The sequence below is a fragment of the Podarcis gaigeae genome (genome assembly GCF_964106915.1).
Source record: "Podarcis gaigeae genome assembly, chromosome: 18".
NCBI lineage: Eukaryota > Metazoa > Chordata > Lepidosauria > Squamata > Lacertidae > Podarcis > Podarcis gaigeae.
The window spans coordinates 4,106,742-4,385,829 of NC_139696.1; the positions used below are offsets into that span (position 1 = coordinate 4,106,742).

Genomic DNA, 279,088 nt, shown 5'->3' on the forward strand with positions numbered 1-279,088 from the left:
AGGTCCAGTGGCAGACGACTCTGGGGTTGCGGCGCTCATCTCGCTTTACTGGCCAAGGGAGCCGGCATACAGCTTCCGGGTCATGTGGCCAGCAGGACTAAGCGGCTTCTGGCGAACCAGAGCAGCGCATGGAAACGCCGTTTACCTTCCCGCTGGAAGGTACTTGCAATTTGTGCTTTCGAACTGCTAGGTTGGCAGGAGCAGGGAGTCAGCAACGGGAGCTCACCCCATTGCAGAGATTCTAACTGCCAACCTTCTGATCAGCAAGTCCTAGGCTCTGTGGTTTAGACCACAGCGCCACCCGCGTCCCTATTATGGAATAGGGCGTCCCTATTTTCATTGGAAAAATGTTGGAGCATATGTAAGGAGAAGCGTGCCGGTAGGATCCTGGCCCACACTCTACTTGGCCCCCAACTCTCAAATGAGGGCAACAGCCTCAGAGAACCACAGACAAAAGTCCCATGCCATTATAGAATCACAGAATTGGAGAGTTGGAAGGGATCACGAGGGGCATCTTGTCAAGCTCCCTGCAATGCAGGAATATTTTAGCCAACGTTTACAAAAGAGGGGATTCTAAATACAATGGTACCTCGGGTTACATACGCTTCAGGTTACAGACTCTGCTAACCCAGAAATAGTGCTTCAGGTTAAGAACTTTGCTTCAGGATGAGAACAGAAATCGTGCTCCGGCGGCACAGTGGCAGCAGGAGGCCCCATTAGCTAAAGTGGTGCTTCAGGTTAAGAACAGTTTCAGGTTAAGTACGGACCTCCGGAACGAATTAAGTACTTAACCCGAGGTACCACTGTATTCAAATAAAATAAAATAATGTCAACAATAATAAAAGACTACTGTCTCCTTTTGTAGCATCTGCCACTTCCTACTGCAGCTTCAGGGCTGACAAAGGAGAAAGTGAAACTAGATACTCCGGTGAAGAATTCTGACTTCGTGTGGAGAGTAAACAAAAGGCTACTTCTGGATCCTCACCTCGGAAGGAGCAGGTCAGAGAACCCAGACCTCCCAGGTAAGGGCAGAGATCAGATCGGGGATGGTTTAACACCCCCTAGTAATGGGAAGGGACGTGGGTGGTCTAAACCACAGAGCCTAGGACTTGCCGATCAGAAGGTCAGCGGTTCGAATCCCCGTGACGGGGTGAGCTCCTGTTGCTCACTCCCTGCTCCTGCCAACCTAGCAGTTCGAAAGCACGTCAAAGTGCAAGTAGATAAATAGGTACCGCAGTGGCAGGAAGGTAAACGGCGTTTCCGTGCGCTGCTCTGGTTCGCCAGAAGCGGCTTAGTCCTGCTGGCCACATGACCCGGAAGCTGTTCGCCGGCTCCCTCAGCCAGTAAAGCGAGATGAGCGCTGCAACCCTAGAGTCAGCCACCACTGGACCTAATGGTCAGGGGTCCCTTTACCTCTTTACCTTTTAGTGATGGGAAGTAGGACGGGATCTACTGAGTCTCTGGAGGATCATAGTTCAGTGGGAGGACACCAGCCTGGAATGCAGAAGGATTCAGGCAGAAGGACCCAGCCATGCTTAATTTATGCAGACTCATTGTTATTGTTTTTTAACCTCTCTGTCAGTATGCACAACACTTTAACGACCCATTGTATAATGAAATAGATAAATAGCAAACTATAAATAATAATAAAACAGCAAATAAATAATCCACCAACAGGTTAACTTTATTTATTTCTATTCATTTATGTACAGTATTTATGGCCCACGCTTCAGTGGATGTTTTCAATCCCCGACAGGAGAAGTAATAAAAATAAATAGAGCCAAACAATAGTTACAAAACTTCACAAAACCACACAGACGGGCCCATTAAACGACAAATTAACAATTCTGTCCTAAGGAAAACTGTAAGGATAAAAATTTAAATGTCCTATTTAACCTGGGTGAAAGACAAACACAAGACATTGCAATAAATTTAGTAGTAAAAACAATTCAAAATGATTAAACAGCCAATCGTAACAATTCAGTTTTTAATTTATGGCAACAACATGGCTACTGCTGTTGCTATATGCATAATAATAATAATAATAATGTCAATCAGTTGGAATGAATTAATCAGAATGAAATGATTAATGAACTAAGGTTTGTTTAACTATGTGGCAAGCCTGGGAAAAAGCCTGGATGTTGTTGTTTTTGTATGATGTTGTTGTTGTTATTGGATGTTGTTGTTCCTGCTTTCTATACATTTTAAAGAACGGGCAGGCTACGAAAACCAAAACACAACTTTAATATGAAAACACAATTAAATTAGAAACAGGTTAAGGCCATTTAAAATTGCAAAGTGTATTATTATTACTGACTACTGCTGCTGCCTAGATCCAAACAATTAAGAAAAATTCCCTGCGTGCGTTCCCTAAGCTTCATTCCGCCCACTCCCGACTCCTGCCCATTCAGTTTAGCCACCCGCTTCTATAAAGATAGCTAGATAGTAACAATAATAATAATAATTTATTACTTATACCCCACCCATCTGACTGAGTCTCCCCAGCCACTCGGATGGCTCCCAATAGATAGATAAGGGTAAAAAGTGATGACACACGTCTGGATTCCATTCGACAGCCGCCACATCCCGGGTCAGGAGCACATCCTTGTTCTCTACATCACTTCCCATGACCCTCGGTTATTCGACGGCTGGGATAGCTCAGCCGGTAAGAGCGTGAGACTCTGAATCTCAGGGTCATGGGTTTGAGCCTCATGTTGGATTAAAAAAAAGATTCCTGCTATTGGATTACTGTATTAGATTCCTGTTATCAGATGTTCTTTGGGATCACTTCTGCACCTCCCATCTGACGCCCCGCCCCCAGTCTATTGCCAAAGGGGTCTCTCCAACTATAGAGATGGTATGTGGCGGAGAGATCGCCCCCGGCCGGAAGGTGCACGTAGTCCACAGGGGCGGGGAAAATGGCCATCCTGAACTTCAGTTCCCATAATGCCTCGCAAGGGGTCTTCTGGCCAGGGCTGATGTGAGTTGGAGTTCGACCTGCGGGCTATTCCATGTATTATACTTGGGGTTTACCATATATAATCAGGCTTCCTCAAGCTTGGCCCTCCAGATGTTTTAGGCCTACAACTCCCATTATCCCTAGCTAGCAGGACCAGTCGTGTCAGGGATGATGGGAATTGTAGTCTCAAAACATCTGGAGTTTGAGGAAGCCTGTATAGAATAATAATGTAGATTATTACTCTATAACATATTATAGATATGTCACCAAATGTCAAAGAAATAAACAACTACCTGACTTTTAGAAGACATCTGAAGGCAGCCATGTTTAGGGAAGCTTTTAATATTTGGTGAATTATTGTATTTTAATATTTTGTTGGAAGCCCCACACAGTCCCTGGGATAGGCGGGGTATGAATAAAATATTATTATTACTATTATTACTATTATTATTATTATCATTGCACACAAATCTAAAAAAGATATAACACAGAGATATACATAACACACAAACAATCTCTCAAAGGACCTGTTGACGGCATTTTACCATTGCACTGTGGAGAGTGTATTAACTTATGGTCTGTGCGTGTGGTTTGGGAGCTGCAAGGCCAGGGAAAAAAGAACGCTATCCAGGGTTGTAAAGACTGCAGAGAGAATAATTGGGTGCACTCTTTCCACCTTGGATCAAATCTACGCTTCCAGGTGCCATAAGAAAGCGGCAGAGATAGCGCAGGATAGTGCACACCGAAGAAATGATCTCTTTCCGCTTCTGCCTTCTGGAAGAAGGTCCAGGGTTATAAAGGCCAGGACTAGCCGCCTGAGAGTTTCTACGCAAATGCAATTCTGGTTCTAAACGCAGCATAAGGGGTCTCTATAGTACAGTGTATTTTAAAATGGGGTTTCAGAGTTTTTAGGGGGTTTTGAATGTTTTATGTAGTTTTTCAATTTCATTGTTCTGCATGGGACAATGACAATAAAGATATTGTATATCGTATATCAGGGGTTAAACCACAGAGCCTAGGACTTTGTTTTTTAAGTGATGTAGGACGCGGGTGGCGCTGTGGGTTAAACCACAGAGCCTAGGACTTGCCGATCAGAAGGTCAGCGGTTCGAATCCCCGCAATGACGGGGTGAGCTCCCGTTGCTCAGTCCCTGCTCCTGCCAACCTAGCAGTTCGAAAGCACATCAAAGTGCAAGTAGATAAATAGGTACCGCTCCAGCGGGAAGGTAAACAGCGTTTCCGTGCGCTGCTCTGGTTCGCCAGAAGCGGCTTAGTCATGCCGGCCACATGACCCGGAAGCTGAACGCTGGCTCCCTCGGCCAATAAAGCGAGATGAGCGCCGCAACCCCAGAGTTGGCCACGACTGGACCTAATGGTCAGGGGTCCCTTTACCTTTTAAATATTTTGCTGGAAGCCGTCCAGAGTGGCTGTGGAAAGCCAGCCAGATGGGCGGGGTATAAATAAAATATTATTATTATTACTATTATTACGTATTATTATTATAGCACACAAATCTACAAAATATAGAGATATACATAACATACAAATATAGAGGAATTTTGAATATATTATAAAAAGTAGTAATGTCACAACAACGTAGATAAATAAAAAAATACGATATATATTGAAAAGAAAAATACAATATATATTGAAAGCACTGTATATTATAAAAAGTCTTAAAGTCACAATAACGTAGATAAATAATAAAATACAATATATATTGAAAGTACTGTAGGTGTTGTAAAAATACCCCAGCGCGACTTTAACATTGCATATTTATTTATTTAAAAAAAAAACAAGCCCCTCCCGCCTCCCCCGGCTTCCTCCTAAGTAGGAGAAGCCACAGAAAGACCTGAGAAGCGAGGGAGGGAACCCGGAAGTGTCGTCACGGCTCCCTTCGCCCCTCCCTCCCGCTCCCTTTTTCCGGGCCGGAAGTCCGCGCCCGCCTCCTCCAAGATGGCGAACCCGGAAGTCGGCGAGAGCCCGAGCCAGCCAGCCGAGGGGAGCCGGGAGCCCTGAGCTCGGGCTGAAGCGGCGGCAGCAGCGGCCGCCTGGCCTGGCGCCTCGCCTCCGTCCCTCCCTCCCCGCCCGCCGGCCTTCACGCGCGTTAGTGAGGAGGAGGAGGAGGAGGGCGAAGTCAAGGTGAGAGCGGCCCCCTCCCCTCCCCTCCCCCATGACCCCTCCCACTCCAGTGACGTCAGCAACGCCCCTCAAGCCAGCCCCCCCACCTGCCGCTCCCTGCGCCCCTTCCAGCTGAGCTGCTCCCCTTTCCCTCCCTCCCTAAGCCCCTCCCCTTCACTGACGTCACTACACCCCCCCAGCTCAGCCTCCTCAACCCCCAACTTGTATTGGGGAGGGGGTGTCTGTCCTCCCCTGCTTGCCCCCCTTTCCCCAAATCCTAGTCCTCTCTCGGGTCCCATGGGGAGGGGATGGATTGGCAGCTGGAAGGCAGCCCCCCCTCGTTTCCCCGTCTCTCCCTCCCACAATTCCTCTTTTGGGGGGGTTATTTCAAGGGGAGAGCAATTTGGGGGTTGTATTTTTTTTTTGGGGGGGTGTAGGGGAGCCCAAGGAGAGTCCCTCTCCTCCCGCTCTGAAAGGTGGATTGGTTTTGAGTTGGTGGGGGCCTTTCTCCTAAGGCTTTCTGCTTTCCCAATGGGAAGGGTGGGATGAGTTCATTCCCCAAAGGTGTGTGTGAGAGAGAGACACCCCCATTTGCACTGTAACGGGGGGGGGGGGGGGCTTTACCTGTTACCTGACTCTAAAGCAATCCGTCCCACTTTAAACAGCCGCTACTTCCCTGCTCCCTCCCCCTAAAGAGTCAGGAGCTGTACTTTGATAAGGGTGCCGAGAGTTGTTAGGGGACCAGGTCTCTCCCCATGTGGTGTTATGGTTTCCAAAGCTCCCTGAGAAGAGGGATGGATTGTTAAACCTTTGTAGTTTTGTTGGGGGGGGGGGTAGCCTGTCGGGAACTACACCTTCCAGGAGCTCCCCGTGGAGGAAGCTGGGGCAGTTTACAGCGGTATGATACCGCTTCCATGGTTGTTCCGGCCAGCAGATGGTGTTGTGGTGGCGGGAGGGTCAAGCCGGACAAGTTTTATTCTACCTCTCCTCAAATTTTCACTGGTTTCTGTTCACTAATCCAGCACCCCCTGTGTTTCATTTGTGTCTGTGTTCCTTCCCCTTGTGGTTCTCTGTTTCCTCTTGCTTCTCCCCAAATTGGGGGTGACTGGTGGTCGAGGGACCTCCGTGGAGGACTTGGGGGATAAAGCTTCTTGGGGGATAAAGCTTCTTCGGAAATCGAATACACACCTGTCGGTGCGCGTTGTTACATCATATATATGTGTTTTTTAAAAGCAAAGAACTCTGCTTCGTCAGAGAGGTTGGGAAGCTAAAGCGGGGTCTTAACTAGTTCAACAACCCCTCCAGTACAGTGGTACCTCGGGTTAAGTACTCCATTCGTTCCGGAGGTCCGTACTTAACCTGAAACTGTTCTTAACCTGAAGCACCACTTTAGCTAATGGGGCCTCCTGCTGCCACTGTGCCGCCGGAGCACAATTTCTGTTCTCATACTGAAGCAAAGTTCTTAACCTGAGGCAATATTTCTGGGTTAGTGGAGTCTGTAACCTGAAGCGTATGTAACCCGAGGTACCACTGTAATTGGAATGGGAGGGGGCAACAGGCTTCCTTCATAGAATTCTAGAATTGTAGAGTTGGGTCATCTAATTCAACCCCCCAGCAATACAGGAATTTGAACTTACTTACTCCCCTCCATCCCATTTCTTTCTCCCTACTCATCCTCCAACCCCTCTTTGACTTATTGGTCATCGGCCAGACAGAGAGAGACCTTCCGCAAATCTTATCTCTGAGCCCTTCCGGCCTGCGCTTTGTTTTTCTCCCCTCTCCAGACTCCTGAATGCGGGGGGGGGGGTTCTCCTTCAGAATGACCCTCTTCTCTAATGGTTCTGTCACCCTCTGCATCCTGACCTCCCTCGTCCATGCTGTGGACGAGGAGGCGGAAGATTCCCTTGGCTGTATCGCTTCCTCTTGTTCCCCGATCGCAAGAAGATGTACAGGAGAAGATGGACTTTTCTCCTCTCTCTCTCTCTTCTGTGATTCATCCTCTTACTTATAGTGTTCCTGGAAGCAGACCTCTGACCCTGTCCTGGTTATCGCTGTCCTGAAGGAAGCGCAGTTCCTCCCACCTGTTGAGTGGTTTCTCAGCAGGGGTGTGTTCTTTATGAGGGCGGACCAATTGCCCAAATGTCCCTTTTCCGCACGCTGGGACAGAGACCTCTCAAAATACAAGCCGTTCCTTTTTTTTAAAATAAAAAATCCTTGTTAAGCTTCCAGTCCTCAGGCCAAAGGGTCGGAGGGGTCAGCACTTTTGCCCCTCGGGTCTTGAGGCCTGGACTGGTTGGCGATCTGAACAAGTCCCCCTCCCTCCTCTGCTGATCAGAGTTCTCACTGGGGCAGCTTCTCCTCAATGACGGCCAGCTTCCTTGTTCCCATGGAAATGGGTCCCCCTGTTTGCCCATACAGTGGTACCTCAGGTTAAGAACTTAATTCGTTCTGGAGGTCTGTTCTTAACCTGAAACTGTTCTTAACCTGAAGCACCGCTTTAGCTAATGGGGCCTCCCGCTGCTGCCGTGCCGCTGCTGCACGATTTCTGTTCTCATCCTGAAGCAAAGTTCTTAACCCGAGGTACTATTTCTGGGTTAGTGGAGTCCGTAACCTGAAGCGTATGTAACCTGAAGCGTATGTAACCCGAGGTACCACTGTACTTGGTCTGGCCCCGAGTTTCTGGAAGCTAGCTGGACAGGGGAAGGAGTTTGCGTTGCCTTCAAAGACTTGTGCATGGGGCTGGCCTGCCTCCGAGGAGTCCCCCTTCCGCCTGTCAGAATAGCGAAGATACCACTTCTTCTTCCTTAAAGAAACACTAGACTCTTCTTTCTTGCGGCTGTTCCTTCCCCTCCTCTACTTCCTCCTCCAAGAGAAGGCTGTAGTTCTGCAGCAGAGCACCTGTGCTGCATAATAATAATAATAATAATTTATAATTTATACCCCGCCCATCTGGCTGGCCTCCCCAGCCACTCTGGGCGGCTTCCATAAAAAACAAAAATACAGTAAAATATCACACGTTAAAAACTTCCCTGAACAGGGCTGCCTTAAGATGTCTTCTGAATGTCAGGTAGTTGTTTATCGCTTTGACATCTGCTGGGAGGGCGTTCCACAGGGCGGGCGCCACTACCGAGAAGGCCCTCTGCCTGGTTCCCTGTAGCTTTGCTTCTCGCAATGAGGGAACCGCCAGAAGGCCCCCGGTGCTGGACCTCAGCGTCCAGGCAGAATGATGGGGGTGGAGTCGCTCCTTCAGGTATACTGGACCGAGGCCATTTAGGGCTTTAAAGGTCAGCACCTACACTTTGAATTGTGCTCGGAAACGTACTGGGAGCCAATGTAGGTCTTTCAAGACCGGTGTTATGTGGTCTTGGCGGCCGCTCCCAGTCACCAGTCTAGCTTCCGCATTCTGGATTAATTGCAGTTTCCGGGTCACCTTCAAAGGTGGCCCCATGTAGAGCGCATTGCAGTAGTCCAAGCGGGAGATAACCAGAGCATGCACCACTCTGGCGAGACAGTCCGCAGGCAGATAGGGTCTCATCCTGCGTACCAGATGGAGCTGCCCTGGACACAGATTTGACCTGTGCCTCCATGGACAGCTGTGAGTCCAAAATGACTCCCAGGCTGCGCACCTGGTCCTTCAGGGGCACAGTTACCCCATTCAGGACCAGGGCATGTAGAAGACAGGGCTGCTTGAAGCTGACTTAGTGTTCTTTGCACTGATCAGCTGTGGTGATGCTGGGGATTAAAACCTGGGACCACCTTCAAGCAAAGCTCAGGCCCTCCCACTCAACTGCACCCCTTGCCTCCACCTCGATAAGAGTTAGATTTGCCAGGAGGGTTTGCTGACCGCTGTACAGTACATACTTTCCTGTCGTTTCTCCCCTGCCCCATGGCTCCTCCTTTGAGATCCTTTTTCGCTTCTTCCCCCTTTTTTGAAAGGTGCGGTGATTAATTGGTTGGAAATCTCCAATGAATGAGCGCCCCTGTAGTAAGCACAGCTGTTCTGATTCATTTCCTGGAGCGCCTTCCTTAAAAGGAGCCCACAACACCCCCTCTGGCCAAGGGTGTGGCTGAGCCCTGCTAGCAGCCTGATGCCCTGAAGGCAGCTGGCTCTGGGGTGTGGCAGGCGAGCTCTTTCGAAAGCTGATTTGTCGTGTGCGGGGACACCAGGCGTGCCGCAAACTCCTGACCTCTTCCTGGGCTGTTGCGACACGCTTTGGCATCTGCGTGGCCCAGAATTTGAAACGGGGCCCGCTGACGTTCCTGAGTTGCGGGGGGTTGGGCTAGATGACCCGTGGGGTCCCTTCCAATGCTATGATTCTGGGACGCTGCCCCAGTTTTGCCTTCCAGCCTGAAAGGCTTAAGCTTGCTCAGCTCCGTTACAACTGAGCCGTGCGGACAGCATCAGGAGGCACAGGAATATAGAAAGCTACAGATAAATTGCAAACAGATTGAAACCTCGGCAGGATTATTGTAATAACCTGCAGTTTCACAAGAGCATATGTTTAAAGAAGATGAATAAATGGAACAAACTAAGTTAATTTGGAAATGCAGAAGGTATTAAAAAGTAAATTTAAGGAGCCTCAGAGAGTGGGGGAAAGAAGTCAGGTTTTGAAATGTCGAAATGATTGTAAAATCAGTCAAATGCATAAATCTGAAAAGTATGTAGGAATATAGAAATCTGCCTAAGTGACGTGTGGCTGCCTCTTGTGGCAGTGAGTCCCTTAAGCTAATTAAGTTTACTCTGAAGATGTACTTTTGCCTCTTTCTTATAGTTTACCGAGCTTCCTTCCTGGAACGTTTTCTTTCCTTCTGAGTTTCCTTGTATAGCTTGCTCTTCCTATATTTTAGGGGGTAGGACTAGATGACTCTTGATACCCCTTTCCAGCCCTGCAGTTCTATTATTCTGTGAGGTCAGGGCGGCATGCATGGTTCTCCCTGTACAATCCATGCACGGGGGAGATACCAAAGGGGGCCCTCTCTTTGGAGGCGGAATGAGGGCGTCTGCCAGCCCACTTGTGCTGACATTATCGTCTTAATGGGGATGGTGTTATAACTGGGGGGGAGGGTATTGTTTATTTGGGGTGGGGCTGTTTTAAATTGTTCTTAAGGGTTAGTACAGTCATACTTTGGTTTTTGAACAACTTAGTTCTCGAACGTTTTGGCTCCCGAATGCCGCAAACCCCCCGGAAGTGAGTGTTCCAGTTTGTGAACATTCTTTGGAACCTGAACGTCTAGCAGGGCTTCCGATTGGCTGCAAGAGCTTCCTGCAGCCAATCAGAAGCTGTGCTTTGGTTTCTGAACGTTTTGGAAGTCAAACGGACTTCTGGAACGGGTTCCGTTTGACTTCTGAGGTACATCTGTATTTTGCATTTTTTTTGGTTCTCTAAGGCTATACTACTACATCCTACTACTATATATACTACATCCTTTCAAATGCGTTTGTGGGATGGGGTTTGCTGTTATTTTCATTTTGACCGTTCGCTTGTGTTTTGAACCACCCAGAGCTCTTGTGATGAAGGGCAGTAAAGAAATCTTAATAATGTCCTCCAAACAACCCTTTGAGGTAGGTTAGCCCGAGCGTAGGAAGCTGACCAAGGATTGCCCAGTGAGCAGAGTGGGATTGGAACTCGGGACCTCTGGGATATCATAAACGCTGACGGGTGTTTCTGAGCCTTCGCCCTGGCTTCGACACGAAGGAACTTGCAGCCAGCCTCCTCCACATAGCCAGGATTAGGCGCTGGGGTCCCTGTGGCTTCTCGTCAGGCTTGAACCCATCGTGCGTCTTCTTTAGAAAATCAAGTCATCACCTCTTATCTGACTCTTCTCCCTGCGAGGGTTTGACGCTGCTGTCAGCAAAACCAGCAAATCTGGCTCTGTTCTGCCCTAGGGCAGGGCACGGAGAAACCCTGGATTTTTCAGCAAACTATAGGCATGCCTCTTTTATCTTGCTGGAGGGAGGCCTTCTCTGCACGACACTGGGAACTGAGTTTACCCGAGGTTTCTTTTCTTCACGGCACAGGGAGCCAAGTGCCTAGCTGCTGACAACTCCCCGGGAAGGTTTCGTTGCAAAAGAATAATTGAGGTGTGCGGAGGGGGACTCCTTTGAAGGCGGGTCAGGTGTGTTGAATGTTGACTTTGGCAAGGAGGCCCCGATACGCTCGGGAGAAGCTCTGAGCTGCCTGCCCCAACAGAAAATCAGGTTCCAGGAGGAGCGTCACGCGGGGAGGGATCCCTTGCGCCGTCGGGGCTCGCGGATCTCAGCGGCTGCGGGGATGTTTGGGCTCGGCGCGGCTTTCGTGAAACGGCCAGGGCAACCGAGGAAACAGACGGTATGCAGCTTTCTTTCAGGTCTTGGCGGGGGTTAGGACTCCTCGGTGGCGGGTTCTGGGGATTCGTCGCCAGCTTTAAAATCCAGGCACCTGGGAGCTTTTTCCGATGGGGACATAGGATGCCGCTTGCTGTTGAGCCAGAGCCGTTGGGTCCATTTGATTCAGTATTGTCTGCCCTGACTGGCAGCGGCTCGCCAGGTCTTCATGCAGCAGGTTCTTTCCCCAGCCCTCCCGGGAAATTGAACCCGGGACCGTCTGCATTCAGAGCAGGCGGCCTGCCACGGAGCTGTAGAACGAAGCCAGACTCCAGTCCTCGTGGCTTTGAACGAAATAAATAGGAATGTCCTGCTGTATTGTTTTTAACACTCGATTGGGAGCCGCCCAGAGTGGCTGGGGAAACTCAGCCAGATGGGTGGGGTGTAAATAATAAATTATTCTTATTATTATCCTATCCCCCAAAGGAGAGTCATAGAATTGTAGCGTTGGAAGGGAACTCCAAGGCTCATCCAGACCAACCTCCTGAAATGCAGGAATCCTGTACTCGTTGTATACCTATGACTTTATTTCATCTGATCTATCCACTGCAATTATTAAATTTGCAGATGATACCACCACAATGGGTCTAATTACAGGTGGAGATGAATCAGTGTATCGGGAGGAGGTTCAAAAGTCTCCACATGATGCCTAGAGAACAACTTGCACCTAAATATCAGCAAGACAAAGGAGATGGTATTGGACTTTCGGCAAAAGAGAGGAGAACTATCCCCATCGTATATCAGAGGGCGCTGTGTGGAAAGAGTCTCTTCCTTTAAATTCCAGGGAGTTTACCTTAGTGAAGACCTCACTTGGAAATTCAATACAACCCAGGTGATTAGGAAGGCCCGACAGAGACTCCCATTTCCTCAGGGTCTTGCGAAACAATGTCAAACAAAAATTGATCATCTTTTAGCGGGCCACAATAGAAAGTGTCCTTTCATACTGTATTACAGTGTGGCACGCTAGTTTGACAGCCGCGGACAGGAAGTCCCTACAGAGGGTGGCGAATGCAGCACATGACATCATGGGCTGTCCCCGGAGTTCGCTAGATGACATTGTGGGAGACCACTGCCTCAGGAGAGCGAGGCAAATTCTTAGGGACGACTCACACTCTGGCCAGCACTTCTTTAATCTCCTACCTTCGGGAGTATAGTATAGTCAGCCGCACCAACAGGTGAAAGAACAGTTTTTATCCATGGGCTGTTGGGCTGCTGAATAGAAAAAAACAGTGGTGTAATTGACTTCTGACGAGCACACAGAGCGCAATCAAGACTGAGTATATGGGGGGGGGGGGCTTGTTTAATTTCACTGCACACAGGTGGTGTAGTGACAATAATTTATTATTATTTTGCTCAACACGGAGCTCGAACCCAGGGCACTGAGATTAAGAGTCTCATTTCCTTAATATCATGGCACATCCAGCTCAGAAACATCTGTACTGACGGGATGCAACTCTCCAGGGCTTTAGGCAAGGGACCTGCATTTATATATGTGTTACGTCCTGCTGGCTTCTGTCAGTCTTGAGAGACAGTGGCGCACATCCCCGGGGGTGAAGTCAAACAGCTGCACTAGCAGCAATGACGTGATCTCCCTGTATTAATTGTACGCTGCCCACCTGACTCTGTCATGGATACTTTATTTGAGATTCCTGCATTGCTGGATGTTAGACCAAATTATCCTCAGGGGTCCCTTCCAACTCCACAATTCTGTGGTCCTATGATTCTCATTCCCTGGCTTCATCCTGCTCTGGCTGCTGCGGTGACAGTATTTGCAACCTGAGCTCGAACGATGGGAAAGTCGAGGAAGAGGCAGCGTGACAAAAGTTTGCAGAATCATGTAGGGCAGAACTTGCGACCTTCCAGCATTGGATGATTCAAGATGGGATATAAAAAGAAGTCTTCTTCATGCAGCACAGAATTAAATTCTGGAATGCTCTCCTGCGGGAGGCAGCTGATGACCACCAACCGGGACAGCTTTAAAAGACGATTAGACAAAAAGAACGTCAAATCTGAGGAAGTCTGGTGCTGATAAACCTTTTCTGGATTTCACATCTTGCATGATTTCTCCCCACCCCATAATCACAATGTTCTGTAAATGAAGGTACCAGCGGTTCAGTGTTAGAAACTAAGATATATAATGCAATTGCCAAATGACACCTTAAAGCTAGGTTAAGGTCGCACAACGCAAGAGAATGTCCAGGCACCGGGTTTTTGTGTGTGTGTGTGTGCAATGAAGTTTGTTGTTGTTTATTTCCTTTCTATATATTTTAAAGAACAAATCGCAATGTGCTTTACAGGGTCCACCTTATCAGTAAAGGTAAAGGGACCCCTGACCACTAGGTCCAGTCGTGACTGACTCTGGGGTTGCGGCGCTCATCTTGCTCTATTGGCCGAGGGAGCCGGCGTACAGCTTCCAGGTCATGTGGCCAGCAGGACTAAGCCACCTCTGGCGAACCAGAACAGCGCACGGAAACGCCGTTTACCTTCCCGCCAGAGCGGGACCTATTAATCTACTTGCACTTTGATGTGCTTTCGAACTGCTAGGTTGGCAGGAGCAGGGACCGAGCAACGGGAGCTCACCCCATCGCGGGGATTTGAACCGCCGACCTTCTGATCGGCAAGTCCTAGGCTCTGTGGTTTAACCCACAGCGCCACCCGCGTCCCTGCCTGGGAAAGATGGAGAAGGGGAAAGATGGATGGCGCAAGGAGAAGGGGACGACAGAGGACGAGATGGTGGGACAGTGTTCTCGAAGCTACCAGCGTGAGTTTGACTAAACTGCGGGAGGCAGTGGAAGACAGGAGTGCCTGGCGTGCTCTGGTCCAGGGAGTCACGAAGAGTCGGAAACAACTAAACAATAACAACCCCAGACATGCAGAACGTCAATGGCATTTTATAATCTCAGTTTATCGTTGATTTCATCTTTTTGATGTCTTTTTTGCAAACCACTTTGAGGTTTTCTTTAAAAAAACAACAACAACAACCATCGAGCAGCGTGTGAATTGTGTGAAATAAATTTGCTTGCGCAGAAAGAGTCTACGTCCTGGGCGCTGACCCCCACAAACCCACCGCCTTCTGTAGCGATTCCATTGTGGGATGAAGAAACCCAAAGTGTCTGTCTGCTGCATCTTCGGTAATCGTCTTCCAAAACAACTCCTCTATTCCAAACTTAAAATGGAAAGCATAATGCTGGTGGTCAACAAAAGAGGTTTAAAGATTGTCTCAAGGCAAATCTATAAAAATGTAGTATAAACACTGACAACTGGGAAACACTGGCCTGCGAGCGCTCCAGTTGGAGAACAGCCTTGACCAAAGGTGTCCTGGGCTTTGAAGACACTCGAACTCAGGACGCAAGGGAGAAACGTGCTAAGAGGAAGGCACGCTTGGCAAACACTCACTGGGATCAACTCCCGCCCGGAAACTTATGTCCCCACTGTGGAAGGACGTGGGGATCCAGAATTGGCCTTCACAGTCACTTACGGACTCACTGTTAAAACTGTTTTTATGGAAGACAATCTTACTCGGCTACGAGGGATCGCCAAAGAAGCAGCAGCATGGGAAACAAGCTTTGCGTGAAAAACGAGCTTGGCATGAGAACCCTCTGGCCCGGGGATAAAACTTAAGTGCCCCGTCTTTGGATAAAGCTCACCCCCCCCCCCGTGACTTTTAGCACCCGGCGTATTGACGTATGCGTTAACAAAGAAAAGTGCAGGGAGGCATCTTGGATTTACGCTGCTGCTAAAAGGCATGGAATCCTGAGCCTGGGTGCCTGCGGATGGGAACCCTGACAAGAAAGCGATGCCTGTGGACTTGGTCTTGCAAGGGATCTGCTTGTTACGTAGGAGTCAGGGTGGATAAAAATCAATGACTTAAAATAAAATAAAATTGGATTTTTAAAAAAATTAAATCGGATTTTTTTTACTTAAATCGGATTTTTAAAATAAAATGACTTTGGAGGAAAAATCTTTCTAAAGATTGTTATTTAAGTTACATTATCATCAAAAGGCTATTCATCAGGAAATAAGGATTTTAAAAAAGTTTTTCATGTGTGCTAAAACGCAGTCTTAAGGTTTGTTTTTTAATTGTTTAACCACATCAGTTAATAAACATGGATACATACGCTATAATGTTATTGTTTTAGTTAAATAAATTGTTTAAATTGTTGTTAAGGAAATGATTATTTTTTCTCCTTCCAATAAAGCACAGCAGAAACGTTGTCCAAATATAAACAGTTAACTTACTAAACCTCACAGTAGTTTCTTAATAGTATATAACCAAATCAGTAATTTTCGATATAACTGTAAAAACTACTCTGAAAATTTATTATTCCAAAAATGAAACATTCACCTGGTTGTAAATATTAAGATGATGCCAGTAAGAATGAGTCTTTCTGTAAAAAGAAAAACGGATTTAAATCAAGTCTTACTGACTAGCCATTTAAATCTTGATTTAAATCAAATCCACCCTGGTAGGAATCATAGAATCATAGAGTTGGAAGAGACCACAAGGGCCATCGAGTCCAACCCCCTGCCAAGCAGGAAACACCATCAGAGCACTCCTGACATATGGTTGTCAAGCCTCTGCTTAAAGACCTCCAAAGAAGGAGACTCTATCACACTCCTTGGCAGAAAATTCCACTGTCAAACAGCTCTTACTGTCAGGAAGTTCTTCCTAATGTTTAGGTGGAATCTTCTTTCTTGTAGTATGGAACCATTGCTCCGTGTCCGCTTCTCTGGAGCAGCAGAAAACAACCTTTCTCCCTCCTCTATGTGACATCCTTTTATATATTTGAACATGGCTATCATATCACCCCTTAACCTCCTCTTCTCCAGGCTAAACATGCCCAGCTCCCTTAGCTGTTCCTCATAAGGCATCGTTTCCAAGCCTTTGACTATTTTGGTTGCCCTCCTCTGGACCCATTCCAGTTTGTCAGTGTCCTTCTTGAACTGTGGTGCCCAGAACTGGACACAGTACTCCAGGTGAGGTCTGACCAGAGCAGAATACAGTGGCACTATTACTTCCCTTGATCTAGATGCTATACTCCTATTGATGCAGCCCAGAATTGCATTGGCTTTTTTAGCTGCCGCGTCACACTGTAGAATCCTCTAGGTGTGAACCTTGCACCGACTGCTAACTGATATAGGGCAATTGTAGGGCGCAGGGAAGCAGCTTTTGCTCTGGGCATTCTGCTTTTGTGTTTGCGTGAGCGAAACGGAAAAAAAGGACTGGATAAGCAAAGGTGATCGGGTACTCGATGGGAAACACCAGATGGGGTGTGGTCCGGCAGGAGCTGACTCACTGGAACTGAATTCTCCTCCCACCATGGCCTAATCCTGGAAAGTTGCGGGCACCTCTTGATGTGGCTGATTGGCAGCGAGATCAGGGCAGGCAGGAGGAAGTGTGCTTTTAAAATAACCAGCAATTAACCGACGGGGGTTGGCTGCCAGGGCGTGTTTGCGATTGTCGCTACCTTAGATGACTTTTCTCAAATAGCGAGAGAGAAGGGAACGGGCCGATTTGTGGTGGTCTCCTCTGGTGCCGTTGGCGGTGTTAGAAACTCAGGTATACAAGCTAGGCGCCAAATGGCTCCTTAAACCCAGGGTTGCAGTCACCAAAATGTTGCATCAAGTAAAACAAGGGTCTTGTTTTTCAAAGGATGGACTGACTGTGATGGATTCTCAGTTAAACATCCGGCTTAACTGCATCCCAGCTCCTGCCAACCTAGCAGTTTGAAAGCACGCCAGGGCAAGTAGATAAATAGGTACCACTGCGGCGGGAAGGTAAACGGCGTTTCCATGCGCTCTGGTTTCCCACAGCCTTACAATGCAGGAGCATCCCTGGCAGATGACCACCCGCCCCCCCCCGCCTCTGGTCTGATCCAGCACATTCTCTCTCCTTTCGAAACACTTTCTTCCCCCTTTATTTTTGCTTATCAGCTGGCGGGAAGGGAGTAGCAAGCAGTGGGTTTTCACGGTTGAGGAAGTGGTTTTTCGTTCGGAGCAGCTGGGCGGGAGGGCAGATCTTTTGGCTTAGCGCGGCTCGCATGTTAAAAAGGAGCGTTTCCCCCTCTGCTTCTGGCGCACTTGCGTCTGTGGGAAGCGCCGTGGGTTCCCCTGGCTCTGCAAGATGGGCGAAGCTGGCATTGGGGCAGTTTGACGCCATAGCGGTGCTTGGCCACAGCTCTTTGGAAAGTCGTGGCCGGAAACCTTGGGGCCAAGGAGGTTATCCGGGGATGGGCCTTAGGCCCACTGGCAGAGTGCCTGCTTTGAAAGCCAAGGGCCCTCTGATTACATCTCAAGCTAAGCACAGAAAGGGGACAGACTTCTCTCTGCCTGAGGCCCTAAAGGTAAAGGGACCCCTGACCATTAGGTCCAGTCATGGCCGACTCTGGGGTTGCGGCGCTCATCTCGCTTTACTGGCCGAGGGAGCCGGCGTACAGCTTCTGGGTATGTGGCCAGCAGGACTAAGCTGCTTCTGGCGAACCAGAGTAGCGCACGGAAACACCCTTTACCTTCCCACCAGAGCGGTACCTATTTATCTACTTGCACTTTGACGTGCTTTCGAACTGCTAGGTTGGCAGGAGCAGGGACCGAGGAACGGGAGCTCACCCCGTCGCAGGGATTCAAACCGCTGACCTTCTGATCGGCAAGTCCTAGGCTCTGTGGTTTAACCCACAGCGCCACCCGCGTCCCTGCCTGAGGCCCTAGAGAGAGCTAAACTGCGGAACTCTCTCCCACTGGACGCAATGGTGACCGCCAATTTGGATGGCTTTAAAAGAAGATCAAGCAAATTAATGGAGGAGAAGAGGGCTATTGAGGGCTGCTTGCCACTCTGGCTGTGCTCTGTCTCTGCCCTCAACAGTGGTTTGGGTTCTCAGTTGCCGGAAACTGCAGGAAAGGAGAGTGTTGCTCTCGTGCTCGTTGGTTCCCCCCAAAATGGCATCAAAGCTCGCCAAGTCCAACTGTGCTGCCCAGTGTAGGAAATACACTGGCGCAGTATTCCTGATCAGGAGCCATTCAGCTAGGGACTATTTTTAAAGAGAGCTGGGATTTCCAGGAAGTCGGATCTCATCGCCCAGGAACGCATCCTGCGGGTTTTCTGTCCTGACATAGAATCGGTAGTTACAGCCAGTCAGAGATGTGTGGCTACGACATCCCAGATAAGATCTGACTGCGGGCCGTACTTATCAGCCAGCGGAAATCTTCCCGGAGGCTCTGTGTCATCCAAGGCTGGGTCCCGGAGTTTGCAAATGCCATTTTGCATCTTCGCGGGACCTCTGGTAGAAACTCACGAAAGAGCAAAAAGCTCATCCTTGAGCCGCTAATCCGGAATCAAGCAGCGGTGAGGCAGCGAACCTTTACACTGATTAAAAAAAAAAATTGTTCCTCTGCAAATGGAGAAGTTGCCTTGAAGGAAGTCAGAGTTAAAAGGCTTGTCATGTTTGAAAGTTGCTTGCCTGTTTGTCATTTTTTTCCTAGCGTTTTTGGAGTTTGGAGAGGCAGCCTCTGTGGTTTTTCCTCTGCCGTCAAATTTTGAGTGGAAATCTGGTTGCTGATCTCCTGGCTGGTTGGCTTAAAACAGGCATAGGCAAACTTGGCCCTCCAGATGTTTTGGGGCTACAACTCCCATCATCCCTAGCTAACAGGACCAGTGGTCAGGGATGATGGGAACTGTAGTCTCAAAACATCTGGAGGGCCGAGTTTGTATATTGAAGAGTATTGTGTTGGTGAGCGAGTCTCCTAGGTTCCTCTACCGACAGGGCCAGGGAGAAGGAGGCACGGAGACCTTTTTCTCAAGCTGCTTTCTCAGCAAAAGGAGCGACCGGTGTGAGCTTGTAGCAGATGAGGACATTGTTGGCAACGCTTGTAGGCTTGGGCACCAGTGGGCGACGGGTAAAAGCCATGTAGCCAATTGAGGTTGCTCCTTTGTATGGGATTTAGAAAAGGGGGCACCCTCCTCATAGAATCACGGGATCTTGGCATTGGAAGGAGACCCCTGAGGGTCATGCAGTCCAACCTCCTGCAATGCAGGGATCCCAGCAAAAGGACAGACGGCCATCAAACATCTGATTGCAACCTTTCGAGGGCATCCGTTCTGCCGCCGAGCAGCTGTTGCCGCCTCAAAGTTCTTCTTAACGTTTATCCTTATATCCTGACCTATGAATTCTTAGTCGCCCTCCCTGCAGATGCAATTCTTAGCTGCAACGTATTCTGCTTTTATTGTGTCTGTTTCATGGTTTATTGATTGTCCCCCCCCCCCCTTTCTTAAAAGTGTATTTTTAGTTGATGCAGCCCACCCTGAAACTTCAGGTTGCACCAGAAGTAAAACGATTTAGGTCTGCCAGACTTACTTCAGTGGAGACAAGAAGCTGCCTTCTCCCGGGTCAGATCAATGGTCCATATAGCTTGATATTGTCTGCACCGACTGGCAGCAGCAGCTTCCAGGCTTGTGGGTGTGGGGTGCGTTTCGCAGCCTTACCTGGAATTGACCTATCGCGGATTGAACCCTGTGGCCTTCTGCATGCAAAGCAGATGTTCCGGCGCTGAGCAACGCTCCTTTCCCTAAAAACAAAGCAAGACGCTAGTCCTCATTATAAAATAAAGCAATGCTTTAAATAGGTACATAGAAAGATGCCTTATATTGAGCCAGAAATGGAGTTACCAGGGGTTTTGAACCTGGGGCTTTCTGTGTACGAAGCAGTGCTCTGTAACCGAGCCACGGCCCCTTCTACATAGAAGTGCATGTGTGAACGTTCCCCCCTTCTTCCCATGTCCCCTGGGTGGGCCTAACCAGCCTCTCCCAGACGGAAGCTAGAATATGTTCAGTTGGGATTCCTACATGGTGGGGGGTGGGTTTTAGACTACAGTGGTACGTCGGGTTAAGTACTTAATTCGTTCCGGAGGTCTGTACTTAACCTGAAACCGTTCTTAACCTGAAGCACCACTTTAGCTAATGGGGCCCCCTGCTGCCCCCGCGCCGCCGGAGCACAATTTCTGTCCTCATCCTGAATCAAAGTTCTTAACCTGAAGCAGCACTATTTCTGGGTTAGCGGAGTCTGTAACCTGAAGCGTATGTAACCCGAGGTACCACTGTAAATGACCCTCTTTGTTGACTTGGATGGAGAATAGAGAAGGTTGTGTGTTTAGAAACAAGCCTACTGTACAAGAGTGAGATCTGCCTTCATTGCACCTACCCACTTTCCCCTCTGGCCCTGCCAGCCACTGGTATGTGCCCCCCCCCCCCGGTTGGGAATTCAGCCCTCAGCCTGAGAAAAAGTCCCCCAACCCTGCTGTATTCCCTGGCCTACCTCACAGGGTAGGCGACACACCTTGGAGGAAGGTTGGGGTATAAAAGAAGAACAGATAAAGAGATGAGCCCACCTGTCTTGGGTGCTTTAGTTGAGGTTCCTGCATTGGAAGGGGGTTGGGCTGGATGACCTCTGGGGGTCCCTTCCAACTCTGCAACTCTGTGATCTTCCCACAGGTGAGGCAAGTATTCCCTGCGCTGCGTACTGCTGGCAAAGCACTAAAACTCCAGTTTCCCGCCAACCGCGTTCTCTGAAACGGCACGGCCCTTGGGGGAAGAGCTGTACCACGTGCATTTTCAGAACGTATAAATCACTACTCCCCACCCTGACCCTTCGGGTTCGCAGCATGTTTTCTTTTTACCGTCGCTCTGCCCGTGGTCCCATCTATCAGAGCCGGCTGAGAGCTTATCAGCTGGGATAATTAAACGCTGCCTCTTTGGAAGCTGCTGGGCACCCCTCTAAACGCACACCGGGCAATCGAATATTGCCCCAGAGGGATCATATTTCGGTGTGCCGGTTAGGGAACGCTGGCTGAGCAAGAGTCTTGCTGCTCGGGAGGCTGACCGCTCCGTTCGCACGGCCGGAGAAACATTTCGGGCGTCCAGGAAGCATCCCTGCAATCGTTCGGGGCGTCTGAAGCAAAAAGAGATTGCAGAGAGCTCCAGATTGCAGAGAACTGAGCAAAATGGCCAGAGTTTTCAAGCTTTTTGAGTCCACGGCTCCCTTGACCAAATGCGTTCTTTTCCTGCGACACCCCTCTGGGGCTCAGGAGCCCAGTTATGTCCCCCCTTCCCTGCAGAGCTGCCAGCCCCTCACCCTTTTCCGAACACCCTCCCTTGTGGAGTGTTCCCTCGGCCTCCTCTCCTCTCCCCTCTCCTTGGGAGTCCTCAGGGCAGCTGCTGCTGCTGCCCCGATCTCTGAGCTTCGCCCAAAGAGAGGTGCCTTCTCGCACTGCCCCGCAGGGGCCTGGGAAGAGGATTTCCCCCAGCCGTAGTGGCCCAATGGAATCATAGAATCATAGAGTTTGAAGAGACCACAAGGGCCATCAAGTCCAACCCCCTGCCAAGCAGGAAACACCATCAGAGCACTCCTGACATATGGTTGTCAAGCCTCTGCTTAAAGACCTCCAAAGAAGGAGACTCCACCACACTCCTTGGCAGCAAATTCCACTGTCAAACAGCTCTTACTGTCAGGAAGTTCTTCCTAATGTTGAGGTGGAATCTTCTTTCTTGTAGTTTGGATCCATTGCTCCGTGTCCGCTTCTCTGGAGCAGCAGAAAACAACCTTTCTCCCTCCTCTATGTGACATCCTTTTATATATTTGAACATGGCTATCATATCACCCCTTAACCTCCTCTTCTCCAGGCTAAACATGCCCAGCTCCCTTAGCTGTTCCTCATAAGGCATCGTTTCCAGGCCTTTGACCAATGGACCAATGGAGACTGGCCAGAGGTGAATGTGAGGCCAGCACCTTACCTTGGGGGGCAGCAGCGGGTGCTGCCGGGCCTGCATGGCAGAAAGGCTCCAACTCGGCACTGGGCACTCAGCTCCCAGGCAGGCCTTGCACACAGCAAACACAAGAAACGCCAGCATGGTGCCTGCCTGGCTGCCCGGCCTCCCACTTGTCTGCCCATTCCCAACAGCAAGGGCTGGCGGACTGGGCTCCCTCGCCCACTTGCTTGCTTACTCCGAGGCTGCCTCAGCCCCTGGCACCCAGCACCCCCTGGCCGGCCCCAGAGGCACCATTCGCCTGGGGAGCTTGCAGCCAGGGCTGCTGCAACAACCAGCCATGCAAACCTTTGGGAGGCAGAGATGCGAGAGGACTACTGCAATGCACTCTACGTGGGGCTACCTTTGAAGTTGACCCGGAAACTACAACTAATCCAGAACGCAGCAGCCAGACTGGTGACAGGGAGCGGCCGCCGAGACCATATAACACCGGTCTTGAAAGACCTACATTGGCTCCCAGTACGTTTCCGAGCACAATTCAAAGTGTTGGTGCTGACCTTTAAAGCCCTAAACGGCCTCGGTCCAGTATACCTGAAGGAGCGTCTCCACCCCCATCGTTCTACCCGGACACTGAGGTCCAGCACCGAGGGCCTTCTGGCGGTTCCCTCACTGCGAGAAGCCAAGTTACAGGGAACCAGGCAGAGGGCCTTCTCGGTAGTGGCGCCCTCCCTGTTGAATGCCCTCCCACCAGATGTCAAAGAGAGCAACAACTACCAGACTTTTAGAAGACATCTGAAGGCAGCCCTGTTTAGGGATGCATTTAATGTTTGATGTATCATAGTATTTTAATATTCTTTTGGAAGCCGCCCAGAGTGGCTGGGGAGGCCCAGCCAGATGGGCGGGGTATAAATAATAAATTATTATTATTATTATTATTATCAGAGGAGGAGTGAAGGAAAGAGGGACAGAGGCCAGTGTTGCCCACGGCACCCCTGACCATCATTCTAGGCACCCCAAGGTGCCACGGCACAACGGTTGAAAGCCACTGGCCTACACGGTTCAGAGTGATGTTGGGGCAAGTATGTATGTGTGTGTCTGTGTGTCTGTACTATTTGTCGCTGACCCAGGAGCCTTGGATTGATGAAGATTTCCACCCAGTGTGTGGCAGCTGCGAGGGGAAAAGGCAAATTCCACGCTAGGGATCATTAGGAAAGGAACTGAAAGTAAAAGCGCTGATGTCATTAATGCCTTTATACAGTGGTGCCTCGCAAGACGAAAAGAATCCGTTCCGCGAGTCTCTTCGTCTAGCGGTTTTTTCGTCTTGCGAAGCAAGCCCATTGACGGCTTAGCGGCTTAGCGCTATTAGCGGCTTTTAGCGGCTTATCGGATAAGCGGCTTAGAAAAAGGGGGGGGGGAAGGAAAAAACCCCCGCAAGAACTCGCAATACATTTTCGTCTTGTGAAGCAAGCCCATAGGAAATTCGTTTTGCGAAGCACCTCCAAAACGGAAAACTCTTTCGTCTAGCGAGTTTTCCGTCTTGCGAGGCATTCGTCTTGCGGGGCACCACTGTACAAGCTTGTGGCGCAACCGTGTTTGGAATGTTACGGGCCGTTCTGGTTGCCTCTCCTCAAAAGGGATATTGCAGAGTCGGAAAAGGTTCTGAAAAGGGCAACCGAGGTTGCAGCGTTTGGGGCTTTGTAGGGCAAGGAAGACGTTTATAAAATTATAAAGGGCATCCGATTTATTGGGACAGGTAAATGTCCTTTTTCACGCAGTGCAGAGTTAAACTGTGGAACTCCCTCCGCAGGAGGCAAGGACAGCTGCCAACCTGAATGGCTTTAAAAGAGAATTGGGCAAATTTGTGGGGGAGAGAATTATTCAAACTGCATTTGGAACGTAGAACGAAGTGATGGTTCTGTGCTGTGGACTCCTGGAAGCTCCCATGGCGAGCAAGACCTTTTTTCCAAGCGATCAGGCCTAGGGGATAAAGACAATGGGTTCTTTTCTTTTTATTCTCTTTCCCCTCTGCCCCTAATGCTGACACGCTGCACACAGGAGCAAGCTCGCTAATGTCTCCTGTTGTCTTTGGCAAAGGTAGAATAAATGGCGTGAATTTGCTCGGCTTGCTTAAGCTGTGCAGGTCAAAGCAAAATCCCACTCGCCTCAGCTTCAGAAACTTGGTCTACCACGAGATTCTGACATTTCCCCCGGCTGTTGCTGATAATATACTTTCTCAGTTCCCTTTCCAGCTTGAGGGCTAGAAACTTGAAACGGAATTTTTATTTGCCGCCCGCACACCCCTGGCTGCTGTTCTGGAATTTCTCTCCTCCGCTCGGCTCCGGTATAACCAGGCAAACTTTCTCTTTCTCAACCGGAGCGAGTGTTCTCTGTTGAAGGAAGCTTCACCCTAAATTGGAAATCTTAAGTGTTCCAGGAGCGGGTGGCAAAGCAGATAATAACAGGGAGGTCTCTTTTTCTTTTCTCTCTCTCTCCCTCTGCGCTATTGATTTTATACTCATAATAAGTTACCCTTCGTAAAACGTAAGTAAAGGAAGCCCGGCTTAAGCTGCTCTTACGGGAATCGCCGGCTGCACATTTCCTATCAAAAGCTCTTGCAAAGTTGGGGAAAGGAGGGGGGAGGGGGAAGGAGGAGCAAACCCGTATTAAAAAGTAGAAGTAGTGGCTAAAAAAAGACAAAAAGACTCCATTGCAGATGTAGAAATAAAGAATGGCAAGCACCAAGAATCTGCCTCGTTCCACTTTTCTGACCATCTCTAGCTGCTGAGAAATTCACAAATACAAAAAGTCACAGGCCTACCCCATTCGCCTTTTGCACCTGTCCCTTCAGGTACGCTGCCATGGAACATGGAAGCTCAATTGGATCGGCACGGTTCTGTGGCAGAACATCTGCTATGCGTGCAGAAGGCCCCAACTTCAATCCTTGGCCTCTCCTGGCAGGGCTGGGAGAAACTCCCGGTCTGCAAGAGAGGAGAGCCCCTGCCAGCCGTGTTGACAGTATTGGCCTCAATGGATATGGGTGGCACTGTGGTCTAAACCCCTGAGCCTCTTGGGCTTGCCGATTGGAAGGTTGGCAGTTTGAATCCCCGCGACGGGGCGAGCTCCCGTTACTCTGTCCCAGCTCCTGCCAACCTAGCAGTTTGAAAGCACACCAGTGCAAATAGATAAATAGGTACCGCTGTGGCGGGAAGGCAAACGGCGTTTCCGTGCGCTCTGGTTTCCGTCACAGTGTCCCGTTGCACCAGAAGCGGTTTAGTCCTGCTGGTCACATGACCCGGGAAGCTGTCTGCGGACAAACGCCGGCTCCCTTGGCCTGAAAGCGAGATGAGTGCCGCAACCCCATAATCGCCTTTGACTGGACTTAACCATCCAGGGGTTCTATACCCTTTACCTTTTTACAATGGAGCAGTAAGTCTGGTTCCTGCATTTATAGAGCAGAAGGACTCTAGGAAGCCAGTGGATTCTCCTTTGGTGGTTTGGCCTGGCTGGAACGTGTTTTCGAACTCTTTGTTGGCTTGGATCAGGGGTCAGCAAACTTTTTCAGCAGGGGACCGGCCCACTGTCCCTCAGACCTTGTGGGGGGCCGGACTATATTTTGGAAGGAAAAAAAAGAACCAATTCCTATGCCCCACAAATAACCCAGAGATGCATTTTAAATAAAAGGACACATTCTACTCATGTAAAAACACGCTGATTCCCGGACCGTCCACGGGCTGGATTGAGAAGGTGATTTGGCCTCATCCGGCCCACGAGCCTTAGGTTGCCTACCCCTGGCTTGGATGGAGGATAGAGAAGTTTGTGTGTTTAGAAACAAGCCTACTGTACAAGAGTGAGATCTGCCTTCATTGCACCTACCCACTTTCCCCTCTGGCCCTGCCAGCCACTGTTATGTGGCCCGCCTGGTGCAGAATGTGGCCCTCAGCCTGAGAATGTCATCCCACCCCTCCTCTCTGTCCTACCTCTCAGGGTTGTTGTGAGGAGGCAAGCAGGGGTAGGACTGTGTGCGACACCCCTTGTGGAGGAAGGTTGGGGCATAAAAGAAGAAGAGATAAAGAGATGGGCCACCTGTCTTGGATTCTTTAGTTGAAGTTCCTAGGACCTTGTACCTACGGGACCGCCTCTCCCGGTATGCCCCACGGAGAGCCTCAAGGTCCATAAATAGTAATACCCTAGTGGTCCCGGGCCCTAAGGAAGTTAGATTAGCCTCAACCAGAGGCAGGGCCTTTTCAACACTGGCCCCGGCCTGGTGGAACGCTCTGTCTCATGAGACCAGGGCCCTGCAGGATCTGATTTCTTTCCGCAGGGCCTGTAAGACAGAGTTGTTCCGCCTGGCCTTTGGCTTGGAGCCAATTTGATTCCCTCCCCCTCTTCCTTTTTCCTTTCTCATCCTGTGATGAGGCTGCATTTTAATATTTTAATGTTGTATTTTAATCTTGTTTTTAAGTTGTATTCATTCAACTTGTTTTTATTACTGCTTGTTAGCTGCCCTGAGCCCAGCCTTGGCTGGGGAGGGCGGGGTATAAATAAAAATTATTATTATTGCAAGGGGGTTGGGCTGGATGACCTCTGGGGGTCCCTCCCAGCTTGACAGTTCTGTGATCCTATCAAAGGCACCACCGTCTGGCTGCCTTTGAGAGGGGGGGAATCTACCGTAAGTCCGAGTTCACCTTTCTCGAACCCCTGTCTGTTCAGAGAGATATTTCTTTTTCCGCTTCTTCGTCCTGCATGAATTATGCAGAACGGTTGCCTCCATACGGTGGTTTTGCATAATCTATTCGTAATCTGCTCTGCTCCCGGGAACCTGGAACGCCGTTTTCAAAATAGAAAAAGAGAAAAAAGAACTGGCCTCCTCTTTTGTGACATTCCACGCCACGGGTATATCGTCCCAGCAGCTTGAGGGCTAGAAACTTGAACATTTTTAAAAAATGCTTGGATTTCTCCCCCCGCCCGTCCAATGATGCTGAATTCTACCTCCATTCTACCTTCTACACCATGGCATCTCCAGATTTTTTTTTTAAGGGGACTGCAGAGCGGTTGACGGGAAAGACCCCACGATTCTGGGAGAGCAGTTGCCAGTTAGAGGAGGCGACAATCGATGATGATGATGTTTATTTATACCCCGCCCTCCCCAGCCAGGGCGGCTAACAACCAATAATAAAAACAAGTTGAATGAATGCAACTTAAAAACACGATTAAAAAAATTAATTAATAATAATACAAATTTAATAAATAATAATAATAACAGTATTTACGCAGAGAGAGAGAGAGAATAAACGACATGCTTACACTAAATAAAACCTGAATTAGATCATGCACCCCTCTTGTTTTTATTTTTAAAGGGGGGACGAACTTTCTGCCGCCCTCCTCCAGGGCCTCTTTCCTTGCTGCCGCCGAAGGGAACATGGAGAATAGCATATGGACCCTTTCGGTTCTTCTTTTTTTCCAATTTTTTAAAATCAATTTTCCAGATTTTTTTTAAAACAAACATAAATCTCAACCGTATTTAAACCAAACTTAATAACATTCTTACATGACTTCCTTGTATCCCCCTGTTTGAATTTCAGTGTATATCATTTTAACGGTTTTCCAAAACCTGTATTCTTTAAAAATTAACTTAATCACTTGACATCTTCCTTTCTTTGCAATTCAGCATTAAACATATTAATTCATCACATTACGTATTTAAATCCTAAGCCTGCCTGTTATTTGCAAGCTTTTCCAATTAGTTTGGACCCTTCCAGTTCTTATAAAGTGTCCATATTGCTCAGTCTGCAGAGCACAAGGCTCTTGGTCTCCGGGTTGTGGGTTCGAGTCCCACGCCGGGCGAAAGATTCCTGCATCGCAGGGGGTCAGAATAGAGGACCCTCGGGGCCCTTTCCAGCGCTACAGGTTCTGTGGTTCCAAAGTACAGTGGTACCTCGGGTTAAGTACTTAATTCATTCCAGAGGTCCGTCCTGAAACTGTTCTTAACCTGAAGCACCACTTTAGGTAATGGGGCCTCCTACTTCTGCCGCGCCGCCGGAGTACGATTTTTCTTCTCACCCTGAAGCAAAGTTCTTAACCTGGAGCACTATTTCTGGGTTAGCGGAGTCTGTAACCTAAAGCGTATGTAACCTGAAGCGTATGTAACCCGAGGTACCACTGTAATGAGAAAGGACATCGGCGGCCCCTGCAGCTGGGAACGGCTGGACGTCTTTCAAGAGCACAGACTGACACCTTTTAAACAGCTACTATCTTTTAGCTGCGTTCTTTTAACGGCGTCGTAAAAAAGGAGATGGCTTTGCTCGTAAAGGACAAGCCATGTGTCGCTCACTTAGGAAGAAAGCCAAGCGAGAGATTTAAAGCTTCCCAAACCTTAAATTATTCGGTGTCTTCCTCCTCTCTCTCTCCTGCTTTCCCAGCTCCAATTCCAGTCCAGTAGAGCGTGAGACACTCACTCTCGGGGTCGAGGGTTTGAGCCCCGTGTTAGGCAGAAGGTTCCTTCATTGCAGAGGGTTGGACTGGATGACCCTCGGTGCCCCTTCCGCCATGATGTTCTGCGATACTATGGCTGCGGCTTCTGCAAACTTCCTAGGTTTTGCTAGCAGGGTACCTCGAAGCGGGAAAGGCTGAGCGTTGGCAAAGTCTGGGCACCTCGAAGCGGGAAATGCTGAATGTTGGCAAAGGGCACAGTGCTAAACTGGAGGTGCATGTTGTTCACAGCAGTGAGCGGGGGGACGGGGGACAGGACGGTGGCTTCCAGACGGCCTTCTTCAGTGCATGAACCAAGGCACAACGGAAATACCGTATTTTTCGCTCTATAAGACGCACCAGACCACAAGATGCACCTAGTTTTTGGAGGAGGAAAACAAGAACAAAAATATTCTGAATCTCAGAAGCCAGAACAGCAAGAGGGATCTCTGCGCAGTGAAAGCAGCAATCCCTCTTGCTGTTCTGGCTTCTGGGATAGCTGCGCAGCCTGCATTCGCCCCATAACACACACACACATTTCCCCTTGCTTTTTAGGAGGGAAAAAGGGAGTCTTATAGAGCGAAAAATACGGTAATTACTTTCCTACACAGGTGAGAGGAGTGGACCTGTAGAAAATCAGGGCCAGAATCCGTTAGCAGTGATCTGTCGGGGGCCGCATGCCATGGGGATGAAACCACTTAGTGGGGAAGGGGCAAAAGTTTGTGACGTTAACTCCCTCTCTCTGTCTTTGACACCTCATTTTTTCAGTATTAGAAACTCAGATATATAAACTAATCATCAAATGGCACCTTAAAACCTAGGTTGCATTCGCCACAATGGAAAGTCCAGGCGCCGTTTCTTTTTTACAATGATATTTCTTATTACTATTCATTTCTATACCGCTTTATAGTTTAAAGAAAGCAGTTGACAACACATTAAGACGCCAAATAAAACAATCCAGAATGAACAAATTCAGGCTTCAATTAAGTATTTCAGATCCTTCTCTAAGCGACATTTTTCTTTCTTCCCTATTTACCGTATTTTTTGCACCATAACACTCACTTTTTTCCTCCTAGAAAGTAAGGGGAAATGTCTGTGCGTGTTATGGAGGAAATGCCTACGGGTGGCATGCCTACGGATTTTCCTCCTCTAAAAACTACGTGCGTGTTATGGTCGGGTGCGTGTTATAGAGCGAAAAATACAGTATTTACCTACTTAGTTCATAGATCTGCCGCATGGCAGAAGGACTCTAGGAAGGCAGTGGGGTGTAGTGGTTAGAGGGTCAAACTAGGACCTAGGAGATGATGGTTGAAATCCCCACTCCGTCAGGAAGCTCACAAGGGTGACCTTGGAAACAGTCGCAGCCTCCTGACCTACCTCAGAGGGTTGTTTTAGGGATTAACCTGGGGGGGGGGTGAACCATGGAGAAAAAGGTGGGAGATTAATGCAAGGAACAAACTCTTCTGCTGCCCTACTTCAGAAAGCTGGAGGGGCCAGCCAGATGGAGATGTCAGTAGCCAGCCTGGCGTCCAGAGATCTCCACGGGGTCGCAATTGGATCTGCGCCACTTGCAAAACGCGCCTAGGGGATTTCGAACACTGTAGTCCAGCAACAGCTGGGGACCCAAGTCTGAGAAACACTGCCAGCGGTATTTTGTTGTCCACTGTGACGACAGGGTGCTGGGCTCGGTCTCAATTCTTTTTGTTGTTTAGTCGTGTCCGTCTCTTCGTGACCCCCTGGACCAGAGCACGCCAGGCCCTCCTGTCTTCCACTGCCTCCTGCAGTTTCGTCAAACTCATGCTGGTAGCTTCAAGAACACTGTCCCACCATCTCGTCCTCTGTCGTCCCCTTCTCCTTGTGCCCTCCATCTTTCCCGACATCAGGGTCTTTTCCAGGGAGTCTTCTCTTCTCATGAGGAGGCCAAAGTCTTGGAGCCTCAGCTTCAGGATCTGTCCTTCAGTGAGCACTCAGGGCTGATTTCCTTCAGAATGGAGAGGTTTGATCTTCTTGCAGTCCATAGGACTCTCAAGAGTCTCCTCCAGCACCATAATTCAAAAGTCTTCTCTTCTCATGAGGTGGCCAAAGTCTTGGAGCCTCAACTTCAGGATCTGTCCTTCCAGGGAGCACTCAGGGCTGATTTCCTTCCGAATGGAGAGGTTTGATCTTCTTGCAGTCCATGGGACTCTCCAGAGTCTCCTCCAGCATCATAATTCAAAAGCATCCATTCTTCGGCGATCAGCTTTCTTTATGGTCCAGCTTTCACTTCTATACATCACTAGCTTGGCCTTTTTAAAGGTGAGCCGTTCGTCTGGAATGGAAGTTGTGAGTTCCTGCAAAATTTGGGTACCTTTGGCTGCCCTCGTGCAGCTGGTTTCTCTTTCCGTTTGTCGCAGACAGAAGGGGAAAGCCGGCTTGCGAAATCAGTCCCGACGACGTAGTTTTGTCGCTTTCCAAAGAATTCCAGGCATCTTAGACCTCAAGGCAGAGGTGGTGGCAGCAGCTGATCTGCGAAACCGGCTGTTCCCCAGGCCACAGACTCTTGCCTCAGAGCTCTGGCGCATCACGCGGAGTTGTTCCCAGGCCCTGTGGTGCAAGACCCTTCTCTGAACATCAGGAGAGTGTCAGCATCGCCCTTGAGCCAGTGCCACCAACTGGACTCACACACTTCATCCCCGACTGGGCTAGGCGAGCTGGGTAGCACTTCCAGAGACCACCTTCTGCACAGGAACAGGTCTAAGTGCTGTGGACTCACAGCATAGAGTTGTGAGCACCGGATTCACTTCCACAAGAAGACAGTCGTCACACAGCAGAGTATAGCAGAGTACGGCAGAGCATAAACGACTCGGAGAGCAGCTCTGTAGAATATCTTCTTTTATTCTATCTACAACTATAATACACAACTATGTCCAGAGCTAAATGAGGTCTAAACGAAAATGCTGAACTGCACTGAGTGTCTGCAGCTGCTCTTAGCAGCAACTTTATCTGTACACACGATCTCTCTCTAATACTCAGTCTCTCTCTCTCTCTTTGATGTGAGGCTGGAGCGGAATAAGTAGAGAGCAGAAACCGCCCCCTCCTCTCTCGAGAATCAGCAGAGAACATCAGCAGATTCTTGGATATGGGAGGGGTGAAATCTCCTCAGAGAGACCCTAGCTCCGACCAGAGGCCTGTGACGTGTTCGCGCAGCAGCCAAACTTTGGGGGGAAACGGGCAGGAGGGGGACCTCACCGCCGTCGCAGCAGTGCTCTCCTGACTTGGGATCCCCAGCATTCAGCCTCCGGCGATGGAGGTTGAGGGCAGCCACTGTGGTTGTGGGTTCTCCGCAAAATTGGAGTCATTGTGAACTGCGGGAAGGTCTCTCTGCTGGAGTGCCACTACGGTCTCCCTCGGGAGGTGGGGGACTCTCCTTCCTTGGGTGTTTTTAAGCAGAGGTTGGATGCCCATTTGCCACGGAAGCTGTGGCTGAGATTCCTGCAATGCAGGGGGTCAGACTGGATGACCCTTGGAGGTCCCTTCCCACCCCACGATTCTAACACGCAGCCCAGGGTTGGGAGAACCTGCAAGGTGTCTCAACCCCAATACACATCAAATCAGCTTTCTCCACCCATACTGGCTGAATGAAATTATAGAACGAGACAAACTAACAGGAAGGATCCGAAACCGGCGGGACCAGAAGTTTACCAAAGACTGGAGTAAATTTACTGACTACTTGAAAAGTATTTGTGATGCTCAGACGACGTTTGTAGGTTTGCAAGAAGTTCTGTGAGAAGTATTAATGGAAATATTGTTAAAATGGAAATAGAGAGAAGATAGGTTAAGAGACATAAAGACAGTATTAAGTTAGGAAATGCATAAGAAGTGATGTAAGACGGAAGATTATCAGAGGTGCTGATGGAAGTCCAGTAAGATTGTATTTGTGATAATTTTGTGTGGTATGTTTTATAATTTTGTATGTTGTTGTTGTTTAGTCGTTTAGTCGTGTCCGACTGTTTGTGACCCCCTGGACCAGAGAACGCCAGGCCCTCCTGTCTTCCACTGCCTCCCGCAGTTTGGTCAAATTCATGCTGGTAGCTTTGAGAACACTGTCCCACCATCTCGTCCTCTGTCGTCCCCTTCTCCTTGTGCCCTCCATCTTTCCCAACATCAGGGTCTTTCCCAGGGAGTCTTCTCTTCTCATGAGGTGGCCAAAGTCTTGGAGCCTCAGCTTCAGGATCTGTCTTTCCCATGAGCACTCAGGGCTGATTTCCTTCCGAATGGAGAGGTTTGATCTTCTTGCAGTCCATGGGACTCTCAAGAGTCTCCTCCAGCACCAGAATTCAAAAGCATCCATTCTTTGGCCATCAGCCTTCTTTGTGGTCCAGCTCTCACTTGCATACATCACTAATTTTGTATGTTAAAAACCAATAATTTTTTTAATATATATATATAGAGAGAGAGAGAATGAAATTGTAGAACGTAAGATCAGACAGTTTGCAAGACGGAGCTCCCATCCCACATGAGAGGACTCATGTTACAGGACAATAAAGCGTCTTTAACGCCTGCCTTTCTTCCTCCTTCCTTCGCTCCTTTAGGGCATGTTGCAGCGAGGAGGGTGCCGGTGAAGCCTCTCACTCTCCTTTCCGCATCCACTGCGCAGCAATCGGGACCGCTCGTTTCATCAACAGCTTCCTCCATGAGGCGGCAAGAAGCCTGATGCCCTCTTCGGCCCTCACCATGGATGGCGGGAAAAGCTTCCACCCGCCTTGCACACACCAGCAGCCGGTCAACATGTTTTGCGGGGTGCCTACCCTTCCAGCCCAACTAAGCATGCCCACCCTAGAGGTGAGTAATACTGATAATACTAATAATTTATTATTTATACCCTGCCCATCTGGTTGGGTTTCACTATCCACTCTGGGTGGCTCCCAACAGAATATTAAAAACACAATAAAACCTCAAACATTAAAAACTTCCCTAAACAGGACTGCCTGCAGATGTTTTCTAAAAGTCAGGTAGTTGTTTATTTCCTTGACATCTGATGGGAGGGCGTTCCACAGGGCTGGCGCCACCACTAAGAAGGCCCTCTGTCTGGTTCAATGTAACCTCACTTCTCGCAATGAGGGAACAGCCAGAAGGCCCTCGGCGCTGGACCTCAGTGTCTGGGCTGGACGATGGGGGTGGAGATGCTCCTTCAGGTATACTGGGCTGAGGCCGTTTAGGAAAGGGTCTCCTCGTGAGCCACGAGGACTCTCTCCCGCCACATCCGGATTTCAATCCACATTCGTACCTTGGATCCCGAACGCCTTGGAACTTGGACGTTTTGGCTCCTGAACCCCGCAAACCCGGAAGTGACTGATCCGGTTTGTGAACCTTCCTTTGGGACCCGAATGCCCGGCGGGGCTTCCGATTGGCTGCAGGACCTCCCTGCAGCTAATCGGAAGCTGCGATTTGGTTTCCTAACGTTTTGGAAGTCGAGCAGACTTCTGGAACGGATTCCGTCCGAGGTACAACTGTATTTATTTATTGGTAGTGGGATGAGTTCTCAGGGTTGGAGACCTCAGGCCTGGGTCCAAACACAACCCTCCATGCCTCTTATCAGGTTCCCTGAACTCGCTCAGGGCAGCTAACAACCAATAATAAAAACAAGTTGATTAAAATACAATTTAAAAGATTAAGATACAACATTAAAACAATTAGGGAGTAATCTCTTCATAGAAGGAGAGGAAAAAGGAAAAAGAAAGAGGGGGAGAGAATGAAACTGATTCTGAGCCAAACGCCAGGCGGAACAACTCTGTCTTACAGGCTCTGCGGAAAGAGATGAGATCCCACAGGGCCCTGGTCTCATGAGGCAGAGCATTCCACCAAGTCGGGGCCAGTGCTAAAAAGGCCCTGGCTCTGGTTGAAGCTAATCTAACTTCCTTAGGGCCTGGGACCTCTAGGGTGTTGCTATATATGGACCTTAAGGTCCTCCGTGGGGCATACCGAGAGAGGCGGTCCCGTAGATACAAGGGTCCTAGGCCGTGAAGGGCTTTAAAAGTCAAAACCAGCACCTTAAATCTGACCCTGTACTCCACCGGGAGCCAGTGCAGCTGGAAAAGCACTGGGTGAATATGCTCCCATGGCAGAGACCCCGTGAGGAGCCTTGCTGCAGCATTCTGCACCCGCTGGAGTTTCTGGGACAGCTTCAAGGGTAGCCCCGCGTAGAGCGAATTACAGTAGTCAAGCCTGGAGGTGACTATCGCATGGTTAGTCATGCCCATCCATTTCAACATCTCTGACGTGGGTACAGCCCTCAGTAACTGCTGCTAAGTTACGTGTTGTGTGTTTGAGTCGTCCTCGTTATGAGCAACCCGTTACTGAATCTGCCTCTTTTGTAGTTTCAGAATTCTGCTTCCAGTTGGTGGACTCAAGCGCCCTATTCATCGGCTTCATACTCGGCGCCATCTTTCCTGAGCGACAACCAGTAAGTGCTATGCTGCGGGAGAGGTACTGGGTATCACGATTTTATTGGCGAAGCTTCGGTGCACGAAATAAAAGAGTTCGGCCATGTGATGTGCGTAGACATCAGCTCTTTTAAACTGAATTTGTTTCCTGCTATAGAAAGTAGAAAAGGGACAGCAGTTCCTTCATTTGTCCTTGACAAACTGTTTTAAAAGGAAAAGGAACACAAATGGTTTAGCAAAACAGAATCAGAGCCGTAGCATTGGAAGGGACCCCGATTACTGCATTTTTCGCTCTATAAGACGCACCAGACCACAAGACGCACCTAGTTTTTGGAGGAGGAAAACAAGAAAAAAAATATTCTGAATCCCAGAAGCCAGAACAGCAAGAGGGATCACTGCGCAGCGAAAGCAGTGATCCCTCTTGCTCTCCTGGCTTCTGGGATAGCTGCGCAGCCTGCATTCAATCCCTAAGACACGCACACACATTTCCCCTTAATTTTTAGGAGGGAAAAAGGGAGTCTTATAGAGCAAAAAATACGGTAATTGACTCAGGACAAAATTCTTGGTGGCGAGAGCCGTTTGATGATGGAACAGACCTCCTGGGAAGGTGGCATGTTTGTAGAAAGAGCTTGGGGGCGCCAGCTGCCTGAGGTTTTTTTGCTGTGGTTCCTGCTTCGCATGGGGGTTCGGCTGGATGACCTTTAGGGGACCCCTTCCAGCCTTACTGTTCCGTGATCTTGTGTGTGTGTGTGTGTGTGTGCATTTCCCCCTCACCGATACGTTTCTGCCATCATATGCAGATTATATTGCCTTGCCAGGCAGAGAGTACGTTTTTATGGAGCAGGGGTGAGCGACCCTGTCTGACCTCCACCTGCCTGCCTTGGTATTTGCGAGCTGCTGGCTGCTTCCCTTTTAAATTCTCGACCTTGCTTAATGGAGTTCATGAAGCGCTGGCTCGGGGCGGGCTGAGCCAGTGTATATCATTTGGGTGTATATCATTTCCCTGCTATCCCCCTATTCTGCGGCACCAGCATTGCTGCCTGGTTCACCACATTCCGTGGAAGCCTCCTTATTCGCATCAGGCTACACTTTCCCATTTTAACTCACTATAGTCTACTTGGGCAGCGGATCTCAGGGGCCTCAGACATTCCCCTCCCTGATGTAGTCAAAGCAGACATTAGGAGGACCCTGCGGGGACCTAGAACCCATTTACCTGCCCGCGGACTGTCTCGCCAGAGTGCATGCTCTGGTTATCTCCAACTTGGACTACTGCAATGCGCTCTCTGTGGGGCTACCTTTGAAGGTGACCCGGAAACTGCAACTAATCCAGAATGTGACAGCTAGACTGGGGACTGGGAGTGGCCACTGAGACCGTATAACACCAGTCCTCAAAGACCTACATTGGCTCCCAGGACGTTTCTGAGCACAATTCAAAGTGTTGGTGCTCGGCCCAGTATACCTGAAGGAGCACCTCCACCCGCATCGTCCAGCCCGGACACTGAGTTCCAGCTCCACGGGCCTTCTGGCGGCTCCCTCCCTGCGGGAAGTGAGGTTACAGGGAACCAGGCAGAGGGCCTTCTCGGTGGTGGGGCCTCCCTGTGGAACGCCCTCCCATCAGAGGTCAAGGAAATGAACAACTACCTGACTTTCCGGAGACATTAGAAGGCAGCCCTGTCTAGGGAAGTTTTTAATGTTTGATGTTTTATCGTGTTCTTAATATTCTGTTGGGAACTGCCCAGAGTGGCTGGGGAAACCCAGTCGGATGGGCAGGGGCATGTATGTATGTATGTACAGTGGTACCTCGGGTTACATACGCTTCAGGTTACAGATGCTTCAGGTTACATGCTCCGCTAACCCAAATATAGTGCTTCAGGTTAAGAACTTTGCTTTAGGATGAGAACAGAAATTGTGCTCCGGCGGCGCGGCGGCCGCAGGAGGCCCCATTAGCTAAAGTGGTACCTCACGTTAAGAACAGTTTCAGGTTAAGTACGGACCTCCGGAACAAATTAAGTAATTCAGTACATGCTGTGCCGGTGTCTGGAATCCCCACACCAGGTTTTGCAAACTCCCAACTCTTAAAAACATAGAAGCATGGAACTGTTGAGTCGGAAGGGACCGCCAAAAACCATCTAGTCCAGCCCCCTGCAATGCAGGAACCACGGCTAAACGATCTGTGGCAGAATGATGGTCTTCTTTAAAACGCCCAACGAGCTCACCACTTTCCCAAAGAGCTGTTTCCACTGCCCTACAGCTCTCTCCCTCAGACTGGACCTAATGGTCAGGGGTCCCTTTATTACCTTTACTTTGCCTCAGAAGTTGAACAGAATGTGTTCTGGAAGTCCGTTCAACTTCCAAAACGTTCAGAAACCAAGGTGCAGCTTCCAACTGGCTGCAGGAAGGTCCTGCAGCCAACCGGAAGCTCCGGAAGTCGACTCCGACATTCGGGTTCCAAAGAACTCTTGCAAACCGGAACACTCACTTCCGGGTTTGCGGCGTTCGGGAACCAAAACATCTGAATGCCAAGGCGTTCGGGATCCGAGGTACGACTGTAGTCTTATTTTTAGGGGAAACAACAGCAACAACCACCTGTATCTCTCCTTTTCTCTTTAATATAAAAACTATTGTCACTGGCACAAAATAGAACAAGTTTTTTGGGGGGATTATTTAAAAACACACACACAAAAGTGAGCAGCGAGGAAGTCGAAAGAGGAACGGTTAGCCGCACAAGGCCAGCCATTGCAAGAACCGCCCCCCCCCAATGTATAGTTAAAAGTATTGGGGATCCATCCAGAATCTTTTCCCAATTTCCTGCGAATTGCCCAAGCACCTAGGTTTGCAGCTCATACCTTTGACAACCTATGCACCAGGGCATAACTCATCCCCAAAACCCTGGCGGTGGGACAATGGCTCGGGCTTCAATTTACTCCAGTGTTTTGGAAAGAGCTCCCCTTGTCTGGGGCAGCGATGCCAGGGCACCGGGGTGAGGAGGGGCGAAGAAGAAGAAGAGGTGCCCAAGCTGGCACCCCTTTTTTGACAGCAAGCCTCCCGGTGCGCGGTTGCGCGGCCAATTCCACTGCGGATTACGCCCCTGCTTGGAAATCGTTGTGCTTTTTCTTTCTTTCTCCTTTCGAGAGTATTCCTGTAAATTCTACTTTCTGAAACCTCCTGGGAGGTGTTAACAGAAGTTCTTCTCCCCCCCCCCACTGCATATTGAATCGCAGACGTGATCGATTGCAGCCCTCCCCTTCTTCTCTTCCTGCGGCCGTTCTCACCCAGCTTTGCTCGAATCTGCATGTGGGTGGACGACTCCCCAACCCCCTGTTTCTTAAAAACTAGAAAAAGGGTGTTCGTTGAGTTTTCAGAAACAACCATATCTGGACGAAATAAACAGGGCAGATTAAAGAAAGTCCTTTTTCATGTAGCGCCTAGTACCAGTTGCTGAAAACTTCAGGAGGGGAGAGGACTCGATTCCTGAATTCTGGGTGGTCACCGTGAGATGATGATGATGATGATGATGATTTATTTTTACCCCGCCACTCTGGGCGGCTCCCAATCAAGTGTTAAAAACAGTAACCGTTAAATATTAAAAACGTCCCTGAACAGGGCTGCCTTCAGATGTCTTTTAAAGATAGGATAGTTGCTTATTTCCTTCACATCTGAAGGGAGGGTATTCCACAGGGTGGGCGCCACTACTTCTGTCTTGTCAGGATTTAACCTTAATCTGTTAGCCGCCATCCATCCTCCAGCCGCCTCCAGGCACTCACACAGGACCTTCACCGCCTTCACTGGTTCTGATTTAAAGGAGAGGTAGAGCTGGGTGTCATCTCCATACTGATGAACACCCAGGATCCTGGACTAGATGGGCCATTGGCCTGATACGGCACGGCTCCCCTTACATTCTCGAAGCTGAAATAGCTCAGCCGGCGGAGCGCGAGACTCTTTAAGTCTCCAGGTTGTGGGTTCGACTCCCACCTCTGGGCAAAAGACTGTTTTGTTGCAAGGGGTTGGAGTAGTTCAAATCTCACAGTCCCTTTCCCAGCTGTACAGTTCTATACGATCCTTCCGAGCGCCGCAAGCCTGCCAGATTAGCCTCCCGCCTTGGCTAGCGCCGCCCGCTCTGGCTGGCAGCGTGTCTTCGGAAGGGACGGGGCTTTCCTGTATCGGCCTCCCTTTTCTCCTAATCTGGAGGTGTCATCAGCGGGTGGAAGCTGGGGGCTGCCAGACAGTGTGCCGGCCAAGCAGCTGTCAATCGGCCGGGGATCCCCATAGGGGTATTCTCTGCCGTTTCTTGAGAACTTAAAATAATAATTTCTCTATCTCTCCGGCTTCAGCTGAGCCAATTGCTTTTCAAATCTGCAGCTGCTTCTTACTGGAAAGATGGTGAAGCAATGGGGCAGAGGGAGAAAGAGGTTGGGGAGGAGGGTTCTTCCCTCGGGGTGGCAATGAGGACTTTGCACTAGTAAAACCGAAACCAATGATGTACGCAGAGTAGCAAGGGCAGCAGAGAAGGGAGGCTGCTGTGACTTATCATGATTTTTTTTGACCTGCCATTTCCAGCAGTCAGAGAGCTGGTTTTTGCAGCCACCTGCACGGGGCTGGATTTAGGTTTGATGAAGCCCTAAGCTACTGAAGGTAATGGGGCCCTTTGTATGTCCAGCCGTCCTTTGCCAACAACAAATTGTCGCTGGTTTTTTGTGTGTTGAATATATGCTATATGGTCATTTATGGACCTAACAGGTATCTCAAGCCATTTGCACATCACAAAATACAGTGGTACCTCGGGTTACATATGCTTCAGGTTACAGACTCCGCTAAGCCAGAAATAGTACCTCAGGTTAAGAACTTTGCTTCAGGATGAGAACAGAAATCGTGCTCCGGCAGCACAGCAGCAGCAGGAGGCCCCATTAGCTAAAGTGGTGCTTCAGGTTAAGAACAGTTTCAGGTTAAGAACGGACCTCCAGAACGAATTAAGTACTTAACCCGAGGTACCACTGTATGTATTTTATCAAAGTAATTGTTGAACTGAAATACAATTAAGAAAAAGTTTATTAATAGTTTAGTACAATTAAGAAGAAGTATATTGATAGTGAAATAATTATTCAGCTCTAACTTAAAATGATTTTTTATTCGTAACAAACTTAATAATGCAAACACATTGGCATTTGGCAATAAGAAAAGTTCATTTGGAAACACAATTTACAAAGACTCATAATCTAGTCTCTAGAAACTTGCTATAACATGAAATAATAAGAGGTGTAAATATATGATGCAAACTGCTAATAATTACAAATAGCAGAATGTAGGCACACTATATATAGAAATGAGCAAACCAGTGATATTTTAGGGAGCAGGCTTCCATCCTAGGAGCCTACACAACACAAAACACTGTTGCTGTATCTAGGTTTAATTTTATTTCTTTTTTATCTTATATATTTATAAACACATCCTCGCTCCCCCCCCCCCCCAGTTTACAAAGAAGCAGTATTCAGAATAGCAGTTTCCATGATGACCCACTATGGAAGCCAAGAGTGCAATAAAATCCCAAGGTGTAACAATTAACCGCACGTTTATTCAACGTGCAATCAAAGCTCATTTAACTGATCAACAGAATCGATCGGTTTGCTCCAGTGGTACCAGCTTGTCAAAATCGGGTAGCCATTTACGCCACAAGCACACACACCCCCCGCGCCCGCTGCCCCATCGCCTTCTTTAGGAGCCGATGGGTTTGGGCATCCAGCTAGCACTCGGCAGTAAAGGGTAAAGGGACCCCTGACCATTAGGTCCAGTCGTGGCCGACTCTGGGGTTGTGGCGCTCATCTTGCTTTATTGGCCGAGGGAGCCGGCGTACAGCTTCCGGGCCATGTGGCCAGCATGACTAAGCTGCTTCTGGCGAACCAGAGCAGCCCACGGAAACGCCATTTACCTTCCCGCCAGAGTGGTACCTATTTATCTACTTGCACTTTGATGTGCTTTTGAACTGCTAGGTTGGCAGGAGCAGGGACTGAGCAATGGGAGCTCACCCCGTCCGGGGATTTGAACTGCCGACCTTCTGATCAGCAAGTCTTAGGCTCTGTGGTTTAACCCACAGTGCCACCCGCGTCCCTAGCACTCGGCAGACTTGGGTTCAGATCCCTGCTCAGCCATGAAATTCAGTGGGTGGCCTGCAGGGACGGGGAGCTGCTCTTCTCTCAGCTCAACCCTACCTCACAGGGCTGTTGTGAAAATTGAAAGAGTCGAGGAGCGGGGAGAAGCCCCGTGCCTGATGCCCCTTGTAGGCAAAATATGCCGCTAATGAACCAATTAAAGAGCCATCTAGCTGGTCGGTTTCAGGGGAAACGGTACCGGGTTAGCATAGCTGTCAACTTACAGATTTGAAAATAAGGGACCAGCAGCCAAAATAAGGGACCTGCAGCCTCACCTGTTCCAGGCACTCCAGTCTTCCTGTCCTCCTGCAGTCTGGTCAAACTCATGCTGGTAGCTTCGAGAACACTGTCCAACCAACTTTGTAAACAGAGGTTCAACCGAATAGAATCTGAATCACATGCACCACAAGGCCTATGCAGCCTCAACTTAAGATGGCTCCCCGGCCTGGCTTTGCACTGCAAAGTTTGCAGCAGCACGTGCAACAAAATGGCGTCCAGCATTCAAAAACCCCCTCAGCTTGCATTAACTAGCCACACACAAGGCATGCAAGCTCCACCCCCCAGTCGTTCTTAGACTCCTTATTGGGTGAGCAACGCAGCCAAGCAACACAGTTGGAGCCTCCCTCCTCCCTGGCTGACAGGGAGGGAGGGAGGGAGAGGAGCTGCTTCCTTTGAAATTTAAGGAACATCATTTAAGGGACATTTAAGGGACATCCATCAATAAGGGACAGCAGCGGGACATGGCGCTGGAATAAGGGACTGTCCCTTCAAATAAGGGACACGACAGCTATGGGTTAGATGAGCCTCACCCAGTGAGGCAGTTCTTATCACGCCCTTCTGCAAATTCACCGTTCCCTCCTCTTTCCCTTCCAGGCAATATTTTGATTTCTACTCCGGCGGGCAGCCCTTCTCTGACGCCAACTATGCAACTCCAGGCCTCGCCGATTTCTTGAAGAACGGCGACTTTCCTCAGGTAAGCCCCGGCACCCACCTGCTCCTTTGAGCGTCAGGTCTGTTTTCTCCGTTGGGATTAGGTCAGCGTTCGCGGTGCGTGGGTTTCTTCTCCCGCGCACCTCCCAGGGAAAAGAACAACCTCTGCTTCCTTGCTTTTGTTCTGGACAAGTTCAGGGAAAGGGTTTATGGCGAAGGCAGATGTGCAACGACCACCTGCTGTGTGATTTGACTGCGGCAAGTTTGGAGGTGATTGAGTGTGTGTTGGGCCTTGGGCCTGATTTAGCAGGGCCTTATGATGCACTTAGGTGTTTTGTGTGTGTTTTGAAACTGGTAAAAATCCCTTTCAGAGATGGGCTATACCCAAAATCTTTCTTTTTCTCATTTCTTTATATTATTATTATTATTATTATTATTATTATTATTATTATATTCATATACTGCCCTTCGTTCAAAGATCTCAGAGCGATTTGCAGGACCAAAATAGAGGATAAATGCAAAATAAATAATTAGCGTGAAAGCAAAAGAAAACAATGACGTATTTTCATTCGAAGAAGTCAGTCCTGCTGCCAAATGCTGCTATATCGGCAGTTAGACTGGTGACTGGGAGCGGCCGCCGAGACCACATAACACTGGTCTTGAAAGACCTACACTCGCTCCCAGTACATTTCTGGGCACAATTCAAAGTGTTGTTGCTGACCTTTAAACCCCTAAATGGCCTTGGTTCAGTATACCTGAAGGAGCGTCTCCACCCACATTGTTCTGCCCAGATACTGAGGTCCAGAGCCAAGGGCGTTCTGGCAGATCCCTCACTGCGAGAAGCCAAGTTACAGGGAACCAGGCAGAGGGCCTTCTAGGTAGTGGCACCCGCTCTGTGGAACTCCCTCCCACCAGATGGGAAGCTATTAATGTTTGATGGATTACTGTATTTTAATATTTTGTTGGGAGCCTCCAGAGTGGCTGGGGAAGCCCAGCCAGATGGGTGGGTATAAATAAATTATTATTATTATCATCATCATCATCATCATCATCATCATTATATCAACACGAGCAAAGTATTGCAAGGCATTGAGTTTATTGATGTCGAAAAATCCGGTCCACCTCTTTCCTGGAGGCCTAAAAGTTGAAGCGTTAGGAGAAGCTGAAATTTGTCAGGGGAATTTGGAGAAAAGCAGCGTTCCTTTATCGGATTCCCTTCTAACGAAGGAAAGCAACGTTATTCCACCAGAAACTCGTGGTGATTTAGGGATGACTGATATTGGCTGATGGTATTACTTTTGTTCCTTCCTTAAGGTCAGTGGTTTCCTCTATTCAGTTTCCCTCTTTCTTGTCTGGCTAATAGCGCTGTATTGTGATACTGATTTCATTGTAACTTAACTGTAATCTGGATTTGCTCTGTTGTTGTTGATGTTGCTGATATTTATTAAATTTGTATACCGTCCTATACCCACAGGCCTCAGGATGGTAATATATTATAATGATGTTTATTACTGATTGTATTTAGAGCCTTTGTACCACCCTCTGCAGGCAAACAGGCTCCCAGGGAGGTTGGCATACCATCCATTAGGTAAAGGTAAAGGGACCCCGACCATTAGGTCCAGTCGTAACTGACTCTGGGGTTGCAGCGCTCATCTCACTTTACTGGCCGAGGGAGCCGGCGTACAGCTTCTGGGTCATGTGGCCAGCAGGACTAAGCTGCTTCTGGCGAACCAGAGCAGCGCATGGAAACGCCATTTACCTTCCCGCCAGAGTGGTACCTATTTATCTACTTGCACTTTGATGTGCTTTCGAACTGCTAGGTGGGCAGGAGCAGGGACCGAGCAACGGGAGCTCACCCCGTCATTGCGGGGATTCGAACCGCTGACCTTCTGATCGGCAAGTCCTAGGCTCTGTGGTTTAACTCACAGCGCCACCCGCATCCCTACGTTTGTTATAAAACCTTGCAAATGTAATTAAGAAGAATTGAAGCCTGTTGTTGTTGTTGATGATGTTGTCAGCATCAGTCTGACTCGAGAGACAATGGAGTGCACCTCCGAGGGTGAAATAAAACCGCTGCGTCAGCAGCACCGACGTGACCTCCCTTGGGGCGCCAGCCTGGGCCGTGTGGCTGGAGGTCCTGGGCTGCCCAGACAACAAGACTGTCAGAAAGCTCTTCCTGATGTTGAGTCAGAATCTCCCTTTCTTGTCGCTTGAAGCTTCCTGGTCAAAGTCCTGCCGTCCTGAGTAGGAGAAAACAAGCTTGCACCCTCTTCCCCGTGACAGCTCTTGAGATATTTGAAGATGGCTATCCTATCTCCTGTTGTCTTTGTCCATGGAGTTTTCTTGGCAGGGATACTGGAGTGGCTTGTCGGTTCCTGCTCCAGGTGGATCACGTTTGGTCAAAACTCTCCACTATGACCTGTCCATCTTGGGTGACCCTGCACGGCATAGCTCATAGCTTCTCTGAGTTATTCAAGCAAGGCAGTGATCCATGAAGAAGAAGAAGAAGAGGAGGAGGAGTTTGGATTTGATATCCCGCCTTTCACTCCCCTTCAGGAGTCTCAAAGCGGCTAACATTCTCCTTTCCCTTCCTGCCCCACAACAAACACTCTGTGAGGTGAGTGGGGCTGAGAGACTTCATAGAAGTGTGACTAGCCCAAGGTCACCCAGCAGCTGCATGTGGAGGAGCGGAGACGCGAACCCGGTTCCCCAGATTACGAGACTACCGCTCTTAACCACTACACCACACTGGCTCTCAAGGGGATCAAACGTATCCATTCTTAAGGAAATCAGCCCTGAGTGCTCCCTGGAAGGACAGATCCTGAAGCTGAGGCTCCAAGACTTTGGCCACCTCATGAGAAGAGAAGACTCCCTGGAAAAGTCCCTGATGCTGGGAAAGATGGAGGGCACAAGGAGAAGGGGACGACGGAGGACAGTGGTTGGATAGTGTTCTTGAAGCTACAAACATGAGTCTGACCAAACTGCGGGAGGCAGTGGAAGACAGGAGTGCCTGGCGTGCTCTGGTCCAGGGGGTCACGAAGAGTCGGACACGACTAAATGACTAAACAACAACAACAATCCTATCTCCTCTAAGTCTCATCTTTTCCAGGCTAAACATAGCAAGCACAAACCGTTCTTGGTTTCCTTGATCGTCTTGGTTGCCCTCCTCTGCAAACAACCCTTCCAGCTTGTCAACAGCCTTCTTAAATTGTGGTGCCCAGAACTGTGGTGTCCAGAAGGGACTATTCCTTCCCTTGATCTGGACACTAGACTTCTGTTGATGCAGCCTAGAATAACGTTCGCTTTTTTTTGCTGCTGTATCACACTGTGGGCTCATGTTCAGCTTGTGGTCCACTAAGACCCCTAGACCCTGTATAAGGCAAGTCCCTACATCAGGTACAGGGGGTGCTGAGACCCCATGTCATCCGCGGTTTAATAGCCTAGGAGGTGAGAATGTGTTTTTATTTTATCGCCCCCACCCACCCGTGTTTGCATGCAGTGCCTGAATTAAGAGCAGTAGCCTTCTATCTATATTGGTACCCTGTAGTCCAGGGGTGTCTAACTCAAATTCATCGGGGGCCGCATCAGCAGTTTGGTCACCCTCAAAGGGCCGGTTGTATCTGTAGGACTTACAGTACAGGAGAGAAGGGTTCAGGCAGCCATTGGATCTGTCACATCACAGGATGGCATGCGCTCAATATAAAAACAAGTGGAGGTTTCCTGTGTAGAACGGCCGGCGCTGCTAGAGGGCAGACGTTCTCTGGCTTGTAGGCTGCCGCGCATGCGCTGAAGAGGCGGCTTTCTTGTGTAAAAAAAAAAAAAAAAGCGAGAATAAAAGGTGAAGGCCCGCATGACGAGGTCTGGCGGGCCGGATTCGGCCCGCGGGCCTTGTGTTTGACACCCGTGCTGTAGTCTACCCAGAGTCTGGTTCTGGAGACTGTATCAAATGCTGCTTTTAGGTCGACGAAGGCAGCGTATAGTGAGGTCTGCCCTCCTGATTTGTATTTGTTGATGAGATGTTATAACGTTAGGCAGTGATCTGTCGTGGACCTTCCAGGTCTGAAGCCTGCTTGTTCTATTGCCAGAATATCTTCATTCTCTAGCCATTCTGTAAACTCATTAAGGTGGTGCTTTGAGTAGAGTTTACGAATCACACTTAATAAGCTAATCGGCCTATAACTCGCTGGGTCGCCTCTGTTGCCCTTTTTATAGATTGGGACTATTATGGCTGTTCCCCATTCCCTTGGGATGCGGCCAGTGTCATCTATGTAGGTGAAGAGGGTGGGTGAGAAAGGTGACCCACCCACCCACCCTGCTTGCAGACGTAATCAGCTGACCGACTGCACCCTGAGGCGCCCGAAGACAAACCTTACCTGCAAGGCACTTGTTTTCCTTGGAAGGGAGCCAAGCGCAGTAACTTAAAAATAAACCAGGCTTTCAATCACTACCAAGTAATTGGATGCACCCCATCAAATCCGCCCACGTCTCGCCTGCCAGCTCCAGGACCAAAAGGAGGTGGAATAAAGCCAGATTCCGTACGACACGAATGTCGCGCCCTAAATCAAAATACCAGAACACGAGAGACGCTTTTCATCTATTGATAGCTGCTTCTTAGCTTGCCAGAGGGAGGCTTGTCAGCAGCTGTTCACCTGGGGCGAGTTTAGAATGGGGTCTAGGTGAGTCCCCCTCCCACCATTGCCTTTTATGGCACAGAGGCCCTAAAGTACGGTATTTAAGCGAGGCTATAAACAAACTGTTGTTGTTGTTGCTGCTGCTGCTGTTATAATTCGTTACCTGCCCTTCACCCTCCCAGGCTGGGTTGCAACAATTACAATGCAACGTTAATCATAAAGCGCAATATTACACAATTGGCCTGCAGCCAATCAGAAGCCGTGGAAGCCCCATTGAGGTTCCAAAAGCCGTTCAGGTTCCAAAAGAACGTTCGCAAACTGGATGGAACAATCACTTCCGGGTTTGCAGCATTCAGGATCCAAAACATTTGTCTTGCAAGGCATTCGGGATCCAAGGTTTGATGATACAGTGGTACCTCGGGTTACATACGCTTCAGGTTACATACGCTTCAGGTTACAGACTCTGCTAACCCAGAAATAGTACCTCGGGTTAAGAACTCTGCTTCAGGATGAGAACAGAAATCATGCTGCGGCGGTGCGGCAGCAGCAGGAGGCCCCATTAGCTAAAGTGGTGCTTCAGGTTAAGAACAGTTTCAGGTTAAGAACGGACCTCCGGGATGAATTAAGTACTTAACCCGAGGTACCACTGTATTGTGTTTTAATCTGGAACCTTAGGGTGAAGGGTTGGGAAGGAAGGAAGGAAGGAAGGAAGGAAGGAAGGAAGGAAGGAAGGAATCTTACTCCTTAATTCTGTGAGACCCCTCACAAACAAAGCAACAGGATGGTAGTGGCCAGTGATAAGAGGCAGGGAATCTTCCAATGCTTTTCGATTTTCCCCCACTGAAAATTTTCCCATTCCGTAAAGCTCCCTGATAACAGCAAACGGGTGCCAGTTGCAAAGAACAGTCTGGGACTAGCATGGCAGTTCCAACGTTTTTGTCTTTGACAAAAGCCATGCTTATTTTTCCCTGGCCTTTGGCACGCACGCAAACATATATATGCATGTATATTATATAAATATATAGGCCCACTCTACTCTTGTGAACATAATTTGTTTTAAGCTGGTTTTAATGTGGGGTTTTTTTTAGTTTCTCCAAGCTGCCCTGGGGGTCTTAAAATGGTGAACCGTTGTAGCAGGGACACGGGTGACGCTGTGGGTTAAACCACAGAGCCTAGGACTTGCCGATCAGAAGGTTGGCAGTTCGAATCCCCGCAATGCCGGGGTGAGCTCCCGTTGCTCGGTCCCTGCTCCTGCCAACCCAGCAGTTCAAAAGCACATCAAAGTGCAAGTAGATAAATAGGTACCACTCTGGCGGGAAGGTAAACGGCATTTCCATGCGCTGCTCTGGTTCGCCAGAAGCGGCTTAGTCCTGCTGGCCACATGACCCGGAAGCTGTACGCCGGCTCCCTTGGCCAATAAAGAAAGATGAGCGCCGCAACTCCAGAGTCGGCCACGACTGGACCTAATGGTCAGGGGTCCCTTTACCTTTACCTTTAACCTTGGTTTAAGGAGCTGTTGGGTGCCTGGCATTTATATATCTGCTTCCATAAAGGTTCAGCCAGCTAAAGTTTTAGTTGCCGGCTCAACTCCTGTTTGCAAGGAGAAAAGCCTAAGGAAACGAGTGTAACCTAATATAACGGTTATTCACAAACCCATAAGGAAAGCGACCTTATACTGAGTCAGACCGAACTGGCATTAGCTCTCCAGCCTTGCCTGGAAAGGTTTATTTCCCCCCGTTTTCTTAATTTTTTATTTAAATATCGCTAGTCTTTTAAAACAAAACCCCTGCACTGACCCTTAGCTGCCGTGTTCCCCTTTAGAAACGACAGCGCAACACTTGTAACGAAAGTTCTCTTTTTTACAATAAACGTTTATTGAAAGTTTTTCCGTGTAAGATACTATAAAAACCACACTGTATTAAGAAAGACAAATAGGAAGGAAAGGAAGTGGAGGAAAGGAAGAGAATAAAGAAGAAAAGAAAGGTAAAAGAGGAGGAAAAGGAAGAGAATAAAGAAGGAAAGAAAGAAAGAAAAAAGAGGAAAAGGAAATGACAAAGTCCTCTATCAAAACTGAAGTTCTGATTTAAACAGGAGGTGGCCCTTGCTGTTGTTTTTTAGTCGTTTAGTCGTGTCCGACTGTTTGTGACCCCCTGGACCAGAGCACGCCAGGCACTCCTGTCTTCCACTGCCTCCCACGGTTTGGTCAAACTCATGCTGGTAGCTTCGAGAACACTGTCCCACCATCTCGTCCTCTGTCATCCCCTTCTCCTTGTGCCCTCCATCTTTCTCAACATCAGGGTCTTTTCCAGGGAGTCTTCTCCTGAGGTGGCCAAAGTCTTGGAGCCTCAACTTCAGGATATGTCCTTCCAGTGAGCACTCAGGGCTGATTTCCTTCTGAATGGAGAGGTTTGATCTTCTTGCAGTCCGTGGGACTCTCAAGAGTCTCTTCCAGCACCAGAATTCAAAAGCATCCATTCTTCGGCGATCAGCCTTCTTGATGGTCCAGCTCTCACTTCCATACATCACTACTGGGAAAACCAGAGGTGGCCCTTATACAGAGTCAAATCGTTTCTCCATCTAGCCTATGGCGGTTTGCAGTGGCTCTCCACGATTTAAGGCAGGGAATTGTTCGGTCGACAACCTGGCATCGGGAGATCTCCACATGGTCACAATTCAAAAAAGCACACTTGGGGGATTTCTAGACCTGCAGATGCCACCAGGGACGGACCCTGGCTCCTTCTGCATGCCAAGCAGGCCCTCTGCCCCACAGGTGTAGCACCAGGAAGGTGGCACGCGACAAGGAACAACCAGAACATTCGGCGCTTAACAGTTGCTGTTTTGTTTTCTTCTTAAACCCGTGCCTCTTCTAATTGCAAGCCCGAGGCCAGCTTCTGACCTGTGCAAACAGTTTGCCCCGATCCTCCTTCTCGTGACATCCCCTTCTCTTGCAAGAGTACAAAAGCGTAGGTGTTCGTCATGTGTAATTTTTTATTTTGTTTTAAACAATCAACCCACTACCCTTCCAGAAATTCCTTCTTGCATGTTCATGATTCATTCGCGTCCGTTCAAAATTACCACTTCCACAAACCGCGTGAACCAGTAGCGTCACACTTCTTTTTTTTTATTATTAAAAAAACCTTTCTAAAGAATTATTTGCTGGCGCGGACTGGGCAAGGGGCTCTTTGCAGGCTCCGTTACGGCTTTTTTGGGGGGCAGGGGGAGGAACGGCAACAAGGAACAGTTCCTGTTAGGATCCCAGAGGTTGTGGCAAAAGTTGTTGTTTACTATTATTATTATTAATAACAACAACAACAACAGAAAGATGCCACCCTGAGAGCAGCTGTTTGGGGCTGGAACGGAAGCTTCGAAAGTTCCCTTTTCAAGCCAGCCTTTGCGGGCAACACCCCAGCGGCCCGCCTTCTAAATTTAGCCTTTATTTGGTTTGCTCTTTTCCCAGGGGGAGGGGGGGTTGTTGGCGGGGAGGGGAAACACAACTTTTAAAACATTAAAACTTAACACGGGCCTGAGCGGGGTTGGGTTTGGAGCGCTGGGAAGAGAAGCCAGCTTCGCTTTTGGGCCCCCGAACCCAAACCCCCTTTCTGTATCCTTTTGTTTACAGTGGCTCTGTGGTTTAAATTACACGACATACAGTAATTCTGCTGTCATTGCCAGTAATTTCACTGACTTACCAGGCAGGCTTCATTTCCTGAAAGTCAGCCGGGCTGGACTTAGAGGAAGACTGCACCCTCCTCTCCGTGACTAAACCAATCCGATCGCAGTGGGGGGGTGGGTGGGGGGCTGGGGTGGAGGGAAGAGACCGGCTTTTTCTGCCAGGCTGCCTTCATCAGACAAGCCTCTTCTTCCTCCTCCTCTTCTTCTTTTTGGCGCCCTCCCTTTCTGTAATCCCGTGCCAATTCTTTAGACAATTTAAAAACAAAAAAACCCCCAACCTTCCAATGCTCCTCTCCTGACAAGCCCGCTGTCATGAGGCAAGACTCGTCGCCCTTGGGTGCCGAAAAAGTCCGTTTCTCTACTTTGCCAGGGACCATCTCGCCTTGCCTCGCCTTCCATGCCGGCTTAATATGTCCCAGATGCAGTTCTGGCTCAAGTTTGCGTCGCTCTTCAAGGTAACTTTCTGAAAAACTTTCTTTTTTTACAAAAAACCTGTGTTGACGTTTTTACAAACATACACACCTTTTTCTGTTCGCATTGGGAACCCCGCTTTGCATTCTTGGCATTTCAGAGTCTCGGAGGCTTTGAACTTTGTGTTGTCTTAAATTTCAGGTGTTTCCCTGCCCCCTTCCAGTGTGCTTTGCTTGTGGGGGGGGGGAGGAGGGAATCTGCCAAACAGCGGCAATTGATCGGATGGTTGCAAAGTCCACGAAACTTTTTATGGAAAGATTGGTGGTGGGCTCTCTCTCTCTGTGTGTGTGTGAATATGTGTTTGTTCTTTGCCACGGCAGCGTTCGAGGAAGCAAGAACGGGATATTTTATGGAGAAAAACCCCGTTGTCAGGCTGAGGTTTGGAGAGACGGTCAGGAAGGGGGGGTTTCTATAGTGTGCAGAGGGGTGGGTCTGTGCAGCTTTGACAACCGGATCTCCAAAGACCCTGTGCTTTGAGAAAAAGTTTTTCAGCCCGGAGAGGGGAGCAGCTGCCAGCCTCAGATGTTTTTCGCTCCGCAGGTATTTCCCTGCCTTCCGACATCCAGCCGCCAAGAGCCCGACTTGCACAATTACAATGCAACCCCCCCCCCAACCGCTTGATTTCTCTCGACTTGCAAGACTTTATAGCCTTAACTTTCAGGGATCTTGGCAACGGATACAGCTGGGAAACAGGGGTAGGGTTAATACAAAGTTAGGGGGACCTGGAAAAGAAAAACCTCTTGATTTGGCCGTTCAGTCATCTTCCAAGAATCTGCAACCTGTCTTTTATCTGGAGGGTGTGTGTGTGTGTGTGTGTGTGTGTGTGTGTGTTTGTATGTTTTAAACCGGTCTCCAAACATTGCCTTCTGCCTCCTTGCTGTAATTTTATTTCTCAATTAAGTTTGCTTCCTGCTATTCCTCCCATTTCTGGGAAGCGCCGTTTGTGAGGATTTCCCCGCAGCCTATTATTATTATAATATTATCAGCCTTGTGAGATTTGGTAGCCTTGTTGGTTGTACGTGTTTTGATCCTGGGTTCCCGGGTCCTGCAAGCAAGATATGAAATGTAGAGAGCCCTGTTAAAACCTAACACAGCCTTTCTCAAACCCAGGTCCCGGCTGGACTACAACTCCCATCCCTCACAGCTACAAGGTCTAGTCAGGGGTGATGGGAGTTGTAGTCCGACAGCATCTGGCAACCCAGGTTGGAGAGAGGCTGCTAATAGCGTGGATCCAGACCCTGGTATGCTTAGAGTAGACTTTTTGTAACTAATGGGGCTTAGGTTACTCGGGAACTAACAGAAGTCCTATTGATTTTATTGCGCCTGCTCCACACAGGGCAAAGACCGGATCCAGCCTAATAATGCCTTTCGCACTTTGAAAGTGCTGGACTAGGATAGCGGCCAGTGGTCAGGAATCCAGGTTGGATCCAGCAGCCTCTTCTGGTGGGTTCGAATCCTGCGGTCATTGCTTCCTCTTTGCCTGACTCAGAGGGCAGTTGCAAGGGTGAAGTGGTTTGCGTCCCTTAGGAGGACGCAGGAAAATTTGCGTTGAGGCTGAGAGTATTCCCGCCAGTGAGATGCAACTCTCGACGAAATCAAGCAAAGAAGTCTGTTTCTCTTAGTTATTACCAAACTTTTTTCCTTATCCTGTTAGGTGCCCAGCACAGCTTGACTGGAACAAAAAACTAATTGGGACAAACTATGGCTTAAAATGCAAATTAGACTCATTTCTTAGTGGGGGTGCCAGTGATTCAGGTTTTGAAAATACACCCGTCTCCTCAGGCAGCAAATGAGGTGTTCTGTGTGACCCAGAGGCTGCCGTAGCCCCACACATCTCAGAACGGCAGTTTCTGCTTTTAGCGTTCCCCTATTTCAGCTTTCTCTAGGCTGGTTGTGTGTGAAGTTCCTGGTCTTTTCCCCCACAACGTAGCGCAGTTACGGAATGCTGTATTTTGAATGTGGACACGGGCAGGACCAGGAGGAAATGTACTTACAGTGTACTAAATGTACTAAAGTAGTGCTTGAGGTTAGAAACAGTTCCAGGTTAAGAACGGACCTCCGGAACAAATTAAGTTCTTAACCCGAGGTACCGCTGTATACTTTATAAGCCTGCCTCTCATCTCCACGATGTGGCATAGCCTCAGTCGATCAACGCTCTGCAGAAAGTAATTCCACATTTCCTGCAATAAAGTCCTCATTCATGCAGGGGATATCTAAACCGTGGATCTCGCTTGCAAAGGATGCTGCCAACTTGAAAGGCTTTAAAAGGGAGGGAGGGGGAGGCTGTCAATAGCTGCTAACCCTCACATTTGTGCTCTCTGCCTAGCGGCAGTAAATTCTTCTAAATCCCCAGTTGCTAGAAACCGCAGGAGGCGAGAGTTGAGAGTTGCTCTTGTTCTCGAATCATAGAACTGTAGAATTCGAAGGGACATCCAGGGCTCATCCAGTCCAACCCCCTGCAATGCAGGAATCTCAACTAAAGCATCCCTGACCGATGGCCACCCAACCTCTGCTTAGAAACCTTCAAGGAAGGAGAGTCCATCGCCTCTTGTGGGAGTCTGTTCCACTGCCAAACAGCTCTTACTCTCAGAAAGTTTTTTTTCTGAAGGTATAGCTGAAATCTCCTTGTAACTTGAAGCAGTTGCTTAGAGCCCAACCCTCCAGAGCAGGAGAAACCAAGCTGGCTCCCTCTTCCATGCGACAGCCCTTCAGATATTTGAAGATGGCTCTCATATCTCCTCTCAGTCTCCTCTTTCCCAGGCTAAACGTACCCAGCTCCTTCAAATATTCCTCATCAGGCTTAGTTTCCAGACCCTTGATCATCTTGGTCTCCCTCCTCTGCCCATTTTCCAGCTGGTCAACATCCTTCATAAATTGCAATGCCCAGAATTGGACGCAGTATTCCAGGTGTGGTCTGACCAAGGCAGAATAGAGCGGGACTATTCCTTCCCTTGATCTGGACACCAGACTTCTGTTGATGCAGCCTAGAATAGTGTTACAGTGGTGCCCCGCAAGACGAACGCCTCGCAAGACGGAAAACCCACTAGACGAAAGGGTTTTCCGTTTTGGAGGCGCTTCGCAAAATGAATTTCCCTATGGGCTTGCTTCGCAAGACGAAAATGTCTTGCGAGTTCCTGCGGGTTTTTTTCCCTCCCCCCCCTTTCCCTAAGCCCTAAGCCGCTTATCAGCTGATCCGCTAAAAGCCGCTAAACCGCTAATAGCGCTAATCCGCTAAGCTGTCAGTGGGCTTGCTTCGCAAGACAAAAGAACCGCTAGACGAAGAGCCTCACGGAACGGATTAATTTTGTCTTGCGAGGCACCACTGTACCTCCTTTTTTTGCTGCTGCTGCTCATGTTAAGCTTGTGGTCCACCAAGACCCCTAGATCCTTTTCACATGTACTGCTTGCGGGGGGGGGGGGGCACTGCCCCGATCCAGCATGCCCTTCTTCGGTTGCGTTCTTCGGTTTGCTTTTGGTGGAGATGTGGCAGGAGAATGCGTTGGGCTGAAAACTCTGCTCAATCCCTGCCCGTGCGTCTTTCCCCCATCTCACACTGGAGAGCCAGTGTGGTGTAGTGGTTAAGAGCAGTGGACTCGTAATCTGGTGAACCGGGTTCGCTTCCCTGCTCCTCCACACGCAGCTGGTGGGTGACCCTGGGCCAGTCTCACTTCTCTGAAGTCCCTCAGCCTCACTCACCTCACAGAGTGTTTGTTGTGGGGGAGGAAGGGAAAGGAGAATGTGAGCCGCTTTGAGACTCCTTCGGGTAGTGATAAAGCGGGATATCAAATCCAAACTCTTCTTCAACAGTCATCTCGAACTTTGGTCCACTGCAGCAAAGCCTCTCCTCTTTCACAGCCTCCGCTTTTTCCCGCAGTCTCTCTGTTGCTCAAGGTACAGAATATCAGGGCGTTGTTGCCTTCCGTGGAAAGTACAACAGGGAAGGTTTTTAACAACTGCTGCTGCCTGACCCCACCACCTGAATCCTCTTCTGAAGGGTTAGGTTGCAGGTGTTGTTTGGATGTCCAGCGGCCAGCAGGCTCAGTGGTCAAGGACGTTGGTAGCTGGACTCCCAGTCTTCAGAAACTCAGATATATATATGTTAATCACCCAATGGTATCTTAAACCTAAGTTACAGTCACCACCATGGAATGTCTAGACGCCTCTCTCTCTCTCTCCTTTTTATTAAATTTTCTGTTTTACAATTTAGAATACTTATTTAAACACCCTTAAAATATCAGTGTCTTCCCCTTTGCTCTTTCCATGGTTCATTTTGCATATCATAAATCCCTGCATATTTTACATAAACTAAACCATTCAGTATTCCATTATTGCACCCATCAAAACTTAATTTACACTGCTGAATTTATCTTAATGCTGGCAACGTTTTCAAGTGTCCATAATCCCCCCCCCATACATTCAATAAACATTTTCCAGTCTTCTCTAAATGTATGTTCTTCTTGTTCTCTTATTGCATGTGCTAAGTCTGCAAGCTGCGCGTATTCCATCAGCTTAAGTTGCCATCCTTCTTTGGTTGAGTACATTTTGCTTTCCCCCTATTTTTTTACCTACTTAATTCATAGAGCTGCCCCATAGCTGAAGTGCTCTAGGAAGCCGGTGGGGTTTAGTGGTTAGAGTGTTAGACAATGACCTGGGGGATCAGGGTTTGAACCTCCACTCCGTCAGGAATCTCACGGGGTAACCTTGCCTGCCTTGATCTATGCCAGGCTTCCTCGACCCTCCAGATGTTTTGAGACTACAATTCCCATCATCCCTGACCAGTGGTCCTGCTAGCTAGGGATCGTGGGAGTTGTAGGCCAAAAACATTGGGAGGGCCTAGGTTGAGGAAGCCTGATCCACGTCTAAAAATGCTGGCTCTTTGGGGGGTTTTTTCATTGGGTTTCTGGTTTTGTTTTGATTTTATGTGTTTTGTATTTTATGTGAACCGCCCTGAGACCTTTGGGTATAGGGTGGTATAGAAATAAGAATAAGAATTGCTTCTCCCACCCCGGCTCAACTCCCTGCAGATCATTCCTCCCTGCAGATCATTCCAGTTTGGTCCACCTAAGCACAGAGTGCCTGTAGCAGAATGGAATAGCCCCTGTTTCCCCGAGTCTGAATGTCCGTCATCTCCAGACGGAGCAGAGGAAGAAAGACCACAGAGAGCTCTCTGCCAGTCTGTGTAGACCAGCAGTCTTTAACCTTGGGGGGGGGGTAGTCCCCAGGTGTGGGCAAGACTACAACACCCATCATCCACAGCCAGCTTCGCCTAGGATGATGGGCTTCGTAGTCCGCCCGCTTCTGGAGACCCTTCAGGTTGAAGAACGCTGTTGAGCAGGACAGATCCAGCGGTCTGACTCGGTGTAAAGCGACTTGCGGTTCAGATCGGCTCTTTGATGGCCCACGGGGGCTAGAACATTGCTTTGTTTCTGCGCGAAGGCTGGATGCCCACGATAGCTTGCCAGCTTCCTGTGTTTCATCTCCTACCTCCCACCTGTTAGGCTGCTCCTGAAACGTTCCTACAAGCACCCAGTGAGGCTACTCGAGGGTAAGCAGGGTAGATCCGACATCCCAGAGCCAGGCCAGTTGGACAGGAATACCCGGTAAAATGGGTGTGTTCAGGAATGAGTGTTTTTTTATTATTATTATTGTTCCTCTTCTGATTCTCCACATTCCTAGGGTGGTTTTTTATCTTACAAAACAATGCCTTCTGATTCCTTTGTACCTGGGCAAAGTCCCCTTGTTTTTTAACCTCCTGTTCCTGGGGACTTGCCCAGACAACAACGGCCCGTGTGTGTGTGTGTGTGTCTGTGTGTTGTGTGTCTGTGTGTGTGTGTGTGTGTGTGAGAGAGAGAGAGAGAGAGAGAGAGAGAGATCTAGCACAACACAACTAGGAGGGTGGTGATCCGGAAGCTTGCGATAACACGCCAAGCAATTTATATTTATACCCTGCCTTTCAGGACTCTAGGCAGCTTGCACAGATTAAAACGATGCAGGCAAAATACCCGAAGCTAAAAATGGGACGGAAGGCAATGGTTAAAAAAAGCAAATTAAGCTCTTAACTAGAATTAAAACAATTTAAGTAAACCCAACTACATTAAAATGCAGATAATAAAAACACCACTATTAAAAGCCCTGTCCTGAAGAAGGAAAAAAGTAGTAGTCTTGTTGGAATAGAACAGGAAGAGACAGCAAGGAAGGAGCCAGTTTCGCTTCTCTACGAGGGCAATTCCAGATTTCAGATAGGCAAACTCTTGTGGGGAAACGCATTATCAAGCATCTCAACGTGCCAAAACCTCGTTTCCACTAAAGGCAGCTGTGGTCTGAACCACTGAACCTCTTGGGCTTGCTGATCGGAAGGTCGGCGGTTCGAATCCCCATGGTGGAGTGAGCTCCCGTTGCTCTGTCCCAGCTCCTGCCAACCTAGCAGTTCGAAAGCACACCAGTGTGAGTAGATAAATAGGTACTGCTTCAGTGGGAAGGTAAACAGTGTTTCTGTTCGCTCAGGTTTCCGTCACGGTGTCCCGCTGTGCCAGAAGCGGTTTTCTCCTGCTGGCCACATGGCCCTTTAAGCCATGGGTAGGCAAACTAAGGCCCGGGCGCCGGATCTGGCCCAATCGCCTTCTCAATCCGACCCGCGGAGGGTCTGGGAATCAGCATGTTTTTACATGAGTAGAATGTGTCCTTTTATTTAAAAGGCATCTCTGGGTTATTTGTGGGGCCTGCCTGGTGTTTTTACATGAGTAGAATGTGTCCTTTTATTTAAAAGGCATCTCTGGGTTATTTGTGGGGCATAGGAATTCATTTTGTTTTGTTTCTTAGTAGTAGTAGTAGTGATCATCATCATCATCAACAACAACATGATCATCATCATAAATTTTTACCCCGCCCATCTGGCTGGGTCTCCCCAGCCACTCTGGGCAGCTGCCAACAGAATATTAAAAACACGATAAAGCATCAAACATTAAAAACTTCCATAAACCGGGCTGCCTTCAGATGTCTTCTAAAAGTCAGGTAGTTTTTTATTTCCTTGACATCTCACGGGAGAGCGTTCCACAGGGTGGGCGCCACCACCGAGAAGGCCCTTGTCTGGGAATCGGGCAGGAAATGGCACCTGGGCGGATTTTTGCTGAATCGGCAAAATGTATGGGAAAACTCTGATGTATGTCAAGTAGGGCGATTGAAAAAAAAAATAAAGAAAAGCGCCCCCCCCATTTTGGGGGGTGGGTGGAAGAGATATCCCCCCCCCAAAAAAAAGCTTAACAACTTTGATCTATTTATCACTTTTGGGAATACGGCAACTCAAGGAATTCCTAGAATCATAGAATCATAGAGTTGGAAGAGACCCCAAGGGCCATCGAGTCCAACCCCCTGCCAAGCAGGAAACCCCATCAGAGCACTCCTGACATATGGTTGTCAAGCCTCTGCTTAAAGACCTCCAAAGAAGGAGACTCCACCGCACACCTTGGCAGCAAATTCCACTGTCCAACAGCTCTTACTGTCAGGAAGTTCTTCCTAATGTTTAGGTGGAATCTTTATTCCTGCAGCAATAAAACCAACGGCACATTTTAGAAAGCTCAGCAGGGTCCGGGATGGTTCCTGATTGGATGGGGGAACCTCATGTTGAGATTTCCTGCATTGCAGGGGGTTGGAGTAGATGGCCCTCGGGGGGTCCTCCCAAGTTCCAGAAAGAAGCAGAGTGTGGCTGTGCTTCAGTGGTGGACCCTGGGCTTTGCAGGCTGAAGTCTGGCAGGTTCATTCGCAAGCACCTTCCGTCAAAGAAGTTCTCTGTTGCGATGTGTGAAGTTCTCTGGATTAGTATTTTGAAAGAGAGGGGTGTGCATGTGTAATTCAGAAAGCTGCTCCTTCTCTCTCTCTTTCTTTCTCTCTCTCTCTCTCCCTCTCTCTGTGTGTGTCTTGGGAGGCTTGTTGCTGCTGGCTTTTTGCATCTTCATTTCAGGTCTTGTGATTGATGTGGAAATCGTTCAGTTTGGTTGCGTGCTTTTCAGTGCTTCCTTCGTTGTTTACAGCTGATTTGGCCACCTTGCCGCTGTGCGCTTTTTCATGTTGTAAGCTGCCTTGAGCATGGTTTGAAACTCTGGAAAGGTGGCATGCAAATGAAATCACCGTATTTATCGCACCAGACCACAAGACGCACCTAGTTTTTGGAAGGGGGGGGGAATTCTGAATCTCAGAAGCCAGAACAGCAAGAGGGATCGCTGTGCAGTGAAAGCAGCGATACCTCTTGCTGTTCTGGCTTCTGGGATAGCTACGCAGCCTGCATTCACTCCATAAGACGCACACACATTTCCCCTTACTTTTTAGGAGGGAAAAAGTGAGTCTTATAGAGCAAAAAATACGGTACACCTCTCCCTGTGTGTACAAACACACACCAGACTTCAGGCTTGTGAATTCCCTCCCTCTCCCCTTAAATTAAAAAAGGTAAAGGGACCCCTGAACATTAGGTCCAGTCAGGACCGACTCTGGGGTTGTGTCGCTCATCTCGCTTTATTGTACAGCTTCCGGGTCATGTGGCCAGCATGCCTAAGCCACTTCTGGCGAAGCAGAGCAGCACACGGAAACGCCGTTTACCTTCCCGCCGGAGCGGTACCTATTGATCTACTTGCACTTTGACGTGCTTTTGAACTGCTAGGTTGGCAGGAGCAGGGACCGAGCAACAGGAGCTCACCCCGTCATTGCGGGGATTCTGATCGGCAAGCCCTAGGCTCTGTGGTTTAACCCACAGCGCCACCCGCATCCCTGGGCAACTATTTAGGGAGACCCTAAAATGGCAGGTTGGGGGAGGGCGGAGAAGAGCTGCCTTGAGCTTTCTGCAGCCAATCAAAATCTGTGCTTTGGTTTCCGAGTGTTTTGGAAGTCAAACGGACTTCTGGAACCAATGCTGTTTAACTTCCGATGTACCACTGTATAAAGCAGGCATAGGCAAACTCGGCCCTCCAGATATTTTGGGACTACAACTCCCATCATCCCTAGCTAACAGGACCAGTGGTCAGGGATGATGGGAGCTGTAGTCCCAAAACATCTGGAGGGCCAAGTTTGCCTATGCCTGGTATAAAGGTTATTCACAAACCCGTAAGTGAACACAGGAAAGCTACCTTATACTGAGTCAGACCGAACTGACAGTAGCTCTCCAGCCTTGCTTGGAAAGGCCTCCCCCCCCTCTTTTCTTAATTTGTTATTTAAAAGATTGATAGTCTTTTAAAACAAAACCTCTGGATTGAGCCTGAGCTGCCGTGTTCCCCTTTAGAAACGACAGCACAAGATTCATAACGAAAGTTGTTGGTTGTTTTTTTTACAATCAACTTTTATTGAAAGTTTTCCACGTAAGATACAGTAAAAACCACACTGATCTAAGAAAGGGAAACAGAAATAAAGAGGAGGAAAGGAAGAGAATAAAGAAAAGAAAGAAAAAGAAGAAGAAAAGGAAATGACAAAGTCCTCTATCAAAACTGAAGTTCTGATTTAAACAGGAGGTGGCTCTTATACAGAGTCAAATCGTTGGGTCCATCTAGCCTATGGCTGTTTATAGTGGCTCTCCACGATTTAAGGCAGGGAATTGTTCGGTTCCCAACCTGTTCGGTCACAATTCAAAAAAGCGCACTTGGGGGATTTCTAGACCTGCAGATGCCACCGGGGACGGACCCTGGCTCCTTCTGCATGCCCAGCAGGTCCTCTGCCCCACAGGTGTAGAACCAGGAAGCTGGCATGCGGCGAGGAACAACCAGAACATCCGGCATTTAACTGGCGACACTTTTTTCTCTCTTAGTTGCTGTTTTGTTTTCTTTTTAAACCCGTGCCTCTTTTAATTGCAAGCCGAGGGCAGCTTCTGACCTGTGCAAACAGCTTGCCCCGATCCTTCTCGTGACATCCCCTTCTTTTGCAAATACAGAGCCTTCTATGCTCCCATCTAATTCTATCGGCCGGATATTGCTGTTGCTGTTATTTATTAAATTTATATACCGCTCTCCATCTGTAGGTCTCAGGTTGGTTCACAACATTTAGGGTGGGCGTATCTGGGTGGCGCTGTGGGTTAAACCACAGATCCTTGCCGATCAGAAGGTCGGTGGTTCGAATCCCTGCGACGGGGTGAGCTCCCGTTGCTCGGTCCCTGCTCCTGCCAAACTAGCAGTTCAAAAGCACGTCAAAGTGCAAGTAGATAAATAGGTACTGCTCCGACGGGAAGGTAAACGGCGTTTCCATGCGCTGCTCTGGTTAGCCAGAAGCGGCTTAGTCCTGCTGGCCACATGACCCGGAAGCTGTACGCCGGCTCCCTCGGCCAATAAAGCAAGATGAGTGCCGCAACCCCAGAGTTGGTCACGACTGGACCTAATGGTCAGGGGTCCCTTTACCTTTATCCTGGAATAACTAGCAGATGATAAATAAAGAACAATCTCCGAAAACACTATTAACAAAGCAGCGGCCCTACTTGCGAGGTTTTTAAACAGAGGTTGGGTGGCTCTCAAGGAGTCTTGAGTTGCGGTTCATGCATTGCTGGGGGTTGGTCTAGATGAGCTCTGGCAATCCCTCCCAACACTACGAGTAGTCTGTTATTCAGTGTTCTGGTGTGTGCCAGAGTGGCACAGCTGTATTTCACGATCCTCTCTCTCTCTCTCTCTCTCTCTCTCTCTCTCTCTCTCTCTCTGTCTCTCTCTGTCTCCAGGAATCTACGTTCCCCACCGACCTCTCCAGCAACTCCCTCTTCTCCTCCCCGGCCGACTCCCTCTCGGACATCGCCGATGCTCAGGAATTCCTCCCCGCCGACAGCCTCAGCCGCGTGCCGACGATATGGGACATCACCCCGCAGCAGAACCAAATAGAGGTCCGCCCCTGGCATTCCCACCCTTTGCTCTGTCGCAACGCCTTCCCGTCAACTTCACACAACCTCCTGCGATAATTGGCAGCGGTGCTCCTAACTTCCTTTCCCCCGTTGCCCTGTCTGGTGAAACCAGGCGCTTTCAGACTTGCCCGTACGAGTAGCACCGATGGGTGGGCCAATTAACCAGCCCCCGCTGATAGGAACAAAACCCGCAGCTACCTGCGGGCTTGACGCCGCTGGGCTTTGAAACGCACAAAACTTCCCCCACTTTTCTCTCCAACTTCCTGTTGGTAATTGTGACTCAGGCTTCCAGTAATGGAAGAGGCTTTTAAAAGAGAGAGAGAGAGAGAGAAAGGAAGAAAGAAAGAAAGCCACCCTTTTTAAAAAAGGGAAATAATTGCAGTGTGTTTGTGCCTGCCTGATCTTCCCATATTTCACTTCTGCTTCAAGAATGCTTGACAAACCTCTCTTGTCTCAAAGCCGTTTTATGGCCATTTGGCTTCTGCGAAGTCCAAGGAAAAGGCACTTCGGTCTGGAATCTTTGTAGTTGTTATGGGTGTGTTTGTGCGTCTAGGGAGGGCTTGGGAGATGAAAATTCCCTGGTTGACTTCGATTACCCAAATCCCAAGGGTGAAGGAACACAGTTAGGTCGCTCACAGCCTCACAGACCAGAAACCAGATAGATGCACAATCTCTCTCCTTAAGATGCAATTACTACTTGGCCCAGAAATGTTGGGAGTCGTAATTATTATTATTATTATTATTATTATTATTATTATTATTACCCCACCCATACTCTGTATCTGAAGAAGTGTGCATGCACACGAAAGCTCATACCAAGAACTAACTTAGTTGGTCTTTAAGGTGCTACTGGAAGGAATTTTTTTTGTTTTGTACTACATCAAACGTTAAAAGCCTCCCTAAACAGGGCCGCCTTCAGATGTCTTCTAAAAGTCTGGTAGTTGTTGTTCTCTTTGACATCTGGTGGGAGGGCATTCCCACAGGGAGGGCGCCACTACCGAGAAGGCCCTCTGCCTGGTTCCCTGTAACTTGGCTTCTCGCAGGGAGGGAACTGCCAGAAGGCCCTTGGTGCTGGACCTCAGTGTCCGGGTAGAACGATGGGGGTGGAGACACTCCTTCAGATATACAGGACCGAGGCCGTTTAGGGCTTTAAAGGTCAGCACCAACACTTTGAATTGCGCTCGGAAACGTACTGGGAGCCAATGTAGGTCTTTCAAGAGCGGTGTTATATGGTCTCGGCGGCCGCTCCCGGTCACCAGTCTAGCTGCCGCATTCTGGATTAGTTACAGTTTCCAGGTCACCTTCAAAGGTAAGGCGACAAGTAAGGAAGAATTGGAGTTTAAGAATAACCAGTCATCATGACAGTGGTACCTTGGTAGTCGAACGGCTTGGCTCCCGTACAAATCGGCTCCCAAACGCCACAAACCTGGAAGTGAGTGTTCCGGTTGGCGGATGTTTTTCAGAAGCCAAATCTCCGACACAGCTTCCGATTGAGCGCAGGAAGCTCCTGCAGCCATTCAGAAGCCGCGCCTTGGTTTTCGAACCGTTTCGGGAGTCAAGCAGACTCCCAGAACGGATTAAGTTCGAGAACCAAGGTACCACTATATTAGTAATAATAAATAATAGTCAAAAGAAATGCAATGGGAAAGGAAGAGAACTAGGGAAGTGTGGGGTTCATTATTTATAGCCTGATTTATTTTACATGATAGCCTTATTTTATTGCTCGCCCTTCATCCTAAGTCAGGTCGAGGCAATCACGAAACTTTTATAATAATAATAATAGTAACGGGTGGTGCTGTGGGTTAAACCACAGAGCCTCGGACTTGCCAATCAGAAGGTCGGCAGTTCGAATCCCCACCATGGGGTGAGCTCCCGTTGCTCGGTCCCAGCTCCTGCCAACCTAGCAGTTCGAAAGCACGTCAAAGTGCAAGTAGATCAATAGGTACCGCTCCGGCGGGAAGGTAAACGGTGTTTCCGTGCACAGCTCTGGTTCGCCAGAAGCGGCTTAGTCCTGCTGGCCACATGACCCAGAAGCTGTACGCCGGCTCCCTCAGCCAGTAAAGCAAGATGAGCGCCACAACCCCAGAGACGGCCACAACTGGACCTAATGGTCAGGGGTCCCTTTACCTTTACATAACAACAACAATTATTATTATTTATACTCTGCCCATCTGGCTGGGTTTCCCCAGTCACTCTGGGCGGCTTCCAAAAAAATATTAAACATTAAAAGCTTCCCTAAACAGGGCTGCCTTCAGATGTCTTCTAAAAGTCGGATAGTTGTTGTTCTCTTTGACATCTGGTGGGAGGGCGTTCCACAGGGCAGGTGCCACTACCGAGAAGGCCCTCTGCCTGGTTCCCTGTAATTTAGCATCTCGCAGCGAGGGAACCGCCAGAAGGCCCTCGGCACTGGACCTCGGCACACTCCTCTGTTGTCCCCTGTGACGAACGAATGCTGTCCGGCATCTCCATTTGGCCGGCCCCTCCAGCTTCCTTAAGCAGGTCAGCGGAAGAGATCATTTATTGCATTTATCTCCCACAACAACAGCAAAAATCTTTCAATACAGGACAACGAAAAAGAGAAGCACTATTGCTACTGCATCTCCAACAGTTAGGTACCTTAGATAGCCCTTTTTAAAACAAACGTAATGGGGTCCAGTGTATTCTAAATATTATTTTTTGTTGCATGAACCTCAATTTAAGGTCCGGGGACACCCTTGTAATAGCAGCGAATACAGTTTTCCAAGCCTCGTATTTTTATTCTTCTCCTGTCTTTCCCCTTTCCTCCCCAGCGATTGCCTCCAGATTTGGAAGGCTTAGAAGGGCTACAGGGCATTGACAGTCACCTCGCAGCCGCTCCTCAAGATACCTCTCTTCTTTCCACCGTTCAGGTGAGGGGTGGTTTTCTGCAGGGTCTTGGAGACTCATTTCAAGCCACTGTTTTTTCCAGAACCGATGAATGCCATAATAGACGTTGTTCTGATGCCACATTTTAGAACAGTACCTACACACAACTGAGCACATCAGGCTTGCCTCACTGGCTCACAGCCATATATTTGTACCATTCCCATTACTCTGCTTTTATTAATCCCAGTCCTGTGAACCTTGTTAATACTTCCTTGAGCAGGAATCCGTTCAACTTTGCGTTAATCCAGCGGTTCTCAACCTGTGGGTCCACAGATGTTGTTGGACTACAACTCCCATCATCCCTGAGCTCTGGCCTTGCTAGCTAGGGATGATGGGAGTTGTAGTCCAACAACATCTGGGGACTCACAGCTTGAGAACCACCGCGTTAATCTAAAGAAATACAAGACCAACATACCAAAATGAAGATTGTTTCCAGAGGTGAATAACAGGCAGTCATATCTCATTCATGACCATTGTTTTATGCATACAAAGGATGCATAAAGCAGTAAAAAAAAACCTCCAAAAGCCTCTGTCCAATAAGGACTCCTTACAGGCATTTATGAAATACTATCCAAAATAGAGGTGGCGCTGTGGGTTAAACCACAGAGCCCAGGACTTGCCGATCAGAAGGTTGGCGGTTCGAATCCCCACGACAGGGTGAGCTCCCGTTGCTCAGCCCCTGCTCCTGCCCACCTAGCAGTTCTAAAGCACATCAGAGTGCAAGTAGATAAATAGGTACCGCTCTGGCGGGAAGGTAAACAGTGTTTCCGTGCGCTGCTCTGGTTCGCCAGAAGCGGCTTAGTCCTGCTGGCCACATGACCCGGAAGCTGTACGCCGGCTCCCTCGGCCAGTAAAGCGAGATGAGCGCCGCAACCCCAGAGTCGGCCACGACTGGACCTAATGGTCAGGGGTCCCTTTACCTTTACCTTTTATCCAAAATAGAGGCAGTGAAGCTTGAAGGTGCTGGCTGGCTGGTGGCCGTTTTGAAAGCTTCCTTTCAATGCGGGGACCACAAAGCATTATGCAAAACACTAAACATTCATATTGTTCCCCACTAAGGCGGCAATCCTGCACACCTACCTGGGAGTAAGCCCAGTTTAACTTTGGGGCTTACTTCCCAGTAGACAGGCATACGATTGCGGTGTAAGTGACCCACATGCTGATTCCAGCGTATCAAACAAAATAATTTAGAGCAGAGCATGTATACTAAAGGGATGCGGGTGGCGCTGTGGGTTAAACCACAGAGCCTAGGACTTGCCGATCAGAAGGTTGGCGGTTCGAATCCCCGCAATGATGGGTTGAGCTTCCGTTGCTCTGTTCCAGCTCCTGCCAACCTAGCAGTTCGAAAGCACGTCAAAGTGCAAGTAGATAAATAGGTACCACTCTGGCGGGAAGGTAAATGGCGTTTCCGTGCGCTGCTCTGGTTCGCCAGAAGCGGCTTAGTCCTGCTGGCCACATGACCCGGAAGCTGTACGCCGGCTCCCTCGGCCAATAAAGCGAGATGAGCGCCGCAACCCCAGAGTCGGTCACGACTGGACCTAATGGCCAGGGGTCCCTTTACCTTTTACTAGCCACAACGGAGGCACAGTCACAGGTAGCGATGCTTCCAAATCCCATATACTGGAAAGTGCAGGAGGGGGGAGTCACTCTTGGGTTCGAGTCCTGCTCGCAGTGGTTTCCCATCGGGGCATCTGGTCGGTCACCGTGACAGCAAGATGCCGGGGTTAGATGGGTTCTTCTTAATGCTCCTCCTGCCTTGCATTCCTTGGAAGATGCCCGCCTAACATGTTTGTGACTCTACCGTTCCCCCCCCCTTCTGTTCCAGTCCCAAACTCAGGTAGAGGAGGAGGAAGAAGGGGACGACGATGAAGCGGAGGAGTTGGGCCACGCGGAGACGTATGCTGACTATGTCCCTTCCAAATGTAAGAGGGGCGCAGAGCCCTTGCCTTGATATATTGTATTTTAATAATAATAATAATAATTTAGTATTTATACCCCGCCCATCTGGCTGAGTTTCCCCAGCCACTCTGGGCAGCTCCCAATCAAGTGTTAAAACAGTACAGCGTTAAAAGGGTTTTTTAAAGGGTTTGGTTTCTTTATCCCAGCCAAACAGGCTCACAGAAGCAGCTCATGTAATATGAGAGTTGTGGCACAGCTAGCATGTTTATTATTATTATTATTTACTACAGTGGTACCTTGGTTCTCGGGGACGTGGGTGGCACTGTGGTCTAAAGCACTGAGCCTTGGGCTTGCCGATCGGAAGGTCGGCGGTTCGAATCCCCACGACGACAGGGTGAGCTTCCGTTGCTCGGTCCCTGCTCCTGCCAACCTAGCAGTTCGAAAGCACGTCAAAGTGCAAGTAGATAAATAGGTACCGCTCCGGCAGGAAGGTAAACGGTGTTTCTGTGCGCTGCTCTGGTTTTGCCAGAAGCGGCTTAGTCCTGCTGGCCACATGACCCGGAAGCTGTACGCTGGCTCCCTCGGCCAGTAAAGTGAGATGAGTGCCTCAACCCCAGAGTTGTTCGCGACTGGACTTAACTGCCGCGGTCCTTTACCTTTTTTTACCTTGGTATTATTATTATTATTATCATTATCATTATTATTAATCACCCTCCCTTATGCAAGTTGGGGAAGGCCGCAACTTTGCAAAAACATAGCGCTGCCACTGCAGGAAGCAGGCAGCAGGGGTGACAAATGTCAAAACAGCTGACAATTCCCCCCCCCCTCACCTTTCCAGCCAAGCTGGGGAAGCAGCACCCCGACCGAGTGGTGGAGACGAGTACCCTCTCCAGCGTCCCCCCTCCAGACGTCACCTACACCGTCTCCCTCCCCGCCTCAACCGCTGACAATGGATTACTCTCTGCACTACAGCTGGAAGCGATTACCTACGCCTGCCAGGTATGCAGGAAGCGATTATTTAGGCCTTCCAGGTATGTGGGAGGCGGTTACTTAACGTGTGCCAGGTTTGCAGGAAGCCATACCAGAGCTTTTTGAAGTTCCAGTTAGGTTTGTAATAGCGACATAGGAAGCTATGTTCAAGATTGTCTGTGCTGACCAACACTGCTTTAGCCTGTTTAGATTTTATAATAATAATAATAAGAAGAAGAAGAAGAAGAAGAAGAATTTATTATTTATACCCCGCCCATCTGGTTGAGTTTCCCCAGCCACTCTGGGTGGCTCCCAATCAAGTGTTAAAAACAATACAGCATCAAACATTAAAAACTTCCCTAAGCAGGGCTGCCTTCAGATGTCTTTTAAAGAGAAGATAGCTGCTTATTTCCTTCACGTCTGATGGGAGGGCGTTCCACAGGGCGGGCGCCACTACCGAGAAGGCCCTCTGCCTGGTTCCCTGTAACCTCACTTCTCGCAATGAGGGAACCGCCAGAAGGCCCTCAGAGCTGGACCTCAGTGTCTGGGCTGAACGATGGGGGTGGAGACGCTCCTTCAGGTATACTGGACCGAGGCCGTTTAGGGCTTTCAAGGTCAGCACCAACACTTTGAATTGTGCTCGGAAACATACTGGGAGCCAATGCAGATCTCTCAGGTCCCGGCGGCCACTCCCAGTCACCAGTCTAGCTGCCGCATTTTTTTTAAAAAAACAACAGGCGCCCTTAACTGGTTTTCAATGACGGGCGCTATGGGCCACTCTGCGAGAGGAAGCAACCGACAAATATAAATAAATGAACAGTAGCAGTATTCTGTGCTTCATGCAGGAATAATTCCTCTGTTTAGAAGAGGCATTCTCTCTTGATCAGGAGGATCAGGAACTTGCAGCCCCCCCCCCCCAGATATAATTAGAGGCATTTAGAAGAGGCATTCTCTCATGGGAGCAAGGAATGCCTCTTCTCCGCTCAGAGACGGGGAAACTGGAATCCCCCCAGATATAATTAGAAGAATTTAGAAGAGGCATTCTTTCCTGAGAGCGAGAAATGGCGCTCCCTCAATCAGGGGCAGGGAAACCAGGGACTGCCTCTGGCTCCACAACTTCTGGAAGGTTGTGCCGCCACCCCTACCCTCCTAACCTGCCCCCCCACCTGCTTTCCCTTTCCCGGACGTGCAGCAACACGAAGTCCTGCTCCCCAACGGGCAGAGAGCCGGCTTCCTCATCGGGGACGGCGCCGGTGTCGGGAAAGGCCGGACGGTCGCAGGGATCATCTTCGAAAACTACCTGAAGGGGAGGAAAAAGTCCCTGTGGTGAGTGCGCAAGGCGTGTTTCGAAGGTTCGGACATTCAGCCAGGATCTTTCTTGGAGCTCTGGAGGCTCAATGAGGCCATCGTGGTGTTTATCTTCTGAGCAGCCATTTTGGTGGGGTTTTTGGGGGGGCGGGGAGAACAGATGGCGGTATTTTAATATGTCACGAGGCAGTACAGACCCTTTTCTCATCACCATATTATCCCTCCCAGCTAGGCTCTCCAAGGCTTGCATTGTATTTAGTAGAGGGTGGGGAGACTGGGAACCTTTTTATTTCATTTATTGCATTTCTATGTACCACCTATTTTTGTTCCAAGTAGCTCAAGGTGGTGTACGTGGTCCTGCTCCTCCACATTTCATCCTCACAAGAACCCTGCGAGGGAGGGATTCGAACCCTGGTCTCCCCAGGTCATAATAATAATAATAATAATAATAATAATAATAATAATAATAATAATAATTTATTATTTATACGCCGCCCATCTGGCTGGGTTTCCCCAGCCACTCTGGGTGGCTTCCAACTGAATATTAAAAACACAATAAAACATTAAAAACTTCCCCAAAGAGGGCTGCCTTCAGTTCTCTTTTAAAAGTAAAACAGTTGTTTATTGCCTTGACATCTGCTGGGAGGGCGTTCCACAGGGTGGGCTCCACCACCGAGAAGGCCCTCTGCCTGGATCCCTGTAACCTCACTTCTCACAGGGAGGGAATGGCCAGAAGGCCCTCAGAGCTGGACCTCCGTGTCCGGGCAGAACGATGGGGGTGGAGACACTCCTTCAGGTATACTGGGGCTTTAAAGGTCAACACCAACACTTTGAATTGTGCTTGGAAACATACTTAACACTATTACACCACAGAGGCGCTCTCTCTCTCTCTCTCTCTCTCAGTGAAAACAAGGCACACAAATGTATATTACAGAGGGGAAATTGTCAGTGTATTGTAGTGTTCAGAGTGCCAGACTACCCCCCCTAGGAGAGACCAGGGTTCAAATCGCCCACTCGGCCACGAAACTCGCTGGGTGACCTGGAGGAGGCAGGACCGCCCCCGTCTCTCAGCCTACCCTGCTTCGCAGGGTTGTTGTGCGGATAAAAAGGGGGGAAGGGCTGTGATTTCTTCTGGGTCAGAGACGAAAGCAAGCGGGGTTTTTACCTTAGTACCACTTCTACGCTGATCCGCAGATCCTCCCAGGTCTTTACGCTCCCTGCTCTCGTTTGTCAGGTTCAGCGCCTCGAACGATCTCAAGTATGATGCCGAGAGGGACCTGAAGGATATCGATGCCCCTGACATTCCTGTGCATGCTTTAAACAAGGTACGGGAGCCATGTCTCTCTCTCTTTCTCTCTTTAAATGGTTCTTATTAGATTTTACAAATTCCTTGACACTCAGCATCACAAGTAATAAAAGTTGCACAAGGTTCGTTCCTCCTCCCCTCTGTGGGTTTTTTAGGTAACTTTTCCAACTGTATATTATAAGTCCATCTAATTTCCAACTGCATATTATATGTCCATCTAATTTGCAATACGGGACGCGGGTGGCGCTGTGGGTTAAACCACAGAGCCTAGGACTTGCCAATCAGAAGGTCGGCAGTTCGAATCCCCGCAATGACGGGGTGAGCTCCCGTTGCTCGGTCCCTGCTCCTGCCAACCTACCAGTTCGAAAGCACGTCAAAGTGCAAGTAGATAAATAGGTACCACTCTGGCCACTCTAAGCAGCTTCCAACATATAGGTAAAGGTAAAGGGACCCCTGACCATTAGGTCCAGTCGTGGCTGACTCTGGGGTTGCGGCGCTCTTCTTGCATTATTGGCCAAGGGAGCCGCCGTACAGCTTCCGGGTCATGCAGGACTAAGCCGCTTCTGGCGAACCAGAGCAGCGCATGGAAACGCCATTTACCTATTTATCTACTTGCACTTTGATGTGCTTTCGAACTGCTAGGCGGGCAGGAGCAGGGACCGAGCAACAGGCGCTCACCCTGTCGCGGACAAGATCCTCAAACTATTTAGCTGATTATTATCAATAAAAAGTTTGCCAAGGAGTCCAGTTCGCTTTATTGCGTCTTCAGATACTTGGTAAAGGGTTCTCATTCATCCTTAAAGCCACAGTTATCATTGTCCTGTAGCTTATATGCTCTTTCCCCCTTCCTGACTGTAGATTAAATACGGCGACACAGCTACCTCGGAAGGAGTCTTATTTGCCACTTACTCGGCCCTCATCGGCGAAAGCCAAGCCGGTGGCCAGCACAGGACCCGCTTGAAGCAGATTCTGGATTGGTGCAAGGAAGATTTCGATGGTGTTGTATCCTAAGAGAAATAAACCGAGCTCTGCGCGTGTTCTTTGTGCACGCATGTCTTTCCGATGTTGCAACGCTCCATGCCTCTCTTTTTTTGCTCCGAAGAGCCTTCCTTTGCATATTTCCCTGCAGCTGGGGGGGGGGGGGGGGCTTAAAATATCTGCCACCGCGTACTGTGTTTTTCGCTCTATAAGACGCACCTAGTTTTAGAGGAGGAGAACAGGGGGAAGGGGCTCTGTTTCTCCTCCCGCTTCGCTGAAGGGACGCTGCGCAGAGACAAAAGTACAGCACAAACAACACTCTAAAATCATTCATTAAAAATCACTCCAGGCTGGACTACTGTAATTCGCTCTACTGCCCTTGAAGCTGTCCCAGAAACTTCAGCGGGTGCAGAATGCAGCAGTGAGGCTCCTCACAGGGTCTCTGCCATGGGAGCACATTCACCCAGTGCTTTTCCAGCTGCATTGGCTCCCGGTGGAGTACAGGGTCAGGTTTAAGGTGCTGGTTTTGACCTTTAAAGCCCTTCGCGGCCTAGGACCCTCGTACCTACGGGACCGCCTCTCCCGGCATGCCCCACGGAGGACCTTAAGGTCCACATATAGCAACACCCTAGAGGTCCTGGGCCCTAAGGAAGTCAGATTAGCCTCAACCAGAGCCAGGGCCTTTTCAACACTGGCTCCAGCCTGGTGGAACGCTCTGTCTCATGAGACCAGGGCCCTGCAAGATCTGATTTCCTTCTGCAGGGCCTGTAAGACAGAGTTGTTCCTCTTGGTTGCTTAGAATCAGTTTGATTTCCTCCACCTCTTCCTTTTTCCTTTCTCCTCCTATGAAGTGGCTGCATCCTAATGTTCTAATGTTGTATCTTAATCTTTTAAATCGTATTTTAATCAACTTGTTTTTATTATTGCTTGTTAGCTGCCCTGAGCCCGGTCTTGGCTGGGGAGGGCGGGGTATAAATAAAAAAATATTATTAATACGGTACAATCTATATTTATCCCATTCTCTGCTGAAGTTTGGGTCCTCCTGATTTCCCCAGTCAATCTGGCCACCTCTGCACCATCAAGTAGTTGAATCTGCCGGTCCAGCTACTTACCGGTAATTTGACTCGCTACTCGCATTCTCCCTACTATCCTTAACGGGTGCCTACTTCCAGATTGTGTTTGATGAATGCCACAAAGCCAAAAATGCCAGCTCTACTAAGATGGGCAAAGCAGTATTGGACCTGCAGAACAAGCTGCCTCTCGCAAGGGTGGTTTATGCCAGTGCCACAGGTGAGTTCTGGTCGGCGGTGGGGGGTGGCTGCTTTGAGAACCTATAAGTGAGGGGGGCAAAGTATGCCCATCATGGGTTGGTATCATAAGAGCGTGCTGGTCAGTAATCAGGCAACTCAAAGTCGGAGTTGACTCCCTCTCTCATAGCAAAAACACAACCTGCACAGACTTGGCTGAATGCCATGCCTAATGAGCAGAGCGGTTCCTTCCTTTCGGCGGCGGCTGGATCTTCCCAGGGCAAACATGTCTGTCCTCCAAATAAGGGGGCAGCAAATAATAATATAATAATAACAATTTATTACTTATACCCTGCCCAACTGGCTGGGTTTCCCCAGCCACTCTGGGCATCTCCCAGCAGAATATTAAAAACACGACAAAACATCAAACATTAAAAACTTCCCTAAACAGGGCTGCCTTCAGATGTCTTCTAAAAGTCATGTAGTTGTTTATTTCCTTGACATCTGGTGGGAGGGCATTCCACAGGGCAGGTGCCACTACTGAGAAGGCCCTCTGCCTGGTTCCCGGTAAATTCCCTTCTGCAAGTGAGGGAACTGCCAGAAGGCCCTCGGGAGCTGGATCTCAATGTCTGGGCTGAACAATGGGGGTGGAGACGCTCCTTCAGGGATACTGGGCTGTTTAAGGCTTTCAAGGTCAGCACCAACACTTTGAATTGTGCTCGGAAACGTACTGGGAGCCAATGTAGGTCTTTCAGGACCGGTGTTATGTGGTCCTGGCAGCCACTCCCAGTCCCCAGTCTAGCTGCTGCATTCTGGATTAGTTGTAGTTTCCAGGTCACCTTCAAAGGTAGCCCCACAGAGAGCGCATGTCAGTAGTCCAAGTGGGAGATAACTAGAGCATGCACCACTCTGGTGAGACGGTCTGTGGGCAGGGAGGGTCTCATCCTGCGTACCAGATGGAGCTGGTAGACAGCCACCCTGGATACAGAATTGACCTGCACCTCTATGGACTGCTGTGAGTCCAAAATGACTCCTAGGCTGCGCACCTGGTCCTTCAGGGGCACAGTTACCCCATTCAGGACCAGGGAGTCCTCCACAGCTGACCACCCCCCGTCCCCCCAAAACAGTACTTTTGTCAGGATTCAACCTCAAAATAAACAAGAGTCACAAGGTTGCATGGGAAGAGTCAGCAGCAATGCCAAACATGCAAGCAGGAGAAAACGGCTGATTTGCAGAGGAAGGAAGGGAATTCGGTGGAGGGGTATTAGTGGTAGTGATTGGTCAGGCTGCACCAAACTTTTCCTGACCTTTAAGCATCTTTTGCTCTTGACAGGTGCCTCCGAGCCAAAGAACATGATATACATGAGCCGGCTGGGTATTTGGGGAGAAGGGACCCCTTTCCGATCATTTGACGACTTCCTATCGGCCATCGAGAAGCGGTATGTTTGGGGAAGCGGTGGTGATTTTCCATCTCCTTCGTTTCTTCCCGTCACTGTGAGAATTTCGAATTATACAAGTGAACAGACTCACAATTTTTAAACCCAACCTGAACTGCAGACCTGACATATTCCCCACCTTCCTTACCAACAAAGTTATTTTGGTTTGTGGTTAGTTTGGTTCAAGTGAAAATTTACGGAAGGAAGTTTAGATCAACCTGTGTGTTTTCTCAACCTAGGTAGTTGTCTCTATAAACCGTGGTTTATGTAACCACGGTTTCTTGCTTGCATGTAGCAACAAGTTGCGGTTAGTGGAAACCAGGAAGCACGTACGAAACTGCCTTCAAATCTTATTTTGCTTCAGGCTGTTTGGGGCTGCGGAGCGTTGTTCTCAAGGAGTCGTATTTCCTAGCCTCTTCCTTTTCCGCTGCACATTTTTTTCAGTGAATTTTGCGAGCGTTTGCACACCATCACTTGGAAAAAGTGGGTTACAAGCTTACAGTGGTGCCTCGCAAGACGAAATTAATCCGTTCCGTGAGGCTCTTCGTCTAGCGGTTTTTTCGTCTTGCGAAGCAAGCCCATTGACACCTTAGCGGATTAGCCCTATTAGTGGTTTAGAGGCTTTTAGCGGATCAGCTGTTAAGCGGCTTAGCGGCTTAGGAAAAGGGGGGAACAAGGGGGGGAAACCCGCAGGAACTCGTAAGACATTTCGTCTTGCGAAGCAAGCCCATAGGGAAATTCGTTTTGCGAAGCGCCTCCAAAACGGAAAACCCTTTCATCTAGCGGGTTTTCTGTCTTGCGAGGTGTTCGTCTTGCGGGGCACCACTGTACACTTATTCTTTAAATGTCCCCTTTACAAAGAGGCACGCAGTAAGTTCATGGATCCCCTACTGGTGAGGCTCGCCCACTTCCCACAAAAGCAAAAATTTGACCTTTTGCTGTTAGGCAAAGAGCAGAAGAAGACCTGGATGGTCGCCAGATTCTGTGTGCAAATCTGTAGACGCAGACCATCGCCCAACTCAAAATAGTCCGGCATGAAAATCCCCAAACCTTGTTCCATGGGTGACTCTGAGTCAACTCCCCGGGATAGTTTATTGTTGCACAGTGTATCTAAATTCACTGTTGTACATTGTTTTAATTGTCTGTTCTACTGAATGTTTTTATTTGTTTTTTGTTTTTATCTGTTTTAATTATCAGTTTTGTTTTTTATCCACTTAATATTCTATTCTCTGACTGCTGGTCTATGACTGTAATAAACTGATTGAATTGTGAAATTGAATTGTGGGTTACAAGCGATCGGAAGCAAACAAACATCACCTTTTGAGCCATGATGGTTTGATGGGCATGGACAGAGGCGGGCGGGGAGTCCTGTTCCGACGTTCAGCCGTCGTGGTTAAGAGCGGTAGTCTCGTAATCTGGGGAACCGGGTTCGCGTCTCCGCTCCTCCACATGCAGCTGCTGGGTGACCTTGGGCCAGTCACACTTCTCTGAAGTCTCTCAGCCCCACTCACCTCACAGAGTGTTTGTTGTGGGGGAGGAAGGGAAAGGAGAATGTTAGCCGCTTTGAGACTCCTGAAGGGGAGTGAAAGGCGGGATATCAAACCCAAACTCTTCTTCTTCTTCCTCAACGACTGCTTTGGTCTCCCCTCCAGGGGCGTCGGTGCAATGGAGATTGTCGCCATGGACATGAAAGTGAGCGGGATGTACATCGCTCGGCAGCTCAGCTTTTCGGGGGTCACCTTCAGGATAGAGGAAATCCCACTGGACCCAGAGTATAAGCTTGTCTACAACAAGGCGGCTCAGCTGGTAAGCAGGGAGTTTACGCAAGGGTTAAAATTTCTGGAGCGTTAAGTGCTTCCTGCAGCCAATCAGAAGCCACGCCTTGGTACCACTGTACTTTTATTTTCCCCAACATTTTTTTATTAGTTTTCATAATATTATAAACAAACAAATAAGCACACAAGACAAACAAACATAAATCATAGCCTTATTAAAAATTACAGTTATTAATTTTGTTGAGTGACTTCCTCGCTTCCCCTTGGTTGAATTTCATTGCATATCTTTTTAACGGTTCTCCAAATCCCAATTTTTATGAAATTTAACTTAAACATTAACATCCTTAGATCTTCACCTTATGGAATTAAACATATTAATTCATCACTTAACATAAATAAAATCCTAAGCCCATTAAGTATCTGCAAGCTATTTTCAGTTAGTTTAACTTAACAAATTTAACTAAATAATCATTAAATTTATTCCACTCTTCCTGATACTCCTCCTCCTTCTGGTCTTTTTAGCTAACAAAATACGGACAGCAGTTGTGGCATACAAAAACAATTTAACATCTTTCTTGGGCAGTTCCAAACCTGTTATTCCAAGAATAAAGGCCTCTGGTTTCTTTATAAATCTATATTTCAACATTTTTTTCAATTCATTATACATCTTTTCCCAGATGTCTTTCACGCTGGGACAGGTCCACCACATATGATAAAAGGTTCCTTCCTTTTCTTTACATTTCCAACATATATTGTCACTATTATGATATATCTTTGCTAATTTTTCAGGAGTCAAATACCACCTATACATCATTTTCATTATATTTTCCTTTAACAAAGTACATGCGGGGAACTTGACCCCTTTCTTCCCCAATCTTTCCCAATCCTCAAACATTATATTATGTACCACTGTACTTTAAATGGTAAAACAGAAAAATTAATTTCTCTCTCTCTCTCTCTCTCTCTCTCTCTCTCTCTCTAGTGGGCAGAAGCCCTGGGGGTTTTCCAGAAAGCTGCCGACCTGATAGGCTTAGAGTCCCGGAAATCTTTGTGGGGTCAGTTCTGGTCCGCCCACCAGCGCTTCTTCAAGTACCTCTGCATTGCTGCAAAGGTCCGGCGTCTCGTCGAGTTGGCGAAAGAGGAACTGAACAAGGGCAAGGTGAGACAGAGAGAGAATTTCCCGAAAGTCTTCGATGAGCTGGATGTTTGCTGGAGGTGCTGAGAGACCACACCTCCTAAGGAAACTATCGCTTGTCACCCAACATTAACGCTGCCAGGGATTTTTGGCGATAACCGGTTTTGTCAAAAGAGTAGGTTGGGTATACGATCCCGGAAGCTCAAATAGTAATTGCAACTCGGCCGAAAATTTGACCCTTGGTACCACTCATTCTGGGGGGTATCTGTAATGGAAGAAAATATTGTATTTTTCGCTCTATAACACGCACCCGACCATAACACGCACATAGTTTTTAGAGAAGGAAAACAAGAAAAAAAATATTCTAAATGAAACAGTGGATGTATGATTTTTGTGGTTCATGCTGTGGCCACAGACATGTGATCTGACAGTGAGTTTGGAGTAGCCCAATGCAAAAATACTGAGGATCCATGTGGATCCATGCTTTGTTAACCACGTTTTTGCACCACTGCGGCCCCAAGCAACAGTGGGTGCGTGATTTTTTTTGGTGCAAGATGTAGCCATGGACATGCTATGTGATCTGATGGTGAATTTGGGGTGACCCAGTGCAAAAATCCTGAGGATCCATGTGGATCCGTGCTTTGTAACCACGTTTTAAGTGGGGGAGGGAAGGAAAAGCACTCAAGGGACAAGGAGCATGCGTGGGGTGGGTGGAGAAGGATGCTGCTAATAATGAAGAAGAGGGGTATAAGGGGAGGAGGCTCCTCTCCTCTCCCGCTTTGCTCCTTTAAAGCAAGCAGGCTCTGCTTTTCTCCCTCCTCCCCGCTCATCCCCAGCTTAACAAGCTGAAAAACTTTGCTGCTATTTAGCGAACTGAGTGGGGAGGAGAGAGGGACAGAGAGCCTGCTTGCTTTAAAGGAACCAACTGGACAGGAGCCGCTTACACTCGTGTAAGCAGCTCCTCTCCTCCCCTGCTTTGCTCCTTTAAAGCAAGCAGGCTCTCTGTCCCTCTCTCCTCCCCACTCAGCGGCTCTTCTCCCGCTTTGCTGTTTCAAAGTGAGCCACGGAGGAGGGAAGGAAGGGGAACCATGGATCCTCTGCTCACGACTGCAGCAGATCCCCCCCGCCACTCATAGGCATTCCCTCCATAACACGCACAGACATTTCCCCTTACTTTCTAGGAGGAAAAAAGTGTTATGGTGCAAAAAATACAGTACTCATCATTTGAGATTTTGACCAGGGCTAGAACCTCCAGACCCTTTTAATATGGTTTGGCATTTCTTTGTTGCATATAAAGCAGAGGCATCGTTTTCAAGACAACCCAAGCTAGGTCAAGTTAGAACTAGACTTGACAATCAGATAATTTCGATATTCGATAATTGGGCTTTGCTATTTTGATCCACACACAACAGTATTATTATTACTTAATTGAATTGTTATACCTCCCGTCATCCAAGGATCACAGTATAAAACCACAAAAATACCTAGCATAGTAACAAACAAAAGCAATGCAGTTGTACCTCGGCTCTTGAACGCCTTGGTACTCGTACGTTTTGGCTCCCAAACACCAAAAATCCAGAAGTGAGTGTTCCAGTTTGCAAACGTTTTTTCGGAAACCAAACGTCTGACGCGGCTTCCGCTTGAGGGCAGGAAGCTCCTGCAGCCAATCGGAAGCCGCGTCTTGGTTTTGGAACAGTTTTGGGAGTCGAACGTACTCCCGGAACGGATTAAGTTTGAGAACGAAGGAACCACTGTACCCCCAGTTTCGCTTGTCACCTTTTAGTTTTCATCTGTTGCTCTGTTTTCTCTGTAATATGTGAAATGAGATTCAGGCACCCCCCCCCCCATTTATGTGGGGGTTACATTCGGAGGCACCATGCATTTACAGGAAATATGCACATATCGGGGGGCGCCATTGACAAAGCCTGAAAACGCCTGCTAAACCTCTGGAAACCATTGAAAACCCCTTTTAAAAAAAAATCAAACTCCACCACAATAGCACCCTCCAAACCTTCCTGCTAAAACTCTCAACTCTCAAAATTCGGTGCAAAGGCTCGTGAAATCGCGCTCGGAAAGGATTCTGGAATTGCTCTAGCCACTCTTTGGGGGGGGGGCTGGGTTTGTGTGTGCGCGTCTTTTAAAGTGCCGCTTCTGGGTTTGTGAATGTCTGTAAACGGGGACCTGAGCCATACAGAATCTTTACCAGACAAACCCTCTCTCGGTTCCTCCCCCCTTTCGCAGTGCGTCGTGATCGGCCTACAGTCGACAGGCGAGGCCCGAACCCGGGAGGTCCTGGACGAGAGCGAGGGGCAGCTGACCTGCTTCGTATCTGCTGCCGAGTGAGTTTGTGCGCATCCGGGGTAGGAGGGCCTGTTTCTCGCTGCGGCCTCTCAGAACCCAGCATTTTGGAGGCGGGGGGCTGCCCTGCCCCTGAACTCTCAACTGGGCTGGGCTTTGCCCCTGTGCAATGAAGCAGTGTGGGTTAAAGCCTCAGCGCCTAGGACTTGCCGATCGAAAGGTCGGCGGTTCGAATCCCTGCGGCGGGGTGCGCTCCCGCTGCTCGGTCCCAGCGCCTGCCAACCTAGCAGTTCGAAAGCACCTCCGGGTGCAAGTAGATAAATAGGGACCGCTTACTGGCGGGAAGGTAAACGGCGTTTCCGTGTGCGGCTCTGGCTCGCCAGAGCAGCGATGTCACGCTGGCCACGTGACCCGGAAGTGTCTCCGGACAGCGCTGGCCCCTGGCCTCTTGAGTGAGATGGGCGCACAACCCCAGAGTCTGTCAAGACTGGCCCGTACGGGCAGGGGTACCTTTACCTTTACCTTAATGAAGCAGGGCCTTCTCGGTGCTGGTGCCCTCCCATCCGATGTCAAGGAAATGAGTAACTATACAACCTTTAGAAGACATCTGAAGACAGCCCTGCATAGGGGAAGCTTTTTAGGGTCAAATATTCTTTTATATATATGTTGTAAGCATCGGGTGGCGCTGTGGGTTAAACCACAGAGCCTAGGACTTGCTGATCAGAAGGTCGGTGGTTCGAATCCCCGCGATGGGGTGAGCTCCCGTTGCTCGGTCCCTGCTCTTGCCAACCTAGCAGTTTGAAAGCACGTCAAAGTGCAAGTAGATAAATAGGTACCGCTCCGGCGGGAAAGTAAACGGCATTTCTGTGCGCTGTTCTGGTTTGCCAGAAGCAGCTTAGTCCTGCTGGCCACATGACCCGGAAGCTGTACACCGGCTCCCTCGGCCAATAAAGAACAGTGAACAATATAGAACAGTGGCAGTGCTTAATAAGAATATCTGCTGGGGCCGCATGCGATATGCCTGCCCCGAGGTTTTCACTGTCGGTTCTAACCCTTTCCTCTTTCCTAACCCCCATCTCCCCTTTATAAATGAATGCTGGCTGGGTTCTGCTTCTACATTATCATTTGGGGGGGGGGGGAGTGTTTGTTCCCATCCAAGCTCATACGCTCACTACCAGTCTCGCTGACCAGCGTTCATGTCCCGGGAGCTGGACGGGGGAGCGTTGGGTGAGATTGGGGCAAGGTGCGTACCCATAGAAGCCGCTCTTTTGCCCCTATTTGCATCAAGTGACACCCCCCCCCTCATTTGTCCATGCATCCTTCCTTACTTTTCCCATCTCCCCCTCCCTGATTTTATTTTTTTACCCTATCCACGTGTCAAGTCTCTTGCCCTTTTGGGTATACTTGGTCACACAAACGCAGACTTGTTTTTCTCAGAACGTAAGTGTGGCGCTTTGGGTTAAACCACACAGCCTAGGATTTGCCGATCAGAAGGTTGGCAGTTCGAATCCCCGCGATGGGGTGAGCTCCCGTTGCTCGGTTCCTGCCCACCTAGGTCCCGCTCCGGCGGGAAGATAAACGGCGTTTCCGTGCACTGCTCTGGTTCACCAGAAGCGGCTTAGTCCTGCCGGCCACATGACCCGGAAGCTGTACGCCACATGACCCGGAAGCTGTACAATAAAGCGAGATGAGCGCCGCAACCCCGGAGTCGGCCACGACTGGACCTAATGGTCAGGGGTCCCTTTACCCTTACCTTTTTATTTACAATGGAGAGCCCCAAGGCTCATGTCTGGCTCAGTCACTAGCAGAATCCGGGAGTGGTCTTTTTTTGTACCACCCCCAACATAAAAATCTTGTCACCCCTGACCGTTTCCGCCCCTCCCTGCGCTTCAGATTGCTGCGCAGGATCGGCGATGGCAAGGGCGTGCTTGCCCCCTCTCTGGAGCGGCGTTAAGTCTCTCAGTAGCATCCTCTGGTCCTTGCACCTCTTCTACAGTAGAGGTGGAACGTTCCCCCTCTCCGGAGGAGGAACTGCTTCGCAAGATTTTTGGAGGCTCCCTGTAACACAACTGCCCTTCTATTTCTCGCCTCTAATCCGATGGCATTTCCCTGACTGTAAGCAAAGGGCGGGTTCAGAAAAAATATACAAATCAATTTTTTATTTGCAATCTGGTGTGCGGAAATTTCATGGCCCAGGCTGCTTTCCGTCAGCCACACTCACTGCCTGCCCCCCAACCCCAATATCTTTCCTCCCTCTCTTCTCCCCAAACCCAGTATGACTCCTAAGCTCCTTCCAACCACAGTGGTACCTCGCAAGACGAAATTAATTCGTTCTGCGAGTTTTTTCGTCTTGCGATTTTTTCGTCTTGCGAAGCATGGACTTTGGAAAAGCTTCAAAAATCACCAAAGTCTTCAAAAACCTCAAAAAAGGCTACCACACCGCGTGCTATGAGTTGCTCCTCGAAGTCAAGTCGCAACTGCACCCCCTGAATGCACGGTTTTAAGAAAAAGGAAACAAACTTGCAAGACCATAGGGAAATTTGTCTTGCGAAGCAACTCAAAAAACGAAAAACTCTTTCGTCTTGCGAGTTTTTCGTCCTACGAGGCATTTGTCTTGCGAGGTACCACTGTACTGGCACTACCTCCCCTTCCAAAGGCAGCATTCTGATTTACTAGCAAACTTGCTTAAATCCCTCCACTGCCCGGCCTTCGTATTAGAACTCCCGAACATTCTGTGATGTCACACCAGCTCAACCAATGGGCTGTCAGAAAGAAGCCAAGCGGCCGGATGCTTGTAGCCGCACTTCCAATCCCGAACAGGTTGTTTTTTTGGGGTTGTTTGGGTGTTTCTGTTTTGCTTTCGCGTTTCGTTCAGTCTCTGTGTCCTTCCCCTTTGGTTTACCCTCTTTTCATTTTTGAAATAAATAAATACAGTCAGCGGCGGTTCGGCTCCACCTGGCCGTTAAGAGTAAAATCTCTGCATCTCCCGACTTTTTTCAGAGGCGTCTTCCTCTCACTAATTAAGAAGCACTTTCCTTCAACCAAACGAAAAAGAGAGAGAGGAACTGGCATTAAGAGAAAACGTAAGACCCCCGGCGCTCTCCCCTCCCCTCCCGAAACCTCATCCCCTCTCCCCCCACGCCCTCCTTGCGGTGCAGTCGCAATCGGCGGCACCCCCCCATTTCTTCCCTTGCTTCCCTTCCCCCTCACCCCATTGCCAGCCTCCACTCGTGGTCTTTCGCCACCCCATCTCCCTTTTCTTTCTATTGCTATCTGTTTCTTTATTTATTTCTACAGTGGTACCTCGGTTCTCAAACTTAATCCGTTCCGGAAGTCCGTTCCAAAACCAAAGCATTTCAAAACCAAGGCGCGCTTTCCCATAGATTGATCCGCAAAATGGATTGATCCGTTCCAGACTTTTGAAAACAACCCCTAAAACAGCAATTTAACGTGAATTTTGCTTTCTAACGAGATCATTGATCCATTAAATGAAAGCAGTAATCAATGTCCTGCGCTATAAAATAAATAAGACAGTATTATAGATGATGAAGTTAAAAAAAAAAATCCTTTTACCTGCACTGATGATAGTCATTGTTTGGATTATCCATTTCTACAGTCACACAATCAATCAGTCAGTAGCTGAACTGGGTTCCATGCAGTCACAGAAACAAATGAACTGAAAAAGCCTCAGAAACAAAAACGTAAAATAAACAGCAAATACAAAAGCACCAAACTTAATCCGTTCCAGAAGTCCGTTTGACTTTCAAAATGTTCAAAAACAGCTTCTGATTGGTGCAGGCGTCCCAGAAACAATAGCCAACAGCCGAATCGGACGCTCTGCTTCCCAAAAAAAGTTTGAAAACCAGAACACTTATTTCCGGGTTTTCAGCGTTTGGGAGCCAAGGCGTTTGAGAACCAAGGCACCACTGTATTTATCTTTCCTACTCCTTTGCAACAGGGACTCGCAGGCATGTGGTTAATTGCCCTGGTGGTTGTGGACTTAGAATATAGCCTCCTCCCTCCCTCCTCCTCTTCCTCCACCACCACCTCCTAAATGGATTTATTTTATTCATTTTTTGGAATCAAGTTGGCTTCCATCCAGCACACACACACACACACACACACACACACACACAGGTCTTTGCCCTAGGTGTCTCTAAACGTGTGCAGAGGAGGGCAAACCAAAATGATCAAGGGTCTGGAAGCCAAGCCTGATGAGGAGCGGTCGAAGGAGCTGGGCACGATTAGCCTGGGAAAGAGGAGACTGAGAGGAGATAGGAGAGCCACCTTCAAATATCCAAAGTGGAAGTGGGAAGCAAGCTTGCTTTCTGCAGCTCCAGGGGGCTGATGGACCCAAATGACGAGAGATTCCGACTCAGCATCAGGAAGAACTTTCTGGCAGTAAAAGCCCGTTCAGGGGTAGATGGGACTCCCTCAGAAGGTGTCGGTCTCTGCTTCGCTGGAGGTTTTGGAAGAGAGTTTGGATGGTCTCCTGCCATAGATTCTTTCAACTTTGATTCCTGCATTGCAGGGAGTTGGGGTACCTGCACTGAAACGTAGAATTTTAGAGCTGGAAGATACCACAAGGGTCATCTTCCAGGAGCCTGCAATGCCGGAATCTCAACTACATAGCTGTCAACCGTCCCTTATTTGGCAGGAAAGTCCCTTATCCCAGCGCCGTGTTCCGCTGCTGTCCCTTATTGATGATGTCCCTTAAATTTCCCAGGTTTCAAAGGAAGCAGCTCCTCTCCCTCCCTCCCTGCCGGCCAGGGAGGAGGGAGCCTCCAACTGGGTTGCTTGGCTGCGTTGCTCATCCAATAAGGATCTAAGAACGACTGGGGGGTGGAGCTTGCAAGCCTTTTGCCGATCAAATCGGCCGCGTTGCCTGGGGACACGCCTTTGCTCAGTGCTTCCCAGCGGAGAGGTGACGGTGGTTTCCCTTGCTGCATCCCCTTTGCCGGGTTGCTGCGCTGTGGGAACCACCACTTGAGGCTTTGTTTGGCTGCTGGCTGGGCTTTCTGCCTTTGGCTCGGTGGGGCTCAGAAGTCAAACATACCTGTGCCTGGAAAATCCCTTATTTTGGCTGCCGATCCCTTATTTTTGAGGCTGTTGTTCCCTTATTTTCAAATCTGTAAGTTGACAGCTATGCTCAACTAAAGCATCCCTGACCGATGGCCATCCAACCTGTGCTTAAAAACCTCCAAGGATGGAGAGTCCACAACCTCCCGAGGGAGACCATTCCACTGCATTGCATGGGGTTCGACTTTTTGGCGATCCCTTCCAACTCTTACAATTTTAAACCTGTCCTCAGCTTCTCATTTTCAAAACGCCCCTTTTAGCTTTTAAAATTCTAGATTAACAAAGCACCACCCAGGCTGAGTTATTATTGGGGCGCTTGTAAGCATTTTCAAGGCGCGTGACAGTCCGACAGCATTCACTTCCCCAAAAGAAAAGGGGGGGAAAATGATTCAAGGCCCAGGCGTGCTGGAGGTGCAGAACGAAAGCAGTTGACGTCCAAATTTTTCTCCTTGTGATTTCTGGGACGCTGGCTCTCTTCCTTTCCTCTCCTCTCCTGTTCTCTGCCTGTCCTTAAGGCCTCATTTTCACCCAGGCGGTCGGCCTGTCGCTTGTGTTTTTGAATGGTCTTTCATACTGGGAATTCCCTGCATGTAGAAAAGCAGGGTGAAAAGGCAACAGTCCTGACATGCTAGATGTTTTCATGCGGGGATTCTTTTGCATGGAGCTGTAGTGGGAACTGGGCCTTCCTTCCTCCTTTCCGATAGCCCCTTCCCTCCCTTCCGTCCGCCCCGAGGCTCCCCTCCCTCTCTAAGCGGCCTCCCCCACTCAGTTTCCCGCTCTGCCCCACCTTTTATTCCAGGGAAGCAGAAGGGCCGCGGGGCCAAGTTCCCCAAAAGTTGCGACCTCACCAGCAGCAGCGTCATCAAAATCAGCTCCGACAGCAGCTCCGATTCCGAAGGAGGAATGGAGAGCGATTTCAACTCGTCCCCGGAGTCCCTGTTCGAAAACGATGACGTGATTTTCAACGGCTACGCTTGCGACGATCGGGGTGAGGGTTTGTTTGGGCTTTCTTATTGCCATTGTTAATTGCTGTCATCTTTCATCTCGCCCAGTGCCAGCCCTGCTCAGAGCAGACTCACGGACCAGAGTCGCCCACGGGGTGCGATCCACAACGGTTGCGTTGCACAGTTTGGAAAAGATTAAAGCGAATTTTCACAGAGGAGAATAAGAATAAGAATAATTTTTATTTATACCCTGCCCTCCCTAGCCAAGGCCGAGCTCAGGGCGGCTAACAAGCAATAATAAAAACAAGTTGAATGAATACAACTTAAAAACAAGATTAAAATACAATATTAAAATATTGAAACAGTAAAATATTAAAATGCAGCCTCATCGCAGGAGGAGAAAGGAAAAAGGAAAAAGAAAGAGAGGGAGGGAATCAAATTGGCTCCAAGCCAAAGACCAGGCAGAACAACTCTGTCTTACAGGCCCTGCGGAAAGAAATCAGATCCCGCAGGGCCCTGGTCTCATGAGAGCGTTCCACCAGGCTGGAGCCAGTGTTGAAAAGGCCCTGGCTCTGGTTGAAGCTAATCTTAACTTCCTTAGGGCCCGGGACCACTAGGGTGTTGCTATTTATGGGCCTTGAGGTTCTCCGTGGGGCATACCAGGAGAGGCGGTCCCGTAGGTACGAGGGTCCTAGGCCGTGAAGGGCTTTAAAGGTCAAAAGCAGCACCTTCAATCTGACCCTGTACTCCACCGGGAGCCAGTGCAGCTGGAAAAGCACTGGGTGAATGTGCTCCCATGGCAGAGACCCCGTGAGGAGCCTCGCTGCAGCATTCTGCACCCGCTGGAGTTTCTGGGACAGCATCAAGGGCAGCCCCGCATAGAGCGAATTACAGTAGTCCAGCCTGGAGGTGACCGTTGCATGGATCATTGTGGGGTTAAGGCTCTGAATCCCAGCTGCTGGGACTCTCAAGTGGGGAAGGAAGTATAAACTGTCAGAGGTGCAAGGAACCACAAACGTCATCTGGTCCAACCCCCCCTAGCGATGCAGGAAACTTTTGCCCAACATGGGACTTGAACCCACAACCCCCACGTGAGCCATGGGGTCAAGCTCCTCATCTTTTTTCATCTCCGCCAAGCTAAGCAGTTGGCTCCTTATCTCTCTCGCCCTGACCTAGCCACTGTGATCCACGCGACGGTCACCTCCAGACTGGATTATTGTGACTCGCTCTACGTGGGGCTGCCCTTGAGACTGACCCAGAAACTCCAGTGGGTGCAGAATGCCGCGCGAGACTCCTTATGGGGTCTTCGCTGCGAGATCACATTCACCCGGTGCTATACCAGCTGCACTGGCTCCCGGTGGAGTACAGGATCAGGTTTAAGGTGCTGGTTTTAACCTTTAAAGCCCTATATGGACTAGGACCCTCATACCTACAGGACCGCCTCTCCTGGTATGCCCCACAGAGAAACCTATGGTCTGCAAATAATAACATCCTCAAGGTCCCAGGCCTCAGAGAGGTTAGGCTGGCCTCAACTAGAGCCAGGGCCTTCTCGGCTGCGGCTCCAATCTGGTGGAACGCTCTGTCACAAGAGACTAGGGCCCTGCGGGACCTGACATCTTTCCGCAGGGCCTGCAAGACAGAGCTGTTCCACCAGGCCTTTGGTCAGGGCGCAGCCTGACTCCCTCCTCTGGCAACCTGCACAGAATTTTGCTTAATCGGTTGCCATCAATTTGATTTTAATTAATTTTTATAATGAAATATTTTTAGAATGTGTGATTATTTGACTGTTTGATTATTTGATTGTTGTTAGCCGCCCTGAGCCCGGCTTCGGCTGGGGAGGGTGGGATATAAATAAAAATTATTATTATTATTATTATTATTATTATTATTATTATTATTATTATTATTATGCAAAAGATCCTTGCATTGCAGGGGTTTGGATTGGATGACCCTTGCAACCCCATCCAACTCTATGATTCATCAGGAAGTGGGGAAAAGATAAAAAGAATTCCAGTTCTCTGTCTGCCAGCTAAATGTAATATTCACTCATTAAACATCCAGCTTTCTGGACATCAATCATACAAGAAAGATGCAAAATAACCAAGCACGTAATAATAATAATAATGATGATGGTGGTGGTGGTGGTGGTCCAAAAACCCGTAACATACATCCAGAATAAAATGCAGATTCATACAGTCAACCCCCAGGAAAGGGAGACCGGGACGATACTTGTTTAGTCTTAAGTACGATGACCTTTGATATGTATGACTACTGAAAGAAACTTTGCCACGGCCACTGTGATATCATTAGACTTGTCATCCAGAAGATATTTAGTATAGTAGGCTTCAGATTTACCCGGCCAACTCATCAAGTATTAGAAGTCAACCCAGAACTGGCCCTACTAAACAAGACAATAATGCCCACTTACATCACAAAGCTACTTTTCTCCTTCATGCAGGAAGTTTCCATAAGAAGTTTCTGATCCTTAGCAAACGTCAGCAGTGGTTTTTTCCTCCAATCCCTGCCCCCTTGCATAGCTGTCAACCGTCCCTTATTTGGTGGGAAAGTCCCTTATCCCAGCACCGTGTCCCGCTGCTGTCCCTTATTGATGATGTCCCTTAAATTTCCTGGGTTTCAAAGGAAGCAGCTCCTCTCCCTCCCTCCCTTCTGGCCGGGGAGTAGGGAGGCTCCAACTGTGTTGCTTGGCTGCATTGCTCACCCAATAAGGAGTCTGAGAACGACTGGGGGGTGGAGTTTGCATGCCTTGTGCCAATCAAATCGGCCGCATTGCCTGGGGACTCGCCTTTGCTCCGCGCTTCCCAGCGGAGAGGTGACGGTGGTTTTCCTTGCTGCATCCCCTTTGCCGGGTTGCTGCGCTGTGGGAACCACCGCTTGAGGCTTCGTTTGGCTGCTGGCTGGGCTTTCTGCCTTTGGCTCGGAGGGGCTCAGAAGTCGAACATACATGTGCCTGGAAAATCCCTTATTTTGGCTGCTGATCCCTTATTTTCGAGGCCGCTGGTCCCTTATTTTCAAATCTGTAAGTTGACAGCTATGCCCCCTTGTAAAAGGAAGCCCACGGTTTAACTCTGAGCTGCGTGGAGAAATCCTTCCTTCCCCCTGCCCAGCCTAAATATTCCCAACGGTTTTGCATCCTTGGGCATCCCCACGAGTTCTAGCATTAGGAGAGAGGCAGAAACAAGCTTCTTCTCTCTCTGCGCAGGCAACGCCTCTTTGCAGAACTCCCAGAAGGAGCTGTACGGCACAGTCATGCTGGAGAACGTCGAGAAGATGAAACAGGACCTCCTGGCCAAGGCGGAGGCGCTGGGCAAAGAACTACCTCTCAACACCTTGGACGAACTGATCGATCACTTTGGGGGCCCGGAGCACGTGGCAGAGGTGCGTGGCAGCACGCCCAGGATGGCGCTAATGATGATACAGTGGTGCCCCGCAAGACAAACGCCTCGCAAGACGGAAAACCCGTTAGACGAAAGGGTTTTCCGTTTTGGAGGCGCTTCGCAAAACGAATTTCCCTATGGGCTTGCTTTGCAAGGCGAAAATGTCTTGCGAGTTCCTGCGGGTTTTCCCCCCTCCCCCCCTTTTCCTAAGCCGCTAAGCCGCTTATCATCTGATCCGCTAAAAGCCGCTAAACCGCTTATAGCGCTAATCCGCTAAGCTGTCAATGGGCTTGCTTCGCAAGACGAAAAAACCGCTATACGAAGAGAATCGCGGAACGGATTCTTTTCGTCTTGCGAGGCACCACTGTAATGATGTCTTGCCCCGGTAATGGGCTGGATGAGAGCCAACAGACTGAAGCTCAATCTGGATTAGACTGAGGCTCTGTTAGTGGGGGGTTCCTTAGACCAGATGGCTGGCTCTTGGTGGGGTCACACTTCCCCTGAAGGAGCAGGTTCGTAGCTGGATCCTTTGCTGTCCCTCGAGGCTCAGGTGGCCTCAGTGGCCTAGAGCGCCTTCCATCGGCTTCGGCTGGTGGCCCAGTTACGCCCCTATCTGGGCAGGGATGTCCTATTGTCCATGCTCTGGTAACCTCAAGGTTAGATTACTGCAGTGTGTTCTACATGGGGCTGCCTCTGGAGACGGTTCGGAAACTTCAGCCGGTGCAGAATTCAGCGCTCAGAATTCAGGCAAGACGGTTTAAGCATATTGTGCTGATCCCGGTCCAACTGCACTGGCTGCCAATGAGTTTCCGGCCCAATTCAAAGTGCTGATTTTGGCCTGTAAAGCCTTAAATGGCTCAGGAGTGCAATACCTCAAGGATCGCCTCTTCCCATATGAACCCACCCGGAACCTGAGATCATCTTCCGAGGCCCTCCTTCACGTGCCTCCTCCTCGAGAGGTCCAGAGGGTGGCAACACAAGAACGGGGCCTTCTCTGCAGTGGCTCCCCATCTGTGAAACACTCTCCCTAGGGAGGTTCGCCTGGCGCCTTCATTATACACTTTTAGGCACCAGGCAAAAACGTTCCTTTTTAACCAGGCCTGATCCAATTTACATCCTGTGCCCTTTTAAAATGTTTTTTTTTTTGGGGGGGGGCTATTGGGTTGTTGTTTTTGTCTTGATTGTGTATTTTGTGGTTTTATATCTTGATTTTGTGCACTGCCCTGAGACCCCCGGGTATAGGGCGATATATAAATTCAATAATAATAATAATTAATAATAATAATGGCCTCCCAGGTATAACAGCCTTTTCTTTTCTGTCCCCTCGCTCACACAGATGACCGGCCGCAAAGGGCGCCTGGTGCGGCGGCCGGACGGCTCCGTCGTCTTTGAGTCGCGAGCCGAGCAATGCCTTTCCATCGACCACGTGAACCTCAAGGAGAAGGAGCGCTTCATGAATGGAGACAAAGTGAGCGCCAGGCAGGGCTTGGAGAGGAAAGCAGGGTGCCGGGATGGGGGGGGGGGGTCGAGGGCAGTGGAGAGATGAGCCCAGAGGGCTGAGGCTGCAGTGGTCCCCCTCTGGGAGGGAACCCAATGAAGACAACTTGCCCTTGCTGTGAGCAACCACCCCAAAAAATACACCAGAGGCATCACACATTTTGGGGGGCTTGGACTCTTGCCTGGAAGCCAGCCCTCGCCTCTCCAACTCCACTCGGGCTCGCTCAGAAAGCGAGGACTTGGGGAGGGAAGCACAGAGCCTCAGCTGGCGAGATGGCAGTCAGCTCGGTTGGAGCGTGTGGTTCTGATAATACCAAGGTCGCAGGTTCGATCCCCTTGTGGGGCAGCTGCATATTCATGCATTGCTGGCGGTTTTACTAGATCAGGGCCAACAAGCTCTACAGTTCTATGGGAGGACGCGGGTGGCGCTGTGGTCTAAACCCCTGAGTCTCTTGGGCTTGCCGATCGGAAGGTCGGCGGTTCGAATCCCCACGATGGGGTGAGCTCCCGTTGCTCTGTCCCAGCTCCTGCCAACCTAGCAGTTTGAAAGCACACCAGTGCAAGTAGATAAATAGGTACTGCTCCGGCGGGAAGGTAAACGTCTTTTCCGTGCGCTCCGGTTTCCGTCACAGTGTCCCGTTGCGCCAGAAGCGGTTTAGTCCTGCTGGCCACATGACCTGGAAAGCTGTCTGTGGACAAACACCGGCTCCCTCGGCCTGAAAGCAAGATGAGCACCGCAACCCCACAGTCGCTTTTGACTGGACTTAACCATCCCCAGGGGGTCCTTTACCTTTTTAACTTTTGACCTGTTGAAATCAAAGGTTGTGACTTATTCCGGGATCATATTCAGAAACCAGGATGGGTCTGTTAATATGGGAGCGTGCCTGTACATACATTTAAAGTGTATGTTTTCACGTTTTAACTTCAGAGTGAAGTGCAGGTCAGTTAGCTGAGAACTAGAAGAATCATGGGAACTGTAGTTTAAACCTCACAGAGCTATTATTATCACCCATAAGAGACTACTGTTGCCAGGATTCTTAGGAGAAGTTATGTGCTTTAAAAGTACGGTGCACAGAGAGTACACACAGGGGGCTCAGTGGTTTAGACCACAGCTTGTCAATCTTGGGCTTGTCGATCACAAGCTTGGCGGTTCGAATCCCCACGATGGGGTGAGCTCCCATTGCTCTGTCCCAGCTCCTGCCAACCTAGCAGTTCAAAAGCGCGCTGGCGCAAGCAGATAGTCGCCTTTGACTGGACTTAACCATTCAGGGTTCCTTTGCCTTTGCCTTGACTTCAGTTCTGTGATTTAGGGTGGGCGGAAGAAGCCAAGAACAAACTCAGCTAGGTAGAAAATTATTCCTGAGCTTGCTGGAATTGCTGTTTTGCGTGGCCGTTTCCTAGCCTGTCGAGGGACGCGGGTGGTGCTATGGGTTAAACCACAGAGCCTAGGACTTGCCGATCACATGGGGTGAGCTCCCGTTGGTCAGTCCCTGCTCCTGCCCCCCCCCAGCAGTTCGAAAGCACGTCAAAATGCAAGTAGATAAATGGGTACCGCTCCGGCGGGAAGGTAGATAGCATTTCCGTGCGCCAGAAGCGGCTTAGTCCTGCTGGCCACATGACCCGGAAGCTGGACACCGGCTCCCTCGGCCAGTAAAGTGAGATGAGCGCCGCAACCCCAGAGTCGGCCACGACTGGACCTAATGGTCAGGGGTCCCTTTATCTTTTTCCCTCCTAGCTTGTACAGTGGTACCTCGGGTTACATACGCTTCAGGTTACAGATTCCGCTAACCCAGAAATAGTACCTCGGGTTAAGAACTTTGCTTCAGGACAAGAACAGAAATTGTGCTCCGGCGGCGTGACAGCAGCAGGCGGCCCCATTAGCTAAAGTGGTTGCTTCAGGTTAAGAACGGACCTCCGGAACGAATTAAGTACTTAACCCGAGGTACCACTGTACTTATACTCACATCTCACCCACCCCTGGTCTCTCCCTCTCTCTGTCCCCCAGCTCGTAGCAATAATATCCGAGGCCTCCAGCTCAGGGATTTCTCTCCAAGCGGACAGACGGGTAAAGAATCAGAAGAGGCGCGTCCACATGACGTTAGAGCTGCCTTGGAGCGCCGATCGAGCCATCCAGCAGTTTGGTGAGCACGAAGCACGGCACAGATGCCCGAGAAAGCTCATCTCTCGTTTCAATGCTTCTCCAATCTGAAACAACCGCTGGCGGTGGTTTTGCGCAGTGCCAAAGTGAGCTCCCTAGGGTGCAAGCCTGGGCAGCGTGTCTGGAGGTCCTGGGCTGCCTGGACGACAAGACGTCTTCTGATGGGGTCCAAAGGAAAGCAGAGCAAGATGTTTGGCACCAGCTTGGCAGCAGGTGGCACTGTGGGTCAAACCACAAAGCCTAGGACTTGCCGATCAGAAGGTCGGTGGTTCGAACCCCCGCAACGGGGTGAGCTCCCGTTGCTCAGTCCCTGCTCCTGCCCACCTAGCAGTTCGAAAGCACATCAAAGTCCAAGTAGATAAATAGGTACAGCTCCAGCGGGAAGGTAAACGGCGTTTCCGTGCGCTGCTCTGGTTCGCCAGAAGCGGCTTAGTCCTGCTGGCCACATGACCCGGAAGCTGTACGCCGGCTCCCTCGGCCAGTAAAGCGAGATGAGCGCCACAACCCCAGAGTCGGCCACGACTGGACCTAATGGTCAGGGGTCCCTTTACCTTTAGCTTAATGGCTGGCAGTCCCTGCTCAGCATCTCCGGATCAGGGTCTGTTGAGCAGTAATAATAAGCAGGACAGTAAGTAACTCGCCATTGCCGTGTCCCTCCAGCCCTCATTTGCCATTGCTTAACTAGGACTTGCCGATCAGGAGGTCGCCGGTTCGAATCCCCACGACGGGGTGAGCTCCCGTTGCTCCGTCCCTGCTCCTGCCCACCTAGCAGTTTGAAAGCACATCAAAGTGCAAGTAGATAAATAGGTACCACTCCAGCGGGAAGGCAAACGGCGTTTCCGTGCGCTGCTCTGGTTCGCCGGAAGCGGCTTAGTCCTGCTGGCCACATGACCCGGAAGCTGTACGCCGGCTCCCTCGGCCAGTAAAGCGAGATGAGCGCCGCAACCCCAGAGTCGGCCACGACTGGACCTAATGGTCAGGGGTCCCTTTACCTTTATCTGGCAGCTGGAGTTTCCGGAAGGAGTTGGACAAGGTGCCATCCACCTGCCTTAGGAACTCTGCTCCAGATTTGTGAAGGGTTTACTCCTGAGCCTTCTCATGTAGATATCCCACAGTGCAGCAGAGGTTTAGGATCAGAGCTTTCCTTCTCCTAGTTGGGCTCCCTTCCTAGGTGGGCGAACCCCACCTGCCCCTCACTCCTGCTGCTAAAACATGGGCAGATAGGATCTTGGTGAATAGCTCATCTCTTAATCCTCTAACAATGGAACAAAGGTGCCCTGTGTTCAGCAGAAAAAGAAATTCTTCCTTCAAAAATCACTTGATTACATGGGAAATAAAGTGGTACCTTGGTTCTCGAACCGCTTGGCTCCCTAACAAATCGGCTCCCGAACACCTCAAAGCGTTCCGGTTTGCGGACGTTTTTTGGAAGCCAAACGTCTCCTGCGGCTTCTGCTTGAGGGCAGCCAATCGGAAGCCACGCCTTGGTTTCTGAATGGTTTCGGGGGTCGAACGGGCTCTCGGAACGGATTTTGAGAACCAAGGTACCACTCTAGTGGATAGAGCTCAGATTCCCCGCTTGGCCAGAAAGCTCACTGTATGTTTTGCACCACAGGCTCTGCCCTCTCCGGCTGCGTCCAATTGGGTCGGTCCGGGTGTTGCATGGCTGGCTGCCCCACCCCTCACTGTAGGGGGCTTTGAGAGCTAACCTTCCCTGTTTGGGGTTCCCTTCCAGGTCGGACGCACCGCTCCAACCAGGTTTCTGCTCCGGAATACATCTTCCTCATCTCCGAACTGGCCGGTGAGAGACGGTTCGCTTCCATTGTGGCCAAACGCCTGGAGAGCCTTGTAAGTCTTTTTTTGCCCCTTCCGCAGAAGGGTTCCTGGGTCTGTCCACCCCCTCTGGCCCCATGTCTTTGAACCAGGAAAGACCTACCATATTTTTTGCTCTATAAGACTCACTTTTTCCCTCCTGCAAAGTAAGGAGAAATGTGTGTGCATCTTATGGAGCGAATGCAGGCTGCGCAGCTATCCCAGAAGCCAGAACAGCAAGAGGGATTGCTGCTTTCACTGCGCAGCGATCCCTCTTGCTGTTCTGGCTTCTGGGATTCAGAATATTTTTTTTCTTGTTTTCCTCCTCCCAAAACTAGGTGCGTCTTGTGGTCTGGTGCGTCTTATAGAGCGAAAAATACGGTACATAGTGGGGGGGGGGGCAGGCCCCTCTCCTGCCCTGGGAAATCTCTCCAGGGCACAGCTCTTTCCAGCTGTAAGCGTTTCTGCTGATCTGGATTGTGAGCCTGCCCCGCCCTCTTTTGTCTCTGGCTGTAATGCGGCCCTCAGAAGGGAACACAGCCCTTGTGGCTAAGAGAATAACCCACTTTGGGAGGTACCCCAGTTCAGGTCCTGTCTCAGTGACAAATTCACTGAAGCAACCTCACAGCCATGTTGCCCTGCTCTCTTCCCTTTTCTGCACTGCTGTGTGTGTGTGTTGGGGGATAAGACATTCGTGAAAGTTAACAGAGAAAATGTAAAGGGCCGGATCCAGGGTGTGAGGGGACCCTGGTGGGCATACCTGGCAGCGGTTGGCAGCAGCAGCAGCACTCCAGGTACATGCGAGAAGGTGGGACCCCCAGGCTAGGCTACTGCAACATATTCAACATGTTTCCTTTCCTTTTCTCTCTCTCTCTTCCCTTCTCAATAGGGTGCCTTAACTCACGGAGACAGGAGAGCGACCGAATCGAGAGACCTGAGCAAGTACAACTTTGAGAATAAGGTGAGGGGCAAGTTGAGAAAGAAGTAAAAAATTGGAAGCAGCCTTCACCAACCCGGAAGCTCTCCCAGATGTTTTGCCGTCAGCTGCACTGCAGAGGGTTGGGCTAGATGACCACAGGAAGTCCCGTCCAACTTTACGATTCTGTGCTGTTTTGGAAGTCACCATGTTGGCAGAGGCTCCCTTTAAAGACTAAGGGAGGAATTTTACATGACACCATTACAGGGGGAACGTGCGTTTAACCTAACCCAGATGCCCTGAAAGTTGACCCGACTTTAATCTGTTTTAGCATTTTAGCTCGTGTGTTTTAAAGCACGGCTGTGCAGTTTTTCTACATTTCATTGTTTTATCTTTTCCTAAACCGCTTTGCGGTTTGTTTGCTTTTCAAATTTAAAAAAAGAAATGAAATAAAGTGGTGCTCCGCAAGACGAATGCCTCGCAAGACGAAAAACCCGTTAGACGAAAGGGTTTTCCGTTTTCGAGGCGCTTCGCAAGACGAATTTCCCTATGGGCTTGCTTCGCAAGACGAAAACGTCTTGCGAGTCTTGCGATTTTTTTCCGCTTTCCCCCCCTTTTTCTAAGCTGCTAAGCTGCTAACAGCGCTAATAGCGCTAAGCCGCTAATAGGGTTGCTTCGCAAGACGAAAAAACTGCAAGTCGAAGAGACTCACGGAACGAATTAATTTCGTCTTGCTAGGCACCACTGTAGTAAATAACCCACCTCCTAAAAGTTATCAGCAGGCGACAGCAGCCACGCCCCAGGAAGCAGCTTTTACCGGCTGACTAAAATGAATACAGTGGTACCTTGGTTCTCAAACTTAATCCGTTCCAGAAGTCCGTTCCAAAACCAAAGCGTTCCAAAGCCAAGGCACGCTTTCCCATAGAAAGTGATGCAAAACAGATTAATCCGTTTCAGACTTTTAAAAACAACCCCTAAAACAGCAATTTGACATGAATTTTACTATCAAACGAGACCGTTGATCCATAACATGAAAGCAATAATCAACATACTGCAGTCACACAATCAATCAATCAGTAGCTGAACTGGGTTCCACGCAGTCACAAAAACAAAACAAAAAGGAGCTGCAAAAGCAAAATAAATAGCAAAAACAGACAGACCTCAGCGTAACACTCAAATCGGAAGCATAACACTCAAAACGGAGCATGTTCGGCTTCCAAAAAAAGTTTGCAAACCGGAACACTTCCGGGTTTGCCATGTTTGGGTTCCAAGTGGTTTGAGTTCCAAGGTGTTCGAGAACCAAGGCTGTACTAAATAGAGCAGTACTACATATGAACGATCAAATAGCGCACAATGGAATTACAGTTTTCCTTGCGGCAGAATCTTGATTTGCTGGGCTGCAAAGCATTTCATTTATTTATTTTGATGGGGCAAAGGGGGGGTGGGTTTGTACCCCAACGCCTGCACAGGACCTGATGCCCTTTTCGCCCTCCTTCCCTTCCCCAGTACGGGTCCCGAGCCCTCGTCAAGGTCCTTCACACCATCAACAACCAGACGGAGAACAAAGTCCCCGTGCCCAAGGGGTACCCGAGGGAAGACGCAGCTTTCTTCCACGGTAAGGAAGCTGGAGGCAAGAATGCAGGTTGGGCATAAAGGGAAACAGTTCAGCTGGTGCGGTTAAGGCAGCGAGCCGCAAGTAGGGATCTTCTGCCACTGCCTCTTCGAAACCCCTTCCTCCTGGGACAAAGGAGCTGTTGTGGACTGGCTAGACACAAAGGAATGCTGGGAGGAATCAGCTGGGGGACCCCACTAGGGAAGAAGGCTCAGAGCCCCGGGATTGGCGGTGGGACGATCATGAGTGATCAGAGGGAGAAGATCAGGAGGAGGAATGTGGGAATGTTCAGGGTGGCAGGAGAGGATTGTTGTTGTTGTTTAGTCGTTTAGTCGTGTCTGCCTCTTCGTGACCCCCTGGACCAGAGCACGCCAGGCACTCCTGTCTTCCACTGCCTCCCGCAGTTTGGTCAAACTCATGCTGGTCGCTTTGAGAACACTGTCCAACCACCTCGTCCTCCGTCGTCCCCCTCTCCTTATGCCCTCCATCTTTCCCAGCATCAGGGTCTTTTCCAGGGAGTCTTCTCTTCTCATGAGGTGGCCAAAGTCTTGGAGCCTCAGCTTCAGGATCTGTCCTTCCAGTGAGCACTCAGGGCTGATTTCCTTCAGAATGGAGAGGTTGGATCTTCTTGCAGTCCATGGGACTCTCACGAGTCTCCTCCAGCACCAGAATTCAAAAGCATCCATTCTCCGGCAATCAGCCTTCTTTATGGTCCAGCTCTCACTTCCTACATCACTACTGGGAAAAGCTTTAACTATACGGAACTTTGTTGGCAAGGTGACGTCTCTGCTTTTTAAGTTGCTGTCTAGGTTTGTCATCACTTTTCTCCCAAGAAACAGGGGTCTTTTAATTTTGTGGCTGCTGTCACTATCTGCAGTGATCATTGAGCCCAAGAAAGTAAAATCTCTCACTGCCTCCATTTCCCCCCCCCCCCTTCTATTTGCCAGAAGGTAATATATTGTTTATTAATATCCTTCCTAACTTGCGCTAGCAGAGTTTACATTCCCCTTTTTACACGCACAGCAGACAGCTGGCTGCAGGCTTGTGTGAGCCTCTCACTATAATACACAATTCAGTCTGTCTCAGATTGAATTGTAAGTTCCTGGTAAGTTCCTTGAATTCCTCTTGAAAGAATAACGACGCCACAATCTTAGGTAAAGGGACCCCTGACCATTAGGTCCAGTCGTGACCAACTCTGAGGTTGCGGCGCTCATCCCGCTTTATTGGCCGAGGGAGCCAGTGTCCAGTTTCCGGGTCATGTGGCCAGCATGACTAAGCCGAACCAGATTTCTGGCAATCCAGAGCAGCGCACGGAAATGCTGTTTACTTTCCCACCGGAGCGGTACCTATTTATCTACTTGCACTTGGACGTGCTTTCGAACTGCCAGTGCCGAAGCGAGCACGCCACAATCTTACTCAAAGTCAATAAAAGAAGTTGACTCATGATCAGACAGAGCACAGTGTGATCCCTGAAGGCAGGCAGTTTCAAACATATACCAACAGGTTTACCCCATAAGGGAGATTTACCTTGTGACTGCAGGCTAGCAGTCACTGCAGTTCACGGGACAAAAGGAAAATGGGAAAGAGGAACGAGAGAGGTGTGCTGTGTGACTCGTCCTTTTGTTATCTGGACAGATGAGGCCACGCCCACCTTCTATCACATGCAAAAGGAAGGATGCTCCAGCCAGGAGGAACAAGGATGTTGCAACTGCCTGGACCAAACATTCCCTCGCATGTTTTCTCTAGCATTGCAAGGAATGCTGTACTTGACTGCTCCCTGTGGATTACGTCCCACAAGGAGGTGTCAGAAGCGGAAGAGGTGACAGTGCTTAGTGAGCGGGGAGAGTTGGTGGCAGAGAGCAGTCCAGAATCAGAGGCAGAAGCAGAGGCAGGAGAGGGGGGAGACCCAAGAGGCAGAGAGGAGTCAGGCTGGCGAAGAGTCCTGGGTGTCTCAAGCTCCCCTCTGGTCTCCCAGAACACGCAGAGGAGTGAAGAGGACAGAGCAGAGAGAGACAAGACTGAGCCTCAGGGACGACGGACCCAGCAGGAGGAGTTTTTGAGAACGGTGGGAAGGCGGGGACTTGCCTCACTGGGGCAAGACCTACTGGGAAGGGTCGCCGCAACCGCCAGCACTGGGCTTTTCCTTTTTTTTCTTTTATTGCTTTTCTTGTTAAAATAATTTAGCATTAATACACATATATACAAGCATACAAACATACATTTCATACAATCCTTAAGAGTGTTCAAACATACTACACTCAATCCCACAGATAATTCCTTTTCCCATCACCATCCACCACCCCTCGCCCCACCTTTGTGTTAGACTTCCAATCTACTCAATTGCAATTTCTTTCCACTTCTATTACTTTCTTTCACACACCTTTAACCTAATTTCATACTTCTTTTTCTATTACACATTGCTATCCATCTTATTTAGTATTTCAGTATTTGAAATGGATCTTGTTTATTCTAATAGGAGTTCTGATTTTTCCATATGGTTTTGCAAGGTGCTTAAAAGATAATGGGCTTTTTCATTTTTGTGACTTGGAACCAGTGGGTTTTTTGAAGGTGCAGTCGAGCAAGTGGTCTGCATTTGGGTATTTGGGACTTCAGATTTATTTCCTTCTGCTTGCAAGCCAATAAGAGGGTTAACGCTGCTCTCTACTCCCCGACAGAAATGAAGCTGAGTCTCCTCTCGGTCGGGATCGGCTGCAAAGAAATGCGGTACGGCTACGTGGCGGTGGAAAAAGGTACGCTTCTGGCTGCAGGGGATTTCTCAGCTGTGATTCCTGCGTTTGCGGGGGGTTAGACTACATGACCCTTGGGGTCCCTCCCGACTCTAGGGACTCAGCTACGATAGGAAAAAAAATAACAGCATTTTAGATGCATTATGAAATTGCAACACCAGGTGGTGCTGTGGTCAAGCAGAGGTTACTCTGAAAGACAGAGCAAATGCACGAAGCCCCCTACATTCACAAACTAGGTTTCTTTTTGAGGTGTCGCAGCGCACTGTCTCAGATCCGCTTCTTCTCCAGAAAAACAACCTTCCCCTGCGGTTTATTGTCGCCACACACGAAGCCTTTTGTCCCGTCGTCTTCCCTTTGTGCTTGCATCTGAAAGTATATTGAACCCCAGTACGGAAGTGTGTTTTCCGTGGCCTCAGCCCCCAGACCTCCCTGCTTCATGCCTGCTTTTTGCAAAGCGGGAGGCAGGTCCACCAAGCCAGTTCTCCGAAGGGCTGTGTGCATGTGTGTGAGAGAGAAAGACGGCTGTTCGTTTCCCTTACCTTTCCCGCCCCGACCTGGCCACAGTGATCCATGCGATGGTCACCTCCAGGCTGGACTACTGTAATTCGCTCTAGGCGGGGCTGCCCTTGAAGCTGTCCCAGAAACTCCAGCGGGTGCAGAATGCTGCAGCGAGGCTCCTCACGGGGTCTCTGCCATGGGAGCATATTCACCCAGTGCTTTTCCAGCTGCACTGGCTCCCGGTGGAGTACAGGGTCAGATTTAAGGTGCTGGTTTTGACCTTTAAAGCCCTTCATGGCCTAGGACCCTCGTACCTACGGGACCGCCTCTCCCGGTATGCCCCACGGAGGACCTCAAGGTCTATATATAGCAACACCCTAGAGGTCCCGGGCCCTAAGGAAGTTAGATTAGCCTCAGCCAGAGCCAGGGCCTTTTTAGCACTGGCCCCAGCCTGGTGGAACACTCTGTCTCATGAGACCAGGGCCCTGTGGGATCTGATCTCTTTCCGCAGGGCCTGTAAGACAGAGTTGTTCCACCTGGCCTTTGGCTTAGAATCAGTTTGATTCCTTCCCCCTCTTTCTTTTTCCTTTCTCCTCCTATGAAGAGATTGCTCCCTAATTGTTTTAATGTTGTATCTTAATCTTTTAAATCATATTTTAATCAACTTGTTTTTATTATTGGTTGTTAGCCGTCCTGAGCCCTGTCTTGGCTGGGGAGGGCGGGGTATAAATAAAAAATTATTATTATTATTATTATTATTATTATTATTATTATTATTATTTCCACAGATTGCTCCATTAGCAAGTTCCTGAACCGCATCCTGGGTTTGGAAGTCCACAAGCAGAACCTCCTTTTCCAGTACTTCAGCGACACTTTCGACTACCTGATCGAGAGGGACAAGAAGGACGGCAAATATGACATGGGAATTCTGGGTAAGCACCCTCCAATTGAGGTCACACCCCCCCCCCCAATAAAACCCTATGCTCCATAACAGGATTTCTGAGTTCCCAGATCTCTGCTCCCAGTTTAGCCTTTACCTCCGTCAATTAAGCTCTACTGGACTGGGTGAATGTCCTGTACAGTGGTACCTCGGGTTACAGACACTTCAGCTTACAGACGCTTCAGGTTACAGACTCCTCTAACCCAGAAATAGTACCTCAGGTTCTGTTAATAATGTGTGGTTTGCTATGCCTAATAAAGGATATTTTTTTTTATTAGTACCTCAGGTTAAGAACTTTGCTTCAGGATGAGAACAGAAATCGCACAGCGGCAGCAGAAGGCCCCATTAGCTAAAGTGGTACCTCAGGTTAAGAACAGTTTCAGGTTAAGAACGGACCTCCGGAACGAATTAAGTTCTAAACCCAAGGTATCACTGTATCTAGGTAAAAGGGACGCAGTTGGCGCTGTGGTCTAAACCACTGAGCCTCTTGGGCTTGCTGATCAGAAGGTCGGCGGTTCAAATCCCCGCAACATAGTGAGCTCCCGTTGCTCTGTCCCAGCTCCTGCCAACTTAGCAGTTCGAAAGCACGCTGTCGCAAGTAGATCAATAGGTACCACTGCGGCGGGAAGGTAAACAGCGTTTCCGTGTGCTCTGGTTTCCGTCACAGTGTCCCGTTGCGCCAGAAGCGGTTTAGTCCTGCCGGCCACAGGACCCGGAAAGCTGTCTGTGGACAAAGGCCGGCTCCCTCGGCCTGAAAGCGAGATGAGCGCCACAACCCCAGAGTTGCCTTTGGCTGGACTTAACTGTCCAGGGGTCCTTTACCTTTGCCTTGCCTGGAGTGCTATGATTGGGCAGAGGAAGCCAAGACAGCCAGGAGAGGAGACTTTGAAAGATTTCTTGCACACAAACAACACTGGAGGCCCAATTGCGGCCCTGTCTCTTTCCCAAAAACTTATAAGAATTAGCAGTACACAGGAACCTCTTGCTTGCTGCTGTGGATTAAGTTTCCACAGCCTTCTCCCACCCAGCCTGAGCCCTGAGGTCAGGTACAGCCCTCTACCTGTGTCTTTTTTTGACATAATAATAATAATAATAATAATAATAATAATAATAATAATGTGTTTCCCCAGCTACTCTGGGCGGCTTGCAACATATATAACGACACATAATAGCACGGAGAAATGTTGAGTGTTATAAGGAAACCGGTCGAGTGAGGAGGAGGAATTGTGGATATACAGCTGCAAATAGAACATTTTAAGTGCATTATACCAACCTGACACTAGGTGGCGCTTGCGAGCTAATGGCAAACCCAATATATTTTTCAAAACCATTTTTAAGAAAAAGCATTTTTACAGCGTTTCTTTAAAAATATGTGTAGATTGTGCCTGTAATGAGGAGAGGGGCAGTGTGCTTTGTGCAAAGGGTGAGGGAGGGGAGTCTTTCTCAGTATCTACACAGCCGTTTCCATCTGCTGGCAGGGGCGGCGGGCAGCGTTAGACGGTAAACTCTCCCCCTGGCGTGACACGGCAGGGGAGCAGATTCTGTCCAGCGCAGGGCTTTCTACATCTCCCCCTCTTTCTCTCCCCGCCAGACCTGGCCCCCGGCATCGACGAGATCTACGAAGAGAGTAAGGAGGTTTTCCTGACCCCAGGGCACCCCCAGGACGGGCAGGTGGTCTTCTACAAGGTAAGAATGCGGGAGAGAAAATTCCCATCTTCGTAAATCCTCCGGAAAAACAATCTCTCAAAGGACCTGTTGACGGCATTTTACCATTGCACTGTGGAGAGCGTAGTAACTTATGGTCTGTGTGTGTGGTTTGGGAGCTGCACGGCCAGGGAAAAGACAATGCTATCCAGGGTTGTAAAGACTGCAGAGAGAATAATTGGGTGCACTCTTCCCACCTTGGATCAAACCTACGCTTCCAGGTGCCATAAGAAAGCGGCAGAGATAGCACATGATAGTATGCACCCCGGAAATGATCTCTTTCAGCTTCTGCCTTCTGGAAGAAGGTCCAGGGTTATAAAGGCCAGGACTAGCCGCCTGAGAAACAGTTTCTACGCAAATGCAATTCTGGTTCTAAACGCAGCATAAGGGGTCTCTATAGTACAGTGTATTTTAAAATGGGGTTTCAGAGTTTTTAGGGGGTTTTGAATGTTTTATGTAGTTTTGTGGCAGTTTTATGTAGTTTTATGTAGTTTTTCAATTTCATTGTTCTGCATGGGACAATGACAATAAAGATATCGTATATCGTATATCTTCCAAACTGCCTCTTCTCCCCGCCACCCGCCTCTCCCATTTTATCGTCACAACCACCCAGCAAGGAAGGGTCAAGCCTGGTCCTCTCTGGACACGGAAGGGGTTCTGCAAAAAGTCTCGCCTGCCTCAGTGGCAGCAGGAAAGCACACCGAGGGAGTCGAGGTTAACTCTGCATTAGCCAGAGCAGGACCTGCAGAAGAGAGTAAGGCCCAGTGAACACAGCGACTCATCCCTGGCCGTGGGAACCCCTTTTTTATTTATTTAGAATAATAATAATAATAATAATAATTTATTATTTATACCCCGCCCATCTGGCTGAGTTTTCCCCAGCCACTCTGGGCGGCTCCCAATCAGTGTTAAAAACCGTACAGCATTACATATTAAAAACTTCCCTGAACAGGGCTGCCTTCAGATGTCTTCTGAACGTCAGGTAATTCTTTATCTCTTTGACATCTGATGGGAGGGCGTTCCACAGGGCGGGCGCCGCTACCGAGAAGGCCCTCTGCCTGGTTCCCTGTAGCCTCACTTCTCGCAATGAGGGAACCGCCAGAAGGCCCTCGGCACTGGATCTCAGAGTCCGGGCTGAACGATGGGGGTGGAGACGCTCCTTCAGGTATACAGGACCGAGGCCGTTTAGGGCTTTCAAGGTCAGCACCAACACTTTGAATCGTGCTCGGAAACGTACTGGGAGCCAATGCAGATCTCTCAGAACCGGTGTTATGTGGTCCCGGCGGCCACTCCCAGTCACCAGTCTCGCTGCCGCATTCTGGATTAATTGCAGTTTCCGGGTCACCTTCAAAGGTAGCCCCACGTAGAGCGCATTGCAGTAGTCCAAGCGTGAGATAACTAGAGCATGCACCACTCTGGCGAGACAGTCCGCGGGGAGGTAGGGTCTTAGCCTGCGTACCAGGTGGAGCTGGTAGACAGCTGCCCTGGACACAGAGTTAATCTGCGCCTCCATGGACAGCTGTGAGTCCAAAATGACTCCCAGGCTGCGCACCTGGTCCTTCAGGGGCACAGTTACCCCATTCAGGACCAGGGAATCCTCCACACCTGCCCGCCTCCTGTCCCCCAAAAACAGTACTTCTGTCTTGTCAGGATTCAACCTCAATCTGTTAGCCGCCATCCAACCTCCAACCGCCTCCAGGCACTCACACAGGACCTTCACCGCCTTCACTGGTTCTGATTTAAAGGAGAGGCTCCTTTAAGAGAGGCTTCACCTCCTGCCTTCTCACAGAACAGATACGGCTGCGTCGGCAGAGCAGGAAGCTCTTTGATCCTCAAGGTTGCGGGTTCGAGCCCCACGTCGGGCAAAAGAATCCTGCGTTGCAGGGGGTGGAGCTAGATGACCCCCACAGTCCCTTTCCAGCTCTGCAATTCTAATAAATCAGGACCGGAGCTACCTTTGAGCCACTTAACTGAGCCTGGAGCTCGAGCGAAGGACTCTTGCCTCCTGGACCAGCTGCAAGACCCCTCCCTCCTTGTGCCCTTGTAATTCTTAATTTCCTCCCCTCGTTAGATCAGCGTCGACAGAGGCCTGAAGTGGGAAGAGGCCTACGAGAAATCTCTGCAACTCACGGGTCCTCAGGATGGCTTCTACCTGTCTTATAAGGTGAGGTTGCTTAGGGGCGAGGAGGGTTCCTTTATCTTTTTACAGTGGTGCCTCGCAAGACGAAATTAATCCATTCCGTGAGGCTCTTCGTATAGCGGTTTTTTCGTCTTGCGAATCAAGCCCATTGACAGCTTAGTGGATTAGCGCTATTAGTGGTTTAGCGGCTTTTAGCGGATCAGCTGTTAAGCGGCTTAGCGGCTTCGGAAAAGGGGGGGGAGGGAGAAAAACCCCCGCAGGAACTCGCAAGATATTTTCGTCTTGCGAAGCAAGCCCATAGGGAAATTCGTTTTGCGAAGCGCCTCCAAAACGGAAAACCCTTTCGTCTAGCGGGTTTTCCATCTTGCGAGGCATTCGTCTTGCGGGGCACCACTGTATTTCCTTTATCACTCGAATGCTAGCACGGAGTCAAAACTATTACTGTATTTTTGAACATATCTTCTATAACCATCCCATTTTAGGGACTAAAAGGAGGTGGGTAACAATTAAGGATTTATTATCTTTTCAGAATGTATTAGAAAAATTATTATAGAAAGGTTTATTGTTTTGTGTACATTCAAATGTAAGATAAAATATATGCAAAGGGACCTGGCAGGAAGTCAAAGCTGAAGAAAAGTTTTTGGAAGATAAAAAGGGGAAAAAATATTTACTTTCATTATTATCATTTGGTGTGTGGGTGTCTGCACATATGTGTGTTGTTGTATGCAATGTTTGGGAGGAAATAAGATGGTAAATAACAAATAACAAACTAAATATTGATGTATGTAATTTTTATTTCTTAATTATATTTAGTGGTAGTATGGCTGTATTGTTTTTTGTAACATAAAACCGTTCCATAAAAATTATTATTTTTAAAAAAGGGCGAGGAGGGTGGAGATGTAACAGGAGTGTTTCCAGTCTCCCCTCTGCGCAGCAGGCTAGCTTCTCGGCACCCTCGCTTGCTCACGCCTCCGTTCAGGCAAGAGAGAGAGACTTTTCCAGAGTCCGGGGAAACGTTTCCATGCAGGAGATGCCAAGCAAGGCATGCGGTGTGGGGAGAGGAGGGCCAGGAGCTAGGCCAGGGGTCTGCAACCCGCGGCTCCGGAGCCGCATGTGGCTCTTTTACACCTTTGCCGCGGCTCCGGGGCGGATACTAGCGAGGGGAGGAGGCGCATTGTGCGCCCTGACACTCCCCACTGTGACGGGCGCTGTACTGGCTGTGATGTCGCATGGGGGCGGTGCGTGCGTTAGTCACGCACTGTCCCGACGTCACCTTCCCACCCGCTGTCAGATCGCGGCTCTGGAGATATATTTGTTTTAAATGTCGCAATGGTTTTGCGGCTCCCAGTTTTTTTTCTTCTTCGGAAATGGGTCCAAGTGGCTCTTTTTGTCTTAAAGGTTGCAGACCCCTGAGCTAGGCAGAGAGGCTAGAGGAGGGTCGCATTAGGTCCTCCACTCCCTAGTCCTGAATGGGGTCACTGTGCCCCTGAAGGACCAGGTGTACAGCCTGGTGGTCATTTTCGACTCACAGCTGTCCATGGAGGCGCAGGTCAGTTCTGTGTCCAGGGCAGCTCCATCTGGGACGCAGGATGAGAACCTCCCTGCCCGCGGACTGTCTGGCCAGAGTGGTGCATGCTCTGGTTATCTCCCGCTTGGACTACTGCAATGCGCTCTACGTGGGGCTGCCTTTGAAGGTGACCCGGAAACTACAACTAATCCAGAATGCGGCAGCTAGACTGGGGACTGGGAGCAGCTGCCGAGACCACATAACACCAGTCCTGAAAGACCTCCATTGGCTCCCAGTACATTTCCGAGCACAATTCAAAGTGTCAGTGCTGACCTTGAAAGCCCTACAGGGAACCAGGCAGAGGGCCTTTTCAGTAGTGGCACCTGCCCTGTGGAACTCCCTCCCACCAGATGTCAAAGAGAATAACAACTACCAGACTTTTAGAAGACATCTGAAGGCAGCTCTGGTTAGGGAAGCTTTTAATGTATGCCACTACTGCAGCCCTTGTTTTGTTAGTCCCGAAAGGGAAAATGAGTGAGGTCCCAACCAAAGAAGAATGGCAGCTTAAAACTGATGGAATATGCACAGCTTGTGGACCTAACATATAGAATAAGAGAACAAGAAGAACATACGTTTAGATAAGATTGGAAAACGTTTATTGAATTTATGGGGGGTGAATTGTGTACACTTGAAAACGCTGGCAGCATTAAGATAAATTCAACAGGGTAAATAAGTTTTGATGGATGTAATCATAGAATTCTGAATGATTTATTTTATGTAAAATATGCAGGGATTTATGGCATTCAAAATGAACCGTGGAAAGAGAAGGGAAGTCGTTGATGTTTTAAGGTTGTTTCAATGAGTATTCTAAAATGTCAAACAGAAAATTTAATTAAACACACACACACACACACACACACACACACACACACACAGTGTAAGCCCACAGACTTCCGACCTGATAGCCACGATACGAAAGGACATAGGGACTGAGGAGGGAGGAGGAAAGCGGAGCGAGTCGGGCTCCCAGCAGTGATTTCTTCATTATGGGCGTATGTGTGTCCTAGATAGGGACTCCAGATCGGGCCGAAATATGGGGCGTGTCTGTGCTTCCTGTCCAAACGTTGACCCCCCCAAACTTTCCCGGCTGCCTTTTGCAGATCAGAGGCCAGCAGTACACCTGCGTCCTGGCTGAGCAGAGCAAAGGAAGATACTTCAGCCTCTACAAGCCGAACATCCGCAAGAACAGCCAGCTGGAGACCTTGGAGAGTCTCCTCAAGAAGTACCGACGGGTGAGTCTGGCCGGAAGTCACTGCCGGGTGCTCCTCTGGGTGGGGAAAACATCTGGCTCGATAGCAGGATGTGGGGGAAAAGGACCCAGGGGTCTTAGCACACCGCAAGGCTGTTCTTTGTTGTCGTTTAGTGGTGTCCGCCTTTTCGTGACCCCCTGGACCAGAGCACGCCAGCCCCTCCTGTCTTCACTGCCTCCCACAGTTTGGTCAAACTCATGCTGGTAGCTTCGAGAACACTGTCCCCCCCATCTCGTCCTCCGTCGTCCCCTTCTCCTTGTGCCCTCCATCTTTCCCAACATCAGGGTCTTTTCCAGGGAGTCTTCTCTTCTCCTGAGGTGGCCAAAGTCTTGGAGCCTCAGCTTCAGGATCTGTCCTTCCAGTGAGCACTCAGGGCTGATTTCCTTCAGAATGGAGAGCTTTGATCTTCTTGCAGTCCATGGGACTCTCAAGAGTCTCCTCCAGCACCAGAATTCAAAAGCATCAATTCTTCAGCCATCAGCCTTCTTTGTGGTCCAGCTCTCACTTCCGTACATCACTACTGGGTGTTCTAGGCTGTTCTAGGCTGCATCAACAGAAGGTTAGGCTGTTCTAGGCTGCATCAATAGCCTCAGGCTGTTCTAGGCTGCATCAACAGAAGTTTAGTATCCCAGGGATGGGATTGTCCCACTCTATTCTGCCTTGGTCAGACCACACCTGGAATACTGTGTCTAGTTCTGGGCACCACAATTTTAGAAGGATATTGAGAAGCTGGAGGGTGTGATCTGGAAGCCAAGCCTGATGAGGAACGGTTGAAGGAGCCGGCTGTGTTTATCCTGGAAAAGAGGAGACCGAGAGGAGATAGAATAGCCATTTTCAAATACAGCGGTATCTTGGTTCTCAAACGCCTTGGTACTCAAACAACCTGGAACCCAAACACTGCAAACCTGGAAGTAAGTGTTCTGGTTTGCGAACTTTTTTCGGAAGCCGAACGCGCTCCGTTTTGAGTGTTACGCTTCTGATTTGAGTGCCACACTTCCGTTTTGAGTGTTAGGCTGAGGTCTGTCTGTTTTGTGTTTTGGTGTCTTTTTTGTTTGGTTCTTGCGACTGTGCGGAACCCAGTTCAGCTACTGATTGATTAATGGTGTGACTGCAGTACACTGGTTATTGTTTCATTTTATGGATTGATGGTCTCGTTAGATCGAGCTTCCTCAACCTCAGCGCTCCAGATGTTTTGAGCTTACATTTCCCATCATCCTTGACCACTGATCCTGCTAGCTAGGGATCATGGGAGTTGTAGGCCAAAAACATCTGGAGAGCTGAGTTTGAGGAAGCCTGGGTTAGAGAGTAAAATCCATGTTCAACTGCTGTTTTAGGGGTTGTTTTCAAAAGTCTGGAACGGATGAATCCATTTTGCATTACTTTCTATGAGAAAGAGCGCCTTGGTTTTGGAATGGACTTCCAGAACGGATTAAGTTTGAGAACCAAGGTACCGCTGTATTTGAAAGGCTGGAGCAAGCTTTTTTCCCTGTTGTCCCAGGGGGCAGGGCCTGAACCAGTGGATTCAAATGACAAGAAAGGAGTTCCCGCCATTATATTATTATTATTATTATTATTATTATTATTATTATTATTATTATTAAAATTTGTTAGTTGCTTTATATTACCTGACACAGGTGGTGCTGTGAGTTAAACCACAGAGCCTATGACTTGCTGATCATAAGGTTGGCGGTTCGAATCCCCGCAACGGGGTGAGCTCCCGTTGCTCGGTCCCTGCTCCTGCCAACCTATCAGTTCAAAAGCACGTCAAAGTGCAAGTAGATAAATAGGTACCACTCCGGCGGGAAGGTAAACGGCGTTTCTGTGCGCTGCTCTGGTTCGCCAGAAGCGGCTTAGTCCTGCTGGCCACATGACCCGGAATAACTGTCTGTGGACAAATGCCGGCTCCCTTGGCCTATAGAGCGAGATGAGCGCTGCAACCCCAGAGTCAGCCGCGACTGGACCTAATGGTCAGGAGTCCCTTTACCTTTACCTTATCGTACCCAGGGCAGCCCAAAGCAACTTAGAACCAGCTGAAACATTAGGAAGAACTTTCTGAGGGCGAGAGCTGTTCAACAGTGGAACAGCTCACCTTGGGAAGGTGGCGGCCTCTTTTTCATAGCAGCTTTTTTGAACAGAATTTGGACTTCCACTTGCCAGGGCTTCTCTAGCTGCGGTCGGGGCTGGAGTAGATGAACTTTGAGGTGCCTCCCATGCCCATGGCTCTGTGATTCACAGTCTCCCTTGCTTTGCTTTTCCCTCAGGTGTTGCCGGAAGAAGCCAAAGAGCACTGGGAGAGCAGCTACGCTTTTTCGTTGGAGCACTGCAACCACGCCGTGTGGTAAGTCCCTTGTGGGGGGGAGGCCTGCCCTTTGGATCAAATGAGGCACAGCCCCACAAACCTTGGCCAAGCCCCCACCTGCCTGCCCCACTTGCTTAGCTGTGAATCTTGCATCGTAGGGGGTTAGAGCCGGCGTCCCTCCCAAGTCTATGATTCTAGCGAGTCCGGAGCGTGGTTTTGCTGCCAGCTCCTTCTTGGCCTGGTTTGCACCTAATCATGCTAAACAAACCATGGTTATAGCTGAGGCACCTTGCAAACAATCTAATAATAATAATAATAATAATAATATCTAGACATCAGGTGCAGAGTCCTATTGATCACGAGACAAGATCTTTGTCTCTTTCATCTTTACTCATCCCATAAATCGTTGTTTCATAAATAAAGTCTCTGATCTCCAGAAACCAAGTGGTGAATTAATAATAGTAATTTTATTATTGATATCCTGCCCATCAGGCTGAGTTTCCACAGCCAATATATGCTTTCAGCATACAGTGGTACCTCAGGTTACATACGCTTCGGGTTACATACGCTTCAGGTTACAGACTCTGCTAACCCAGAAATAGTGCTTCAGGTTAAGAACTTTGCTTCAGGATGAGAACAGAAATTGTGCTCCAGCAGCGCAGCGTCAGCAGGAGGCCCTATTAGCTAAAGTGGTGCTTCAGGTTAGGAACAGTTTCAGGTTAAGAACGGACCTCTGGAATGAATTAAGTACTTAACCCGAGGTACCACTCTATATAAAATCAAACATCAAACATTGAAAACTTCCCTGTACAGGGCTGCCTTCAGATGTCTTCTAAAAGTTGTGCAGTTCTTTATCTCCTTGACATCTGTTGGGAGGGCGCCACCACCGAGAAGGCCCTCCGCCTGGTTCCCTGTAACCTCACTTCTCACAGGGAGGGAACCACCATAAGACCCTCAGAGCTGGACCTCAGTGTCTGGGCTAGACGATGGGGGTGGAGACGCTCCTTCAGGGATACTGGGCCGAGGCTATTTTGGGCTTTCAAGGTCAGCACCAACACTTTGAATTGTGCTCGGAAACGCTGCTTTATTACGATTGCAGGCAAATTCCGCTGCGTGTTCTCTCCCAGGCCATAATCCGACACTCTTTGCCGCTCACCAATTTCCCGTGTGGATGACTGACCCTCTTCTCTTCCTCCTCCCCGTCCTAAAAAAACCCAACCCTCCAGGAACCGGAACTGCAAGGTGGTTCAGGAAGGGAAAGAATGCCATCAGGGGACGCGTCTACGTCATTACCACATGCTGTGCGGGGCGCTCCTGAGAGTCTGGAGCAGGATCGCCAGCGTCATGGCCGACATCACGAACACCAGCTACCTGCAGATCGTCCGCCTCAAGACGAAGGAAAAGAAGAAGCAAGTCGGTGAGGAGACGGTGGGGGTTTTGGCATTTAGATCAGCGGTGTCCCCAACCTTTGCCGGGGTGGGGGGAATGCAGCCCCCTCGGTCCCATCAACTCGAACCCTGTTGCCCAGCAAGCCTGCCATATATATATATATAAACACTTATTCAAAGTTGCATTTTGCACTACCCGGCAAGGAAAGCGATAACGCAGCGAGGCGCAATTGAACGTTCATTCGGAGCCCAGGGAGAACAATTTGTTTAATTGGGCGAAACCAATGGACTTGATCCAGGGATATCGGCTCTGCAAAGACCGATAGTCATTTATACAGTGGTACCTCGGAAGTCTGTTCCGACTTCCAAAATATTTGGAAACCCAAACGCAGCCTCCCGCAGCTTGGTCAAACTCATGCTGGTCTCTTCGAGAACACTGTCCCACCATCTCGTCCTCCGTCGTCCCCTTTTCCTTGTGCCCTCCACCTTTCCCAACATCAGGGTCTTTTCCAGGGAGTCTTCTCTTCTCCTGAGGTGGCCAAAGTCTTGGAGCCTCAGCTTCAGGATCTGTCCTTCCAGTGAGCACTCAGGGCTGATTTCCTTCAGAATGGAGAGGTTGGATCTCCTTGCAGTCCGTGGGACTCTCCAGAGTCTCCTCCAGCACCAGAATTCAAAAGCATCCATTCTTCGGTGATCAGCTTTTTTATGGTCCAGCTCTCACTTCCATACATCACTACTGGGAAAACCATAGTGTGTTTTTGTGTGTGTAGTTCTTTATCTCCTTGGCAGCTGACAGGAGGGCGTTTGATAAAAACACGAAGCTATTTTTATTGACGCTTATCCAAGGCTCACGCCCAATGCAAAGCATCTTTTGTGCAATGCACTGGGACAAAAGAAAAACAATCTAGAGAAGGAACAAAAAGGGGCGGGGAAGAGAGAGATCTTAAGTCTTGAGCGAAAGGGACTAAACCAGGTGAGTGGGGAAGGGGGGTCCCGGATGCCCAGCACCCTGACCACTAACCCCCCTCTTCCCCCCCCCCCCCGCAGGTATCAAGATCCCAGAAAACTGCGTCCAGCAGGTGTTGAAGGAGCTCAAGCAAATGGACACCAGCGTTAAGCAGAAGCAGAGCCAAGCTTTGCTGGCAGCGGCCTCCGCAGCGCCCGGCCTTCCCTACGCTCTGCTCCCCCTCGACCGCCCGCCCACGCCGGGCACCAGCTTCCTACCCCAGGACGAAGTCTTGGACCTGACCTACAGTCCCGCCAGTGATGGGATACCGGACTTCTGGACTGAGGTTGCTGCGGTGCCGCCACCACCGCCGCAGCCCCCCGGCCCTCCTTATCATTTCAACTTCCCCCTGCCCTTTGACGGGGCATCCCTGGCGGTGGGAGGCCTGCCCCTGGGCGGCTCCCCTGCCCAGCACGAACCCTCACCGGCCCCCCAGGCCCACGCCGCCCCGCCACCGCCACCAGACAGCTTCTCCCTGCCCGATCCGGACATCAACTACAAAGAGCTCCTGGAAGAGATGTTGAGCTCACTCAATGTGGGGCCCGAGGACAGCACCCAAGGGAGGCAGAGCGTCATTCAGTACCACCCGGGGCAACCCTTCCCCACGTTCTACGAGGACGACGGCAGCTGAGCGGCCGGCAAGGAGCGTCGGGCGTGGCGTGGCAGGGACACCCCTATTCCCCCCACCCAGCCCAAGGGGGTGCGGAAAGGGGTGGCAAGGGTTTAAGGTTTGGAACGGACCACTCCTCTGTCTTATTTTCAAAACAGGGATGACAGGGCAGAGAGTTCGGAGCGGGAGCGAAAACAGGAAAAGTTTTATTTATATATAATTATACAGTCACCTCTGTACTGATTTTTTTTATATATATCTCTATAGATCCGTAAAAGTGGAGGTTTTTTGGGGGGGTGTCAGTGGGAGGTGTAGCGGCGCCTAAACCGGGAGTGAGAGGGGCAAGGTTTAGGTCTCTTCGAACTGCCCCCTTCCAGGCTGCACTCCCCCCCCCCCTTTTGCCCCTCTGCAAACTACTGAGTTTGGAAAAGTCTGGATCTTTATATTCTTCGCTCCCCTCCCCACGTTCTACCCAGTTTCTCGAGAGCGGAGAGGCGCGCCATTCGAACCCACCACGACGAAAGCTTTCCGGGTGGTCCCAACTTGGTTTTTTCACCCCTCCGGCGGGTTGTTTTGCACAGGTTCAGGGTTCGAGTGACGCTGCACATCCTTGCACGCTTCTGGTTCTGAGCAAAAAGGGGGCGGGGATTGCCTTGCAAGTTTCTAGACCACGTGGAGGTAGGGAAACGCTTGAACGTGGGTGGCAGAATTTCTGTGGTCCTCCTTGTTTTTCCGTGCCTGAAGCTCAGCACCTACTCCCAGCCTGCATCCATTGGACTACAGATCCCACCAGCGCCTGGCATCTCACGGCCAGGCGCCGACGGGAATTGTAGTGCAAAAAACAGAGGGGTTAGCGGAGTAGCTAAGAAAGCCTCGTCCTAGCGAAAGCATCTAAATAGTAATAGCTGTGCAAAAGCATGCAGAATTTCTCTCCTGAGTTGCGATCATTTTTATTCCCTTGTACTGTGGGGAGAGAAGGAGAGGACGGGTTTGCCAGGACAGCATTAAACTCTCGGCTCACGGAGGAAGAGGGGACTCGATCCGCTCAGCCCAAACGAAGTTCCCGTCAGGCCCAAGCGAGGACGGAGGTCACCCGTCAGGATTTTATATTTCGGGAAGTGGGGTTCCAGGTCAGGAGCTGCCAAACGTGAGGGTAATATAGGTTAGCTCGGAATTTATTTGCAAACTGCGATTTTTCTGATACCCCCCGAGAACATTTCTCTCCTTTTTCGTAAACTACCACCGTTTCCGTATGGAGGTAGGGAAAAACGTGGGAAGTTGGTTTCTCCAAACTCCCCCCCCGCCCCCCCAAAAAGTCTGCAGGGAATCTTGAAGGTGTTATATCCCATAATAATCCAGCTCAATGCTCCAGATGATCTGTGCAGGGATGGAGCCTTGTCGCTGGAGAAGAGTTATTTCCCTTCCTGGTTTATTCGCATTTATGCAAGTGGTTTGGAACAGCCCACTCCTTGTTTTTCCCCCCCGTTAGAAACACCCCTACCTCCACTTCTTAAATTAAAAACCCCTCACCTTCTCCCAAGGAGGCATATATAAGTCACTCCCTACCTCGTCCCGGTAACAATCCATGCTATCAGGGTGAAGTTGTTTTCTGCCACATGCGGCACCCGCTTAAAGTTTTTGAAAATGCCTAGGCAAGGCTCTAGCCCTCATGGAGGTTCCCTGAGCGCTGGCATGGGCCGTGGGCTTCCTCCTTTGTGGTTGGAGGCATCTAGTTTGTTAAGTTTTCTTTCTCCTCCGCAGCAATTTTCCTTTACTGCTGCTGCAATTACTCCCCTCTGCTCCCCTCTCTTGGCGAGACGGAATCGCCCATGGGGTGGGGGTCTCTCGACATCCCCCACCCAGATCCACAGCGCTCAGAGGATCGCCACGGTTTCGCAACGCCTGCTACTTCATGTATTCTGAGAATCGGTCCCCTCCCTCCCCGTCGTTTTAAAAAAAGGAAATTTCTAATCCTCATGACTCTCACAAGCTTTGCAGGAAAGATGGGGATCTAGAAGGAAGGAAAGGGTGGGTGAGGAAGTAAAAGAAAGATAGGAAGATTTGCAAGGCAGCTCCAGTGTCCCCCGATTTCCCCCCACCCCCGGAATGAAGCAATTATGCAAAAAGAGAAAGAAACTATGCAAATACCCTGTTTTGCAGGCAGCAGGAGGGATTTGGTTTTCACTGGAATTTCCATCCTGATTTGTATCGCTCTTGAGGGCGGAGACCACATTCTCGTTTCCCAATCACAATCGTGCGTTGCCGTTTAAAGATTTTAGTAGCCATAAGCGAATCCCGGCAGCCTGCTTTTAGGGTTCGTTTCCTGAAAGGAGTTGGGCGGGGTGGGGGGCTTAAAAACTCAGGAAAGAATTGGAGGTGTGCTCAAGTTGGGGCTACTTCCCCCCAAATAGGAATATCTCAGAATTGTTATGTGGTTATTTTATGGTGGTTTAATTATTATTTTCCAAAAAGTAAATAAATCTGTATTTCCCAGGGCAGTGAGACTCCCTTTAAGGAGATACAACCCTCTGTACCTTCACCCTCCATTTTGTCAGGAAAACTTAATATGTAACAACTACTTTTTAAAAAAACTAAATTATTATGCTGTTTTTTTTGTTCTATTGATTGTATTTTTGAAATGGAAAATCTCTTCCCCTTCCTGGTTGGCACTTTCTAACCAACTTCCTTTTTTGTCAACGTATTTTTTTTTCTATGGATATTTATAATTAATTCAGAATTGTGTAAATATATATATGTAAAAAAAAGGGGGGTGCCTGCGAAGAGGAAGGGGGAGAAGTCCTTTACCCGTTTTTGTTTTGTTTCGTTTTTGTTGATGAGGAAATGTGCCTTTTAACTCGTGATTCTGGAATTTTCTACCGAAGGATTAAAACGTTGGCATTTCAGCTCAGCGGAGAGGTAGAGTCTCGAATTTTTTACGCGCATGAGAAAATGAAAGGGGGTGTTTTGTATGCTTTTGATTTGCTAGTTTCAAAAACCCGTAAAACACCCTGAAATTGTGAAAGCATGAAACGCAACAGATGGGCTACCCAACCTCTCTTTAGAAACCTCCAGTGAAGAAGGGAGTCCATATTCTCAGATCATGAATCCCGCTGCCAAACAGGCTCCAATTAGTTACTTAGCACATTAGTCATTACTGAACTGTAAAAGGTAAAGGGACCCCTGACCATTAGGTCCAGTCGTGACCGACTCTGGGGTTGCGACGCTCATCTCACTTTATTGGCCGAGGGAGCCGGCGTACAGCTTCCGGGCCATGTGGCCAGCAGGACTAAGCCACTTCTGGCGAACCAGAGCAGAGCATGGAAACACCGTTTACCTTCCCGGCGGAGCGGCACCTATTTATCTACTTGCACTTTGATGTGCTTTCGAGCTGCTAGGTTGGCAGGAGCAGGGACCGAGCAAAGGGAGCTCACCCCGTCATTGCAGGGATTCGAACCGCCGATCTTCTGATTGGCAAGTCCTAGGCTCTGTGGTTTAACCCACAGCGGGCTGCACCAAAACGAAAGCCGCAAGGCAAGGACGCTCAGGTCCTGCTCTGTAGCTGATGGAACAAGCCCGTCTCTCTCCCACCTCTTCTCATCTTCAAAGTCTGAAGGCAGTGAGACAGAATTCCACAGACACAAGTCACGTCAGGAGGAGAGACAAAAACACTTTTATTGCTACGGCATTGGCAGGCAACTCCAGGCCCCAGAATCTACCGCCTCCCCGTCCCTGCAAGAGTTTGCAAATATATATATATATCTTTTTCTCAGGCCTGCCTCACCAAACGGACTTGGCTTCAAGGCAGGCCATCATCCAGGCAAACCTTGCAGGAAAGCAGAGGAGAGAGTTGGGGCTGAGGAAACGCAGGGTGATCCGGTGTCGTGTTCAGCTAAGTCCTACAGGTAAGCGGGCAGGTCTTTCTCGATCACCTGCAGGCGGAGGAGAAAAGGTGATCAGTGGCTGCAAAGTACCGTATTTTCCGCTCTATAAGACGCACCAGGTTTTTGGAGGAGGAAAACAAGAAAAAAAATATTCTGAATCTCAGAAGCCGGAACAGGAAGAGGGATCGCTGCGCAGCGAAAGCAGCAATCCCTCTTGCTGTTCTGGCTTCTGGGATAGCTGCGCAGCCTGCATTCGCTCCATAAGACGCGCACACATTTCCACTTACTTTTTAGGAGGGAAAAAAATGAGTCTTAGAGAGCAAAAAATACAGTAGCTTCCAGTAACACCTAATGTAGTATCTTCGCCTTCGACCCAGTCCCTCCTCCGATGTTTCAGGGACAGTCCTGGAATTACAGATGTCACCCCAGTTTCTGATTTGACCACCGATTGTCCTAATTTTCAATTTTTGGACCCACAGCTGTCCATGGGGGCACAAGGCAGTTCTGTGTCCAGGGCAGCTGTCTCCCAGCTCCATCTGGTACGCAGGATGAGACCCTCCCTGCCCGCAGTCTGTCTGGCCAGAGTGGTGCATGCTCTGGTTATCTCCAGCTTGGCCAATGCTCTTATGAAACTGGAGGTTATTACGATAATCCTGCCATTGTTCTTGAAGAAGGGACCCCTGACCATTAGGTCCAGTTGTGGTAGACTCTGGGGTTGTGGCACTCATCTCGCTTTATTGGCCGAGGGAGCCGGCGTACAGCTTCCGGGTCATGTGGCCAGCAGGACTAAGCCGCTTCTGGCGAACCAGAGCAGCGCACGGAAACGCTGTTTACCTTCCCGCTGGAGTGGTACCTATTTATCTACTTGTGCTTTTGAACTGCTAGGTTGGCAGGAGCAGGGACCGAGCAACGGGAGCTCACCCCGCCACTGCGGGGATTCGAACCGTCGACCTTCTGATCAGCAAGTCCTAGGCTCTGTGGTTTAACAATTGACCTGTAACTATTCACTAAACCAGGGATGTCCAACAGGTAGATTGCGATCCACTGGTAGATTGCGGGGTGTAACTGGTAGATATTAGGCCCCACAGTGATCTCCTCCCTCCTTCCCGATATGGCCATGAGAGGCCAGGGCTTGTGCCCGACTGCTGGGGCACAGCACCCTGCCCATTCCGCGGCATCTTCTGATGCCATTGGGGCCCCCAACTGCCTAAGAGTCCTAGCTGCCCTCCCCAGTGCCCAGGGGCACACTGTTCACTAGCAGAACGCAGAGTAGCTTAGGTAGAAAAAGACTCTCCGAAGAGAGCTTGCAGACCACGTTCCAACCGTGACGGAGAACAGCCCCACTTCCCAAAATTTACATATCACTCAGTTAAGAAACCCTCAAAGCAGTTCAGAAAAAAAGGAATATTTTGCTGTGCGTGCCACAGTTCCAATGCTACTGTAAGTTAAAAAGGCAGAGGACCCCTGGACGGTTAAGTCCAGCCAAAGGCTGGACAGGGTTGCGGCACTCATCTCACTTTCAGGCCAAGGGAGCCGGCGTTTGTCCACAGAGAGCTTTTTCCAGGTCATGTGGCCAGCAGGACTAAACCGCTTCTGGTGCAACGGGACACCGTGACGGAAACCAGAGCGCACAGAAACGCCGTTTACCTTCCCGCCGGAGTGGTACCTATTTATCAACTTGCACTAGCGTGCTTTTGAACTGCTAGCTTGGCAGGAGCAGGGACTGAGCAACGGGAGCTCACCCCGTCATTGCGGGGATTCGAACCGCCGATCTTCCAATCTTCCAATCGGCAAGCCCAAGAGGCTCAGGGGTTTAGACCCCAGTGCCACTGTATGCAGGGCAGACTAAGGGCACTCTTGATGCCATCTTCTGGTGCAAAGCCAAAACTGAAAATTGAGTGTGGTACTTACAAATGGGTCGTCCATTGGGCTGTACCTCTTCACCACCTGGCCCTCTTTGTTGATGAGAAACTGGAGGAAGAGAGAGAGAGAGAGAGAGAATGAGAGAGAATATGAATAGAGGACAGCTAGTGAACAGAGAGTGCCTTGAACCGGGGAAGGAAATCCAGGGTGCTTCAATATGGGATGAAACCAGGGCATCTTTCAGCACAGCAGAAACCCTGGCTCTCCCAATATTGCCGGACTCTCAACTCCCTCCCAGGGACCAAGATGGAGGCACTGCAGCGATGGGCACGGTGCTGAGGGCCAGGCAGACGGGCCTGGGGACCACCATTGCCTTACCCCGCTCATGACCTCTATACAGTGGTACCTTGGTTCTCAAACTTAATCCGTTCCGGAAGTCCGTTCCAAAACCAAGGCGCGCTTTCCCATAGAAAGTAACGCAAAACAGATTAGTCTATTCCAGGCTTTTAAAACCAACCCCTAAAACAGCAATTGGACATGAATTTTACTATCTAACAAGACCATCCATAAAACGAAAGCAAGAAACCAGGTACTGTAGTCACACAATCAGTAGCTGAACTGGGTTGCACACAGTCACAAAAAGAGAAGCAAAAACGGAGAATAAATAGCAAAAACATACAGACCTCAGCGCAACACTCGTCTAGACGGGTGTGTGGCACTCAAAACGGAAGCACGTTTGGCTTCCAGAAAAAGTTCGCAAACCAGAAAACTTCTGGGTTTGCAGTGTTTGGGTTCCAGGTTGTTTGAGTACCAAGGCGTTTGAGAACCAAGGGACCACTGTACCTGAAGGCCTGCCTCTCCCCATTCAAACTGACCCGGACCCTGTGCTTGTCGTCAGAGGCCCTTCTCAATGTCCCTCCTCCCTGAGAGGTTCAGAGGCCTTTAGCCATTAAATAACTTCCATAAAATGTGTTCTTAATGCACCCTGAGATTATATACATTGATTAAGTAATTGTAATTTAGTGCCCCCCTCCACAGGCCTGAGGTTCCTCCCACCCCTGGGCTTAATGGCTCCAAAGCAGATTAAACAACTCCACGGAGGACAGTTCCTATCAACAGCTGGCGATCGAGCCTCCATCTGCCAGGGCGCGCTTTGGGGCTTGGAAACAGGAGGCCGGACTTGATAGGCCCAGCGATGCCCCCAAAGGGAGTTGAGATACACTTCAGAATTGCCTCCCCTCCAAAGCTGGGATGGGGGAGATCTGTTGCTGGATTTGCCCCCTTCCCCGGTCAGGGATGCTGGGAGCTGGAGGGGCACAGACGTTGCCCAGGCCGATCCAATCGAGGGAGGGCACCCAAAAGGGGAAAGGGCTGCAGTCCAGCTGGGATTCAAGAGCCAGGAGTCGAATGCTGAAAGCTCACCTTGCTGAAGTTCCACTTGATGGCACTAGGTGACGGGGGAGAGAAAAAACAACAACAAGACTTTAGTTTCGGAACAGGAAATCCAGAAGAGGTCCGTCTATCAAACTGAAAGGCCCCTGGGGTTGCGCTGTTCAGATACCCCCCCCCCCAAAAAAAAACTCCCATCAGCTCTGGCAAACCAGAATGGCTGGTTGTCAGGGATGACGGAAGCTGCGGCAATATCTGGATAAAAGCACACCGGCTGCCTGTAATCTAGAACACAGGGCAAGGGTCAAGATATTGTTCGGGAATCACAACAGTTGCAACTTGGTTCTTTATCGAACTGGGAGATAGGGAACCAGGCAGAGGGCCTTCTCGGTGGTGGCACCCGCCCTCCCACCAGATGTCAAAGAGAAGAACAACTACCAGACTTTTAGAAGACATCTGAAGGCAGCCCTGTTCAGGGAAGCTTTTAATGTTTAACAGACCACTGTAATTTATTATTTTGTTGGGAGCCACCCAGAGTGGCTGGGAAAACCCAGCCAGATGGGCGGGGTATAAATAATAAATTATTATTATTATCATTATCAGCGGCATGCCTTGCCTTGGTACTAACTGGAGTTTTGCAGAGGTAGTCTAGATCGCAGCAGGGAGCTCTGGAATAAATACCCACCCACGCCCCAATCTTCACACAAACGTCACAGGGAGGAACTGTTAACCACCCCTCCACCCCAAAAAGGTTCACAGCCTCTTCTCCCCGCCCCCAAGGGTACCAGTTTTTTTGTTAAGGTTTTGAGAGAGCGCTCAATATATATTTGCAGAACCTTCAAAAGAAAACACAAAGACACCCTCCCGTGGGGCTTTGCCCTGCCATCATGAGGTCTAGGAACCTGGGTTTCCTAAAGCAGAGCTCAGATTCTCTGCAGGGGTTGTCGTTTTTGCAAAACTGACAGAACCTCGTCCTTAAAGGGGATTCAGAATTGAGGACCGGGGGTCAGGATCATGCCCCATTTGGTGGCAGATATGTGTGCTGGATTCTCCTCAGTTAACAGTTGTGATGTTTAAGGCGGCTTTCCTGTGTCAGGATGGATGCCACTGCATAAAGGGGAGTCCTCAGGCCTGCAAATGACACAAGCTTAGAGCCATTCCCCCACCTTAGAGTTTTGCGCACGTGTACAAATTTAGCCACGTTCTCCAGAGTAAAGTACGCCTGCATTATCAAACAGGGCCGGATTTAGGCTTAATGAAGTCCAAAGCTCCTGAAGGTAATGGGGCCCTTTATATGTCCAGCTGTCCTTTGTCAGTAACAAATTGTCGCTATTTTTTGTGCTGAATATATGCTATATGGCAATTTATGGACCTAATAGGTATCTCAAGCCATTTGCACATGCAGAATGTAGGCACCGCATACAGTGGTATACCTCTGGTTACATATGCTTCAGGTTACATACACTTCAGGTTACAGACTCCGCTAAGCCAGAAATAGTGCTTCAGGTTAAGAACTTTGCTTCAGGATGATAACAGAAATCGGGCTCCAGTGGCGCGGCAGCAGCAGGAGGCCCCATTAGCTAAAGTGGTGCTTCAGGTTAAGAACAGTTTCAGGTTAAGAACGGACCTCCGGAACGAATTAAGTACTTAACCTGAGGTACCACTGTATATAGAAAGGAGCAAACCAGGGATATTTTAGAGAGCAGGCTAGCATGCGGGGGCCGTGACTTACATCATAGGAGCTTACACAACACAAAACACTGTTATGTAGGTTTTATTTGTTTTTTCATCTTATATTTTGGAAATGTAGATCCAGTGGTTTTTTTCCTTTTAAGTTTTTTTGGGGGCCCCAAGAGAGTGGGGCCCTAAGCTATAGCTTGTTTGGCTTATACGTAAATCCGGCACTGTTGTCGGAGCTGGGTGCGAGAAGAAGGGGGCATCGTCTCTGCATATAGGCTGTTTACCAAAGCGTATACTATAATTCCAGCTCCCGCGGTTAAGCAACTCACTTGCCCAGCGTCCCCCGGCCTTTGGGCTGGCTCTTCATCCACTTCCAGAGCGGGTGGGCGCCGTCCCCATTCACCTCGATCTTGCTGAACATGTCGAACTTCACACCGTAACCTGCAGCGAAGGCTTTGATTTCCTCGTTGGTGCCCGGCTCCTGCAGTTTGGGAAAGGGAGATGAGAAATGGTTGTTGCCGGTGCCTGTCTGCCCACCCCTCCTCCAAAAAAAGGAACAAAAAAACTACATCACACCACGCGGTTGCCAGACCTCCCGGCACCCTACCTGCTTGCCGAACTGGTTACAGGGGAACCCCAAGATGCGTAAACCTCTCTCAGCGTATCTGCTGTACAGGTCGACAAACTGAGTGTAGTTCACGCCCGTCTTGCCTCATTTCGAAGCCACGTTGGTGATGATGCAGACGTGGCCCCTGCAGAGACGGAAGGGAAACGTTTGTGAAGGAAGGCCCTGATCCAACCGTCATGCGAGTACAGTGGTGCCCCGCAAGACGAATGCCTCGCAAGACGGAAAACCCGCTAGACGAAAGGGTTTTCCGTTTTGGAGGTGCTTCGCAAAACCAATTTCCCTATGGGCTTGCTTCACAAGACGAAATGTCTTGCGAGTTTTTCCGACTCCCCCCCCCCCCCGTTTTCTAAGCCGCTAAGCCGCTTATCTGCTCATCCGCTAAGCTGATAAGCCGCTAAAAGCCGCTAATAGCGCTAATCCGCTAAGCCGTCAATGGGCTTGCTTTGCAAGACGAAAAAACCGCTAGACGAAGAGAATCGCGGAATGGATTCTTTTCGTCTTGCGAGGCACCACTGTATATATATTTACAGTAGGTACCGTATTTTTCGCTCTATAGGACGCACCCGACCATAGGACGCACCTTGTTTTAGAGGGGTAGAGCAAGGGAAAAAAAATCTTCCTCTCTCTGCTCAGCACCCCTTCTGCAAAGCGGCAGGAGATACGGAGCCCCTTCCGTTTCTCCTCCCGCTTAGCGGAAGGGGCGCTGCGCAGCTCTCCCTCTCTGCTGAAGCCAGGAGAGTCTTGCTCTCCCGGCTTCAGCAAAAGGAACCCAAAGCCTCCAGAGAGCAGCAGCTATCCCTGAAGCCTTCGCAGCGCAGCGCAAGTTCCCGCTGCGCTCTGGAGGCTTCAGGTTCCTTTCGCTGAAGCCAGGAGAGTCTTGCTCTCCTGGTGGCTATCCCTGCAGCCTGGAGAGTGAGAGGGGTGGGTGTGCACCGACCCCTCTCGCTCTCCAGGCTCCAGCGAAAGCAACTCGAAGCCTCCGGAGCGTGGAGGGAGCCCTCCCTCTGCGCTTCGTAGGCTTTGCATTGCTATCGCTGAAGCCAAGGAGCCTGAATTCACTCCATAGGACGCACACACATTTCCCCTTAATTTTTGGAGGGGAAAAAGTGCGTCCTACGGAGCGAAAAATACGGTAAGTCAATGAGCAGGTCAGATGAGCTTGAATATGCAGAAGGTACTGAAAAATAAATTCAAGGAATCGCAGAAAGCGGGAGAAGTGGTGTCAAAATCTAGAAATGCGAAATTGACTGTACCAATGAAATGTATAAATTTGAAAAATATTAATAAGAAACTGACCTGACAATTCCGCCAAGTCAGTGGTGGCCAACCAGGCCCTCCAGATGTTTTGGGACTACAACTCCCATCATCCCTGACCCCTGGTCCTGTTAGCTAGGGATGATGGGAGTTGTAGTCCCAAAAAATATCTGGAGGGCCGAGTATGCCTATGCCTGCCTTGATTCAAGGCAGGAAGAGTGGGCCCAAACAAATATGCAGAGGGAAGAAAATACCCCGCGCAATTACCTGTACCGCTCGAGCGAGACGTCGGCGCCATCGATGTCCGTGGCGTGGAAATCGTAGATGGATTTGGCAGACTGCCAGTCGGTTTCTTGAGCACACTGGAAGTGGGGAGAAACAGGAAGCGGGGGTCAGGCAGAAACACACCTCAAATCAAAAGTACAGGGGGAACCTCGGTTTTCGAACAGCTTGGTTCACGAACAACTTAGAACCCGGACGCTGCAAAACCGGAAGTAGTTTTCGAACGTTTTTTCAGAAGCCGAACGTGCTCCGTTTTGCGTCCCCTGCGTTTCCTGTTGCGCTGCTGATTTGCCCCCCCCCCCCCGGTTGTAATTCAAGCCTTCCTTTTCAATTGCAGAGTTCTAAATACAGTGGTACCTCGGGTTAAGTCCTTAATTCGTTCCGGAGGTCCGTACTTAACCTGAAACTGTTCTTAACCTGAAGCACCACTTTAGCTAATGGGGCCTCCTGCTGCCGCCGCACCGCCAGAGCATGATTTCTGTTCTCATCCTGAAGCAAAGTTCTTAACCTGAAGCACTATTTCTGGGTTAGCGGATTCTGTAACCTGAGGTACCACTGTACTGGTTGTAAATATTAAGATGATACCAGCAAGAATGAGTCTTTCTGTAAATAAGTCATTTAAATCAAGTCTTACTGACTAGTGATTTAAATCGGCTTGATTTAAATCAAATCCACCCTGATTCAGAAAGAGCTCTCGTGGCATTCTTGTGTGTGTGTGTGTTTCGAGGGCTGCAAATCTCCCATTTCCCTCTCCTTCCAGCCCCAGGGCTCAGCGTTGGAAATTAGCCAGGCGCATTTTGCGACTGGTGCAAAATCTAACACCATCCCATGGGAGATCTCTGGATCTCAAATTGCCAATGTACATCTCTGTCCGCCTGGCCTCTCCAGCTTTCTGAAGAGGGTCAACTCAGAAGAGCTTATTCCTTGCCAACTAGAGTCGGCCAAGCGTGCTGTCCTCGCGGGACAACTGATGCCCAGAACCCCTAATAAGACTACAGTTCCCAGAATTCTCCTTGACCTGGTTCAAGAGGCGTAACTTGGACTTCAGGGGGAACGGTGTGGATGCGATTTTAACCGTTACAACACACCGGGACGGATCCAGGAGGCTAAACTGCAATTAAGGGGGCTTTCACCAGTCAGGGATTTCAATGGAATTAACGTGCGATTAAATTAATCTGGATCCAAAGCCCCTATCCTTTCCCTCCCCTCCCCAGGTTATCTCAAGGAGGGGGCGGGAATCTGTCACCCAGGCAGCATGGGGGGAAGGTTGTAGTCTGGCAACCTCTGCAGGCCACAGATCTCCCCGTTGCTGTTTAAAAAACAGTTGACAGACAAGAGGAACCTCTATGGATAATATGCCAGATCAGTGGTCTACCTACTGCGATTTTCACATAGCCTGGGATGACGACCACTAGCTTGGGTAAGGCCCCAAGAAGCTAGACTCTGTATTATTGTACATCCCTGGACGCACATAGGAAAATAATAACAGCAGCCAAGCATTTATTATTATTCTAATTATTAATTCAATGTATCATATTATTATTATTTATTCAACTTATACACTGCCCTTTACCCGGACGTTTCAGGTTTCCCCAGCCACTCTGGGCGGCTTCCAACAAAATATGAAAATACAATAGTCTGTCACACATTAAAAGCTTCCCTAAACAGGGCTACCTTCAGATGTCTTCTAAAAGTCTGGTAGTTGTTTTTTCTTTGACATCTGGTGGGAGGGCGGGCGCCACTACCAAGAAGGTCCCCTGCCTGGTTCCCTGTAACCTGGCTTCTCGCGGCGAGGGAACCACCAGAAGGCCCTCGGTGCTGGACCTCAGTACCTAGGAAGAACCATGGAGGTGGAGATGCTCCATGGTGTTTCCATGCGCTCTGGTTTCAGTCACGGTGTCCCTTTGCACCAGAAGCGGCTTAGTCATGCTGGCCACATGACCCGAAAAGCTGTCTGGGGACAAACGCCACCTCCCTCGGCCTGAAAGCAAGATGAGCGCCGCAACCCCACAGTCTCCTTTGACTGGACTTGACCGTCCAGGGGTCCTTTACCTTTTAAAAAACCTTATTATTAGTATTATTGGGACGCAGGTGGCGCTGGGGTCTAAACCACTGAGCCTGGGGCTTGCCGATCAGAAGGTCAGCGGTTTGAATCCCTGTGACGGGGTGAGCTCCCGTTGCTCGGTCCCTGCTCCTGCCAACCTAGCAGTTCAAAAGCACGCAAAAGTGCAAGTAGATCAATAGGTACCACTCCGGCGGGAAGGTAAATGGCGTTTCCATGCGCTGCTCTGGTTCACCAGAAGCGGCTTAGTCCTGCTGGCCACATGACTGTACGCCGGCTCCCTCGGCCAGTAAAGCGAGATGAGCGCCGCAACCCCAGAGTCGGCCACAACTGGACCTAACAGTCAGGGGTTCCTTTACCATTAGTATTTCTGCACAGACTCAATCCCTGGCATTCCCAGGATAACAGGTAACAGAGGGTGTGGGTAGAACCTTCTGAGACTACTCTGGAGAGCCACTGCCTATTCTCAGTGCAGTGCAGAAATTATTGGGTGGAAAAATAATCTGAGCGTGTTCTGATGTGCCCTGCATTTCAAACAGCTCCAGTTTACAACCAAGAGTCCCAAACAAACCAAGCCGTGACCAACGCTCTCCCTGTCCCTTTGTTGATGCTGACCTCTAAAAATTCTTGTCTTTCAACATCCTCCCCTGATGCTCATGTGATCGAGGACAATGCATGTGGGTTTGCCTTCTCTCTCTCTCCTCCCACCCCCAATCCCTGTTACACAAAGGCTCCATTAGGCAATAAGATTACACACAGAGGAAAGATCAGGAAGGAATTTAGAGCGGCCACTTTGGTTGCCTTTTATAACCAGGCTTAATCAAGATCCCAAAGGATCTTGCAAATGAACAGCAGTAAATAAATTAAAAAAGCACCCCTCTGACTCATAACGAAGACGGCAGAACCGGTCTCAAAGGTGGAAATTTCCACCGACTTCTCAGTTCTTACGACTGCATTGCAGATGAAAGCAGCTGCCGCCACGAACTTTGGCTTCCAAGAGCACTTCAAGGCCCCGGACTTTTGTTTCTCGAGAATAGTCAAGTCAGGCAGAAACCAGGGAAGTCGGCCGAGTGCCAACGCTGCCCTGCTCCCAGATTAAGGAATGTTTTGCAACGTAAACTGCGTTAATCACCAGCCAAAACAGCGCTGTGATTAAAACGTGCTTGCTAGAAACCAGCGTCTTAGAAAGTGAAGAGACAGGAATGGCATTTGCCCATAATTAGAAATGACATCCCTTCGCCAGGGAAAAAAAAAAAGGCATTTCTTCCAGGCAGGTAAAGTAAGTTGGCAGCGACTTTCGGACAGAAAGAAACACTTTGCCCTATGTGCGGTGAACTTGTAGTACTCGCGGCTACAAAATAGGATCGCTTTCTAATGGCGATGGCTTTTAAGACTGGAAAGAATACACGGACAATAGGTAATCTGAGCAGCTATCATGGTAAAACAAGGTTTTCAAGGGGACTTTCAGATGCCCGAGCCTCTAAATCCCAAGTGTGGAACAGGAGGTGAATACTGACTTGGGAGCTGATAAGCACACCTGAATTAGGGGGAAAAACTCACTTATAAATAAAATTATAAGCTTGGCCAGAGATGTTCCCACTGCATTAATAAAAAACATTCTTTATACGTTGCCCCAGGTGCAACAGAGAACTGCATTCAAGGTGGAGAAGCCTTAGGTGAAACTTGATTTGCTTTCGATTACTTTTGAGGCAGCAACTAATTACAGTTAATTGCCTACACTGGGACAGGTGTAGGCAATTGCTCAGGGAAAGACTGATGCAGAGAATTACCGTAGATGCAACACAGGTGCGAGAGGCAGGAGGGAGTTTTTAGCACAGCCAAAGTTTTGAAACGAGGTTATGTGCTTTTAGGCTCCAAAGCCCACCACAGCGACGGACCCCAGAGAGAAACAGGAAGAACCGGTTGCCTCACAGAATCAGGTAGGGGAGGAAAGAAGCCAAGTCCAAGCAGACCCACCCGATATTAACTGACACTGCTAATTTAGGTCTACTCGTTTTCATGGGTCCACTTTTGAGTAGAACATACGCGAATTCCACCCACCGTGCTCTGGAAGTAGCCAGAGAACGGCAAGACATCGGGTCACATCGCAAAAGGTAGCAGAGTGACCCAAAGCGAGCCAGCCAACCCCACAAAGCCAGTGGTTAGCATTGGGCCAGGACCTGGAAGGGCTTGAGTTCGAATCCTCCCACTCATGAAGCTCACCAGTCAATGCCCCTTTAGCTTAACTCGCCTTGCAAGGCTGTTGCAAGGATGAAACAGGGAGTGGAGGTGATATACGTACAGCAGCACCTTTAGCTCTTTGCAATAAATGCGTGGCGAAGATATTGCAAGCGTGTTGGGGAATATAACAACCCAAGTCCCAGAGAGTAACGGGAAGTGTTGGCAGTTTCACAATAGGGCGAAATGAGTTTCGTTACGGCGCCAGCAGGCCTCCCCACTTGCTTATCTTTAAATGCATTTGTAGGACACAGTTGCAATTCTGGGAACTGGCAGCCACTCTCCCCAGCTGCTGGGAAAAGGCAGAATTAAACGCTATGTATATTAACACACCAAGACCCCCTTTTCCAATGCACCTGGGAGACAAAAGGCTATATATGTGTATGTGTATATGTGTACACACACACACACACACACACACACACACACACTGTATGTACACATACACACACACTACACACACATACTATACACACACACATAGAAACACACACATGTATACACACACAATACACACACAATATACATATATATAGACACACACACATATATATAGACACACACATATATATATATATATATAGGCACACACATACACATATATATATATATCGACACACAGATATATAGACACACACACACACACACACACACACACACACACTACACACACACACACTACACACACTACACACACACACTACACACACATGAGAGAAACTGCCCCAGAGGTTTATGGGAATTATTGCAACACTAGAAAAAGAATTTAGGAAGGAAATCAGCTTAACAGTCTATTTCATGGGGGAGGCAGACCATGGATCCAAAGGGATTATGGGGGGAAGAAAAATAAGAGCCAAGAAAACAGCGGTCCAAGGATTTGTTAGGTCCTCCAAGAGGGCGACGCTCTAGCCCCCCACGTCTATGCTATGACCACAGAGAACCCAGGGGCGGCTAGAGCGGGCCCGGCTGAGAGGCCTAGCCGGGCCTAGGGCGACCAAGCCTTTCTTCGAAACTCACCATTGTCCTGGTCAGGCCCCGCGTTGCCAGCAGCCCGCACAGAAGCGTCCTCTTCACTAAGCGCTCCAAGCTCATCCCCTTCGGCCGCTTTCCGCGGACTCCGCCTTTATCCTTCCCCTCAGAAACGGCTCAAATGCACGGCAGCCAATCAGCGGGCGGCTTCTCCGGACGCCCCTGGTCGAAAGCCCCGCCCCACTCGCTCTCGACCAATGGGGCAGCGGGAAGGGCGGGGCAAGGCTTAGCAAGCGGCGGGTGGGACGCGAGGTCCCGCCCTTTCGTGAGAGCGCGGGGCGCTGATAGGGCCGTGGACGTTACGGGCAGGGGGCGCAGCCAATTGGAAAGATCTGTATCCCAGATGCGGTTGTCTTGGAGATTAACATCTGGAGCATCCTTCGAAAGGAGCCAGGAGCCAGGATGCTCTGGTAGAAGAAGAAGAAGAGGAGTTAGGATTTGATATCCCGCTTTATCACTACCCTAAGGACACGGGTGACGCTGTGGGTTAAACCACAGAGCCTAGGACTTGCCGATCAGAAGGTCGGCGGTTCAAATCCCCGCAATGACGGGGTGAGCTCCTGTTGCTCGGTCCCTGCTCCTGCCCACCTAGCAGTTCGAAAGCACATCAAAGTGCAAGTAGATAAATAGGTACCACTCCGGCGGGAAAGTAAAGGGCGTTTCCGTGCGCTGCTCTGGTTCGCCAGGAGCGGCTTTGTCCTGCTGGCCACATGACCCGGAAACTGTACGCCAGCTCCCTCAGCCAGTAAAGCGAGATGAGCGCCGCAACCCCGGAGTCGGCCACGACTGGACCTAAAGGTCAGGGGTCCCCTTACCTTTACCTTTAAATTCAATTAATAATAATAATAATAATAATAATAATAATAATAATACAGGACAAGACTGTATCAACACAGGATGCATTGCATTTTAGATGGGTGTGTGAACAAGTAGAGTTGTTGGAAGGTAAGCACAATATAACGCGGGTGGCGCTGTGGGTTAAACCACAGAGCCTAGGACTTGCCAATCTGAAGGTTGGCGGTTCGAATCCCCAGAATGAAGGGGTGAGCTCCTGTTACTCGGTCCCTGCTCCTGCCAACCTAGCAGTTCGAAAGCACATAATTCCACAGATGTATTCAAGTATACACCAATGCTGCAGCTAAATTGGCATCAAAGTCAATAAGGCAAAGTTCTCTTGCCTGTTATTGATTTTATGCTTGTCTCATTTGTTTGGACCTCTCAAGGGAGCCAAGTGTTCTGATTAGAGCCAGAGAAATTGCCGCCAGCTTTCTCAGTTTGCAGCCCTGTTTTTTTCCAGTGCCAGGCAAACAATCTTTCTACTCCCTTGGGCTTACAAACTTTTTAATTATGTGTGATGGTTGACGCCGGTTGCTTTTCTCCCAAGAAGCAGGCATCTTTTAATTTCGTGACTGCTGTCACCATCTGCAGTGATCATGGAGCCCAAGAAAGTAAAATCTCTCACTGCCTCCATTTCTTCCCCTTCTATTTGCCAGGAGGTGATGGGACCAGTGGCCATGATCTTCTTTTGATGTTGAGCTTCAGACCCTATTTTGCGCTCTCCTCTTTCACCCTCATTAAAAGGCTCTTCAATTCCTCCTCACTTTCTGCCACCAACATTGTGTCATCTGCATATCTGAGGTTCTGTTTATTGATCTTGTAATGTTTTATTGATGCTTTAATATTATTTAAACCGCTTTGAGGTTTTTCTTAAAAAAATATGAAACGGTATGGAACTGAAATAAATATTAATAACCCAAAGGACATGAAAAGGAGAGCCCAAAAAACAAAATACATCTCTATCTCTCAATATCTCTACGTATGTTCTAAAACGCGACCCCGGAAATCACCGACACACGCATAGCGCTAGACCTCTCTTCCTTTTTTGTCTAGCTCTAGCGACCACGCTGCTCCCTGCGGCCGCTTCCCTGCGCATGCGCCTTCCCCGCAATGCCTCCTGGGAGTCGTAGTTTTCTCCACACGCGCTGCAGCTTCCCCGGCTGCGCGAAGCGGGATGCCTATTGGCTGGCGTGGTGGAGGAGGAGGAGGAGGAGGAGGAGGAGGCGGAGCAACGTCGCGCCTGCGCAGTTGGGACCAGCCAATGTGGTCTGGGTGGGAGCTGAGATGAGGGGGTTTTGAGAGAGGGGCATGTCTATGCTGAAGCTGCAGGGGGCGCTGCTGTTGCTGCGGGGCACAGGTAGGCAGTTCAACAGGTGGGGAGGGGGGAGGCAGGCAGCCACCTCCCCTCACACAGTTCCACCCCCCAAAAAATTGGGGAGGGGGCTGGAGCCCTATGCCCTCCTATAATATGGGGAGAGTGTGGGGTGGGGAGTCCTTAGTGGGAGGCCTCGATCAAATCCCCCCCCGCCACTCTCCCCCAATTGAGAGTGAAGCCCCCTGCCCATAATTGCAAATTGGGGAGGGGACTGGAGTCCTATCCCCTCCTCTAATATGGGGAGAGTGTGGGGTGTCCTCAGTGGGAGGGCTGTATCTAATTCACCCCTGACACTCTTCCTTTCAGGGGCTCCCCCCAATGGAGAGAGAAGCCCCCCTACCCATAATTGCAAATTGGGGAGGGGGCTGAGGACCTCTCCCCTCCTATAATATGGGGAGAGTGTGGGGTGGAGTGGGGTGGGGGTCCTCAGTGGGAAGGCTGCATCTAATTCACCCCTGACACTCTTCCTTTCAGGGGCTCCCCCCAATGGGGAGAGAAGCCCCCCAACCATAATTGGAAATTGGGGAGGGGGGCTGGGGCCCTCTCCCCTGCTATAATATGGGGAGAGTGTGGAGTGGGGGGTCCTTAGTGGGAGGCCTCGATCAAATCCCCCCCGCCACTCTCCCCCACTTGAGAGTGAAGCCCCCTACCTATAATTGCAAATTGGAGAGGGGGGCTGGGACCCTATCCCCTCCTCTAATATGGGGAGAGTGTGGGATGAGGGGGCCTTATCCCATCCTATAATATGGGGAGAGTGGTGGGTCCTCAGTGGGAGGGCTGCATCTAATTAACACCTGACACCCTTCCTTTCAGGGGCTCCCTCCAATGGAGAGAGAAGCCCCCCTACCCATAATTGCAAATTGGAGGGGAGGGGTTTGGACCCTTCTTCCCATATGGGTGGCGAATTAGGCAGCCACCTCCCTCTACACACACACACACCTTAAAAAATTGGGGAGGGGGCTGGGACCCTATGCCCACCAGTAATACGGGGAGAGTGTGGGGTGGGGGGGTCCTCAGTGGGAAGGCTGCATCTAATTCACCCCTGACACTCTTCCTTTCAGGGGCTCCCCCCAATGGGGAGAGAAGCCCCCCTACCCATAATTGCAAATTGGGGAGGGGGCTGGGGCCCTCTCCCCTGCTATAATATGGGGAGATTGTGGGGTGGAGGGGGGTGGGGATGGGGAAGGGAGGGGGAGTCAGGCAGCCACCTCCCCCCCACAACTCCCCCCCCCAATTTGGGGACGGAGGCTGGAGCCTTATCCCCATCCTATAATATGGGGAAAGTGTGGGGTGGGCGGTCCTCAGTGGGAGGGCTGGATCAACCCCCCCCCCTGCCATTCTCCTCCAGTCAGAGCGAAGCTCCACTACCCATAATTGCAAATTGGAGGGGAGGGAGCTGGACCCTTCTTCCCATATGGGGGGAATCAGGCAGCCACCTCCCCCTACACACACACACACACACACACACACACACACACACCCTAAAAATTGGGGAGGGGGCTAGGGCCCTGTCCCCTCCTATAACATGGGGAGAGTGTGGGTCCTCAGTGGGAGGGCTGCATCTAATTCACCCCTGACACTCTTCCTATCAGGGGCTCCCCCCAATGGAGAGAGAAGCCCCCCTACCCATAATTGGATTGGACCCTTCTTCCTATATAGGGGGACATCTGGCAGCCACATTCCCCTACACACACACACCCCAATAAGTTTGGGGAGGGGGCTGGGGCCCTAAAGGTAAAGGAATCCCTGCTCCTGCCAACCTAGCAGTTCGAAAGCACATCAAAGTGCAAGTAGATAAATAGGTACCGCTCTGGCGGGAAGGCAAACGGCGTTTCCGTGCGCTGCACTGGTTCGCCAGAAGCGGCTTAGTCCTGCTGGCCACAGGACCCAGAAGCTGTACGCTGGCTCCCTCGGCCAGTAAAGCGAGATGAGCGCCGCAACCCCAGAGTCGGCCACGACTGGACCTAATGGTCAGGTGTCCCTTTACGTTTACCTTTAAATTCAATTAATAATAATAATAATAATACAGGACAAGACTGTATCAACACAGGACACATTGCGTTTTATATTGAAATACAGGACATTTCTGTATTGTAACGGACAGGTGGTAACTCTATATGTGTGCGTGAAGCTTTCCCTGTCCTGTAATTTGCAGAGAAGCATGAAACCCCCTTCCCATTCTCCCCTGTTAAATGCTCACCCTTTCCGTTGTGTTTCAGAGAGCCTTTGGATCAGAGTGAGGAATTATTCCTCAGCCAGGGCGAAGGAAGAAGCCAGAAAAAGATGGGTGTGTGAACAAGTAGAGTTGTTGGAAGGTAAGCACAATATAACGCGGGTGGCGCTGTGGGTTAAACCACAGAGCCTAGGACTTGCCAATCAGAAGGTCGGCGGTTCGAATCCCCGCAATGACGGGGTGAGCTCCCGTTACTCGGTCCCTGCTCCTGCAACCTAGCAGTTCGAAGGCACATCAAAGCGCAAGTAGATAAATACGTACCACTCCGGCGGGAAGGCAAACGGCGTTTCCGTGCGCTGTTCTGGTTTGCCAGGAGCGGCTTAGTCCTGCTGGCCACATGACCCGGAAGCTGTACGCCGGCTCCCTTGGCCAATAAAGCGAGATGAGCGCCGCAACCCCAGAGTCGGTCATGACTGGACCTAATGGTCAGGGGTCCCTTTACCTTATTTAACCAGTTTTATTAAGGAAAGTTAAATTATTATTATTATATATTTATTCATACCCAACCTTTTCCCCCAGACAATGTGTAAAGCAGCTTACAGAGAACAACTAAGGAAAACTGTTTGCATTTGTATGACTAAGCAAACACTCCTAGGAGATGCGCCTCTGATCTCTCTCTCTCTCTCTCTGTTTGTGTGTGTGTGTGTGTGTGTGTTGAAAGCATTGGGTTCTTTTGCTTAGAAAATGAGCAACACCCGAAGCACTGAATTCTCTAAAACGAAAACTGGCTCTCAAGAGTTTCCCGATCCTAACTGGAACGTTGGAAACGGCAATATCCCAATTGCTTATTTGAAAAAGGGCTGGCATTCTTTTATAATGGTGTTGTCTTCATCAAAAAATATTTAACAGCATCGCTGTTTCAGGGGCCATCACTACTGGGAAAACCCTCTAAAAACTAGGTGCATCTTATTTACAGATGCCTTCTTTAATTCAACGTGCCGCATTACCCGGCGATTCGACTCATCCTTTCCTTTCCTCCCCTACAGTGCTGGAGGCGAGAGTGCAACAGCTGAAGGCTGAAAATGTATCCGAGGTGGCCATCGGCGAGGTCCAATGCTCTCGCCTGCGCAAGTTCAGCTCCCTCCCGCCCGCCCCGCGGAAAACGGCCGCTGCCAGCCCGGCTCGGAACGAGAGCGCCCCAAAACGCGAGGAAAAGACCCAGCCTAGCCGCTGGATCGAGAAGCTGAAGAAGGAGAAGTCGATGAAGCACAAACGCCTTCTGAAATTGGAGGCCAAGCTCTCGGCCGCCGTCCCGGGCGACGCGGCCGAGCCCGTCCTGGAGTGGATCGGGCCTGGCGTGAAGGACGACGATTTCTCCCTGAGGTCTCCCGCTAAAGAGATCCGGCCGAAGCTCAAGGGGCGAGCGTCTAAGTCACAGACGTCCAGCAAAGCCGACGACGGCCAGCCAAACAAGACGGCCAAAGTCTCGATCGGGACGCAGTCTCGGGATCCTTCCGGGAGCTGCGAGGAACCGGGGGAGCCTTTTCGGGTCTGGGATGCCGCCGAGGGGACGCTCCCCCTGGACGAGGAAGACGGGAACCGCCACATGAATGTCAAGCTGAACATTTTGTCCTATCTGGACGCCTGCCTTTTTCTCGGTCAGCCCGAGAGGGCCCAGCAGTGCTTGATGTTTTATCACCGCTCTCACGCCCGCAGGAAGCGTCTTGACGTCCGAATGTACAATCTCGTTATGCAAGGGTATGCTAAGAAGGTAAGGAGATTTTCATCCCTGCTTGCAGCGGTAGAGCCAGGGTGGATAAAAATCAATTAAAAAATAATAATCTGATCTTTTTTATTTAAATCGGATTTTTTAAAAATTGAAATCAGATTTTTAAATTTAAATCAGATTTTTAAAATAAAATGCTTTTGGAGGAAAAATCTTTCTAAAGATTTTCTATTTAAGTTACATTATAGTCCAATCCCACTTCTGACACCAAGGGACGCGGGTGGTGCTGTGGGTTAAAGCACAGAGCCTAGGACTTGCCGATCATAAGGTCGGCGGTTCGAATCCACCATATAGCTTAGCGCTATGCAAATGGCCTCAGACGAGTCCCAGGCTCACGCTCCTCTCGCAAGGAGTTGGTTGGAAGAATTCACTTCAATGTGAAGGGCTTTGTAGCTCAGCGGCAAAGCATCTGCCTCGAATGCAGATAAGCAAGAAGTCCTGGTTTTAGTCTCCTGTCCTTTCTTTCTCCCCTCAGGGCCTCCTGACACAGGTTGGCAGACTCTTCCACCTCCTCGAGGAAGCTGGCTTGAGGCCCAACCCGGACTCTTATGCCGCTGCGCTCGCTTGCATGGGGCAGTGTGGGGCGTCTCGGAACATCATCTTCAGGTGTTACTCTTGACATTGGTCCCTTCTTCCTCAGCGACAGCGGTGGTGCAGTGGTTAGAGCATTGGGGCTGTGGCCTGGGTTGAAATCCCCACTCTGCCATGAAGCTCACTGGGGGACCTTGGGCCAGTCAACACTCTCAGCCTACCTACCGGATTAAATGAGGACTAGGACTCGGGAGACCAGGGTTTGACTCCCCCACTATGGCCATGAAGCTTTCAAGGATGGGGGGGGGCGTTGGGGCCAGTCACCGCCTCTCCACCTAACCTACCTGACAGGTGTGTGGTTGACTGAGAAGGGCCATGTACACCATCTTGAGCGCCTTGGGAGAAAACGTGATCTACAGATATCTTTCTATATAAATAGAAATGAAGCGTGTCGTCGCGCTGTGCATTCCAGTGGGAACAGCAAGCTTCTCTGTCCTCCCTTCTCCTGTAGAAGGGGGGGGGGAGGTTAGTGCTTGTGCCAGGAGATATGTGGGGAACTTGAATAATAACATTCACTTCTCCATTTCCCATAAACCAACTCCCCCTCCCTCCCAGTCTTCAAATCCCGATACCGCAAGTTCATTTTCTTTACTGTGCATAAAGTCCAGAAGGGTTTTCCAATCATTCATAAATCGCCAGCGGTGATTATAAGCATGTTGACTTTGCCGTCTCAGCCAAAGCCATTCATTTCGATAGCCGTTTTTTTTTAAAAAAAAAAGAATATTTATTAAAGTTTTCAATAATAATACAATAAAAATCAAAAAGAAAAAAATACAAAAATAAAAATAATTAAAAACACATAAAGTTTCCATTTCTTATTTTTCATTAACTTATTTCCCAGACCTCCTCGTACCTCCCTTTTTTGTATTCCAATTCAAATTGTTAGTTCAGCAAATCCTTATCAATAAATTTTAACCTATTTCTAACCCCTCCCCCCCCCCCATATTCTCTTAAAGCATTACAGCTGGAAACCACTTAATTTCTGTCCGACGTCATTCTAACATTCATTAATTTTGCAATATTTCTGTAAATAGTCTTTGAATTTCTTCCAATCTTCTTCCGCCGACTCTTTTCCCTGGTCTCGGATTCTGCCAGTCATTTCTGCCAATCCCATATAGTCCATCACCTTCATCTGCCATTCTTCCAGAGTGGGTAGATCCTGTGTCTTCCAATACTTTGCAATGAGTATTCTTGCTGCTGTTGTAGCATACATAAAAAAAGTTCTGTCCTTCTTTGACACCAATTGGCCGACCATGCCCAGAAGGAAGGCCTCTGGTTTCTTCAGAAAGGTATATTTAAATACCTTTTTCATTTCATTATAGATCATTTCCCAGAAAGCCTTGATCCTTAGCCGTTTTTTGATAGGCGGTAATGACAAGTCTCCGCGAGAGGAATGGGAGGGGGCCGCTTTCTACGGACACTACTGACCCAAGCCTCTTTCTCTGCCGTTCCTTCTTCTACCCCCCCAAACCCCCTCCACAGATGCCTTCAGCAGCTCAAAGAAGATGGCTTTCAAGTGAAGGACCTCTTTCGGGACTCTGGGTTCGAGGAAGACTGGAGGAAGATGGTGCTGAAAGCCGTCCGGAGGGTTGTGGAAGACTTCCAGGCCCCACCTCCTCGCCCTGCCGAAATCTGCACGGTTCCCCTACTCCGGGACTTCTACGCAAAGGTTATTATTATTATTATTATTATTCATTTATACCCCACCCATCTGGCTGGGTTTCCCCAGACACTCAGGGTGGCTTCCAACAGGATATTAAAAACACAACAAAACATAAAAAACTTCCCTAAGCAGGGTTGCCTTCAGATGTCTTCTAAAAGTCAGATAGTTGTTTATTTCCTTGACATCTGATGGGAGGGCGTTCCACAGGGCGGGTGCCACCACCTAGAAGGCCCTCTGCCTGGTTCCCTGTAACCTTGCTTCTCGCAGAAGGCCTTTGGAGTTGGACCTCAGTGTCCAGGCTGAATGATGGGGGTGGAGACGCCCCTTCAGGTATATTGGGCTGAGGCTGATTAGGACTTTCAAGGTCAGCACCAACACTTTGAATTGTGCTCGGAAACGTCCTGGGAGCCAATGTAGGTCTTTCAAGACCGGTGTTATGTGGTCTCGGCGGTTGCTCCCAGTCCTCAGTCTGGCTGCCACATTCTGGATTAGTTGCAGTTTCCAGGTCACCTTCAAAGGTAGCCCCACGGAGAGCGCATGACAGTAGTCCAAGCAAGAGATAACCAGAGCATGCACTACTCTGGCGAGGCAGTCTGCGGACAGGGAGGGTCTCATCCTGCGTCCCAGATGGAGCTGCCCTGGAGACAGAATTGACCTGTGCCTCCATGGACAGCTGTGAGTCCAAAATGACCCCCAGGCTGTGCACCTGGTCCTTCAGGGGCACAGTCATCCCATTCCAAACCAGGGAGTCCCCCACACCTGCCTGCCCCCGTCCGCCCAAAACAGTGGATCCTCCAGTCCCAAGAGCAGTCTAGCTGAGGTTAGTGAACACCAGGGATAAGGAACACAGGAGAGGTCTCTGCTGCCTTAATGCCCTTTGCCTGCTGAGCGTCACTAGGTAAAGGTAAAGGGACCCCTGACCATTAGGTCCAGTTGTGGCCGACTCTGGGGTTGCGGCGCTCATCTCGCTTTACTGGCCAAGGGAGCCGGCGTACAGCTTCCGGGTCATGTGGCCAGCAGGACTAAGCCGCTTCTGGCGAACCAGAGCAGCGCACGGAAATGCTGTTTACCTTCCCGCCGGAGCGCTACCTATTTATCTACTTGCACTTTGACGTGCTTTCGAACTGCTAGGTTGGCAGGAGCAGGGACCGAGCAACGGGAGCTCACCCCGTCATTGCGGGGATTCAAACTGCCGACCTTCTGATCGGCAAGTCCTAGGCTCTGTGGTTTAACCCCATGGTGCCCTGCCCACCCCCGCCCACTTTTCTTTCTCGCCCCAGGGGAAGCCCGTCTCCTACCCCAAGCTCGATTTCACGGCGCAAGAACTGCGGGACCAGTTCCGGAAGCAGCTGGCGATGGAGGCGTCGGACACGGTTACCATCGACTCCGTGGAGGCAGCCAAGCCCTTGACGGAAGAAGCCAGCAGAGCGGTAAAAGGATGAGAGAGGGGGAAAGAATTTGAAACGGAAAGGGGTCAAACAGTGTTGAAATTTGGGGAGGCTGGATAGTTGCCATGGAATCTGGGTGGATTTGATTTAAATCAAATCAATTTCAATCACGATTTAGATCACTAGTCAGTAAGACTTGATTTAAAATCACTAGTCAGTAAGACTTGATTTAAATCAATTTTTGTTTCAGAAAGATTCATTCTTGCTGGTATAATCTTAATACTTACAACCATATGAAGGTTTCCATTCTGGATTAATAACTTTCCAGAGTAGTTTTTACAGTTTATATCAAAAATTACCGATTTGGTTATACTATTAGAAACACATTGACAGATAATTATAAAATTATTGTGAGGTTTAATAATTTAACTCTTTATATTTGGGCAACTTTTCTGCTGTCCTTTATTGGAAGGAGAAAAGTAATCATTTCCTTAATAACCATTTAAACAATTTATTTAACTGAAACAATGACATTATAGCATATACATCCATGTTTGTTAACTGATGTGGTTAAACTTTTTTAAACAAAAACTTAGAGTGAGTTTTAGCACACATGAAAAACTTAAATCGTATTTAAATTGATTTGATTTACATCAAATCCACCCTGGCATGATGCCAGCTACCGGCGGAGATTAGCCGGGAGGGGAAAAACCATGAGATCTAGCACCTTGTTGTGCCAAAGCCCATTCCTTCCTGCTCTCCGTCTTTAAACATTTGTCTCGGGCAGGGGCTGATGTGAGTTGTAGATTGCGCATAGCTGTCAACTTACAGATTTGAAAATAAGGGACCAGCAACCTCGAAAATAAGGGATCAGCAGCCAAAATCAGGGATTTTAGTCAACCAGCTGAAATACGAGGTTAATTTGGGAGAGCAGCGCCGGTTTTCAGCCCTTCGTTTCCAGAGGTTGCTGCTCAAGACACCAGCCGATGAAACACTGCAATTAAATAACTACAAGCAGCAACCACTTTTCGTGCAAAACGAAGTCCAAGCTACGAAGATGCTGCTGCAGTTCTGTATATTTTTTGTCTTGTGCTCCATCTGCAGCTCTCAGTTCCATCAGGTGGGGCGGGAGGAAGGGGGGGGGGAAATAGCGCCCGAAGTAAACCCACAGATCAGACCATCTATGCTAGTCTACCACTACAAATCTACGGGAGAAGCGCTTGCGCTCCTTCCCTTGTAGCCCTTGGAACACCTGCCCGCACCTCCGCCTCCTCCTCTCTCTGAACTGCTTTCTCTATGGTTGCCCTCGCTCTCCTCTCAAGGCTCCTCAGTCCCAGTGGGGAGGGGCTCCCGGGAGCCGAGGCTGGTGAGAGGAGGCCAGAGGGGGGCGGGCTGGGCTGCCAAGCAACCCAGTTGGAGCTTCCCTCCTCCCTGGCCGGCAGAGAGAGGAACTGCTTCCTTTGAAACCCGGGAAATTTAAGGTACATTGTCAATAAGGGACAGCAGCGGCACACGGCGCTGGGATAAGGGACTGTCCCGCCAAATAAGGGACGCTTGACAGCGATGAGTTTGTGGCCGGCTTGCTGCTGCGGTGACCTGAAGCGGCAGTCCGCCTATCCTACTCTCTCTGCAGCCCTGGGAATACGCTGCGCCCACTTACTGTATTTTTCGCTCTATAAGACGCACTTTTTTCCTCCTAAAAAGCAAGGGGAAATGTCTGTGCGTCTTATGGAGCAAATGCGTGGTCCCTGGAGCCAAATTGCCTAGGGGTGAAAAGCAGATCGAGCTTTTTTTTTTTTTAACAAAGAGGAAAGGGGGTGTTGAAACGAAGCCCGCTAAGCAGCTGATCGGCAAGTGATCGGGAGGGAGATAAGGGACGCTAGCGATAAAGGAGGCTGCCTGGGAGGGGGGAGGTAAAAGCACATGGATCCTCAGGATTTTTGCATTGGGTCACCCCAAATTCACCATCAGCTCACATAGCATGTCCATGGCTATAGCCTGCACCAAAAAAATTCCCACATCCACTGTTTTGTGGTTACAAAGCACGGTTCCACATGGATTCTCAGGATTTTTGCATTGGGCTACCCCAAACTTACCGTCAAATCACATATCATGTCTGTGGCCACAGCATGAACCACAACAATCATACATTCACTGTTTCGTTCAGAATTCCCCCCCCCCCCCAGTTTTCCTCCTCTAAAAACTAGGTGCGTCTTATGGAGCGAAAAATTCGATAATACCCCATTGTTGTGATGATGATGATGTAACTTTCTTTACGGTTTTGCTCATGCGCAGCGGAGCCTCCTGTCCGTCCTCCGCAGCCGCTGGCGAGCATCTCTTCTGCAGAGCCTTCAAGAATCCAAGCTGCACATGGCGCAACGGAATTCGGGACAGCTAAACCTCTACCCCTTCCTCTGCGTTCTGAAAGACGAAGAATACGTTGACGTCCTCATGCGGGTAAGAGGGTTTCTCCCCCTTCCTATAATTTTTTAAATTTTTTCTGCCTTACGTGTTAGAATATTCATTTAAACAACCTTAAAATATCAATTCATCATGCGAAAGGCTAGGCTGGATGAATCCCTAGCTGGAATTAAGATTGCCGGAAGAAATATCAACAACCTCAGATCTGCAGATGACACAACCTTGATGGCAGAAAGTGAGGAGGAATTAAAGAACCTTTTGATGAGGGTGAAAGAGGAGAGTGCAAAATATGGTCTGAAGCTCAGCATCAAAAAAACGAAGATCATGGCCACTGGTCCCATCACCTCCTGGCAAATAGAAGGGGAAGAAATGGAGGCAGTGAGAGATTTTACTTTCTTGGGCTCCATGACCACTGCAGATGGTGACAGCAGCCACGAAATTAAAAGACTCCTGCTTCTTGGGAGGAAAGCAATGACAAACTTAGACAGCATCTTAAAAAGTAGAGACATCACCTTGCCAACAAAGGTCCGTATAGTTCAAGCTATGGTTTTCCCGGTAGTGATGTATGGAAGTGAGAGCTGGACCATAAAGAAGGCTGATCGCCGAAGAATTGATGCTTTTGAATTCTGGTGCTGGAGGAGACTCTTGAGAGTCCCATGGACTGCAAGGAAGGAAATCAGCCCTGAGTGCTCACTGGAAGGACATATCCTGAAGTTGAGGCTCCAAGACTTTGGCCACCTCATGAGAAGAGAAGACTCCCTGGAAAAGACCCTGATGTTGGGGAAGATGGAGGGCACAAGGAGAAGGGAACGACAGAGGACGAGATGGTGGGACAGTGTTCTTGAAGCTACCAGCATGAGTTTGACCAAAGTGCGGGAGGCAGTTGAAGACAGGAATGCCTGGCGTGCTCTGGTCCAGGGGGTCACGAAGAGCTGGACACAACTAAACAACAACAACAAAATGTCAACGACTTCCCTTCTTCTCTTTCCACGGTTCATTTTGCACAACAGAAATCCCTGCATATTTTCCATAAACTACTCAGCCATTCGGTATTCCGTTGTTTCGTCCATCAAAACTTAATTTACACTTAATTTACTCTTGCATCCTTTGCTGTCGCTCGAGGCTCAGGTGGCCTCAGTGGCTTGGAGCGCCTTCCATCATCTTCGGCTGGTGACCCAGCTACGCCCCTATCTGGACAGGGATAGCCTAACTACTGTTGTCTGTGCTCTGGTAACCTCAAGGTTAGATTACTGCAGTGTGTTCTACGTAGGGCTGCCTCTGGAGACGGTTCGGAAACTTTAGCTGGTGCAGAATTCAGCGGCCGGGTCACTCACAAGATGGTCTGAGCATATTACATCGATCCTGGTCCAACTGCACTGGCTTTTGATTAGTGCTGGTTTTGACCTATAAAGCCTTAAACAGCTCAGGACCGCAATACCTCAAGGACAGCCTCTTTCCATATGAACCTACCCGGACCCTGAAATCATCCTTTGAGGCCCTTCTTCGTGTGCCTCCTCCTCAAGAGGTTCAGAGGGTGGCAACACAAGAACGGGGCCTTCTCTGCGGTGGCTCCCCGTCTGTGGAACACTCTCCCCAGGGAAGTTTGCCTAGTGCCTTCACTATACACCTTTAGGGCCTTTTAAACCAGGCCTTTGGTTGATCTGATTTACATCCTACGCCCTTTTAAAATGTGTTTTTGTTGGAAGAAATTTCAAGATTATTTAGCTAAATATTGTAGTTACAGATAGGTAGCCGTGTTGGTCTGCCATAGTCAAAACAAAAAATTCCTTCCAGTAGCACCTTAAAGACCAACTATATAGAAGGGTCTGGTGACTTCTGTTTCAGTGTATCTGAAGAAGTGTGCATGCACACGAAAGCTCATACCTAGAACTAACTTAGTTGGTCTTTAAGGTGCTACTGGAAGGAATTTTTTGTTCTAAATATTGTAATATAAGATAATTAGAAAATACTTGAAAGTACCAAACAGGCCTAGGTTTAGCATAAGAATGTTGTTTTATTAATATGGATCTAAGTCAATAAGAAAAGAGATGAAGATAGTAGATTGAAGGAGTTAATGTAGTAGAAAGATGATCTTGGAGAATTGTTATAAGGTGATACAATGAAATTCAGTTAGAGGGGATTCAGTTAACAATGAAATTTAAAATGAACCTTAGAAAGAATATGTGTTTTTTTAGTTTTGTTCTTTCTTTCTTTATTTCTTGTAGTATTGCAGTGTGTTTTCTTTTGTATGTTTTATGTTTTATCTGTTAAAAACAATATTCTTTTTTGGAAAAAAACACCGTATTTTTCACTCTATAGGACGCACCTATGGAGCGAATGCAGACCTTCGCTGAAGCCTGTAGAGCAAGAGGGGTCAGTGCGCACTGACCCCTCTCGCTCTCCAGGCTTCAGACAGCTATCCACAAGCCTTTTAAGCCCGGTGGGAGTTCCCGCCGGGCTCAGAAAGCTTGCGGATAGCAGCCTGTTCTGGGGTGGGGGGAAGCTCGGGCTCCCCCAGCCCCGCGGCTAAAAACACGCTCAGCTTCTCCCGGCTGTAGAGGTTGCGCGTGGCTAAAGAGGAAGCCAAGACAGCTATCTTGGCTTCTTTGCTCTTTGGGGCTGGTGGGGGAGGCGGAAATAAATTTTTTTCTTTATTTACCCCCCTAAAAACTAGGTGCGCCCTATGGAGCGAAAAATACGGTAAATAAATGTGTTTTTGGATTGTCATTTTTATTTTATATTATGCATTTTGTGGTTTTATATCTTGGACTTTATTCTGTGAACTGCCCTGAGGACACCCACCCCCCCCCCCGGGTATAGGGCGGTATGTAAGTTCAATAAATAAAGTAATAACCTCCTTTCTCCCCCAGAGCCTCAACAGCCTGTCACCGCAAGGGGAATCCCTCCTGGTCCTGGCGAGGGAACTGGGCTCCAAAGTCTACAGCAAGTTCATGTTGCAGAAGAAATCCAGGAGTCGCTTGGTGGACAAGATCCAGAGGCTGTATGACAAATACGTACAGCTGCTTGCGAAGGACACTCAGGTAAGCGCCGTCGCCTTGACGCCATCGGCCTTGCTCAACCGAGTCTCCCGAATCCTTATTTCCATGACATTTGTATCTTGCCCTCCCTCCCGAGACACATGGTTCTCCCCTTCCCCTTTTTGCCCGCACGACAACCCTGGAAGGTAGGTTGGGCGGAGAGTGAGCGACTGGCCAAAGGTCGCCCGGCGAAAGCTTCATGGCTGAGTGGGGATTCGAACCCGAGTCTTTCCAGTCATAAGCGAGCCCTCTAACATTGGCTCTCAGTGTTCGTCTTACAGTTTTGTTTTGCAGTGTTACAGGTTACGTTTAATGGAATGTTTTCGACTGCTGGAATAATTTCCAATACAGTGGTACCTCGGGTTACATACGCTTCAGGCTACATACGCTTCAGGTTACAGACTCCACTAACCCAGAAATAGTACCTCGGGTTAAGAACTTTGCTTCAGGATGAGAACAGAAATCGTGCTGCTGCAGCAGCAGCAGGAGGGCCTCATTAGCTAAAGTGGTGCTTCAGGTTAAGAACAATTTCAGGTTAAGAACGGACCTCCGGAACGAATTAAGGACTTAACCCGAGGTACCACTATAATAATAATAATAATAATAATTTATTATTTATACCCCGCCCATTTGGCCAGGCCTCCCCAACCACTCTGGGTAGCTCCCAACAGAAAATTAAAAACACAATAAAACATCAAACATGCCTTCAGATGTCTTCTAAAAGTCAGATAGTTCTTTATTTCCTTGACATCCGATGGGAGGGCATTCAACAGGGCAGGTGCCACCACCGAGAAGGCCCTCTGTCTGGTTCCCTGTGACCTCACTTCTCACAGTGTGTGAACTGCCAGAAGGCCCTCGGAGCTGGACCTCAGTGTCCGGGCTGGACGATGGGGGTGGAGATGCTCCTTCAGGGATACTGGGCCAAGGCTGTTTAGGGCTTTCAAGGTCAGCGCCAACACTTTGAATTGTGCTTGGAAACGTCCTGGGAGCCAACGTAGGTCTTTCAGGACCGGTGTTATGTGGTCTCAGCGGCCGCTCCCAGTCACCAGTCTAGCTGCCGCGTTCTGGATTAATTGCAGTTTCCGGGTCACCTACAAAGGTAGCCCCACGTAGAGCACATTGCAGTAGTCCAAGCGGGAGATAACCAGAGCATGCACCACTCTGGCAAGGCAGTCCGCAGGCAGATAGGGTCTCAGCCTACGTACCAGATGGAGCTGGTAAACAGCTGCCCTGGACACAGATTTGACCTGTGCCTCCATAGACAGCTGTGAGTCCAAAATGACCCCCAGGCTGCGCACCTGGTCCTTCGGGGGCACAGTTACCCCAATCAGAACCAGGGAATCCTCCACACCTGCCCGCCTCCTGTCCCCCCAAAACAGGGCTTCTGTCTTGTCAGGATTCAACCTCAACTCATTAGCCGCCACCCATCCTCCAACCGCCTCCAGACACTCACACAGGACCTTCACCGCCTTCACTGGTTCTGATTTGAAAGAGAGGTAGAGCTGGGTATCATCCGCATACTGATGAACACCCAGCCCAAACCCCCTGATGATCTCTCCCAGCGGCTGCGTGTAGATGTTGAAAAGCATGGGGGAGAGGACCGAACCCTGAGGCACCCCACAAGAACCGGGGACAGCAGTCGCCTCTAACTTTGAACCCTTCCTTTCCCGCAGCCGGATGGCTACCTTCCTCGCGAGTACTGGGAGAAGCTGGCGGCCGAGGACGGCTGCAGCCCCTCGCTGGTGTGCAAGGAGCACCCCTGGCCCCATGCCCTTCTGGTGCAGCTGGGCTTGCACCTGGTGGAGCTGCTGGTGCAGGTGCTCAAGATGGAGAGCAACCTCTTGAACCCAGGACTGGAGCAGAAGCTCATCCCAGTCCTCTACCACGTCTACTCCTTCCGCAGCGGTCGCCAGGTAGGGGGACGGGGCAAGGACCCGCCGGTTGCAAATTAGCAAGGGCTAGGAGGAAAGCTTTGCTTCCAACGGACTGGAAACTGGGGTGCGGTGTGGGACCTCCTGGGGCCCCCGTGGTCGTGGTGGGCGGAGCCAGGGACCAAAGTGGGCGGGGCCACGGAGGTGGATTGTGGGCAGGAGGCTGCATTGCGACCTAGGACCCTCGTCCTCTCCTGGTATGTCCCACAGAGGAACTTACGATCTTCCAACAAAAACATCTTGGAGGTCCCGGGCCACAGGGAGGTTAGGCTGGCCTCGACCAGAGCCAGGGCCTTTTCGGCTGTGGCTCCGACCTGGTGGAACGCTCTGTCACAAGAGACTAGGGCCCTGCGGGACTTGACATCTTTCCGCAGGGCCTGCAAGACAGAGCTGTTCCACCAGGCCTTTGGCCAGGGCACAGCCTGACCCCCTCCTTTGGCAATCTTCACAGAACTCCAGCCCAATGGTTGCCATCAATTTGATTTGAATTAATTTTTATAATGAAATGATTTTAGAATGTATTATTTTATTGTTGTTAGCCGCCCTGAGCCTGGCTTCGGCTGGGGAGGGCGGGATATAAATAGAAATTTATTATTATTACTATTACAGAGCTTGGGTACCGCTCATTCACCTTTGGACCCCCTCCCTCTCTCGTCGCCCCCTCTTTCCCACTCCCCGTCTCTCTGTCAGTCCCCTTAACCCCTTCTCTCTCTGCCTACTACTTTTTATTATTGTTATTATCAAAATAATTTCTATTAGTTTTCAATTTAAAAAATCCAATATATGCCACATTATATCAATACCAGATTAACCCACACATTTCTCGTTAACATTAACAAATAATCAAAAAGAAGACATTTTTACCGCCCCACCCCCCAAATTGCCGAACTGCCAACCTTCTGATCGGTAAGCCCTAGGCTCTGTGGTTTGGGCCACAGCGCCACCTGCGTCCCATTTAGGAACAGTTAAAAGGTAAAGGGACCCCTGACCATTAGGTCCAGTCGTGGCCGACTCTGGGGTTGTGGCGCTCATCTCGCTTTATTGGCCGAGGGAGCCGGCGTACAGCTTCCGGGTCATGTGGCCAGCAGGACTAAGCCGCTTCCGGCGAACCAGAGCAGCGCACGGAAATGCCGTTTACCTTCCCGCTGGAGTGGTACCTATTTATCTACTTGCACAGGCCTGCTTTTGAACTGCTAGGTTGGCAGGAGCAGGGACCGAGCAACGGGAGCTCACCCCGTCACTGCGGGGATTTGAACCGCCAACCTTCTGATCGGCAAGCCCTAGGCTCTGTGGTTTAACTCTAGGGGTCACCTTATACACAGGGAAAATTATGCAAGTGGTACGTTCTCCCTCCTTGTCCCCCTGCAGGTGGGCTTCATCAGGCCGCACCCCCTGTTCGCCCGCCTTCTCATGGAGGCCACCGAGACCACCCTGACGTTCGACTCCTTCGTCATCCCCATGCTCTGTCCGCCCATCCCCTGGGTCTCCACGCAGTTCGGCGCCTACGTCTTTGCCCCCACCAAGCTCATGCGCTACGTGGAAGGGGCCGTGCAGCACCAGCTGTTGCTGGACCGTGCCCCGCGCAGCAGCCTCTACCCCGTCATGGATGCCCTAAACCAGCTGGGCAACTGTCCCTGGAAGGTCAACCAAGCCATCTTGGATGTTGTCATCTCCGTCTTCAACGACAAGGGCAACGAGAAGCTGGACGTCCCCCCGCCGCCCTCGGAAGCCCCCCAGCCCGCCGCCCACTTCCCCGATGGGGCCGCCCCCAGCAAGGTGGCGCTCCGGCGGGAGGCGGCGCGGTGCCGCAAGAAAGCCACGGAAATGTACAGCCTTCGAATGGACGCTCTCTACAAGTTGTCCATCGCCAAGCACATGAGCGGCCGGGTTTTCTGGTTCCCGCACAACGTGGACTTCCGGGGGAGGACATATCCTTGCCCTCCGCACTTCAACCACCTGGGCAGCGACCTCACGAGAGCCATCTTGCTCTTCGCGGAGGGGAGGCCCCTGGGCCCCCACGGCCTGGACTGGCTGAAGGTCCACCTGGTGAACCTCACGGGGCTGAAGAAGAAGGAGAGCCTGCGGAGCAGGCTGGCCTACGGCAACGAAATCATGGAGGACGTCTTGGATTCGGCGGACCGCCCCCTGACGGTGGGTCAGTGGAGAGGGGGGCAAGTGCCAGGTCCATCCCAGGCAGGAATTGGTCCGGTCCAGGGGACACAGAGACCTTGGGGGATGCCCATCTTACCTGGCAAAGAATAAAAATGATTACCGTATTTTTTACTCTATAAGACTGAACCTTTTCCCTCCTAAAAAGTAAGGGGAAATGTGTGTGCGTCTTATGGAGCGAATGCAGGCTGCGCAGCTATCCCAGAAGCCAGAACTGCTTTCGCTGCGCAGCGATCCCTCTTGCTGTTCTGGCTTCTGGGATTCAGAATATTATTTTTCTTGTTTTCCGCCTCCAAAAATGAGGTGTGTATTGTGGTCCGGTGCGTCTTATAGAGCGAAAAATACGGGTACGCAGTGGTACCTCGGGTTACAGGTGCTTCAGGTTATAGGCGCTTCAGGTTACAGACTCCGCTAACCCAACAATAGTACCTCAGGTTACTTTGCTTCAGGATAAGAACAGAAATTGTACGGCAGCAGCGGGAGGCCCCATTAGCTAAGTTCTTAGCTTCAGGCTAAGAACAGTTTCAGGTTAAGAACGGACCTCCGGAACGAATTAAGTACGTAACCAGAGGTACCTCTGTATGCTGTTTTGATATAGGTCACCTCGGATTATAGGCTGTAGCCCTAAAACGAGATCTTGAAAGGCAAGGGTAGGCAACCTAAGGCCCGGGGGCCGGATCCGGCCCAATCGCCTTCCAAATCCAGCCTGTGGACGGTCCGAGAATCAGCGTGTTTTTACATGAGTAGAATGTGTGCTTTTATTTAAAAGGCATCTCTGGGTTATTTGTGGGGCATAGGAATTCATTCATTCTCCCCCCCCTTTCAAAATATAGTCCGGCCCCCCACATGGTCTGAGGGATGGTGGACCGGCCCATGGCTGAAAAAGGTTGCAGACCCCTGTTGAAAGGGGTGTGTGTGTTTGCTGGGGGTGTGAAATAAAAAATTCTCCCCAGACGTTAGGAGGTCTGTAGTACAGTCATACCTGAATGCCTTCATACTTGGACGTTTTGGCTCCTTTCCTAGCCTTCAGTGAGACTTTGCTTGAAGGCTTTAAAAAGTTAGGTGTATAATTGTGTCTTCCTGGTTCGCGCCATTCAGGCTCCCAGAGTTGTTTCCCATATCTCCCTTATATCTTGATCTCCCTTAATGAAATGATCTGCGTTGCGCTGAGTTATCATCAGTCTGATCGCTTGATAGCTTGGGTGTAATCGCAAGTACTCTCGAACCTCCTTTACTGATTTTTTAAATATATATATACACATTCGCTTGTGCTGCTCTGGGTGGTTTTGTTGAGAAATGCAGATTTATTTACTTCCTTTTGCAATAACACCCCCCAAAAAACACACACACCCCAATATGTGCACAAATAGACTTGATATGAACGTTTTTAAGGGTCTTTAGGGTAAAGAGCGGTGGGACACAGTGGCACTGTGGGTTAAACCACAGAGCCTAGGACTTGCTGATCAGAAGGTCGGTGGTTCGAATCCCTGCAACGCGCTGAGCTCCCGTTGCTCGGTCCCTGCTCCTGCCCACCTAGCAGTTCAAAAGCACACCTGTGCAAGTAGATAAATAGGTACCGCTCCGGCGGGAAGGTAAACGGCGTTTCCATGCGCTGCTCTGGTTCGCCAGAAGTGGCTTAGTCCTGCTGGCCATATACCTGGAAGCTGTACGCCGGCTCCCTCGGCCAGTAAAGAGAGGTGAGCGCCGCAACCCCAGAGTCGGCCACGACTGGACCTAATGGTCAGGGGTCCATTTACCTTTAGGGTAAAGGCAGGTAATATATTAAGATGGTTGGGATGTTTGGTGATAGAAATGGTGGCAATAGCAATAAGAACTGCCTCTTTCCGCGTAGGGAAAATGGCCCAATAGCCATGGATAGATTTCTCCTCCGTTTGCCCAGTCCTCTTTAAAAGTCGGTGCACACCGCCGCCTCTTGTGGAAGGGAGTTCCAAAGTCCAACAGGCATCCACAGATTTGAGCTTTATGGGAGAGAGAAGGGAAACTTTTCTCCACGTGCAGAATTTTCTTAAGTTTCTATCCCCCCCCCCACAATAATGTTTCTTAATGTTCGTACAAAAAGCATAACATAACAAAAAAGAGAATAGACAATAATAAAGCGAAAAATAAGAAAATAACAAAAATAAAAAACATGAAATACTTCCCACATCCCATATACTACGACATACACTAAAACTTAATTAGTTAATTAAAATCCATCTTCATAAACATATTACTTGACTTCCTCTAATCTTTTCCATCTGAATTTCCTTGTAATTAAATGTTGCAGTTTCCAATATCATTATTTCATATAACAATATTCTGGTCATGATCAAATTTCCTAACTTTCCTTATTGTACATTTTCTTTATTATTTATTTAATCCTAATTTAATCCTAGGCCTAATTAGTTCTTTCAAGTGATTACATTATCTTTAATATTTCAATATTTATTCAAATAGTCTTTAAATTCTTCCAGTCTTCTTGATGTCCCTCTTCTTTCTGGTCGCGGATTCTCCCGGTGAGATCAGCCAGCTCCATAAACTCCATCACCTGCCATTCTTCCACCCTTGGTAGCTCTTGTGTTTTCCATTTTTTGGCTAGTAAAATCCGTGCAGCAGTTGCAGCATACAAAAATACTTTTACATCTTTTTTGGGCAATTCAGAACCTGTTATTCCAAGGAGAAAGGCCTCTGGTTTCTTCATAAATAGAATTTTCTCAAGTTTCTAGTCCTGGGTACTTCTCCCAGTCGGCTTAACCCTTTCTTCGCCTTACCCTTGCCAGGGCCGGAAGTGGTGGATGAACACGGATGAGCCGTGGCAGGCTTTGGCCTGTTGCATGGAGATCGCCAAGGCCTCCAGAACCCCGAACCCTGCTGAGTACGTCTCCCATTTCCCTGTCCATCAGGTATGTATTTGGGGGGGGGCACCTCTCCCCTCAAATGTGCTCTTTACCCCTTTCCGTTCATGAATTGGAAGTACAGTCGTACCTTGGGATCCCGAACGCCTTGCCAATCAAACGTTTCGGCTTCCAAACGCCGCAAACCTGGAAGTGAGCGTTCCGGTTTGTGAACGTTCTTTGGAACCCGAACGTCCGACGCGGCTTCTGATTGGCTGCAGGAATTTCCTGCAGCCAATCGGAAGCTGCGCCTTGGTTTCCGAACGTTTTGGAAGCCAAACGGACTTCCGGAACGGATTCCGTTCGACTTACGAGGTACGACCGTATCTCAGTGTGACACCCAAAATATGCAAGCCCAAAGGATATTCATGCCGTCTCAAATCAGTCTTGGAGAGAGAGATATCTAGCAGGGCTGCTCTTGTTGACGTATGTTATATGATAGAAAAGTGGAACCTCCAGAGCCAGGGCAGTCTACCTGCGATTCCTAAACGCTGAGGACCAGGAGCATTCAAAATGGGGGAGCTGTTGCCTGAAGCCTGAGCTTCCCACACATGAATCGGTTTGCTCCAGCAGGGTTCCTTTCCATCCATCCATCCATTTTATTTAAATCACCACCACCGCCGTCTAATTCCCTTTCTGCCTTTTCACTCCTCCCCAGGACGGCTCCTGCAACGGGCTGCAGCACTACGCGGCCCTCGGGCGGGACATAGTGGGCGCCACCTCAGTGAACCTTTCCCCTTGCGACATGCCGCAAGATGTCTACAGCGGGGTGGCTCAGCAGGTAAGAGCTTGGCTCCGGGGCGCTCCCACTGTGGAAAAGCCTTTTGAGTTGTCCCTTCCTCCCCGAATGCATGCCTTTCCAGTGAGCACTCAGGGCTGATTTCCTTCCGAATGGAGAGGTTTGATCTTCTTGCAGTCCATGGGACTCTCAAGAGTCTCCTCCAGCACCAGAATTCAAAAGCATCCATTCTACAGCGATCAGCCTTCTTGATGGTCCAGCTCTCACAATGCCTTTGTCTTTTATCCCTTCCCCTCCTCGCTTGCAGGTGGAAGTGTACCGGAAGCGGGACGCCGAGCAAGGCGTCAAAATCGCCCAGGTCCTGGATGGGTTCATCGGCCGCAAGGTGGTGAAACAGACGGTGATGACGGTCGTGTACGGGGTCACCCGCTACGGTGGACGCCTCCAAATCGAGAAGCGCCTCAAGGAGATTGACGAGTTCCCGCAGGTTCGCTCTTTCTTTCTTTCTTTTGACATGCTTTTGAACTGCTAGGTTGGCAGGAGCAGGGACCGAGCAACGGGAGCTCACTCCGTCATCGCGGGGATTCGAACCGCCGACCTTCTGATCGGCAAGTCCTAGGCTCTGTGGTTTAACCCACAGCGCCACCTGCGTCCCTACCCTTTACCTCCCTTCAGATCAGAACCAGTGAAGGTCCCGTGTGAGTGTCTGGAGGCGGTTGGAGGATGGATGGCAGCTGACAGATCGATTAACAGATCAGGGTTGAATCCTGACAAGACAGAAGGACTGTTTTGAGGGGACAGGGGGCGGGCAGGTGTGGAGGACTCCCTGGTCCTGAATGGGGTGACTGTGCCCCCGAAGTACCAGGTGCGCAGCCTGGGGGTCATTTTGGACCCACAGCCGTCCAAGGAGGTGCAGGTCAGTTCTGGCCGACTCTGGGGTTGCAGCACTCATCTCGCTTTATTTGCCGAGGGAGCCGGCATACAGCTTGTGGGTCATGTGGCCAGCAGGACTAAGCTGCTTCTGGCGAACCAGAGCAGCGCACGGAAACGCCGTTTACCTTCCTGCCGGAGCGGGACCTATTTATCTGCTTGCACTTTGACATGCTTTTGAACTGCTAGGTTGGCAGGAGCAGGGACCGAGCAACGGGAGCTCACCCCGTCATCGCGGGGATTCGAACCGCCGACCTTCTGATCGGCAAGTCCTAGGCTCTGTGGTTTAACCCACAGCGCCACCCGCGTCCCTTGTGCATGCCTTACAGTCCTTCAAAGTAGGCCCCCTCTGATACAAGGCACCGTTGACAACGTTTGTAGAACAGTTGGAAACTTCTGGAGAAGTCCTTTTTCCGTACTACTTTCAGTTCCCTCGTCACAGCGGCTTGGACGTGTGAAATGTTGGAAAAATCTGTTCCCTTTCAGTGAAGATTTCAGTTTTGGAAACAGAAAGAAATCCGGTGGGGCCAGATCAGGAGAATACAGAGGGTGGGACAACCCAGTAACCTCAGGAACGATTTTGCTCAGAATATGCAATTCTTCCGCCATCATTCGGACGGGCAAACGCCAATCCTGTATCAATAACTCACGGACTCTGTCGACATTTGCTGCCATTCTGCTTGCTGTTGGTCTGCTAGACAGAGGGTCATCTTCGACGGTTTGCCACCCTTCACGGAAACGCTTAAACCACTCATAAACTGTCTTTCGAGTTACAATTGTGCACAATTGTGAGCATTTCGTGGGTTTCCGATGCCGATTGTATGTTCTGATATTTCTCGCTGTCTGATTCCTGTGACCACTCACCGAACGTCCCGGTCACACCTTGTATTATATCAACATTTATATTTTGGGATTGATTAATGTTCTCACAAGGGACGCAGGTGGCGCTGTGGGTTAAACCACAGAGCCTAGGATTTGCCGATCAGAAGGTCAGTGGTTCGAATCCCCTCGAAGGGGTGAGCTCCCGTTGCTCGGTCCCTGCTCCTGCCAACCTAGCAGTTCGAAAGCACGCCAAAGTGCAAGTAGATAAATAGGTACTGCTCCGGCGGGAAGGTAAACAGCGTTTCCGTGCGCTGCTCTGGTTCGCCAGAAGCGGCTTAGTCCTGCTGGCCACATGACCCGGAAGCTGTACGCCGGCTCCCTCAGCCAGTAAAACAAGATGAGCGCCGCAACCCCAGAGTCGGCCACGACTGGACCTAATGGTCAGGGGTCCCTTTACCTTTACCTTTAATGTTATCAAACGCGTGCATCATTTCATGCTTAGTGCATGTTCCCACGGGCTGTCGGCAGCATTCTGTGTTACAAACCAAGCACTGCTGGGAGTTGATTCTTTCCGTTTTACAATCTTTCTATTTAAAAAAAAATCAGAGGCATTTTTTTTCTCTTTCTGAATGTGCGGCACAGAGAAGGAAGTTTGACAACCAGGGGCCCGCACTGTCCTAGCAAAAGGGGCGAGGGGCGAAAGTGTTGTGAGGTTCCCCCATTTCTGCCTTTTCACTATACCCATTTTGCGTTCCCTCCGTCCAGGAATACGTTTGGGAAGCATCTCATTACCTCGTGCAGCAGGTCTTCAACAGCCTCAAGGAGATGTTCTCAGGAACTCGAGAAATCCAGGTACCTCCTGTGCTTTATTTATTTGCAAACGCTTCAGGGAGTGTTTTTAATGTTCTGTTGGGAGCCGCCCAGAGTGGCTGGGGAAACCCAGCCAGATGGGCAGGGTAGAAATATTATTATTATTATTATTATTATTATTATTATTATTATTAGTCCAGGGCAGCTGTTTATCAGCTCCATCTGGTACGCAGGATGAGTCCCTCCCTGCCCGCAGACTGTCTGGCCAGAGTGGTACATGCTCTGGTTATCTCCCGCTTGGACTACTGCAATGCGCTCTCCGGGGGGCTACCTTGGAAGGTGACCCGGAAACTGCAACTAATCCAGAATGCTGCAGCTAGACTGGGGACTGGGAGCGGCCGCCAAGACCATATAACACCGGTCCTGAAAGACCTACATTGGCTCCCAGTACGTTTCCAAGCACAATTCAAAGTGTTGGTGCTGACCTTGAAAGCCCTAAACGGCCTCGGTCCAGTATACCTGAAGGAGCGTCTCCACCCGCATCGTTCAGCCCGGACACTGAGGTCCAGCTCCGAGGGCCTTCTGGCGGTTCCCTCACTGTGAGAAGCCAAGTTACAGGGAACCAGGCAGAGGGCCTTCTGGGTGGTGGCACCCGCCCTGTGGAACGCCCTCCCACCAGATGTCAAAGAGAAAAATAACTACCAAACTTTTAGAAGACATCTGAAGGCAGCCCTGTTTAGGGAAGCTTATAGGCTATTGTATTTTAGTGTTTTGTTGGAAACCGCCCAAAGTCGCTGGGGGAACCCAGCCAGATGGGCAGGGTATAAATAATAAATTATTATTATTATTATTCATATCTGTACACAATGTGCTGAGTCGATTGCGCATATGTGCGGGGAACCTATATGTCGTAGGGCAGGGGTCAGCAACCTAAGGCCCATGGGTCACAAGAAGCCCATGGGGGTCATTTTACCCGCCCACAAGCCACCCCCGAACCGAGCCACCCACTCAGTGAGTCCGGTGCCCTGCGCTAAACCAGCACAGCACAGTGCGGGAACTCCCTTCTGTGGTGCTGAAAATTGCGCCTGTGCATGCTCAGACTATAGCTGTCAACCGTCCCTTATTTGGCGGGAAACTCCCTTATCCCAGCACCGTGTCCCGCTGCTGTCCCTTATTGATGATGTCCCTTAAATTTCCCGGGTTTCATGCTCGCCCGGCTCGTGTCCTCCGCCACGCGCATGCGAGTTGCCGCGTCCCTGTCTCTCCCTTTCCCCCCTCAGGGGCGCGTTGTGAGCAGACAGGTGGCGGCGGGCAGGCAGGCAGCCCCTCTCTTGTGAGACTTTCGCCACGCTGCCAGGAGAAGCCGGAGGCGGCAGCGGCGACGGCGGTTCAAAATGCGGCCTGAGGGAGGAGGAAGAGGAGGGGATAGGGAGGGATGCAGAAAGGCGGCTGCAACCGCCTCATGCCGGGCTCGTGCGCAAGAGTCTCTTTCCCAGGGAAGGGCCGATGGAACTCCTCGCGCCAGGACGACGGCAACCCCGACGTGCTGCTTAGCATCCCCTCCAACCAGTGCAGGATCTTAACGTAGTGATTTCCCCCTCTGCATCCCTTTCATAACTCTATTTTTACAAATCATTTGTCCACCCATAATTTTACTAGTTTCCTGTCAATCGTACCAATGTAGCTTTTCAAATAAATGATAAACTTTCCCCATTCTTTATTAAAGAGGTCCTCTTCCTGGTTTCTAATTCTGTCTGTAAGCTTTGCCATCCCGGCGTCGTTCATGAGTTTTGTCTGCCACTCTTCTTTGGTCGGAGTTGCAGACCCTTAGGATCATCTAGTCCAACCGCCTGCAAAACACAGTCAGTGGCAGCCAAAGCAGCATGGCTCCATCAGTGGCGGATTTCTGTATAAGCTAAGCCAAAATCCCTTATTTTGACTGCTGGTCCCTTATTTTCGAGGCTGCTGGTCCCTTATTTTCAGATCTGTAAGTTGACAGCTATGGCTCAGACGCTGAAAATCATGTGCACAGACACCAACACCACTGCTGCACACTCTCATGTGCTTGCACGACCTGGCCCACTCTCCGCTGGAGTGAACCGGCCCAGGCGAGGTAGACCTTGCTGACCCCTGTCTTAGGGCTACACAGCAAAGGGTGCAAGGAGGTTTCAGGAGGAAGAGAAGGGTGGGAAAATGTGGGGATGGGCAGCGAGGTAAACAGAGCACAGAGATGCTCCCAGGGAGAGTTGTGGTGGGCGGGAACCAGTGGCCTTACAGCTTGCCTGTATCTGGAACTGGGGTGCCCACCCCACGGGAACCACATTGCTCATTGCCTTTCTCCCCCCCACAGGGCTGGCTGACCGAAAGCGCCCGGTGCATTGCCAAGTCGGGCCGGACGGTAGAGTGGATGACTCCACTAGGGCTGCCCATCGTCCAGCCGTACCATCGCTCGAAGACCACACTAGTAAGCCAAAACGGGAACATGCGGGCGCATGGGGACGCGGGTGTCGCTGTGGTCTAAATCCACGGTAAAGGGTAAAGGGACCCCTGACCATTAGGTCCAGTCGTGGCCGACTCTGGGGTTGTGGCGCTCATCTCGCTTTACTGGCCGAGGGAGCCGGCGTACAGCTTCCGGGTCATGTGGCCAGCAGGACTAAGCCGCTTCTGACAAACCAGAGCAGCGCACGGAAACGCCGTTTACCTTCCCGCCAGAGCGGGAACTATTGAACTACTTGCACTTTGATGGGCTTTCGAACAGCTAGGTGTGCAGGAGCTGGGACCAAGCAACAGGAGCTCACCCTGTCATGGGGATTCGAACTGCCTACCTTCCGATCGGCGAGTCCTAAGCTCTGTGGTTTAACCCACAGCGCCACCCCGTCCCTCTAAAACCACTAAGTCTCTTGTTATTGCAAACTGAGCCTCTGACCTATTCTAAAGATGTGGGTGGCGCTGTGGTCTAAACCACTGAGCCTCTTGGGCTTGCCGATCAGAAGGTCGGCGGTTCAAATCCCCACGACGGAGTGAGCTCCCGTTGCTCGGTCCCAACTCCTGCCAAGCTAGCAGTTCAAAAGCACACCAGCGCAAGTAGATAAATAGGTACCACTCCGGCGGGAAGCTAAACGGCATTTCCGTGTGCTCTGGTTTCCGTCACGGTGTCCCGTTGTGCCAGAAGCAGCTTAGTCCCACTGGCCACATGACCCGGGAAGCTGTCTGTGGACAAACACCAGCTCCCTCGGCCAGTAAAGCGAGATGAGCGCCGCAAACCCATAGTCACCTTTGACTGGACTTAACCGTCCAGGGGTCCTTTGCCTTTACCTTTTTACCCAGTGCTTTTTTTTCTGGGGGGACGCAGGAAATGCATACCTCTAAACATTTTGTGAATCTAGTGGTTTGTCTCGCTGTGTGTTAGAGAGAGTTTGTGTCTACAGTGGTACCTCGGGTTACATATGCTTCAGGTTACATACGCTTCAGGTTACAGACTCTGCTAACCCAGAAATAGTGCTTCAGATTAAGAACTTTGCTTCAGGATGAGAACAGAAATCGCGTTCCGGCGGCGTGGCGGCAGCAGCAGGAGGCCCCATTAGCTAAAGTGGTGCTTCAGGTAAAGAACAGTTTCAGGTTAAGTACGGACCTCCAGAACAAATTAAGTACTTAACCCGAGGTACCACTGAACTTGTGTGTGTTTGAGGGAGCTTTTCCTGCCAGACAGACGCACGAGTGCTCTTGCACACAGATAAGTGCGTGTGTGCCTTTGTGTGTGAGGCAGAGAGGGTGCATTCACACGCAAATGGACACACGCACAAAATACACAAATAGTGTGTGTGTGCCTGTTTGTCTGCATTTGAGCATGTGTACTTGCGTGTTTGAGCGAAAGAGGCAAGTTGGCTTCGACTTCCTATGCGCAAACACATGCTATCTCACACACACATGGGCAAGTGCTCTCTGCCTCGCACAAGCATGTCGCACTGTTTTTCTCTCACGAATGCAAATGTTGTTGTTGTTGTTGTTTAGTCGTTTAGTCGTGTCCGCCTCTTTGTGACCCCCTGGACCAGAGCACGCCAGGCCCTCCTGTCTTCCACTGCCTCCCGCAGTTTGGCCAAACTCATGCTGGTAGCTTCGAGAACACTGTCCCACCATCTCGTCCTCTGCCGTCCCCTTCTCCTTGCGCCCTCCATCTTTCCCAACATCAGGGTCTTTTCCAGGGAGTCTTCTCTTCTCATGAGGTGGCCAAAGTCTTGGAGCCTCAGCTTCAGGATCTGTCCTTCCAGTGAGCACTCAGGGCTGATTTCCTTCCGAATAGAGAGGTTTGATCTTCTTGCAGTCCACGGGACTCTCAAGAGTCTCCTCCAGCACCAGAATTCAAAAGCATCCATTCTTCGGCAATCAGCCTTCTTTATGGTCCCGCTCTCTCTTCCATACATCACTATTGGGAAAACCTTAGCTTTTATTATACGGATCTTTGTTGGCAAGGTGATGTCTCTAAAAAGGCAACAGGCATATAAAACTCCATTGACAAAATCAAAATATAAAACCACCAAAACACATAATTCGAATAAAAACAACAACCCAATAACACACACACACACACACACACACACACACACACACACACACACGAGGGGGGGGGGAAACCCCACATTTTAAAAGGGCAGCTCTGCAAATCAAAGTCACTGAGGACAGGCAGAGCAGTGACTCAGCTTTTTGCAGTGGCTAAGCATGACTCAGCAGGCAGAGGGGTGTGAGTCAGCCGAAAGGAAAGGGGGGGGGTGTGCGTGGAAGAGTCAAGGTGACATTTGCCAGGAATAACCAGGCGATCACCGCCCTCACCGATGGGTCTGCCTGGGGAAGGCAGAGCGCACCGAACTCCCCTTTTTCCTCTCCCTCCCCCCGAAAAAATATAAATAAATAAATGTGGTTTTTATCATCCCTCCTCCGAGGGATAAAATATCTACTGCTAATTTTAAGAGGCCCTCTAAGAAGCTTCCTTGTCGTGTCTAAGCAGCTTCAGTGGTTCTACTCTTGAGTAGGACTTCGCACCGGATACAGAAGCTTTTCATTTTTAATAATCATAATAAGCAAGAAAGCTTCATTCATTAGTTGCAGCCCTGATTTCCTGACCTCAGAGTTGTGGCAGGCATGGAACTCTATGACACATGTTACTGGGACGATGTCCCTGCAGGGTAGGCTAGTCTGAGGGAAATATAATATAATATAATATAATATAATATAATATAATATAATATAATAATATACAGTAGTACCTCGGGTTACATACGCTTCAGGTTACATACGCTTCAGGTTACAGGCTCCGCTAACCCAGAAATAGTGCTTCAGGTTAAGAACTTTGCTTCAGGATGAGAACAGAAATCGTGCTCCGGTGGCACGGCGGCAGCGGGAGGCCCCATTAGCTAAAATGGTGCTTCAGGTTAAGAACAGTTTCAAGTTAAGAACGGACCTCCGGAACGAATTAAGTACTTAACCCGAGGTACCACTCTTAATATTATAATATAATATAATATAATATAATATAATATAATATAATAATATAATATAATATAATATTTATACCTTACCCATCTGTATGATGATGATGATAATGATAATGATAATGATAATGATGATTTATTACTTATACCCTGTTCATTTGACCGGGACTCCCCAGCCACTCTGGGCAGCTCCCAACAGAATATTAAAAACAGAATAAAACATCAAACATTAAAAACTTCCCTGAACAGGGCTGCCTTCAGATGTCTTATAAAAGTAAAGATAGTTGTTTATTTCCTTGACATCTGCAGGGAGGGTGCCACCACCGAGAAGGCCCTCTGCCTGGTTCCCTGCAACCTCACTTCTCGCAGGGAGGGAACCGCCAGAAGGCCCTCAGAGCTGGACCTCAGTGTCCGGGCTGAACGATGGGGGTGGAGACGCTCCTTCAGGGATACTGGGCCATTTAGGGCTTTAAAGGTCAGCACTAACACTTTGAATTGTGTTCGGAAACATCCTGGGAGCCAACGTAGGTCTTTCAGGACCGGTGTTACATGGTCTCGGCGGCCGCTCCCAGTCATCAGTCTAGCTGACGCATTCTGGATTAGCAGAGAGAGTGGTGGCCGCAGATTTGCCCAGTTGACTTCACAGTAAGGTTACCAGATTTTTTTCAGTGAATCCAGCAACACTTTTCAACTTCTGTTGATGCGGATGCATTTTGTCAGGGGTTAAAAAAAAAGGTAAAGGGACCCCTGACCATTAGGTCCGGTCGTGGCCGACTCTGGGGTTGCGGCGCTCATCCCGCTTTATGGGCCGAGGGAGCCAGCGTACAGCTTCCGGGTCATGTGGCCAGCAGGACTAAGCCGCTTCTGGCGAACCAGAGCAGCACACGGAAACGCCGTTTATCTTCCCACTGGAGTGGTACCTATTTATCTACTTGTATTTTGATGTGCTTTTGAACTGCTAGGTTGGCAGGAGCAGGGACTGAGCGACGGGAGATCAGTCCGTCGCGGGGATTCGAACCGCTGACTGATTTGTAAATCTGGAGACCGTCTCTGGGAAACGGGGACGTCTGCTAACCTTCCTTCACAGGGTTTTGAACCACTCTGAACCCCTGCTGTCCCTCCAAATTTGCAATGAGACCGAAGGCTGCTCCAGTTTCCTTCCTCTCCTTGCGAAGACGATGCGCCAACCTGTACTTATTTCTCCTTTTTCCCCCTCTGCTTTCCCCAAGGTTAACAGCACCATTCAGTCGGTCCATCTCAGGTCGCGACATGACATCACCCAGTGAGTATCTCATCTTGGTGGTTTGGCAGAGGGGCTCCAGGTTTTACCTTCCTGGCTCAAAAAGGGCTTTGCTGATCTGATGAAACGAGTCCAAACTGATTTGAGAGCCGGGCTAAAATTTTGCCGGTGGCCAGAGCAGGAATGTTGAAGGGGAAAGCGCATCTTTTCTCCCTTCTTAGGGTGCTGCCCTCTTGTAAGAAGCGCCCCCTCTTGTGGGTGTGAGACATAGCTGTCAACCGTCCCTTATTTGACGGGAAAGTCCCTTATCCCAGCGCTGTGTCCCGCTGCTGTCCCTTATTGATGATGTCCCTTAAATTTCCTGGGTTTCAAGGGAAGCAGCTCCTCTCCCTCCCTCCCTGCCGGCCAGGCCAGGGAGGAGGGAGGCTCCAACTGTGTTGCTTGGCTGTGTTGCTCACCCAATAAGGAGTCTAGAACGACTGGGGGGTGGAGCTTGCATGCCTTGTGCCCATCAAATTGGCCGTGTTGCCTGGGGACTCGTCTTTGCTCAGCGCTTCCCAGCGGAGAGGTGACGGTGGTTTTCCTTGCTGCATCCCCTTTGCCGGGTTGCTGCGCTGTGGGAACCACCGCTTGAGGCTTCGTTTGGCTGCTGGCTGGGCTTTCTGCCTTTGGCTCGGAGGGGCTCAGAAGTCAAACATACCTGTGCTTGGAAAATCCCTTATTTTGGCTGCTGATCCCTTATTTTTGAGTCTGCTGGTCCCTTATTTTCAAATCTGTAAGTTGACAGCTGTGGTGTGAGAGCGGGCGGAGAATGCCCGTTCCGGGATGGCTCCTCCCGGTGTTGTGGGATGTGATATGCGTGTGTCCAAGCAAGCAACATCTTGGAAGGGGCTCCCTCAACTTGGGAGGGGAACCCAGAGGTCATCCAGCCCAACCCCCTGCAATGCAGGAATCTCGGGAGCCGGGAGCGGAATACTGCTAGAGAGGTTGCTTGCTAGGATGCACACGTAACTAATAATCATCACCATCAGTCCTTTTTTTTCTGGGGGGGACGCAGGGGTATGCATAATTTTTGGTGAATTAAGCTTGGCTTCATTGAGGGGCAGTATTTCAACATGAGTAGGAAAATGGGAGTACCTCAGCCACCCCTGAGAAGGCCCTCTGCCTGGTTCCCTGTAACCTCACATCTCACAGGGAGGCAACTGCAAGAAGGCCCTTGGAGCTGGACCTCCGTGTCTGGGATGAACGATGGGGGTGGAGACACTCCTTCAGGGATACTGGGCTGTTTAGGGCTTTCAAGATCAGCCCCAACACTTTGAATTGTGCTCGGAAACGTCCTGGGAGCCAATGCAGATCTCTCAGGACTGGTGTTATGTGGTCCTGGCAGCCACTCCCAGTCACCAGTCTAGCTGCCTCATTTGGGATTAGTTGTAATTTCTGGGTCACCTTCAAAGGTAGCCCCACGTAGAGTGCATGGCAGTAGTCCAAGCGGGAGATAACCAGAGCATGGAGCACTCTGGCAAGACAGTCTGCGGGCAGGTAGGGTCTCATCCTGCATACCAGATAGAGCTGGGAGACAGCTGAACATCGTGCAGTGCCGGAAATCACCCAGGGCATCCGCAGGAAGCCCGCAAGTGGGAACTGAGCACAATAGCGACTCTGCCCTCCTGCCGAAACGCCCTCTCTTGCCTCGATTTCCCTGCAGGAAGCCCGACACGGTGAAGCAGAAGAACGCTTTCCCCCCGAACTTCATCCATTCCCTGGATTCCACACACATGATGCTAACAGCTTTGCACTGTCACAGGTAAGGGGTTCCTTTTTGTGTTCTGAGACGCTTTTGGGGCGCTCCTTCCCCCAGGCGGCTAAAAACGGGGTGCAGCGCTCCCTTTCCCCAAACGGCGTTAACGGGGAAATCAGCCAACAGAGTGACAGCAACTTTCTGCAACGCCAAAGTTGTGTTAGTTATTCTGACGAATTCGTTGTCGTAGTTTGCTTTACATGCTACAGGCACTTCCCAATTTATTACTTATTTAGTCTACCGTATTTTTCGCTATATAAGACGCACCAGGCCACAAGACGCACCTAGTTTTTGGAGGAGGAAAACAAGAAAAAAATATTCTGAATCTCAGAAGCCAGAACAGCAAGAGGGATCGCTGCGCAGCGAAAGCAGCAATCCCTCTTGCTGTTCTGGCTTCTGGGATAGCTGCGCAGCCTGCATTTGCTCCATAAGACGCACACACATTTCCCCTTACTTTTTAGGAGGGAAAAAGTGAGTCTTACAGAGCAAAAAGTACGGTATTTGATTTTAGAAAACATAAAGTTATAACCAAGTCAATTAAAAATCCAGATGGAGAGATTGCTTTGAATCTCAAGACTTTCCCCTCTATGGGTCCTAATGTCAATATTATATCAGTCCATTATCCACATTTTTTATCCATCGAAGCTGTCCACAGTTTTTGTTGCAAGTGTGGTTAAAATCCTGCTCGTGTTTTCATCCGCTCACAATGGTCTCCTAAATAAATTTTTCCCATTTTTTTAAAAAAAGTTCATGTCCTCTTGGTTCCTTGAGCTTCTCAGTTGATTTTGCCATTTCAGCATTAAGGTTGGAAGGGACCCAAGCAATATCTATCCCAACCCTGTGCAATGCAGGAATCTTTCGCCCAACGTAGGATTCGAACTCGCAACCCGGATGTTGAGTGTCTCATTCTGTTCCCGACGGAGCTGTCCCTTGTTTCCTTCTGCTCCGGAGGGCAGGACCCGAGTCACCGGATTCGAAGCACGAGAAAGGCGGTGGCCCTGATCCATCCCAGGGGTTTGGGGCCGTATTGGGGCGTAAATAATCCAACTTGCGAAGCCCGTCAGCATACACTGGGCATGGCTTTTAGGGAAGTAGCTAGCTCAGAGCCGCTCCTTTTCTTGCTCTTTGCTCTAACGCCACTGGGTGGTGCTCCCAGCCCGGGGATTACCGTATTTTTTTGCTCTATATGACTCATTTTTCCCCTCCTAAAAAGTAAGGGGGAATGTGTGTGCGTCTTATGGAGTGAATGCAGGCTGCGCAGCTATCCCAGAAGCCAGAACAGCAAGAGGGGTTGCTGCTTTCGCTGCGCAGCGATCCCTCTTGCTGTTCTGGCTCCTGAGATTCAGAATTTTTTTTTTCTTGTTTTCCTCCTCCAAAAACTAGGTGCGTCTTGTGGTCTGGTGCGTCTCATAGAGCGAAAAATACGGTAGATGCAAACAGAGCCCTTGACCACAGGGAGCGGTCGTCCCTCCTTTACCCTCCTCCCAATCTGTTTTTATTTTGGAGAACGGTTTTTCCTTTTACCAGGCTGACGGCAGCCCCTGGTCACAGTCAAAGGACGTCAGAAACTGCCTTATGCAGTGTTCAGCCACTGCTCCCATCTAGACCAGCACTGCCAGCACTGGTTGGCAGCATCTCTGCAGGCACAGACTCTCTCCTAATCTGGAGATTCTAGGGGTCCAGGTTCTGGGAGACCGTGTCTCAGGAGACGGTCAGGGAGCAGACGGGTTTTCACTTGCCGGACTGCCTCTTCCTCTTTTCCTGTCTTTCTTAAAAAATCACCGTATTTTTCGCTCTATTGGACGCACCGGACCATAGGAGGGGGAGAACAGGATTTTTTTTTCTTGTTCTCCCACTCTAAAACAAGGTGCATTCTGTTCTGTTCTGTTCGTTCAAGGTGTGTTCACCCGAAAACTCCGGAGCCCAGCGGGATCCTTTTGACCTGCTCTGTGGGGCTGGCGGGGGGTGGGAGTGCTGCTTTCCCCACTGCCAGCCTACAAACCAGGCTCCCAAGGCGTGCGGATATCTGCCCGAAGTCCAGGGTGCGCTGTGCAGCGCTCCGCGGGCTTCAGGCTGCTATCCACAAGCCTTCAGAGTGCGGCAGGCACCCCCGCCGAGCTCTGAAGGCTTGCGGATAGCTACCTGAAGCCTGGAGAGCGAGAGGGGTCGGTACGCACCGACCCCTCTCGCTCTCCAGGCTTCAGCAAAAGCCTGCATTCGCTCCATAGGACGCACACACATTTCCCTTTCATTTTTGGAGGGGGGAAAGGGTGCGTCCTATAGAGCGAAAAAATATGGTATTTATATTTAAATGATTAAATAATCCTGGAGGTGGCCGGATTTTCTTGTCCCAAGCTACGACTTAACATTCATTGCTCCGCCTATTTTGGCCTCTGGCCCCGCCCCACCGCTATTATGCGGCCCCTTGGAACTTGCCCTGAAGTGAATGCGGCCCTCGGGCAGGGGAAGGCTCCCCGCCCGCCCCCCGAGCCTTTATTCGCCAGAGTGGTGCACGCTCTGGTTATCTCCCGCTCGGACTACTGCCATGCGCTCTCCGTGGGGCTACCTTTGAAGGTGACCCGGAAACAGTATACAAAAATATACCGTATTTTTCGCTCTGTAAGACGCACCAGACCACAAGACGCACCTAGTTTTTGGAGGAGGAAAACGAGAGAAAAAATATTCTGAATCACGGAAGCCAGAACAGCAAGAGGGATCGCTGCGCAGTGAAAGCAGCAATCCCTCTTGCTGTTCTGGCTTCTGGGATAGCTGCGCAGCCTGCATTCGCTCCATAAGACGCACACACATTTCCCCTTACTTTTTAGGAGGGAAAAAGGGAGTCTTATAGAGCAAAAAATACGGTATTTATTTCACATTGGTATATCTCAGCACCTGAGTGGGCTTATCTAAACAGGAAAGCCTTGACACCTCAGCCGTTGCGCATCTTGACTTTTTGGTGTTTCCTAGGGAGGGGCTGACCTTTGTCTCGGTGCACGATTGCTACTGGACTCATGCGCTCACAGTCGACATCATGAATCGGGTAAGCTGGTCTCCCTCACCTCCGCTGCCGCCCCAGATCTCAGCCCTGACCCACAGCAAAACCTGGCCGGGGTTTTGAACCGGCTTATCTGAAAAGCGTCAGGGACGCGGGTGGCGCTGTGGGTAAAACCTCAGCGCCTAGGACTTGCCGATCGCATGGTCGGCGGTTCGAATCCCCGCGGCGGGGTGCGCTCCCATCGTTCGGTCCCAGCGCCTGCAAACCTAGCAGTTCGAAAGCACCTCCGGGTGCAAGTAGATAAATAGGGACCACTTAGCAGCGGGAAGGTAAACGGCGTTCCGTGTGCTGTGCTGGCTCGGCAGATGCAGTTTGTCACGCTGGCCACGTGACCCGGAAGTGTCTGCGGACAGCGCTGGGTCCCGGCCTATAGAGTGAGATGAGCACACAACCCTAGAGTCTGGCAAGACTGGCCCAAACGGGCAGGGGTACCTTTACCTTTACCCATCTGAGAAGCCCCCTTCGCCAGGAAAAACGTGACGTTTACCCTGGCAAGTAGCAATGAGGATAGGAATGTAAGAAGAGCTCTAGCTGGATCCGGCCGACGGGAGCCCACCCAGTCACAGAAACGTAGAATGCTGGAGTCGGAATGGGCCTCCCCAGGTCATCTAGTCCAACCCCGCGTTGCAGGAATCTCAGTTGGAGCATCCATGACAGGTAGCCGACAAACTAGGCTGCTGGCTAATAGTAATAATAATTTATTATTAGTACCCCTTCCATCTGGCTGGGTTTCCCCAGCCACTCTGGGCGGCTTCCAACAAAGATTAAAAATACATTAAAATGTCACACATTAAAAACTTCCCTGAACAGGGCTGCCTTCAGATGTCTTTTAAAGATAGGATAGCTACTTATTTCCTTCACATCTGAAGGGAGGGTGTTCCACAGGGGGGGCGCCACCACCGAGAAGGCCCTCTGCCTGGCACCCTGTAGCTTTGCTTCTCGCAGGGAGGGAACCGCCAGGAGACCCTCGGAGCTGGACCTCAGTATCTGGGCTGGACGATGGGGGTGGAGACGCTCCTTCAGGGATACTGGGCCTTTGAGGCCGTTTAGGGCTTTAAAGGTCAACAACAACACTGTGAATTGTGCTTGGAAACATACTGGGAGCTCAGTGGTCTCGTTAGATAGTAAAAATCATGTTAAATTGCTGTTTTAGGGGTTGTTTTTAAAAGTCTGGAATGGATTACTCCGTTCTGCATTACTTTCTATGGGAAAATAATAATAATAATAATAATAATAATAATAATAATAATAATAATAATAATAATAATAATAATAATATAAAAAATATTATTTATACCCCGCCTATGGGTGGCTTCCAACAAAATATAAAAATGATGCACGCCTTGGTTTTGGAACGCTTTGGTTTTGGAACGGACTTCCAGAACGGATTAAGTTTGAGAACCAAGGTACCACTGTACTTCTACTATGGAGGCAGAGCTTAGCCACAAATTCATCTTTTTTTAAAGCCATCCAAGTGGGCGGTTTTCTCTGCCTCCTGCGAGAGCGAGTTCCACAGTTTAACGAAGGAGCCCTTCTTTTAACCTGTCCCGAATCTCTTGACGTTTGGCTTTGCCGGGCGCCCGCGAGTCCTAGCATTTCGGACAACGGTGGTGATTGCTTCCCTCCATTGCGTTTCAGGTCTGCCGCGAACAATTTGTACAGCTCCACAAGCACCCCATCCTAGAGGAACTCTCCCAGTTCATGCTGCAGAAATACTGTTCCCACGTTCAGTAAGTGTGTGTCACATAATAATAATAATAATAATAATAATAATAATAATAATAATAATAATTTATTATTTATAATAATATAAATTTCCCCAGCCACTCTGGGCGGCTCCCAATCAAGTGTTAAAAACAGTACAGTGTTAAATATTAAAAACTTCCCTGAACAGGGCTGCCTTCAGATGTCTTTTAAAGATAGGATAGCTGCTTATTTCCTGGGAGCCAACGTAGGTCTTTCAGGACCGGTGTTATGTGGTCTCGGCGGCCGCTCCCAGTCCCCAGTCTAGCTGCCGCATTCTGGATTAATTGTAGTTTCTGGATCACCTTCAAAGGTAGCCCCATGTAGAGCGCATTGCAGTAGTCCAAGCAGGAGATAACCAGAGCATGCACCACTCTGGCAAGACAGTCTGCGGGCTGGAAGGGTCTCATCCTGCATACCAGATGGAGCTGGGAGATAGCTGCCCTGGACACAAAACTGACCTGTGCCTCCATGAGGACAGAGGATGCCGAAAAGAAAATACGGATAGTGCCTGCCTGGTTTGTAGTGGCAGGTAGTTCCCAAGGTCATACAGTATTGGAGACAGCCTCCTGGAGGCATATAGGATTGTGTTTGTAAGCCTTAAGTCAGGGATGGCAGCGGGGGAAAGCAAAGAAGGTTTCCTTGATGTTTTTTCCTACAAAGATGTTTAATTATTATTTGGGTGACACCTTTATTACAGAAAATAATATTTTCCTTCTCTAGGGTTGAGTGGAAGGATAAGAAGGCGAATGAGTACCAGAGGCTGTTTCAGCTTCTGTCTAGCATCCCTAAAAAAGGTACGAGCACATAGCATATTTATTTTGGGGGCTGGGGGGCTGGGAGAGCCAACCGTCAGCTGACAATCCATGCCAGGGCCTATCCCACGGTATATTCCTTAGATTTCTTCCCTGGACCTGCCTCCGAAGGAACCCAGACTGTACAAATACCTATAAATACTAATACCACTGAAATTTCTTTTGAAAACCAACTTTAGAACAACTCGGTCATTTAGCGTCGCAGAACCTTTGGAACTCCCTGCCAGTTGAGATAAAGAGAGGTGCCTTGTTGTTGTTGTTGTTTAGTCATTTAGTCGTGTCCGCCTCTTCGTGACCCCCTGGCAGGCCCTCCTGTCTTCCACTGCCTCCCGCAGTTTGATCAAACTCATATTAGCAGCTTCGAGAACACTGTCCCACCATCTTGTCCTCTGTCGTCCCCTTCTCCTTGTGCCCTCCATCTTTCCCAGCATCAGGGTCTTCTCCAGGGAGTCTTCTCTTCTCCTGAGGGGGCCAAGGTCTTGGAGCCTCAGCTTCAGGATCTGTCCTTTCAGTGAGCACTCAGGGCTGATTTCCTTCCGAATGGAGAGGTTGGATCTTCTTGCAGTCCATGGGACTCTCAAGAGTCTCCTCCAGCACCAGAATTCAAAAGCATCAATTCTTCGGCGATCAGCCTTCTTGATGGTCCAGCTCTCACTTCCAAACATCACTACTGGGAAAACCATAGCTTGAACTATACGGACTTTTGTTGGCAAGGTGATGTTTCTGCTTTTTAAGATGCTGTCCAGGTTTGTCATTTCTTTTCTCCCAAGAAGCAGGCGTCTTTTAATTTCGTGGCTGCTGTCACCATCTGCAGTGATCATGGAGCCCAAGAAAGTAAAATCTCTCACTGCCTCCATTTCATCTCTTTCTATTTGCCAGGAGGTGATGGGCCCAGTGGCCATGATCTTCGTTTTTTTGATGTTGAGCTTCAGACCATATTTTGCGCTCTCCTCTTTCACCCTCAATAAAAGGTTATTTAATTCCTCCTCACTTTCTGCCATCAAGATTGTGTCATCTGCAGATCTGAGGTTGTTGATATTTCTTTGGCCACATTTACACCATCCATTTCAAGCACGATGGTGCTGCCTTAAAAAGCCATGGTTCCTCCCAGAACTACAGTTCCCAGGGAAAGAGCAGTTGATTGTAAAACTGCTCTGGGAATTATAGCCCTGCGAGGGGGTGGGGAATAGGGGACTCTAACCCCGAGCAAACTACAGTTCCCAGAATTATCTAGCGGGGGGAGCCTGTTTAAAGGTGGCATCGTGGTTTGGCGTGGAAGTAGCTATAAGAAGAGGAGTTTTCAGGGGGAGCAAAAACGTCAAGTTCACCATGAAGCTGATTTTCGCAGCGCCCGGTTCCTGGCTGATGTGAATCGCGGGCCCTGGGGCGTAGGGGTCTCTGAAAAGCACCCCATTTATGGGGACACAGCAATTGGGCAGGGGGAAAACATTTCCAGAAAAATAATAATAATAATAATAATAATAATAATAATAATAATAATAATTTATTTATTTATACATACATACATACATACATACATACCTCGCCCATCTGGCTGGGCTTCCCCAGCCACTTTGGGCAGCCTCCAACCAAACATCAAAATACAGTAATACATCAAACATTAAAAGCTTCCCGAAACAGGGCTTCCTTTAGATGTCTTCTAAAAGTCTGGTAGTTGTTGTTCTCTTTGACATCTGCAGGGAGGGCGTTCCACAGGGCGGGTGCCACCACCGAGAAGGCCCTCTGCCTGGTTCCCTGTAACTTGGCTTCTCGCAGGGAGGGAACCGCCAGAAGGCCCTCGGAGCTGGACCTCAGTGTCTGGGCTAGACGATGCGGGTGGAGACGCTCCTCCAGGGATACTGGGTCGTTTAGGGCTTTCAAGGTCAGCACCAACACTTTGAATTGTGCTCGGAAACGTACTGGGAGCCAGTGTAGGTCTTTCAGGACCTGTGTTACGTGGTCTCGACGGCTTCTTCCAGTCAACGCTGCCCCATGCGTTGCCTAATTCTCCACCCTCCTCCTTCATCGCCTCACTTCCCAGCCATGCTGAACTCTTCCTAATCTTATCTTTTAAGCCTCTTCATTTCGGCTTCCAGCCGACTCTCTGTTTGGCTCATCTGTTTGTTGGTAACGAGAGAGAATCGCGTCTGGTGTGTAGTTGCCAGGATCCAGGCAAGGCCCGATTAGCGTAAAAAAACCGCTGTTGGCATTCTGCCGCGCGTGCCAAACTCTTTAATAATAATAATAATAATAATAATAATAATAATAATAATAATAATAATTTATTATTTATACCCCGCCCATCTGGCTGAGTTTCCCCAGCCACTCTGGGCGGCTTCCAATCAAGTGTTAAAAACAATACAGCGTTAAATATTAAAAACTTCCCTAAACAGGGCTGCCTTCAGATGTCTTTTAAAAAGAAGATAGCTGCTTATTTCCTTCACATTTGAAGGGCAGGTGCCACTACCGAGAAGGCCCTCTGCCTGGTTCCCTGTAACCTCACTTCTTGTAAGGAGGGAACCGCCAGAAGGCCCTCGGCACTGGATCTCAGTGTCTGGGCTGGACGATGGGGGTGGAGACGCTCCTTCAGGGATACTGGGCCGTTTAGGGCTTTCAAGGTCAGCACCAACACTTTGAATTGTGCTCAGTAACATACTGGGAGCCAATGTAGGTCTTTCAAGACCGGTGATATGTGGTCCCGGCGGCCGCCCCCAGTCACCAGTCTAGCCGCCGCATTCTGGATTAAATGCAGTTTCCGGGTTGCCTTCAAAGGTAGCCCCACGTAGAGCGCATTGCAGTAGTCCAAATGGTAGCCATCCTCTGTGTTTCATGGGGCGGTTTTTAACATTTCACTCACCTCGGGCTCATCAGCTTCACATCCCAGCCAATATCGCAATTCCTGCTTTCTCTGATTTCGCAGCTTGGACCAAGATTCACATGGGGGGCTCCTAGCCTTTCTCACCCCCTACGTGGCCTTCCACGTGGAATTGGCCTTTTAGCTCCAAACTGCAGGGGACCGGCAACTGGCTTGAACCAAAGCCAGGTTCCTAGTCCTCATGTTTGTAGCATCGCCGTGTGTTGCGTGTCTCCCTGTCGCACCCAACGAGGAGAGGTTGCTGTGTCTGGGAACTTTCAGGCAAGCGAGGGGACGCGGGGCGGAAGTTTGTAAAAAGTTCCGTGTGTCACCCTGACACTGGATCTGAACCTGGACGTCGGAAGGTCCAGGACAGGTCCGTTTAGCTGCAGAACTCCCTGCCACCCAGTCGGCTGCTGTGAGAACAGGTAAGGTAAATTAAAGGGACCCCTGACCATTAAGTCCAGTCGTGGCCGACTCTGGGGTTGCGGCGCTCATCTTGCTTTACTGGCCGAGGGAGCCGACGTACAGCTTCCGGGTCATGTGGCCAGCAGGACTAAGCCGCTTCTGGCGAACCAGAGCAGCACACGGAAACGCCGTTGATCTTCCCGCCAGAGCGGTACCTATTGATCTACTTGCACTTTGACGTGCTTTCGAACTGCTAGGTTGGCAGGAGCAGGGACCGAGCAATGGGAGCTCACCCCGTCATTGCGGGGATTCGAACCGCCGACCTCCTGATCGGCAAGTCCTAGGCTCTGTGGTTTAACCCACAGCGCCACCCTCGGACGTGAGACTAAATGGGCCCGATCCCACACGGCGTCTTCCGGGACCTTCCTCCCTCCAAAGTATAATATCCACAGGTTTGCTCCCAATGCAGCCCTGGTTTAGACTAACCGTTCTGGTCCTGCCTTCTTGTTGTTGTTGTTTTTGCAGAAGGGGCATACTTATCTGGCCCCCCTGCCCAAAGAAACCTCACCTGAATCGTAGCCAAAGACTCCCATCACCATCTGCCGATCTGGAGGTGGGAAGCCGCTGTCTAAAGCTTTATTTCAAAGGCAGTTTCCACCTCCTTCCATCTTCCTCCCTGGGGTGTTCTGTTGCTGCTCTCAGTTCATCTCTGTAGTCGTACACAAACCCTCTTCAGGGGATTTGTGGCTGGCTGCCCAGTTTCTACAGAGTCTTGTCTCTTCCCTTCCTTTCCCTTCCCTTCTCTTCTCTCTGCTTCCGTCCTCAAATTTCCTTTCTTAATATATATATATTTATTAGTTTTTTTAACATATCATTTTCAACAATAAGTAAACATACTTTTGCATCTTATTCAAATTTTTGACTTCCATCAATCCTGTCTGAAAATTTTCCAATCTAGTCTCTCAGTATGCATTTCTTATCTTCCCTATTACATTTCAAACTCATAACCAATATCTCTTTGTAACACTTCGTATATTTCTCCTTACAAAACGTCTAGCGTAATTTGTTGATTACAGTTGCTCTTCAAATAATTCATATACTTCTTCCAATCTTCTGTTAATCTCTGGTCCCGCAGGTTTCGAATCCTTCCTGTCATTTTGTCCAATTCTGCAGAGTCCATTAATTTCGTCCTCAAATTTCCAATTTGCTTTTGAAGCTGAGAAAATGCTTCCCGCCCCTTCCAGGCCTAAATAACAACAACGACAACTATTATTATTATTATTTTATGAAATTTATTATGGTCAGAGACCAGCTTGTAAAACACAAATGGAACTACAATCCCAATAGAACTATTGTTATTATTTATTGCTTATACCCAGCCCAGCTGGCTGGGTTTCCCCAGCCACTCTGGGCAGCTCCCCACAGAATATTAAAAGCACAATAAAACATCAGACATTAAAAACTTCCCAAAACAGTTCTACCTTCAGATGTCTTCTCAAAGTCAGATGTCTTTGACACCTGGTGGGAGGGCGTTCCGCAGGGCGGGTGCCACCACCGAGAAGGCCCTCTGCCTGGTTCCCTGTAACCTCACTTCTCGCAGGGAGGGAACCGATTCTGGGGCTCTTGTGCTCAGGTCAGTTTTCCGCCGTGGGAGGGCAGGATCAGGCTCGGATTTCAGTTTGATGAAGCCCTGAACTACTGAAGGTAATGGGGCCCTTTCTATGTCCAGCTGTCCTTTGTCAACAACAAATTGCCTTTGTTTTTTTTGTGTTGAATATATGCTACATGGTAATTGATGGACCTAATAGGTAACTCAAGCCATTTCTACATATTGCCATGCAACCAGTCCATGCAGAATGTAAGGTAAAGGTAAAGGGACCCCTGACCATTAGGTCCAGTCGTGGACGACTCTGGGGTTGCGGCGCTCATCTCGCTTCATTGGCCGAGGGAGCCGGCGTACAGCTTCCGGGTCATGTGGCCAGCAGGACTAAGCCGCTTCTGGCGAACCAGAGCAGCGCACGGAAACACCGTTTACCTTCCCGCTGGAGCGGTACCTATTTATCTACTTGCACTTTGATGTGCTTTTGAACTCCTGGGTTGGCAGGAGCAGGGACCGAGCAACGGGAGCTAGGCACCCTATATATAGAAAGGAGCAAACCAGTGATATTTTAGGGAGCAGGCTAGCAGGCGGGGCCCATGACTTACATCGTAGGAGCCTACCCAACACAAAACACTGTTGCTGGATGTAGGTTTTATTTTATTTGTCTTTAATCTTATATTTTGGAAATGTACATCCAGGGGTTTTTTTTCCCTTTAATTTTTTGGGGGGTCCCCAAGAGAATGGGGCCCTAATCTATAGCTTGTTTAGCTTATACGTAAATCCGGCCTCTCCTTTTATTCTGAACGTTACACACTTTCTTTCCCTTCCAGGTGACTTCGACCTGGAAAAGGTGAAAGAGTCCACCTACTTTTTCAGCTGACCCCGGAAGGTCCGTCAGAAGCTGTTCCAGGGACCCTGCCCTGCGTCGCCCGTAACCCGGCTCGGAACGGGCTCTGCTACCTCCAGAGTGAAAAACGGTGGGGAGGAATTTCTTGCACCGTGCAAAACATATTCGGTCTCTCTGCTCCAAGCCTCCATCAGGTTTTCTTTTCCTCCTTTCCATCCCAGAACTCTGAGCAGCACCAGCTACCTCTATACAACCACTGTTTTCGTTTGTTTTTCAAATGCCCAAACGGTGAAGAATCGACAGAAGAAAGCCGTTTTCCTGGCTTGGTGCTGCTAAGGTCATTTGGTGCCCCCCCAAAGGGTACTTGGCTTGCCACCCCGAACCTTTGTCAGCCCTCTGGAGAAGGGGTACCTTTGCCCTTAACCAGGAGAGTTTTATGGTGGCAGGAGATGGTAGCTTTGACCCGCAAGCTTCCTTCCCCTCCCTTCGCAGGGCGGCCTAAGTTTGCGATGACTCTGAAGGCTGGTATTGCCAACGTGTTGGGTTCCAGCTCCCGTCAGGCCCCTAAACTTTGGGGGCTGGTCAGAGCAGGACCCCACAGCTTCTGGGGGATTCGTTCTTGCAACGGCAGAGCATAGGAACCACATAGTAAGAGAAATATGGGTGAAATTCCCTTGTCTTGCGCCATCTGCTTTGGTTCTGCCCGCATTGTCCCACTTGCCACTTTTTGGGTACCACGGCATGGGGCTGCCCCCTCGAACCGCCTTTGGGGTGCAGAATCGAGTCCCGAGCTTCCCCCGCAGGGGATGTTATCCCATAGCTGTCAACTTTCCCCTTTTCTTGTGAGGTATCCTATTTGGAATAAGGGAATTTCCCTTAAAAAAAGGGGAAAGTTGGCAGCTGTGTGTTGTGTTCAGCTGTGTTGACAGCTGTGTTCTCCGTCAGGGAACGGTTAAGTTTGTTCCGGCAGAGTGGCCTGGGGAGGGCCGTTTTCATGCACCAGGAGAGCTGTGTGTCCCCTGCCCCTTGGCCAATGCCTGTGAATTAAAAGCCTGCAAGAAATTTCTGCCTCGCCTCTGGAATTTCTGATTCGTCGACGCTGGGGAACGAACTCAGCCAATGCTCTTGCCTTGAGAAGTGAGGAGGCAGCCCGCAGTGTCTCTGCACTGAGTCTCTGCCCGTGGGGTTCTTTCAAGCTCCGCTGGCGGTCGGGGGATAAGGAGAGACGCAGTTGAACAACACAGAGAGGAATACCCGCTTGCTGTTCTGGTCGCCTCAGCTGAGAACGGATATGGTGGAGTTGGAAAAGGTTGAGAAAAGGGAAAGCCCAGACGGTTAAGGGGGATGGGACAACTCCCTTTTGGGGAAAGCTTGCAGCGTTTTTCGTTTTTTCATTTAGAGAAAAGGCAGATAGGAGCAGACATGAGGGGAATTGTATAAGGTAAGGGGCGCGGGTGGCGCTGTGGGTTAAACCACAGAGCCTAGGACTTGCCCATCAGAAGGTCGGCGGTTTGAATCCCTGCAATGACGGGGTGAGATCCCGTTGCTCGGTCTGTGCTCCTGCCAACCTAGCAGTTCGAAAGCACGTCAAAGTGCCAGTAGATAAATAGGTACCGCTCCAGCGGGAAGGGAAACGGCATTTCCGTGCGCTGCTCTGGTTCGCCAGAAGCGGCTTAGTCCTGCTGGCCACATGACCCGGAAGCTGTACGCCGGCTCCCTCGGCCAATAAAGCGAGATGAGCGTCACAACCCCAGAGTCGTCCACGACTGGACCTAATGGTCAGGGGTCCCTTTACCTTTACGGATAAAGTGGCTGGAGAGAGGAAAACGTTATCCCTTCTAATACTCGAACACTTGAGGAAACCCAACGAAGCTGAGCGCTGAATGGTTTGAGGCAGGCAAAAGGCACCGCGCGACCTGCAGAACTCACTGGCACCGGAGGCAGGCGGCCAACGTTGTTAATACGGCGCCCTGAGCACAAAATGTTCAGCTGGAGAACACCTCCACCCCGGGAAAACGCACACCCCCCCATGCAGAAGAAGGCTCAGAGCTTGGGGATTGGTGGTGGGGACAACGATGGGTGGTCAGAAAGAGAAGACTGGGACGAGGTAGCAGAAGAGGCAACAGGGTTTAGTGAGCGGGAAGAGGCCATGGCAGAGAGCAGTGCAGAATCGGGACAGGAGAGGAAGGGGAGACAGGAGACGATATGAGGCTGGCTGGGGAAGAGGCAAGAGTGTCTCCCTCTCCTGCGGCAACAAACTCCAGGGAGTCTCCTCCTCCTGGTGCAACCAGTTCCCCTCTGACCCCTGGTTTCCCAGAACCAGCAGAGGTATGAAGAGGGCGGAGTAAAGAGAGACAAGACGATGGAGCCGTAGGCTGCTGGAGAAGGAACCGGTGAATGAGCCTTAGAGAGTGGTGGGAAGGCAGGGAGTCTCGGTCCTCGCAGCTGTTCCTTTGGGGCAAGACCTACTGCGAAAGGGCTGCTGCGACCACTAGGCCTAAGCCTGTTTTTTGTTTCTTTGAATAAAGAGTCGTCTTCACCAACATTGGTGCTTTCTTGACTCCCGCTCCTGAACAGCTAGCTCTAAACGAGGATTGGAGCAACTCTTCATTTTTATTTTTCTAATTATTTTTGTTAGTTTTACATAAAAGTTATACACCATAAACCTAACATTTTCATACATTAAAAAAAAAAGGTTCTTTCAAACCTTTATACCTCTTCCCTTCCCTCCATGGGTTCCGGTTCTAAATTTTATCCCTGCATCCAAAATCCCTGTTATGTTACAAGTTTCATTGTTATTCCTGTCAGTGGTTTCAACTGTTTACAGTGATCTCTCAAATACGTTAGAAAGTTATTCCAGTCTTTTAAGAATATTTGGTCTTCCTGGTTTCAGATCTTTCCCGTCAGTCTCTTTATAAAAAACAAACTTTTTATTCAGTTTTACAGTTAAATTCAAACATTAGTCATTTTCTCTGTCTTTCTTGAAATAATCCATTTTCACCTTAGTTTCTAATTTAGCCTTTTTGCAGTTTACCGATTGGGTCTGCGTTGCTCCCGGACAGGAGGAAGGAAGTCAAATGACACCGAGGGTTGGTTCAGAGAAAGAGTTCTTTATTTCTGCAGTCCGGAACAGCAGAAAGGCACCTGTGTGGTGTGTCCACAGCAAGTCCAAAGAAATGAGAAGTTTCATGCAGTATATATATCCTCCAGGCACCCTCTCCCCCCCCCCTTCCCCAGGAATCCAGCCACGTCAGCCTATGTACGCAGGTTGACATCACAGATGTTCCTGCTCCGCCACTCTTAACCATAAAAGGGTATTCCTTCCTATACTTCTGACCATAAAAGGATCTTCCTGTTCCTATTCTTATCTTGGAGCAAGAGGTCACCATCTCCGAGAACACACTCTGGCGCTGTTCCCAGACTGGGTCTGTGGTCTTTGTGGTCAGGACATAAGATAAGGCACAGGCGTGTCTTCTCTGTTCTACTGGTACAGTGAAGGCCATACTTGCCGTCACAAACTGATAAAGGAGAGAGCTTTGAGCACAGCCGGGTTTTTGTTTATACATTGACTCAGAGCTCAAGTTAATGGATTTTAGCTAAGGAAAAATAGGGATTTTGGTGCAGTTTCAAACTGCCTGCACAGTCAGTTTTGGGTTTGGGAAACCCATTCCTTCACTAATCCATTACAAGCGTTACTCAAATCCTGCCAAGGTTTTTTGGTTGTTTACAACGTTCTCTTAAGTAAATTGTAAATTTCCCCCATTCCTTATTAAAACTTCTGTCTTCCTGGTTTCTGGTTTTCCTGATCATATTCGCCATTTTGGCGTAGTCCATCTTCATCATCTCTGGTCAAGACTTTTATCTCCTTTCGATCTCTGGGCTAGTAACATCCGCACGGCTGTCATTGAATACATAATTGTTTCTGCTCCTTCGGTATCTCTGCATCTAAAATTCCTAATAAAAAGGCTTCTGGTTTTACCCCACGAAAGTTTTTTTCAAGTCGTTATACAGTGGTACCTTGGTTCTCAAACTTAATCCGTCCCGTATGTCCGTTCCAAAACCAAAGCATTCGAAAACCAAGACGCGCTTTCCCATAGAAAGTAATGCGAAACGGATTAATCCGTTCCAGACTTTTAAAAAGAAGCCCTGAAACAGCAACTGAACATGGATTTTACTATCTAAAATTTTACCACTGATCCGTAAAATGAAAGCGATAAGCAGTGTACTGCAGTCACACAATCCGTCAGTAGCTGGACTGGGTTCTGCACAGTCACAAAAACACAAAATAAATAGCAAAAATAGACCTCAGTGTAAAACTCAGTGTGGCACTCAAAACGGAAGCGTTAAAACTCAAAACAGAACACGTTCGGTTTCCAAAAAATGTTTGCAAACCAGAACACTTCCAGGTTTGCAGTGTTTGGGTTCCAAGTTGTTTGAGAACCAAGGCATTTGAGAACCAAGGTACCACTGTATATCATTTCCCAGAATGCTTTTGCTGTCTTGCATGTCCACCACATATGGTAGAAAGTGCCTTCCTTCTTACGCTTCCAGCATACCTTTGAAGCAGTTCTATACATCTTTGCTAATTTTGCGGGTGCTAATGTAGGTACCTAGACAGCATCTTAAAAAGCAGAGACATCACCTTGCCAACAAAAGTCCATATAGTTCAAGCTATGGTTTTCCCAGTAGTGATGTCTGGAAGTGAGAGCTGGACCATCAAGAAGGCTGATCGCCCAAGAATGGATGCTTTTGAATTGTGGTGCTGGAGGAGACTCTTGAGAGTCCCATGGACTGCAAGAAGACCAAACCTCTCCATTCGGAAGGAAATCAGCCCTGAGTGCTCACTGGAAGGACAGATCCTGAAGCTGAGGCTCCAAGACTTTGGCCACCTCATGAGAAGAGAAGACTCCCTGGAAAAGACCCTGATGTTGGGAAAGATGGAGGGCGCAAGGAGAAGGGGACGACGGAGGACGAGACGGTTGGATAGTGTTCTCGAAATTACCAGCATGAGTTTGACCAAACTGCGGGAGGCAGTGGAAGACAGGAGGGCCTGGCATGCTCTGGTCCAGGGGGTCACAAAGAGTCAGACACTACTAAACAACAACAAATGTAGGTATTCTGTATTCTCAAAGTGGAGAGAACCAGCTTGTAGGATTTGCATGGGGGCAGCTGGCCGGCCACAGTGAGGACAGGATGATGGGGCTAGATCCGAAGCCAGGGCCCCCTCCTGCCTCCTTGCGTCATTCTCACAACACAAGACATTTCCCCTACCTGTTCAGAGATAAGGATGCTTCACTCGCAAGAGGCTGTGGCGTCTTAACGCTTCACTTGCGGCTAAAATTAGAAACACAGCCTGCCTATTAGTTATCTGGAATGTTACCAAGGGAGTGTGTTGTTTGCGCTATAATTAGTAGGTTTTTAATACAATTTTGTGCCTTGTTTCTTATTGCGGCTGCAGACTTCCGAATCTCTCTCATTCTTGACAAGGGCCTTAAAGCCCGTGGGTAAGTTTTCAGCTGAATGTTGCGGTGCGATTTGGCTCCCTAATATCTACATTATATGCCTGAGTCCCTTGCTTAAATTTGGTCGCAGGGCAACGTGAGCAAGTAGCAGAAAACTGGGCAGGATTATTAATATTATTATTATCCATTTATGCATTTAAATGTTTACATTTCTTGCCCCAAAAGGGAAACTCTTGAAGGAAGCTGGCAAGCATCGTAATAACTACCATAATAAGCTGCCCAGCTTTAAAGTGGAAATCAAAATGCAGCATCAATGAGGTCCAGCTCCAAGGGCCTTCTGGTGGTTCCCTCCCTGCGAGAAGTGAGGTTGCAGGGAACCAGGCAGAGGGCCTTCTCGGTGGTGGCCCTGTGGAACTCCCTCCCACCAGATGTCAGGGAGATAAACAACTATCTGACTTTTAGAAGACATCTGAAGGCAGCCCTGTTTAGGGAAGTTTTTAACGTTTGATGTTTTATTGCTTTTTTATTAGTGTTCTGTTGGGAGCCTCCCAGAGTGGCTGGGGAAACCCAGACAGATGGGCAGGGTATAAATAATCTATTATTACAGTGGTACCTGGGGTTAAGTACTTAATTCGTTCCAGAGGTCCGTTCTTAACCTGAAACTATTCTTAACCTGAAGCACCTCTTTAGCTAATGGGGCCTCCTGCTGCCACTGTGCCGCTGGAGCACGATTTCTGTTCTCATCCTGAAGCAAAGTTCTTAACCTCAGGTAATATTTCTGGGTTAGCGGAGTCTGTAACCTGAAGTGTATGTAACCTGAGGTACCACTGTATTATTATTATTATTATTATTATTATTATTATTATTATTATTATTATTGAATTCGGTGCTGCTGGGGTAGCTCAGTTGATAAGAGCATAGGGCTCTTAATCTCAAGGTCGTGAGTTCGAGTCCCACGTTGGGAAAAGACCCTGCAGCACAGGGGGTTGGCCTAGATGACCCTCAGGGTCCCTTCCAAACTCCGCAATTCTGTGAAAAGCCTAAGGAGCACTGGGAACGCTGGAAGCTGATTAATACTGAGTCCAGACCATTGGCCTATGATGCAGCTCTTCCACTGAGTGTTCTTTTCCTCTAAAGGCAAAGTAAGGTGCTAGTCCACATGGTTCTGAATTTTTTAAAAATGGAATTAAGTAGGAAAGATGGAAGCTCCCTTATACTGAGCTACAGCATTGGCCCACCCAGCTCAGGGACCGGAAGCAGCTCACCACGGTTTCAGGCGGGACTCTGTGGGCAGCCCTGCCTGGAGATCGATCCCATAGGCCAGTTTTTCCCAAACAGTGCATCAAACTCTAAATCCGGCCCGCAGATGGTCTGGGAATCAGCGTGTTTTTCCATGAGTAGAATGTGTCCTTTGTCCATGGAGTTTTCTTGGCAGGGATACTGAAGTGGCTTGCCGGTCCCTGCTCCGATCACTGCAGATGGTGACAGCGGTCACGAAATTAAAAGATGCCTGCTTCTTGGGAGAAAAGCAATGACAAACCTAGACAGCATCCTAAAAAGCAGAGACATCACCTTGCCAACAAAGGTCCGTATAGTTAAAGCTACTGGTTTTCCCAGTAGTGATGTATGGAAGTGAGAGCTGGACCATAAAGAAGGCTGATTGCCGGAGAATGGCTGCTTTTGAATTCTGGTGCTGGAGGAGACTCTTGAGAGTCCCATGGACTGCAAGAAGATCCAACCTCTCCATTCTGAAGGAAATCAGCCCTGAGTGCTCACTGCAAGGACAGATCCTGAAGCTGAGGCTCCAAGACTTTGGCCACCTCATGAGAAGAGAAGACTCCCTGGAAAAGACCCTGATGTTGGGAAAGATGGAGGGCACAAGGAGAAGGGGACGACAGAGGACGAGATGGTGGGACAGTGTTCTCGAAGCTACAAACATGAGTCTGACCAAACTGCGGGAGGCAGTGGAAGACAGGAGGGCCTGGCGTGCTCTGGTCCAGGGGGTCACGAAGAGGCGGACACGACTAAACGACTAAATAACAACAAGAAGAATAATGTGTCCTTTTCTTTAAAATGCATCTCTGGGTTATTTGTGGGGCATAGGAATTCCTTCATCCCCCCCAATATATATATATATATTCCGACCCCCCACAAGGTTTGAGGGACAGTGGACCAGCCCCCTGCTGAAAAAGTTTGCTGACCCCTGGTCTTGAGAATTTGCCAAAAGTTGTACATTGAAGGCACCAGGCATACCTCTGTGAGGAAGGAGCTCCACTGCTTAGGGGCTGCCCCACAGAACTCCCCCCCCCCGGGCTGCCAACCCATGAGCATTTGAGGGCAGAGGAACTACCAAGAGGGCCTAACCCCCTGCCGATCTCGGTGCCCAAGGCCTATTGATGCTAGCAAGCCTTAGATATTGGATTGGCACCGTCGCCCCTGAGCAGCGAGTGCAGAGAGGTACACTGCTCTTGCAAATGGAGGCTCTGCTGCGCAAACTTTGCTAAGCGCCGCACAGTTGAAATCGGGAGCGAGATCTAGGACATTGGATACGTTTGGGTTAAAGAGGCGAACAAACAAACCAGAAAGGATGCATCTCTTATATTTTTAAATGACAATTTTGCTGCTCTCCCTGTGGCTGAGATCAGAACGGTTTAGTGTCGGGTCCACTGGCCGTGGCCCCAGGAGCAGCTGGCTCCTTCAGAACTGGAAGGTAGAATGTTTTTTAAACAGAGACTCTTTTGGCGTCTCCTATCAGCTTCCTCGACTCTTTCCCTCCGTGTTTGAGGATTATGACAATGAGTGCGGCCTGCAACCAAATTCTGCAGCATGGATAGCGAGCCGAGAACCGCCTAGATAGCAAGTCTTCCTGCAGGATACTGTTAATTTTTGGGTTTCTTAAATATTTATATTTTATTAAAAGTTTCATGGTGAATTGAAACGAAAAACCAACAGAGGAAAACAAGAACATCGAAATGACAGTAAAATGTAATCAAGGTTATAAAACGACGTCGTATATATGTAAACTTCTTATTCCCCTCAAGTGTAAATAAGTTCATGAGTCACTTACAGGATACTGCTAAGTTGTGAGAAGACCCCTTGTTTCTCAGTCTTATTTTCGAAGTGATGGACATCTATATATTATTATATCATTATCATTATTTTATTATTATTTCTTACCCTTAGAAAAGGATGTGGTGATTACGAAGACCCAGCATGGGTTTCTCAAAATTAAGTCATGACAGACCAATCTCCTTTCTTTTCTTTTTTTTTTCCTTTTTAAATGGAATTACAAACTTGGTTAGGGACGCAGGTGATGCTATGGGTTAAACCACAGAGCCTAGGACTTGCTGATCAGAAGGTCGGCGGTTCGAATCTCCGCGATGACGGGATGAGCTCCCGTTGTTCGGTCCCTGCTCCTGCCCACCTAGCAGTTCGAAAGCATGTCAAAGTGCAAGTAGATAAATAGGTACCACTCCGGCAGGAAGGTAAACAGCGTTTCTGTGCGCTGCTCTGGTTCGCCAAATCTAAAATCAGATACAGAAATAAAAGAAGATTTAATCTAAAATGACCTGAAGGAATTGAGGGGGTGCTCATCAAATTTTCAGATGACACCAAACTGGGAGGGGTAGCTAATGCCACAGAAGATGGAATCAGTACTCAAAATGACCTTAACAGATTGGGGAACTGGGTGCAAGCTAAGAAAAATAATTTCAACAGGGACAAATGTCAGGTTCTGCACTTAGGCAGGGAGAACCAGATGCACAAATATAGGATGAGGGACACCTGGCTTAATAGCAGGACACGTGGAAAAGATCTAGGGGTCTTGGTGGACCACAAACTGAACATGAGCCCACAGGGTGATGCAGCAGTAAAAAAGGCTAATGCTATTCTGGGCTTCATCAAACAGACGTCTAGCATCCAGATCAAGGGAAGTAATAGGGCAACTCTATTCTGCCTTGATCAGACAGACCACACCTGGAATACTGTGTCCTATTCTGGGCACTACAATTTAAGACAGACCTGAACAAGGTGGAAGGTGGGCAGAGATGGGCGACCGAGATAGTCCAATGTCTGGAAACCAAGCCTTAAGACGAGCACTTGGAGGAGCTAGGCAGGTTTAGCTTGGAAAAGAGGAGGTTCTTCAATCATCTCAAGGGCTGTCAAACAGAAGAGGGAACAAGCTTGTTTTCTCCTGCTCTGGAGGGTAGGACTCGAACCCGTGGCTTCAGGTTACAAGGAAGGAGATTCCGACTCAGCATTCTGACAGTAAGAGCAGTTCAGCAGTGGAACAGACTCCCACCAGAGATTGTGGACTCTCCATCCTTGGAGGTTTCCAAGCAGAGGTTGGATGGCCATCTGTCATGGACGCTTCAGTTGAGATTCCTGCATTGCAGGGGGTTGGACTAGATGACCGCTGGGATCCCTTCCAACTGGTTTTGGGGTTTCTTTCCCCCAAACGACAAACCACGGCCCTTTCCAAATCTTAATATTTGTGTGCTGCCCGCTCGTCGCAATGGCTCTGCTTCAGGTTTGGTTGTAAACACATATGGGGACCGGCTGCTAGGAATCGCAGGTGGTAAAGGCCGCGTTGAACCCGCGTCCTGCTAGGGAGCTTCCCTGTGGCCCAATCCTGCACTGTTTTCTTCCAGCTCAGCAGCAGAGTGCCGGCAAAAGAGACGGGTGTTTCGTGGTTGAGGGTGGCGGTGTCAGAGTATTCTTAAGTGAGTCCCTGGTGCACCTTCTTGTGAGTGTTTCACACCTTGCTGCTAAGCAAGATCTCCAAGAGAACCGATTCCTTTATTAAACAAGTAACAAACAGGGCTGCCCTCTGAGGCCGCGGAAAAAACGAGCGTCAGTCCAACTCCTAATTCACAGTCGGAGCAATAAGGGGGTTGCAATATCCTTTAAACTGGCAATATGGCGGCTAATAGATTGAGGTTGAATCCTGACAAGACAGAAGTACTGTTTCTGGGGGACAGGAGGCGGGCAGGTGTGGAGGACTCCCTGGTCCTGAATGGGGTCACTGTGCCCCTGAAGGACCAGGTGCGCAGCCTGGGGGTCATTTTGGACTCACAGCTGTCTATGGAGGCACAGGTCAAATCTGTGTCCAGGGCAGCTGTTTACCAGCTCCATCTGGTACGTAGGCTGAGACCCTACCTGCCTGCGGACTGCCTTGCCAGAGTGGTGCATGCTCTGGTTATCTCCCGCTTGGACTACTGCAATGCGCTGTCCATGGTGCTACCTTTGAAGGTGACCCGGAAACTGCAACTAATCCAGAATGCGGCAGCTAGACTGGTGACTGGGAGCGGCCGCCGAGACCATATAACACCGGTCTTGAAAGACCTACATTGGCTGCCAGTATGTTTCCGAGCACAATTCAAAGTGTTGGTGCTGACCATTTTAAGCCCTAAACAGCCTCAGTCCAGTATACCTGAAGGAGCGTCTCCACCCCCATCATTCTGCCCGGACGCTGAGGTCCAGCACCGAGGGCCTTCTGGCGGTTCCCTCATTGCGAGAAGCAAAGCTACAGGGAACCAGGCAGAGGGCCTTCTCGGTAGTGGCGCCCACCCTGTGGAACGCCCTTCCAGCAGATGTCAAAGCAATAAACAACTACCTGACATTCAGAAGACATCTTAAGGCAGCCCTGTTCAGGGAAGTTTTTAACGTGTGATTTTACTGTATTTTTGGTTTTTATGGAAGCCGCCCAGAGTGGCTGGGGAGGCCCAGCCAGATGGGCGGGGTATAAATAATAAATTATTATTATTATTAAACCTCTCTGTTGGCATTTCTAAGCAGTAAGGTAAAGGTAAAGGGACCCCTGACCATTAAGTCCTGTCGTGGCCAACTCTGGGGTTGCGGCGCTCATCTTGCTTTATTGGCCGAGGGAGCCGGCATACAGCTTCCGGGTCATGTGGCCAGCAGGACTAAGCCACTTCTGGCAAACCAGAGCAGCGCACGGAAACGCCGTTTACCTTCCCGCCGGAGCGGTACCTATTTATCTACTTGCACTTTGACGTGCTTTCGAACTGCTAGGTGGGCAGGATCAGGGACCGAGCAACGGGAGCTCACCCCGTCGCGGGGATTCGAACCACCGACCTTCTGATCAGCAAGTCCTAGGCTCTGTGGTTTAACCCAGAGCGCCGCCACCGGCATCCCTTTTTCTGAGCAGTAGTGATGAGCAAAAGCTTCTGAGCTGTATTGAAGGGATGTATGTCTTCACCCCAAGAGAGTCGTGAGCCTAGCTGGATCAAGCCAAAGGGGGCCCATCTAGTTAATAATAATAATTATTATTTATTATTTATACCCTTCCCATCTGGCTGGGTTTCCTCAGCCACTCTGGGTGGCTCCCAACAGAATATTATTATTAATATTAAAAGCACAATAAAAGACCAAACATTAAAAACTTCCCTAAACAGGGCTGCCTTCAGAAGTCTTCTGAAGGTCAGGTAGTTGTTTATTTCCTTAACATGTGATAGGAGGCGTTCCATAGGACGGGCGCCACCACTGAGAAGGCCCTCTGCCTGGTTGCCTGTAACCTTGCTTCTCGCAGGGAGGAACCACCAGAAGGCCCTCGGAGCTGGACCTCAGTGCCCGGGCTGAACGATGTGGCTGGAGATGCTCCTTCAGGGATACTGGGCCGTTTAGGGCTTTCAAGGTCAGCATCAATACTTTGAATTGTCCTCAGTAATGTACTGGGAGCCAATGTAGGTCTTTCAGGACCGGTGTTATATGGTCTCGGCGGCCGCTCCCAGTCCGCAGTCTAGCTGCCGCATTCTGGATAAGTTGCAGTTTCTGGGTCACCTTCAAAGGCAGCCCTACATGGAGCGCATGGCAGTAGTCCAAGCGGGAGATAGCTAGAGCATGCACCACTCTGGAGAGACAGTCTGCGGGCAGGGAGGGTCTCATCCTGCGTACCAGATGGAGCTGGTAGACAGCTGCCCTGGACACAGAACTGACCTGCGCCTCCATGGACAGCTGTGAGTCCAAAATGACACCCAGGCTGCGCACCTGGTCCTTCAGGGGCACAGTTACCCCATTCAGGACCAGGGAATCCTCCTGTCCTCACAGTAGCCAACCACATCAGAGCGCAGAGGCCGGTCTCCCCTTTTGGTATCCCCAGAAAACTCTGGAGGCTGAATGTCAACTTCTCATTTGTCTGGAAGTTCCCACGTAGGACTGGGAGAAACTCCCTTTCTGGAAACCTTAAAAAGTCTTTGCCAGTCAAATGGGCCAATACCCTGATCCAATAGAAAGCGGCTTCCTTTAACAACATGACATTAAAAAAATTAAGATCTTATATATATAATAAATGGTCATAAATGTACCAAGCAAACACATAAATAAATAAATAAATATATAAACGACATGTCTGAAGCAGCAAAGGAAAACAGCCACGATCTTTTCTTTTTTTTGCAATGAGCGTTGATCTTGGATTGCCTTTTGTTGATTGTTGCGTATTGTTTTAGTTTTGTATTGGTTTAGTTTTGAAAACCAGTAAAGCATTAAAAAAAGGGATGCAGGTGGCGCTGTGGGTTAAACCACAGAGCCTAGGACTTGCCGATCAGAAGGTCGGCAGTTCGAATCCCCACAATGATGGGGTGAGCTCCCGTTGCTCGGTCCCAGCTCCTGCCAACCTAGCAGTTCGAAAGCACAAAGTGCAAGTAGATAAATAGGTACCACTCCAGTGGGAAGGTGAACGGCGTTTCTGTGTGCTGCTCTGGTTCGCCAGAAGCAGCTTAGTCATGCTGGCCACATGACCCGGAAAAACTGTCTGCGGACAAACGCTGGCTCCCTCGGCCAATAAAGCGAGATGAGCGCCGCAACCCCAGAGTCGGTCATGACTGGACCCAATGGTCAGGGATCCCTTTACCTTTACCTAAAGCATTAAAAAAGAGAGCTAAAAAACGACAACAAAAACCACTTTATTTTTTTAAAAAACAGTGAGGACTGGAATCATACTTGATCTTCAGGAGAAGAATCTCAGCTCAAGGGCAGAACATCTGTTTTGCATGCCAAAGCCCTTTATTCAATCCTTGATGCTTTTCTGAGTAGGGCCAGGACAGACTCATCCTCCATGAATTGGTCTAATCCTTTTTTAAAGCCATCCAGTCACTCACTGTATCTTGTGACTCTCTTACTGAGTCAACACTTGTCTTCCCCCTCTCTCTTTCCTAGTCGGAAGGCATGCAAAAACTCCTGTGTTTAGGCATGGATGGAGTTTTTATGCATGGGCACAAAAAAACAGCTTCTCTGCTGGCATCAAGAGTGGGAGGAGATAACTCTGTCTGTCTGTTTGCCGGTCGCGCGCGCGCTCTCTCTCTCTCTCTCTCTCACACACACACACACATAAACACACCTTCCAAAATGTCATCGCTGCCTTGCCTCTCGGCTCATTGCCATACAGGACTCAGGCAAACAGCCTCTCCCAGGGGCTAGACAGCTGCAGGAAAAGGCAGACAGAAGGACGTGTGAGGAAAGGCCAAATAGGTGCAGCTCTCGAACGCTTTGCAGAATGGTGCGTCGTGTTTTGAAAGGATCCCACCCGGCAGAAAAGTGAGGAGAAAGAGGGAATGGCAAAAGTCGTTCCGAGGCAAAGGCAGGACAGCATCGGGAGGACAGAAGACGAGCCCTGATGGATCAACGCCCCATGTGGCCCAACATCCTGCTCTTAAAGTGGCCAGCCAGCAAGCGAGATTCAAGCACACAAGGGCATATTCCCCTTCTGTGGTTTCCGGAAGCGCTGCTGTTGTGGACAGAGGGCAATGCCATCGTGGCTTAGCCATCAACAGCCCTTGAATTTGTATGTTGGTATCTATCAGGGACGCGGGTGGCGCTGTGGGTTAAACCACAAAGCCTAGGACTTGCAGATCCGAAGGTCGGCGGTTCGAATCCCCGCGATGACGGGGTGAGCTCCCGTTGCTCGGTCCCTGCTCCTGCCAACCTAGCAGTTCGAAAGCACGTCAAAGTGCAAGTAGATAAATAGGTACCACTCCGGCGGGAAGGGAGACGGCGTTTCCATGCGCTGCTCTGGTTCGCCAGAAGCGGCTTAGTCCTGCTGGCCACATGACCTGGAAGTTGTACGCCAGCTCCCTCGGCCAATAAAGCGAGATGAGCACCGCAACCCCAGAGTCGGCCACGACTGGACCTAACGGTCAGGGGTCCCTTTACCTTTATCTATCTGCCTTGAGAGGCAATGGAGTTCGCCTCCAGGGGTGATGTCAAACCGCTGTGCTAGCAGCACCCAAGCGACCTCCCCTGGGCAGCGCTTCTGGAGGTCCTGGGCTGCCCAGACGATAGGACCACCCCCTCTCAGCCTCAAAGATGGGGGTCCGAAGGAAAGCAGAGCAAGACGTTTGGCACCAGCTTGGCTTCAGCAGTTGCCAGAAGGAAGCGTGCAACAGTTTACAACTGTTAACGGAGAAATCGGACAAAAAAAACAAGGACACCAGCCAGGAATACCAGAGCAAAACAGCAGCCAGTAGGCTTGGTCTTTATTGACCAGGTGGAACAAGATGGAAGCCCCGTACAAAAGAGAACCCAAACTTTTATTAGCTGCTAATCCCCAAGTTACATCCCCTCCAAACTCATCACGGTTACATCATGAAAGTGGAGGTCTGGTGGCAGTAATTTGGCTCAATCTTTTGCTAAAGCGCTCAGCCCCAGCCCAGCTTCTGGCAGCCTCACAGTTTAGGGGAGTTAGAACAATAAAACAATGAGATAAAACAATACCATGGTACCTCAGGTTACAGACGCTTCAGGTTACAGACTCCGCTAACCCAGAAATAGTACCTCGGGTTAAGAACTTTGCTTCAGGATGAGAACAGAAATCGTGCCACGGCGGCAGCAGGAGGCCCCGTTAGTTAAAGTGGTGCTTCAGGTTAAGAACAGTTTCAGGTTAAGAACGGACCTCCGGAACGAATTAAGTACTTAACCACTGTAAATTAAAACAACAAAACGTAGCGCTAAAAGGCGTTAAGAAATAAAATGGGAGAGAGTATTAAAAACAAATCCTAAGGGTTGGTTAAAGAGAAGAAACTTGCCTTAGTGTTGGCCTTAGAGCTCAAAACCCTGCTTCAAACCTTCCTGTGGGTTAAACCACTGAGCCTAGGGCTTGCTGACCGGAAGGTTGGCGGTTCGAATCCCCACGACGACGGGGTGAGCTCCCGTTGCTCGGTCCCAGCTCCTGCCAACCTAGCAGTTCAAAAGCACGTCAAAGTGCAAGTAGATGAATAGGTACCGCTCTGGCGGGGAGGTGAACGGCATTTCCGTGTGCTGCTCTGGTTTCGCCAGAAGCGGCTCAGTCCTGCTGGCCACATGATCCGGAAAAACTGTCTGCGGACAAACGCTGGCTCCCTCGGCCAATAAAGCGAGATGAGCGCCGCAACCCCAGAGTCATTCGCAGCTGGACTTAACTGTCAGGGGTCCTTTTTTTTAAAGCTTGGTAGCTGTCTCTGCAGGAGTAGGTTCCGTAGTTTATGCACCGCATGAACTTCTACGTTATTTTTTGTATCCCTCCCGAACACTTAAAGGATATCTGCATGGTTGTGTCCACCCCGTCGCGTCATTTAAGCGCCACAATAACCCTGCAAAGTAGGTTAGGCTGAGAGGATGTGAGCAGCTAGCCTAGTTTTTTACTCCAGATGTTTTCAGACAGCAGCTGGCACCATCCCCGGCATGAACTCAAAACATCTGGACATCGTTCAGTTGGATCTAACCAGTACACTTCCCTGATTTCAGAACGCGAACTCCCGTTCTATCAAGGATGTAAACTGGAGAGCAAGGTCAACGTTGGTCCTCCGGCACAGATTCGCAAGCCACTTCCCCTCAGTTTTGCTGTCTGGAAAATGGGTTCCCAAGCCCGAGAATAGCCTGCCCCATGGGGCTGCTTTAAGGTCCAATGCAAGGCTGAAATGCTCTCTGCATTTAAAGCAAAATATACACAACCAATTCCCTGCTTCCCATCCAGCCACCACTTCCCCTTAATTTTTTATTTTAAAAAAAACCGCCTTCATGCATTTGCATATGAAATTAGGCTGCCCTGCATCCCGGGACCTGAGTATTATGGGCTGTGACACTAATACTATTTCGCCCTCTTTCTTGAGGACGGGCAGCCTAAATTAGAAGCTTCTCCGGCGGCAAAATGTGGCCCTGGGGAGGCGGGTGGCTCAGCATGGAAATTCTGAGTCGCATCAGGCCGCAGTCTTAACCCACCAAGACAGACCAAGCATTTGGGCCGAAATCTCCTCCATAATCTATCAGAAGAGGCCTGCAGCTCGATGAGGCTGAATGTTCATCTTAGTCCAGCACTCTGTTCTCATAGCAGCCAAACAGTTGCCCCAGCTGGCATTGGATATACAGTGGTACCTCTAGTTACGAACTTAATTCGTTCCGGAGGTTCGTTCTTAACCTGAAACTGTTCTTAACCCATAGCTGTCAAGTGTCCCTTATTTGGCGGGACACTCCCTTATCCCAGCGCCATGTCCCGCTGCCGCCCCTTATTGATGAGGCTTCGTTTGGCTGCTGGCTGGGCTTTCTGCCTTTGGCTCGGAGGGGCTCAGAAGTCAAACATACCTGTGCCCGGAAAATCCCTTATTTTGGCTGCTGATCCCTTATTTCTGAGGCTGCTGGTCCCTTATTTTCAAATCTGTAAGTTGACAGCTATGTCTTAACCTGAAGCACCACTTGAGCTAATGGGATCTCCTGCTGCTGCTGCACGATTTCTGTTCTCACCCTGAAGCAAAGTTCTTAACCCGAGGTACTATTTGTGGGTTAGCGGAGTCTGCGACCTGAAGTGTATGTAACCCGAGGTAACACTGTATAAACTAATCGCCAAATAGCACCTTAAACCTGGGTTACCGCCGCCATAATGGGAAGTCGAGGCACCATTTTTTTAAAAAAGCACCATTTCTTTCACCCCCCTCCACTTTTGACTTTCATTCCCACCTCCTCCTTTCTTCCCATTTATTCTTCCTTTCTCTCCTTCCTTCTGCTTAACCTTCTTGCCTCCCTCTTTCTTTCCCTCCTGTTCCTTCCTTCTTCACCATCTCCCTTCTCCCCTTCTCTCTGACCTCCCTCCCCTCCCTCTCCCTTTACCCCTCCCCTCCTTCCCTCTCTCTTGACCTCCCCTCCTCTCCATCTTTTGCCCCTGTTCCCTTCTGTTTGACCTCCCTCTCCCCTCTTGACCCTACCCCTCCTTCTCTCCCCCATCCTTTGTCCTTGTCCCCCCTCTCCCTGCTTGACCTTCCCCTTCTCTCCATCCTTTTGCCCTTGTCTCCCTGCCCCGTTTGACTTTTCTCTTCCTCCCCCCTCTTGACCTCCCCCTCCCTCACCTTCTCTCCCCTCCCCCGTTTGACCTTCCTCCCCTCCCCCTCTCTCTTGACCTTCCCTCCCTCCCCTCCGCCTCCACCCTTTGCCCTCCTTTCCCCCTCTCTCTTTGACCTTCCTCCCCTCCCCCCTGTTTGACCTACCTTCCCTCCCCCCTCTCTCTTGACCTTCCCCTCCCTCCTCTTCTCCCCCTCCCTCCTTTGCCCTTCTCTCCCCCTCTCTGTTTGACCTTCCCCTTCCTCCCTCCCCCTCTCTCTTGAACTCCCCTCCCTCCCCTTCTCTCCCCTCCCCCCTCTGTTTGACCTTTCTCCCCTCCCCCTTTTGACCTTCCTCCCCACCCCTCCATCCCTTGCCCTTCTCTCCCCCCCTGTTTGACCTTCCTCTTCCTCCCCTCCCCCTCTCTTGACCTCCCCTCCCTCCCCACCCCTCCCTCTCCATCCTTTGCCCCTCTCTCCCCCTTCCTCTTCCTCCCCTCCCCCCCTCTCTTGACCTCCCCCTCCCCCCTCTCTCCATCCTTTGCCCTTGTCCCCCCCTCCCTCTCTTTGACCTTCCTCCCTCCCTCCCCCCTCCCCTGCCAGCCAGCCCCTCCCCCGGCCCTCGACGCTCCTCCTCCCCTCCCCTCCCCGTCTCTGCCTCTCCTCCCCGGTCTCCTCCGCCGTCGCCGCCGCTGCAGCAGCAGCAGCCGCCGAGGGGCTGGTGGGGCTGGCTTGCGCGGCAGGTCCAGCATGCGGACGGGCGGCGGCGGCGGCGGCGGCGGGGCGCCCACTGCAGCATCCGCAGCATCCGCAGCATCTTCGGGGCGCGCCTCTCCGGCCGCGTCCTCCCCGGCGGCGTCTCCGGCCTCGAAGGGGCGGCTGCTGTCCCTGCGCGGAGGCGGCATGGGCAGCCGCGCCGCCAAGGGGGGCTCCCCCAACGGAGAGTGCCGCCGGGGGGGCGGCGAGGAGGGGGGCGTCAGCGGCCCCGATCCGCCGCCCTCTTCCCAGCCCAAGGTCTCCTTCTCCTGCAGCGCCGACGGATCCCCCAAGGCGGCCGAGGAAGGGGCGGCGGCGGGGGCGGCGGGCGCCCCGTCGGAGGGGGGCGAGCCGGGGGGCAGCCAGGCCAGCTTCATGCAGCGCCAGTTTAGCGCCATGCTCCAGCCGGGCGTCAACAAGTTCTCGCTGCGGATGTTCGGCTCGCAGAAGGCCGTCGAGCGGGAGCAGGAGCGGGTCAAGTCCGCTGGAGCCTGGATCATCCACCCTTACAGCGATTTCAGGCGAGTGGGCCGCCTTCCCTTGACCCCCTGGACTCACCTGTGTGGGTGGGAGGGGACTCACCTGGGGTGACCCATCTGCGATTTGGGGAAACAGGGAAGGGGGGGTCTGGGTTGGCTTGCCATGGAGATACATACCTGCAGTGATTTCAGGCCAGTGGGCCTTTTCCCCTTGACCCCTGGTCCTCACCTGTGTGGGGAACTCACCTGGGGGTGGGTACTACCTGTAGAGAGGTGGAGCACCTGAGGGGAACTGTCCTTGCCAGGAGGGGTTAGAAACCGACAGGGATTTTAGGCAAGCTTACAGCATGCCTTGGGGTGACTCACCTGCGATTTGGAGGAAGGGGGATACATACCTGTGGTGATTTCAGGCGAGTGGGCCTTTCCCCCTTGACCCCTGGTCCTCACCTGTGTGGGGAACGCACCTGGGGGGTGGGTACTAGCTGCAGAGAGGTGGAGCACCTGAGGGGAACTGTCCTTGCGAGGAGGGGTTAGAAACCAACAGGGATTTTAGGCAAGCACTGGGGGGAGGGTGTGGAGATAGGGGGTAACTCACCTGCGATTCGGAGAAACAGGAACAGTGGTCTGGGTTACCTTGCCTTGGGGATAACTACCTGCAGTGATTTCAGGCAAGTTGGGGAGATCGGGGGTAACTCACCCCTGAAGTAACTCACCCCTGAAGTAACTCACCCCTGGGGTAACTCACCTGGGGGAGTGTTCTACCTTCAGCAATTTGGGGAAACGGGGTGGTGGTCTGGGTTACCTTGCCTTGGGGATAACTACCTGCAATGATTTCAGGCAAGTGGGGGAGACTGGGGGTAACTCACCCCTGAAGTAACTCACCCCTGAAGTAACTCACCCCTGGGGTAACTCACCTGGGGGGGTGTTCTACCTTCAGCAATTTGGAGAAACAGGGAATAGGGGTCTGGGTTACCTTGCCTTGGGGATAACTACCTGCAATGATTTCAGGCAAGTGGGGGAGACTGGGGGTAACTTACCCCTGGGTAACTCACCCCTGGGGTAACTCCACATGGGGGAACTACCTGCAGAGATTTGGGGGTAGTGGCGGAGTGGGTAGGGGAGACTCTGGGAGGAGGGGGGAATCTCCTTGGGAGGGGGGGTAAGCAACTTCAGCGAATTTTGGCAATTTGGTTAACTCACCTTGGGGATAACTACCTTGAGATTTGGGGGAAGAGGCGGTTTTTGTAGTAATGCATATTGGGGGGTAGGGCGTTAACTACCTGCCGCTTTTTTGGGGTATGCAGCAGAGGGAGACATAGAGTATCTAAACTTGGGGGGAACATACTTAGGGGGGTAACTGCCACAGGGTAGTTACCTCTGGTTTGTACTGACAGTGAGCCTTAAGGCAATTTTAGGCAAGGACAGGGATTCTCTGCCGCCCCCCCTCTAGCAAGGGAGGAAATAATTCAGGGGTAACTACTTTGTCTAGGGACAGAAAACCCTATACAATATGTACTTGAATATATCGGTCACACAGCAAATTCAGGCCTAGCAAGGGTTTTTTCCCCCACTCCTTGCCCCCCCCGAATTGAGAGAGGAGCAACTCGGAGTAACTAACCCAAAGTAACTACCTCAGTTAGGGACGGAGGGGGATATTCAGCGTGGCCGAGGCATCATGGAGCAATCTGGGCTGGATCCCACCTGCGCAAGGTCCCCTGGGGGTGGGAGAGAGGTAGAAATCCTGGAGGGGGGGGGGTTGGTGACAGAGGGTCACTTTTCCTTCTGGACCGTCCTGTTGTGATTTGGGGAAAATCAAAAAAACCATGGAAGACATGGCAACCTCTGGGTAACTACCTCGGGGTTACAGATGAGCCAGGGCTTTGTACCGATCGAACGGCGCAAGGAGATTTCCGGCGAGTCAAAATTTAGGGGGTTAAATTGGGTGGAAGATCTGGGGGGGGGCAGTAAAAAAGGAAGTGTGGTTATTTGAGGGCAACTACCTTGGTGGCAGTAATCTGGGGTAACTACCTCTGGCGGGGAGGGGGTGAGCGGTGGAAAAGATGGAAATTTGACTCCCTAAGTGGTGGAGAATGTTTTGTACTGCCAGTTGTCCCCGTGGGTGATTTAAAGCAGGGAACGGGGGGGGGGGGCAGAGCTGTCCGGGTGAGGTTAACTACCCTGGGGGGGGGGGTTGGCACTGAGAGGTAAGGATTTCCTCAGCCTTACGGTTCCTCCAGGGATCTACTCTAGGGAATCTTTAGGGTGGGGGCTCAAAGGCAGGGTGGGGGGAGTCGTCCTTTTTCTAGGGAGCAGAGAAGGGCCAATTTGGAGGCAATGGGGACAGGATCAAAAATGCACCTCTCTCTTTAGTGATTCTGTTTAATTCAGGGGTGGGGAGACAAGAGTTGGCAGTTCAAGGCAGTGATTTGGGGGGGGGGGAGTGGATCCAATGCGCGTCGACTTGAAAGCAACCCCCTCTCCCCTACCCTTGCGTAGGCAAGTCTGTTTTAGTATTGTTCCCCTCCAAAGTTAATAATCAGCCAGTATAATTTGGCCCCTGCTTGTGGCCTGTAAGGCAGAGGGGTGTGGGGGTGGGAGAGCCTTTGGCCTACTGGGTGCCGCTGAACTACAACTCCCATCAGCGCCCAGTGATGATGGGAGTTGTAGTTCAGCAATCTTGGAGGGGGGCAGAGGTTCCCTAGAGCCTAGACTAGATGAGGCTTGGAGTTCCCTCCCAACCTGATGGTTCTAGATTCTTAAACCGTCCAGTGGTTTGAGTGGAGGGGGACGTTGTTTAGGGTTCAAGGGCAGCGCAAGGTGCCTTTCTATGGGGTGGGGTGGTCAGGATCCTCACTGGTCAGTGACTTGGGATAACCTTGGAGGGTCGTTTCCCCCCTTCAAAGGGTGTGTGTGTGTGCAAATATTTGTGAGATGTTAAAGTTTGAAACCCTTAAGCTGATGGAGTTCAGCTCCACACAGCAACCTTCTGTGCAGAACGTGGTATTTGCACTGAAAATGACTTTGCAAAATTCTTGATTTAACTCCAAGAAGGTCTGCTGGGGTGCGGGGCGGCGTTGGCAGGTGTGGGGTCACCTCTTAAGCCTCTCTGTGGGAGACGGGCCTCTAGAGAAGTAAGGTAGGGGTCCTCTGGGGTATGGAGCCGCCAATCACCTTTCCAGAGGCAGAAAACTGGGGTAAGCCTGGGGTAACAGAGACCGGGAGTTGTGTCTGTTTACCCCCTTTCCACCCCAAGGTAGCTGGTTCACTTTCTGAAACCATTAAAAGAGGAAAATCGACCTTTGCCCACCAACCCAATGTACGATTCCACCTCTGGGATTTGTGGAGGGTCAGTTTGAAGCGCTCCAGAGTTTGTGCAACTATTTAAAGGTAATTAGGTCCGGTCCGTGTCCGACTCTGGGGTTGCAGCACTCATCTCACTTTACTGGCCGAGGGAGCCGGCGTACAGCTTCCAGATCATGTGGCCAGCAGGACTAAGCCGCTTCTGGCGAAACAGAGCAGCGCACGGAAACGCCGTTCACCTTCCCACCAGAGTGGTACCTATTTATCTACTTGCACTGGTGTGCTTTCGAACTGCTAGGTGGGCAGGAGCAGGGACTGAGCAACGGGAGCTCACCCCGTCGTGGGGATTTGAACTGCCGACCTTCTGATCGGCAAGTCCTAGGTTCTGTGGTTTAACCCACAGCGCCACCCGCTTCCCTATTTAGGGAGACCCCAAAATGGCAGGTTGGGGGTGGGCGGAGAGGGGAGGGGAAGCAGCTTGCCACGAGGTTTGGGGGGAGACGACAACTTGATGGCCTTAACCTCACCTTCGGTGTCCTTCAAAATGGGTGGGGTTTTTCCCCTGCAACGCTGGAAGGGGACCCCAAAAAGCGTTGTTTGCCAGCAGAGATTTGCCGAGAGCACACCGGCTGAAATTAGCTGGCTGCTATTTTCAACCGGTCTGCTCTGAGCAGTACCTGATGTTGGAGACAGCTCCAGGAATCCGACCCAGATTTAATTTACTTATTCTATACCCACCTCCTCCCCGCCCCCCCGCTAAAGATCTTTTAATCTCCACAACGACTCTGCGAGGTAGACTAGGCTGAAAGAAACGGCGAGTGGCCCCCCTTCAAGGTCACTCAGCGAACTTCATGGCCGGGTGAAGGGGGGAGAGATTTGAACCCTGGTCTCCCAAGTCATTTCCAGTTACTCCACATATATATTTTTTTTATTTGGGCCTGTAAAGCTGGACAACCCCTGCAGCGATTTTGGGGTGCTGACCCCACCCATCTTCAGATTTCGGGTCCTTGTAAGTGTATGTGTGCAGGGAAAAGATCTCTCACCCCTTTCTTAATAGTTCTGAAGTTTTACGATGAGGTGGGGGGCAATATCTAGTTTTTTGTGTGTCGGTTTTGCTTGTGATCTCCCCCCCCCCTTTTTCACAGCAGCTTCAAGTGGAGGAATGCTCCTGTATCAATTACCTGTGTGTATTAATCCCTGTTATTATTTATTATCCTTGTTATTTTGTTGGGTTGGGGGGGCGAGATATGTTAGGGCAGCTGTGCAAGGAAAAAGCGACTTTCCTGAGTTCCTTCTGTTGTTATGGGAAATTGGGGTGCCCACCGGGCAATGACTTTGGGGGCAGATCCCCCCTGGGCCCCCTCTTCAACCGAAGGCTCTGGCGGGGAGGGGGGCACCTTCCCAAATGTGCCCCCCTCCCAAGGACCGGCTGGCTGGGAATGAGGATGGAGGAAGACCTTAGAATGGGTCTGGGGGGGTTCTGTTTGAGGGAGAAGCTGGATTGACACTTGAGTAACACCAAAGGAAGGAAATGACTCGGTGTGTGAATTTTTTTTGGGGGGGGCGGCTTTACCAGGTCTGGGAGGGGTGGCCCCCACCACGAGTCGAATTAGCCAGCAGGGAAAAAAAATGTGCATTTCATTTTTTGTGTTTTTAAAGGCTTGAATTAGGAGAAAAGGTTATCTCTCTTTCTCTCCCCCCCCCCCCCGATCTCCCCGGGACCTATGCGTCTTCCTTCTCCCACCCCCCTCGGTTTTTGGTACCCTCCTGCGCCCCCACCGCTCCCCCAAATTTGAAGAGAACAGGATGCTGTTGCTGGAAGGGCACCTTGAGACGTTCGGAGGGAAGATGCTGGCTTAGATCATGTATTTGGGGGTGGCAGAAACGAGCTGCTATTATTTTTCCCTTCCTGTATCTGCACCACAATAGATATGTGTCTGATAACTAATCTCACCCCCCCCCACACACACCCGGCCCTCCCCAGTTTTCTGGATCTCTGACAATCCCCACAATTTGAGAAACGCAACAGCCCCTTTATAGTATAAGCAGTTGCCTGGGGGACTGGGGGGGGCGGAGAGAATCCATCTTGAACAAGGATGTTCATTGTGTGTCCCCCCCCCTTGTATTTTTTTTCTGTGCGTGGTTCCCGCCCTCGAGGTTGTGTGTTGTTGTGGGGGGGGGAGGGCAAGCACAGGATCATAATATAACTCATCCTTTTGCAAAAAAACCACGGTCAGGCGATGGATAGATTTGGGTGGTTGTGCTCTGTGTGTGTGTGTTTTTTTTTGGGGGGGGTTGCATCTAGAGGCGTTGCAGGAATGCTGATATTCCCCCTCTCATCTCAAAACTGCCCCCCCTTTGCATGCTCTTAAACCACTAATCCCTGCCAAACTACATGTGTCCTTTTTTTTTTTTTTTGGACAGGATTGCAAAAAGACATAGATTTATGACACCAATTCCCTCCTAATTTCTGTGCAAAATGCCTGGGCGCTGAACTCTCAATTTGCCGGCTTTTTCTGCGGTGTGTTGCCCCCCCCTTCCCTCTCTGCTCCCAGCCCCCTCCCTCCCTTCTCAGGTGTGTTTATAAACTGAATCTGGCGTGCCTTGTATTTTGGGAGGGAGACGATGGAGTGTTGCTGCTGACAGCGATGCTGTCCGCCTCTGCTGAATGCTCAGGAATGTATCTGGAAAATCAGTTTGGGAGGGGGGCTTTTCTGAGACTCGGGGCAGCGCCATGCAGTGGTTAGAGCAGGTTTCGGCTGGAGATTTTGGACTGAGGCTAGAGGCTGTGCTACAGACAAGGGGGACAGAGAGAGGCAGGACCACACTCTATTTATCAATCGCATGATTCACTAGGCGACTTTGGCCTGGCCTACCTTGCAGAGCTGTTGTGAGGATAAAAAGGACCTTGGTTCCCTTGACATTGTTTTTTTTTCAAAGTAGGAAGGGTTCTGTTAGTGATTCTTTTGAAAGGTCCCCATTGTTGCAGCTGATTCCTCGTGCGAGGGGAACCAGTGGCTGGTTCTCGAAAAACTGGATTGCAAAGGCACTCTGCGCATGCACAAGGAACTTAGTGGCCAAAGTTTATTTCGATTTCATAATAATAATAATAATAACTTATTATTTATACCCCGCCCATCTGGCTGGGCTTCCCCAGCCACTCTGGGCGGTTTCCAACAGAACACTAAAATACAATAACCTATTAAACATTAAACGCTTCCCTATACAGGGCTGCCTTCAGATGTCTTCTAAAAGTTTGGTAGTTGTTGTTCTCTTTGACATCTGGTGGGAGGGCGTTCCACAGGGCGGGCGCCACCACCGAGAAGGCCCTCTGCCTGGTTCCCTGTAACTTGGCTTCTCGTAGCGAGGGAACCGTTTGAAATTGGAGCTCAGTGGAGGTGACCAGTCTCCCACCACCCAGGCCTCACCCCGTTTATCTTCCAAAAAGTGGGGGCACCCCCCCACCCCGAGACCTCTTGCTGATGCCAGCAAGAGATTGTTGGTACTGACCTTTAAAGCCCAAAAATGGCCTCGGTCCAGTATACCTGAAGGAGCGTCTCCACCCCCATCGTTCTGCCCGGACGCTTAGGTCCAGCACCGAGGGCCTTCTGGCAGTTCCCTCCCTGTGCGAAGTGAGGTTACAGGGAACCAGGCAGAGGGCCTTCTTGGTGGTGGCACCCGCCCTGTGGAATGCCCTCCCACCAGATGTGAAAAAGAAAAACAACTACCAGACTTTTTGAAGACATCTGAAGGCAGCCCTGTTTAGGGAAGCTTTTAATGTTTAATAGGTTGTTGTATTTTAGTGTTTTGTTGGAAGCCGCCCAGAGTGGCTGGGGAAACCCAGCCAGATGGGTGTGGTATAAATAATAAATTATCATTATTACTATTATTATTATTATTGAAACTGTGTGGCAGGTGCTGTATTGATGCCAGAAAGGGACTTTGCCCATGCAGAGAGCTTCCAGGTTTAAGCCTTAGTTCAGGGGCAGGAAAACCTCAGGTCTGGGAGCTGAATGCGGCCCTCCACACTCCGCCACCCGGCCCTCGAGAACTCTCCCAAAGTCACACCCCTCCCGGGTGCTGTTGCTTCACATCCATGTGTCTGAATGGGATGTGTACTCAACCTCTGCCTCTCGCTTGCCCTCGAGGGCCACCTCCTTTTCTGGGCAGCGACTCAGGGGCCGCATGCCAATGGTGGGTGGGGCCAGGTGAAGCGACAGGTGCCAAAACGACCTTTACCTGGGGAACATCTGAGTTCAAGGGCAACATCCCAGGCTGGCAGAAAGACTCAAGGGGTGTGTGAGGAAGGCGTGGCCTAGGGGAGGGGCGTGGCCTAGGGGAGAGTCACAGGGGCCGGGTGAAGGTACAGAGGGCCGCATTCGAAACCATCCCTGAGTTTGCGACTCCCTGTTTCTGAAATCCATGTCTGTCAAAAGTTAGAATCGGAAACTTTGGATCTGATCAGATGCTGAAATAAACATTAGGGGGTTTTTTTGTGTGTAAGGATTTTCTGTTTTGATTTTATAATGGATATAAAAGAGGGAGAACAGCTATGCAGGCTTCCTCAACCCCAGCCCTCCAGATGTTTTGAGACTACAGTCCCCATCATTCCTGACCGCTGGTCCTGCTAGCTAGGGATCATGCGAGTTGTAGGCCAAAAACATCTGGAGGGCCGAGGTTGAGGAAGCCTGAGCTATAGCAACAGATGAAAATTAAAGTATTAGGAACAGCCTTGGGTCTTATAATGGGCAACCTCCTATTTTACGGATTCACAGGGGTGTGTGTTACTTTATTAATCTTCCCCCAGCGCTCTGTTTTGGCAGGTGTTTTTGCAAACCACAGCTGGACGTTTCATGAGCAACCTTTCCCCCCTTTTTTTTTTTGGTTAGATCGTTTTTATTAATTTTCCAATAAAAGACATCCAATTAACATATCAAATCATAATCACGAGCACCATTTCCAATAGGTCATGCCGTTCTCCCTTGGGGGGTGGTGATTCTCCCAGTTTTGTAGCCCTACAGTGGTACCTCGGGTTAAGAACTTAATTCGTTCCGGAGGTCCGTTCTTAACCTGAAACTGTTCTTAACCTGAAGCACCACTTTAGCTAATGGGGCCTACCGCTGTCGCCGCACGATTTCTGTTCTCATCCTGAAGGAAAGTTCTTAACCCGAAGTACTATTTCTGGGTTAGCGGAGTCTGTAACCTGAAGCGTATGTAACCTGAAGCGTATGTAACCTGAGGCACCACTGTACTTTACAGGACTGTTGTGAGACTCTTCAAAATCGTGTCTGGATGATGCTGAGAGAGGGTGGGAAAGTTCTGTACGGTTGCAAATAATTACGATTATTACCCTGCAGACATGAAGCATTGATATTTGGCTCCCTGCCCAACGCTTTTTAAAATCTGATCAACGTAATAGAATCTGCTTTTAAGATGCAGATGGCTTAATTTTTTATTTTTTAATAAACACACCTGTCCCTCTGCAAATTGAAACGGACCAATGGGCTGGCCTCTTTCTTGCGCCGTCTCAGAAAGCACCATCGTTATTTGTGGTTCAACGGCGGGGAGGAGGGAAGCGAATGCCAGCCTCCGGCACCCGATAAAACGTTAAATATTCTTTAAAAATACTGTCTGATTAGGAAGCAGCTTGGATAAGCGGTTGTAGCTTCTTAGAAGCCGCAAATCCAATTGAAAGCGGTGGGTGTTTTGTGTCTTATTGCAGATTGCTGCGTTGATTTTAAGACCTAAAGAGGAAAGTCTGGGATGTGCATTTGACTTAAAACGGTGGCAATATAGGCAAAGATGGACGTAATTTATTCAGAGCCTTAGAAGCTCTAAAGCAGAAGGCAAAGGAGTGTGGCTCCCGATAACTTTCTGATGTGGCCCTTCAGTCTCTTCCCCCCCCCCCATGCCAAACCCTCTTCTGAGCTGCACCCCTCACCAGTCCTGATTTGCAGCCCCCCATGTGAGCAAAAGTCACAGGGTTTTTCAGTCAATCAATCAATGCTGATTACGGCAAACAGCCAGTGTACTCAAGTCAGAATTTCTGCATTTTGGACTTTTTTTAGTTTAGAGAAAAGGGGATTAAGCGGGAGGCATGCGCTGTGGCTTAAACCACAGAGCCTAGGATTTGCCGATCAGAAGGTCGGCGGTTCAAATCCCCGTGATGGGGTGAGCTCCCATTGCTTGGTCCCTGCTCCTGCCAACCTAGCAGTTCGAAAGCATGTCAAGTGCAAGTAGATAAATAGGTACCACTCCGGCGGGAAGGTAAACAGCGTTTCCCTGAGCTGCTCTGGTTCTCCAGAAGCGGCTTAGTCCTGCTGGCCACATGACCCGGAAGCTGTACGTCGGCTCCCTCGGCCAATAAAGCGAGATGAGCGCCGCAACCCCAGAGTCGTCCACGACAGGACCTAATGGTCAGGGGTTCCTTTACCTTTTAACTGTTCCTAAATGGGATGCGGGTGGCGCTGCGGTCTAAATGGTCAGGGGTCTCTTTACCTTTACCTATGATAGAAGTTTATAAAAATGATCCGTGGCCCCAGAAAGAGGATAGAGAAAAGTTTCTCTCTTTCATGACACTCTGGGATCTCCAACGAAGCTGAATGTTGTGAGACCCAGGACGGATAAAAGAAAGCACTTATTCACCATGCGAACTATGGAACTCACTGCTGCAGGTGGCGACTTTGAAAGCGGATTAGGCAATTTCATAAGGCTTCTGATGGTTATACTTTGCCTCCACAAGTTGGTTTGGGGTTTCTCTTTGGGCTTCCTGTTTGGCCACTGTGAGAGCAGGCTGCTGGGTGGTCCCGATCTTTAATATAAAGAAAGAATATTCCTGTTATTTGATTGTCAAGGATTTTCCGGATTTTCCAGGCTTTTCTTGAAAACGACGGTTCTATTGCATACGTATAATAAAGGAGTGCCAAATCATATAAAAATTGTACGGAGGTTCTGGTCCTCTCCAAAATCTCAAATTATATGTAATTTTCTCCGTTTTTGCTATATTAGGCAAGCATCCAGATTTTGAACTGTTTCCCAATTCGTTGCAATTGCTTCTTTCACTGCCAAGATAATATAGAAGGCCAAGATAATTTCTCACCAACGTCAATCGAATGCTAGCATAGATAGTGAACCATTACTATATTTTTGAACATAAATCTTACATCTATCCCATTTTTCCATAAATTTTTGTTTTGAATTGCCTCTCAGGCTGTTTGTCAACTGCGCTGCTTGAGTTTCCTGGCTGACTCTTGTTGTTGTTTAGTCGTGTCCGCCTCTTCGTGACCCCCTGGACCAGAGCACGCCAGGCGCTCCTGTCTTCCACTGCCTCCCGCAGTTTGGTCAAACTCACGTTGGTAGCTTTGAGATCACTGTCCCACCATCTCGTCCTCCGTCGTCCCCTTCTCCTTGTGCCCTCCATCTTTCCCAACATCAGGGTCTTTTCCAGGGAGTCTACTCTTCTCCTGAGGTGGCCAAAGTCTTGGAGCCTCAGCTTCAGGATCTGTCCTTCCAGTGAGCACTCAGGGCTGATTTCCTTCCGAATGGAGAGGTTGGATCTTCTTGCAGTCCATGGGACTCTCAAGAGTCTCCTCCAGCACCAGAATTCAAAAGCATCCATTCTTCGGCCATCAGCCTTCTTGATGGTCCAGCTCTCACTTCCATACATCACTACTGGGGAAACCTTAGCTTTAACTATACGGACCTTTGTTGGCAAGGTGATGTCTCTGCTTTTTGAGATGCTGTCTGGGTTTGTCATTGTTATTGCTTTTCTACTTTTCTGACTCTAGTTTCCCTCAAAGCCACAGGGATGGAGGAGGCAGTGAGTCAGGCAGGAGCTCTGAAGATGATGATGCAGTGCTTAGTTAGTTGCATGCAAAGCTTTCCGGAGAAAATGCATGCAGGGGAGAAAGTGCAGGGAAACACCTGTGCAGCGCTGCGCCAACAGCTTCCACAGGCGCTCTCAGTCTTTGTTGCTCCAGTGCGGAAGCAACAGCTCCCTTATAGCTCCAAACTCTGTCTCGTGTGCAGGCTGAGACCCTGCCTGCCTGCAAACTGCCTCGCCAGAGTGGTGCATGCTCTGGTTATCTCCTGCTTGGACTACTGCAATGCACTCTACGTGGGGCTCCCTTTGAAGGTGACCCGGAAACTGCAATTAATCCGGAATGTGGCAGCTAGACTGAGGACTGGGAGCGGCTGCCGAGACCACATAACACCGGTCCTGAAAGACCTACATTGGCTCCCAGGACGTTTCCGAGCACAATTCAAAGTGTTGGTGCTGAACTTTGAAGCCTTAAATGGACAGGGGGCGGGCAGGTGTGGGGGACTCCCTGGTCCTGAATGGGGTCACTGTGCCCCCGAAGGACCAGGTGCACAGCCTGGGAGTCATTTTGGACTCACAGCTGTCCATGGAGGCGGAGGTCAGTTCTGTGTCCAGGGCAGCTCCATCTGATACGCAGGATGAGACCCTCCCTGCCTGCAGACTGTCTGGCCAGAGTGGTGCATGCTCTGGTTATCTCCTGCTTGGACTACTGCAATGCGCTCTATGTGGGGCTACCTTTGAAGTTGACTCAGAAACTACAATTAATCCAGAATGCGGCTGCCAGACTGGTGACTCGGAGCAGCCACCGGGACCACATATTACCGGTCTTGAAATACCTCCATTGGCTCCCAATATGTTTCTGAGCACAATTCAAAGTGTTGGTGCTGACCTTTAAACCCCTAAACGGCCTTGGCCCTGTATCTCTGAAGGAGTGTCTCCACCCCCTTTGTTCTGCCCGGACACTGAGGTCCAGCTCCGAGGGCCTTCTGGCGGTTCCCTCCCTGCGAGAAGTGAAGCTACAGGGAACCAGGCAGAGGGCCTTCTCGGTGGTGGCGCCCGCCCTGTGAACACTCTCCCATCAGATGTCAAAGAGATAAACAACTACCTGACATTCAGAAGACATCTTAAGGCAGCCCTGTTCAGGGAAGTTTATAATATGTGACGCCGTACTGTTTTTAACACTTGATTGGGAGCCGCCCAGAGTGGCTGGGGAAACTCAGCCAGATGGGCGGGGTATAAATAATTAATTATTATTACTATTATTATTATTAATCATTTCATGCTGCAACCGTAGCTTCTATCCACCGCCCAACCCCCGTGCAATATGATCCACTTCCCTGTTGTTGAAACGTTAGGAGGATTTATCGATTTAATGTTTTTTAATGAATTTTGCATGGTTTATTAGTTGCGGCCGTGTTGCAGTTGTCCTGCCATTGTTCTTCCCAAGGTGTTGAGCTGAGATGCTTCCGGAGCATCTCTCCGGGTATCCGGGGATTCGCTTAAAGGAAAGTGCACCATTAATTCAGACTTGCGGAAGTTAATGGGCATCTCTGGTTCCATTAATTTCAATGGGTAGAGCTTAGTTGGGGCCAACCCTGCCACTGGGTACTTTGTCATGCTGCATTAGCTTATGGGAACATAAGAGAACACATTGTCAACTGGATCACTTTGAGAAGTTTGTAGGAAAAATCATCTCTCCCTACTTGCCTATTCAGAGAGATGTCTTCTCCCAGCAGTGTACAACATAGCTATTGTGGCACGTAGCCATGGGGTCTTGAGAAAGCTGGCAGTAAATTGCACGATGTAAATGGAGTTAGCTCTTTATTAGCGAAAGCAGGATTAGGCCTAATGAGTGCGGCAATTCTTCTTCGGTAGGTCTTGCCCTCCACGAAGCAGTTGCTGAGACCATAGCTGTCAACTTTTTCCTTTTTTGCGAGGAATCCTATTCAGAATAAGGGTTTGTTGTTGTTGTTGTTTAGTCATGTCCGACTCTTCGTGACCCCCTGGACCAGAGCACGCCAGGCACTCCTGCCTTCCACTGCCTCCTGCAGTTTGGTCAAACTCATGCTGGTAGCTTCGAGAACACTGTCCCACCCTGTAACGGGGTGAGCTCCCGTTGCTCGGTCACTACTCCTGCCAACCCAGCAGTTCGAAAGCACATCAAAGTGCAAGTAGATAAATAGGTACCACTCCGGCGGGAAGGTAAACGGCGTTTCCGTGCGCTGCTCTGGTTCGCCAGAAGCGGCTTAGTCCTGCTGGCCACATGACCCGGAAGCTGTATGCCGGCTCCCTCAGCCAATAAAGCAAGATGAGCGCCGCAACCCCAGAGTCGGCCACGACTGGACCTAATGGTCAGGGGTCCCTTTACCTTTTAATCGATGAAAGTAACAGCAAACCACAATGCATAAAATGCCACAAAACATACAAAACCACGTAAAAGGGTCAAATTGCGAAACGAAGAAGCACAACTTATAAAACTTTAAAAATAAAGCAGAACTTTATTTTTTATAAATATATATCCCTGAACTGTTTTCCCTACTGCTGCTGCTGTTCTCAAAGTCAGAGGTGGAAATGCCATTGCCTCATGGAAAACAGAAAATCTCTCCCTTCCAGTGTTGTGATTACTTACTTTCTGGAGTTTTGTTAATAAGCCTGCGCCTTTTTTGAACGGGGAATAATCGCTTGTCCTCTTATGAAACGGTTGGGTTTTCAACAGCGACCAAAAGAGGGGCGCGAGAGCATCTTGCCTCCTCTGCTCTTAATAGCGCCGCGATAACCTGATAAGGAGGTTCCCGGCATTATCCTTGTCAGAAACCGATAGGGGATTAGGTTTTGAAGCAGCCAGGGATATGACGGATGGGTCCAGGAGGGGAAAAATCATTCACCATAGTGAAGAAATTATATCAAGATCAGGGCTGGATTTCGGTTTGATGAGGCCCTCAGCTACTGAATAATAATAATAATAATAATAATAATAATAATAATAATAATAATTTATTATTTATACCCTGCCCATCTGGCTGGGCTTCCCCAGCCACTCTGGGCGGCTTCCAAAAAAAATATTAAAATACTGTAATACATGAAACATTAAAAGCTTCCCTAAACAGGGCTGCCTTCAGATGTCTTCTAAAAGTCTGGTAGTTGTTGTTCTCTTTGACATCTGGTGGGAGGGCGTTCCACTGGGAGGGCGCCACCACCGAGAAGGCCTTCTGCCTGGTTCACTGTAACTTGGCTTCTCGCAGGGAGGGAACCACCAGAAGGCCCTTGGCACTGGACCTCAGTGTCCGGGCAGAACGATGGGAGTGGAGACGCTCCTTCAGATATACTGGACCGAGGCCATTTAGGGCTTTAAAGGTCAGCACCAACACTTTGAATTGTGCTCGGAAACGTACTGGGAGCCAATGGAAGTCTTTCAAGACTGGTGTTATGGGTCTCGGAGGCCGCTCCCAGTCACCAGTCTAGCTGCCGCATTCTGGATTAATTGCAGTTTCCGGGTCACCTTCAAAGGTAGCCCCACGTAGAGCGCATGGCAGTAGTCCAAGCGGGAGATAACCAGAGCATGCGCCACTCTGGCGAGACAGTCCGCGGGGAGGTAGGGTCTCATCCTGCGTACCAGATGGAGCTGGTAGACAGCTGCCCTGGACACAGATTTGACCTGCGCCTCCATGGACAGCTGTGAGTCCAAAATGACTCCCAGGCTGCGCACCTGGTCCTTCAGGGGCACAGTTACCCCATTCAGGACCAGGGAATCCTCCACACCTGCCCGCCTCCTGCCCCCCCAAAACAGTATGGTAATGGGGCCCTTTATATGTCCAGCTGTCCTTTGCCAACAACAAATTGCCGCTGTTTTTGTGTGTTGAATATATGCTATATGGTAATTGATGGACCTGATAGGTATCTCAAGCCATTTGCACATCACAAAATATAAAATGTATCAAAGCCATTGTTGAACTGAAATACGCTGACTGCCATGGGGTTTTAACTTCCTGAGAACCTTGGTTTAATTTTTTACTATTAAATCTTATTTCTAGTCATGATTGCAGCAGTGATCGCTCACATCTTGAAAACCAGTGTTAGAGGTGGGTCGACTTTTCACCGGACTTCCTTTGTTCAGGAAGTGTAAACCTACAGTCTCTTGCCCTGTAACAAAGATGACTTTGTGTCCATTTTACAGAGGGTGATACTGAGGCTGAGAGAGTAATTGTGGGAGCCCAGATATAATGAGTTCCTGCTGGAAGGACTGAAACTCAGGTTTTCAAATCCCAAGCACTGAAGTGATCCCTGGACTTGAATAGGCAGGCTGCGGTGATGGTAAGGAACTCTGCACATACACAAACGTGGATTTGCATGTCACTGAGTTACAGCAGGCAAAACACCTTCCATTAGGTCCGTCTTTGTTTGTTGGTTGATTTTAGGACTAGAGTTTTTAACTGCAATCTAAAGCACCTCGACGTTGCTAAGAGCTGTGCAGAAATAGCCTCTTTTTTATATATATCAGGCTACATAAAGGACAATAAAATGAGGGGAAGTGCATTGTACACTGTCCATTCATTATGGCTGCGATTTAAAATACACTTGTTGTTGTTGTTGAGTCGTTTAGTTATGTCCACCTCTTTGTGACTCCCTGGACCAGAGCACGCCAGGCCCTCCTGTCTTCCACTGCCTCCCACAGTTTGGTCAAACGCATGCTGGTAGCTTTGAGAACACTGTCCCACCATCTCGTCCTCTGTCGTCCCCTTCTCCTTGTGCCCTCCATCTTTCCCAACATTAGGGTCTTTTCCAGGGAGTCTTCTCTTCTCATGAGGTGGCCAAAGTCTTGGAGCCTCAGCTTCAGGATCTGTCCTTCCAGGGAGCACTCAGGGCTGATTTCCTTCAGAATGGAGAGGTTTGATCTTCTTGCAGTCCAGGGGACTCTCAAGAGTCTCCTCCAGCACCAGAATTCAGAAGCATCAATACGCTTACAAGTGTGTAAGTCCCGTTGAATTTAGTGGGACTTGACTTCTGAGTAAACGGGATTGTGCTATGCTTGCGATCGATCGCCAAATGGTGAAAAGCACCCTGAATTTTTTTGTGGGGGCATGGACTGTCCCTTCCCACAAAAAAAATGGTTGAAAGCTGGGAACTAGTTTGGGACATTGCAAAGGAGCAGTCATCAATTGAGCCCCAGCCATCAGAAATCCTTATTCCTCAGGGTGCTGTCCGCAGTGCTGAAGATGAACTTCAGATATAATGGTGCCTTGGTTCTCAAACGCCTTGGTACTCAAAACAAATTGGAACCCAAACACTGCAAACCTGGAAGTAAGTGTTCCGCTTTGCAAACTTTTTTCGGAAGCCGAACATGCTCCGTTTTGAGTGCCATGCTTCCGTTTTGAGCGTCATGGTGACGTCTGTCTCTTTTTGCTATTTATTTTGCCTTTTTTGTTTTTTGCGGCTCTTTTTCATTTTGCTTTTGTGACTGTGTGGAACCCAGTCCAGCTACTGATTGCTTGGCTGTGTGACTGCAGTCCATTGTTTATTGCTTTCATTTTATGGATCCGTGGTCTCGTTAGAGAGCAAAATTCACGTTAAGTTGCTGTTTTAGGGGTTGTTTTTAAAAGTCTGGAACAGATTGATCCGTTCTGCATTACTTTCTATGGAGAAGCGCGCCTTGGTTTTGGAACACTTTGGTTTTGGAATGGACTTCTAGAACAGATTAAGTTTGAGAACCAAGGGACCACTGTACATATACTTTTACTCAGTATCAGACTCCCTTTAGTATTTATTTATCCGTTATTTCGTTTACAAGGCTGCCCACTGAGCCCCAGGGCTAAGTGGGAGGATTCGAATCCGGCGCTACACAGTCCTAGTCCAACCGGTATGTAGGGGAAGAAGACCCGTCTTTAGCTGAGATGTTCCCATTTCTGCGCATTGTGCACCAGCCCCTCCCACCTTTTTCCCTTGTGTGATTTGCAAATGAATGGAGTGTTCTCTCTCTCTGTGTCTCACACACCCCATTTGGGCTGTCTCTCCCGTTTGAACAGATTTCAAACAACTTTGGAGAGAGAAGTGTTCAGCTCTGAATCATTTATAAAGTGTGGAACATTAAGAGCATTTCAGGATCACTTTCTGGATTGTACCACAGTAACTCCAAAGCAGAGACCTTGGCATGGCGGAGGAAATTTTACTCATGACCCTGGACCCTGCGATACTTTTAAATGGATATCAGTGTTGTTGAGCCACAAATCCCATCATCCCAGAGTCCATTTGGTGGAGTCTGATGAGAACTGATGTCAAACAACTTTTGGAGGGCAGTGTGATAAGCTAAAAACATGTTGTTGTTGTTGAGTCGTTTAGTCGTGTCCGACTCTTCGTGACCCCCTGGACCAGAGCACGCCAGGCACTCCTGTCTTCCACTGCCTCCCGCAGTTTAGTCAAACTCATGCTGGTAGCTTCGAGAACACTGTCCCACCATCTCGTCCTCCGTCGTCCCCTTCTCCTTGTGCCCTCCATCTTTCCCAACATCAGGGTCTTTTCCAGGGAGTCTTCTCTTCTCATAAGGTGGCCAAAGTCTTGGAGCCTCAGCTTCAGGATCTGTCCTTCCAGTGAGCACTCAGGGCTGATTTCCTTCCGAATGGAGAGGTTTGATCTTCTTGCAGTCCATGGGACTCTCAAGAGTCTCCTCCAGCACCAGAATTCTAAAAACATAGCCCAAGTCAAAATTCTACAAATTCTACACTGGCTCCCAGTTCATTTCCGAGCACAGTTCAAAATGTTGGTGCTGACCTTCATAGCCAAAAACGGCCCAGTATACCTGAAGGAGCGTCTCCACCCTCATCTGGCGGTTCCCTCCCTGCGGGAAGCAAGGTGACAGGGAACCAGGCAGAGGGCCTTCTCGGTGGTGGCGCCCTGAAAACTGGATGGCCATCGAATCATAAAGTTGGAAAGGGGCCATGAGAGTCATTAGTTCAAACCCCGGCAATGCAGGAATCTGAAACATCCATCTTTTCACATGGCAGCACGGCCACTTTCAAACTCCCTGCCTGTTCATGGCAGGCTGTACTCTTTTTGGTGCCTGCTAAAACTTTTTTTTTAGGCAAGCTTACTCAAATATAATAATAATTTACAATAATAATAATTTATTACTTCTACCCTGCCCATCTGGCTGGGCTTCCCCAGCCACTCTGGGTGGCTCCCAACAGAATATTAAAAACATGATAAAACATCAATTGTTAAAAACTTCCCTAAACAGGGCTGCCTTCAGGTGTCTTCTAAAAGTCAGATAGTTGTTCATTTCCTTGAAGTCTGATGGGAGGGCGTTCCACAGGGCGGGTGCCACCACCGAGAAGGCCTTCTGGGTGGTTCCCTGTAACCTCACTTCTCGCAGGGAGGGAACCGCCAGAAGGCCCTCGGAGCTGGACCTCAGTGTCCGGGCAGAATGATGGGGGTGGAGACGCTCCTTCAGGTCTACAGGGCCGTTTGGGGCTTTGAAGGTCAGCACCAACATTTTGAATTGTTCCCGTAAACATACTGGGAGCCAGTGTAGAATTTGTAGAATTTTGACTCGGGCTATGTTTTTAGCTTATCACACTGCCTTCCAGAAGTTATTTGACATCAGTTCTCATCAGCCTCCGCCAAATGGACTCTGGGATGATGGGATTTGTGGTTCAACAACAATGATATCCATTTAAAAGTATTTTCTAAAGATGCTAACATTTCCAGAGGGTTCTGAGCGGTGCACAGGACCACAAAACAGAGGGACGCGAGCAATGTTGTAAGAAGAAAAATGTTGGCAGTACAAGGCTTAGTTTTATGGGTCACAGAAAATCTGTGCAAATAATTGAAGCTGGGCTACCGCAGCGCACTGCTCCTGGGGGCAACCCTTGGAAGCCTCGCGGGAATTTCACAGTGCAGCTGACGTTTTGACCGGGGACTTTTTTGCAGTGCGTCTAAGGTGAAGACCATGTACGGCCCTGTCACGCGCATCGTTAAAACGATTTCATATCCCACACGGTGATAACCGCAGACAGTGTAAAAATAAAAACTGAGCACGCTGCTTAGTAAACGAGGCTTAGCGACTTAAAAATAGCATTAGTGGTGAAAGCTTCCTGGAAGGGAAATGATGATCTGTGCGCTTTGAGACAGGGGAAAGGATGTGCGAGAGAGCTATAGCAGCTGGTATTTAAGAACGGGGAGGAATATTCCTGTTTTACCATATGTGGTGGAGTTGTAATCAGAAATTATTGGGAAATGATTCACAATGAACTGAAGAAGATGTTCAAGAAAACTTTTTTTGTTAAAAAGACAGAGGCTTTTTTGTTAGGTATTATAGGACAGGAATTGCCAAAAGAACAGAAGAAGGTATTCATGTATGTACCAGCGAAAAAAGAATGGCAAGTTAAACTTGTGGAATACGCAGAAATGGCAAAACTCACAGGAAGACTTAGAAACTTTAAAAAAGACATTGTAAAGAATTGGACTCCTTAGCAGGATTTGAGTAAACACTCACAACTAAGAAAACAAATATAAAGGTTAAGAAATTGCAATTTGGAAATTAATTAAGTGCAAGACATAGAAGAAGAATTTTATTTACGGCCATAGGCCCATACAGGTAAAAACGACACATAAATAACAATTTGTGCACGTGGGGAAAACAGCCGCTAAAACACCACTATAACAGTAAAATACTATAAGATAGAATGGCATACTACGCCTTAGTTAGCTTGTAGTGCTCCTTGGCGTCGCTTTTGGGTAAGGACAGCGACCAGGAACCTTGCCACTTTCAGGGTCGTATGAGTATCCTTATCCTGCAAGATTTGGGCAAGGTGGAATTTTGGTGGGGTACCCTCTAGTTTCTGTATGATTGATCCCAACAAATTTGCCCGTGGCACATTGAACAGGGGGCAAGTGAACATAATGTGCTGGAGCGACTCCGGTGTCTCCTTATCACATTCGCACATGGCGGGGGCTTGGCCCTTTGAGAATCTATGTCTCAGGACGTTGGAGGGGAAAACGTTGAACCTCACTTTGGTGAAGCGACTATGGGCAACAGTCGAAAGGGAGGAGAGGTATGATGGAACGCAGTAGGTTAAAGTGATACCAATGTTCTGAGGCGAACAAACACCTCCCCCCAGCATATAATTTCGCTGTAGATCGATGTCATCCAGTCTTTGGCGGATCAGTCTTTGAGCAGTAATTTGGTCTAGTTTTAGGGAATCTGAAGGAGAGATTCCATAACTCAGGAGTTTGGCATGAATTCTACTAGTCCAAAGGCTAGAGAATTCATCTCGCCATAAGCATTGGACAAGGTAGTGGTTTGGTAATCTATGCCACAATGATAGCCAATAATTGAAGACTTGCTTCCACAGGCAAGTTTCTAAGGATGCGATCTTCAACTCTAGTCGCATGGCTGCGTTGCTTACGCACAGGGGGAGCATTAGGAGCCGACGTAGGAATTGATTTTGCAGTGTCTCGAGGGGAGCAAGATCTGTCATTACAGCCCAAAGCGGGGCAGCATAAGCAAGCATGGCAACCACTTTTGCCTTGAACACCTTTAGGGCCGAGGGAACATGCAAAGCTCCATCCGAAAAAAAGAATCGGAGGAGCGCATATGACAGAGTTTTGGCCTTGTTAAGTAGCTGTTGAATTTGAGCTTTCCACCCCAAATTGTATTGAAAAATAACTCCTAGGTATTGAAATTTTAGAACTTGCTCTATTTTTGCTCCACCAAGCTTCCATTCGTATAATCTCCGGCTTCTGGAGAAAATCAGAATCTTGGATTTAACATGGTTGATGGTTAATTGGTTGAGTTGACAATACGTGGCAAAGATCTTCAAAGCTCTGGTTAGTCCAACACGTGTATAAGATAGAATTACCGCGTCGTCAGCATATAAAAGGAGTGGGCAGCGGTAGTCCGCTAGTCTAGGCGCGTGTGTACTTAGAGAAGAGTTAACTAGGGGTGCTCGCATGTCGCTGATGAATAGGTTGAAAAGACAGGGAGCCAATATACATCCTTGGCGCACTCCCTTGTTTATTGGTATCGAATTTGTGAGGTCGCCCGCAGGAGTAAGTCTCACTCTGGCAAGGGTACCTTCGTGGAGCTGACTTATAAGCCATAAGAGTCTTCTATCAATGCCCTGTTTCGCAAGTTTCTCCCATAGGATATTTCTAGGAACGCTGTCAAAGGCTGCCTTTAGGTCTAAGAAGGCAGCACAGAGGTAGCCCCGGGGAGGAGAGGAGTACTTCCGTGCAAGATGATAAAGAACTATCGCATGATCGGTTGTAGAGCGTTTAGTTCTGAACCCTGCTTGTTCGTGGCCAATCAGATTAGTCTCATCTACCCATCGCAATAGTTTAGTCAGCAAAAAGCTGCCATAAATTTTCCCTATGATCGAAAGGAGGCTGATGTTACGGTAGTTTTCCAGCTCCGTTGGAGAACCTTTTTTATGAATTGGTACTATAATGGCCTCCTTCCATATTTTGGGGATGAGGCCAGAAGCGTTGATTGCATCGAAGGTTTTGGCCAAGATGCCAGCCCACCATTTTGGGTGTAGTTTAATGGCGTCGGCAGGGATCAGATCGGGCCCTGGGGCTTTACCCGGTTTCAGCTGAGCTATTAGCTTGGCTATTTCGTCAGGATCGGTGGGAGGCCAAATAGGTAAGTGGGTAAACAGATGCGTCAGGTGGTCAGAGGGAGCATCCGCCTGTGAGAAGCATTTCTTCAGGAACAATTCCCATGTCGGTGCAGGGATGACTGCCCTTGGGTATTTCCTCACCCTTCTATTGATCAAAGACCAGAATTCCCTGGATCTGTGTGATTTTGAAGCAGTAATCAAAGCCTGCAAGACATAATTGGAAAGAAAATATTGTATAAAAAATGATAAGAATATCGGAACATTTAATTTAAAGATTAACAAAATAAGGAAAACTAAATTAAGCAGAAGTAGCAAATTTTTAAAGTGCCGAAAGGGGAAGTTGAGGGAAGTCATAGGCTGGGGTGATATTTGGATTTTTATTATTATTTTCCTTTACCTCGGGTTATAGACGCTTCAGGTTACAGACTCCGCTAACCCAGAAATAGTAACTTGGGTTAAGAACTTTGCTTCAGGATGAAAACAGAAATCGCGCAGCGGCGGCAGGAGGCCCCATTAGCTAAAGTGGTACCTCAGGATAAGAACAGTTTCAGGTTAAGAACGGACCTCCAGTTCCAGTATGTGGAATATTAAACTGATATAGATAGATGATAGATAGATGATAGATAGATAGATAGATAGATAGATAGATAGATAGATAGATGATAGATATAGTAAAGGTACCCCTGACCGTTAGGTCCAGTCGTGGCCGACTCTGGGGTGGCGGCGCTCATCTCACTTTACTGGCCAAGGGAGCCGGCATACAGCTTCCGGGTCATGTGGCCAGCAGGACTAAGCCGCTTCTGGCGAACCAGAGCAGCGCACGAAAACGCCGTTTACCTTCCCGCTGGAGCGGTACCTATTTATCTACTTGCACTTTGACGTGCTTTCAAACTGCTAGTTTGGCAGGAGCAGGGACCGAGCAACTGGAGCTCACCCCGTCGCGGGGATTCGAACTGCCGACCTTCCAATCGGCAAGCCCTAGGCTCTGTGGTTTAACCCACAGCGCCACACGGGGAAAATCCGGTTGTTCTCCTTCAAGGAATGATAAGATGCTTTTAATGGGCTCCCCCCACCAGCCTCTCAAACCAGCCTGCTGCTCAAACTCTCCGCTGGGAAATCTCCCTCTCCCTCTCTCTGTGTCCCATCCTCCATCCATCTCTGGCCCTCCTTTTTCTCTGCCGCCCCCCCCCTCCAATCTCTGCAGCTCTGCCTCCAAATAGCCACAAGGAAATTTTGCAGCAGATGAGAATCAGGGTCAGTTTACAAACTGGGGAGGTGGGGGAGAGGGAGGAAAGCTGGCCGGCCGGCCGGCTGCAGCCAGCTAGCCAAGGACAAAGCACAGCCATTACGGGTCACCCCTTAAAAGATGCCGCCTGCTATTTTTTGCCTCGCGCTGGTGCAATGGGATGCTGTCTTAAATAACAAAATGTCCCTGTGGATTGGCCAGCCTGTCTTTTGTTGAGAGAGAGAGAGGTACTGATGTCTGCGGGCATAAGAAATTAAAATAGGGGTGTTTGGAGAACCAAGAGAGGCCAGAATCTCCATGGACGTCTGGTTCTGGGCGTAACCTCTCAGTGCTGACAGTGCCTCAGTTTTCCCCATCTGTTAAATGGGCTTTCAAGCCTGCGGCCAGAAATTTGCTTGTAGTTAATGCAGGAAGCAGGGGCTGGGTCGCTTCTTAAAATTTTCATTTATCCTTTGCCCCTGAATTTGGGGGCAATTTGGGGGCAATTCTGTGGTCTCCGGTACTCAAGTTTGGATTTGTTGTCGGAGCATGTTGTTGTTGTTTAGTCATTTAGTCGTGTCTGACTCTTCGTGACCCCATGCGCCCTCCATCTTTCCCAGCATCAGGGTCTTTTCCAGGGAGTCTTCTCTTCTCATGAGGTGGCCAAAGTCTTGGAGCCTCAGCTTCAGGATCTGTCCTTCCAGTGAGCACTCAGGGCTGATTTCCTTAAGGATGGAGAAGTTTGATCTTCTTGCAGTCCGTGGGACTCTCAAGAGTCTCCTCCAGCACCAGAATTCAAAAGCATCCATTCTCTGGCGATCAGCCTTCTTGATGGTCCAGCTCTCACTTCCATACATCACTACTGGGAAAACCAGAGCTTTTACTATACGGACCTTTGTCGGCAAGGTGATGTCTCTAGGAGCATGTTAGGTTCATGTTTTTGTACTTAGGTTTTGGGTTTTTTAATGCTTTGGTCTTCCGTTGTCAGTTGCTTTTGCTTACGAATCAATGAATGAATAGAGGAAATCAATTCTCACAGTTTTCTAACAACTCGCAGCACCCTGAAAAAACTACAACTCCCATGACTTTTCCCCACCAGGGAAACTGCAGCTTTGGCTCTTTCTAGCCATGAAACTTTTCCATTCCAGCTGGTTATTGGGGAAAATCCTAACACCTAAGAACCAGTGTCTTGAGTTTGTTCTTTTCCTCCTCCCTCCTCCCTCCTCTTTCCTTTCGTGTCATGTGTTTTAGGACCTTACGGTACTCTGGGATGCATAAGAAACAAAACAAATAAATGCCCTTCACTTTGCTTCATAACACGGCTGGCCAGCTCGCCTCTGTTCTCTCTCTCTCTTGTGATTTTTTTGGTTCTGGCTTTGCTGCAGTCACTAGGGAGAGTTGAAGGGTACCTAGGAGCCAACACAGCATCCCTAAAGTCAAAATTGCGTGGCTGTGACGTCACAGGCAGTTGCCGTGGCAACCCTCGGCTCCCAAACGCTGTCATTCGATTAAGGTCAGGAGTCAAACATGGCTCCCTCTCTCCTTTTCCACCCAGTTTACTGTCTCCAAGTTGATGGGTCTAAAAACCCTGGAGAGAACTGTCTCCCCAATCGCTGTTTCTTAAGATTCTGCCCCGGCTTTCAAAAAGAACTTGAGTTTCATCCAACTGACGCTCTGTCTGCACTGTGCATTTAAAGCAGTACTGCACCATTTTAAGCAATCGTGGTTTTCCCTACTCCCCAAAATACTGGAAACTGTAGTTTGATGTGGGCACTGCAAATCGTGCCCCTAATTCTCTTTCATATGTAATGTTTTTAACCTATCATTTTCAACCGTAATTAAACATACTTTTACATCTAACTCAATTTTTTTTGACTTCCATCAGTCCTGTCTGAAAATTTTCCAATCTAATCTCTTAGTATGCATTTCTTCTTTTCCCTATTACCGTATTTTTTGCTCTATAAGACTCGCTTTTTCCCTCCTAAAAAGTAAGGGGAAATGTGTGTGCGTCTTATGGAGCGAATGCAGGCTGCGCAGCTATCCCAGAAGCCAGAACAGCAAGAGGGATTGGTGCTTTCGCTGCGCAGAGATCCCTCTTGCTGTTCTGGCTTCTGAGATTCAGAATATTTTTTCCCTTGTTTTCCTCCTCCAAAAACTAGGTGTGTCTTGTGGTCTGGTGCGTCTTATAGAGCGAAAAATACGGTACATTTCAAACTCATATCCAACACCTCTGTCTTTTTCTACTTTGCAACACTCTGTCTATTTCTCCTTACAAAAATTATTGTAGTCCTACTAGCGTAATTTGTTGGTTACAGTTGCTCTTCAGATATAGAGCTACGATTCTCAAATAACCCCTCTTCGTGGGGAACTTCGGGAAACATAGCTCTGTGAGAGAGATGGAGCCGGGTGTGTGTGTGTGTGTGTTTTTCTAACAATTCGCGGCGCCCTTAGAAAACTACAGTTCCCAGGAAGCCCTTGCTGTTTAAAAGTGGTGCGATAAGAGCTTTATCCTGGAAGTGGGGGCCTAAGCGTGGAGTACAGAGTTAAATTCACTTCGCAGTATAACTCGGGGGAAATGTTGTTATGCAAGAGACTTGGCAGGGTGGTTGGTTCTGCAACAAGTTTCCCTGCAGTAGCTGCATTGCATTTTTCGATGATAATAATAATAATAATAATAATAATAATAATAATAATAATAATTTATTTATTTATACCCTGCCCATCTGGCTGGGCTTCCCCAGCAACTCTGGGCAGCTTCCAAAAAAATATTAAAATACTGTAATACATCAAACATTAAAAGCTTCCCTAAACAGGGCTGCCTTCAGATGTCTTCTAAAAGTCTGGTAGTTGTTTGACACGGAGGACCTTAAAATCCATATATAGCAACACCCTAGTGGTCCCGGGCCCTAAGGAAGTCAGATTAGCCTCAACCAGAGCCAGGGTCTTTTCAGCACTGGCCCCGGCCTGGTGGAACGCTCTGTCTCATGAGACCAGGGCCCTGCGGGATCTGATTTCTTTCCGCAGGGCCTGTAAGAGTTGGGCCTTTGGCTTGGAATCAACTTGATTCCCTCCCCCTCTTCCTTTTATCCTTTCTCCTTCCGTGTTGGAACTCCTATTTGGGGACTCCCCTGGCTTTTTTCTGGCCCATGTAGGACCAGTCTGGATAGTTAGTCGTGGTGAAGACTTGGCGTTTTCATCCCCAAAAAAGTTTTTGATTGAGTTTCCACTGAAATGAGGCTGCATTTTAATGTTTTAATCTTGTTTTTCAAGCTGTATTTCAATCTATTGTTTTTATATTTGGTGTTAGCCGCCCTGAGCCCAGTTTTCGCTGGGGAGGGTGGGGTATAAATAAAATTTTCTATTATTATTATTATTTGTTATTGTTGTCGTTTAGTCGTGTCCGACTCTTCATGACCCCCTGGACCAGATCACGCCAGGCACTCCTGTCTTCCACTGCCTCCCGCAGTTTGGTCAAACTCATGTTGGCCGCTTTGAGAACACTGTCCCACCATCTCGTCCTCCGTCCTCCCCTTCTCCTTGCGCCCTCCATCTTTCCCAACATCAAGGTCTTCTCCAGGGAGTCTTCTCTTCTCATGAGGTGGCCAAAGTCTTGGAGCCTCAGCTTCAGGACCTGTCCTTCCAGTGAGCACTCAGGGCTGATTTCCTTCCGAATGGAGAGGTTTGATCTTCTTGCAGTCCATGGGACTCTCAAGAGTCTCCTCCAGCACCAGAATTCAAAAGCATCCATTCTTCGGCGATCAGCCTTCTTGATGGTCCAGCTCTCACTTCCATACACCACTATAGCTTTAACTATTCAGACCTTTGTTGGCAAGGTGATGTCTCTACTTTTTAAGATTATTATTATTATTATTATTGCTTTTGGCACTCTTGGCAGCTGGGTTAGTTTACCTTTAGGAGGTAGACATCCCCATCTCTCTTGTCCCTGCCCCCCAATAGACACCCTTGTGAGAACCCCTCCCGGTATTCGAGTGTGTTTGTGGAAAGGCGTTGCAGCGTTTAATCTTGACTGACAATGCACAGCGATCTCCAAATTGCTGCATGCTGCCTCCTTCGACCTTGCAGGCTCTCCAAGAAGGTCGTTGACAGTTCGAGTTGCATGGCTGTTGGGGATCAGGGAGGAAGGGTGTGTGGATGGGCTTTGGGGGGCAGGAGCCAGCCCCCCTCTCTTTCCCCCTGAAAAATGTGCATTATATTTTTTACGCTGCAGATCTTTTTACATATCTCCAGGGTTACATCATGGTCATCAGGAGTGTCCGGGGACGTGCGTGCCACGCAGAGTGCAAAGCCCTGGCACTGAAATTTGTGGGTGACCAGCCCCTTCATGGGGAATTTTGTGGGTGCGCCAAGGCCACCTGCAATGACAATCAGGGTGTTCAAAGTTCGGATCTGTCTTCTTTCCAGAACTGAATGGGTAGCGCTTTAATCGCTGCAATTTGCAAACTGTAAGAGTAAAGCGTGTCGTTTTAAGAAAGTGAAACTTAGTTCTTGCAACTTTCTTCAGGGAGGTGTTTTAAAAACAGGGGGTTTTTTTGGGTGTGAGGGGTTCAAATCTGGTATTTTTGTGTGACTGGACAACGTTTAGTTTGGCTAGTACAGTTGTACCTCTAGTTACGAACTTAATTCGTTCGGGAGGTCCGTTCTTAACCTGAAACTGTTCTTAACCTGAAGACCACTTTAGCGAATGGGGCCGCTGCCGCCCAATTTCTATTCTTATCCTGAGGTAAAGTCCTTAACCCGAGGTACTGTTTCTGAGTTAGCGGAGTCTGGAACCTGAAGTGTTTGTAATCTGAGGTGTTTGTAACCCGAGGTACCACTGTATATGTTTGGCGAAGAAGCACATAAACTACTCTGGGGAAACCAAAGCGTTTTAATTTTACCTTCTGAAAATTTTACCTACCTGAAAATTTTACCATGCTAAATAATGATGATGATAAATAAGGTAAGGAAAAGGTAAAAGACCCATGGATGGTTACGTCCAGTCAAAGGCGACTCTGGGGTTGTGGCGCTCATCTTGCTTTCAGGCCAAGGGAGCCGGCGTTTGTCCACAGATAGCTTTCTGGGTCCTGCGGCCAGCAGGACCAAACAGCTTCTGGTGCAACGGAACACCGTGACGGAAACCAGAGCGCACGGAAACGCCGTTTACCTGCCTGCGCAGCGGTACCTATTTATCTACTTGTGCCGGTGTTCTTTCGAACTGCTAGGTTGGCAGGAGCTGGGACGGAGCAATGGGAGTTCACTCTGTGGCGAGGATTCGAACCACCAACCTTCTGATCAGCAAGCCCAAGAGGCTGAGGGGTTTAGACCACAGCGCCACCAGTGTCCCAAGCGATGATAAATAACAACAATAATATTAATAGATATTATAACTGCAAGTACTTGGCAATCATTTTTTGTGACAATTTCTTTTTTCTTTCCCCCCTTTAAAAAAAATAGTTTTTATTAAGAATTTCAACGTCATAAATAATCAAAAACATATCATCTTCATCCCCCCCCCCATTTTCCCCCTCACCAATGAAAACCCTCCCACCCACCCACCCACCCCCATACTTCCCTCATCTTCTCTTTCTGGCTTTTCAAGACATATTATTCTCTGCATATTATAAAATTGTAAAAATCCTTAAATTGTCTATCTGTTATGTTTAACAATAATAAACTTGTGTAAGTTTATTCAAAACCCGCCAAGGAGTCCAAATCATTTTGTTGTTTTTAAAAGTAATTTGTAAAAAGCATTTTTTGTAACGATTTCTATGCAATTTACAGTGGTACCTCGGGTTAAGTACTTAATTCGTTCCGGAGGTCCGTTCTTAACCTGAAACTGTTCTTAACCTGAAGCACCACTTTAGCTAATGGGGCCTCCTGCTGCTGCTGTGCTGCCGGAGCACGATTTCTGTTCTCATCCTGAAGCAAAGTTCTTAACCTGAAGCACTATTTCTGGGTTAGCGGAGTGTGTAACCTGAAACGTATGTAACCCGAGGTACCACTGTACGCACATTTTACTTACAAAGCGAAAACACCCACCCCCTGTCTCTGAACCTTCTTCTGCTGGTGATTCCCCAGGTGGTTTCTGCCATTGCATCCAATCAGTTTATGACACTCGCTGTTTGGCTGGTTCCTGTGTTCCTAAGACGTCTTTTCCCCTTCCCTCTCTAGGTTCTACTGGGACTTCACCATGCTTCTCTTCATGGTGGGAAACCTCATCATCATCCCCGTTGGTATCACCTTCTTCAAGGACGAGACCACGGCCCCCTGGATCGTGTTCAACGTAGTGTCGGACACCTTCTTCCTCATGGACCTGGTGATGAATTTCCGGACGGGGATCGTCATCGAGGACAACACGGAGATCATCCTGGACCCTGAGCGCATCAAGAAAAAGTACCTGAAGACGTGGTTCGTGGTGGACTTGGTCTCCTCCATCCCTGTGGATTATATTTTCCTCATCGTGGAGAAGGGCATCGACTCAGAGGTCTACAAGACCGCCCGGGCTCTGCGCATCGTCCGCTTCACTAAGATCCTCAGTCTTTTGCGGTTGCTTCGCCTTTCGAGACTTATCCGTTACATTCACCAATGGGAGGAGGTAGGATTGTTTATTCATTTGCAGCCTTCCTAAACCCACTGGTTTCCCCCAGATTTTGCTGGACTACAGCTCTCTTCAGCAGCAGCCGGCGAGGCCAGTGGTCAGGGATGATAGGAGTTGTGGTCCTGTAGTCTTTCAGCACCATGGAGAGCTCTGAGCTTGGGGTAGTTGTTTCCCTGAAGCGCAGAGAGCTTCCAAGTAGGTGGGGAGCTGTGCTGGTCCCGGGGGGGGGTGTTACCATGAGGCGTGGTCAGTCCTGCGTCAAGGGTCTGGAGACTATCCACCAAGGGCAAAGCAGAGTCCAAAGCAAGAAGCCGGGCGTGGTCGGGAACTCCGGAAGAACAGGTCTGGGTGTTGGCAGAAGCAGGTTTCCAACAACGTTGCTCCCGCAACCTGGGCCTGGGCTGACTGGCCTTTATCTCCTCTGAGGCCAGGGGCGGTCCCGGCCCACAGGTGACCCGCCTCTCTTGGCCTTAAGGCGAGCACTCCTCCTGAGAGAACTTAGTTCCCTCCGCCTCTCTGCCCTGAGCCTCTGCAGCTCAGGAGAGGCTGGAGGGTTACTGGACCCAGAGGCAGCCTAACCTTCTGGGAGAGGAGCACCTGCAGGCAGTGGGTCCTCAATCACCCCCGGAGCCAGAGTGGATTCATCTGGTGTCTGCTCCTGAGGATCTGGCACAGGTGCGGGCCCTTCAGATTCAAGGCCCTGCCCCGGCTCAGCCGGCCCTGGAGGCGGGGACTCCTGTGCAGGCTGGGATTCCTAGGGTTCAGCCTTTGAATCAGATTCCCAGGCCATCACAGGAACTCAGGCAAGTCATGCAGTACCATGGAGAGCTCTGAAGTGGCCGTTCAGTGTTATAAAGGAATTTGAGATTGTGTTTCAATACCATGGAGAGTTCCAAGAGCTCATTCAGCGCAATGGAATTTCAGGTGGTCTTTCAGTACCATGGAGAGCACCAAGTGGTCGTTCAGGACCACGGAGAGCTCCACAATTGTCTTTCAGTGCTGTTGTTCCCCATTTGTGGAATCCTTTCCCCAGGAAGTCTCGTTTGGCGCATTCATTAACATAGCATTAACATTAGGCTCCAGGCATAAATGTTTCTCTATAACCAGGCCTTGGGCTGATTAACATCCTATGGCCTTTGAAATGTGTTTGTGGTAGGGGGTTGTTGGTCTGTTGTTGTTTTTTTTGTTCTGGGACCCAAAATTTGGATTGAGCCCAGAACAAACCAAGGGCCTGCTTTTTAGCCGAGGTTTTCTCCAGAGTTACAAATCCAGATGGGATCAAATTGGCCACCTGTCCTCTTCCTGTCCTCTCTTCCATGACCTAAGCTGCCTTGAAGGGTGGGAGGCTATGATGATGGGGGAGAACCTTGAGATCCTTGGAGGAAAATGGAGATGTACATGAAAAACACAAAAAACATACATTTTTAATAGATAGTGGTTAAAGACATATGGTTGAATATATGGAGACAGCCTGGCCTTCCCACTTTTCAGCAAGAAATGTCAGATGTGGAAGATTGACGGTTCTCAGAAGGATATCGCTGAGCTGGAGAGGGTTCAGAAATGGGTGATCAAAATTATCAGGAAATAACCCACACGCCTCCCTCTGATGAGGAAGGGGTACAACATCTGGGATTTTTTAGTATAGGGGGGAAATCAGCAAGGGGGAATGTGATGGAGGTTTGGAAAATAAATGCATGCCATGCAGAAAGGATAGGGACGCAGGTGGCGCTGTGGGTTAAACCACAGAGCCTAGGACTTGCCGATCAGAAGGTCGGCGGTTCGAATCCCCACAATGACGGGGTGAGCTCCCATTGCTCGGTCCCTGCTCCTGCCAACCTAGCAGTTCGAAAGCACGCCAAAGTGCAAGTAGATAAATAGGTACCACTCCGGCGGGAAGGTAAACGGCGTTTCCGTGCACTGCTCTGGTTCGCCAGAAGCGGCTTAGTCCTGCTGGCCACATGACCCGGAAGCTGTACGCCGGCTCCCTCGGCCAGTAAAGTGAGATGAGGGCCGCAACCCCAGAGTCGGCCACGACTGGACCTAATGGTCAGGGGTCCCTTTACCTATGCAGAAAGGAAAGAGTTTTTTCTCCTCTCGCAGTTTAGGGAAGTTTTAAATGTTTGATGTTTTCTTGTGTTTTTAATATTCTGTGGGGAGGCTGGGGAATCCTGGCCAGATGGGCGGGGTAATTGTGTGTGTGTGTGTGTGTGTGTGTGTGTGTGTGTAAATAAATAAAATCATCATCATCACCACCACAACACTAGAACTTGGTGCCATCCAAGTAGTGTTAGAAACTCAGATAATATAAGCTAGGAGCCAAATGGCTCCTTAATTCAAGGTTGCAGCTTCCAAAACAGAATGCCTTGTCGCCATTTTGGGGCAAGACAGCTCTAAAGCCTTTTTTATTGATTGATTGATGGGCTGTGATTGATTCTCAGTTAAACATCTGGCTAGTTCAGGTGTCAACCTTGAGGTGAGTTAAGAGCTTTGAGAACTTAAAAGAAGAAAAGTCCCTTGATCCAGGGTCAAGTCCACATATTTATTGACCAGTCCCTACTTATTTTTTCTTAATGGTGACACGGACTATTCATAACTTAAGAATATTCTTCACAACTGTCTTCCGTTGTCTTCCGTGTACAATGGATGTTGTGTGGGAATATGTTGTTGTTGTTGTTTAGTCGTTTAGTTGTGTCCAACTCTTCGTGACCCCCTGGACCAGACCATGCCAGCCCCTCCTGTCTTCCACTGCCTCCCCCAGTTTGGTCAAACTCACGTTGGTAGCTTTGAGATCACTGTCCCACCATCTCATCCTCCATCGTCCCCTTCTCCTTGTGCCCTCCACCTTTCCCAACATCAGGGTCTTTCCCAGGGAGTCTTCTCTTCTCATGAGGTGGCCAAAGTCTTGGAGCCTCAGCTTCAGGATCTGTCCTTCCAGTGAGCACTCAGGGCTGATTTCCTTAAGAATGGAGAGGTTTGATCTTCTTGCAGTCCATGGGACTCTCAAGAGTCTCCTCCAGCACCAGAATTCAAAAGCATCCATTCTTCGGCAATCAGCCTTCTTGATGGTCCAGCTCTCACTTCCATACATCACTACTGAGAAAACCATAGCTCTGACTATACGGACCTTTGTCGGCAAGGTGATGTCTCTACTTTTTAAGATGCTGTCTAGATTTGTCATTGCTTTTCTCCCAAGAAGCAGGTGTCTTTTAATTTCGTGGCTGCTGTCACCATCTGCATTGATCATGGAGCCCAAGAAAGTAAAATCTCTCACTGCCTCCATTTCTGTGTGGGAATATACTTGCCATGAAAGGCTTTTCTAATTTGTGGGATGGGAAGGGAAAAAAAACCCTCAATCTCTCTCTGACCTGCAGGCAAATTTAGTCCTCTGTCCATGGTGCTGAAGCCACACTCCTAAGTGGTTTCTGCAAGTCTATGATTTTCTCCCTCAATTTGACACTTCGTCGCTCATTAACAGGGAGAGATCCTCAGTTTTGCCACCTTAAACGATGACGAGCGACAAGGAGGAACAAGACATGGGTAGCTAAGTTCCTAACTGTGTCCCCTGAGCAAATTCTGCAATAGGAAACCAGGACCGGTATAAACAAGGAGAAAAATAAAGGGCTTCAGTTTGGCATATGCAGCTACTTACTTGAAAGTAAATGATGCTGCTCAGAGTGTGATGTGCTTGGAATCTTACAATTTTAGGGTTGGAAGGAATCTTGAGGGACACCTCCGCCCCTGCAAGGCAGGAATCTCGACTAAACTTCTTAGAGAACACCATACTCAAAATGTTTATTCGGCTTTACGCCCATCATGAAACAGATCACTTACAAAACAAATCAAATAAAACTGCGGACTCGTACAAACCACAAATAGTATAACACAGTTCACAACTCACAAGGACAAATATTAGCCATTCATAAGAAAAGTTTAAGATTAAAATTAAAAATTTTAGGCACTACACTAAAATCAATATCTGATGTCATTATAGAAAATTCTTATAACTATCAATAATCAGCTAACATTCCGTTCCGTCTCTTGTACGAGAGGACGGCAGTTAGGAATTTAGCAACCTGTAGGGTAATATAAGGATCCACATCGTGAAGAACCCAGGCAAGCTATAGGTCTACTGGTTTGTCAGCCATAGGCTGGATTATGGGTTTTAGTATACTAGCATGGGCTGAACTGTGCAAAGGGCAGATAAACATAACATGATGTAGAGATTCAGATGTTTTCATTTCACACGCACACATTGAAGGGACTTGGCCCTTAGTGAATCTATGTCTCAGCATGTTTGTTGGAAAGACATTGAACCTAGCTCTAATGAAGGCATATCGGTGAGACGCGGCCATAAGCAATGTTAAGTAGGACGGAGCGCGGTAGATAGGGGTTATGCCGAAATTTAACGGCGAGCAGGCTCCACCACCAGCTACGAAATTTTGGAATAGCTCCGCATCATCTTAGAGAACATGTTATTAGCAGCGTGAGTGTGGATAGCAGCCCAGGATACAGTCATAACTTGGGTTACAGACGCTTCAGGTTCCTTTTTTTTTTTTGGGTTACGGAACGCCGAAACATGGATGTAACGGAATGGGTTACTTCCAGGTTTCGGCAGTTATGCATACGCAGAAGGACCAAATCGCTGGCCACATGTGGTCACATGCTTGCTGTACGCCGGCTCCCTCGGCCAATAAAGCGAGATGAGCGCCGCAACCCCAGAGTCATCCGCAACAGGAACTAATGGTCTGGGGTCCCTTTACCTTTACCTAAAAAGCAAGGGGGCACCTGGGTGTACTGGAGATACTGGCACCAGTGACTCCAGTTAATCGAAACAAATAGTTTCAACAGGATTTTGAATAAACGTGCAATCAATTGCTACCCTTCTGAATTTCATTGCAATTTTTATCTTCCTTAGCGGGTCGTGCAAAGCACTATTCTGAATACAGTCATGCCTTGGAAGTCAAACTGAATTCGTTCCGGAAGTCCGCCTGACTTTGAAAACGTTCAGAAACCAAAGCGCGACTTCCGAAAATTCTGTACCTTTCCGTGTATAAGACTATGCTTTTTTACTCTAAAATAAACCACAGAGCCTAAGTCTTGCTGATCAGAAGGTCGGCGGTTCGAATCCCCATGACGGGGTAAGCTCCCGTTGCTCGGTCCCTGCTCCTGCCAATTTAGCAGTTCGAAAGCATGTCAAAGTGCAAGTAGATAAATAGGTACCACTCCAGCGGGAAGGTAAACGGCGTTTCCGTGCGTTGCTCTGGTTCGCCAGAAGCGGCTTAGTCCTGCTGGCCACATCACCCGGAAGCTGTACGCCGGCTCCCTCGGCCAGTAAAGCGAGATGAGCGCCACAACCCCAGAGTCATCCACGACTGGACCTAATGGTCAGGGGTACTTCTACCTTTTTAATGTTCATAATCTGGGCTCATCTTATACATGGATAGTACAGTGGTACCTCGGGTTTCATACGCTTCAGGTTACAGACGCTTCAGGTTACAGACGCTTCAGGTTACAGACTCGGCTAACCCAGAAATAGTACCTCGGTTTAAGAACTTTGCTTCAGGATGAGAACAGAAATCGTGCGGCGGCAGCGGGAGGCCCCATTAGCTAAAATGGTACCTCAGGTTATGAACAGTTTCAGGTTAAGAACGGACCTCCAGAACGAATAAAGTTCTTAACCCGAGGTACCACTGTATCCCCCCCATTTTCTTAAATCAGAGCCCCCCAAATAGGAGGCGTCTTATGTATGGGGGTGTCTTATAGGTGGAAGATACGGTAGTTCGCAATCTGTAACAGTCACTTCCGGGTTTTGATCGTTCGGGAGCGGATTTGTTCGGGAGCCGAGGCGTTTGAGATCCAAGGTAGATGCTTTTGGTAGGGTAGGGGGCATGGCGGATGAGTTTATGGAGTCGGGGGGGGGGGTGAGTTTATGGAGCCACTGGCCTGGAGTGGGACAAGGCAGGACCCCAAAGGTGGACGCTGCCTCGTGTCCACGCTTTTGCCCTGTCCTTCTGTGTCTCCCGGAGAAACTGCAGCCATCTCCGTGTCGTAATTTTTGCCAGAAGGGGAGCATCTGTGCATCGGCTGCGAGCTTCCACATGCCAGCTCCCCCCCTCTCGACGCAGGCCATGCGCCGCACAGAGGCCCTTGTCTCTCCCCTGACCCCAGCTGTAATTACCCGCTAGATTGAATGTTGGAACAATTAATACGTCCTCGTCAAACGACGAGCCTTTTGTGACTGCGTTTCCTCCGCGCAGAGAGAGAGAGAGAGCTATTTCCATGCTGCCTCGAGCCTGCGATCAAAGCGGGGGCGGCGGCATTGGTGGTCCACAGGACAGGTGGGGGAGAGTCCCCCCACTGCAAATGATTGCGGTCGCCGGTTCGAATCCTGCCTTAACTACTTCCGGGAAGCGGGAGCTGTTTTATTAGGCCGCACCTGTGACATCTGCAAAACCCTGGGTTCAATTTCTGGCACCTCTACAGTGGTACCTCTGGTTACGTACTTAACTCGTTCTAGAGGTCCGTTCTTAGACTCCGTTAGCGGAGTCTGTAACCTGAAGTGTCTGAACTTGAGGTATGACTGTACATCTTCTAAATATTTGAAGACAGCAATCCGGTCACCTCTCAGCCTTTTATATGTACAGTGGTACCTCAGGCTACAGACACTTCAGGTTACAGACTCCGCTAACCCAGAAATATTACCTCGGGTTAAGAACTTTGCTTCAGGCTGAGAATAGAAATCGCGCGGCGGCAGCGGGAGGCCCCATTAGCTAAAGTGGTGCTTCAGGTTAAGAACAGTTTCAGGTTAAGAACAGACCTCCGGAACGAATTAAGTACTTAACCCAAGGTACCACTGTATTTAGCTTTTTGTCTTTTTTTCCGTGTTGTTTTAATTTCGTAAGCTGCTTTGGGCCCCAGTCTGCGGGCTGGCAAGATAGAAATATAATGATAACTTTAATAATTATTCCTTTTGCTCTTGGGAGTGCGGCATCGAGAGGTGTTTGCAGACCCGTTTTCTGTTTTAAATTTAATGTAAAATAAAGAACAAAACGGAAAATCAATGGACTGGCCAGCTTGTTCTGTTTTATAGGTGCAGGAGAGTCTTTGTAGTGGCTCTTAAGACCATTTTAGTCTGGCGAGCTTTTCAAAGAAACAGAACAAAACTTCACACGCTTTAACAGTAATTGCGCCCCCCTGTTTTCAGTCTGCTGCTATATATATATATATATATATCGCCCAGTTTAGTGTTATTTATCTAGAACTGGCCTTTGATCTGTCTCGATTGAGATACTTGTCTTCCAAACTGGCTTATCACAAAAATGTGGGGTGTAGATGATAGAATCGTAGAATCTTAGCGTTGGAAGGGACCCCAGCGGTCATCTAGACTAACCCCCTTTGATGCAGGAATCTCTGCTAAAGAACCCATGACTGATGGCCACCCAACCTATGCTTAAAATCCTCCAAGGAAGCAGAGGTCACAACCTCTCGTGGGAGTCTGTTCCGCTGCCGAACAGCTCTTACTGTCAGAAAGTTTTTCCGAATGTTTAGTCGGAATCTCCTTTCTTGTCACTTGAAGCCACGGGTTCGAGTCCTACCTTCCAGAGCAGGAGAAAACAAGCGTGCTCCCTCTTCCATGTGGCAGCCCTTCAGATATTTGAAGGTGGCTCTCATATCTCCTCTTTTCCAGGATAAACATACCCAAATCCTTCGACTGTTCCTCATCAGGCTTGGTTTCCAGACCCTTGATAATCTCGGTCTCCCTCCTTTGCCCACCTTCTGTCTTGTCAACATCCTTCTTAAATTATGGCACCCAGAACTGGACATAGGTGTGATCTGAGCTGGGCAGAATAGAGCGAGGACTATAACTTCCCTTTTAGGGACACGGGTGGCGCTGTGGGTTAAACCACAGAGCCTAGGACTTGCCGATCGGAAGGTCAGCGGTTCAAATCCACGCAATGGTGGGGTGAGCTCCCGTTGCTTGGTCCCTGCTCCTGCCAACCTAGCAGTTCGAAAGCACGTCAAAGTGCTAGTAGATAAATAGGTACCAATCCAGCGGGAAGGTAAACGGCGTTTCTGTGCGCTGCTCTGGTTTGCCAGAAGCGGCTTAGTCCTGCTGGCCACATGACCCGGAAGCTGTACGCTGGCTCCCTTGGCCAGTAAAGCGAGATGAGCGCCGCAACCCCAGAGTCGGTCACGACTGGACCTAATGGTCAGGGGTCCCTTTACCTTTACTTTATGATTTTCCTTAATCTGGACACTAGATTCCTGTTTGATGCAGCCTGGAATAGCATTAGCCTTTTTTGCTGCTGCATCACACAGTGGGCTCATGTTCAGCTTGTGGTTCACCAAGACCCTTAGATCGTTTTCACACGTACCGCTAGCAAGCCAGGTGTCCCTCATTATGGTTCTTCCTGCCTAAGGGCAGAACCTTACGTTTGTCCCTGTGGAAATTCATTTTCTGAGCCTGGGCCCAGTTCTCCAGTCCGTTACAGTCCTGAAATAATATATGCGTTTCCCTTTCAGATCTTCCACATGACCTACGACCTGGCAAGCGCCGTCATGAGAATCATCAACCTCATTGGAATGATGCTCCTTCTGTGTCACTGGGATGGCTGCCTCCAGTTCCTGGTTCCCATGCTCCAAGATTTCCCCAGCGACTGCTGGGTCTCCATCAACGGGATGGTGGTGAGTCCGGTTGCCTCGACCTCTTACCCCCTCTTGGCTCTTGCTATCGGGAGCCGGCCTCCATAATAATAATAATTTAATATTTATACCCCGCCCATCTGGCTGAGTTTCCCCAGCCACTCTGGGCTGCTTCCAATCAAGTGTTAAAAACAATATTAAAAACTTCCCTGAACAGGGCTGCCTTCAGATGTCTTTTAAAAAGAAGATATATGCTTATTTCCTTCACATCTGAAGGGAGGGCGTTCCACAGGGCGGGCGCCACTACCAAGAAGGCCCTCTGCCTGGTTTCCTGTAACCTCGCAATGAGGGAACCGCCAGAAGGCCCTCGGCGCTGGATCTCAGTGTCCGGGCTGAATGTTGGGGGTGGAGACGCTCCTTCAGGTATACTAGGCCGTTTAGGGCTTTAAAGGTCAGCACCAACACTTTGAATTGTGCTTGGAAACGTACTGGGAGCCAATGGAGGTCTTTCAAGACCGGTGTTATGTGGTCTCGGCGGCCGCTCCCAGTCACCAGTCTAGCTGTCGCATTCTGGATTAGTTGTAGTTTCTGGGTCACCTTCAATGGTAGCCCCACGTGGAGCGCATTGCAGTAGGGGAGATAACCAGAGCATGCACCACTCTGGCGAGACAGTCTGCGGGCAGGGAGGGTCTCATCCTGCGTACCAGATGGAGCTGGTAGGCAGCCGCCCTGGACACAGAATTAACCTGCGCCTCCATGGACAGCTGTGAGTCCAAAATGACTCCCAGGCTGCGCACCTGGTCCTTCAGGGACACAGTTACCCCATTCAGGACCAGGGAGTCCTCCACACCTGCCCGCCTCCTGTCCCCCCAAAACAGTCCATGAGGACTAGGAACAGCCTCGTCCCCCCAATTGCCTCCCCTCTCCTCATCACGGAAATGCAGACCTTGGGGAAACATAGGCACTCCCCCCCCCTTCCTTTCTCCTTCTCTCTCTAATAATTGCTTTTACACAGTGCTTTTTTTCCTTAAATAAAAATGTTTACGGGTTTTGACCTTTAAAGCCCTTTGTGGCTTAGGGCCCTCGTATTTACGGGACCGCCTCTCCTGGTCTGCCCCGCAGAGGACCTTAAGGTCCATGAATAACCATAGTTTAGAGGTCCCGGGCCCTAAGGAAGTCAGACTATCGTCCACCAGGGCCAGGGCCTTTTCAGTGATGGCTCCGACCTGGTGGAATGCTCTGTCCCATGAGACCAGGGCCCTGCAGGATTTAACCTCCTTCTGCAGGGCCTGTAAGACAGAGCTATTCCGCCTGGCTTTCAATCTGAACTTAGCCTGATCTTTTATACCCCTTCCTTCCCTCCCCTTCCCCTTTTTATGAAGATTACCCGCTCTGGGATCCCACAGCTAATTCTCCCCTGGTCTCCTCGCTGGCCCAGATAGGACTAATTTAGCCAGCTAGCCCTGGGGATTATCTAATGTCCATGCAGAATGTAGGCACCCTATATATAGAAAGGAGCAAACCAGGGATATTTTAGGGAGCAGGCTAGCAGGCGGGGCCCATGATTTACATCAGAGGAGCCTGCACAACACAAAATACTGTTCCTGTATGTAGGTTTTATTTTATTTGTTTTTCGTCTTATATTTTGGAAATGTACATCCAGTTTTCTTTTCCTTTAAATTTTTTTGGGGGCCCCCAAGAGAGTGGCGCCCTAAGCTATAGCTTGTTTAGCTTATACAGTGTTACCTCGGGTTACATACGCTTCAGGTTACACACGCTTCAGGTTACAGACTCCGCTAACCCAGAAATAGTACCTCGGGTTAAGAACTTTGCTTCAGGATGAGAACAGAAATCATGCGGCAGCAGCGGGAGGCCCCATTAGCTAAAGTGGTGCTTCAGGTTAAGAACAGTTTCAGGTTAAGAACGGACCTCCGGAACGAATTAAGTACGTAACCAGAGGTACCACTGTACGTAAATCCGGCACTGGTTGAGTTAGTACAGTGGATGCTCAGGTTGTGAACGTGGTCCGTGCAGGATGCACATTCTCAACCTGCGTCCGTGCAGCGCGGGTTGCAATTCAGCGTTTCTGCGCATGCGCAAAGCTCGATTTAGCCCTTCTGCGCATGTGCGACCGCTGAAACCCGGAAGTAACCCGTTCCGGTACTTCCGGGTTTCGGCGGTGCGCAACCCAAAAAAAACGCAACCTGAAGCGGCTGTAACCCGAGGTATGATTGTAATAGCGAAAACACGGACCTGTCAGACAGGAGGAATGGCTTGTGTTGTGCCTCCTGTGTCTCAGTCTCAGTCAGTTTTATTGCTCATAGCCAAAGGCTGCCGCATTGTACACAGAATTATTTGGCAATTAAAAGAAAATATACTGAATTGATAAAAAGACTTAAAACATGTATATTATCAAAACATTACGTACTCTAAACAGAGCTATGAAAGTACCCCAATGTACACATTAAACGATAAAATTCGTAAGCGAAAATCATCACATGGCCACTAATGTTAAAAGCAATGTCAATTAATACAGCGTGCAATTTATACTCAGAGTTTGGTGACAAAGATAGAGCATAGCCTGAGGTAGATAAGATAGGATCAAATAAATCCATCTCCTTTACAGTTAATGGCTACCTTGGCTATATCATTTGCTTTAATTTTCCTAGCAGCAGTTGCGAAAAGTGCTACACACCAGGTCACATACTTATCTGTGTCTGCAAGGGGATATAAAATCATGTCCGAGGGGTTCTGGCCAGGGGACCTTGTCATTATAGGTGCTAAAAATCTTTTTCTTGCATCATTATATAAGAGACAGTGCAAGATATAAGGCGTAAGGTCCTCTACTTCAGAACACCCTCTAACGCAAACACGTTTGTTTTTTGGTATGCCTTTGTGTCTCCCATCTCTAGAAGCAGAGCTTTATTGCATTTAGTCGTAACTCTGTAAAAGCTTTCCGAAGTTGTGCAAAAGTCAATTCATTAAAATAATCGCTTCTCAGCCATTTGGCTAAGATCAAGGGTAGCTTCCTCCTGTGACCTGCCTCTCTCTCTGTTCCAGAACGACTCCTGGAGCGAACTGTACTCTTTCGCCCTCTTCAAGTCGATGAGCCACATGCTGTGCATCGGTTACGGCCGCCAAGCGCCGGAGAGCATGACTGACATCTGGCTGACAATGCTGAGCATGATCGTGGGAGCCACATGTTACGCCATGTTCATTGGCCACGCCACGGCCCTCATCCAGTCCCTCGATTCCTCCCGGCGGCAGTATCAAGAGAAGGTATTTGTGGGCAGGGAAGGCGAGGTTGCGCAAAGACGCGCGGTCCGTTGGGTTGCGTTTCCGTGGCTGAGACAGGGCAACCGGTGGCTCGGATCCCATTTAATAATAATAATAATAATAATAATAATAATAATAATAATAATAATAATTTATTTCCCCAGCCACTCTGGGCGGCTTCCAACAAACCACTAAAATACAATAACCTATTAAACATTAAAAGCTTCCCCTTTGTTGTTGTTGTTGAGTCGTTTAGTCGTGTCCACCTCTTCGTGACCCCATGGACCAGAGCACGCCAGGCACTCCTGTCTTCCACTGCCTCCTGCAGTTTGGTCAGACTCATGTTTGTAGCTTCAAGAACACTGTCCCACCATCTTGTCCTCTGTCGTCCCCTTCTCCTTGCGCCCTCCATCTTTCCCAACATCAGGGTCTTTTCCAGGGAGTCTTCTCTTCTCCTGAGGTGGCCAAAGTCTTGGAGCCTCAGCTTCAGGATCTGTCCTTCCAGTGAACACTCAGGGCTGATTTCCTTCTGAATGGAGAGGTTGGATCTTCTTGCAGTCCATGGGACTCTCAAGAGTCTCCTCCAGCACCAGAATTCAAAAGCATCAATTCTTCGGCGATCAGTCTTCTTGATGGTCCAGCTCTCACTTCCCTACATCACTACTGGGAAAACCATAGCTTTTACTATACGGACCTTTCTTGGCAAGGTGATGTCTCTACTTTTTAAGATGCTGTCTAGGTTTGTCATTGCTTTTCTAGGGCTGCCTTTAGATGCCTTCTAAAAGTTTGGTAGTTCTTTTTCTCTTGGACATCTGGTGGGAGGGCGTTCCACAGGGTGGGCTCCACCACCGAGAAGGCCCTCTGCCTGGTTCCCTGTAACTTGCCTTCTTGCAGGGAGGGAAGTGCCAGAAGACCCTCGGCGCTGGACCTCAGTGTCCAGGCAGAACGATGGAGGTGGAGACACTCCTTCAGCGTCTTGTCCCAGCGTTTCCTTGTCCCAGGGAGAGCACGAGTGTGACAAACCTCATCCGTTTCTGCTCTTTCGCATTTATTCCTACGGCGGTAGACTGCTCTTCAATGTGGAAGCTCCATCTAGCTGGGAAAAAGCAAAGCAGAAACAGAGCCCTGCGGTCATTTCCATTACAACCTCTCCTTTCTCCAACTGCCCTGAGACACAGTAGATCAGTGGAGTAGCGTGAGGGGTGCAGGGGGGGCCGGCTGCACCGGGCGCAACATCTGGGGGGGCGCTCGCTGCCTCCGGAGTCGCCGAAGAGCCTCGGGCGCAGGCTGTAGCAGAGCCCCATGTCTCGCGGAACCGACGAGCTGTGCACGCGTCCGGGCTGAAGGCGTCCGGCAGGCAGCGGCTCTCAGCGCTCGCCGCGGTCCCCGCACATCAGGGCCATGGAGGGCGCGCCAGGCAGCCCCTCCTCACAGCCCCACTGCTGCTGCAGCTGCTGGGCCATGTTGCATTTTCCTCGCCTCTCTGCCCTCCTCCTCCTCCGGGCAAGCGGCGTCATTTGGGCGGCAGAGCCAGCGGCAACTCGCCTCAGATCACCTGACACGGACCCGCCGCCGCCGCCACCGTGGCTACCTTACCGTAAATACCCCAGCCCAGGCAGCAGCAAGAAGAAGCTGGCAGTGGCGGCAGGTTAGGGGTTAGGGGCGCAAATTACTTGCCTTGCCCCGGGTGCTGACAACCCACGCTACGCCGCTGCAGTAGATATGATTTTATTTAATCTATCGATATGTATGTCACTACATAGGGAGCAATAATGTCTCCTATTTAATTTTCCCTTTAGAACCAAGAGTCTTTTAAAACCAAGAGGACCTCATTCTTCTTTTCTTTTGATCAGATTTTTGTTGTTGAGATTTTTCCATAACAACAGTAAAATTGCAGCTGTGGTGGGGAGGGAGGGAAGAAGGAAAGAAAGGAACAATAGAAATAAAGGGAAGAAAGAGAGAGAAATAGAAAAATAAATGCAGCAATAGTTGAAAAAAATATTTCCATCGGGTTACATATGCTTCAGGTTACAGACGCTTCAGGTTACAGACTCCGCTAACCCAGAAATAGTGCTTCAGGTTAAGAACTTCGCTTCAGGATGAGAACAGAAATCGTGCTCCGGCGGCATGGCAGCAGCCGGAGGCCCCATTAGCTAAAGTGGTGCTTCAGGTTAAGAACAGTTTCAGGTTAAGTACGGACCTCCGGAATGAATTAAGTACTTAACCTGAGGTACCACTGTATTAAAAACCTCCGACCCATGCGAACATCCATCTTCTCTGCTTTCTGTTAAAGAATATTTATTTTCAATTGAGGAATCATTCCTTTTCTTTTCCGTGAAAATCTTTAAGGGATAGACGACAGCTCGGTTTTAGAGCCGACGGCTGGAAGCCGTTTTGACCAGCCCTCTTCCTGTCTCCCGAAGCAAAAGGCTCTTTTTTTGACAACCTCGTTGGGTCCTCAGAGGCACCCCCACCACCAAAAAAACCCCCCGCTTCGACTGAGCGATCTCTGGATGCGACTGCCACCTGTATTCTGACAGCCACAGCCTCGTGGGGCTGGCGATTGGCGCAAGACGCAGAAAGCAAAGGGAGTTCTCTCTCGCCAACGCCTTGGCATTCCTGCCAGGCAGATCCGTAGGGCAAATCTCGCCTTCTTAGGCTTTTTAGGTCAAGTGGTTTTTCAGGCCGTGGTGAAGATCTCTAGCTTTCTATCTTTCACAAGAGGAGGTGGCTTATTAAGGAGGTCGCTGTCTCAAAGAAAGGATTGTTTTCTGTATGGGCTTTCCTGGCGTCCAACGATGCTTCACGGCCGACTAAATGTTCTGCTCAGGGGTCCAAATAACCAGGTTTGATTCCCACCGTTTGGGACATGTTGCTTCAGGTGGTAGTGTCAGCAATTGCCGCCGTTTATTTAATACTGGCGATTCCTCTGGTAAAACCTGTTTTTATGGGACTTAAGCTGAAAGTTTTTGGAGGGACACGGGTGTCGCTGTGGATTAAACCACAGAGCCTAGGGCTTGCCGATCAGAAGGTCGGCGGTTTGAATCCCCGTGATGGGGTGAGCTCTTGTTGCTCAGTCCCTGCTCCTGCCCACCTAGTAGTTCGAAAGCACAAAGTGCAAGTAGATAAATAGGTACCACTCCGGCAGGAAGGTAAATGGCGTTCTGGTTCGCCAGAAGCGGCTTAGTCCTGCTGGCCACATGACCCGGAAGCTGTACGCCGGCTCCCTCAGCCAATAAAGTGAGATGAGCGCCGAGATGAGCAACATTCAATCTTATATATCTGCTTAGCTTAGCTTAGCTTTGTGAAATCAGTCCACACATGTCAATATTTTTTTAAAAAATAATTTTTATTGATTTTAACATATAAATTATCAAGCGTACCACAAAACATCACTTATACGATCTTTTTAGTTACAGATAGGTAGCCGTGTTGGTCTGCCATAGTCAAAACAAAAAAATTCCTTCCAGTAGCACCTTAAAGACCAACTAAGTCAGTTCTTGGTATGAGCTTTCGTGTGCATGCACACTTCTTCAGATATCTGAAGAAGTGTGGGGCTGGAATGCAATTAGCATTCCAGCTAATCGAAAGAATGCAATTAGCATTCCAGCTAGTCGAAAGATATCTGAAGAAGTGTGCATGCACACGAAAGCTCATACCAAGAACTGACTTAGTTGGTCTTTAAGGTGCTACTGGAAGGAATTTTTTTGTTTTGACGATCTTTTTAGACTTCCACCAGCACCTCTGATGATCCACCGTTTCAACCACTTATGCATTTCTAAACTTTATATTGCCTTTACATCTCTTAACAAATCATCCTTCCTTTCTCCATTTTTGCAATACTTCCAATAGTACTCCTCACAAAACTTCTTGCAAACCTACAAACATCGTTTGATCTTCACAAATACTTTTCAGATAGTCCGTAAATTTACTCCAGTCTTCCGTGAATTTCTGGTCCCGCCGGTTTCAAATCCTTCTTGTTAGTTTATCTAGTTCTGCATAGTCCATTAACTTCATCCTCCATTCTTCAATCTTTGGTAATTCTTCTTGCTTCCATTTTTGGATCAATAATATTCTTGCTGCTGTTATTGCATATAAAAAGAGCTTACATTCCTTTCTATTTATATCACTCCCAACTATGCCCAGTAAAAATGTTTCTGGTTTCTTTATAAATGTATATTTCAACATTTTTTTCATCTCATTATATATCATCTCCCAGAAGCATTTCACCTTTTTACATTCCCACCACATGTGATAAAATGTTCCCTCTTTTTCTTGACATTTCCAACATTTATTACTGACTTTATACATTTTTGCTAACTTTACAGATGTAATATGCCAGTGTGGTGTAGTGGTTAAGAGCGGTAGTCTCGTAATCTGGGGAACCGGGTTCGATTCCCCGCTCCTCCACATGCAGCTGCTGGGTGACCTTGGGCCAGTCGCACTTCTCTGAAGTCTCTCAGCCCCACTCACCTCACAGAGTGTTTGTTGTGGGGGAGGAAGGGAAAGGAGAATGTTAGCCGCTTTGAGACTCCTTAAAGGGAGTGAAAGGCGGGATATCAAATCCAAACTCTTCTTCTTCTTCTTCTTCTTCTTCTTCTTCTTCTTCTTCTTCTTCTTCTTCTTCTTCTTCTTCATCTATACATCATTTTCATCACATTTTCTTTTAGGGCATTGCATGCAGTAAATTTTAAACCTTCTTTCCATAATTTTACCCAATCACTCAGCTATATATTATACCCAAAATCCTTGGCCCAATGAATTATAACCTTCAAATGCCATATATCAATAAATTAAGGGTTCGAAATGCCTTCACTCTCACTGTAGTTTCTCTCTCTCCTCCCCGCAGTACAAGCAAGTGGAACAGTACATGAGTTTCCACAAGCTTCCTGCCGACTTCCGACAGAAAATCCACGATTACTACGAGCACCGCTACCAAGGCAAGATGTTCGATGAGGACAGCATCCTTGAGGAACTGAACGAGCCTCTGAGAGAGGTAAAAGTTGTCCTTTCTCCCTTGCATCCTGAGGCCAGCTTGTGAAATGGGTTACGGATTAAAGGCTGGATTTTTAAACTGGGGTGGCACTGTGGGTTAAACCACAGAGCCTAGGACTCGCCGATCAGAAGGTCAGCAGTTCGAATCCCCACGACAGGGTGAGCTCCCGTTCCTCGGTCCCTGCTCCTGCCAACCTAGCAGTTCGAAAGCACGTCAAAGTGCAAGTAGATGAATAGGTGCCGCTCCGGCGGGAAGGTAAACGGCATTTCCGTGCACTGCTCTGGTTCGCCAGAAGCGGCTTGGTCCTGCTGGTCACATGACCTGGAAGCTGTACGCTGAATCCCTCGGCCAGTAAAGCGAGATGAGCGCTGCAACCCCAGAGTCGTCCACGACTGGACCTAATGGTTAGGGGTCCCTTTACCTTTACCTTATGACTGTACTAGGGGACGCGGGTGGCGCTGTGGGTTAAACCACAGAGCCTAGGACTTGCGGATCAGAAGGTCAGCAGTTCGAATCCCCACGACAGGGTGAGCTCCCGTTCCTCGGTCCCTGCTCCTGCCAACCTAGCAGTTCGAAAACACATCAAAGTGCAAGTAGATGAATAGGTGCCGCTCCGGCGGGAAGGTAAACGGCATTTCCGTGCGCTGCTCTGGTTCGCCAGAAGCGGCTTAGTCCTGCTGGTCACATGACCTGGAAGCTGTACGCAGGCTCCCTCGGCCAATAAAGCGAGATGAGCGCCGCAACCCCAGAGTCGGCCACGACTGGACCTAATGGTCAGGGGTCCCTTTACCTTTACCTTAATGCTGGCAAATGAAACCAGCCAGCCCTTTTCCGAGAGACAATGGACTTGTGAGCAGGCCCTTTGCAACCGGTGGGTTGCATTGCGGCTGAACTGAAACAAAAGCAATGCATTAGTTGTGTACGTGTGCACCTTTGTGTGTGCACCTTACCTTCTCGTGAGTAAGGCTAATGTCGGGTTGCAGCCTGGTGAGTAGGATTTAGCTGGATAGGATATCCCGATTTGTGGAAGTCTCAGTCAATAATACAATCCTTGATGGGTTTTTCGGTAACAAACTGCTGCTATAGACCTCATAGGTATCCCAAGCTATTTGCACATCACAAAATATGTATTTTATCTAAGTAATTATTGAACTGAAATACAATCAAGAAGTAGTATATTAACAGTGAAATGCAATTAAGAAGAACTATAGAGAAATAATTACTAAGCTCTAACTTAAAATGATTTTTTTATTCATAACGAACTTAATAATGCAAACACACTGACGTTTGGTGATAAGAGAAGTTCCTGTAGAAACACAATTGAAAAAGACTCATAGTCTCTGGAAACTTGCTAGAACATGAAATAATAATAGGTGTAAATATATGATGCAAACTACTAATAATTATAAATAGCAGAATTTAGGCACCCTATGAAAAGGGACGCAGGCTTTGCTGTGGGTTAAACCACAGAGCCTAAGACTTGCCGATCAGAAAGTTGGCAGTCCGAATCCCCGCGAAGGGGTGAGCTCCCGTTGCTCGGTCCCGCTCCTGCCCACCTAGCAGTTCGAAAGCACATCAAAGTGCAAGTAGATAAATAGGTACCACTCTGGCGGGAAGGTAAACGGCGTTTCCGTGCGCTGCTCTGGTTCGCCAGAAGCGGCTTAGTCCTGCTGGCCACATGACCCGGAAGCTGTACGCCGGCTCCCTTGGCCAATAAAGCGAGATGAGCACCGCAACCCCAGAGTCGGCCACGACTGGACCTAATGGTCAGGGGTCCCTTTACCTTTACCTTTTGGCACCCTATATATAGAAAGGAGCAAACCAGTGATATTTTAGGGAGCAGGCTAGCAGGCTTACATGACTTACATCACAGGAGCCTACACAAAACAAAACACTGTTGCTGGATGTAGGTTTTATTTTATTTGTTTTGTATCTTATATTTTGGAAATGTCCATCCAGTTTTTTCCTTTAAATTTTTTTGGGGGCCCCCAAGAGAGTGGGGCCCTAAGCTGTAGTTTGTTTAGATTATACGTAAATCCAGCACTGCTCACCTATTCCTTCTCCTGCCCTTCTCTCCAGGAGATTGTCAACTTCAACTGCCGCAAGTTGGTGGCCTCCATGCCTCTCTTCGCCAACGCTGACCCCAACTTCGTCACCGCCATGTTGACGAAGCTCAAGTTCGAGGTTTTCCAGCCGGGCGACTACATCATCCGGGAGGGCACCATTGGCAAGAAGATGTATTTCATCCAGCACGGCGTGGTCAGTGTCCTCACCAAGGGCAACAAAGAGATGAAGCTCTCGGATGGCTCCTATTTCGGAGGTGAGGCTCAGGGTCTAAAATATAGGGCAGGGGGGTTGTCATTTCCCCTCCCTAAATGTTGTTTGGTCATTTAGTCGTGTCCGCCTCTTCGTGACCCCCTGGACCAGAGCACGCCAGGCCCTCCTGTCTTCCACTGCCTCCCGCAGTTTGGTCAAACTCATGCTGGTCTCTTCAAGAACACTGTCCCGCCATGTCGTCTTCTGTCGGGGTTTATGTGTGTTTGTGTGCTGGGGAAAAAAACTTATTCCCTATCTTGCCTTGCAGAAATCTGCTTGCTGACCAGAGGCCGGCGTACAGCCAGCGTCCGAGCAGACACATACTGCCGCCTCTACTCCCTCTCGGTGGACAACTTCAACGAAGTCTTGGAGGAATATCCCATGATGAGACGAGCTTTCGAAACAGTCGCCATCGACCGCCTAGACCGCATAGGTATTTTGTGGGGGTCCCCCACTCCCTGGGGGAAATTCTGCCCCATTCCTCGACTTCAGAAGGGGTAGAAGAGCCTTGGCAGACTACTAATAATTATAAATAGCAGAATGTAGGCACCCTGTATATAGAAAGGAGCAAACTGGTGATATTTTAGGGAGCAGGCGGGGCCCATGACTTACCTCCTAGGAGCCTGCACAACCATAGCTGTTCACTTTTCCCTTTTCTTGCGATGAATCCAATTCGGAATAAGGGAATTTCCCTTAAAAAAAAGGGAAACGTTGCCAGCTATGTACACAACACAAAACACTGTTGCTGGATGTAGGTTCTATTTTATTTCTTTTTTATCTTATATTTTGGAAATGTACATCCAGAGGTTTTTTCCAAAGGGGCCCCTCTATTCTAGCATCCTGACCTTGATCAGAATCAGAATTATAGAGTCGGAAGGGACCCTGTGAGGCATCTAGTCCATTCCCCTGCAATACAGGAATCTTTCGCCCAACCTGGGGCTCGAACCCATAACCCTGAGATTAAGAGTCATGCTCGGCCGACTGAGCTCTCCCAGCTTCACAGAGACTGAGCTGAGGGAATATCGGAAGAGCCTTGGTAAATCAGGCCAGTGGCTGGACACCCTTGTCCGGCAGCCTGACCAACCAGATCAGGGAAAGTCTCCACGGAATTCGAACACAAGACTCTCCCCGCTTGCGGTTTCCGGCAGTACCACTTTCAGCGCCACTGAGAGTGATGATGATGATCTTCATCTTCTTTGGCAATCATTGGTAGCCAAGTTTGTCTTCCACAAACACGGTTTTAACAGTGAGTTCATAAATGACTGTGGAGGCCAATTCTGGATCCGCACGTCCTTCCACAGTGGGGACACAGGTTTCCAGGCAGGAGTTGTTCCTGGTGAGGGTTTGCCAAGCATGCCTTCCTCTTAGCACGTTTCTCCCTTGCATCCTGAGTTCGAGTGTCTTCAAAGCCCAGGACACCTTTGGTAAAGGCTGTTCTCCAACTGGGGCACTCACAGGCCAGTGTTTCCCAGTTGTCGGTGTTCATACTACATTTTTAAATATTTGCCTTGAGAGAGTCTTTGAACCTCTTTTGTTGACCACCAGCATTACGCTTTCCATTCTTAAGTAAGGAATAGAGTAGTTTCTTTGGAAGATGATCATCAGGCATCCGAACGACATAAGGTGACGGGACCCCCGACCATTAGGTCCAGTCGCGACCGACTCTGGGGTTGCGGTGCTCATCTTGCTTTACTGGCCAAGGGAGCCGGTGTACAGCTTCCGGGTCATGTGGCCAGCAGGACTAAGCCGCTTCTGGCGAACCAGAACAGCACATGGAAACACCGTTTACCTTCCCGCCAGAGCTGTACCTATTTATCTACTTGCACTTTGACGTGCTTTCGAACTGCTAGGTGGGCAGGAGCAGGGACCGAGCAATGGGAGCTCACCCCATCATTGTGGGGATTCGAACCGCCGACCTTCTGATCGGCAAGTCCTAGGCTCTGTGGTTTAACCCACAGCGCCACCCGCATCCCTATTATCATGAGTATGATGCTACAATGTTGATCCTCTCTCCTTTTTCCCCTCTCCCCGCCAGGCAAGAAGAACTCCATCTTGCTGCACAAAGTCCAGCACGACCTCAACTCGGGTGTCTTCAACAACCAGGAGAACGAGATCATACAGGAGATCGTCCGCTACGACCGCGAGATGGTCCAACAGGCGGAACTCCATCATCACGCAGCAATGTTTGCCCCAGCGCCTCAGCCCCAGGTGACATCGGCCATTGCCACGCTCCAGCAGGCGGTGGCCATGAGTTTCTGCCCGCAGATGGCCAGCCCGTTGGTGGGGCCCCTGGGACTGGGCTCCCCGCGCATGGTGCGCCGGTTGCAGTACCAAGGCCCTGTTCCGGGTCCCTTCGCCATCTCGCCGGCGCTGCTGCAACAACACCAGCAGCTCAACCTGCAACAACAACAACAACAGCAGCAGCAGCAGCAACAACAACAACATGGCGCACCGCAGCCGCAGCCACCGCAGCGCCCGCCGCCACAGCAGCCTCCCGCCCCTTTCTCCGCCGTGGCGCCCAGGCCGCCCATCCAAAGCCCCCTGGCCAGCCGGACGTTCCCCTACGGCGGCGCCAAAGGCCAGTCGGGCTCCCAGCTCTCGCTGACTCAGCAGAAGGCGGCCAGCTCGCCGCAGCGGTTAGCGGCGCACAAAAGCACGCAGGCGCTCCCCACCAGCAGCCTGAGCCAGGAGACGCGCCCGCTGTCTGCCTCGCAGCCGTCGCTGCCGCACGGCATCTCTCAGACCATGGGCCAAAGCCCGCCGCCGTCCGCCGGCGAGTCCTCTTCCTCCATCGCCGCCGCGGCAGGGCAAGGCCAAGGGGCGTCCCCGGCCTCCTCTTCCCCCTCGCCGGCCCCGTCCGCCCAGAGCCCCGGAGGTACGCCCCGGGGGGCTGCGCCTCCGGCCCGTGGGGGCTTGCCCCACCCGGTGCCCGTGGGGTCCCCTACGCCACCGCCGGACTCGGGCGCCGCCCGCAAGGACTCTGCCCTTAGCACGCCCGACACGGACCCAGCAAAACCCAGGTTTCCGTCCAACTTGTGACCTTTGACCCGAGCAGCCGGTGGCACCGTGGCGGCCGCGGGGTGAGGGCGGCACCCCCAACCCGGCTGGCGGCAGGGCGGCACTGCAATGCCCATTGCGGCAGCGCCTTTTCTCTCTTGCGGACCGATCCGTTTGCTGCACAAAACTGGTGGCAAGGGGAAAGGGCGGCAGGCCAGATCTTTGCGGGGACGGGGACGGGGGGGCGGGGGGCGTGTCCCGGTGCCCGCTGCAACGCTTGGTGCCCGCCGGGCAGCTTACGAAGCCTGCTTGTGGGGAAAGTGGGGCAGGAACCCCCATGGCTCGTACAGAAGTTGGGGAAAGTTTAGGGGGGAGCCTTGTTCCTCTCCCTGGAAAAGGGGGTGTTGGTATTTGACTGTGTGTTGAGAGAGAGATTAAGCGAGCCAGCTGCCCCCCCTCCACTGTCACCCGTCGCTCCTGACCAAAGTTTGGCTCCCGGTGACCCCATCTCCTCTCCATCCCACCTCGCCCTGCTGTGACTGCACCACCGAAAGCCATATTCTAGACTTACCGCGCAACTTTAACCCAATACGTGTAAGGTATATACATGCATAAATACATATATATCTCCAACAGTTAATATCAATTATAGATATCTATACGGTAAAAGACCACATGCGCAGAGCCTTATGCAACTGCTCCACTGAGAACCCCAGAAGGAAGGGGATTTGGGGGGGGGGCAGTTAGGAAAAAGTGGTGTCGTTGGAGAGAGGGAATTTGCAGCAGCGGCGGCCCCACACTTTGCCAGCAGTCGAACCCTCCGTCTCCTGTGAAAACCTGGTTTTCCTGTCTTTGCATGCCTGCTGAAAGGCTTTATTTTTTTGCAGAGGGAACATATTAAATACCGGGTGCAACATTTGGGGAAATGGAGAGTGGGTTCTCTGGAAGTCCCCAATCCGTGGAGAAGGATTTGCGTGTTTTTGCCTGTCTGCTATTCCGCCCCCCCCCACCCAAACTTTCCTCTCTAGTGCCTTCCTGTTGAAAGCCTGTCGTTAGCAGCTTACGGAACTCACTGCCACAAGGTTTTGGGCAAATTCAGGGAGGGCAGTTCTAGCGACAACCTTTCCCCCCCCCCCCATTTGTTTCCTCGCGTGTGTGTTGGCTGGATGTGCGGGTTTCGCGGCCGTTTGGAGCGTCGCAAAAAAAATTCATCGCGGAAGGCGGTATATCACTGGCTGCTTCCTACTGGTGTTGGGAGTCGGGATACTGGTCTTGATGGTCTGGTGATCTGTTCCAGCTGGGCTAATTTAGCTTCTTAGCGTTCTTTCCATGTGGCTTATTTTACTTTGCTTTCTTAACTGCAAAAGTTAAAACAGAGCGTCCACATTCAGAGGCAGTCTACCTGACGGTGGTGATCGGTGGAAACGCAATTGCATGGGGTGTTTGTGTGTGGAGGGGGGGGATTTGGTGGCCCTCTGTGGGTGCCCCCTCAGGGACCCCTAATTCCCGTCAGCCCCCTCCCCAACAGCCAGCATAACCAATGGTTACAACAAATGGCTTTCACAGAACATATATAGTGGTAATTTGGTTCTCAAACTTAATCCGCTCCGGAGGTCCGTTCCGAAACCAAAGCGTTCCAAAACCAAGGCGCGCTTTCCCATAGAAAGCAATGCGAAGCGGATTAATCCGTTCCAGACTTTTAAAAACAACCCCTAGAACGGCAATGTAACATGGATTTTACTATCGAACGAGACCATTGATCCATAAAATGAAAGCGATAAGCAATTTACGGCTGTCACACAATCAGTCAATCAGTAGCTGAACTGGGTTCCACGCAGTCACAAAAAAGAGCCGCAAAATAAATAGCAAAAACAGACAGACCGCAGCGTAACACTCAAATCGGAAGCGTAACACTCAAAACGGAGCACGTTCGGCTTCCGGAAAAAGTTCGCAAACCGCAAACACTTCCTTCCAGGTTTGCAGTGTTTGGGTTCCAAGTGGTTTGAGTACCAAGGCGTTTGAGAACCAAGGTACCACTGTACACCTTTAGGTGCCAGGCGAAAACGTTCCTCTTCAACCGGGCCTTGGGGTGATTGATGCCCTATGCCCTTTAAAATCTGTTGTGGAAGAAAGAATTATTGCTTTCCTTCTTGTTGCTTTTTGTCATCTATTTTGCAGTTTTCATATTGCAGTTTTACATTGTCAACTGCCTTGAGAGCTATGGCTATCGGGCAGTATGCAGGTTTTAATAATAATAATAATAATAATAATAATAATAATAATAATAATAATAAATAATAATGGTCCCCACCAGTCTCCTCCAAGATACCGCAATGTACCAAATATTTGTCCTCCTTGGAGCATTGAAATAAATGTGACTCGCAGGCATTCATCTCTCTCTTTCTCTATATATTAATTAGTTTTTAAATATATCATTTTCAACAGTCATTCAACATAGGTGTCAGAGCCGCCCCTAGGTCCCAGCTCACAAAGGACCAACGCCCGGCTGTAGTTATTTACAAAAGTCTTTATTGAAGTTCAGTTTCCATTTCAAAGCCGGAGCGTGCTGCTCTACGTCTTAAAGTCTAGACCGGCGAAGCTCCGTCTGAATCTCCTCCCCTTCCACACCAGTTTAAGACCCTAGCCTTGCTCCACCTCTTCCTTAGCTCCTTCCTCCTCTGGGCCCTCCTGCCCGCTGGGGTTTCATCCTTTCTGGACTCTTCTGACGCTGACCCCCCTGATTCTTGCCCCTCCTTCCGGCGGGCTTTAGGACCTGGTTCCCTATCCGGGCTACCTGCTGTGCCGCTCGCCTGTACATTTGAACTTGGCGCGCGCGCCCAGCCGGTAACCTTCCTCTCGACCGTTCCCTCGCTCTCCGATGGAGGCTCATCTTCTCTCGCTGGTGGTGAATACGCTGGCCCCGATACCTGGGACTCCTCCCCCCCACTGCGCTCTGGTGGGGAAGCTGGTCCTGATTTCCAACTGCTGCTCTGGGAGTCCCCGCTGGCCCCTTGCTTCTGGGGTGTCCCCCTTGGGGCCCCCCTTGCCCTGGCCATCGGCGCCCCCTTCTGTGAATCTTCCGATTCGCTGGAGAGGCTCATGGAATCTCTCGGGCCACTGTCCTCTTCTCCTACGCTGCCCTCAGATTGCTCCCCCTCGCTCTACATCTCCTCCCCTCCCTGCGCTCCCGCTGCGTCCCTGACAATAGGTCACACCTTATCCAGTTTTTTTGGACTTCCATCAACCCCATCTGAATTTTTTTCCATTTTTTTCACTTAATTTACATTTCTTAATTTCACTATGGCTCTTCATTATCTTATCTGTTGACTCTCTCATCATAGCCATTACAATATTTTACATATTCCTCCTTCAAAACTTATTTTGGTTCTACTAGCGTAATCTGTTGATTGCAGTTGCTTTTCAAATAGTTGGCATGTTTATTCCAGTCTTCTGAGAATCTCTGGTCCCTTTATCTCAATGGGTCTCCTCTGAGTAGGACTTCGTTGAAGGCAGCCCATCTATATCTTTTAAAAACCGGGCTTCTTTCTATAAGCAGAAGGCATGCCAGGGTTAGAAAATCTGCCAATATCCCGTTTTTTTTCGCTCTATAAGACGCACCAGACCACAAGACACACCTAGTTTTTGGAGGAGGAAAACAAGAAAAAAAATATTCTGAATCTCAGAAGCCAGAACAGCAAGAGGGATCGCTGCGCAGTGAAAGCAGCAATCCCTCTTGCTGTTCTGGCTTCTGGGATAGCTGCGCAGCCTGCATTCGCTGCATAATACGCACACACATTTCCCCTTACTTTTTAGGAGGGGAAAAGGGAGTCTTATAGAGCAAAAAAGACGGTATTCAGGGCCTCCTTGGCTGCTGGTGACTGGCTGCTCTGTGGGTGGAGAAATGAATTCTCCAGCGGAAATGAGTAGTCATCTTCAAGAGAGCGATGCTTGGAGTCTCTATTCCCATCCCCACAATGTTCCTCTTTTTTTTAAAAAAGCAAAAATCAAGCTGTAAAGTATTTTCCTTCCTTTCTCCGAATACAATATGGTCCTTTGAAATGCACCCACGAGCATCTGTGCTTCCTCCTTTAAAAAATGGCAATAAATCTATCGAGCAAAACGGGCCACAGATGGAAAGAAGAAAATCCCTGGGAGGGACCGGTAGGGAAACGGCTGTGTTTCACTCCCTGGGAATCTCTTCGGCAGACTTCCAGGGGACGTTGCCAGTCCTTGTTCTACATAGATGGAGAACAAGAGGATTTGTGCAAAGATTTGCTGATCAGAAGGTCGGCGGTTCGAATCCTCACGGCGGGGTGAGCTCCCGTTGCTCGGTCCCTGCTCCTGCCCACCTAGCAGTTCGAAAGCACGTCAAAGTGCAAGTAGATAAATAGGTACCGCTCCGGCGGGAAGGTAAATGGCGTTTCCGTGCGCTGCTCTGGTTCACCAGTCCTGCTGGCCACAGGACCCGGAAGCTGTATGCCGGCTCCCCCAGCCAATAAAGTGAGATGAGCGCTGCAACCCCAGAGTCGTCTGCGACTGGACCTAATGGTCAGGGGTCCCTTTACCTTTACCTTAATGGCTGGCAGTCCCTGCTCAGCATCTCTGGATCAGGGGCTGTTGAGCAGTAATAATAATATTAATAATAATTTATTGTTTACACCCCACCCATCTGGCTGGGTTTCCCAAGCCACTCTGGGCGGCTCCCAACAAAATATTAAAAACCGATAAAACAGCAAACATTGAAAACTTCCCTAAACAGGGCTGCCTTCAGATGTCTTCTAAAAGTCAGAGAGTTGTTTATTTCCTTGACATCTGGTGGGAGGGCACCACCACCAAGAAGACCCTCTGCCTGGTTCTCTGCAACCTCACTTCTCGCAGGGAGGGAACCGCCAGAAGGCCCTCAGAGCTGGATCTCAGTGTCCGGGCAGAACGATGGGGGTGGAGACGCTCCCAGGGATACTGGGCCGTTTAGGGCTTTAAAGGTCAGCACCAACACTTTGAATTGTGCTCGGAAACGTCCTGGGAGCCAATGTAGGTCTTTCAGGACGGGTGTTATATGATTGATGGCCGATGTCTGGATGATTGGCAGCAGACTGGCAAGGGTTTTTGCTGAGTGCCAATTTGCTTTATGGTTCCCCTTCCAACATTAAAAATAAAAATAACATCAGCACCCTTCGTCAGTAGTAACTTTGCACTTTTAAAGGGGTTCCCACCCCCTGTTTACTATAATGGACTGCTTGCTATTAAACAGAAAGGAAAGGGTTTACAATTTTAAAAATCTCAAAACTCTGAAACATCTGTTAAAACAAGATTGACCCAAAGAATCATGGGAACTGTAGTCTTTTCTATGGGAGCTGAAAGCCTGGTTTAGAAACTCCTATATTCGTCTCACATAGCTACAATTCACTGAATTCCCTGGGAAGAGAAATTTATGGTGAAACCTCTCTATAGATTGTAGCTCTATGAAGGGAATAATGGATAGCCTAAGAATTTTCAGCATCCTTAAGAAACTACAGCTCCCAGAATCCTTTGGGGGGGAAGCCATGGCAGTTTTAAAGCGGTGTGATACTGCTTTAAAATGTGCAGTGCAGACAGGTGTGCCCAAATTACAAGGAAGCTGGTGAAGAAGGCTGATGGAATCTGTTGCTCTTGAAATGTTGAGACTCCAGCAAGGGAAAACACTACCTGGATTAAGGTAAATTCAGCAGTATAACACACAATAGAGAGATATAATTGGGGGGAGAGGGGAAACTAAATTCAATGATTTTTGTTTTTTTTGTTTTGTTCTTAGAACATGCAGATATTATGGGGAAATTTAAAGAACCGTGGAAGGGGAAGGAGGGAAGTCAATGAATGTACGACTGCAACGGCGGATATTTAATGATGGAAATGTCAATTTGAATTTTTAAAATCAAAATCAGTTTTATATGAGCAATGGTCAGGGATGGAGGGAGTCCAGCAGCAGGCTGATTATATATATATATCAATCACCTGGAGGAATTTTACAGCATTGCTCTTGAGCTTGCTACAAGAAGCAGCAGTTCTGCCCTGCTCCTTAATAATATTGGCCTCTGCACCTGTAGCCTCTTAAATTCAGGATTTCCACCTGGGTGCTCTGCTGGGGAAGGAACAGGTCAGTGAAAAGTTTCTTTAGGAATTAAATCTTAATAGCTCCTTTGCCAGCTTTGTGAAACGGGTTACTGTTTAAAGGCTGGCTTTTTAAACTGTTTTAATGCCGACAAATGAAACCAGCCAGCCCTTTTTCGAGAGGCAATGGACTCATGAGTAGCCCGATTGCAACCGGTGGGTTGCATTGCGGCTGAATTGTAATGGAAGCAATGCATTAGTTGTGTGTGCGTGTGCCTTTGTTTCGAGGGATCTTCTTGTGAGTAAGGCTAATGCAGCCCAGTGAGTAGGATTAAGCTGGGTAGGACATTCCGATTTGTGGAAGGCTCAGTCAATAATACAATCCTTGATGGGTTTTTCGGTAAAGTGCAATTTATGGAGCTGTGAAACACATTTTTATTCTCCCCCCCCCCCCCCGGATTGTGATAGAAATTTGATTTATTCTTGTTGGGATTTGACCCTCCCCCTCCAATCGCTTTGTTTTCATTACATCAGGGCAGGATTAAGGTTTGATAAGGCCCTTGGCTACTGAAGGTAATGGGGCCCTTTCTAAGTCCAGCTGTCCTTTGTCAACAACAATTTGCTGCTGTTTTTTGTGTTGAATATATGCTATGTGGCGATTTATGGACCTCATAGGTATCTCAAGCCATTTGCCCATGTGGCCATGCAACCAGCCCATGCAGAATGTAGGCACCCTATATATAAAGGTAATTGGACCCTTGACCATTAGGTCCAGTCGTGTCCGACTCTGGGGTTGTGCGCCCATCTCGCTTAAGAGGCCGGGGGCCAGCGCTGTCCGAAGACACTTCCGGGTCATGTGGCCAGTGTGACGAAGCTGCTCTGGCGAGCCAGCACCAGCGCAGCACGTGGAAATGCCGTTTACCTTCCCGCTAGAAAGCGGTCCCTATTTATCTACTTGCACCCGAGGTGCTTTCGAACTGCTCGGTTGGCAGGCGCTGGGACCGAGCATGCATACACACACACACACACACACACACACACACACACACAGTGGTGCCCCGCAAGACGAATGCCTCGCAAGACGAAAAACTCACTAGACGAAACTCACTAGACTCCGTTTTTGAGGTGCTTCGCAAGACGAATTTCCCTATGGGCCTGCTTCGCAAGACGAAAACGTCTTGCGAGTTCTTGCGAGTTTTTTCCCTTCCCCCCTTTTTCTAAGCCGCTAATAGCCGCTAAGTCGCTAATAGCACTAATCCGCTAAGCTGCTAATGGCCGTGCTTCGCAAGACGAAAAAACCGCTAGACGAAGAGACACGCGGAACGAATTATTTTCGTCTTGCGAGGCACCACTGTATATGGACCCTATATATAGAAAGGAGCAAATCAGGGATATTTTAGGGAGCAGGTGGGGCACATGACTTACATCCTAGGAGCCTACACAACACAAAACACTTGCTGTAGGAAAAGGTAAAGGGACCCCTGACTGTTAAGTCCAGTTGCGGACAACTCTGGGGTTGCGGCACTCGTCTCGCTTTATTGGCCGAGGGAACCGGCGTACAGCTTCCGGGTCATGTGGCCAGAAGGACTAAGCCGCTTCTGGCGAAACCAGAGCAGCGCACGGAAACAATGTTTACCTTCCCGCCGGAGTGGTACCTATTAATCTACTTGCACTTTGACGTGCTTTCGAACCGCTAGGTTGGCAGGAGCCGGGACCGAGCAATGGGAGCTCACCCCGTCATTGCGGGGATTCGAACCGCCGACCTTCTGATTGGCAAGCTCTAGGCTCTGTGGTTTAACCCACAGCGCCACCCGCATCCCTTATGCAGAATGTAGCCACCCTCTATATAGAAATGAGCAAACCAGTGATATTTTAGGGAGCAGGCTAGCAGGCGGGGCCCATGACTTACATCCTAGGAGCCTACACAACACAAAACACTGTTGCTGGATGTAGGTTTTATTTTATTTGTTTTGTATCTTATATTTTGGAAATGTACATCCTGGTGGGTTTTTTTTGTCCTTTAATTTTTTTGGGGGCCCCCAAGAGAGCGGGGCCCTAAGCCATAGCTTGCTTAGCTTATACGTAAATCCTGCACCACATTACATTATAGACATTCTTATGATGTCTAGGATCGGTTTTTCACGAAGAGTGGGCTAAACAAGAGCTCAATCACTCAACCAACCAATCCGAGGGTTGCAAAAAGAAGCGGCGCATGCATGTGTTGGGAATTTGGGCATGAATTGAGGATTGTTTGAGCACTGCGTCAGATTTTGCATGGGGTTAGGCAGTCCAATCGCACCTTCTCCCATCCCTCCTTCTTGCCTGAAGTATGTGGGGAGGATAAGAGATCTGCAAAACAGACTCACAATGCTGCCTGCCACCTTCCACAGCTAGCCAGGCCCTCTTCCTTACTCTCGTGTCGTAACAAGCTAGCCTCGGGTTTTGTGCCTCTCCCTCTGCCAGCTTCTTGTGTGAGGAGGTTTTGTGTGCATGTCTGTACGTCAACCTGTCGTTTCGTCCCTTGTCTTCGAAATTGTGTGTTTGTGCGCCTGTTTGAATTCCTGGTGGAGCCACAGCGGCGAGGAGGCAGCGTCGCTTAGTGCTTAGAGCAGGCATGTCCAGAGTCCGTTTCGGGGGCCTAATCCGGCCCGGCGGTTGATTTAATCCGGGGGCTCCGTGGCAGCATGTGACCTGGGGTAAAATCCTAAAATCTCCCCCCCCCAAATTGTAAAAAACAACAACTTCAATCCTAAAAAAGGTCAGTAACTTTGGCCAGCCCTCACGCATGTTCACTTCATCAAGTCTGGCCCTCTGGAGAAAGTTTGGGCACCCCTGGCTTAGAACATCTGCATTTCATTCAGAATGTCCCAGGTTTGATCCCCAGCTGTGCTTTTTAAACATCTGGAGGGTACTAGGTTGGGGAAGTCTCGGTTCATCATCCTCATTTGACCTTCATCTAACAAGATGGCAGCTTAGCCCTACAGATTCTGGTACCCTCTGGGTTATTCTCTTGAGTCAACCTCAGTCTGGCCTGATCGTTCTGGCTCCTGAGAATTTTGCTGGGGGCTGCCGCCTCTCTCTTGAGGACTATAAACTTGATTTCAGCGAGAAGCAATTCCCAGCGTCGTGAATCCTGGGTACCAGAGATTTGTGGATTTGTGGCGATAGCGTTGAGCAATCAAGCATTCGTTGGGCTGCGTCCGCGATCAATTTATAATTTTGCGAGGGGGAGAGAGTGTGTTTCTAGGGATGTGTGGTTTAGAAGCCTTTGTGCACAAAATTTGGAACAATTCCCTTGTGCTGCATCTACACACAGCTATTAAAAAAACGCTCTTGGGGGGGGGGACCCCGTTTTAAAGCTCACAATGGGAAATTTTGTAGAATTCTGATCTCAGCTCTACAGCGCCCTCTGGCGTCGCAGTGTTATAACGCATTTATAACGTTTTATTTTTACTAGCGTAGCTGGGTCCCGCGTTGGAAAGTCGCAAGGTAGCTGGAGCAATGGGAAGAAAGGGGGGTGATGTCTGGGTTTTGTGCTGAGGGGGGGAATCCTGACCCCTCCCCACTGCTTTGGTTGCTAAGGATTTGACACGCCCTACATTGCCCAGCTGACGATGAGAACTAGAAAACTGAACCTTTGCAACAAAACCGCAATCTTTTGTGAGGAGATATAAGAAGGTGTGCCTTTGTGTGTGTAGTTTAAAGGCCTCTGGTCTGCTAAGATGATTTGAATTCTGGAAAATAAAAGTTTCATGCAAGATTATTGACTCCCCCTTTAGGCAAATAGAGGGCTTCCCCCCTCAGCTGTGTGATAATAATAATAATTTTATATATACCCCGTCCCTCCCGGTTCAGAAAACCAGACTCAGGGCGGCTAACAACAAATTTAAAACAAATTTAATTGATGCAACAAAAAACAGAATAAAATACAGTACAGTGGTGCCTCGCAAGATGAAATTAATCCGTTCCGTGAGGCTCTTCGTCTAGCGGTTTTTTCGTCTTGCAAAGCAAGCCCATTGACAGCTTAGCGGATTGGAGCTATTAGCGGTTTAGTGGCTTTTAGCGGATCAGCTGATAAGCGGCTTATCAGCGGATCAGCTGATAAGCGGCTTAGCGGCTTAGGAAAAGGGGGGGAAAACCCGCAGGAACTCACAAGACATTTCGTCTTGCAAAGCAAGCCCATAGGAAATTCGTTTTGCGAAGCGCCTCCAAAACGGAAAACCCTTTCGTCTAGCGGGTTTTCCGTCTTGCGAGGCGTTCGTCTTGCGGGGCACCACTGTATAAAACTTGAATAACAATAAATTCAGAATTCAAAAATCAAAAATCATTTTAGGGGGGAAATCCATCCAATAAACATTAGACGATCACCAGGCCGAGCTAGCTAAATTAGTCCTGTTTGGGCCAGCGAGGAGACCAGGGGAGAATTAGCTGTGGGATCCCAGAGCGGGGAATCTTCATAAAAGGGGAGAGGGTGGGAAGGAAGGGGAATAAAAGATCAGGCTAAGTTTAGACTGAAAGCCAGGCGGAATAGCTCTGTTTTACAGGCCCTGCGAAAGTGAATTTGTACCCCTGGCATTATGGCATTAAATGTGAGTCACTTGCCCAGGATAAGAAGGGCGTGGAGACAAGGAAGGAACTGGCAATAGTATTTTTTTGTGGGGGTGTGTGTGTGTGAGTTTTTGCAAGCCATGGTTTCCCTGCTCTTTTCCAGGAAATGAGAGCTGGGATGTCAATGCTGAAATGGGGAGTCTGTCTGCATTACGGGGGGGGGGGGGAATGGGGCGATACAGTCTAGGGAGTTTTGATTTGGACTTTGTAGGTGCTTGTCAACGTAAATATAAAAGGTAAAGGGACCCCTGACCATTAGGTCCAGTCGCGGATGACTCTGGGGTTGCGGCGTTCATCTCGCTTTATTGGCCGAGGGAGCCGGCGTACAGCTTCCGGGTCATGTGGCCAGCAGGACTAAGCCGCTTCTGGCGAACCAGAGCAGCACACGGAAATGCCGTTTACCTTCCCGCCAGAGCGGTACCTATTTATCTACTTGCACTTTGAGGTGCTTTCAAACTGCTAGGTGGGCAGGAGCAGGGACCGAGCAACGGGAGCTCACTCCGTCGCGGGGATTCGAACCGCCAACCTTCTGATCAGCAAGTCCTAGGCTCTGTGGTTTAACCCACAGTGCCACCCGTGTCCCGAAAAGCAGGATAGGACAGAGAAAATAGGGGATGGCGAAGAGGGTTAAGTCTGAGGCGGCGACAGGGTTAAGCTCTCCCTCTCCCTTGCAGCTTCTCTGCTTCAAACTCCCGCTTTGAAATTAGAGCCATACTGTAAATGTTGGCAGATAATACGCGCTTTTAGCTTGCCATCGTTGATTTTCAGAGATCTGGAAGGGGGAGAGTTGGGGGGGGGAATCTAAAAGTCACCCTCAATATTGTCTCCAAAAGGCAGCGTGGCTTTGGAAAATGCGGGGAATTTGGAGCCCTTGGTTTTAGGCAAATAAGATTTTGTGAATCTGTAGAATCAGCAAGACTTACAGCAGTGGGAAGAGGCCAAAAACTGAAAAATGGTTTTAGGAGATTTTATCTGCACTGTTGTGCACGGCCCCTTACTTGCGCAGCAAACATGGGTGGGTCTCTGTCCTCAAGGAGGTTGCAATCGGAGGACAGTGGTCAAATGTTGTCCCGCAAGTCAGTGACAGTTGAGAATGAGGTTTCTCCCCCTTTTTCTAAAGGGGTGTGGATATAAGGAACTTTCTTAAAATGCAATAGGAGCGTGTGTGTGTGTGTGTGTGTTTGCAAGGCCTTCAGTCCCCTCGCAAAGGTGGAAGGCCGCTTGAAACATCTGCAGCACTTCCTTGCGAGTAATCCATCTTTATGATGGAATTTCTCCAAGGACTGGCCTTGGAACCTCACGGGGGGAGATCGCTTATGGCTCTCCGCTCCCCGCGAATCTCAGTTTCCGACCCTTGAAATCTTCGCTTTCCCACAAATACCTTTCCCGTCCCGTCCAAGGTCTCGGCGTCCGGCCTTTTAGACCATCTCCTCCGTGGAACCGCTTCTGAATCGCGAGGAAACCGGCCGCTCGTCTTCCACTTCCCGGCGAGCCGACGTCCTTTTTCGCGAGGGGAGAGTCTGCGCCTCCCCGCAACAGCGTCTCTTGCCCAAAAACCATGCGCCTTTTGATGTTGAATGTACAACTGGTTTTTAACTGATCATGGCTTTGCTGACCAAATGTCCGATTGGCGGAGGCAAGTGGGGTTTCTCTCGTTATTTTGCTAATTCAGAAGTGGCTGCTTTCTGTCCCGTGGACAAAACAAAAAAAGTCTTACCTGTTCATCCGAACCCATCCTGTGTAATAAAACATGGCAGAACCAAAAAGTCCTCCTTTTCCGTCCACCGGCGTTGTTCTTCTGTCCTTCACCTCTTCCAAATTCACATTTATTGAACTTACGAAGTGTATATGATGGTGGGGGAGACGGGAGCGGGGTCTTCCTCTGGTGGAGGGGGGGGGCGTGTGTTGAATTTTGGGACTGAGCCAATCCATATTTGGAGGAGAATTGGCTGCCTACATGATTCGGATTTGCACCACTTTGCTTCTCCGGTGAAACAACAGTTTTTTTCCGATCACCGTATTTTTCGCTCTATAAGACCCACAAGACGCACCTAGTTTTTGGAGGAGGAAAACAAGAAAAAAAAAAATTCTGAATCTCAGAAGCCAGAACAGCAAGAGGGATCGCTGCGCAGTGAAAGCAGCAATCCCTCTTGCTGTTCTGGCTTCTGGGATAGCTGCGCAGCCTGCATTCGCTCCATAAGACGCACACACATTTCCCCTTACTTTTTAGGAGGGGAAAAGTGCGTCTTATAGAGCAAAAAATACGGTATTTCTGGAATTTCAACACCGCCTGTTCCCCCGAGGTGGGGGCTGATCGACGCTGAATTTTGTCCTCACAATGACCCTGTGAGGTGGGTCAGGGCTGAGATAGATGGTGACAGCGCCCCCCCCAAAAAAACCCCAAAATCCCTTTCACTGACTGAGTGGGGAATCGAACTCTGGTCTCCCAGGCGCTGGTCCAGCACACTAGCCATTATACCACATGGGCTCTCATTTCATGGGGAGATCTGGGTGGTATATAAAAGACCCCCGCCCGGCTGCGCTATGACCACTGAGAAGCTTACCCAACTTCTGAGAAAAAGGGTATTGTTGTAAACAAAAATCTGCCCTTTTTCCCTTATGGGGTGTCCAAGAGCCCATATAGAGTCCTTACATAGGTTCCCTGTTGGTAGGAGAAAAGAACAGAGGCCAACCAGAGAATATTGAGAAGCAAAGCAGCTAGTAAGCCTGATCTTTATTGATCTGTTGCAACCGGTTCCTCACTCCCCACACGCAGGAGGGAGGAGGAACCCAGAACAAAAGTCTGCCTACCCTTATATAGACATTTTATATGGACTCCCTCCCTGGAGTCCAAGACCACCCCCAGAAACATCATACCTATATCACAGAAAGGGCGGTCTACAGCAGAAATCTGAGTGCTTTGTTTACCTCTTGTCTGCCAGGTTACCTGTTAACGCTCACTTGATTGGATTGCCTGGGGAGCCTGGCCAGTCTTTTGTAATGATAAATACTTCGTTCCTGAGCCAGGTCACCGGCTCACACCCTAGTCATATCTTAAATGTTCCCTTAAGACGGGATTTGTGAAGGAAAAGACAATGGGGAGGCGTTTCCATTTTCCTTTGACCTTGCATGGAAAACATTTGGTCAGTTTGGGAATCAAAAATGGTTCCAGGTCGGTCTTCCTGTGCTATGTACATGCTTGGTTGGTACACTTACGAACATTTAACATTTATCTAAGACCTCAAAATTCCTGTCACGATATTCTCTCTACACCTTTTCCACCATGAGGCCTAGAAATTGGATGGCGATCTTTTAAACGACAGGATTCTCAGGAATTCTGCGTCTGGTAAATACTGCCTGCTAGCATAAAGGGAGCCTGAAGAATCAGACCAGTGGCCCATCTCACAGTCGCCAACCAGATGCCTGTGATCCGCAGAATTTGAACACGAGACCGCGGTTCTCAGCAGCTGGTTTTCGGAAGTGTTGCAAGAGCACAGCCATTCTGGCTAGTAGGCATCGATAGCCCTCATCTCCTTGAATTTGCCCAGACCTCTTTTAAAGCCGTCTCAGTGGTCGCTGCCTCCTGTGGCGGAGAGTTCCACAATTTAAACTCCGCACCGTGTGAAGAATTCCTTTTATCTCCCAATCTTTCGCTCGCTTGGGCGCCTACGAATTCTAGCAGTACGAGACAGGGAGGAAAAGCAATTCCTTCATGCTGCCCTCGGTCTGAAAGGTAAGCCACTTGGAATCTTAAGTCAAATTTACTTGAGTGTTCTGATTATTTCTTCTAGGGGGAAGAGAAGGATAATAAATAAATAAATAAATAAATAAATAAATTAATAATAATAATAATAATAATAATAATAATAATAATAATAATAATAATAATTTATTATTTATACCCCGCCCATCTGGCTGGGCTTCCCCAGCCACTCTGGGCGGCTTCCAAAAAAATATTAAAATACTGTAATACATCAAACATTAAAAGCTTCCCTAAACATGGCTGCCTTCAGATGTCTTCTAAAAGTCTGGTAGTTGTTGTTCTCTTTGACATCTGGTGGGAGGGCGTTCCACTGGGAGGGCGCCACCACCGAGAAGGCCCTCTGCCTGGTTCCCTGTAACTTGGCTTCTTGCAATGAGGGAACCGCCAGAAGGCCCTCGGAGCTGGACCTCAGTGTCCTGGCAGAACGATGGGGTTGGAGATGCTCATTCAGATATACTGGACCGAGGCCGTTTAGGGCTTTAAAGGTCGGCACCAAGACTTTGAATTGTGCTCGGAAACGTACTGGGATCCAGTGTAGGTCTTTCAAGACCGGCGTTATGTGGTCTCGGTGGCCGCCCCCAGTCACCAGTCTAGCTGCCACATTCTGGATGTTGACGTTTCTGGGTCACCTTCAAAGGTAGCCCCACGTAGAGCACATTGCAGTAGTCCAAGCGGGAGATAACCAGAGCATGCACCACTCTGGCCAGACAGTCCGCGGGCAGGGAGGGTCTCATCCTGCGTACCAGATGGAACTGGTAGACAGCTGCCCTGGACACAGAATTGACCTGTGCCTCCATGGACAGCTGCGAGTCCAAAGTGACTCCCAGGCTGCGCACCTGGTCCTTCGGAGGCACAGTGACCCCATTCGGGACCAGGGAGTCCCCCACACCCGCCCGCCCCCTGTCCCCCCAAAAACAGTGCTTCTGTCTTGTCAGGATTCAACCTCAATCTGTTAGCCGCCATCCATCCTCCAGTCGCCTCTAGACACTCACACAGGACCTTCACCGCCTTCACTGGTTCTGATTTGAAAGAGAGGATGATGATGATTTCTTTAAGGCAGCAGGAAAGTTATGGGATGGGAGAGAGAGGAAGACAGCAGCTCCTCAGTGTAGATCATTATCACAGGAACTGATTCTTAACAGATTTCCAGGCTAATTAATCACAGCATCTTTGGATAGCAGCCCCCCCCCCCGCCAAACTCCCCTTCTTTCCCTCCTCTGTTTGCAAGCTGCTCTGTCGGGAGATCATCACTCTCTGATCTGGAGGAATTAATTAACTTTCCATTCATTTTGTTGTAAACTAAAACTGCTCCCTTTCCCTTATGGGGTACACAAGAGCCCTTATAGCATGGGTAGGCAAACTAAGGCCCGGGGGCCGGATCCGGCCCAATCGCCTTCTCAATCCAGCCAGGAATCAGCGTGTTTTACAAGAGTAGAATGTGTCCTTTGATTTAAAATGCATCTCTGGGTTATTTGTGGGGCATAGAAATTCGCTCATTTTTTCTTCTTCAAAATATAGTCCCCCCCAACAAGGTCTGAGGGACAGTGGACCGGCTCCCTGCTGAAAAAGTTTGCTGACTCCTGCCTTAAATGTAAAGGTACCCCTGACCATTAGGTCCAGTCGTGACCGACTCTGGGGTTGCGGCACTCATCTCGCTTTATTGGCCGAGGGAGCCGGCGTACAGCTTCCGGGTCATGTGGCCAGCAGGACTAAGCCGCTTCTGGCGAACCAGAGCAGCGCACGGAAACACCCTTTACCTTCCCGCCAGAGCGGTACCTATTGATCTACTTGCACTTTGACGTGCTTTCGAACTGCTAGGTGGGCAGGAGCAGGGACCGAGCAACGGGAGCTCAGCGCGTTGCAGGGATTCGAACTACCGACCTTCTGATCAGCAAGTCCTAGGCTCTGTGGTTTAACCCACAGCGCCACCGTGTCCCCACATACTTGATTGGATTTCATGGGGAGCCTGGCCAGTCTTTGGTAATGATAAATACTTAGTTCCTGGGCCAGGTCACAGGCTCACACCCTATTCATATCCTAAATGTGTCCTTAAGACAGGATTTGTGAAGGAAAAGACAATGGGGAAGATTCCCACTTTGACCTTGCAGAGAAAACATTTGCTCAGTTTGGGAATCAAAATGGTTCCAGGTCGGTCTTCCTGTGCTGATCTATCTACGTGCTTGGTTGGTACGCTTGTGAACATTACCATATATCTAAGACCTCAAAATTCCTATCACAATTCTGAGAGATGAGCCCGGGAGGTAAGATTTGATTTTCTGTTTGGCAACCCCCTCCCAAGGAAGCTGGAATTGAGAGCTTGCCTGGTGGTGGTGATGGGGGAGCAGAGAAGAAAAAAAAAAATAGGTGGAGGATGATATTGCCTATAAATAGACGAGGCCTGTTGTTTCTTTGGGGATGTTAGAAGTCGTGGTTGGGCAGAAGCTCGCTAATTGCCGCTAACGAGCTGAGTCTCCTCCCTGCCTGGGGTCTGACACACAGTCAGGCAGCCATTAAATTAAATAAACTGGGTTTCTTTGCTTTTTTACAGGGCCAAGGGGGGAGGACACAGGGCTGTCAAGAAGCGCTTTCTCTGGTTAATTGAGAAAAACAGACGCTATTTTAATTATCAGCCGGGTTTTGACAGAGGCAGAGCTGGAAGATGGCGGGGGACGGTTGGCAGCAGCTTTATTGAGGACTGTTCTCTGTTTCAGAGTTTGAGAAGCGTTTTTGGGGCACGAGGGCCACATTTCTTTCTGGGCAACTTTTCAGGAGCCGCATTCTAGAAGTGGGCGGAGCCAGATGCAAAAGTGGGAGGGGCAATGTACACAAATTGCCTGTATGTACGCTAGGCGGGTTTCTACACACAGCCCTCTTTTATCTCTGGAAGAAATCGTGATCGGAGTTCAAGGACACGTTTCCCGTCAGGTGAAAGTGCTCAAGAGGAGGGTGCAAGGCCATCAGAAGGTTGGCGGTTTGAATCCCCGCAATGACAGGGTGAGCTCCTGTTGCTCGGTCCCTGCTCCTGCCAACCTAGCAGTTCGAAAGCACGTCAAAGTGCAAGTAGATAAATAGGTACTGCTCCTGCGGGAAGGTAAACGGCGTTTCCGTGCACTGCTCTGGTTCGCCAGAAGCGGCTTAATAATGACCCGGAAGCTGTATGCTGGATCCCTCGGCCAATAAAGCGAGATGAGCGCTGCAACCCCAGAGTCGGCCATGACTGGACCTAATGGTCAGGGGTCCCTTTACCTTTAGATCAAGACCACCCCCGGAAACATCATAAATACATCACAGAAGGGGTGTAACCTAAGACCACCCCCCAGATACATCACACCTACATCACAGAAAAGGCGGTCTAAACAGAAATTTGAATGTTGTTTTTCTCCTGTCGTTGTTTATCTCCTGTCTGGCAGGTTACTTGATTGGGGATCCTGGCCAGTCTTTTGTAGTGATAAATACTTAGTTCCTGGGCCAGGTCACAGGCTCACACCCTATTCATATCTTAAATGTGCCCTTAAGACAGGATTTGTGAAGGAAAAGACAATGGGGAGGTTTCCCACTTTGGCCTTGCGGAGAAAACATTTGCTCAGTTTGGGAGTCAAAATGGTTCCAGGTCGGTCTTCCTGTGCTCATCTATGTCTGTGCTTGGTTGGTACACTTATGAACATTGCCATATATCTGAGATCTCAGAATTCCTATCACAATGCGCAGCCATGCGCTTAGGCGCCCACTCAGCCCAGGAATGAGTCAACAGCTGCTCATGTAAGCTCTGAGTCATGGCTGAGTGATGTCTCTGGCATCTGAGAAGGAGCAGGAAAGGCAAGCAGCTGGCAAGGCCTCTGGGCCCTCAGCTTCGGGGGTCTCCTCTGGCCGGCTCGATGGCGCACCCCTTCCCGTTTGCTTGGCTGCTCAGCTCCCAGGACCTGGCCAAGATCAGGGTTCAAATCCAGCCTCCCCCATCCCCTCCGGTTGTCCGTGAAGCTCTCTTTGCTGACTTCTCTCTTCCCAACCAACCTCAGAGGGTTGTTTTGGGAATTACCGTATTTTTCGTTCTATAAGACGCACCAGGCCACAAGACGCACCTAGTTTTTGGAGGAGGAGAACAAGAAAAAAAATATTCTGAATCTCAGAAGCCAGAACAGCAAGAGGGATCCCTGAGTAGCGAAAGCAGCAATCCCTCTTGCTGTTCTGGCTTCTGGGATAGCTACGCAGCCTCCATAAGACGCACACACATTCCCCCTTACTTTTTAGGAGGGAAAAAGTGAGTCTTATAGAGCAAAAAATACGGTATTTTTTTTACTTTTACTAGCTCTCTTAATGCTTTTTGTTTCCCTGATGGGGGGAGAATGTAAAACTGTTTCCCTGCCCACCTCCAGCATGCGGCTCCCAGAAGGTTGCGCCGAAGAGAATGTGGCCCTGCAGCTGAAAATTGTTCCCTCCTCCACCACTGTGCTTCCTTTTATGAAGACCCAATAAAACAGTAAGTTTTAAAAACACACACACACATGCATGAAGGAAAGGGCTGCAAGGGGTTAAAATGCAAGTTAGGAAGAGGCTGCGGCAGGGAAAGGGCTCCCTCGTGTGGCATCTCTCGGTATAACTAGTTACTTTATTTTGACAAAATCTGCACGTTGCTTGATAAACACCACCTCTTATTTTCTGCGCCCCTTCAACCAGGGTTAAGCAAGGGCACATCACAGCCAGACTTGATGGGCATTAGGGGGTGTGGCCTGATGGGTTTCAGGGGCCTCGCAGAGAGGACTGGAGGGCCACTTTGTGAGCTGCAAGCCAGAGGATTCCCCATTCCGGGGCTAGAGCTAGAATATTTGGGCTGTTTTCAGAAAACAGAAACATGAAAATGAAAAATGGAAAGGGTGGCGCTGTGGGTTAAACCACAGAGCCTAGGACTTGCTGATCAGAAGGTCAGCGGTTCGAATCCCTGCGACAGGGTGATCTCCCGTTGCTCAGTTCCTGTTCCTGCCAACCTAGCAGTCTGAAAGCACGTCAAAGTGCAAGTAGATAAATAGGTACCACTCCGGTGGGAAGGTAAATGGCATTTCCGTGCGCTGCTCTGGTTCGCCAGAAGCAGCTTAGTCCTGCTGGTCACATGACCCGGAAGCTGTACGCTGGCTCCCTCGGCCAGTAAAGCGAGGTGAGCGCCGCAACCCCAGAGTTGGTCACGACTGGACCTAATGGTCAGGGGTCCCTTTACCTTTTACAGAAAACGGATCGAGAGGGCCAGAGCTGTATAAAACTCAAACCCCACCATGTTGATGGCTGCTGTTTCTTTGGCTGCCAGCCACCAGATAGGTTCTTGATGAACTGAGGCACAGGGTTTTTCTCCTGGTTATTTTTTAAAATGGTCATCAACTCTCAATAGGCTGTTTGAACAAGGATTTGCGTAAAAGAGAAGTTATTAGTTGCTCTCAGAATAGAACCAGCAACCTTGGGGACCAGGTGTGTAGCATGGGCATCATTTTGGACTCACAGCTGTCCATGGAGGCGCAGGTCAATTCTGTGTCCAGGGCAGCTCCATCTTGTACGCAGGATGAGACCCTCCCTGCCCGCAGACTGTCTCTCCAGAGTGGTGCATGCTCTAGTTATCTCCCGCTTGGACTACTGCAATGCGCTCTATGTGGGGCTACCTTTGGAGGTGACCTGGAAACTACAACTAATCCAGAATATGGCAGCTGGACTGGTGACTGGGAGCAGCTGCCAAGGCCACATAACACTGGTCCTGAAAGACTTACATTGGCTCCCAGTTTCTGAGCACAATTCAAAGTGTTGGTGCTGACCTTGAAAGCCCTAAACAGCCCAGTATACCTGAAGGAGCATCTCCACCCCCAGATGGGCGGGGTATAAATAATAAATTATTATTATATCATTATTATTCTGCACAGCTTGGGGCACGGCCCCAAATGCAGAGAACAAGTCAATGAAAGCAGGAACACACACCATTGTCTGCAAGAGGGTGCTGTGGGGTTTTGAGTGGTGGCGGTTTGGGAAAGAGCATGCTACAATTAATATGGATGGATCCGAGCTCTCATACCAACATTTGCAAATTGTCTCTTTTTTTTAAGCTATCCACCCCTTTTAATAGGGCAACCACTGTTTCTCACTTTTGAATCTCCCCAAGTGTATTGGCAGGATACAGCTTGTTCATACTGGAGCAACCAAGACACACTGTCGTTTTACAGACCCAAACAGGGCAGCAAATGTGTGTTGTCACAAGCTTGTATTTTAAAACCTACCAGTTGGAAAGTACGCCAGTGCAAGTAGATCAGGGGTAGGCAACCTTAGGCCCAGGGGGCGGATCTGGCCCAATCGCCTTCTAAATCTGGGCCGTGGACGGTACAGGAATCTGTGTTTTTACATGAGCAGAATGTGTCCTTTTATTTAAAATGCACCCCTGGGTTATTTGTGGGGCCTGCCTGGTGTTTTTACATGAGTAGAATGTCTGCTTTTATTTAAAATGCATCTCTGGGTTATTTGTGGGGCATAGGAATTCGTTCATTTTTTTTCCTTTCAAAATAGTCTGCCCCCCCACAAGGTCTGTGGGACGGTGGGCTGGCCCATGGCTGAAAGATTGTTGACCCCTGAAGTAGATAAATAGGTACCACTGCAGCGGGGAGCTAAATTGCGTTTCCGTGCGCTCTGGTTTCTGTCACGGTGTCCCGTTGCGCCAGAAGCGTTTTAGTCCTGCTGGCCACAGGACCCAGAAAGCTGTCTGTGGACAAACGCCGGCTCCCTCGGCCTGAAAGCGAGATGAGCACCGCAACCCCATAGTCACCTTTGACTGGACATAACCGTCCAGGGGTCCTTTACCTTTACAGTGGTACCTCTGGTTAAGAACTTAATTTGTTCTGGAGGTCCGTTCTTAACCTGAATTTAAGAACGGCTATTTAGCCAGTGGGGTCTCCTGCTGCTGCTGTGCCATTTCTGTTCTCATCCTGAAGCAAAGTTCTTAACCTGAGGTACTAATTCTGGGTTAGCGGAGTCTGTAACCTGAAGCGTCTGTAACCCGAGGTACCACTGTAGTCGCCTTTGACTTAACTTTCCAGGGGTCCTTTACCTTTATATTTAAAAGAAAAGTGGTAATGGGGAGACTGAAAGCACGCTATGCCTGTCTTAGGATTCCAAATCCTATGTGTGTGTTTTTAAAGGAAGCCAAGTTTCTAGTTTTCATTTCTGCTTAGTGTAAGGCGCAGGGAAATCTGTGTTATGCAAGACTTCTAGCTTGGAGAGTTGTATTTGCTTCCTCCCGAGCAGGGGAGCAAGTTACGCAGATCTAATTTTCTCCTTCAGATGCCTCCTTTTCTCACAGATGAAATTAGGCTAAGGTCTAAGGCTCCCTCCCCTCCAACCTCAGTGGCTGCACCTTAAAAAAGGGAAATCTCAGGTTTGCCCTGCCCCTTACTAGGATGTTTCTGTCCACTGGAAGAAAGGGATAGGTTACTGCCAATGCACATTTGCATGTGTCTATGTGCAGAAGGGAATGCACCCCTGCACAGGATATATTCACCCCACAACCTGCCTTCACATATGGGCTGGAGCTGCCCAGATTCTAAATTAACAGGCGGCTTCAAAGCTTTCTACAAAAGCCATGGTTTTATATACACAGAGAGCATGCAGAGTTCATCGGGGACAGAGCTGGACGTCGTCCTATCTGGGGAACGACGAGAGCTCGTAAACATGCAGCTTGCATCATGCGTCTCGGGAGGGACGATGGGAACGGGAGATAAGGTTATTGTCAAAATCTTGTGCCAGAGGGAAGGCTTTAAAGGTCATGTGGCCGATGGGTCTTTGCTCTGCTCCTGCAGGGAGTCCCAACTCTCTCTTGCTGTGCATTTTAAACGCAAACACCACCTCTGGTTTTGTGAGCACTAGAGATGTTCCTGATTATTATTCTGAAGCTTCCTTTTCTCCCCCCAAAAAACCCAGGACTAAAATCCTTTGCAAGGCCCACTTGCGGTCTGCCTCTGTGGAACGGCAGCCAAATAATCTATTTCTCAGCCCTCGAGATCTCCACCTGTTTTGTCTGCTGAGTTTGTGAGATAGTAAAGAGTTCCTCTTGCGACTGGCTACCTGCCTCTCCTGTACTTTCCTCTCGCACCCTGCTCCTCTTCTGTGGGATTTTCCTTCTGAACGATTTAAGCCTCACCTCTGATTCCAGGGTTCTAGTTCTCATTTTAAAAGCTCCGTCTTCCTCAAGCTCCTTTAGCGTCAGTCTCCCCGGCTGCTACCCCAAGGCGTGCTGATTTTTCATAGGTACAGCGGACGCTAGGGTTGCGAACGTGATCAGTGCGGGGTGCATGTTCGCAACCCACATCTGTGCATGCCTGGGTTGCGATTCGGTGCTTCTGCGCATGCACGGCCACCGAAACCCAGACGTAACCTGTTCTGGTACTTGGCGGTCCACAAACTGAAAAAACACAACCTGAAGAATCTGTAACCCGAGGTATGACTGTACTTTCCTCTGCCCTAGCTAGGAACCTTCTGCTCGTCTCTACACTATTGTCCCCCTCCCTTTTCTCTCTCTCCCCCCATCTTCATCATCCACTCAGGATAAACCCTCACCTGGTGTGTCCTTTGGTGACAAATTCCACTCTAAGGTCAGGGAGGCAAGTTCCATGCTGCTTTTACCCCTTTCATCTGTCCTGCATTCAGGCACAGTTCCTGGGATTCCCACCCACCAACCCAGAAAGGTTGGGAGAGAGACACCCCCCCCCCCCCAAATCAGAACAGGCAACAGAGCTAGACAGGCCAATGGGCTGCCTCAGCCTAGGGTAAAGTTACCAGGTTTTTTTCCAGTGAATCCAGGGACACTTTTCAACTTCAGTGGGTTTTGTACGGGGACTGACTTGTAAATCCGGGGACTGCCCCCGGGAAACGGGGGCACCTGGTAACCTTATTGGCAGCTTCCAATTTAAATCGGCTTCTTTCCCCCAGCACCATGAGGACTAGGCTCTTACCGTGTTTTTATGGGAAGGTGAGTCACAGAAATGTGCAACTCCACAGAGGGGTGGCAGGGGGTGAAGAGACCAAAAGGAGAGGGGGGCGTGGGTGGGAAAAGTAAATCTGCTTTATTTGGAGGAAAATCAGCTTGTTCTTAAAAGAGGTGAGCTGTTTCCAGCAAGTGGAAGAGGATGGGTCTAGGACAGTGTGACTCTCTTCTCAGACGCTGCAGGGTTGCAGACTTAGGTCGTGGCTGGGTGGGGGCTGCAGACCTTGCAAACAGCCCTCCCCTAAGTCCCACAAGCAACAGCTTAAGAGGACAGAAAGGGAAAAACTTCCAAGCAGTGACCTGCCCTCAGCTCCCACCCCAAGCTTTGACACAGAACACGAGAGATTGGTTCACCCCCATGAACTCCCCCCCTTTTTTTTAAAAAAAGAAGCAGTCATGGCACACAGTATTTGTTTCTGGTTTTTGTTTTTTTTGTAGTGTTGAAACGGGTCACTGCAGAGAAAGCTACAAGGGCCCAAAAAGGGGGCCAAAAGAAAAAGGATGTGGTGTTTAGAGAAGCCACGGTGCTGGAAAAAAGCGAGGATCGTTGTGGCAGTGGTACCCATTGCTGGTGGCCGTGTGGGGAAGGTAGGGAAGCTATAGGAGACCACGCGTGGTTTCAGCAGTTGCACGTTTCTTGGGAGGCTTCCCTATTGGTCTTAGAAAAGGCAGTGGGGCTCAAGCTGGCTGTTTTCTGACCTAACAGAAGCCGCTGCGGTGGAAAAGGAGACGAAACCTTTTTGCCTTTTCCGGCCAAACCAGCACCTGGTCGTCTGGTGTCCTCCCCAAAGCTGAGGGTCATTTTAGGAAGGGGGAGAGAGGTGCCCTGCTCTACTGTATCGTGAAGCATGGCTTTGATCAGCTTCCCGTGCGGTTTGCTGCCAGGGAAATAAGTCTCCAACTTGGGGCTGCGGGGAAGGCAGACAGATCTCTTAGCTCACCCTTCAAATTCCCCTTCCCAAAAAACGCCTCCTGTCCTGTCCCCCGCAATGCCCGAGGCTCAAATTGTGAGGACTACATTAAAGAAATAAAAATTAAAAAGGGATGTGCTAATGTATAGGTTAAAAAAAAAAAAAAAAGACTGGGTTTTTTTCCTTAAAAAAAAAAGAAGAGGAAGATTTTACTCTACAATTTTCTTTCTCTTAAAACGTGTAGTGAATTGATCTTTGCGAGGGGGCGCTATGATATTCTTGGTGCTATGGCATGGGACGATTGGAAGGAGAAACACCCTAAGCGCTCAGCTCAGCTGACATGTCACCTGAAAGAGAAAGAGAGAAAGAAGACGTAGAATTAGGGTAAGTTCATCCCCGTGTATGACTCTTCAGCATGCTACAGGCATAGCTTAATACTGTTTTAAGGAAATTTTCATTTACTGTATTTTTTGCTCCGTAAGATGCACCTAGTTTTTAGATGGGGAAAGCAAGAAAAAAAACAAAAAACATTCCGTGCAGAGCATGTAAGTGGCTCTCACTTTTTCTTGCTCCCGTCTGTCCCTCCTCCCGCTTCGCTGGGAAGCCAGCAGAGCAAGAGTGAGAGCTGTGCAGCAGCTCTTGCTCTGCTGGCTTCACAGCAAGTGACGGACAGGAGCCATGGCTCCGGCTGCGGAGGCATCCCTCAGCTTGCGACTGCAGTAGCAGCCGAGGGATCCTTCTGCCGCCCAGTGCATTCGCTCCACAAGACGCACAGACATTTCCCCTTACTTTTTAAGAGGAAAAAGGGGCGTCTTAGGGAGCGAAAAACCGGTATTTCATGAAATTTGTACGCCGCTTGATTATGAGTTTCACCACAAACCTGGTGGTGGCAGCAGCGGCGGCGGAGGAAGAACAAGCAGCCAGAAAGGGGTGCTTTCGGGCTGATCATTCCTCCTTCTCCGCCGCTGACAGGGGCAAAGGCGGTGGGACAAGAGGCCCTTTCTCACCGCTGGTCCCTCCGCCACCTGCCTCTCCCAAGGGCAGGCACAGGAGCGCCTCTCCCAACTGCGGCTTCTGTGCCTGCCCTTGCGAGCGGCAGAGATGGGCAGAGGCAGTGGTTGAGGGCTCCTTTCTCGCCGCTCGTCCCTCTGCCTCTGACGCTTGCAAGAGCAGGCACAGGAGCCGCAAATGGGAGAGGCACAGCGCAGGGCAGAGCCTCTCCCAACTGTGGCTCCTGCTCTTGCGAGAGGCGGCGGCGGGACCAGCAGTGAGAAAGGGCTCCTTTCAGGCCGCTCGTCCCGCCACCTCACTTGAGTATAAGCCGACAGGGGCTTTTTCAGCATAAAAAATATGCTGAAAGCCGGCTTATACTCAAGTACAGTGGTGCCCCGCAAGACGAATGCCTCGCTAAACGAAAAACCCGCAAGACGAAAGGGTTTTCCGATTTTTTAGCGGCTTCGCAAGACGAATTTCCCTATGGGCTTGCTTCGCAAGACGAAAGCCCATAGGGAAATCTCCAGGGACAGTGGGGAAGCGCAGCGCGCCTTCTCCTCTGTTCCCGGGGCTTGCGGTGGGAGGAGGGTTTTTCCTCCCCACCGCCACATTCAGAACAGCATTCTGAATGTTGGCGGTGGGGTGGAAAGCTCTCCTCCCACCGCAAGCCTTCAGGACAGGTCCGGGAACAGAGGGGAAGGTGCGCAGCCTGCTGCCCCGCGCGAGGGGCGCTCTTAAGCAGAGCGCCCCTCGCGCGGGGCCGACATTCGCCGCTTGGAGAGCCCTGCGGGGAAGTCCTGCAGGGTTCCCCAAGCTGCGAATGTCTGCGCCGCGCGAGGGGCGCTCTGCTTAAGAGCGCCCCTCGCGCGGGGCAGCAGGCTGCTATCCGCAGCTTGGAGAGCCCTCTGGACCTCTTCTGAAGGCGGGTGGGGGGCAAAAGTCTTTGTCCCCCCTGCCTGCCTTCCCGGGGGATTTTAAAATGCTGGCGGGCGGCAGCGCTGCCGCCCGCCAGCATTTTAAGATTGCCCCGGACAGCGGAGAAGTCTCCGCTGTCCCGGGAAGGGGGGGGGAAGCAAAGACTTTCGCCCCCCCACGTCGGCCTTCAGAAGAGGTCGGGGGACAGACTGTCCCCAAACCTGGTCTGAAGGCGGTTTCCATAGGAACGCATTGATTGATTTTCAATGCATTCCTATGGGAAACCGTGCTTCGCAAGACGAAAAACTCGCAAGACGAAAAGACTTGCGGAACGAATTAATTTCGTCTTGCGAGGCACCACTGTACCGTATTTTTCGCTCTATAGGACGCACTTTTCCCCCTCCAAAAATGAAGGGGAAATGCGTGTGCGTCCTATGGAGCGAATGCAGGGAGGAGGCAGGCAGGAAAAGACCCCCAAAGCCGCACACAAGCTCCGTGCGGCTCTTGCGGGCTTTTCCTCAGGAGGGAGAAGGGACTGACACGGCCAGTCAGTCCCTTCTCGCAGAAAAGCCCACAGGAGCCGCGTGCTCCTTAAAGGGTGCGCGCGACTCCTGTGGGCTTTTGCAGGTGGTGGGTTATTGCCATAGCCGCGCGCAGCCTCTCCCTGCGGGAGAGATTGCGCGGGGCTATGGCAGAAGCCAAGACAGCAAGCGGGATGCGTCCTGCTCGCTGTCTTGGCTTCTTTGCTCTTTGGGGCTGGGGGGAGACTTCCCCCCGCCAGCCCCAAAGAGCAGGTCGAAAGGAACCCAAAGCCTCCAGAGCGCAGCGGGAACTCCCACAGCGCTCCAGAGGCTTCGGGTTGTCTTCACTGAAGCCTGGAGAGTGAGAGGGGTCTGTGCACACCGACCCCTCTCACTCTCCAGGCTTCCAAGGTACCGTATTTTTCGCTCCATAGGGCGCACCTAGTTTTCAGAGGGGGAAATCAAGGAAAGAAATATGACACCCCCCCCCCAAGCTCTGGGAATTCACCCATCTCCCCCCAAAGCCCACAGGAGCCGCACACTCTTTAGGGAGCGCACGGCTACTGCGGGCTTTTCGACCAGGAGGGAGAAGGGATTGACACGGCCAGTCAGTCCCTTCTCCCACCTTGGGGAAAAGCCTCAAAGAGGTCGGGGAGCAGCGCAAAGGCGGCGAACCGCCTTCCCACTGCCCCCCGAGCTTCCGGGACAGGCGTTGTAGCCCCCGTAGGGCAGCGGGGTGCCTTCGCCCCGCTGCCCTGCGGAGGCTTTGCGCAGCCATCCCAGCTAGAACAGCGAGATGGAGCGCTCCGCCTCCCTGTTCTGGCTTTGGGCTTAGCCGTGCAGCCTGCATTCGCTCTATAGGGCGCACACACATTTCCCCTTAATTTTTTTTTTTTGGGGGGGGGAAACGTGCGTCCTATAGAGTGAAAAATACAGTAGCTGCCTGAACGCACCTTGTTCTAGAGGGGGAGAACAAGGGGGAAAAATTCTCCCCTTCTCTGCGCAGCGCCTCCTGCCACTTCTCTGAAGGGGCGCTGGGCAGAGAGGGGGAGAATTTTTTTTCTTCTTCTCCCCCTCTAAACAAGATGGATCCTGTGGTTAGGTGCGTCCAATAGAGCGAAAAATACAGTATATACAGTAACTAAGAATGTCCTGCTCCTAGGTTATTACAGTCATACCTTGGATCTCAAACACCTTCATACTCAGATTTTTTGGAACCTGGTCTTCCGATTGGCTGCCGGAGCTTCCTGCAGCCAATTGGAAGCCACACTTCAGTTTCCGAATGTTTTGGAAATCAAACGCTCTTCTGGAAGAGATTATGTTCGACTCCCAAGGTATGGCTGCATAATACCTCCCCACCCTGCCAATAGAACTCAACACACAAGTTTCCCCATCTGGGAATGACATCAAAGGCAGAACTGAGGGGAGCCACAATATCACCGGCAATATATGAAGTGTTAGATCACCTTCCCTCTTGCTCCAAACAATTATTAATCCATGGAATTGATCAACTGCCTTTCTACCTTGGCCCTTCTCAGGGTGATGTATGGGGGCAGTAATCTTGCTCTGCCCCTTACAACACCCCTGGCCTGGTGTGCCAGGATGAAGTGCGTGTCCATGTGATGTCCAAGTGGAGATTCAAACTCAGTTCCCCCACACACAAACACCACGAAGGCCCCTGCTTAGGCAATTTGGAAGAGCTATTTCCTAAGCCAGAACCAGAGAGAGCAAGCAAGCAGATCTTTTATCTCTGGAAAAGGCTAGGTACCGTATTTTTTGCTCTATAAGACTCACTTTTTCCCTCCTAAAAAGTAAGGGGAAATGTGTCTGCGTCTTATGGAGCGAATGCAGGCTGAGCAGCTATCCCAGAAGCCAGAACAGCAAGAGGGATTGCTGCTTTCACTGCGCAGCGATCCCTCTTGCTGTTCTGGCTTCTGAGATTCAGAATCTTTTTTTCTTGTTTTCCTCCTCCAAAAACTAGGTGCATCTTATAGAGCGAAAAATATGGTACCTTTTTGGAAGTTCTTGCCCCCACCCTGCCACTTCCAGACACTCAGATTGCATCCCTACCTTGCCATCTGCTTAATTTGCGTTCCTCTGGCGCACATTCTTGTCCTTATAATTTGTGGCATTGCTCTTCCTGGAGGGGAAAGGAACGGAGAAGAAACAGGACATGTGAGACCCAGAGGAAATCTCCAAACTTGGTGATGGGCCACAAAAATGCATCAAGGCAGGAAAATCCAAGTGCCCCCTCCTACCCAACTTAATATAAGGCACCCAAATTCTTTCCTGCAGGAATCCTCCCCCAATAATACTAGAATTTGGGACTAGCTTAGTTGGATGATTCAGATAAGGGGAGCGCAAATGCTGAAGTCACATCAGGTGCCAAGCTTCTGGGGCATCACATCATCGGGCACCCCCCAAATTTGAGTCACCAAGGTCTGCCACAAAAGGAGGTCCTTCTTCATACAACATGGTTACATTTCCAGGATGGGCATGGAATCACAGCAGAAGTTCAGAGTTGGAAAGGATCATCTTGTCCAACCCCCTGCAATGCAGGAATATGCAGCTGTCCCATATGGGGATCAAAGCTGCAATCTTGGCACCATGCTCTAAGCCAGGGGTCAGCAAACTTTGTCCCTCAGACCTTGTGGGGGGGCCAGACTATATTTTGAAGGGGGGAAAATGAACGAATTCCTATGCTCCACAAATAACCCAGAGATGCATTTTAAATAAAAGCACACATTCTACTCAATGTAAAAACACGCTGATTCCCGGACTGTCCATGGGCCGGCTCCGGCTCCTAGTTTGCCTACCCATGCTCTAAGCAACTGAGCTAGGCAGAGGTTCCCATGGAAAGTGCAGGGCTCACAGCCTCTTGGGAAACAAATACTGTATGTGGGCTGGTGAGTCTGACTCCTATTACACCTGACAGCAGCCCATGAAGGAATTGGCTCTTCTCTCCCCAAAATCTGCCCTAGACTGGCCATCCCAACTATCAGCTTTCATGCCAAGCACACAGTTGATACTTCCAGCCTTGCTAGATGATTTTTGGAGAGATACAGCTCTTTGTATCTCTGTTTAGTACAGCTCCTCTCTCCCCCACTGCTTTTTCCAATGCCTCTAGGCAGTTTAGAAATAAAAATGGAGGGAGAAGAACCAACCAATAGAACTGTGTGTTTTGCCAGAAACTATGCAGCTCCTCCAAGAGGCTGCAGGCTTGCTCAAATGGTTAAAGAGATTCAGTCTCTTTCAATACGATTTCCCACCAATGAGAGAGAGAAAAGGGTTTGGGCAGGAGGAAGGGGCATGTGTTTGTGCCTTGATACTCACAGTGGTGCAGACCCTCCATCGTCATCTTCAGGGAGATGGAAGCAAGACGGGGGGAAAGAGGGGGAAAACAAGATTAGAAAGCCAGTTTTGGATGATTGGCGTATGCATTCCCAACTCGCCACCCCTGCCTGCCTAAAGACACCTACAGTTTGAAATTTGCCATGCGCATTTTGCACCTGGCTATCGGCCACTTGCGACCAAGGGAAGATACCCGAGTACCAGGATGGCACCTGACATCTCTACCATATGGGGATCTGGGCATGTTTTCACACACTAATAAACAATCAGAATGGATTTCTGGAACCTAATGTCTTTTTTGTGCAGCCTGAGCAGTAGTAGTAGTACTAGTAGTAATTTATTTATACCTCACCCATCTGGCTTGGTTTCCCCATGCCACTCTGGGCAGCTCCCAACAGAATATTAAAAACACAACAAAAGATCTAACCTTAAAAACTTTCCTAAACAGGACTAGCTTCAGATAGTTGTTTCTTTCCTTGACATCTGATGGGAGGGCGTTCCATAGGGCGAGCGCCACTACCGAAAAGGTGCAGGCAGCATTAAGAAAAAGAGGTCAGACTAGGCCAATATATATGTGGACTGTTCCTGGATCAAGGGTCTTTTCTTCTAGGTTCTCAAAGCTCTTCACCTAGCTCAAGGTTGTCATCTGGACTAGCCAGACGTTTAGCTGAGAAAGCCTTTAGAGCCACCTTGCCCCAAAATGGCAACAAGGCATTTGGTTTTGCAACTGCAACCTTGGTGCAAGGAGCCCATTTAGTACATAGCTTATATATATATCCGAGTTTCTAACACTGCTTGCACACCAACGCTCACCAAGTTGGTGCCCTCCTGATGTTTTGAACTACAACTCCCACCTACCCTCTGGCAGCGGGGTGTATCCCACAACTCGACAGCCTGGCCTATGTGCTTCTGCACATGTGATGAAGGGTTCCCTGAAACTGTCCACATGCTCACAAGAGTGACACAGGATTCCAATGCTGGCCTGCCATCCCCACCCACCCTGCCCCTATCATCTCTGGGGGAGAGGGACTCAACACTGCAGTTCCCCTTTAACTAGCCTGTACCGTCAAAACCGTGGACTCCAAAATTCTGTGCATACGTGGGTATCTCCCTCCGTCCCCTTAGGACAAAAAACCCTCTCTCAAGTTCACCTCCATTTTACTGCTGATATAACAAGGGCTGGCCATTCTGAGCTTTGTAAGGTTTAGAGAGAAAGGGACACCTGGGAAAATCTAAAGTTCCTAGGCTCCCCAACTCTGCTGGTGTGGCAGACAGCCGACTCCACACCAGGGAAGCACATTCAAGCGAGCGAGCGAGCGAGCGAGCAAGCAAGCAAGCAAGCAAGCAAGCGAAGAGGCTGTTTGAAATGTGAATGTCTCCACATTTCTGGACTGAACCACCACAAGAGCACAACGAAACAGCACTACGAGCTAGAGGAAAGTGGCTGCCGGCGGCGTTGCAGGAGCACACACAGACCCTTTCAGGTGGACACCATGCTGCCACCATCTGATGGGCAGAGAAGCCCCCCATGCCTATCAGAGCCAAGACTTCTCCCTATTTTTCACAACAGGGGCAGGGACCCTGCCACCCTCCCAATATCACTAGACTCTCATTTTAGCACAGGGCTGCTAGATGTCTGTCTCTCTCTCACACACACAGCAGGTAAGACCTTCACCAACACATGGGGAAGAGGGCGATGCTTGGAGCTGGCTCTTTCACTTACCACAAGCAGATAACATGCAGCCGAAGAAGAGGAAGGAAGAGTGCAAAGATAATGCCAGCAAGGACACACCACACCACAGAGATAAGGTTTTGGTTTTCTGAACACACAAACCTTCTTTACCCCACTGGGGGTTTGTACTGTCTTGCCCGCTCTATGACCAGACAGTTGGCCCTATGTCACCTGGTGAACTTTTGTGGCTGAAAGTAGCCCTAAGAAGCCTTTTTGTTTTTTGTTCTCAACAAAGCATTTAGGAGCAAGAGATTCATTACATAAATCCATACTGTAAAGTGTGGGTGGCGAGCTTGTGGCCGCCCGGGTGCTGGCACTGCACTACAACTCCCAATGTGTTGTAGAGCCAGTGTGGTGTAGTGGTTAAGAGAGGTGGACTCGTAATCTGGGGAACTGGGTCCGCGTCTCCGCTCCTCCACCTGCAGCTGCTGGGTGACCTTGGGCCAGTCACACTTCTCTGAAGTCTCTAAGCCCCACTCACCTCACAGAGTGTTTGTTGTGGGGGAGGAAGGGAAAGGAGAATGTTGGCCGCTTTGAGACTCCTTCAAGTAGTGATAAAGCAGGATATCAAATCCAAACTCCTCCTCCTCCCATTACCCTTTGCTACCGGCCATACTGGGACTGGTGAGAGATGGAGTCCAGTGGCCTCCTCTGTGTGGCAGATATTTTAAAGTAGAGCTTTCAGGAGCTGAAACCCCTGAAGGTGGTGACTGCATATTGGGGGGGGGGGGCAGATGCAAAACACAGAGGTATGTTTAGAAAAACAGCCAAGTGTGTTCTTAGCCCTACACGGCAGAATAAGTGCGTGTGTTGGGGTGTGTGTGTGGCATGCAGTTGAAAAGGGCAGATCTGCATCGGAGGAAAAAGGCACAGCAGATCTGCAGAAACAAACACCCAATAATAGGATGCACAGAGCTGTTTTATAGGGACTACGGATACTTCTATAGCAGTGACAAAAAATAAAAATTAAAGGCTCCAGTCTGTTGTTTTGCACAGCTCTGGAGACCTCAGAGAGAGGGGAGTTGGTGAAACCTCAAGTAGAAGAATTTCTGGTGGCTGTTAACGCTTCTTGTCCCCCATCCATGACTCTTTTTCCTCCCTCACAGAACCAACCCTTCTCTAGGCAGCTCTTTCTGAACGGGGTGGGGAGAGTAAGACTGTGGCCCACTTTGGTCTGTTCTCCACCCCCCTGAATCTTTTCCAACCTGCACACTCACAACAAAGCCTGCCAATGCCTCCCCTACTGTTTTCGGACAGTAAGAGCAACAGCGCTCACAGCCTGGACACTGGAATCGGAAGGGATGGTTTGGCAGGCCACAGGGAATCCGTTCCGCAAAAGGGGGACCGCTCCACGCCCATCTGCCATGCTGCTCAAGAAAAACTCTTATCTTTTTGGCATTTCCTTTCACACTGGTCAATCTGAAGGAAGGCTAACTCTGAAACAAGGGTGCATGAGTGAGGGTCAATGTGGAAAAGGGGCAAGAATGTTGGGCACGCCTTTAAGGGCTTATCCGGAGCGCGGGGAGCTTTCACGTTGCCAGACTATAGTGTTTTTAATTCAACCCAGGGACAGATGGTATAAGGCTTGGATTTTGGGTGTTTTTTTTTTTTTTTTTTAAAAGGTCCTCTCTGGAAAAAGGCGGTGATCCTATCTGGATCTTTCATGTGATAAAATCCACCTCACCATTCAGGGGTTGAGCCAGACCATAACGTTAAAGGAGGTCCTTATGCCTGCCCTAACCCAGTTCTTAAAAGTAAAGAAGCCATGTGTTTCCTGTCCCCCAAAGCAGGCTCACTGACCCCTCCCCAGGCAACTTACCGTCAGGGACCTGGTTAGGCTGCCTCCTCTTCTCGTAGATGAAGATGATCGTGACGAGGACCAGCACTTCAGCCACGATCCCTAGGAACGGCCACAGAGCTGCCAGGCGGCTGCGCACCCGCAAGCTAATCACAGCGTTCCCATCGCCCTTCTCGTTGGTGCCGTTGCACATGTAGTCACCCGGGTCCTTCTCAAGGTGCAGGGAGAGGATGCGCAGCTCTGTCTTGTTACCATCAGACTTGATGAAGAACCGGTCCTCGGAGCCGTTGACGATAGGCTGGGGGAGGAGG

General features: G+C 49.5%; 6 protein-coding genes across 9 annotated transcripts in view; 3 read left to right on the forward strand and 3 right to left on the reverse strand.

The window, feature by feature from the left end:
- Nucleotides 1-869: 869 nt before the first annotated feature.
- SBNO2 (strawberry notch homolog 2) lies at nt 870-115,510 on the forward strand. 4 transcript variants are annotated; one of them, XM_083720183.1, is made up of 33 exons: nt 887-1,022; nt 4,759-5,100; nt 33,236-33,485; nt 35,021-35,106; nt 42,103-42,202; nt 61,612-61,770; nt 64,578-64,676; nt 66,518-66,614; nt 67,430-67,590; nt 68,753-68,886; nt 70,103-70,193; nt 71,033-71,176; nt 72,325-72,442; nt 73,733-73,838; nt 75,488-75,641; nt 76,593-76,769; nt 78,987-79,084; nt 82,044-82,126; nt 84,922-85,110; nt 88,287-88,462; nt 89,798-89,929; nt 91,964-92,099; nt 93,849-93,961; nt 94,815-94,886; nt 96,348-96,456; nt 99,129-99,203; nt 100,487-100,630; nt 102,230-102,324; nt 104,414-104,506; nt 107,150-107,281; nt 109,561-109,637; nt 110,825-111,015; nt 112,034-115,510. In XM_083720183.1, the coding sequence occupies exons 3-33, from the start codon at nt 33,357-33,359 to the stop codon at nt 112,621-112,623; spliced, it is 4,260 nt and encodes a 1,419-aa protein (XP_083576309.1). In that variant the 5' UTR covers nt 887-1,022; nt 4,759-5,100; nt 33,236-33,356; the 3' UTR covers nt 112,624-115,510. The 4 variants fall into 4 exon arrangements, with proteins under 4 accessions (XP_083576310.1, XP_083576309.1, XP_083576308.1 ...); XM_083720182.1 differs by lacking the exon at nt 887-1,022 and having other exon boundaries at nt 4,900-4,929; nt 4,979-5,100; XM_083720184.1 differs by lacking the exon at nt 4,759-5,100 and having other exon boundaries at nt 870-1,022.
- Nucleotides 115,511-116,249: 739 nt separating this feature from the next.
- GPX4 (glutathione peroxidase 4) lies at nt 116,250-129,056 on the reverse strand. The gene is made up of 7 exons (XM_083720802.1): nt 128,897-129,056; nt 123,565-123,659; nt 122,023-122,167; nt 121,745-121,896; nt 119,769-119,793; nt 118,395-118,454; nt 116,250-116,531 (listed from the first exon to the last, which is right to left on the reverse strand). Exons 1-7 carry the CDS (start codon nt 128,969-128,971, stop codon nt 116,499-116,501), a joined length of 585 nt encoding a protein of 194 aa, XP_083576928.1. The 5' UTR covers nt 128,972-129,056; the 3' UTR covers nt 116,250-116,498.
- A 1,908-nt stretch (nt 129,057-130,964) lies between these two features.
- Nucleotides 130,965-175,383, forward strand: POLRMT (RNA polymerase mitochondrial). Its single transcript, XM_083720200.1, has 21 exons — nt 130,965-131,102; nt 133,340-133,435; nt 134,340-135,064; nt 135,555-135,685; nt 137,153-137,339; nt 138,614-138,763; nt 141,017-141,178; nt 144,013-144,183; nt 145,854-146,093; nt 147,480-148,262; nt 151,061-151,183; nt 151,833-151,955; nt 152,221-152,400; nt 154,431-154,517; nt 156,826-156,939; nt 161,191-161,243; nt 162,907-163,005; nt 165,967-166,039; nt 167,693-167,784; nt 168,521-168,594; nt 174,305-175,383. The coding sequence occupies exons 1-21, from the start codon at nt 131,054-131,056 to the stop codon at nt 174,352-174,354; spliced, it is 3,762 nt and encodes a 1,253-aa protein (XP_083576326.1). The 5' UTR covers nt 130,965-131,053; the 3' UTR covers nt 174,355-175,383.
- Nucleotides 175,384-192,889: 17,506 nt separating this feature from the next.
- On the forward strand, nt 192,890-245,281 carry HCN2 (hyperpolarization activated cyclic nucleotide gated potassium and sodium channel 2). The gene is made up of 8 exons (XM_083720289.1): nt 192,890-193,359; nt 222,443-222,866; nt 231,393-231,554; nt 234,573-234,791; nt 239,638-239,784; nt 241,864-242,104; nt 242,369-242,533; nt 244,136-245,281. Exons 1-8 carry the CDS (start codon nt 192,986-192,988, stop codon nt 245,137-245,139), a joined length of 2,736 nt encoding a protein of 911 aa, XP_083576415.1. The 5' UTR covers nt 192,890-192,985; the 3' UTR covers nt 245,140-245,281.
- MADCAM1 (mucosal vascular addressin cell adhesion molecule 1) overlaps nt 243,954-279,088 on the reverse strand; it is a 113,277-nt gene continuing 78,142 nt past the window's right edge. The window contains exon 6 of the transcript XR_014559722.1: nt 243,954-244,016. The gene's annotated coding sequence lies outside the window, so the exon portion shown is untranslated. The remainder of the gene's footprint in view (nt 244,017-279,088) is intronic.
- BSG (basigin (Ok blood group)) overlaps nt 268,977-279,088 on the reverse strand; it is a 37,995-nt gene continuing 27,883 nt past the window's right edge. The window contains exons 6-9 of the mRNA XM_083720633.1: nt 278,799-279,075; nt 275,230-275,254; nt 273,967-274,036; nt 268,977-269,814 (exon numbers count right to left, since the gene is read on the reverse strand). Coding sequence (XP_083576759.1) covers nt 273,979-274,036; nt 275,230-275,254; nt 278,799-279,075 — 360 coding nt within the window. The 3' untranslated portion in view covers nt 268,977-269,814; nt 273,967-273,978. The remainder of the gene's footprint in view (nt 269,815-273,966; nt 274,037-275,229; nt 275,255-278,798; nt 279,076-279,088) is intronic.

What these genes read in the sequence shown, in the direction of transcription:
- SBNO2 (XM_083720182.1), top strand. An exon ending in TGCTTCGTATCTGCTGCCGA is followed by an intron (nt 79,085 to 82,043) that starts GTGAGTTTGTGC and finishes GACTTTTTTCAG; the next exon opens with AGGCGTCTTCCTCTCACTAA. An exon ending in AACTGGCATTAAGAGAAAAC is followed by an intron (nt 82,127 to 84,921) that starts GTAAGACCCCCG and finishes CTTTTATTCCAG; the next exon opens with GGAAGCAGAAGGGCCGCGGG.
- POLRMT (XM_083720200.1), top strand. Translation starts at nt 131,054, where the DNA reads ATGTCTATGCTGAAGCTGCAGGGGGCGCTGCTGTTGCTGCGGGGCACA. An exon ending in ACAAGTAGAGTTGTTGGAAG is followed by an intron (nt 133,436 to 134,339) that starts GTAAGCACAATA and finishes CCTCCCCTACAG; the next exon opens with TGCTGGAGGCGAGAGTGCAA. An exon ending in CGGCGGACCGCCCCCTGACG is followed by an intron (nt 148,263 to 151,060) that starts GTGGGTCAGTGG and finishes TACCCTTGCCAG; the next exon opens with GGCCGGAAGTGGTGGATGAA.
- HCN2 (XM_083720289.1), top strand. Translation starts at nt 192,986, where the DNA reads ATGGGCAGCCGCGCCGCCAAGGGGGGCTCCCCCAACGGAGAGTGCCGC. An exon ending in GGCGGCAGTATCAAGAGAAG is followed by an intron (nt 234,792 to 239,637) that starts GTATTTGTGGGC and finishes TCCTCCCCGCAG; the next exon opens with TACAAGCAAGTGGAACAGTA. An exon ending in CGACCGCCTAGACCGCATAG is followed by an intron (nt 242,534 to 244,135) that starts GTATTTTGTGGG and finishes TCTCCCCGCCAG; the next exon opens with GCAAGAAGAACTCCATCTTG.